The sequence below is a fragment of the Aedes aegypti genome, chromosome 1 (genome assembly GCF_002204515.2).
Source record: "Aedes aegypti strain LVP_AGWG chromosome 1, AaegL5.0 Primary Assembly, whole genome shotgun sequence".
Lineage (NCBI taxonomy): Eukaryota > Metazoa > Arthropoda > Insecta > Diptera > Culicidae > Aedes > Aedes aegypti.
In genome coordinates this window covers 23,211,358-23,499,715 of record NC_035107.1, presented here as the reverse complement: position 1 = coordinate 23,499,715, position 288,358 = coordinate 23,211,358, and the positions used below count along the sequence as shown (strand labels likewise).

The 288,358-nt window shown below is 38.4% G+C and overlaps 3 protein-coding genes across 9 annotated transcripts; all 3 read left to right on the top strand.

The window, feature by feature from the left end:
* Nucleotides 1-2,714: 2,714 nt before the first annotated feature.
* LOC5565087 (protein spindle-F) lies at nt 2,715-4,779 on the top strand. 2 transcript variants are annotated; one of them, XM_021839152.1, is made up of 3 exons: nt 2,715-2,934; nt 2,965-3,730; nt 3,887-4,779. In XM_021839152.1, exons 2-3 carry the CDS (start codon nt 2,995-2,997, stop codon nt 4,315-4,317), a joined length of 1,167 nt encoding a protein of 388 aa, XP_021694844.1. In that variant the 5' UTR covers nt 2,715-2,934; nt 2,965-2,994; the 3' UTR covers nt 4,318-4,779. The 2 variants fall into 2 exon arrangements, with proteins under 2 accessions (XP_021694844.1, XP_001649427.2); XM_001649377.2 differs by having other exon boundaries at nt 2,715-3,730.
* A 54,326-nt stretch (nt 4,780-59,105) lies between these two features.
* Nucleotides 59,106-62,260, top strand: LOC110674794. 2 transcript variants are annotated; one of them, XM_021839145.1, is made up of 2 exons: nt 59,106-59,480; nt 59,552-62,260. In XM_021839145.1, exon 2 carries the CDS (start codon nt 60,202-60,204, stop codon nt 61,669-61,671), a length of 1,470 nt encoding a protein of 489 aa, XP_021694837.1. In that variant the 5' UTR covers nt 59,106-59,480; nt 59,552-60,201; the 3' UTR covers nt 61,672-62,260. The 2 variants fall into 2 exon arrangements, with proteins under 2 accessions (XP_021694837.1, XP_021694838.1); XM_021839146.1 differs by having other exon boundaries at nt 59,106-59,686; nt 59,748-62,260.
* A 35,236-nt stretch (nt 62,261-97,496) lies between these two features.
* On the top strand, nt 97,497-258,914 carry LOC5574747 (high mobility group protein DSP1). 5 transcript variants are annotated; one of them, XM_021839147.1, is made up of 6 exons: nt 97,497-97,626; nt 103,759-104,754; nt 185,739-185,942; nt 232,118-232,281; nt 232,360-232,534; nt 255,084-258,914. In XM_021839147.1, exons 2-6 carry the CDS (start codon nt 104,122-104,124, stop codon nt 255,336-255,338), a joined length of 1,431 nt encoding a protein of 476 aa, XP_021694839.1. In that variant the 5' UTR covers nt 97,497-97,626; nt 103,759-104,121; the 3' UTR covers nt 255,339-258,914. The 5 variants fall into 5 exon arrangements, with proteins under 5 accessions (XP_021694839.1, XP_021694840.1, XP_021694841.1 ...); XM_021839148.1 differs by having other exon boundaries at nt 97,497-97,641; XM_021839149.1 differs by having other exon boundaries at nt 97,497-97,750.
* The last annotated feature ends 29,444 nt before the right edge of the window (nt 258,915-288,358 follow it).

Sequence of the window (288,358 nt, the reverse complement as noted above, 5' to 3'; positions counted from 1 at the left end):
TTATTGCAGGTTACATATTAGACAACATGTTATAATTAGAATCTATGGTCTTAAGGTGAAGATGCATCGAAGCCAAACATCAAATTTGCAAGGGCACAAATTTAGAGGACCAGACAATCGTTCGCGCTGCAAATTTGATCGATTGGTCATCAGCGAAAATCAGGCACAAACGGGTGCCGGGTTCTCTAGATTTGTGCTCTTGAAAATTCGATGTTTGGTTTCGATGCATCTTCACATTGAATCGTTTAGCGAAAAGCGAGTGGAATTTAATTTTGTATTTAGATTCATACTTTTTATATTGCCTGAAGATATACGACACCCGTATTTCCTAATATTCTTCCAACCTCTTTTAACTAAACAAATTATGCTTATTTGTTAGAAACAATTAACAAACCATTTATTTTTAACAATATGAGCAAGATTTTTGAACACTTTGGGTTTAAATGTATTTTGCATCAAACTTATCAAGTGTATAAAAATGACACATAATTTTACATATAGCGTCTTCCTAAAGTTGAACAATTTAAAGACAATAATTAATATATATTATATAAAATTATTTCACCAATTTGTAGTTCAGTTTTAAACGAATTCTTAAATGGATCATTTTTTCAATGAAATCTTTCATAAGTCGTAACGAAGAACTCTATGGAGAGTAATATGAAATAAAAATAAAATGATAACGTTTTTATTTTTTAAACAATTTGTGCAAAATATGAAAATAAATAAAATATTTTGCTACAAACGTAATACTGTGATGGATCCTACAATAATACATCAAGCTATTAAATCGATCGGAAACATCATATAGAATTCAAATTCTGTCATCTGAACTTCGAACCGATTTTGACACCATTTAAATCATCATTTAAAAATTGAGTAAACATGAGTTTCTGCTTTAAACTTAAGCGTTTGGTACTAAAATTGAGACAGGGCTTCCCGGATAAAAACGTATCATTCAGTGAATGGAATAAACCATTAATGTACAATATAACGTATTGGATACAATACAGCGTATTGTAATTGAATGTCGAAGCAATATTATTCTTGTTTGGATAAACAATTCAAAAACAATATAATATATTGTAACAGAACATTGTATTGTTTATAATTGGTTTTATACCTTACAATTTTGGTCAAATTTCTATTTTCGAGTAAAACAACTGTTGCTTTTTTCTATGTAGCTTTGCTGAAAGAAATAAACAAAACAAGTTCAGAAAGCAAGAAATGTTGGGTGAAAAATATTCAAAAAGTAAATATAAGTAGTTTTTTAGAAGTCACTTGACATTAGCTGTAACGACGAATGCAATCATGATACAATTCGTTGAATTGTTTTTGTATTGTACAACAATACACGAATTGCTAATCAAGACGATACATGAACAATATATCGTATTGTATTTTCAAAATGTTTGTATGAGAAAATATCTATATTTGTATTGTTACGATACTTAACCACCCATACATTATATTGCCAAAATCTCATATACAATACAGTGAACTGTTCAAAACAATATATTGTACTGTAATTGTATTGTCATTGTACAATATACTGTATTGTATTTCCAATATATTGAATGGTACTGTTGCAATACGCTATATTGTTTTTGTATTGTATTTTTTATCCGGGTTTAGGACCCTATTTTAGTGCCAAACGCTTAAGTTTAGGCCAAAAACACATGTTTACTCAATTTTCTAATGTTTTCCGTTGGTTTAAGCCCAAAAAACATTTTTTTAGATTTTGTCACATCCTTTGGCTTAAACTCAAATTTTGGGTGTATTTTGTTTTCCGTGTCCCTTACGAAATGTCAGATAGGAACAACCCCAGTGGTCGAACTAAAACCCCTGTGGTGTTTTTGTCGCCTAAGCGAACGTCGAACATGATCAAAAGTGTCAAGGTTCATTTATGGACCAAATTTTTAAATTAAAGTATAAACATGATATAGCCATTATTTGAGCGGGAAAAATTGCTAAAGTAGTTAGAGTAACATGCTCTTTCGTGTTATTAAATACAGTCATCTCTCCCTTACTCGATATTGAATGGACCATCTAGTTAGGGAGGTATCGAGTTACAGAACACAAAACCAATGCAACTGCGATCCAAGGGACCATCGAGTTAGCCATGAAAACCAACTTTTACAATGGTTCTCTAACTCGATATCGATATACGGAATATCGAGTAAGGGAGAGTTAACTGTAAAAACAAGATTTCATCAAAAAATTTAGGACCCAATTTCATTTTGTTTCTAGTTTCAACGCTATTGGTAATATATAAAAAATCAATGTGAAAAAAAATCATTGGATTGGAATTGGACCAGTAAAACATTAAATTTGACGTTCGACTTCGCGACTAAAAATGGATGAACCAACGTGCGAAGTTCGATTTTTGACCAACTTCACCGCGTCGCGAGACACTTAGCTATAGTGCGCATCTATGCCTGTCACCGTGTGCATTATGCGCACTATTGAGAATCGAGTTGCGACGCGGCGAAGTTGGTCAAAAATCAAACTTCGCACGTTGGTTAACCCATTTTATAACGCGAAGCAGTATAATTTTCGAACTGTCAATTTTAAGTTCGATTCTAATTTAATTCCCCAAATGAGACAGACCCTAAAATGATAGGTTACTTGTGTCGCTCCCCTATTTACATCCTTAGCATCAATCTTTTTTTCACTTGGTCGAAAACGATGCCAGTTCAGATAAAGCACTTCATTAAAAAAATGTCAGTCCGTCTTAACCATGTCTGTGATCTAACAAACAAAACATCAGTCGAATGAAAAACCTTCGATCAGTGAATTTTACGGACAGAAAAATCAAAGTGAAAGTGACGTGTGTTTGTAATATATAACTGTGTTGTTCCTGGACTACGCAGTATCCCCGACGGCTTCCAATGTCCCGTGCTTATTAGATCGATACGGTGCAACCATAATCGATCCTTCAATAGTGAGCTGGAAGAGCCAAGCTCTGCGGGCGAGTAAATTACTCACTCGACAATGACGACCCCGGAAAAAGATAACTGTTCCTCCTCTTCCTCATCGCATTACGCTTTGCATGTAGCGCTGCAGACGATGAAGGAACGCTGTCAGAATCTGCAGAAGCGATTGAGTGTCCTGGAGGAGGAAAACATAGCCCTGAAGATGTCCCAACCCAGTCTGGACTCGCAGGAGATCACAAACGAAAGGAGGGTATCCAACCAAACGGAGCTGGAGGTGCTGCGGGAAAAGGTGTCGGAATTGTCCCGGCACAAGATCCAACTCACAGAGCACATTTCGATGGTGGCCGCCGAGAATAGGCAACTGTGGAGCAGATTGTCCAAGTTGACTAAGGACAATCAGGCGCTGGGCGGTTCGGTGGCTCGTTTGAAGGAATCTATGGTCGCGAGTGGATCACAGAATTTGATCCGTTCGAAGACGTTCACCAAGAATGCCCCGAATCCGAAGCTACGTGACAGACTGCCTCGCGAGGGAAGCGATGGTTCGTCCTCGTCGGAAGAGATAAATCTGGAGCTGGAAGATGTTTCGCTGCTGAACAAGTGTGGCTTCGTGGATAGTGGAACCGGAGCGGAAATGGGATACCTCCAGCACGATGGCGAGGAACTGCTGATGTTCGATTTGGAAAGCAACCCGGATGCCAAGCGTTGCACCGAGGTGTTGTTGGACATTCAAAAGGAACTGTTGCGACAGCAGACAATGCTGAAAATTGCCGCTGGAAAGCTACAGGCAACGATAGGTAAGTTGGACGATTGCACGGCTGGTTCCTATTTTAAATCGCTCAAAGCCGATTTCTTCACTTTCGCTTAAGCCGTAAATCACGTTCAACCATATGGTTAAACTAGGTTTAAGGCCTAAGTGTAAAAAGATTGTTCATAATACTGTGCAATTCCAGAGATATGTCAGGGATGCAAACACAAGAAGACTGATGGGAAGCCTCTGATGGTGGATAAAACGGTGGAAGTGGGCAATGACCTTCCCGGACAAGACAAACCAACAGCGATGACGATGGCGACACATTCCACTGAGGATCTTCCTCTGCCGGAGATTCCAATTGCCGCCGTTCCGAAGAGCGCAGGGAATGCAGCATCAGGGGCAACGGAAATGGAGGCCAGCACGCTGAAGTACATCAACATCCTGCAGGAAAAGGTCAAAGCGGACGCGCAGGACAAGATGTGTCCCATGTGCGGCAAGATTTACGTGAAGAACATTTCGTTCGACGAGTTCCAGGAGCACGTGGAGGGTCACTTTATCGACGATAACGAACTGGATCTGAGCCTGGATCGGAACTACGAGTACATCTCGCAGACGGTCGGCAACTTTTGACCGGAAGCCGAGCGACGGATTTACTTTTTTAGCGAACTGTAAGGATAACAAATGAAGAGCGAAGACACTGAAGTAAGTGCATGGTCTTGTTGGATAGCAGTGATTTCACCAGGAAGTAGGTTCGGTTCTGTTAGATGAAATTGAGTTGAGAGCTGGAATGGTAACGTTTTGGATTGATTGAACCAAGAGGCATCATGATTGAATTGTGTAAGTATTAACGTTGTTCGTTTAGTAAATTTGTACAATTATAATCAAACCTTAAAGTATAGTATTCGGACGATGAATAATTTCGTCAAGTTTTATCCGACAAGTTTATTGCAATACATAATCTACATTCAATTGCGCGTATAGCCCATACGTGTTGTCATCTAAAGGGTTAGGAATTAGCTTCCCCATAAGCCTCGCTTTCAGTGCGATTGTTATAAAAATTATACTTAAGAAGCCGATTCCTGGATGAAAATATTTCGCTGGAGATGTTTTGTCAATAGAAATAGGAAGAAAGAAGTATCCTTGACGACTTAATGTAGACCTCTTGGAGCGCATGAATTACCCATAACGCGGGTAGATCACCTTTTCGTCGTGCGTTATGGGGTAAAGATCGACCAGTGAACCCTAGTCCTGATTACTTCGAACGAAGAGAACAAAATATTATAGTAATCAAAGAAACATTTTTAATTCTTGTTACATTTTTAAACCTTGTTGAAAGCGACAAGTCTCGGTTTTCCCAGTTGCCGAGAATGATCTTGAGACAAGGAAAAAAAATGAGTTGAATACAACAATTAGTTTTCTAATCTTTTATTTATTAATTTCTCTAGTTTGAAGAAGTAAGGACTAGGATTCTGATGCATGGACAATGTCGGTGTAATTTCTTGACTGTATCAAGGGATCCGATTTTGACTGATAAAGGGGCGCGCCTGTGGAACCCACCACATTCTTAAAAGTGTATAAATAGCGGAACCTTTCAATTAGAATCCTTTCCTGCGATCAAGGTAGTAATTACAACTGTAAGAAAACCGAATACTTTATCACTTCTCAATAGTGATAAGGTAACACGACATGCACTAAACAAAGGACACGGGATGTAGTACAATAGATCAAATAGCCGAGCTACTTGGGGACTTCCATGATTCACTTTGGCATGTGGGGTTTATCTCGGTTGAATAGTCTGAAACTTTGCAAGAAGAAGCACTTCACAGTTTGGTTGAAGCTTTTGAGTGGGAAACATCGTTTCATCGTGCGCTCTTCAAGTTAAAGCCTTTTTTTCATACCGCGGAGACCCTATACAAAATAAATTAGGGGTTATTGAAGCAAATCGTTACAAATAGTTTAGCGGGCTGGTGGGTGACATGGCAGAAGATTCAGGCGGCGGAGGAGGGCCATCCTGGGCGTTCGGATCATGGTATAATGGCCTGGATATAGATCAACAAGAGTTGGAATGGACAACAAAAGAAAGCAGTCGTGGCAACAATGGGAAGAAACGAACAGCGAATCGTCTGACGCAAAAGGAGATCCAGTTTTTTGACCCTGAAGCGAACGGACCAGGACGAAACAATGAAAACGGTATCACCGTTTTTCATCAGAAGGCAATGATCAACATAACCCCGAATATTACTATTGTTAGGACGAAAGATGGCTTCCTCTTACTCAAGACCGTTAACCGACAACAGGCAGAGAAACTGAAGAAGCTAAAGGTTTTCGGAGGAATCATCAGTATCGAAATTTCCGAACACCCTACCTTGAACAGTTTTCGCGGAACCATATTTTGCCCTGATCTCAAAATGCACACTGATGAGGAGATCCTTGATGAACTGAGCTCCCAACACGTGACTGACGTGAAAAGGGTTCAGCGTCGCAACAAAAAGGTGATTTCGAAGATTCCGGAGTGTTCATCTTAACGTTCGACCTTGGGCATCTACCAAACTCGATCGACGCTGGCTTCCATTGCTGCAAAATCAAGCAGTACATTCCTCCACCACTACGGTGTATTAACTGTTTGAAATTCGGCCATAAGAGGTCAGTTTGCAAAGGCAACCAAATATGTGCCAGTCGTGCTAACCTCCTCCATGACAAGACCCAGTGTCAACAAGGGTTGAAATGCGTCGTATGTCGTGGAGATCATCACACTTTGTCAAAGGAATGCCCTGTCTACAAAGATGAATTAGAGATTCAACGCATGAAGGTCACCGAGAAGATAACATATCGCGAAGCCAGACAAAAAAGAAGACTACAGAGTGATTCCAAGCAACAGCACCAAAATTTGGTAAATTTTTTAATTCATTTTTTTCTATAGAGCTGAAACTTTGCACAGTTTTCCAGTTCCATCTAAATCGTCATTTTCCGATATCAAATCTTCAAGTTGAGTCACGACTAACTTTTCAAAAGGGTGTATGTGAAAATGGTTCAAAAATATTCAAAAAGCTGCACAGCTAAAACGGTTCGTTCGATTGTTAGACAACTAAAGAAACAAAGTTAGACAACTAAATAAAGATTCCAAAAAAAAATACACACAGTAAAAAAAAATTTTTTTTTTGCATTAAAAAACATAATTTTTGACACAAAAACTCAAACATCTCAAAACCCTATCGGAATACCAACGTAATTTTTTGAGGGAAAACGGTCCATTATATTAGCTATCTACCATAAAAATTTGGTGATGGTAAACCAATAAACAAAAAAGTTATGACATTTCAAACATGTCACAATTTTCACATTTAGTAGAAAAAAAATTTTTTTTCGGTGTAAATTATTACGGGAACCCAGTTTGTTGCTGATTTTATTGTTAAGGGCCTTGCGTGAATTAAACAAGTCGTTTTCATGTATTCATTAGTATTATGTATATTATATGTATAAATATTATGTATATGTATAAATATTATATGTATATGTATATATGTATAAATTAAAATGAATTAACAAATTCCCTGGCCACGATCACAGGGTTTGACGGTGCCAAAGTAGAAGGTGCACCAGAATAATACCCGTCTGTGAAACATATCACCTTCCCAATACTTTGGCACACCTCTAACGGTTCATGATTTATCATGAAACGGCTGCATTCAGGCGGAGGATCTGTTAATATGTTTCGGCATATTATCAGGTCCTCTTCGAACGGAGGGACCGCCAGGGCTCATTAGTTACTTATAAACCAGTGCTGGTTGTTGATGGTTCAGTTCGTTTACCACGAGCTGTAGCATCCCTTGTACTAATCAGTAATGGTTGTTAAGTTTCGAAGCTAACGTGTGATCAATCGTTTTATAATGCAACATAAGAATGGGTGTTTGGTGGAACTGCGCGTAACACTTGTTGTTATTAAATTTAGTGATTGTGTTTGTGCTAATGGTGTGTTTATAATAAAATCTATGGTGATGAAAATTTGAAAATGAAATTGGAAGTGATTCTGATAGTTTTGTTAGAAATATAATAATGATGATGTATAATGACGTAAACTCCACTAATTTAATAAAGGCCATAATACATTTTGCAATCATTTCTCTGAATATAAACATTATTGCCTAGTTCTTCAAACATACATGATAAAAGTGTTAATAATGACAGCGAGTGCAGAAAAATGGATCGAAGTGATTTTGTTTTACTGTAACTTTGTTGATAGTGCTAAATTGTAGTTTGAATAGTAATGACTCTACAGCAAAAATGATGAAACATTTAAATTGAATATCTTTTAATTACTTAGTAATGCTAACAGATGGTAAATGCTAATAACAATGAATTTATATGAAAATGGTGTGATGTGAAAAGTGATATAATGGAAAGTATATCTGAAGTGTATTACGAAAGCTGATAAGTGATAATCGGTGAAATACGTGATAGTGTCGAAAATAAAAGTGACGATAGTCAGTGATGAAATGAAATGGGGAATGAGGACCTTTTAATAAAACTATTTCGTTCTTCACTTTAACCACTCTAGTAGCATTTCAGGCCTTATCATAGTTTGATAGTAGTCTAAAGTACTACACGGAGAAATATTTTTACCTAATTTTTGAGTTTACTTTACCCAAAATTAAGTATATCGATTATAGTTTCAACCCAAAATCTCTCGGTTTTTTCTTTCTCCCACACGAATGTTGTCAAAAATAGAGAGAGCTGCATCTACCCAATGGGGGTACTTGGGCCCAATAAGCCAAATTTGGGTAAATGAAACTTTTCTTATGTTTGGGTCGAAAGAACTCAATTTTGCGTTAAATCAACCCAAAATTGAGTATATTTTTCTAATGGAACTAAAGCCAAACTACCTAGTGGGGACCTTGGAAATTTAGCCAAAATTGAGTTATTGGGCTCAACTACGGAATTGCGTTGAAACAACCCAAAATTGAGTTGAATTCCGTCTCCGTGTAGACTGCAAAACTACGGTAAGGGCTGATTGCTGCTAGGGTACACAGTGACCATTTGAGCAACATTGCTTAGGAACGTCTGTGTGATGAACGCAATAGAGGCTTATAAAAGCAAATGCTGGGAAGGAGCTTAGGGCAGATTAAGAGTGCCAGTACTACCCCTATCGCTACCGACAAAAAAAAAAAAAAAATTAAAATGAATTAACAAATTACACGAAAATATTTTTTTTTTTACCAGGATATTTTTTTTAGAGTATGATCGATGAGTTTCTAAATGTTATATATAAACTTTAAAAGTTTTGGATTTGGGTATGCGTTATGAGATCATGAAAACATTTTATTAATACTTATTTATTTATTTATTGTTATTCAATTTTTTACAATATCGAACACTTTTGCATCATTATCAGTACAGTACGAGTATAGTTTTGCTTTAATTTTATTTTCTGACAATGGAATGAAACAGTGAAATTTTTGGGTTCCTTGGATCGTTTTCGCGTTATTATATTGCTCGCTGAGCTCTGATGCCGTTAATTCGTACTCTTCAGTAGTAGTAAAACAAAATGATAATTTTGTTAAATCTTCTTCTTTTCTGCGATTCGCCCAATCAAATAGTTCTTTTGCAGTTTTAATTGGATGCTCACGTTCTTTGGCTAAACTTGCTCTTGTGGCCATGCGCTTTATGGTTCATCCAATAGCATCACAAGGACCTTTGCCATGTGACGTAGCAAAGAAATGCCATTCTGCATCAATTCCGTACTTTGATTTAAATTGACATAGGCTCGAAAAATTCTTACGGTTTTTGTACTGCGATGCTGCTCCATCAGACATGAAATATATCTTTCTGATTTCTTTATCCTTATCAACGCGTAAAAAGTTAATCATTTTGGCAATGAACAAATTTACAGATACTGAGTCGTGTCTTAAATCTTCGGAAATTACAATAAAACTAAAATGTTCAATTTGCGTACTTCCATTGAAATAAATAACGAATGGATGAATTGTAGCTTGTTGTACGTTCCAGTGATGGGACTGCACTTCATCTTGCAATACAAAGCTATAGTTTTCAGAAAAATTACAAATGACTAAAAATTCACCATCTTGTAATGTATTTTTCGTATTTTTTAAAAAGCGGGATTGCTCTGTTTTAATAAGGTCGTGAGGAATTAAACTTTCTAATTTCAAGCAAAAAAATGACACAAACTCATCTACAGGTTTTACAATAGTTTCTAGGTCACACCTATCCGTGGTCACCCATTGCTCAAATGATAACTGATCAATATAATTTTCTTCAAACTCAGCGAATAAAGTATTTTCCAATGATGAAGAATCTGGACAATCCGAACAAGATCGTAGATAGCAATTTGATGTTGTATTTTCACACAAAAGACTACCAGTTAACATTTTAATATCCCGACTAGAGGCTTGTAACAAAAATATAATAAAATTTTATCAGAATATGATATGCATATCATATTATGATATAATTTTGTTAGGCTCCGTTATCCATAGAACATAATAAAACAGAAATATAACATAATGTGTTTTATTTGCCTATAAGATATGTTTTTGTTCATTTTTAACAACTTTATAATAAAATAAATAGATAGTTACGCATTTCAATAATATACAATATTATCGTATATCGAACAGTATTATAATTTTGATACTTTGTATCAAACATTATAACTTGGTTTGATATGTTTTTGATAGAATTAAAACACATTTTGTAATGTTTATGTTACTATTCATACACTTTTTGTTATAATTTTAGTTATTTTAACATGCAGGATCATGTTTGTAACAACTTATGTTCGAAAAAAACTTATAACATAATAACTTATGCTGATATAATTTTGTTATGTACCCTTAGTCGGGATCCTTTGATAAATTGATTCTTTTCAAACTATGTAAGATTAGGTTAATATTTCCGTGTGTTGTGCACACAGAAACATTATGTGTTCCTGAATTGGATAGAAGCTTGCATTGCCTTGGACGAAGGCTTGCAAATGAGGAAAAACCTACCTTAATATTTTCGTTAATTTCCTTGAAGCGTGTATACGCTTCTTTCAAAGTAGTCATCATTAATCGTTTTTGGATTGCTTGACGCTTTCCATCTTTTTTACAGATACATAATCTTTTTGGCCAGGCATAGCTCTACTTACTTCATCGTCTTCAAAATATTGAATTATTTTTTCTTTTGTCTCATCTGTTAATGAAGTACTCGACCTAGCATTTTTGGTTGCAAGACAGTTATTTTTGAATTGTTTTGCCTCTTTTGCTGTATTTCTATTGGTTTTGAACTCATCAATGGCGTCTTGAATAGACCACGAGCTTGGCAGCATCGACAAAATCAATAATTTTTCTTTCCTTGTCGTAGCTAGATTCGAGAACCTTTCCTTCATATTCATAATTACCTCATCGTAGTCTGTATTTTCCACATCCTCAGGTCCTAATTTGAAGAGGTTTCTTCGTACAGCTTCGTTGATTTCACGGTATTTTTTCTCGGGATAATTGACGTAACCCATCTTCGTCCATTTAATCGGAGTCACTTTTATTCCAGCTATCCCTTCGTTGAAGCGTTCGATGTTGACCTTCTGGATGCACTCATCTTCTGATTGATTTGTTGAAACAGATGTCGCTGATGGTACCGTGGCAAGACTATCTGCACTTGGTACTTCTGGTAACTCCTCAGTTGTTGTCGGTGCATCTAGTAATTCCTCAGTTGTTGTTGTTTTCGAACTTCCTGCAACCTGATCCACCGATGATGTACAGATTGCCCGTTTGTCAACGTTTAAACGGCAGGACGTACAAATGCGTAAATTTGTATTCAATGTAGACATTGGAGCATAACCAGCCGCTTTCAGTTTATCTATGGTGCTTTCGGTGAGATTTCGTAGCTCTTTCGAACACTTTTTTTCTGCAAACGGCCTGCAACAGTTGAGAAAGCGACTACTCATGTTGCTCGTTAGATTTTAATAAACAAAATCACTTTTAAGTTTTTACTGACTAGTTTGGTGTCGTTTGCTTGACTGAAGAAAATTTTTACAATTAAATATTTTATAACCATAGTGGTAGTATGTTTTTAGCTTTTTCGTGAGTATGTTCATGGTATGTACCTATCATGTTTTTGATGTTGTTGAAGTTACTCGCTTTCTCCCAAATATGATTAACAAAGTCTATTCTCTACCAAGGCGGGTCTATACCCAGGTGTAATCAGATTTTAACTTTGTGGAGAAAACCAGCGCCGAGAAAACCAACCTGCTTTACGTATACTAGATCACCTGGGTATAGACCCGCCTTGTTCTCTACGAGGTAAACTTTTTGCAGGTAAACTAGTCGTATACCTGTATAGAAAACTTTTTTTGTAGCTTTTGTCTTCAATATTAGATTTCTTATAGGTTTCTTTTATCAAAAGGTTTCAACACTATTGAGAGAATTTTTCTTCAGTTACGTACAATAAAAAAATATGACACTATCAAGACTTTAGATCACAACACTGGATCGCGTCTAACTTTCTAATAGATGCTATAATAGTTATGAATAATTAAATAAAATATCATGAAAACAACTTGTTAACCTCATGTGGTACTCTTAACAAAAAATTCAGCAACAAACTGCGGTCCTAAAAAAATTAACAATGAAAAAAAAAATTCACTAAGTGTCAAATTTGTGAAATATTTGAAATGTCATAACTTTTTTGTTTATTGGCTTACCATCACCAAATTTTTATGGTAGATAGCTAATATAATGGACCGTTTTCCCTCAAAAAATTACGTTGGTATTCCGATAGGGTTTTGAGATATTTGAGTTTTTGTGACAAAAATGATGTTTTTTAATGCAAAAAAAAAAAATTTTACTGTGTGTATTTTTTTTGTAATCTTTATTTAGTTGTCTAACTTTGTTTCTTTAGTTGTCTAACAATCGAACGAACCGTTTTAGCTGTGCAGCTTTTTGAATATTTTTGAACCATTTTCACATACACCCTTTTAAAAAGTTAGTCGTGACTCAACTTGAAGATTTGATATCGGAAAATGACGATTTATATGGAACTGAAAAACTGTGCAAAGTTTCAGATATTTTTGAAATGGTCGATCAGAATCGACTTGCATGCCTCCGTGGAATCCCTCTACAAGCACCCGACCCTAATCCTCCCAGGCTGAGGCAACCGTTCTCTAGCCTATTCAAATCCCAGCACAATGAAGCAGATCAACAAAAGAACAATGAAATGATCAATCGTTCCAACGAAGATCACATCGCCTCAACAGAACGTAACTCATCCAACCATCGACCAAATCAACAACACCCGGTAGCAAGCCGAGCAATCAGCAGCACTCAGATGAATTCTACGAGGACGTCCGATAATACATCAATACCCATCTGTACAACAAATGAGAGAGATAACAATCTCAATGACCAAAACAGCGTACCACCAAGTATAGAACAACATTTTCCAAACCAACCCAGTATACCAATAATAAAAAACAGTACTAACACCACCAATAACACATCAAACGAAAATGAAAAGAAAATATCTAATTCTAACACGACTAACATTATAACAGAATCAAACAATCTCAGCATACTTTCACAGTTTATTACCCAATCGATCAATATCGATGAAGAGCAATTCAGTGACAACACAATGTAATTCTTTGTAATAACACTACACATCTCTTGGACAATTTCTCGTTACAACCATGGATAGTTGCATATTACAATGGAATTTAAATGGATTCTACAACAATTTCAATGAACTTAAATTGTTAATAAGTAACTTCAACCCCTTTGCAATTTGTATCCAAGAGAGTCATTTTAATCACTCTCGAAAACCTACGCTTAAAAATTATCCAATATATTATAAACTAGACCAATTTCACATGCGAGCCTCGGGCGGAGTAGCGATTTGCGTCAAAGACGGATTCCACTCAAGAGAGTTAGAACTTAATACTGATCTACAAGCTGTAGCAGTAAGAATGTTTTACCCGCTTGAATTCACACTTGTCTCATTGTATCTACCTCCAGATCAGCAGATACAAAGATCACAGTTAGATGACTTCATTAAACAGTTACCGAGTCCATTCTTAGTAACTGCTGATTGTAATGCACATAATACGATATGGGGGAGTGAGTTGGATAATGCCCGGGGAAGAATGATTGAATCGACAATCAATGACTGGAACCTTAACATCTTCAATGACGGTTCACCAACCCACTTCAGCGTGGCGCACAATAGTTTCTCAGCTATAGATATTTCATTCGGATCTCCTTGTTTATCAAGACATTTTAATTGGATGGTACACACTGATCTATGCTCAAGTGACCATTTCCCAATTTTAATTTCACCACTCACGCGGATTATCAATTCTTCGAGACGCCCTCGTTGGATAACGTCGGCTGCTGACTGGTATACATTCCAAAATGTAGTAACTACTACATTAGATGAGCAAAATCCATCAACTCCTTTAGACCAACTAGACCACTTTTCTTTTAGCGTTTTACATTCAGCGAAACAAACGATCCCTCAAACGTCTAGTATAGTCAAAAAGTGTAAACCACCATGGTGGTGTAGCGAGGTCTCTGATTGTATTAAAACCAGAAATAAAGCGCTCAAAGAATTCAATCGCACTTTTAATTCTGAGACAGAACAAGCGTACAAAATTGCAAAAGCAAAAGCACGACGCGTTATTCGTCGTTGCCAAAGAGAATCGTGGCAAAAGTATGTATCATCTATCGATAACTCAACACCTTTAAACGAAATTTGGTCGAAGGTACAAAAAATTTCAGGAAAAACTAGCTTCCAAGGTATAACATGCTTAAAAGGTAGCTCAGGATTAATACAATCGCCGAATAAAATCGCTGAAGAATTGGGCAAACAGTTTGCATTTACGTCAAGTATAGCGGCCTATTCACCTGAATTCAGGCAACAAATGATAGATTTTGAAGCCAACGAAACTGTCTTGTACGACGAAATCGACCAAAATGACCTTAATAAAGAATTTACGATGCAGGAGTTACAGATTGCGCTAAACAGTTGTAAGGGAAGTTCTACTGGTCCAGACAATATCCATTATGATATGTTGAAAAACCTTCCATTTGATGCTTACTACTATCTACTTCAAACTTTTAACAGAATCAGGAACCAAAGAGTGTTCCCTGACCAATGGAGAGAGGCAATAATTATTGGCATTAAAAAGCCGAACAAAACCCCTCTAAATCCGACAAACTACCGGCCTATTTCTCTAACATGTTGTGTATGTAAAGTTTTTGAAAAAATGGTGAATCGACGTCTTATATGGTACCTTGAATTAAATGGCTTCATCGATAGCTGCCAATCTGGTTTTCGAAATCCATCAACTCCGAAGTACTCTCGATAATTTAACAATATTAGAAAACGACATACAAGGAGCCTTTTCGAATAAGCGACATTTGGTTTGTGTCTTTTTCGGCCTTGAAAAAGCTTATGATACTACTTGGAAGTTCAAAATTCTAAAAACCCTTTCAACATACGGGATTCGAGGAAACATGCTTTATTTCATCGACAACTTTTTACAAGATAGAAAATTTCAAGTAGCAGTTGGTAATACCTTTTCGTCAAAATTTTCGCAAGAGTCCGGAGTCCCACAGGGATCAGTCCTAAGCGTGACTTTATTTCTAGTGGCCATCAATTCTTTATCAAATTACATCCCAAATGGAGTTAAAAAGATTAAGTTTGCAGACGATGTAGCAGCGTATATTTCAGGATCATTTTTAATAGAAATTCAAAGAAACCTACAATCTACCATGAATCGGCTAGAGAGTTGGAGTGAAGAAACAGGTTTCAGATTCTCAGTTAATAAAACTAAGATTATCCATTTCTGCCGGATAACCAGCTGCATCCAAGATCCTCAACTAACGCTATATGATCAACCTATCGAAGTAGTAGATACCCACAAATTTTTAGGCATGATCTTCGATAAAAAACTAAATTGGAATTGCCATATAAGACAAACCAAAGCGAAATCCATGGGAGCTGTGAAGATAATTCGAACTCTTTCTAACACGACTTGGGGATCTAGTAGAAAAACTCTTCTTACACTGCACAATGCATTAGTATTGTCGAGATTAGAATATGGAAGTATCATATACAACTCAGCTTCTGCAACACGCTTGAAGCAATTAGATCCTGTTCACCACCTTGGTGTTAGATTGGCAATAGGAGCTTATAGGACAAGTCCTATTGTAAGTATCCTTTCTGAGGCAGGTATATTACCGTTATCATACAGAAGAGATATTCAAACGCTGATTTACGGAATAAAAGTAATAACTTTACATTCCCATCCTTTAAATAACAAAATTACGAGTACAGACCATGTGACCCAAACAAAAGCCAAACATTCTTTTATATATCGATTCAAGAAACTTTGTTCAACTTTTCAAATCAATACTGAAAACATCTATAGTCGGGGATATCACCGCGAACCTCCGTGGACACTTGGTGAAATAAAAATTGATTACTCAATGGCAAGCACTCAGAAATCGAATACAAATCCAGTGCTGTTATAAAAAGAGTTTTCACGCAAAATATCTGAGTACGTAGGATACTATTTTATTTATACTGATGGATCAAAGTACGCCAATAACATTGGATGTGTTATTTACAGCACACTTCACACCAAGAAAATACGTCTATCGAACCAGTCCTCGATATTCTCCGCAGAATTGATGGCTATAACCAGTGCAATTGAATATGCTCTCGATGATCAATCGCATTACAAATGCCTAATTATATCAGACTCAATGAGTTCACTCCAAGCGCTACAAAACCTATTTTCTGAACAACCATTAATCCAAAACATCCAAGGACTTCTGATGACAATCCGTAGATTAAATAAAATCGTACATTTTTTGTGGGTTCCAAGCCATGTGGGTATTTCAGGTAATGAAATTGCCGATCAATTGGCAAAAGAAGCCACTCAATACCAAAACTATTTAGATAATATTACCCATAATGATTTGATCGTTTCAATAAAACAAAGTGTTAGAAACACATGGCAACACTATTGGGAAGCATTGGAGGGCAATAAACTACGGTCAATTAAACCAACGATATCCCAATGGAGCACCTCAAATTGCTCACGAAGAAAAGACTCGGTTATCTTAGCTAGACTAAGAATTGGTCACACGAGAATAACTCATGAGTATATTTTCAAGCCTGAGGATCCTCCACAAATTGAAATACAGCACTTACTGTTGAACATTTAGTAGATTCTTGTTCACTATATGCAACTAGAAGAAAAAATACAGTGTTAATAACCAAAATTTAGGTAATGATTTCGATAAAATTGGAAATTTATTCAAATTCTTAAGGGAATCAAAACTTTATCATGAAATTTGATGTAAAATAACATGTAGCATTAATCATTAGGCTTAAGTATGTTTTTGCATATCATGTATTGTAACGTTATATTCTCTGGGGTAGATGCAAATAGCCATTATAGTGCTATGCATCTTAAATAAACCAATTAATTAATTAATTAAGAAGCACTTCAATACAACGCATATTGTAGCCAAATATGAGCTCTGTAGCTTTCGAAAAACCCCACTACCGAAGTGAATCAAAAGTGCCAAGCATAGGATCCGGCTCACTATTGGTCGCAGTGGTTCATGTTCTGCACAAAATAAAGTCTGCTTCCTGGAGCTCCATGCGATGACGCCTCCACCAAAGAGTAGCAGGTGACCGGATTTGATTAAGCTTGTATCCGGCGTCGCTCTTGTCCACCTCAATTCCCAGAAAGTGACGTATATCACCAAGGTTGGACACGGTGAAGTGTACTTGCAGACTTTTCATAATTGATTTGAATTCTTTTTCAGCCTGCGTAACGATCACCATATCGTCCACATAAATGAGGATGTACGCTGTCTTTCCGTTTCTTCTTACGGATGTACAAGCACGGATCCATCTTGGATTGCTGGAAGCCCATGGATTTGAAAACATAATCCACCTGCTGGTTCCACACGCGAGCGGACTGCTTCAATCCGTACAGGCTCCTCCTCAAACGATACACGATACGGTCGTTGACCCCATGCCAAAAAGCTCCGGTACCGCCAATGATGTCGGAAGCTATAGGCCAATCGCTCTGACGAGCTGCGTGGCCAAACTCATGGAAAGAATAGCAAAGCGCAGACTGATAGAGCACCTCGTAGAGCAGAAAAAGCTGGACCATCGGCAGCATGCCTTCCGGCCAGGATACGCCACTGGCACTTATCTGGCCTCTCTCGTTCAAAATCTTGGACGATGCTCAGAAGAATGGCGACCACGTTGAAATGGCAGCGCTTGATCTAGCAAAGGCATATATCCGAGCGTGGACGCCCGGAGTGCTTGACAAACTAGCCCGCTGGGGAATAACAGGTAACATGCTTTTGTTTGTCAAGAACTTCCTCGACGGGCGAACATTCCAAGTTGTTGTGGGAAACCACAAATCCAAGGTAGTAAGAGAAGAAACTGGCGTACCACAGGGCTCAGTATTAGCGGTTACCCTGTTCCTAGTGGCAATGAGCGGCGTATTCTTGGCGCTCCCAAAAAGGATTTTCATCTTACTGTATGCCGACGTCACAGGAAAACACCCCAGGAGCGTCCGTCGCAAGCTGCAGGCTGCGGTATCGGCTGTGACCAAGTGGGCACAGGACGCCGGTTTCGACATTGCCGCGAATAAGTGTGTCAGGCTGCATGTATGCCAAAGCAGGCACAAGCCACCACCAAAACCAATCACGGTCAATGGCAAACCAATGCCAACAAGAAAAACCTTTAAAGTCCTCGGTGTGAACATCGATCGGTACTTAACCTTCCGCACTCACTTCGACCGTGTCAAAGAAGCCTGCAAAACCGAGTAAGGCTGATCCGAAGTATCTCAGGCAGACGTACCAGAAGCGACAGAGCAACCCGTCAGCGCGTAGATGACGCCATAATTAACAGTCGACTCCTTTACGGAATCGAGCTAACGTGCCGAGAATTCCACACAATGGTGTCCTGCCTGTCTCCGACATATAACAGTACTGTGAGAACACTATCGGGCCTACTTCCTTGAACTCCGGCCGCTGCCGCCTGCGCAGAAGCTGGTATACTTCCTTTCCGCTACAAGGCAGTGATGACAATCTGCAAACGAGTAGTCAGCAATCTGGAGCGCACGGAGGACGACGGGCAGTTTTGCTTTCTCGAAGAACAGGCCAACTATGCCCTGAAAGCTGTGGCCGGTTCCACCCTGTAGGACCGAGAAGCTGGATGGCCAGAGAGATTGCCATCGACTCCTCGATTAAGTCCCAATTCCGAAGAGGCGACACCCCTGCAGCGGTTAAAACATGCTTCCGGCAAATATTGGAGGAACGATACAGTGACTCCGAAGTACGCTACACGGATGGTTCCAAGCTAGCGGGCCGAGTGGGCATAGGTATCCACGGCACCAGCTTGAACCTAGCATACCGCCTGCCAGAACAGTGTTCGGTGTTTTCCGCCGAAGCAGCAGCAATCTACCTTGCAGTCGCTGAGGATAGCCAGGCTCCAGTCCTTAATGTGAGTGACTCTGTTAGCGCCCTGCTGGCGATTGGCACCCCTACATTCAGGCCACGCAGACTAAGCTGGACAACAGAAGCGGACCAATAACATTCATGTGGGTACCCGGTCACTGCGGCATAATCGGCAATGAACACGCCGACGCACTGGCTAGCCTCGGCCGGCAAAGCCGCTTTCGAACAAATCAAGTACCGGGTGAAGACATCAAGGTTTGGACAAAAAATACAGTATGGAAGTCATGGGCGTCCGAGTGGACACGAGACAGATTTTCCTTCCTCCGGCGAATCAAGCCTCTTGCCCAGCAACTCCGATTCCTACCTCCTCGTGGTACAGGCCGGGGTACGAGTAATCTTGGGGAAGATCGGGTAACCAATTCCCGGTGGGAACTTTGGTCGTATGCTGACAGGGAAGGGGGGGGTTTGCTTTTGCTTTTGCAAACCTGGAGCGTCTGTACTCCATGTTAGGAGTGGCTCACAACAGCGTCTGTTCCCCATGTCAGGGGCGGCTGATCATCGTCCGAGTGCCAGAGAAGGACTCTTAGCTAAACTGCGCACTATGGCCCTCCGAACATTAAGGGGGAATGGTCCTCCGGAAATCTAGGGGGTTGGTGTCAAGCCCTGCAAGCCAGCCGTAAAAATACACCAGTACAGGAACGTCAAGAGAATACGAACCAGAACGATCGACAAAGACCACAGCGACGAAAATGGACTAGCGATTGGAAACTCGGTACGTGGAACTGCAAATCTCTCAACTTCATCGGAAGCACACGCATACTCTCCGATGTACTGAAGACCCGCGGTTTCGACACCGTAGCACTGCAGGAGGTGTGCTGGACAGGAGCATTGGTGCGAACGTTTAGAGGTAATCATACCATCTACCAGAGCTGCGGCAACACACGCGAGCTGGGAACAGCTTTCATAGTGATGGGTGATATACAAAGGCGCGTGATCGGGTGGTGGCCGATCAATGAACGAATGTGCAAGTCCGATTCTTTAACTTCAGCATAATTAACGTGCACAGCCCACACTCCGGAAGCACTGATGATGACGAGAACGGCCTACGACTGATAGATTTTGCCGCCTCCAAGAACATGGCCATTCGTAGCACCTATTTTCAGCATAGCCTCCCGTATCGCAAATCGACCACGTTTTGATCGATGGACGGCACTTCTCCGACCTAACCGACGTCAGAACCTATCGTGGCGCTAACATTGACTCGGAGCACTACCTGGTGATGGTGAAACTGCGCCCAAAACTATCCGTCATAAACAATGTACGGTACCGACGCCCGCCCCGGTACAATCTCGAGCGGCTGAAACAACCGGATGTCGCCAATGCGTACGCGCAGCATCTTGAGGCAGCGTTGCCGGATGAGGGCGAGCTCGATAGGGCCCCTCTTGAGGACTGCTGGAGGACAGTCAAAGCAGCCATTAACGACGCTGCCGAAAGCGTTGTCGGATATGTGGAACGGAGCTCAAGAAACGATTGGTTCGACGAGGAGTGCCAGGAGGTTTTAGAGGAGAAGAATGCAGCGCGGGCTGCAATGCTGTAGCATGGTACGCGGCAAAACGTGGAACGATACAGACTGAAGCGGAAACAGCAAACCCGCCTATTCCGGGACAAAAAGCGCCGCCTGGAAGAGGTGGAATGCCAAGAGATGGAGTTGCTGTACCGTTCTCAAGAAACGCGGAAGTTCTAGTAGCGAAAGTAGCTCAACACATCCCGCAAAAATTTCGTGCCGCGAGCTGAGATGTGCCGGGATAAGAATGGGAGCATCTTGACGGTCGGACGCGAGGTGATCGAAAGGTGGAAGCAGCACTACGATGAACACCTGAATGGCGCAGAGAACACAGACACAGAAGGTCAGGATAGCGAAGGCGATGGCTACGTCAGCACAGCGGACAGCGGAAACCAACCAGCTCCCACGAAGGGGGAAGTTAAAGATGTCATTCAATAGCTCAAGAACAACAAGGCCGCTGGCAAGGATGGTATCGGAGCCGAACTCATCAAGATGGGCCCGGACAGGTTGGCCGCTTGTCTGCATCGGCTGATAGTCAGAATCTGGGAAACGGAACAACTACCGGAGGAGTGGAAGCAAGGCGTTATATGCCCCATCTACAAAAAGGGCGACTAACTGGAGTGTGAAAATTATCGTGCAATCACCATCCTAAACGCCGCCTACAAAGTGCTATCCTAGATTCTCTTCCGTCGTCTATCACCTATAGCAAACGAGTTCGTGGGAAGTTATCAAGCTGGTTTTATTGACGACCGCTCGACAACGGACCAGATCTTTTCCGTGCGGCAAATCCTCCAGAAATGCCGTGAGTACCAGGTCCCTACGCACCATTTGTTCATTGATTTCAAGGCGGCATACGATAGTATCGACCGCGTAGAGCTATGGAAAATCATGGATGAGAACAGCTTTCCCGGGAAGCTCACAAGATTGATCAGAGCAACGATGGACGGTGTGCAAAACTGCGTGAAGATCTCGGGCGAACACTCCAGTTCGTTCGAGTCTCGGCGGGGACTACGACAGGGCGACGGACTTTCGTGCCTGTTGTTTAATATTGCGCTTGAAGGTGTCATGCGGAGAGCTGGACTTAACAGTCGAGGTACGATTTTCACGAGATCCGGACAATTTGTTTGCTTCGCGGACGATATGGATATTATTGGGAGAAAATTTGAAACGGTGGCAGATTTGTTCACCCGCCTAAAACGCAAAGCAACAAGAGTCGGGCTAATGGTGAATGCGTCGAAAACAAAGTACATGCTGGTTGGCGGAACTGAGCGTAACAGGGCCCGCCTAGGAAGCAGTGTTACGATAGACGGGGATACCTTCGAGGTGGTGGACGAGTTCGTCTACCTCGGATCCTAGTTGACGGCTGACAACAATGTTAATCGGGAAATGCGAAGGCGCATCATCAGCGGAAGTCGTGCCTACTATGGGCTCCAGAAGAAACTGCGGTCAAGAAAGATTCACCCCCGCACCAAATGCACGATGTACAAAACGCTCATAAGACCGGTAGTCCTCTATGGGCATGAGACGTGGACTATGCTCGAGGAGAACTTGCAAGCTCTTGGGGTTTTCGAACGCCGAGTGCTAAGGATGATCTTTGGCGGCTTGCAGGAGAACGGCGTGTGGCGGCGAAGGATGGGCAGGGCATGTTGCAAGAATGTCGGACAACAACCTTGTAAAGATGGTGTTCGCTACGAATCCGGTCGGAACAAGAAGGCATGGGGCGCAGCGAACTAGGTGGATTGACCAGGTGCACCAGAACCTGGAGAGCGTGGATCACAGTCGAGGCTGGAGAGAAGCGGCCATGAACCGAGTGAATTGACGAAATATTGTTGGCGAGGCTGTATCAAGATAATTGATGTAAATCCAAATAAGTAACTAGGCTAGAAGACAGTGCAATCTTTCTGTCTGTAGGCAATCGAACCAGTGGTGATTGAAAGGGACCAAAGGTCAACCAAATATGCAGGCTGGGGCCAGGTGAATCGAGATGCGGAAATGCATTATCGGATGGCAGGCGATCAACGCAAGGATGTGCAAGATGAAGATAAAAAACCGTTTCTTCAACAATAGTACTATCAACGTACACAACCCACACAATCAGAAGCTCAACGCATCCCGCAACGGCTTCGTGCCGCGAGCCGAGATGTGCAGGAATAAAGATGGGAGCATTTTGACGGACGAGCGTGAGGTGATCGAAAGGCGGAAGCAGCACTTCGACGAACACCTGAATGGCGCTGAGAGCACAGGCCATGCAGGACTGGACAACAGAGGAAATGAGCGTGGGGCAGAACCAAGGATGGCGAGATGTGGCCACGAACCGAGTATTGTGGCGTGGAATTGTTGATTCAGTGTTATCTGTTTAGATGTTAACTAAATAAATTAATGAATTCCCACACAAAGGAAGACCTGATGATAAGCAAAAGACGTTCTGCTCGCAGTTCGTTTGTTGTAGGTGGCATGAACACACAGGTAGGAAGGAAAGGAATTGAAAGACAGGTAATCGGGTGGAATATCAACGAAATTGCCAAGCGGAGGAAGAGATTTCTGCGCTGAAGACACACGGAGGTTCTACGAGAAGCTGAACCGCTTGCGCAAAAGCTTTGGGCCACACGCCGACACTAGCCGAGACTGTGACAGAAACTTTCGGCTTCATATCTTAGAGGTCGAAAGAAAGATTGGTCGGTTGAAAAACAACTCCTCTAGAGTGGACAAACTAGCAAGCGAATTGCTAAAATACGGTGGAGATGCGCTGCAACGGAATATTACTCTAATTGTCTATCGTCTATCACCGATTGCAAAAGAATTCGTAGGGCTAAAACTGATCAGGTGTTGCAGAAATGCTAATGTACCCGCACATCATTTGTTCATCGATCTTCAATCGGCATACGATACAATCGATCGATATCAGCTATGGTAGATCATGCACGAATATGATTTCCCGGACGAACTGACAAGATGAATCAAAGCGGCGATGAAGCAAACGATGGACGTAGCCAAGCGTGTTCCTGATACTCCGAGACGCTTTAAATCTGATGGTTTTTCGTGTTTATTGAGGGTGTGATAAGAACAGTGGAGAAAGGTACATGTGACATCACGATCTTCAAGAACTACGTTTAGCTGCCCAGTTTTGTTGACGATATTGGTATCATTATGATAGAGTGCATATGAAAGACGGAACGTGGAGAAGGCAAATGAACCATGAATAGCTGGAAGAATTGCTCTACGGAAATAAGTTACAGTGAGAAATGTATAAAAAAAAACGTTTGAACGGTTTGTATCTTCGGACGCAGATTACAGGATAGGAAATGAGACTTCAGGAAGGAATAACGACTCGTTTTCATCGATCAAGGTAATCTCCGACTAGGAGTAGAATGCAGATTATGTCGGAAACTTGGATTTTCGTTGCAAAATTACTTCAAATCTCTATGCTAATGCCACAACTAGGGACTAGAGGACGAATCCTCATTGGATACAAATCACAAGCACAGATATAATGGCATGGAAATGCTCATGATGCAACGTTTCAAAAATAGAAACATGCATTGGCAACAATTCGTCCATTGTTGTAATATCCTCGAAAATTGTCCAACATAATATTATAACATATCATAGCATAGATTGTCCATCAATGCTGTGTCACAGATCACGCAGCATCCCATGCCAAGCTCCGAGATTGTGTCAATTGTTCGTGAACGTGACATCTCCCGCTTGATTGAATTGAACCAATTGGAAGATACACTTTTGCCGACTGTGATTTGTTTTGTCACTCGCACACTCATTACACGCTCTTTTCTCTCGGTTGGCTACTCTCATTAAAACGAGCGGATACCGATCTGATCTGGAATTGGGTGCGATGATAATGTACCAACCGAAAGAAGGTAGCCCAAAAGCGGATTGATGACGATGCTCTGCTCACTGATGACGAGGGCTACGTGCAACAGCACCCCGCGTCAGCATCAGGCTCTACATAATATCCAAATCCGGAGGGTTTGCGCGCGGCATTTGAAAATATCCCGAGAGAAAGAAGAGAGTGTGCAGCGTGTTGTGCAAGGAGAGCTGCGACGACAACCCAAACGAGACGTCCATCGTCGTCGTCGTCAATGATATTCGAATGTATATTGCACCCGCGCGTGTGTCACGACGACGGCTTGTCATATCAGAACGGCCAGGCTGGGCTTACTACTGGGCCATGAGACGCGTACTCTTTTGAGGCAACAACGGATAGGACACATATAGGTGCAACAGCAAACCAACCAACCAAGCAAGCAAGCGCATATACACTAGACAGGTTCACAAAAATCAAAATGTCTGGGATTCAACCATTCACGCCCTAGTCCTAGTTGCAATACTAAAACAAACTACCAGTCAAATTTTCATCCAATTTGGAGAAGATTAGGAGGTGCCTCAAGTCGAATTTGTGTTTTTTGGCTATTTTTTACATTCAAAAAATTCTAACGGGAATTTGGAAAAACGATAATCAAAATAAATACCACTAGTTGAACGTATTATTAGTACTTTACAATTTCTGAGAACACTGTATGCCGATTAAAGATGGTTTTGACCTCATAAAATTGATTTCTGTTCATTAAAGTACCTGTAAAACATACATTTCTCTACAGTTTTTGTTCTACAAGATTCTTAACCTCATGCCTAATCATAAAAGTTCAACCGTAGTATCATTCCTTAGTTATTTCTGAACATTATTGTAGTACATCATTTTTGTATCCGAATTACAGATAAATTGTAAAAAATCGTCGGAAATACGACATTCCTCATTCCCCTGCATTTAGAGCTGCTGCCAAATGGCGCAATTGCTGACATGCTACAAAATTGAACATAGTAGCTTTGCTTTTTCAATGATGGATGATGATTGAAGAAAACAGCTATCAAATGTCATCAACGCAGTCGTGTTTCAAACAACATTCGCATTTGATGCCAAGTAATTACATATGTGATATAGCCCCGAGGTTAAGCTTCTCGACTACCGATCTTGAGGATCGGAGTTCAATTATGATTCGTTTTTTCGAGTGAAACCAATTATTTTTACAGAGACGAATCAGGGCAAGGTCTCTTAAAAAGAAAAAAAAAAGTGCAACCAATGTTTATTATATGCAGCATAGAAAAAGGACTAAAGGCGCAAATCACTACTTTCTCTTCATTCACTTAGAAGTGGGAGATTTTTGTGATTAAGACTCAGACACAAGATGCACTTTTGAACAATGAATCGTGATGAAATTTTTTGGCCTCAGGTCATTTGGTCCATGGCATAAAACAACACTCTAAATGAACTCCCGTAATCAAACTCTGATCCTCAAGATCGGTAATCGAGAAGCTTAACCTCGGGGCTATATCACATATGTAATTGCTTGGCATCAAATGCGAATGTTGTTTGAAACACGACTGCGTTGATGACATTTGATAGCTGTTTTCTTCAATCATCATCCATCATTGAAAAAGCAAAGCTACTATGTTCAATTTTGTAGCATGTCAGCAATTGCGCCATTTGGCAGCAGCTCTAAATGCAGGGGAATGAGGAATGTCGTATTTCCGACGATTTTTTACAATTTATCTGTAATTCGGATACAAAAATGATGTACTACAATAATGTTCAGAAATAACAAAGGAATAATACTACGGTTGAACTTTTATGATTATGCATGAGGTTAAGAATCTTGTAGAACAAAAACTGTAGAGAAATGTATGTTTTACAGGTGCTTTAATGAACAGAAATCAATTTTATGAGGTCAAAACCATCTCTAATCGGCATACAGTGTTCTCAGGAGTTGAAAAGTACTAATAATACGTTCAACTAGTGGTATTTATTTTGATTTTCGTTTTTCCAAAATCTCGTTAGAATTTTTTGAATGTAAAAAATAGCCAAAAAACACAAATTCGACTTGAGGCACCTCCTAATCTTCTCCAAATTGGATGAAAATTTGACTGGTAGTTTGTTTCAGTATTGCAACTAGGACTAGCGGGTGACTGGTAGAATCCCAGAAATTTTGATTTTTGTGAAACTGTCTAATATACACAAATCGCAGTGTTGTGTTTTGTGGTGGCGCTTTTTTATTTTGGTCGGTTATTCTCGGCCGAGTGCAGGGAAGAGACGACGTATAATACAACATCGTTGCAATCATTACCTACCTATCATCGTCATCTGTTGTCATTTCGTGGGTGTCATTACCGGGGTTTGCTAGTTGATGATAGTCGGTCATTGCTGGGCGATACACACGCCACATCCAACAGAGGAGAGGAGAAGTCGGAACTTTTGCGGAAAGGACGCGGTCAGGAGCGCAACGGTCATTGTAGGCAGGACAGGGCAGGGGTAACAGCCAAAAAGCAACAGCAACCGAGTCGCAACCCAAAGTACGACATACCATTAACAGCAGCAGCAGCAAGTCCTGAGTCAGGTGAAGAGTGTGCTGCCCGAGTGAAGAGTTCTAGTCAAACACACACAACGAGAAGACGGATCCAACGACGACGTCCAATCCAAAGACGACAACGACGACGATAAAACGGGAGGGAAGCAACATTAAGTAGAACCCGAAAGGAGCGAAAGTGAATTTCGGTTCCGTGCTAAGAACATACAGAACAAGAGTGCTCCGGTGACTGAGAAATCCTATTAGAAGAGCCACACACACGGCCAAGAGTATCCCTAGGAGTTCGACAGTGCGTGAATCCTAGTGACAGTGAAGCAATAGTTCAGTGAGTCAGTCGGTGATTATTGGCAGCGTTTCAAGATGATGATGGTACGTACTCCCGAATTTTATATTCCTAAATCGCATAAATCTGAAAGAAAAAGAACCGCCAACAGAGATTACCAGTTCAGTGTTGCAGATTTACCTTCCTTTGGCTGAGGGAGAAAAATGCGCAAGGATTGCCCAGAACCGTCTGTCGGTCGGAAATTTTTGATTGAAGTCCCTTTTGAGCCTCTTCCTTCGCTTCCTATCAATGCAAATAAAACAAATGGGATTCTTTTCTTCGTTTTTTGCCCCATTCTTCACCTTTTCCACCTCAATTTTTTGTTTGTATTGTGCAAATACGTGCGCACAAGGGGCAGAGGAGGACACAACCGCAGAAAGTGCACCAGTATTGGAGCATTCCGTGTCCCATTCACAGCATTCATTGAGCCTGCTGCTGTGGACAATGTTGGTGAACTGCGTGCGGACGACGGCGGCATGGTGCACCAAGACCACCAGAGGTCGCACCACGCAGTAGCATCAATCTGGTGCGCTCAGCAAAAATAAAAGCAAATGGCAGCGAGTTTTGGAAATTGGACTCGCAGCGACCGTTCGCGGAAAAATGCGCCGGGAAGTGGCATGTTTTAGCTGACGAGTCATGTTGAAACGAATCAACGCGTGAAAACTTCTTTATGAAGCAATTTATCAGTTCCTAGAACGAGGTGACGATTTTCTTCCAGATAATTGGCGGTATTTTTTCACCACCCCCAATCGACTGGAGAATGTTTGTGGTGTGCGCCGTCGGTCAGGAGACAGGAGGTGGATGCTCTTTTTGCTAGTGTTAGTGCGAAGATAAGAAGATGCGGTTTTGGAATGTTTTTTTTTTGTGTTTTTATTTTTGGAAAAAGTTCTCCGGAAGGTTTTGCCTTGACATGTTTGCGGTCAAAATGTTGACTGGAAATCGTGTGCATACGGAGTGATCTATAAATCAGCACCGATTATGTAACTGCAGTGATTGAAATTCATTGTTTGAAAAATGATGCGCAGTAGGCGGCTTCGAGCATTTCATTTCACAGTGCTGCTAGTTTCACAGAGTGGCGCTGGGAACCAAAACAAATTGTATGGGTATTAGATTCTGATTGTTGTTTATTGTATTTTCGTCTTACACCGTATCCGTCCATAGTCGCTAATAAGATAGAAAAACACTTATTAGAACATATTTTCATATTTTTTCGATTACTCCTTTCATAGGTACTAGTTCTGATTAGCATACTTATGATTAAAATCATTCCAATCAGGAAAATATTAGTTTGCAATTTCACATTGTAATAGGCTGTTTTTCATCATGCCAATCTGTCGTGAAACGGTCTACTTTCTTGCTCTGAATTATGCAGTGCGGGAATAGTCATTACGCAACTGAAACCAGTGCTGTTATGATTCATTACGCAGCGCTTTCTCATTACGCAACTGTGTTGAGTTACGTAATGAATCATAACAAACCAATTTTTCAGAAATTGTGAAATAATGGTGAACGCATTCCGATATAATTTCTGATACCCTCAAGTGGTCTACGAAATTGCAAAATAGTAGTTTACGGAACAAGTTGCAGAATGATGATTTTTACAGCACGAGTCGTAAATTTATCCTACGAGGCTTGCCTTGGATAATTGGCTTGTTTAGGGGTATCCTGTTTTTTACATATTCGGATTCTATGTTAACAACTGAGCCAGAATCCAAAGTTTCATAATTTTTCGTGCCCTGGAACTATTTTTAAAAGACGTTTGAATTTAGTATGGAAATCGCGTTTGAATCACCCCTCGGCAAATTTTACTTCGGTACGAGCTGTCATTATGCAAATTGAAATGTCATTGAGTCGACGGAATGAAAACTTTTTTAATAATTTACTATATCAAAATTAAGATATCAAATCGCAATAATAACGTGTTACACTCAGAAAAATATGCTCTTTCGATCAAGCTACAAAAAACTGTGAATTTTTCATCACTAAACAACCCAATTACGACGAGTGCTGTCAAAATCGAGTTCTGCAACTAGTTACGTACAACATTTTTTGCAATTTCTCATCGTAATAGGCTGTTTTTAATCACGCCAATCTGTCATGAAACGGCCTAGTTTCCTGCACTGAAGTATGCAGTGCGGGAATGGTCATTACCTGAGACGAGACTCGCGAAGACGGTCTTCTTTTTCTGTGATTGCTGAGTTTTTTTCTTATTCCACTTTGTGTTTATATCAATTATGCGCATGCTGTTCAAATCCTCACATGAACTTCTCAGCAAAAAATGATTGAGTTTGCATCACATCGAATCATAGATAGCCGTTTGAGTGAAATTTCATGCCAGCAAACGTAGCAGACATTAGAAATAATTAATCTTCTGCTTAGATTTATCAGCAACTTTGGAAAAAACTGCTCCGCCGACTGAGGTTTTTAATAACAGTTTACTTTGAACACAATACTTTTCACTTTTTCAGCCATAAAAACGGTGGGCTGCATTTGACGTTTCGTGAGAGGGGAAACTTGGCTGCATATGACGTTGATATTTTTCCACTTCGCGAGTCTCTCTCAGGTCATTACGTAACTCGTTGCAAAACAGGATTTTTACAGCACTCGTCGTAATATACATTTACGTAGGATAAATTTACGACTCGTGCTCATCATCATTCTGCAACTTGTTTCGTAAACAACTATTTACAAACAACGATCTGTATCTTTATTTCCGGTTCAATCATCATCGAGCAATTTAACTTTTACGGATTCTGCTAGCTTAGGAACGCCCCTTCGATCTCAACAGTAACCCCTAATTATTGGCTGTGACCAAACTTCCTGTGATGCTCATGAAGCTGATAAAGTTGCTCTAAACACAAAGAATAACTGCAATAAACGTCTTAAGAATTCTTGCAAGGCTGATTCCTTCAAGGTTTGAATTCTTCCAGATATCCGTCTTAGAATTCCACACATGTAACGTTCAGTACTTTATCTACAAACTCCTCAAGAATTTCTGCTGGTCATCATTCACGAATTTGTCTAAGAATTGCATATTTCATTTTTTTGCAGAAATAACTCGACATTTTTCGAGAATCCCTTGGAAAATTCATCATAATTTCTTTTGAGAACAGCTTCAGACATTATTCCGAAGACTCGGCAAAAATGCTTGTAAGAAAGAGTTATACGTCAGAAAATAATTCTGAAGTTATTCCTCGAGATTTTACTGCAAGCAATATACTAAGCTATGGCGGTCAAGAAGCATCTTTCGATTTTTCATATTAAAATTATCAATAATTTTATACTTACCACCTCAAACAGCATGAAATTATGCATTCCAGAAAATCTTTTAGAATTATGTGAATTCTGCATTATTGTAATGCTCCTTAAAATGCTTACATGTTATGGTAACTTTTGTTGAAAAAATTTTGCTTATTTTGTGTTTATTTCACATAATTTGATGAGCGGCGAATGGCGTCCTTACGGTACATAACTCGCGTAATGAATATTGCATAAAATTGAGTTTGACTGATTGTAATAAAACCGATGAATTGTCATATATTGAAAAAAAATAAATAAATCAAAAATCTCTGAAGAAGTATCTGGATCCAGAAGTATCTCCAGATTCTGGAGTGTTACGTTCTAAAGCCTGATTTGCTACTGAAAAGGAATCGCTAAAGAAATTTCTCGCCGATTCCTTGCAATAATTTTCTACAGCGACTCCCATTTGAACTGACAGTTCTTTTCAACTGCGTACTGCGATCAGAAAAAAGCGTCTTAAGCTAAGTATGCTGTTTCGCTCCTTGACTGAAAGAGTCAAGAAATTTCCTACCGAGAGCCCCCTTTGAAGTGACATTTCTTCTCAACTGCGTACTGCGATCAGAAAAAAGTTATTTTCTTGACCATTTCTTGGGAGAAATTTTCCACGCATCGATATAGGCGATTCCTTTTCTTATCAGTAGCAAACCGGCCTTTATTGATCGATTCCTTGCAGAAATTTCCCATGCATCAAGATAGGCCGATAAATTACTTGTCAGCAGCGAATCAGGCTTAACAGTCAGAAAGAATTAAACTTGTTCCTTTAGATTTATGATCTAGTTTTATTGCGACTGTCTTATTTGATGACTGTAACAGAACTGAGTGGAAAATTTCAATTTGTTGGTTTTCAGCCATGCTAACAGGGTCATGGCTTACTACGAATAAAATAATTTGTCGTGCCTTCTCCGATGGCACAACATCTCCCTTTTTTAGAAGAGATCGTATGGCGCAAGCCAAGCTGGAAGTCGTCGATTTCTAACCTCTCGTTCAGTTGGTTCTGGAGAATTTTCAGCAATGCGTACATCCGAGTCGTCGTCCGTCATTTCATCTTCGTGTCCGCCATTTGGAATAACAGGGCACGGCTCGGTGTCTGCAATCATCGAGAGATACGGAAACGGCTCATGTGATTCTTCTGATGTATTCTCCGGGACGTCGAACAGGAAGGACAAAGGCAGCTGATAACGGGGCGTTGGATCAACATCATTAATCATCAACCGCATCTCTTACCAAGGATGATTCCTGATCATGCAGCTATGATCTTCCCCCTCATTATCAAAACTCCTTCCCGTGACAACCATGGTGATGCAGAGGTGATATCGGTCTCTAGTAACAATGGATGTCACACTAACATCCCTTCCTTTCCTCGATGACCGTAAGAACGTGGCCGGCGCCATTATTGACCTTTTTTTGTTAGGAGTTCTCGACAATGTACATTGAAGGTGGAAAGCTACATCTCTTGGTTCATTGTGCAACTTCGATTAAGTATTCTGGTCAATCACGGAGTTGCAACTACGAATTGTACGGTCATCATCATTGAACGCTCAGCCGGCAAACCGACCAGCCTACCTTGAGCAGCCCAAGTTCTTCGCTTTGTTGGCCTCTGCAACCGGCAGTCTGTTCTTTGATTTGAAATCGTGAGATGAATTAGCAACAATCATCAACGACGCGTACAAATTTCAATGACGGCCTACTTCGCCTTAAGGGCCAGTCTAATCCTGATGTGCCGATTTGCACCAATGTGCTTTAATAGAGGTGAGGAGATGATTTTGTATAATACACAACTGTTTGATTGTATTAGGGAATCGACCGTGTTTTCACACAGCAACCCATTGCAATGTGACTATGTGTGACGTCATACAGTTCGTTATCGAATGGTTTCTGGGGCTTCGTTGCTAGTCACCCTACCGTTACCAAGGCTGTTCGGAAGTTGTTACTCAAACAAAAACATGAGAAAAATCAGCACGGGAAGATGGCACTGGAGGTAATTCATGTTATTTAGTTCTAACTTTTGTTTTATTTTAGAATGAAATCTACAATCAGAGAGATAGAATGGAAGGCACCGTAATATTTGAACCCTTAAAATGCTGGTAGTTGGATGTAATGGTAATGAATGTGCATGAGTTTACGAATATTTTACGTATGATAATGCGTCCCTGAATGCAGTGCTGTAATTCAATATGGCTAATAAAAGAAGTGAAATCCTTGAATTTATTGCCAAAAACATTATTCCTGGCATCTACTTAAACGAGTTTTACGTCTAGGTGTTAGTGGCAGATTGTATCTGGTATGATCTTGACTTTTCCCACGATATGGAGCGTTTCGTACCCACTCATATCATTTCATTGAAACGGTATGACGTCGCCAATCTTCCCCCCAATCTTTATTTTGATTTTACGCTGTACTAATACAAGCACACAGCGACTTTATCCTCACCTCCTTTATACCACATTGGATTTGCACTCCTGTTAGTTTGGTCTAGGGTGCTTGGTACTTTGAGGGACACCGGTCGCTTTGACAGAGTTGCATTCGGATTATTGTGGTTTTTATTAAGGTTCATCAGAGCCCACTGTGAACTCCACCACATCCTGGGCATCTCCCAAACTCGCAGAGGTCTGGGGGGGGGTTTCTTTGAGCCCCTGGACTTTCGTTCCTGCTGCCCCGATGTCATGGAATGCGAAGTACGGTGACGCTCTGAAACTGCCCCTTCTGGCGGGTGTTAAGATTGTTGGCTTCGCCGACGACATCAGCCTAGTAGTCTATGGTGAATCGATGGTCGAATGCTAGTGGTATATGGCGAGTAGATGTCTTTTTACAAAAATGGTCCACGTGACTAGTGAAGCTGCGCTTCTTATCGATCATCACCTCAAGATGTCTGAGGACGGATCGCTTGGATTCTACGGTGTAATCACCTACCAAGATAAGCGTCCTCTGCTCAGAATTGCGGTTGTCCCAGTTGTCTGGACCTCATATATTCCTCAACTATGCAGATAGACTGCGCTGGCTCGTGCTTCAGAACAGTTCTTCAATGAAATGCTCAGCATTTCAAATGCTTAAGTTTCCATGGGCACCGTTCTGGCGGCGTCGCCGAACCTCTGGTCGTTGCCGTAACAACTCTTCAGGCATCTCCCCCTGTGGAAGCGCTCAGGTGATACGTTAAGTCAAAAATCAGAATCAGAGGGGGTTGTGTACAAGACACGACCGCATGACGTTAACTACGCCAAGTTTTTTTTTTGCATTTTAATTTTAGTCGATTTTCATAGTTGCAGCCTTCCTTTAGTTCAAACTCTAACATAATACAGTGTCTTACCGATTTTGGCAACAAGGCTCGATTTTTATGTTGCCAAAATTGGGATGTTGCCAAATTCGGGAATTTTGAAATGCTTGTGTTTTTATCATTCTAATCTCTAAAAGTATCAGAAAATGCATGGCAATTACTACGAATGATGTAAAAAATGTCTGGGAGCCTTCTTCAGTTCAGCTTTTGATTTCAAAGTAGAAACATGTACTGATTATATGCGCCATCTGAAAAGCACACTTGTTCTACACAGTACAAGCGTGGTATTACTTCCAGTGGCCATTTGCGACTGTTCTAGAGCGCAAATGTGCTTTAAAACCAGACCATATCAAAAGTAGCAGATTATGAATACAGGTTCGGTTGAGGATCCTTTCGGGTGGGTTTTTTTTTGGAGATTTCTTGAACATAGAGCGCAATTTTGGTGACCACACGTCTTAATAGTGAAGAAGGTTCTAAGTGGAAAAAAGTGGAAGTTCTAAATAACTTCTTTCTATCAATGTTATCACGGTTGAAATGTAATGTCAACTTTTTTGTCAAGACTGGCACCGCCATGTACCCAGAAATAGAGTCAATGACGAGTTCTTATCAAGCATTATGCTCATTTGCTGAGATTCGGGAAAAATCAAGCTGAGAGTTGCAAAATTAATTATTAGAGGGGCTTTCCTGAGCCGAGTGGTTAAAGTCCGCAAATACAAAGCAAAGCCATACTGAAGGCGTGGGTTCGATTCCCGGTCGGTCCAGATTTTTTTCGTAATGGAAATTTTCTTGACTTCCCTGGGCGTACTTGCCATACGATATACGCATGCAAAAATGGCAACTTTTGGCGTAGAAACTTCTTAGTTAATAACTGTCGTAATGTCAAGAAGAAGAAGAAGGATTGGAAGATATTTCTTGAATCAAAAAATCATGTTATAGAAGAAATAATGTGTGAAGAGCAACGCGAGGAGTTATATTCAAACTGAAAGTTATTGAAAGTTTTTCTGCTGAAATTTCAAATTTCATTCATTTCATTGCGTTTCATTTTTCAAGATTTATTTATTAGATTTTTTTTACGAACTCGTCAAGAAACTGCTTGCAAAATCTCTATTGTGCATATGAATCTACTCAGAGATTTCACCATTTGATGCTTCTGGTAAAAATAAAATCGCTACATGCATCCCTAATGTTTTGATTTGATTTCTATAAGATTCTGTAACATCCGTAAAAATGAAAACGGATAGCAAAAAAAATGTAGCTTAGATGCGGAGTCAGTGGAAAAAAAATGTAGTACGGGTCGGACTCGATTATCCGGAGTATCGATTTTTTTCACTCCGGATAATCGAATCAATGAGAAACAAATGAAATCTTCGATAAAAAAACATAAATATTATCCTTTTTTGTAGTTTTATTTATATGACGCGGTGGTGTAACCTGAAACTGTTTCTAGGAAAAGTAGGGGTCTTTACAAGAATTTTTTTTTTTACCAGCATACACAAAAACCACTTTTTTAAACCCACCTGTTCTTAAATATTTTCAAAACTGCAAAACCATTTATGTTGTATATTGCAATACCAAATTATCTCCGATTTATGCATAAAAATTGAAAAACAAGAACATGAAAAATCAAATTCCGGATAATCGAGTCTAAAATTCGGAGATTCGAATCCCGGATAATCGAGTCTCCGGATAATCGAGTCCGACCTGTAATATTTTTTTTTCCTTTTTTTTAATTGTAGAGAAGAATCATATAAATGTTAACAATGTCCAAAGAATGTTGAGCATGGGCTTTTAACTAACTCTTAGAATTCTTCTAAACAGTGCTGGGAATGGTAATAGTAGTAGGCTTGAATTTTGCGAAAATCACGTGGCTCTTACACTACAGTAGTTTAAAATCATGAATCTCATCAAATAGCCTATATTGGGTACATGAATTTCTCTAAATCAGCAGTGTCATTGAAGGCTCTAAATGCGGGAAATGCAGCGGGAAATAGAACATTTTTCTACAGTAATTTCGGGTTGCCCTTAGCAACGGGTGTTTTGCAATTTTCAAGGCTTTTTGCCTACAGCAGCGATGGGCGTGAGTTTCACTAGCTTCGCTGACTGTGATTGGCTCTGTATGACTACTGTAGAGTGAATTTCAGATTTTTTCCCAACCCTGCTTCTAAAGAAGTTTTTCAATGACTACTTCAAAACCCATTCTCAACAATTTTCCCAAATTGTCAACTAGTGTTATGAACAAACTTTCTCAATGTTTTCCTCAATAACTGTTACTAAAATTCCTACAGAAATACCCAAAAGAAATCATTCATTATTATTTATTTAGTTGGTATTACATCAATTAATTTGATAAAACCTCGTTAACGATGTTACGCCAATTTACTCGGTCCATGGCTGTGTCTCTCCAACTTCGATTTTGGCCCACGTTCTCCAGATCTTGTTGCACCTGATCAAGCCTCCTCGTTCGCTGTGCTCCTCGCCTACTTGTGCCAACCGGATTCGACGCGAACACCATCTTTGCAGGATTGTTGTCCGGCAGTCTTGCAACATGTCCTGCCCAGCGCACCCTTCCGGCTTTCGCAACCTTCTGGATACTGGGTTCGCCGAAGAGCCTAGCGAGCTCGTGGTTCATTCTCCGCCGCCACACACCGTTTTCCTGTACTCCGCCAAAGATCGTCCTAAGCACCCTTCGTTCGAACACTCCAAGTGCTTGCAGGTCCTCTTCTAGCATGGTCCATGCTTCATGTCCATAGAGGACCACCGGTCTTATAAGCGTTTTGTACATGGTACATTTGGTGCGAGGGTGAATCTTTCTCGTCCGCAGCTTCTTCTGGAGCCCATAGTAGGCGCGACTTCCACTGATGATGCGTCTCCGTATTTCACGACTAACGTTGTTATCAGCCGTTAATAAGGATCCGAGGTAGACGAACTCATCAACCACCTCAAAAGTATCCCCGTCTATCGTAACACTGCTTCCCAGGCGGGCTCTGTCGCGCTCGGTTCCGCCTATCAGCATGTACTTTGTTTTTGACGCATTCACCACCAGGCCGACTTTTGTCGCTTCACGTTTCAGGCGGGTGTACAGGTATGCCACCGTTCCAAATGTTCTTCCAACAATATCCATATCATCCGCGAAGCAAACAAATTGGCTGGATCTTGTGAAACTCGTACCTCAGTTATTGAAGCCGGCTCTCCGCATGACACCTTCTAGCGCGATGTTGAACAGCAGGCACGAAAGTCCATCACCCTGTCGAAGTCCCCGACGGGATTCGAACGAACTGGAATGTTCACCCGAAATCTTCACGCTATTCTGCACACCGTCCATCGTTGCTCTTATTAGTCTTGTGAGCTTCCCGGGAAAGCTGTACTCGTCCATGATTTTCCATAGCTCTTCGCGGTCGATGCTATCATAAGCCGCTTTGAAATCGATGAACAAGTGATGCGTTGGGACTTGGTATTCACGGCATTTCTGGAGGATTTGCCGTACAGTGAAGATTTGGTCCGTTGTCGAGCGGCCGTTGATGAAACCAGTTTGATAACTTCCCACAAACTCATTTGTTATTGGTGATAGACGACGGAAGATAATCTGGGATAGCACTTTGTAGGCGGCATTCAGGATAGTGATCGCACGATAGTTTTCACATTCCAGTTTGTCGCCCTTCTTGTAGATGAGGCATATGACCCGTTGCTTCCACTCCTCCGGCAGCTGTTCCGTTTCCCAGATTCTGACAATCAGCCGGTGCAGACAGGCTGCCAACCTCTCCGGGCCCATTTTGATGAGTTCAGCTCCAATACCATCCTTACCAGCGGCCTTGTTATTCTTGAGCTGGTTGATGGCATCCTTAACTTCCCTCAATGTGGGGGCAGGTTGGTTTCCTTCATCCGCCGTGCTGACGTAGCCACTTCCTCCGCTGTCGTGACCCTCGGCGCCTGTGTTCTCCGTGCCATTCAGGTGTTCATCGTAGTGCTGCCTCCACCTTTCAATCACCTCACGTCCGTCCGTCAAGATGCTTCCGTCCTTATCCCTACACATTTCGCCTCGCGGCACGAAGCCTTTTCGGGATGCGTTAAGCTTCTCGTAGAACTTTCGCGTTTCTTGTGAACGATGCAGCTGTTCCATTTCTTCACATTCCGCTTCTTCCAGGCGGCGCTTTTTGTTCCGGAATAGGCGGGTTTGCTGCTTTCGTTTTCTTTTATATCGCTCCACGTTTTGTCGCGTTCCTTGCTGCAACATTGCAGCCCGCGCTGCATCCTTCTCCTCCAAAACCTGCCTGCATTCATCGTCGAACCAATCGTCACATGTCCTCCTTTCCACGTACCCGACGATGCTCTCGGCTGCGCTGTTGATGGCTGCTTTTATGTTGCTCCAGCAGTCCTCAAGAGGGGCTTCGTCAAGCTCGCCCTCTTCCGGCAACGCTACCTCAAGATGCTGCGCGTATGCGGCAGCGACGTTCGGTTGGGCCAGTCGCGCTAGGTTATACCGAGGCGGGCGTCGATACTGTACATTGTTAATGACGGATAGTTCAAACCGCCACACATAATCCGATTTGCACGTTAATTACAAGCACATAACAATAACAACACATTAACGATCAACACAGTAAAGCTAATCATCTTAACATTTGATGCTTTTGTTACGCTTGTTTTTACTGTTGATTACTATCCTATTCCACCAAATTATGATGCCTTTTAAACAATGTAGCATTTATTTTTTACAGCTTGCCTGCTTTATGTCAATTCCCCTTTGAAATATGCGCGTTTTACTTATAAGTACATTCAACATTAGCTTTCTAAGCTCGCAATGGTCACCAAAATTTTCATTTTGACTTATTTTTGCTTTGTTTGAACTCACAATATTAGGTTTCAGTGCTTAATTATCAATTGAAAATATTTTTCCATGTGTTGCCAAAATCGGGAAGAAAATGTTGCCAAAATCGGAGGTAGACAAAAGTAGGTGTTGCCAAAATCGGGAAGGCACTGTATCGTGACGGTCGCAACATTTTAGATTTTCAATTGACACCCAGTATATTGCCGTACACACTTAAACGGTTTCGCCGAGAACCCAACAGCTGATATCTCGGTAATAATTTGACGATTCTCGGTAAAACTTTTACCGAGATCTCGGTAAACATTTACCGAATCTCGGTAACGTTCGCCGAGATCTCGGCAAAAAATCGGATTGCCGAAATCTCGGTAAAATAAGTACCGAGATTCGGTGTTAAAAATTACCGATTTCTCAGCTGTAAGGTTCTCGGCGAAAAATTTTACTGAGGTCGGTGAAATAATTTAAGTGTGTAAGACGTAGTTAACGTCAAAAGAAGAATGCGCGAAGAAGCAGAAATTGGTCTGCTTTTATAGTGCATTAGCCAACCCAAAGGAATCGTGGAAGACAATATGAACGAGTTTGGTTGTGTAAAAAAGGGGTCGACATTTTCCTAATTTTCGACAGTCTATCGTCAAAAATCAAAAGTTTTCTTCATTTGAGTAAAATGTTGTATCAATTTCCGACCGATTGGTGGAAAAATATTGAAAATCTACCGATAAATGGCTGAGTTATTAGTATTTAAAATCTTACATAATTTCGTGACGGTCGCAACATTTTAGATTTTCAATTGACACCCAGTATATGGCCGTAAGACGTAGTTAACGTCAAAAGCTATAAAATTTATGTAATAAAAGAGAACTTACAGTTCTGGTGATAATTACAACTAAAACAGATTACTAGGCTGAAAGCCATGAGAACAGAGAGTAGGCAGAGAAACAATCTTGATATTAAGTAAGAGATTTAATTTAAGAGAGCAAATGTGGCTTCTCGACTATCAGTTTTGTAGACACTACAACGAACGAATTTGTAATGTACAAACAATATGAAACTAGTCTCAACTTCTAATTGTTTGGCAACCCTGCCCGGCTGCAGTAAGTATCGTAACAGAAAACGCTTTTCATCTTTGTTATCATACACATACACTGCAGCATTGGTCTTCCACTCGAGTACCATCCATCGGTCATGGGGCCAATCTGCTCTATCGAAACCCCCCCCTGGTACCGAAATATCAGGTGACAGCGTGGGTGGAGTGTTTGATGGCGAGCTACTGGACAGAAGTTCCCCACTTGACGATGCACTATCTCGTGAGTGAGTACCGTGCAAAAGTAGCCGCTTTATGGCTTTTTGCGCCTTTGCTTCACATGTTCATCCCGTGCCACAATGTTGGTGCGAAAACTATCGCAAACTTTCCACTCCACACGCCATTCTCGTCGTGTCGGTTGTAGTTGTTGTAGGAGGGGGCGTTAGTTTCACTGTGTTGTCCCCACGAGGAATGCACCCCACTATCCCCACAAGCCGTATTCTCGAGGGCGATGTATGATGATGGTGTTGGTGGCAGCGGTGGAGCTTTGTCGCGCCTTGGGAACCGTCCCGGTACCCCTCCATCGTCTCGACTACGCAAACTATAATAGAGATGTTATAATAATAAAATATGTACCCCTATAAATGTTGTAAAACGAAGGAAAACTACACAAAACACACTATAATTCTGGTGGTGTTGCTTCGCGCGCGCGGCGCGGATTTCAGCCGAAAGAGCGCGCGCGAATTTGGCGGGAAAACACGCTCGCCGAAAAATTCGCGCGCACTTTGCACGTTGTGTTTTGTGTTGTGTCCCCCATTCGCGTTGTTGTGCATAGAAATTGTTTATAAACAAATCACGATGATTTTGCTGCGTCGGGCGGCTGCCGGCGATAGCATCATGCTCTATACGCTGCGATGACGATGTCGGTCAGCCCTCTAACAGCATCAGGTTGTTCCGTGCAGCATGCGGGTGTCATCGTTGATTGGCAGAGCTAACCGATTTTAGATGATTTGATGCAACGTTTAAAATTGAGTCCTTGCTGTCCAGGTAAGCGGTATATCGGACCAATAGAATGCTAATGAGCATAATATGGTAGCTCTATATTAGCCGTATATAAAGTATTTGGCCCAATATCCGGTTTGTGGTCACCTGGATGGCATCACCATCGCTGATTGGGTTGATTGACCAATTCTTCCCCGGTAGGGAGCTTTTTCCGGGGCTGTCGTTAGGGAACAATTGATTTCGATTTCCCCGAATGGCAAACAATGGCGGTTATCCGTATTCCGCTGTATTTGAAAATGCTTTCTTTTTTGTTCGAGCTCATTTCCCAGGCAATGCACTGCAATTGGGTGGGTAATGAGCTTCAAGCGGTGGGTGCCTGGCCTGGTCTGTCCATTGGTCGTCAAGGTTGGCCTGTGTGTGGGTGGAATCCGATGGGATGGGGTGTGAAAGCTATCCAGTGTCCACTTTTTTGCACACGCTTGCCCTGGGGATCCTGTTTGGTTCACCTCACCGCACACATCCAGGGGGGTGGTGTGGGTTTTATCAACCAGCCCAGGAGCGCGCAAACACACCCTGTTTGGGTTGAAACAAAGAACCATTAAAATGCGATCGATTTGTGTCGGTCAAGCTGCTGAGCTACTGGCTGGCATGGCGCTTGAAAATGGGAATGGGAAGTGGGGGAAGAGTTCGGAGAAAGCGCTTCCCAGGATAGGACGCGACAAAGGACGAATAGGCTGACGGGTGCTGTTGATGATGTTGTTTTCATTTGGCGGTAATAGTGTGTTGGGTCTAGCAGGATGGTGTGTTTGTCTGATGACTACAACTCCGTCTTTTGCCTGCTTACGAGTGTGTCCGTGTAAATTTCCTAGAATGTCGGGAACCAACTCTCACTTTCTCTCCTGATTGGAAATGCTGTCTCTCTGGCATTGTCTCTGGGAGTGTGCATCGACGGAAATCTACTGGGATAGTGGGATTTTGAGAGATAAATTGTGGTTAGAATAAAAAATGCAGAAATTGATTACAAATAAACAGGCTTGACACCTGGTACATCAACATCTAATTATTTTAATATTATCGCCCAATGCTAAAAAATGTTTTAGGCTAGCCGTAAAACAGGTGGTGGTACAGTCAACTCTCCATAACTCGACGTTGGAGGGACATCGAGGTAAGGAGGTATGTGCAAGGTACTAGTGCAAATGTGATCTAAGTGACCAACGAGTTAGCCATGAAAACCATTTTGACTATGATTCTACAACTCGATATTGAGATATATCGAGTATAGGAGATTTTCTAGTATGCAAAAGTTACACTGGAACAAAGTCCAAACCACTGAAAGTGACACCATTTATCCGATGGCCAAAATGGATTTAAATCGGGGATAGGAAAATTTCTCCCGGAAATTTCGCTAGATTTGTTTTGGTAATATTTTCAATCGTTATTCTAATAATTCATTCAGATAATTTTCCGAAATTTTCTAAAGTTTCTAGAAGTTCTCTCAGAGACCCTTGCTGGAACCAATCAGGAATTATTCAAGTCTCACGCAGCAAAATCCATGATACAGTCTAACATACTAGAGGTTAACTCAAACGTACCGTTGCTAGGTTCAGGCCACAAATACAGGATCAGTTGAACAAACGTATCCTCGAATTCGAAATGAATGTGATTCATGTTAGAAGTGAACATACTAAATAAACACGAGTATTATCAGTCGCTTTAAAAAGTTCCCACAAAAACATTCGATTTTAGTTCAAATAAAAAAATCATGATTTAGTGGGATTAACTAAGTTTGACTTAGTACTTTCAATACGACCATCAATTTTCTCCCAAAAACTGGATGATTTTTTAACCTACGGGGCTGACACACAAAATTCCAATTGCTCGTATGTGAGCATAACTCAATATTTTTTAATGAAATTACAGTGACTCAATCTCATTTTCGTACGGGGCACTGTTTTCACATCAAGTTGGTATAAATCTTTTAAATGGTGCATGGACTTCGATATACTTCATCAATAATGAAGGTTATAGGTGTCATCTATTGTTTGGCAACGGCAAACTGTATTCGTTTGCTTAAATCTTTTGAATAATGGAAAAGTATTGAGATTGTGGGGTCTATTTTATAAGTCGAGTCGATCAAAATGACTCGACTGGAGTCACTGTCGACCGAAAAAATTGTTCGACTCAGCTCTGTCACTCGAGTTTTTCGACAGTTGTCACTGTATGTAACTGGATTACTATGGGAGTCGACGGGTGACATCTGAAATATGCATGCTTGCTTTGATCGACAATGAATACAGACGAGTCACATGAATCTGCTCGATTTTCAAAATAGGCCCCTGTGTCTATAATTGACCTAATTCCATATTCGTACACCTAACAAAAAATAAATATACAGCATTCAAAACTAATTTTTAATGGACTAGATGATTACTTAAGCTCTTCGTTGTGTTGTTCAGATGCAGTAGAATACATTTGGAAAATTTAAAAGCGGACATGTTTGAAACTTAAGTAAATTTAAGAAAAATACCAGTTTTCCCATGTTTATTGCTAAAATATTCGGTAAGTTGAACAAAAAATTGCATTTTTTTCAACATCACTTCCTTAAGAATGACAACTGCGAATATTGCACAAGTTTCAAACAATTATAATCAGTTTTAGAGTAGCTAGGAGTGGATATCGACAACATATACTTTTGAATCTTAGGTAGTATAACATTTATAACAAATCCAAAACCAAATATTTTAGTCAATTTCTTTATGTTTGGCTCCTAAATGTATATACATAATCCATAGTTAATGTTCCTATCAAAAAATTGCGTAATTATCATTTTTAATTTACATTTTACTACCAAACATGATTATAGAGATTTAAAGAATAAATATTATTGCCATAATCGCAACACAAACGTTTTTTTAAAATGATGGAAACAACAGGATATATTCAATTCAATAGTATATCAATGCTCTCTGCTCATTCAAGTTATTTTGTATTTTTCCTATAAATCAATAAAATGCAAAATAGGGTGCTATTTTGAATATAATTTGAATATTATTTCAAAGATAATTGAATATTACGATGACATCAATTATGTGGAGGTATGTACAGCGTAGTTTAGGGTACTTTATTGTAAAACGAAGTTCGTAGTTCAAATTATTTTTACAGACAAATTCAAAATTAACATTTACCTGTTGTTTAGAATGAAAATTTGGTTTACATTGATTCAAAATATCATTTTAGAAGAGTTTTGATCTTATGGCACAACAATTTTCTGAACTCAAAAGGGATAAACACTGTTTATGATTTCTGTAAACTATATATATTTCAACTAAATTTCTATCAGAGCTTACGAGTATAATCTATAGATTGGATCCAATGACAAAAATAAACGTTATTGTTCGAATTATAGGATTTAATAGCAAAAATCATTGGAAAACTGGCATTTCTCATAACTTTACCTAAATTTCATATATGTCCACTAATAAATTGCCCAAATGTATTTCACTTCATCTGAACATCATAATAAAGCATTTCAGTAATCAAATGTAGCTTCTAAATTTAGTTTTGAACGTTGTGCGTATGAATTTTGGTAGGTGTACGAATATGGAATTGGGTGAATTTTAGACATCAATTCAATACTTTTCTATTAATCCAAAGATGAATGTAAATGGAAACATTTTGTGATTGGCAAACAATAGATAACACCTGTTACCTTCAATGTGGATAAAGTATTTGTAGCTCAATACTTCATTTAATAGTTTTTTTACTAACTTGATGTGGAAACAGTATCCTGTACGAATATGAAATTGGGCCACTGTAGCTGTAGGGAAAGTATACAGTATCGGACATATAAAATGCACCAAAGCCGTTTTTCCATACAAAATGGTCAACTTCAGATAGCTGTATCTCCGTCGTTTCTTAACCGATTCTTTTCGTTTTTTCTGTGATGAACTACAAATTTTCTCAATTATCAAAAACTATTGTAAAAGTTGTGTGAAAACAATTGATTCAAAAGCAACAGATAGGTTGCGTTTTGACATAAAAAATGCACCAAGACACAAAGTGATGTAGCAGAAAAACTACGCGTCGTAGCATCTTGGTGTCTTCAGCGCATTTGTTCATTGAGTGATAAGGATCAAATGCGCTGAAGATGCCGAAAGGATACGAGCTATAGTTTGTGTGATACATCACTTTTCATCTTGGTGCATTTTTTATGTCAAAATTCAACCTATCTGTAACTTTTGAACCAATAGTGTTCACACAACTTTTTCAATAGTTATCAAAAATTGAGGTAACTTGCAGTTCGTTACAGAAAAAACGAGAAGAATCGGTTAAGAAACGGTGGAGATATAGCTCTCTGAAGTTGACCATTTCATATGGGAAAACGGCTTTGGTGCATTTTATATGTCCGATACTGTACATTCGGAGTATTGCTGACAAAGTTATTCCAGAACATCTTTGGGTCAGGTAGGGTAAAATCACATAAACTTCCTTTTAGAACTCATTTATCATTTGGAAACAAAATGTTTTCATACAAAAAGTGTACATACCAGTTATTTGCAACAAGTAACAATGCACCAGGGGATTGAGAAATGTATAATTAACCTAGAATAATGCTAAGGCCTCCAGAACATTCTGAAATTTTGGCCATTATGTACGCAGGTTCATAAATTATTTTAAGCGAGTTATGTCTACGTTTAGTAGTTTACAGCACTCATAAGGCCTTAACACGCGTGTCCGCAAATTTTGACAAGATTTTGGATAATTGGAAGTTTTTCAAATCTTCCTGGAATTCGGGTCCTTATGATCTACAGAATCTACTACAGTCTATACTCACCCAATTTTTGTCAAACATTCTTATTCCTACCCATAAAACTTCATATGGCTTGGAAAGTGTGCCACTATAAATATTATTAATCTTAAGGTCTTCAGAACACACTGAAGTAGTCAATCAATTTTGGAATACAGCTTGATTTATTATTCAAATAAAATGTTTAAATATCTGCGTACTTGATCATAAAATTTCGTTGTAGGCCAAAATCATTGTTTATTAGCTTATTGGTTGTACTATGAATTTTGAAATTAGGCAAATGACAGGATTTACAATATCAAAACAATATACTGGTGCTGTTTCTCACTTGTTTTCAACATTTATTATTATAAAGCCTCTGCAAAGCTTTAGAAATGTTTTACGAATATTTAATGGTACCGAAAATCGGTATTTATTTTTATTTTGAATTTCCATATACCCTACAGTCGTATAGAAGTACATCGGTCATCGATTCGAAAATTATAGTTATTCTGGATTTATCACGGGGATAACCCAACTTAACGAATCAGTAACCATTTTAATTTCAAGTTAGTTATAGTTGTGGCTTGCTGCACATCAAAGGTTCGGACTTAGCAAACTGAGTCTAGAGAAGAATAGTTCAAGCGTTTTTGGATAATTTGGCTTGCTGCACATCAAAGTTTAGGATTTAGCAAACTAAGGGGTCTATTTTGTAAATCGAGTGAATTCATGTGACTCGTCTGTAGTCATTGTCGATCAAAGTAAGCATACATATTACAGATGTCACCTGTCGACTCCCATAGTAATCCAGTCACATAGAGTGACAACTGTCGAGAAACTCGAGTGACAGAGCCGAGTCGAGCAAAAATTTTGGTCGACAGTGACTCCAGTCGAGTAGTTTTTGGCCGACTCGACTTATAAAATAGGGCCCTAAGTCTAAAGAAGAATAGGATGAATATGAGGAAATGACCATTATATTGGCGATTTCGAAACCTAGCTTGCGACATATCAATCTTTATAAATTTGCAAATCAAGTCTAAAGATGGTGCAAACGTCTTTGGATGGAACGAAAAAAAAGGTTTAGAATGACCTGGCCACATATTGGGTTAATCCGAAAAACTAGTTAGAACCTTGAAATAGCAGATGAGTTTCTAACAAGCCTGCAGCTAAAAGTGTCGATATAGCAATTAATCGTAAAGGTGAACTAATCGTATTTACTCTTAACTTAATCTTATTAACTCATACATTTTCTCATTATCTCACATACAGAAAATGTTGCTTCCCTTCCCAAAGTATATAATCATATTTCGTTACTTCTCCTCATGTGGCTCCGTTTGGCTTATGTCACTTGAGCCTTCATTAAGTTCCTTAGCATAGTCTTGAGGATATACATCCTTATTATTCGATACCATATATATATGAAAGAAGGATCATCAGTACGCTTAGTACATAATAGATCACTACTGTTATGCGTTAAAAATTTACCCAAAACCCCGTATTTGTTGGCATAATTAATTTTGTAGCAAAATTTACTTTTTCTCGTAATACAAACTCTTGATTCTATCGAACACGCTATACTTCATGCTATTGCAACAATTTCATTTAGATTTATCACAAACTTGGCCAATACGACACATGCATGTGCTATAATTTTTAAACGCGTTTTTCAGTTGCATGTTTTGGAACATGGAACAGTTATGCGTATAACGACAGTACTCTTTCCGAGCCGTATAATGGATAGCTTTATGGATAGGACTAAGAATGTTTCGCGAGAATCGGATGAGTACAGAGTGTAGTTGTTGTTGTAGTTACCTCATTATTAAAAGATAGGAGAATTATTTTGGTATGCACTGTTAACCCCCTTGAGTGCGCAGTGAAATAATAAGGTTCTCAGATAACTTCGGTTTTATAAGGCACGAATGCACCCTAGGGTATTTTAAATTGTATTCAGTAGGTCTCGAGCCATCATAAGTGTTGTATCGTGTAATTGTTAGTTGTAATAAATTCCTGTAAATATGTCTGGTTATTAAATATTAGTGTACGTTAAATAAAGTGTGTTAATTGTTGACTACTGGACGAAGTATTAAATGTACCATCAATGGAAGGAATTGAACTGGAAGGGCTCATAGAGCACAAGGGAACTCGATGTTGGGAGAGACCCCCCATATCATACAGTCCACTAAATTTGGATTGGGCCACATCCCAACATTATGGTCCTTCGAGCCGGATGTGCACCGGCAAGTGGAGATTAGAAAAACCATCAAACTTCGTAGTTCGAAGCCTTGGCATCTTTGGAGGATTTTGTGAATTGACGCACGATTGCTATATCGCCATTGCATATTTAAAGACAATTATGGAAGCGTTGCACAAAGGATTCGGACTTTTCATGACCGCAGTACGGAATTGGCGCCATCGGTCAACCTTTATGCAACATCGTTGTCATATCAGCGACTCCGGAACAAAAGGAACAGAAAGATAATTCAAGACTTTCGGGTGCTTCATTTTAAACCAAGGGATGTGGAGAATGGCTATCTAGGAGGCTATTGCGACCCAACTCACGATAAACATCACACATCACGCGCAGAAAATCACAATCAATGGATCAACCATCAGGCTACCAAAGCACTATAACCCATGAATGCATCTCTAAAATAAACAAATACCCGAAACATTCACGGCTGACATCAACCAAACTGGAATTCCAATAGTATCGGGTATAACCAGCGTTGGAGAGGTTGCAGATCACTATATTCTCTCAGGAGAACTACAGCCACAACCGCTCAAAACAACAAATTATATGACTGAAAAAAGTACTTGGAAGATTTAAGGAAAGTTTTCAGTGAGATTACCATTCGCCTTTCTACGGTTTCAACGAGACATTAGGCTAAGACAACAAGGATTAAAACATGGATGATTGGGATGGTTTTCGTGTAGACGATGAGCTACTTGCGGACAGTTGATTGAACCATTATTTACAACGCGACGAAGATTCCCAAGGAAGGTAGTCTATTCAACTTTGCACGGACTCATGATGCAATCAAACGAGAAGGTAGCAGTTTTTCTACGTCAGGTTAGTGAGAATGGATTAGTATATGTCCCCGAAGCTAGGACACGGAAGACTGCGCTTAACAATCTTAATATTTCCCACTACCACGAGGTTTGACGTCATTCAACGGTTCAGCAAACATTGCATGACGACGACAGGCGTTGCCTCCAAGAAAGTCAAAATAACGATGTCCACTGTGCTTCCACGGCAAGGCGTTCATTCCATCCATCCTACAGGATTTCGACCTCTAGGGGTGTCGGCCTTATGAGTGACTGGTTCACACACAATCATAGATACAAATTGTAAACTCTCTATTTCAAAATATGAGCGAGAAAGAGCAAGGCATGTTAACTAGGATTTCAGTTGAAATATACTTTTTGCATACTTCAGGCAGTCGCAGTTAAGCTACCGGTCGCATTAGGATGGAACCGTTTTTAAAACCCAATATGTAATCTATAATAATAACTTGTTCTGTAAATATATCTGGTTAACGTTAAACTAATAAATGTGAGTTTGTGCTATGTGCTAATTGTTGTGTTCTTGTGGCCAATTGGGAAAGATGGAGGCTCAGATCATGCCATGGATACCCCCCCCCCCCTTTCGTTAAGGGATTGTAACTACTAGACAACCCATTCGTGTTGGAGTAATGGCACACTGTCTAAGTTATCGAAGGCCTACAACGACGTTACCCCAACAGTAGTAGATTTGGTAGATCAAAATGCCCTGAAGTCCAGGACGATTTAGATGACTTCGAATATCCAATATCTTGTCGAAATTTGCGGACACGTCTGTTAAGGCCTTATGAGTGCTGTAAACCACTAAACGTAGAAATAATTCGCTTAAAATAATTTATGAAGCTGTGTAGATTTTGGTTAAACTATTTGGACTGGTCCCAAAATTCCGAGTTCTGTCAAAAGTTATGATTCGTCAGCGATAAAATCTCTATTACTTTTTCAAATCGACGTAAGTAACTTTCATACGGTTTTGCGAAAAAACAATTGAGAAGAATCACAAAGTGTTTTCTAAAACTGTTTGAAAATAAATCTGAAATTCAACATTTTTTCCGCCATGTACACCGCTTACATTTTTCATGAAATCAGTTCAAGGGTGGAGGGCGGCTGTCAAATGGGAGTAAAATTTAAAAGCCGCCAACCTAAGTCCAGATCCAGTTTCAAGACTTAACAGTGCAGTGCGTTGTTGGCGATTTAATGAGCAAATTCAGATGAATTCTCACAATGGATGTTTTCGAGAAAATTTATTACGCCTTCACCATTTTTTGGTCGTAATGTTGTATGGTTGTTTCCATTTTAGAACCAGCGACACGTTAGGGTAGCAGTAAAGAGCCACGAGTACCTCCCTTGGTTAAAATACTATTATCTATCGTTTCCCACAATTGTATGACAAAATGATAGACCATTTCATTCAGTTTTTTTTTTGTTTCTGTTCGGGATGAACCACTGCGAACAGTTTTCTGTAATCTTTTGTGGTATACCCGTGTCTTTTGTTTAGTGCATGTCGTTCTACTCCATTACTATTGAGAAATAATGAAATAGTCGTTTTTTATACAGTTATTATTCTTAACCATTTTTCATAAAGCCTCTTCAGAAAAAGATACCGCTATTTATACCTTTTGGAGAAAACAGTTTGTCACCATTAACCTCTCAAAAGCGCGCCCCTTAATCAGGCTCGGCTACTATGCTGGTTGAATGATACCGATTTTGACCACGCATCGGTACTCTAGCGTATCAAATTATTGCTTTTACTTATAAGGTTCAAAGTCGTTTTTTGTAACTGTGAACAGGTTCATCTCATTAGACATTTAGATTCCTTGAAACAAGAAGCTTGTTTAGAATGTAGGAGGTCTGCTACTCCTCTGATTCGGATATTCATCGGATATTCAAAATTAAGCACTTGATCTTGGAAAGAAGTTGTCTCATGAATTGAAACCAGCCTCAGATGCTGATTGAGTCATTTTTCCACTACGACCTCCTCATCATCTAGGACTAATAGGTGGCTATTTGTTACCTAGTGACTTGTTACTCTTTTATACTCTTCCGACCATAACTTATTAGTATTAACAAGAACAGATACAACAAGAGTACAATATGGTAGATCTTACCTCGTAACGCACCTCGTAAAGGTGATCTACCCGCGTTACGGGCTATTTCATTCAGTTACTTAAAACGTTTTTGTACCAGTGTTAAATCGACCCAAGTAGTGTTTTGTTTTGATTCGTGGTTAAGTCACTTTGTCTCTCCATACAACGGAGCGGTTAATGTAATGGTTAGGTTGCGAAAGTTGAAAATCTTACTTACGCCGTTTTGTAAATCCTGAAATTAAACGTTCTAAAAGTGAAAAATACAGTTGGTTTAGAGCGGAACGTGTAGAGCTTCGTCTGCAAAGCACGTAGGATTGATAAAGTTAGTTTGACTATTTTTCTGACTATAGTCTGTTTGAATAAGTTTTCGAGAAATGTATTTTTACTTACACACAGACAAAAATAATTATGATTTTCCGAATGATAAATTAAATATTAAATAGTAAAAAATAATTGGGTTTACCGTCTACTTACTCTAGTTGAACTATTGCGTGAGTAACTAAAAACCTTTCTATGTACAATTGGATCCTTAAATTTTAAATGAATTCTTGTTTTTATTTAATAACACAAAAGAGCATGTTCTTGCAACTACTTTAGCAATTTTTCCAGCTTAAATAACGACTATAATATATTTAAACTTTAATTTTAAAAATGATTCAAAATATGAACTTTGACACTTTTGATCATGTTTGACGTTCACTTTGTCGACAAGAATGCCACAGGGTTAAAGTTTTAACACTGGGGTTGTTCTTATCTGACACTTCAAAAGCGACACGGAAAACAAAATATACCCAAAATTTGAGTTTAAACCAAATAGTTTGACAAAATCTCAAAAATCGTAAAAACATGTATTTGGAAACGAATATTATTTAAAAATTGAGTAAACGTGTGTTTTTGGCCTAAACTTAAGCGTTTGGTACCAAAATTGGGACAGGGCTTTAGGACCCTATTATTGGAAAATACCTTATTTGAATACTATATAGGGTAAGTGTTCCTATAGTTGCGGTAGTGCCGTTTTCACTGATTTTATTGCATTAACCACAGAATCGACACTTCCAATCGACGTATTGGCTTGTTGATACACTGAATAGTTGAAAAGAGCGTTCAAATTGCTTTAAAATTTATGAAATATCACTAAAATTGCTAAAACCGTTCTTGCTTGTACCAATAGTTGCGCTAAAGTGTTCCTATAGTCAGGCTTCTTCCTTGCTCTTGGCTTATCCTCTTTCTCCCCCTTTTAATGATCAACTACAAAAGAGAAGCGATTTTACCCACACACAAACTGAGCGTACGAGCTCTGCGGGATGAAGAGTTCACACGTTTGTGTTTTGTTATTTTCATTCCCACAGTGGTGAAGAGCTTGTTTTGACAACCTCAATGCTTAAAAGAGAAGGAGATTATTTTCTCCCTTTCTCAGTTAGGGGGAGAGCATGTTTTCCCATTTCTCAGTTCGGGGAAGAGCATTTCCAGACAGCTCTTCGTTGTCTCTTTGTAGCTCTTTGCCCAAAAGGGCAAAGAGGACAGCGAAATCATGCTCTTGTGTTGACGGAGAAACCAACCTCAGTTCATCCCAAAAGCAATGATGATGTGTTTGCAGAGCCTCGCAGTAAGCTAGAGCTATCAAATGGAAGATGTGCGTTTGGATAGAGCCAACGTTTCTCTCCACTCTCTCAGCCACGGATTATTCAACCAACAGCAAATGCTGGTTCATAATTGTTGTGAGCGTACGAGGTCGCTTCATCTATCAGATCAAGATGAGCAGAATAAAGCCTGCCTATAGTGGAGGATCCCATAAGAAAACAACGGATACCGCAACTATAGGAACACAAATTAAAAATATACCGCAACTAAAGGAACAGTGTACAAATAGTGGAGGTATTATTTTTCGCTGACATGCCGTGGATTACTATGATGAAATCATTTTTCTCATTAAGTCAATGGTCGTTACTTAGTACCTCCACTATTGGTACATCTACCCTACAGCTGAAAATATCAACCATTTCACTCCGACTGAACACTAGTGGCAGGAGGTCCTAGAATCTAAACTATCAATTGTAAGTACAATGTTAAAACTTATAAAATCAGGCTAATGAACATAATTTGAACTACCGTTTTAGCTGATAGCTTCATCAAAAGCCAGTATCTCAAAAAAAAAAAAAAAAAAAAAATATGCTATGATATTTAAAAAAAAAACGGCAGTGGATTCTGCATTTTGGTGCTTGGGACAAAAAAAAACTGTTATTTTTAAAAATATCTTTGGTAAGATATCACTTGTTCTTAGTCTAAAAGTTTCAATTTAACGTCGATGAAGTTTACCACACAATGCACATTCAACATATCATCTACAATTTTGCTAAACAAACTTGTGTCAAAATATTTATCTATTTTTTGTTATACATGGCTCTAAATTGTTTGGTTTTGTTTTACTCTACAAATGTAAACAGACAAAAAAAGTTTGTCTTCGTATGTCCGAGATAATTGCAAGAGAAGCGCGACATTGGCTTAGGCTGCCGAGAATTCGTAAATTCACCTGAAGGAAATTTTACTACCATTTCAACATGGAAACCTGTTTTATTGGTTGATGAAAAAAACGAATTCAGTACTATACCATTTAATTCCACTAGAGTTTGTATCCATTGACAGATACGCGTATTTCGACCTCAACTGTAAGGCCGTCTTCAGTGTCGTGTACTAGACTCGATTGGAAACTGAGCAATCGCGGGACAAGTTTAAATTTTTGCCTCAAATCTCGGGACACTAGAACACTTCCACAACGCTTTCTATTGTATATACAATGCTTTGACGAGATCGTATTATCTATTAGGTGTTGCGTTCATTGGTCCTCACGTAGCATATTAGTAACACGCCCTACACAGTTCGAACGAAACGTGTAAATTTCTGAGACATATAATGCACATAATTGGAGCGTGGAATATCATGGATATTTACATTATATGTCATGTAAATTTCAATTAAATGTCATGTAATCCAGCAGGATCCTGAGTGGTTACATGACATATAACACATTTTTACATTATTTCGGGCATAAATTTACATGATTTCGGGTTTACATAGCATAAATGAAGTTTACATGACGTGTAATCTTCATTATTTTTAACTGTGTATCTAGCGAGTTGGGAATCGTTAGTTCGATACTCACCGAGAATACTTGTAACTTTTTTGCAAATTTAACTTCAATGTGTACATTTAATCCAAATTGCAAAGCATATGTAAAGTTCAGCTCAAACAGCTCTTCAAATCGCTTTTGTTCCATGATTCGATATTTCCATAAGTCGAAGTCCTTTCGAACATCGACTAATGAAGGTTTGACTGTATACGTTAAGGCGTATGGCCATGGCCAACCTATACAAGTTTACTTAAACGGTTGAAGTCTACGCAACATATTGTGACCACCAGTCTATCGCTGTTTCCCCACTATCCTCCAGCTCATCAACCGTGTCCGATGAAAATCCACCCCAAGCCCAACTGGCGGAGATGATCCAAAGCCGAATTTTTACGGTTCATGTGCGCAGCAGTGCCACCATTATTGCCACCGGTCTCGTCGTCGATGATAAAATTGATCCACTTTTGCCACCTTCGACACTTGCGCCCATTTGCTTGTTGCACCATATCCAGTTGTTTGGTTGTTTTCCGAATTGATATGCCCTATTTGGAATTGGGCGAAAATTATTATGTCCATCTCTTCCTCTGCCCCCGCAGGATGGCCTCCCATTATTTTGCGGTGCCGTTCGGCTGAAAATTGGTGGGTGGCATTTTCCAGGGCTTTCGTCAGCCCAAAACTGTTGAAGCGTTGACCAATCTGCGAGGGCGAGCGAGTTCGCTTCGGGTCCAACAGCCAAAAAGTAGCAACAGCAGCATCATCATCGTGCATCAAGGCTGATTAAAAATTGATTGAACGATTAATGAGGTGATAATCAGTGGGGGAGCGAGAGGGACAGAAGTCCGCTCGATGACGACGATGATCATGATGATGTTAATGGTGGGGGTACTGATGACCGTGTTGATGATGAGTGGGCGGAAAGGAATAATCATGGAAGTCATCGCGATTGTTGAAGCGAAACGTGTTGCATGTCGAAAAATGCCAATGCTGAATCTGAAATATGTTTCAGTGGGACAGGTGTGAAACATGCCGATACCTGGTGACAGATTGCGATGGTTGATGTAAACTCTAATGAGCGGTTCCACGCCGCTTCGCAAACCCGATTATTTTTGTATTTTTTGAATCGCCTGAAAATTTGCATACAGATTCTTTATGACCAAAAATGCCATTATGCACTTTCAGACCGCCATTTTGAACCTCGCCTTATTTTTAAGAAGGGCGTATCGGAAAATGCATGGCAAATCTTTAAAAAACTGTAACTCGGAAACGGTTTGTCCGATCGATTTGAGATCTTCTACAAAGTTGTAGGTATTGCTTAGGACTATATGGAGAAAAATATGCACGGTAAAGAAAACGTTACAGTTTATTTTTTATTTCAAAAACAAAATTTTAAAAACCGATTTTCTCCAGAAACGCAGTTTTAATTTTTTTTTATTTTTGGATATGTTTTAGGAGACAACTTATGTGATTTATTGCACAATGTTTTAAAATGGAAGAATTATGGTCAAAAAAGTTATGATTTTTTAAAAAATTACAGATTTTGAAAAAAAAAATCGAAATAAAGGAAAACAATATTTTTTATGTGATTATTTGAAAGTACATAAAAATTGCAATCGAAAAGTACTAAAGTAATTTTTTTCTAGGTTGCATCAATTTCGAGATATACTCATATTCATGTAAAATTTTCAAATAAAAACAGAAAAATAGGCCTTTTTCAAGCATATTTCGTGATTCTCCATTCCAGAAAAAAATTATTTTGATTGAGTGAATCGTAGCTAAATCGTTTATCGTTTAATCAAAACATTTATGCTTAAGTATTGAAAAAAGAGTGCACGGTAAAATATATAAACGATATTTTCAAATGAAAATTTGAAGCTAATAGTTCTTAAAAACCGCAACATAGATGTTTTTGATTTTTGGATATATTTTGCGATTGTTGTAGGTATTGTTTAGGACTATTTGGAAAAAAATATGCACGGTAAAAAATAATGACAGATTTTTTAAATAAAAATATTAAAATCGATTTTCTATGAAAATGCATCTGTGATTTTTATTATTTTTGACATGTTTTAGGGGACAACTTATGGGATTTATTGCACAATGTTTCATAATGGAAGAATTATGGACAAAAAAGTTATAATTTTATAAAATATTACAAATTTTGAAAAAAAAAGCCTGATGAATTTGTATCATATTATACTCGTAAATTGGAGAAACTAATACCTCATGATTTCATCAAAAAATAGCAAGCTACATTTTTAAATAACACAAAAAACAATTTGATAGAAGGTGAATTTGTGGTAATTTGTGATTTTTCGGAAAACTACACATTTATTCTTCAAGATGAAGTTCAAAGCCGTCATTGGAATGCTCAGCAAGCTACTTTGCATCCATTTGTAATATATTATCGTCAAGATGGCAAAGTCAATCATTTAAGTTTTGTTGTAATTTCAGAAGATTTACGCCACGATTCTGTATCTGTCAACTTATTCATATCTAAAATGATAGATTTTTTGCGATTGGATCACAAATTAACTGTCAACATGATATATTTTATGTCTGACGTAGCTGCATCACAGTATAAAAAAAGGAAGAACTTTTCAACTCTTTGGCAATTTAAAATCAAATATGATATAGAAGTTGAATGGCATTTTTTTGCAACATCACATGGAAAAGAGCCATGCGATGCCATAGGAGGGACACTAAAACGTATGGCTACCAGAGCCAGTCTTGCCAAAGAACGTGAACATCCGATAAAAAATGCTAAGGAACTATATGATTGGGCCCAACATCGGAAAGAAAAGCAGCTTACACAAATCTTCTTTTGTTATTCAACTACTGAGGAATATGATATCATTGCACAAGAACTTAACCAACTATTTTCAAGTGCGAAAACAGTTCAAGGCACTCAGAAATATCACTCGTTTATCCCCAAATTGAAGTTAGACAATTTTTGAGCTGTGACGATAACAAGAAAGTAGTTGATATAATTAAGAAATAAAATTGCAGTATATACAGTGCTGTTCTGAATAATAGCAGCGCATGTCGATTTTCATACAAAATGCTCAACTTTGACATGTTGTAGTTTTGTTCCCTTTCAAGCAATCGAGCTGAAATTTTCTCCACAGAACTCCAAATATGATCAATTTTGTAACCACAAAATTTCAGTTTTTTCTGAGTCCCTGCCGAAAAGTGAGACACTAGGTGAAATTTTTCGAAAAAATAGCAGTTTTTCATTTTAAAATTTTTCTTCTACAAATATTTTAAACATTATCGGTTTAGGTGTAGGTTTGATAAGTAGGAGGAGATTGTTCCAATGGTAAATGATATACAATTTAAAACTATAATGTCAAGCCGAAATTCAAATTTTTAAAACTGCTATTTTTTCGAACAATTTCACCTAGTATCTCACTTTCCGGCAGGGGCTCAGAAAATTTTGAAATTTGGTGTTTACAAAATTGGGCATATTTGTAGTTCTGTGGAGAAAATTTCAACTCGATTGCTTGAAAGGGAACAAAACTACAGCATGTCAAAGTTGAGCATTTTGTATGAAAATCGACATGCGCTGCTATTATTCAGAACAGCACTGTATATATTTAAAAAAAAAAAACAAAAACAAAAAAACAAACTCTTTCTCCATGGTTGTACGATCTTGCCGCGATGAGAGGGCTTTACCCATTAGCCGGGCTTAGCCCTGGGGACCAAAGGTACACCGTTGTGATAGAATCATATTTTAATGCCACGTTTAGATTTACCGTGTATATCTCGGAAATGATGCATCTCAGCTAAATTTTACTTGAGTATTTTTCGATAGAAATTTTTCATATTTAAAAATATATAGTTATTTTTCTGTACTAAAATAAGCGCACCAAAAATATCGTTTTGTTTATTTTTTTAAATAATTTATTTTTTATCCAAAAATTTTCCGTTTTGAGCCATTGTGCAAGAAATTACAAACAATATGCTGCAAAACATATCCAAAAATTAAAAACATCAATTTTGCGGTTTTTAGGAACAATGAACTTCAAATTTTCATTTGAAAATTTCGTTTATATTTTTTTACCGTGCATACTTTTTTAAATACTTTAGTACATAGGTTTTGATCAAACAATAAACAATTCAGCTACAATTCACTCAATCAAAATAAAATAACTTTTTTTTACCGTGCATATTTTTCTCCATATAGTCCTAAGCAATGCCTACAACTTTGTAGAAGATCTCAAATCGATCGGACAAACCGTTTTCGAGTTACAGTTTTTTAAAGATTTGCTATGCATTTTCCGATACACCTTTCTTAAAAATAAGGCGAGGTTCAAAATGGCGGTCTGAAGGTGCAAAATGGCATTTTTGGTCATAAAGAATCTGTATGCAAATTTTCAGGCGATTCAAAAAATACAAAAATTAAATTTAAAAAAAAATCGTCATGTTCGGTGGAATTGCTCTAATATTTCCGGTATGGAGAGGAATATGAAGCTGTCTTTGATTTTCAGATAAACATTTTCACCGGGGCATTGTTTCCTTCTTCAATTTAATTTTCTTATCAAAATTTCGCAGGTACCGTTTGAACTGGTTTCGCAGCCTTCTGTATTTTATGTTGGGGAAAAGCACTGCTTTTCGCCTCACAAATAATCTGCGCCAATTTTCGGGTTTTTATACAAAGTAGGCCAAGGTTTTTGAGCATGTTATGCTGAATTTTAGGAGAATAAAGGAAAATAACACGGTCTCCCGTGTTACCTTAACGTGGACAATATTAAATTTAAACACATTTTCTAGTACCACCGAAAAACATCTTCAAACAGCTAGGGGAAAAGCACTAATTTTCTACCTACAAGAATTCTGTGCCAATTTTCGGATTTTCATACAAAGTAGGCCAAAATCGTATGAATGGGTCGAAAATTGGTGCTTTTCCCCTATGCCAATGACCATTGTTGCATGCGTATATCGTGTGGCAGGTACGATAATACTCTATGCTCAGGGAAGTCGAAAAAATTTCCAACCCGAAAAGATCCTCGACCGGAGGGATTCGAACCCACGACCCTCAGCTTGGTCTTACTGAATAGCTGCGCGTTTACCGCTACGGCTATCTGGGCCCCAATTGGAATTCTATAAGATGCACATTAAAGTCAGATGAAATATATGACTTCATTAACTGCCATAAGTTTTGCATCATACCCAATTCCAACGAAAATTGTACATTTCTACCAGAGTCTATGAATGGAGAGTTGCGCGAAGAGAACTGGCAACAAGTTTTACAATAACAAAACATTTAATTATTCTGGCAACCTATTTTACTGTATGCACTTTCCAGTGACTTCACTCAAATGCTCTCTCAGCTCGAATGTTTGTTTACAAAGTCGCGAAGTAAAACTAAATTAAAATTGATCTCTGGTTTTGTGGTTGAAAATTGATCGCAATGAAGTGTTTAGTGCAGAATTGCAACAACACCTACGACAAACAGCATGTATTAAAAAACTTGAGCTTTTTTCGGTTTCCGCGCGACGAGCTGCTGAAAAAAAAGTGGATTTCTTTTTGCCGTTTACCTCCCGACTGGGAATTGACCGAAAACAGCCGCATCTGCAGCGTAAGTTTTGGTTGTATAAGTACTATTTAGTTTTAAAACTAATCAATATTAAATGGTTTAATAAATTTCAGTTACATTTTAACTATGAAACGGATTTATATGTTTCCACTGATGGAGGGAGGTTACTTACATTACCGGGAGCCATTCCAGTATACGAAAAAGTGCCTGATCTGAATGCAAGTTCATGCAGGGATCATGATTTGCTGGTAAGTAAGTTTATAATTGTTTGTTTGAATATATTATTCACATGAAAATGTTGCACTGCAGGATCACAATGGCAATAATGTGGCTGTGTTATCAGATCATACAATCGCATTGGAGTCTTCGGCCCACTACAGTAGTTTAACTGAGTCTATCGAAACGACGTTAACAGCCGATTCCATCGGGAATCAAGGTAGTCAAAAATCGTACCAAACAAAACGCTGGAAAAGTAGATACGCACGATCTAGTCCAAGGTAATTTTCCCGTTAAGTGATTGTTAAGTGTATTTTTGACGGATCTCTTTTTTTATTTTAGGCTCGTTAGAACTATTCGCCGTTTGAGAACACAAACAGCTCAAAAAAATAAAACTATCAGATTTCTTCGACAAAAACTGAAGCGCTGTAATAGAAATACATCGGATGTTGTTAGAGACGAAGCCGCTTCAAAAATATTCCACCCAGAGCAAGTTAGATTGTTACGTGGTGATCTGACGCGTGTTCAAAAATGGTCACACGAAGCGATGGTGAACAGTTTCGAAATGCGATTCGCGTGTGGTACTAAGGGTTACAACTTCCTTCGGAACAAAATGCATTATCCTTTACCATCAATTCGCACCCAGCAACAACGCCTAGAGCACGTACATTTCGATACAGGCATACTACACGAAATCTTTGAGCTATTGCGAAGCAAGGTAGCAAGTATGTCTGCTAATGATCGTGACTGCGGCGTTGTCCTCGATGAAATGTCGATAGATCAAAGCCTTTCGTTTTGCAATAACAATAAGAAGATGTTTGGAAATGCAACGATTCCGGGTCAAAATCAAAAAGCCACACATGGATTAGTAGTGATGTTGGTCGGAATACACAGTCGTTGGAAACAGGTAGTTGCCTATCACTTTACAGGAAACACGATTCCAGAAGATTTCCAGAAATCTTTAGTGGTCGATGTCATTCAACGTGCTGAAAATTTGGGGCTAAATGTTCACTTCGTGACAACAGACTGTGGACCAAATAACATTCGAATGTGGAATGATTTCGGCGTTAAGCATTCAAAGGATGAAGTGTTGAACAGCAAACCTCAAGTACATCCTATCCGAACAAATGACAAAATAGAAATTATCCCTGACGTGACCCATGTTTTCAAAAGCTGCGTGCAAGGATGGGTAAAAAACAAGTTTGTTTATCTCCCTCAAGAAATTGTCAAGGAAAACGGCTTTGTTACGGATGTAGCTAGCGTACTCCACTTGAAAGAACTGGTCGATTTTGAAGCCAACAAAGGTCTCAAGATGGCATCTCGACTGACTTTCAGAGACGTGGATTTTTTAAACACAAACCGGCTGGATGCAATGAAGTTTGGCACTTCATATAAGCTAGTGAACCATGATGTAGCGGTAGCACTGAGATTTATGAGTGCAGAACTTGACAGACCAGAACTTCTAACGACAGCATATTTTATTGAGTGTGTCTGGAAATGGTTTAAACTGATGACATCAAGACATTTAGACTTAGCTCTTAGCATGCGAAATATTGATGTTTATAATCAGACACTGGCCTTCCTTAAATGGTATTGCAGATTTATTCAAGAAAGCAAGGTTGGACAAACCAAAAGATGGAAGCCTTGGCAGTCAGCATCTATTCTGTGCACAAACTCCATTTTACGATTGCAGAAACATTTTTTGGTCGACAAACGCTATCAATATTTATTAACATGCCGGTTCACACAGGACTGTGTTGAAAACCTGTTTTCGTTAATAAGATTCAAGCAAAAGCGTCCTACGGCGCTACAATTCAAGGACAGTTTGAAATTACTTACGATATCTCAATTCATGGCAGAGATACCTTCATCATCTTATGAAACAGACGACAGAAGTTGGCTGTTAAACCTTACCGAAAGCGTAATAAAAAAGGACTCTACAAATGTTCATCCAACAGAAATGTTAGGAAATTCAAACGAGGCTTGCATGGTAAGACAAAAATTTACTACATTCTAATAATTAAGCTTAAATATTTTATTTCTAACAATAGGGCATCAACCAGAACGAACGAGAATACGACGAGGAAATTTTTGAGGATGCAATATTCGACAATTCAGAGCGTAATCTTATCTTTCATATTGCCGGCTATATACTTCTGAGTGTTTCGAAAAACTTTTCAGTATGTGAGACGTGTTTTTCTCCTTGCATTAGCGAATGCCCGTTTTTAAAAGATTTTACAAAGTACACCGTTCTTAAAGATTACACTGGATCAGCTTTGTTGTATGTAACAGAACCAACGTATATGTTTTTCGTTGCTCTTGAAAAAATATTTCGAGATAATGTAGCTAATTTAATGCAAGAAAATAACTATATTCAATCCAAACTAATTTCGATGATGAAGTCAGTACGGATTAACATTTTCGAGGAAAAATGCCACGATATACGTAATAAGATAATTGATCGTTTTGTTACATTCCGACTACGAATTTATCAGCCGTACAAGTTCCGATCGAATAAGTATGATAGCCGTTCGATGGCAGTTTAATTTGTATCGTTTCTGTAGTGTCGTATCGAAATGGTTTTGAAAGTGTTGGTACAAAAAAAACGAAATACAATATTGTATTGCTGATATTCGTAAAAATTGTTGTTTTTTTCTGGTGCATTATGGATCTGGAAGAAACCATAACAAAAAATGATACATTCATTCACAAATTATAGTCCCTATAAAGCTATTTATTCGTTACATTACATCGCAACTTAAACCGTAAAAAAATGCTTTTTAATTTCGTCACGATAACAATACTCCTCTTGTCCCGAAACGTGTTTGTTTATTTTGCTCGATAGGTAGACGATTTGACAGTTCAATAGGTAGACTTGGTTTCAGTCTTCGCGCAACTCTCCATTCATAGACTCTGATTTCTACAATTTGAAATGAACATCCTTATATGATCTCTGGTTTGCTGGGGAATACACTGATTAATTCCTCGAATGGTGTACACTCTAAAATTACGTGGAATATTTTCGTGGATCTTTTCGTAAAGGGTTTTTTTCGACTTCACTGGTTATAGAGTATTTTCTTCATACCTGCCATAAATATACTCATGTAAAAATTGTCAATTGGCAAAGAAAGCTCTCAGCTAAAACTGTGGAAGTACCATAAAAGAATGGCTGAGAATCAGCCTCTGTCTCTGTAGGGACGTTACGCCAAAAAGAGGAAGAAGCAGCAGTTGTAATTATGCTCAGGTCGTGCACCACTCCTAGTATTACATTCGATCTCTTCAGATGTACCGTGGTACTTAAGTTTAACAGAACACAGTAGGGTGCTGAGCAGGGTTGGGAAAAAATCTGAAATTCACTCTACAGTAGTCAAACAAAGCCAATCACAGTCAGCGAAGCCAGTGAAACTCACGCCCATCGCTGCTGTAGGCAAAAAGCCTTGAAAATTGCAAAACACCCGTTGCTAAGGGCAACCCAAAATTACTGTAGAAAAATGTTCTATTTCCCGCTGCATTTCCCGCATTTAGAGCCTTCAATGGCACTACTGATTTCACGATTTTAAACTACTGTAGTGAGAGAGCCACGTGATTTTCGCGAAATTCAAGCCTACTAATATTATTATTCCCAGCACTGGTGCAGAGCTACTTGGGCACTTGGCATGGGGGGTTTTCTCGGCAAAATTGTCTGAAACTTTGCAAAAAGAAGCGCCTTATCACGACGCATATTGTGGTCAAATATGAACTCTGTAGTTTTCAAAAAACCCCACTGCCAAAGTGAATCAAAAGTGCCAAGAATAGGGTCCTAAAGCCCTGTCTCAATTTTATTACCAAACGCTTAAGTTTAGGGCAGAAACACATGTTTACTCAATTTTTAAATGATTTTCATTGGTTTAAGTACAAAACACATTTTTTTATGATTTTTGAGATTTTGTCACACCCCTTGGTTTAAACTCGAATTTTGGGTATATTTTATTTTCCGTGTCCCTTCCGAAATGTCAGATAGGAACAACCCCAGTGTTAAAACTGTATGCCCTGTGGCATTTTTGTCGAAAAAGTGAATGTCAAACAAGATCACAAGTGTCAAGGTTGATATTTGGAACCATTTTTAAAATTGAAGTTAAAAAATGATTTAACTGTTATTTGAGCGGGAAAACTTGCTAAAGTAGTTGCAAGAACATGCTCTTTCGTATTATTGAATAAAAACGAGAATTCATTAAACATTTTAGGGCCCAATTGTTTTATTAGCATTCTAGATTTTTCTTCCTTGAAATTTTGAGAACTTGCAAGTGAAATGAACGTCTTTATATCGTCTTTGCCTGAATGTTGATAAAGTATCTTGAAAACATTCCGACCAATTCATGTTGGACGCTTTGGGTAGATGTTCCAATAGTAATTTAAGCTCGATTCGACTTCATTTAACCGCTCAATAGCCAAGAACCTCTACGATTATACTTATTACTGGTGTTATGGTAAGTGATGACCATTAACTTAAAGTGAAACATCTCGGAATCCGAACATGGATTTAGGTAGCACTTAATTATAAAAAAATGTTACACCAACGAAGCCGATCTTCTTGTTCTAACCTTTCTTCTACCTGTGAACAAGCTAAATCAGCAAGTTCACTGCTTTAATCTTAACAAAAAAATGAATTCATTTCAGTAAACAACGCCATCTCGTTACAAACCAATATCTCCATTTATTGGTACACTGTCCTTTTAGCTGCTGTATATTTTTAATCTATGTTCCTAGAAGTGCGGTATTCGTTGTTTTCTTATGGGATCCTTCATTACAGGAACACTTTTTCACAATTATTGAAGATAATATAAGAAACAACAATTCCACTGCTTAAGGTGAAAATGAATCGAAGCCAAACTTCAAATTTTAAAGAGCACATCCGTTTAAGCTGAAAATTGAATCGATTGGTCACTAGACCAATCGATTAGGTTTACAGCTCAAACGGATGTTTGGTTCTCCAGATCTGTGCTCTTGAAAATTTGAAGTTTGGCTTCGATTCATCTTCACCTTAGTTTCATTGTAAGCTATTGAGTGTACTAAAGAAAGCAATAGTTCATATTTTTCAATACTACTTTAAACATGATTTCGCTTCAAACAGCGAAAATTTATCATTTTGTTTCATATAACGAATTCTAGATAGTTAGTAGGGGTACCGGGGGCAGTATGGACACCCGGGGCAGAATGGACACCCCCTGTATCTTTGCATAGGCGAATACTTTTACACTTTCAATGCAAACAATATGTCAGTTGCCTATCGGAAGAGTAAACTATCCACTAAAATTTCAGAAAAAATGTTCAAAACATTGATTTTAAATCGATAAATTGAGCATGATTTTATTTAGTTCGAAAATTATAACATTCACACCTCACTAAATAAGGTTTCAGAAGCAAATGACTGCAAGTTGACCGATAATGTAGCTCTTGATTGAATCTTCAATTATTTATGCTATATTCAAAAATATAGTAGATTTTTTCTGGCACTTTAAGACATTGAAAAACTTATATGGAAATTTCTTATACTGTTGGGGCAATATGGACACCGGGTGGCAAAGTAGAGCTGGCACTTCAAAGAGGAAGAAATATAACTTTAAACACAAAATTATCCAAAAATATTTAGCATTCAGTGCAATAATTATGAAGTGGAACCACAAATCGGTTGAAAATCGTCAATTCTCGATTAAAACTAACCTGGAGGCAATATTGAAAGCATCTCTACGAAAAATGTCGTAAATTGATTTTAATCATATTTTCAGTGGAACAGTGACCTGTCACTATGGTTTCCTGAATATGTACTTCATTTTCCGAGGTTTTGAGAACGATCGTAGGACAATTTTCCTATAAACATTGAGGTGTCCATACTGCCCCATGGGGGTGTCCACTTTGCCCCGCTAGCTTGATGACGACTACCAAATATAAGCTTTTTTTAAACCTTTTTTTTTGAAAACAAAATATTTTTTTCCTGATTATGTAACCATGTTTAACAAATGCTCAAGAACTTTAAAAAGCGGACTGCACATAAAAAACAGTATAATATTCATGTTTTTACAGTCAAAATAGGCAAATTCCTTAGGGTGTCCATACTGCCCCGTGTTCCCCTATTGAAGAGAATCATTTCACAACAAAACAAATCTGAGCTAGTTTTAGTGACCTCAAAATACGAAATCGTTCGTACTTCCAGTATATGAAACAGTTTCAAAAACTTTAAAAATGAGTCGACATTGATTCCCATTTACAGCAAATTTGATAACATATTTTATTGAAATATTGAAGAAAAATCTCCATACAAAATCGAGTGCTTGGAATATGATTCTGTTTGAAATTCCTTTGAATTATGTTATTAAATTATTTTTCTAAGTTTGCCCGTTTTCCAGTAATTGCTGCATTTTATAACCGTCACTCTAACACTCAATTTATTGCGGTTTTAGAGACACAGGATGGCTTGTTGTAATTTCGGAAGCTTTGTTTTCTTCATCATGGGTAGCTTTTCAAAAGCTATTTGGGCCAAAATTTGCTTTAGTACATCTAGAATATAAACGTATTTTACTGCCAAATTTCAGAAGATTTGATCACCGAAAAACCCCCATGGCGAAAAGTAAATGAGTAATGCTCATCTTCTTCTTCTGTCGGGTGTGGGATCACTGCGTCTATTTTTTAGGATTATTGTGATATACCCTATTACTCTATGTGCACAATGTTTTCCAGTAGCAAATGTGCCTTAAAATTTTGTTTTTAATAGAATCCGAAGCTGCTTCTAACTGTATAATAGTCTGAATATTCGGCTCTATTATATAGTCTTCAGAACGGAGAATAGCTGAGTAGGTTTCCCAATCAGTTTTCTTGGGATCTTTAAACGACTTTCGAATCATTAGACCCCCTTCCCACTCGAAGACTATATGTTTATGGTCTGACATAGCAATTTCATTAGAAACATGCCAGTTTTTTATTTTATCCGAGATGGATTGACTGCATAAAGTCAGATCAAGGACTTCTTGTCGTAGGATGTTTTCAAATGTAGGCTTATCACCGACATTGCATATGTCAATATATTTGGAGGAAAGAAACTGCAAAAGATGCTCACCTCTGATATTTGGGTTTGTACTTCCCCATACAAGGTGATGAGCATTTGCGTCACAACCGATGACGAAGGGGATGTTGTGTTTTTGACTGTAAGAAACAAAAGCAGCCATCTCTGGAGGAGGAATGTCTTCTGCGTCGCCAGGGAAATACGCCGAAACCATAATGATCTCAGTACTGCCCCTAGCAGGAGAAACCTCCATCCTGACCGCCAAGATGTACCTTTTGATGAATTCTGTAATTGGAAAACATTTAGTATCATTGCGTATTAGAATAGCTGCTCTGGGATAGAGCTGGCTGTCATCATATACCAACCTACACGAGTTTAGTTGAATACCTTGTATTCGAGTTTTGTTGACCCATGGCTCTTGAATCAGTGCCACGGAAAGGTGTTCTTTTGTGAACCTCCTGCAAAGCACATCTGTTGCGCACTGAGTATGATGGAGATTCACTTGGAGGATTTTAATCATTGCTAAGGCGTTCCGCATTTCCGGACGTTTGCCGTCCTTCTTTGGATGTTGCGGATCATCAACTTTTTATTTTGGGGGATGTCTTAGATTTTGTTTTTATCCTTTCCCTTACATAGGCGCTGGTTTATCTCCTGTGGTCTATTTCACACTTTTGACATTTCCACTGCCCTTATTGGGAGCCATTGAGGTGACACCGCTTGGGCCAGGAAGTGAGGTCAAGCATGCATCTTTTCCATTAGAGGAAGTCAAGCTAGCCTGTATGGTGGGAGTTGGTTGTGGGATGCTACTAGAGGCCTCCTCAGATTTCTCTTGGATCGGCTGTCCAGTTGGATTGTCATTGGAGTTTGGGGTTGTGCTCTTTACTTTCCTCAACTGTATTTCTCCAAAGCGGTAGTTGAGGATGAACTTGGGTAGAAGGAGTTTGTCCATGGACGGTCCATCTACATTAAAGACCCACACCACATGCTTGTTGTTAGGAGTGAGCCGTTGCATGACACGCCAGTTGTTGGTTATCAGATCGTTCTGACTCTCGATGAGAGCTTTGATACGATCATCGGTGTATTGTGCGCTTTGAGGGAAGAAGGCTCGAATCAGTTTTGGACGTTGAATCTCATCCTCATCCATTGCAACCAACTCAACGCCTTCCAGGGGGTTTAATGCAGGTGTTATCTCCTTTACCCATCCCGCAGTCTCCTGATCCTTACAAATAAGAACCTGGGCTTCATTGTCGCGTTCCTTTGTTTGTTCTACCCGAAGCAGCAGTGCCTCCTGGAGAACCTCTTTTGGGATTATTTCGACTCTCCTGCGAATGGTAATTTCACCGTAGCTTAGACTAGTCTGTTTTTTAGCTTCTGGTTGGGGTTTGTTGATCGTCGAGGCTGTTGAGCTGTTGGTTTCCTGTTGCTCAACGCGCTTTCTTGGATCCAGAGAGATTCTTGAGATTTCTTACGCGCCGTACAAATTATTTTTAATTTTCATACAAAAAATCTTACTATGAGGGGAGGGGGGGGTCTAAAAACCGCCAAAATTGTCTTACGTAATTAATGGATCGCCCCATCAGCACGGGTCGCATGACGCTTTGGAATTGGGGTTACCTGATTAGTAAATTTTTTCTACAGGATCAGGCAATCCGTAGTGTCATTCTTAGCCAGTTGAGACAACCACTACCGACACTACACGGCTATCTAGGCTGCTTGGAAAAGAAGATAACATTAAATATTAACTTCTATGGACGACCAAGCATAGGGGAGCATTTTATTTTTATTTTTATTCGTTTTGAGTTATATTCAAGGTGTGCATTTTAGTATGAACAGTATGATTATAAATCAATGCTTTACCTAATATCGAATAAGAGAGGTCGTCCATAAATTACGTCACGCTCTGAGAGGAGGGGAACTTCAGTTCAACGTGTCAATCCGTAGAACATTTTTGAAGTCTTCATCTAAGAAGTGTTTGTTGAAAAAGGTCTAGTTTCGCGTGACGTGGCTTATGGACGATCCCTGACGTCAAATATCATAATATGGGATCTTGTCAATGTAGATACCATTAAATCAAGGCGAAACAAAAAATCAATTCTGAAAAAGCTGAAAAAATCGGGGGCTGACAAAATCGGATCAACACTGTAATGCCTATTTAGAGCGGAAAACAGAAGCATCTCGAAAATATAAGAAAACCATGGATAAGTCCATACGCCAATTGTTCTTCTGATTGGTTTAACAGTACGTTCAAACGTTCAAGCACATAAAAAATACGTAACAGTCTTGTTCAATTAGGTACTTGTTCTAGTACTCTGATCGGGTGACTCATAAAATAGATCCCTAACCCTCCAGCAAACACGTGTGTTTCAGTTGAAGAATTGAATATAGTGAATGCATTTTCTTACAAGTTAACTTTCTTAATTTTGAACGAAAAAAAACGCTATTTTCTGCAAAACTTGGTCCTAGTGACTAAACTATAGATTGCACTTTACAGCACTCAATGAGATGACGAGAGTTTACATTTTTAAATACAAATTTCCTAATAATGAACTGCACAACTTGTGTCAAAACAATTTATTGGTGATTTTTGTGGCATGATTTAGGAAATCCGCGATTTTCGCGACATAATTGCAGTCATTCGTGATGTTTGCGCCTGGCCTGGCGAAATTCGCGACTGTTGTAACAGCCCTGATATCGAGTCGCAGGATCTTTTTGTAATCTGTTTTTTAAGTTCTTGGACATCCGGGAAAAATCCGGGAATTTGAAAACTGATTTTGAATGGACACCCTCAGTGTTACATCTGTTTGTCTGTACCAATAAACAGAAGTAACACTAATAACGTTTTTATTGACACATGATCATTTCAAATTATAAATGATTCGAAGCTCACAACCAGAAGGGCGCGCATCATTTCACTTAACGTTTGACACCAGCGCCACAGACAAACAGACACGTAACACTTAGAACAAATTTCTACGAAATCCATTGCCCAGTTTACACCATCATCATCTGGTAGGCATATTGCACGGAAAGGTGTTTCGTGCAACAAGACCGACGGATGGCGGTAGTGTGAAATGTCAAACGTGAATGAAAACGATTCGTGCACCTCTTGTTGTGAGATTTGTAACATAGCGAATTTGAAATGATCGTTAAATGAGAGGTCGATGGAATTTTCGTCAGTGTTACGTCTGTTTATCTGTGCTAGCGCCTTTTACAAGTCGTATGGCACATCATCGTTTTACGTCAAATATGGCCGCCAGATGGTAGTATACATAGGGGGATTGGGAATTGATTTGAATGAAAATTGATTCTAGGTGTTACGTCTATTTGTCCGTAGCTAAACGATGGACGACGTGGCGAATCGCGACAGCAATGCTTCCACATCGTCATCCATTATCCCTCTTTTTAATTGCTGTCACCACCGCCGGAACAGAGCAAAGAAAATTGTCACTGAGCGTCATCCTCGGTTTCAGGGAGTTATTGCCATTCTAGGTTTATAAAGTAAAGTTACTATTATTAACAATCACGTAAAAGCTACGTATTGCACGTGGTGAACTAGAACGACCCTTACAATACCTACTATAACTGATGAGTAAGCGAGTCTAGTGAGTGGTTGACGAAACGCATGTTACTAAACGTGACACGCGATAAAGTGGAACAACATGCCGGAACTTATAGTTCTATGGTGAATCCATTGCAAACATTTGAAACAGTATTTGCTGACTCATCGCTACCTAGGTGCTAATGAACATCAAAAGCTCTAATTGACTAATCTCATACATAATTACCTGTAGCTTTAATGAAACGTTATTGTGTGAATCCTTAATCTTAGTCGATTAATAATTAAGTTGACTATTATTAAACGATCGCCAAAAACATCGCACCGCCTGCTGCGATGGCCACTGTGCCGTCAATCTTTCTCTTTACAAGAACAAGTCAGTCTTGGGCCGCGAGAAATTTGCTGATTGTTCGTTATTGTGTTTGTTTACCATGCTTTTCCCATGGCGAACGGCCGGACAGCCAGCCATTTTAGTAGAAAACGATGTTTACATTCGGTTTTATTGTATTGTGATGCGGCAGTCACGTTTCCTAATCCCTCTTGTTAACCGACGCGCCGTCCAACGGATGTTTCAATATGTCGCTTAGGTGTTTATTTCTTCCTATAAATACCACGAATTACAAAAACAACAGCCTACTACGATCCATTCGTCAGCATTCACCGGTTATTTCCTAGGACGTTATTTCATTTGACTAAATTCTGATGCGAAGCAACCAATAAATCTCGTTCCGAAAATATAGGAACAGATGGGTACTTCTGCTGCTACCATCTGTAATCATCATCAGCTGATTTTTTGAATGAAAGTACACAATTCCGATGCTAATGTATGTATTAATAATGTACAGAAGAACATCAACATCGCACCCCCTCTTTGCCCTAGGTATGATTCAATTTAGCTTAAAACGGCGGGTCGGGCGCATGGAAGAGCCCCTCGTCGCCGCCATCTTGCACGGTTGTCCCGTAATATGACGCGCTTTCGTATCAGCATTGGAATCGATTTTCTACGGCAATTTTTTTCCTGCTTCCTCAGTTTGTTTGTGCAATTCTCACCAGGATTCAATTAATCAAGTTCATCGCGAGCGGAAGAGCAGAAAATCTGCTCTGATAGACGGAACAGCTCTCACTGAGAAACGTGACTCAAACATCGACATGCGGGTGATAGTAAACAAATCAATAGAGATGTCTTCTCCGTCACCTACACACCTACAATTTGATAGATACTTTCTTTACCTAAATAAGTTTCACTTGATATGCACACATGTCCTTCGAATGGCGTCGTTACTATCGGCTTTCGATCTGGCAAAACCGTTTCCTTCTCCGTACATCTTGTTCTAGCTATTCCCATTCATGATGAGCCCGACAACTGCTGCCATCTAGCGTCAGATTGGGTTTTCCATCCGCTTCGATGGAGCTAGCAGTCAGTGATAATATGTTGATTGAATTTTATTTTCTCTGGGATTGGTGAATGTTTCTCAAGGGGAGACAAAATAAGGTCGAAGAACGCTGACCGAAGGGTCCCCTGAACCGGAGAAATTGTTACATAGGGAACAGGTACATAGCCGCGTAGTCATAGATCGGTCGTTGATTCTCATTACAACTCCTGGAAGCTAGGGTTACCAGATGCGGTTCGTTGTTTCTGTGCGTTTGGATCGGTGTTGTTCTAAGCATCTGCCAAAAGCTTGCGAAGTTTCTCCCAGAAACTCGGGATGCCCATAAGTTTGGAAAGCTTCTCTTAGAAGCTTGAGAGCTGCTCTTAGCAGCTTGAGAAGGTTCTCTTCGGGAAGCTTCTACCGTAAGCTTGGAAAGATTCTTTCAGCTGCTTGGAAAGCTTTTTCCAAAAACTCGAAATGGTTCTCTCAGATTCTTGGGAAACTTATTCCAGAAACTTGGGATGCTTCTCTCAGATGCTTGGAAGCTTATGAATTTCTTCCCAGAAGCTTAGAAATTTCCTTCTAGAAGCTTCGGAAGCTTCTCTCAGAAGCTTTTGAAACTACTCTCAGAACCTAAGGCAACTTCTCCCAAAACTGAGAAAGGTTCTCCTCAAGACTTGGAAAGTTCCTCTAAGAAGCTTGAGTTTTACTCTCTTAAGCTCGGTAATATTTTCCCAGTAACAAAGAGAAAAGTTCCTAAAAGTTTAGAAATCGGCTCTTAGAAGTTTAAGGGGCTTCTCATAAATACTCAGAAAGTCTCCCATAGTTCGGAAAGCTTCTCGTAGAATCTTGGGCAGAAATAATAAGAATGTTCTCTCAACTTTCAGTAACATCTCAAAGAAGTTTTGGACGCTTCTGTCAAAATCTTGAGAACCTTATCCCATAAGTAAAAAAACTTCTCACATAAATTTTGATAATTTTTCCCAACAAATTAGTAGCTTTTCTCAGAAGCTACGTAAACATTTTTTCCAGAATCCCACCTCGTGGAATTTTATATGCTCTATTCAATACATAAATAATGTTGTCACTTAAGAAATAATTTAATAATTGTTTTCTTTTCTTTACAGGTACGTATTCAGCTATACATTAATCATTCATTAAAAACAGGTAATTCACTATCTCCCTCATCCGAAAAATCGTATTGGTACACTACATATGTTGTACGTGCACTGATCAAATTTAATCGGTGTTTAGACAAACTGATATTTGATAAACCATCTGTATCAAACTAGCATCGTAAACATCACAATTGGCGGAGTCCTTGACGTATCTTTTCAAGGTCAAAATATCATCTAGTTCGGTGTGTCTGAACACCGACCAATCATTATTTAAATATTGAGGATTTTGCCCTCCAATAATAGACTCACGCCTAAATCATTTTACCACACCAAAGTACGTGTCACAACACGTCTGCCAAAGATTGGATGTCGTACCTAACAAAACCAACATGTAACGGCAATTTTAGCGCACACTATCGGATTGTGCATTGAATATGAGGTGCGTGCACCTTATAACTACCATATAAAATAATGTTATGTATTTATTTATTATGTATTTATTTCTCCAGTTTGATTTTTTTTAAACAAATCGTTTAATTGTAACAATACCACATTTTTCAACAGATTAACCATAAAACGAAATGCATTTTCTAGATTTACTTACCGATTTACTTAACGAGGTTAAAAACAATTGTTAATTTTCAATAAAAACATGTTTTGACCTTGCTGAAAATATCCATATTAATTATAAGCTTTATTGTACACCTCAGGTTGCATGGAGTTTGAATAAGTTCAACTATTACATTATTAGTAATTTTGTTTTTCATTTGCTCCCGAAAAGTAGCTCCGAACAATGATATGGAGCTCTGGTAACCCTATCTCGTATCATCTAAGTGCGAAGAGATATTGTTCGTTACGTTTAAATTTTGCTTCCTTGCTCGTGGAATTGTGCGCATTTCAAAAGACGCGCACTCTTCTTCATTGATTCTCCGTCATCGGCTTCATGGATGTTGCATCTGTTGAAAAAAAAAAGTCTTTTTTCACTCAACTCAAATCACAATCCGAAGACCCCTCGGTCATTTCCAACGAACCCGCATTCCAACCGTCGTCGCTCACTCGCTTCCCGTACCCTGCTATCCATATAAAATGTGTGCGGTCGGTCGCTCTTTCGGTGTACATATACACCAGAGACCAAGACCATCAAGACGGCTGAGAAGAAGTACAAGCGCAGAGAGAACTCGGTGTGTGAAACCGGTTGGAATTGATTATATCGCATGTTGTTCGTGGTGCTTTTTTTCTGTAGATTCCGCTTCACCCCAACCTTCCCTTGTTAGCCTCTTTATCGTCGAACTGCTGACTGCTTTCAGCTTGGGTTGGCTTGTCTCTGATGATGACTGGCTTAAATTGGTAACCCGAGCAGAATATGCTCGTTGTTTTGACTCAATTCACATGAATCGCATCACTTAGCAAAGTGAATCATGTTGCTTTTGAATCCTCCCATTGACAAAACGTTTTCATGTGAAAACCATGGAGATGAAGGAGGTGATCACGGTCTCTAGTAGCATTGAACGTCACAAAAACATTCCTTCTTGTCCCCGATGACCATAAGGACGTGGCCGGCGCAGTTATTGACATTGCTTAGTTTGGAGTTCTCGAAATTGTGCATTGAAGATGGTATGTTTCCAATTCCGTACCACTTATGAGGGTCTCGCTGAGTCGGTGGCCTTTCATTAAGTAAGTGCTCTACATCTACATGTCCTTCTCCTATCTCAAGTTACGGTGAACATATGCGTGGCCGGGAATAGCGATAGTCATGCTTTTAGTATTCTTGTTTAAGATTGGAAAAAAGTGTACTCCCCTGCCTTGTCCCTGAAAGTAGTCTGGGCGAGGTTATTAAAAAGAAACATGAATGTTGCTAGTATCCAATCTACGAAGTATACCGTAACTACGCTAAAAATTAACCTATGTTTGAGTATTTTTGAGTTTTTTCCCTCCCCATTTCATTTGCTAAAACGTTCCAAAAAAAACAACCCTGAGTGCATAGTGCTGAAAGCTGAGTGACTGGATTTTCCGCCTGAGTGAAAAGAAGAGCTCATTTACAAATTTCATAAGTTGGTGGGTGGGTGTCCTCATCGACAGTTCATCTTCTTCTTTTTTCTGGCGTTACGTCCCCACTAGGACAGAGCCTGCTTTTCAGTAGTGTTCTTATGAGCATTTCCACGGTTATTAACTGAGAGCTTACTATGCCAATAGGCTAATATTTTCAAAGCTGAACGATCACTTCGACATCTGGTGGCTAGTAGGAGAACCGTCATAAAAGAGGTTGGGTTGAAAACGCACCGTGTGCAGCATAGGAAGGAGCACACATATTACACTTTTTCTCGGAATAGTTATGTTGTAGACGATCAGAGAGCATTGAAAAACATGATAAACTTTTTTTCCTTCCAAAATGTACAGATCCAGTCTGTGCTCATGTACGATTTGTGAGATAAAATTGGAAAATTGGTGTTCGGCTACATAGGTTATAAACTTCCGGATTCTTTGTTTGTGGCTGAATTTGTTGTGAAATCATGCGTATCGCAAGAATAAAGGGTCAACATGATTATGCCAATGGAAAATAGTTTAATAATTAATTGATTATGAGCTAATTTTTGGGTCGAAAAATTGAATTTTGGACGTAAACAAACATTTTCAATGACATTTCTCTCCTTACCTAGCGACCTCTATGCTGGTGGCGCATTAAATTTGCCTATGACCATTTTTGCATGCGTATATCGTGTGGCAGGTACGAAGATACTCTATGCCCTGGGAAGTCGAGAAAATTTCCAACCCGAAAAGACCCTCGACCGGTGGGATTCGAACCCACGACCCTCAGCTTGGTCTTGCTGAATAGCTGCGCATTTACCGCTACGGCTATCTGGGCCCGACAGTTCATATCAAATTCGAAAAATATTCATACAGAACGGGGTTGGTGGTCTAATGGCTACCGCTTCTGCTTCATAAGCAGAAGGTCATGGGTTCAATCCCAGGCCCGTCCCTTTCCTCGTACTTTGTATATGCTTTGTACTTTGCTTCTATCTTCCATTCTTAATCTATCAAACTCAAAACTATTCGTTCATAGCAAACGCTAGAACCAGAGACGGACGAGAAACCGTTCACCTAACGGTGCGGCCATAGTAACGCGTCCGCGTCCGCGAATGCGATGCGATCAAAGGATTTCCTGTTGTTGATATTCTGCTTTGCGGGCTCGCACACGCGTACGCATCGCAAGACGCGTTTACTATGGCAGCGCCCTAACGCTTCCATTCTTCCACGCGCATGCCATGACCTTACGCCTGATACATAGGCAGTCTGCTAACCACAAAAGCAAACCTCTCTGCCATGCCTTTCCCCCAATCCATACACTTGCGCATGAACTGGCGTAAATGCAGTCGGACTCCACACGCAGCGAATTGAACTATCGAATTACATACATTTTGCCTTATGAAAGGTGGAACGATTATTGCAATACGAATGCTTTATGTATCGTTTTAGCATCACTCCTCATCAAGGCGTCGATAGGCGCGTGGTGTACGCTCAGGCCTATCGATCGCAAGGTACTTGGTTCGATTCCAGGTTGCCGCGTTATCGTTTTTTGTTTTTAAATTCTGGTTTCATAAGGCAAATTTATGAATTTCAACCCGATTTTTTGTGGCGAATTTTCATAAGGGGTTCCTATGTTTATCGATAGTTCATTTGCCTGAGTGCACGGTATACAGTGGGCTAGTATAAATGCAGCATCATTTCCTCCCCCTTCCCCATATTGGTCTGCATTCTGACGTGGCAGGCGCCATTATAGCTTAAAAATAGAAGATCACCAGCACTTATACACTGAGGGTGTCTGTTAGTCCTAAACAGTCATTCGGTTGGTTCCTTGTGTAAGTGCAGCTGATGTGGCGATACTGGAGTAGCATCCACGGGCGTTCATTTCTGTTTATTTCTGTTCAATTTTTCCGATAAACACTTCACTTTTAGGATGTACTGGGGGAGCGTCTGGGGTCACAAATTGGATCGTATTTGTTTCCCAGTCTTACCGTGCTGTAACAGCTGCATCCTCTCCTTAATTCGATGAAAATCTCACTGGAAAAGATGCTTCATCGTTTTACTGACTAGTTATTAGAACTTATATTGTAAGAACTTGATAAATGATCGTCACAAATTTGCAACCTGTCTCACGATGGTTTATTTATGTTTCTTTGATATGTTTGTAAAAAATAAATCATACAGAGTGCAAGACATTGTCATACAAGTTAGTCATAGTAAACGCCAGATCAACTTGTCTGAAGTTGTATTGGCTGTGATAATTTTTTTTAATATAAATGTAAGATAAGAAGGGTTAATACGCCCCCCTAAGGAAAAAGTAGCAAATACATTACATCTATAGTTTTTTTTATGGCAGGAGGGGTGCAACTTTCGCTTGCCAGGTACCTTCTGAAAAGGGTACAAGATGGTTTTGTGTACGATCCAATTCTTGGCGTTGCTTAAAACAATCCCTTAGCAGTCGTCTCCCAGTAAAAGCTTTTGTAATAAGTACAATCGGACGAAAGATAATCCAAAATCCTGGTTTTCGTTATTTTTTTTTTTTCAATTTCTTTTAACTTTTCGAGGAACACAAATGTGCGTTTTGTTTTTTGTTATTTATGTTTGAATAAGCTCTAAAGCCTTCGTAAAAATGAAATTGGGAGTTGGGCATATCGCCCCGTTAGGGCATATCACATCGAATTACCCTATATTGCCTTCAAATTTGTGCGAATAGAGGGGAATCGTGCATTTTCAACAATTTGCAATCTCTGTTATGTGAGCAAAATTGTTAGCTGGGTAATAATCATAATTGCTAATGTATCATTATCAAATGAGAAACAAATAAATTATTTCAAAACTGCTATGTCAATTATAGGAGCTAACTGATGTATTTACGAAATGTACCAACGACAAAGTCACTTGAACATGAGTGGCAGTATAGATGGGATAGACGTAGGGTAAATTATGAATTTTGGACAGGCTAAGGATACGTCTGGAAACGGCGATCGATTAACTGCATTGAATACGAATGTTTTATTACGTAATGTTAATTATATGCTTAATATTTCATTGAGTTTCTGGGGAGAAAAAGCTTACAAACTGTAGTATAAGCTTCCAAAATAGCGTTTTTTGGCGGCCTGTCTGTCATACATTTCGGACATCTAATCTACATTTTGGACACCCTCATGTGAATATAATTTGGACAGAGGCGTTATCTTAATATCCATACCGTAAGGACGCCATTCACCGCTCATTTAACAGCATTTCAACACAATAAATTCTGTCAAAAATCGGTTTTCGATATTTTTCGCAACTTTTTGCGCTAGACGCAAGATAAAACTTTTGTTTTTGTAGGAAAGAAGTTGAAATGTGAACAACGTATAATGGTACCGAATAACACATATGCCAATGATACATCTGTAGGGCGCCATTCACCGCTCATCCTAAGTATGAGGCTCTATATACACAACTAATTGGAATTAATTTACTTTCATTAGCTGGTTGTTATCATTGTACTATAGTACAACAACGTATTAAAGCGTGGCAGCTAATAAGCATTTTTCGATCTGCCATAATAAAATCCTTGTTCAACTCATGTTTACCGCCTTAAACAGCCTAAAATTATTATTTTTAAATAGTACATAATATTAAATCATATGAATTTCATTCTGACACAATCCATTCTGGTATACTAATACATGTTGATGATTTTTATTGCGAAAATTTGTTTAGATTTTTCAAAATAACTCAATGAGCGGTGAATGGAGCATGAGCGGTGAATGGCGTCCTTACGGTACAATGGTTTCTTTAAAAGACGATCATTTCATTATACTTTACAGTTTACATGTGACTTATGCGTTTTTTCGCTTATTGTATGTGTATATTAGTGAAAATCAATAATTTCATTTAATGCAAGAAAATATCATCAGATCCACGAAAAACGCCTGCAAGTATGCATACATGCGACATTCCAGTGTGTTTCATCAGATGGCCAAATTATATCAACTGGACAAAAACCATAATCTATTTTGGACAACACCTGATTTATGCCTTATATACTCATGTTAAGATTTTAGATGAACTTAGCTTAAATTTTAGACATATTTAATCATGTTTCCACTTTCAATGAATGCCAATTCTGAGCGTTATTATTGCATTTAATGTATGTTATTGGAATGCACATCCTTTCGTGCATTCGTAGGTTTCAGAGATGTTCTGTAGATACAATTTACAATTTTCATAATTTTGAAGCCAATTTGTGATTGTTATGAAAACGATCATCAATCATAAGTAGCATAGTGTATTGATAATGCAATACATGATTTCCCGTACATGTATTCCTCAACATCTCATTGGAAATAAGCATAATACGGCTAGCCTGTCCAAATTATATGCGTTACCCTTCCTGCCAATGAGCTATATTGTTGGATTTATATTTTCCTCGTATGAAGTTGCATTTTCCACTCTGCATTTTCTGGAATGTACGTATATGGCCTCCACATATGTCCACATAGAGGCAATCTATGCATTTTAAACAATCATTTATTTCACGAATAAGCGTTCACTTTACTAAGTCGAATTTCAGTTATGTGACGGAATTTATTGGCTGGGAATATAAACTCCCCAAGTCACCACAAGCATTTTATTATTGCACCTATTCTACTGCATATTAACAATGCGATATTGCTTTTATTCGACAAATTTCAAGAGATGTCAGGCAATGCAGCATTAACGCTACATTACAAATGTATCAATGCACTCATTCTACTTTATGAATTGCTTGATTGCTTTATAAACACTATTGCATTAGTTCGACTATATTGGGGCCCTCTTCCACTTTTAAACTACTTTAATGGTAGGCTTACGGTACTGCAGCTGCTTTATATATAAGCAATACTATAATGCTCCATGGTTACTTGGGTCGTACCGTACTTATTAAGTGTTTACCAAGTATTCGGAATCGCAATTGCGCGAAGACTGGACAGTTACATACTGTGCATTGCGCGATTATTTATCGCGACGGCTATCTTGAAAACTTTTTAAAATGCGTGCAGATCGCCGCAGGTACTTCAAATCTTTTTGGTGTCTTCTGCGCGATTATTCCTGATTGTCCAAGGAATGATCGCGCAGAAGATACTAAAACGATTTGAAGTACCTGCGGCGATCTACAGGCGTTTTTTAAGGAAGTCGGCGCGAGAATTTTTCGCGCCACGCATAATATTAGATGATACGAAGTTACATAATCGGAATCACATGAGTCAACATGCTGAGTATTTGCCATGTGATAGTTGAGTCGGCAGTGGCCAGTCAAGGCTTTGAGCAGAAGACTGCAATTCTGCTTTGACAGATTTGTTAAATACTTTGCCACCTTTGGGGTAATGTACAATTTTATTTGACGACATGACTCCAAGTTATTCCAATCTTGCTTTTGCTGAGTTGCCGCCCAAGAGTTTCTGAAGCTGCACACAGCACTTCGAAATTGGAATAGCTGGTTTAGGGCCAATGAAGTCATGCGATACTCCATTACGAGCTAGCTAATCAGCCAATTCATTTCCAGCGATGGCAGAATTGCCAGGTCCCAATACAAGGTTACATCAAGTTACATAGTTGACTGAATTGAGTTCCTCAATTTGAGTTTGACATGCGATAACAATTGTTGCAGATTGGGGGCTGTCCATTAATTACGTAAGGGTTTATGGGGGGAGCGGGGGTTTGAGATTTCTTATGCGCCATACAATTTATGTTTTATTTTCATACAAAAAGTCTTACCATGGGGGGAGGGGGGTTTGAAAAATCCCAAAAATTGCAATGGACCGCCCCTTGGGCGATTGCCTTTAATATAAGTAATCCAAGACCTGTACTACTTAAGTATTACTTAAGCTTCTCAAATCTGAGCTCCTCCAAATAATGTGATGAGTATTAGCCACACATCAGTGTTGAACTGTCAAACTTGTTTACAAACGCTTTTACGCTTGTTTGGCTTAACAGTTGACCGATACTGTCAAACGACATGCCATAGGGGTTACTGGGGTAATATGCACCACTTAAGGAAAATGTGCCGAAATGAACACTCAACAACATGTATGTAGTGTTTTAATACACGAATCTAGTTGATTTGGGTTCACTCTACATGGTGTTGAGCGAATTTTCATCATAATTACATTAGATTGTTGGAAAATTTAACTTTTTTCAAACACTTCTTTTGCGTGAATTAAGATTGATGCGGGGCATAATGCACCGCTTTTTGGGGCAGAACGCACCACAACATTGAGGCAAGACGCACCTAAACAAAGGGGCATGATGCACCACAAAAATGAGGCAAGATGCACCATCGTGTTTCAAACGTATATTTATCGTAAAAACACGTATTTTGGATGATTTTCGTTTACGAGATGGTACAATTGTGGATAAATATGTTAGTAAAGACTTCAAACGACCTAACTTTTATAATTGTAGTTTATTTTGGAATGGATCGTTCTGCCTCGATTAATGGAGTGCATTTTGCCTCAACCGGTCGCTTTACAGAAAATGTTATGGAAAAATCGTTGTGTTATTTCACCAAATCATGTCATCAACAACTTACCCAGTCTCTAATCATCTGTTTTATGGTTATGGTTGTAAAAATTCTCAATTCGTCGCTTGCAAAACAACAAGTGAAATGATCGGGAAAGTTACATCAGAATCGTGCTTTTTGAATTTAATGTTCTATCTCCCTGTAAAGTTTTTCAAAATGTATCAAATTCTCAGGGTGTCTATAATTTGCAAAGTTTTATCAATCCGCACCGCATCGTGTTTTTCTCTCAAAACTCGTTTATTGCGGCGCTTATATTAAATCCACATCCAGCGGCGGCGGTAACGCGGTAAGCGCGCAATTCAAACGCAACGTCAAAATTCAAGTAGGCTTGGATTTTTTCGTGCTTCAAGGACACAAATGTTTCTAATTTGCTAAATCTGAAACATATATTGATTTTCATTACCACTGCGACGGTATATCGACATTTTCAGATAATCGCATTACGTGGATTTATCTTGCAGAGCACAATATTTCAGAGAAATTAACAAGGTGCGTTTTGCCTCGGCAGTGCATATTATCCCAGGCGCCCCTACTTTTATTATCTGCTAGAAATCTAGCTTGATCGTGGATTGCACCATTGCTTATAAAATCCCAAATAGTTCTATAGTCGTTCTCGCTAGGTCCCTTCTTTTGCTCGGGTCAGCTCAAACGAGCTGCTGCTGGCTCGAGAGTCGTTTGTAAATACATAGCACGACCAACGAAGCGTTTCTCGCCCTCTGGCCGGCCGTGTCGTCGCACAGCCGTTCTTCATTGTGCTTGGCCTGCCCCTTCGCTGTCGCACCTCTTCGTTTCCTCCCCATAGTTCGCTTATATACCGACCGATGGTACCCGCTGTGTTTGCTGGCCTGGCCTGGGCTAATGCCAATACGCCATCCAAATGGCTTTGCCCGTTGCCGAAGGGAACGTTTTTGCAAAAATCCGCCCGGGTTGTTTTGAGTTTCCACGGGTTCTTATGGGAGTTTTTTCATAATGGGTTTTCAATGGAAACAATACAACGCGTAGCAGAGCTGGGCACACGTATGATGTACACGTACGTACTTACCTAGGCGCGGCTTTGGCTCTGTGATGATGGACGGTAAGACAGGTTACACGCCTCATTGTGGATCTGACCGCGATAGAAGGCGGTACACTCTATCGTTAGCTCCGGAAATTTTTGGGACTACGCGCACATTGCAGCGAAAGACCTTGAAAATGATTGTTTTGATTTGCGGTATTGGATGTGTTCCAATTATTTCATATAGTGATATCTTACTTGTCACTGGTTAGACTCGTAGGAATCAATTTACACCGAATTATTGGTTCGGCAGTCTGGTCTGACACAAATCACGTGGAAATTATCCAAAAAGAAAATGGTTTGAAAGACTTGTGACAAAATATGATTGTGACTAATCAACATTTCAAAGCATTGTGAAGAGTATATTCACAGGCAAACCAAGGACAAAATAAAGACCTCCATATCCCTTGCAGTGCTTTCATTAGCCGAGTGGTTCGAGTCCGCGGCTACTAAGCAAAGCCATGCTGAAGGTGTCTGGGTTCGATTCCCGGTCGGTCCAGAATTTTTTCGTGATGGAAATTTCTTTGACTTCTCTGGGCATAGCGTATCTACTACCTGAAAAAAACCTGGAATTCTCAGGGAATTTTGACTACACTCAGGGAAATTATTTTGAAGAAATAGTGCATAGTAGAATATGTCATTTTTGTGAAACAAAATCTCTTCATTAAAAAAAAAATTAAACGCTATCAAAACGCTAGTTGACATGTTTAGTCCTTTTAACGATTTTTATTTATTCAGCATAAAAATGTTAAGACCAGGAAGCAAAAAGATTGCCGAGTAGGTTAAAGCAAGTACTGTTTTAGTTAGGTGTCATTCATGAGCATAGATAAAAACATTCAATTTCATTTTTCAAAAATAAAAAACGAATTGTTTTTTATACAAAAATAATGAACTTTGTAGGAAATGTGAAAAAAAATTCAAAAGGTACAAAAATAGTATATTTGATGGTAAGCAGATTTTTGCATAGTCTTTGTCACTATTTCAATGCATGTCTCTATTTTTGTTTGTCTCGATTTTAATCAAAATGCAGTGAATCCTAGTGCACAATTCTAGAGACTCCAGAGGAAACTACAAATACTATTACACGATTATTCCACAAGTTCTTAATGATATTTTTCTCGGATCCCGAGGAATGCTTCAGGAATTCTAGTAATTTTTTCAGTATTTTGTTCTGAAATATTTCCAAGAATGCTACCAACAATTTTTCAATTGATGCTTAGAAGAGTTTCTTCAGAATTTCGTCCACAAAATCCTAGAGCACACCACCTTTTCTGCAATGATTCATTCCAGACTTAAAAAAAACTGCAGTAATTTTCACAGAGATCCTGAAAAAATCCTGGTGATTATCCCACGATTTCCTCCAGATGTTTTCCCACTGATTCTTTGTTACTTCTAGAAAATTTAGCACAGATCCTACAGGAGTTCTTCCAATAAGGTTTATTCCAGAAAAAAATCGTTTGAACATTTTTCTAAGAAACCCTTTAATAATTCCTATGCCAATTTTTTCGTTTATTCTAGGCATTTTCATAAGAACATCCTCTTTAAAATTTATTCACGATTACTCTCAGCAATTGCTTCGATAATCCTTCAGACATCGTTCAATAAAATCGAAATTAGAAACTTATAAACTTTTCCAAAAATTCCTTGGCAAATTTGACTATTATTCCTTATTAAGTTTCTCCAGATATTCTCTCGGCATTTCTCGAATAATTTTTCCAATGAAATTTTCAAGTCTCAATGGATTATTCTCAACTTTATTCGATGTTCCGTACCAGTTAATACTATAGTAATCGTTACAATTATTAACTTTTCGAATTTCCTCCAAAAAGTCCGGTAGGACTTTTTTTAGAGATTCGATTGTTTGTTTTTTTTTAGTTATACATATTAGTAATTTATTAAGAGAATCCTAGAAAGCGCTTCATCAAGAATCCCGGATTTTGACATTTTTTTCCTTGATTTCTCAATATTCTCTACAATACAAAGTCTGACAAATTTCCTTGATCTTTTCCTGGATACATCCCTTAATGAATGGTTGGAAAAATTCTTTAAAGGCTTCATTGGAAAACTTTATCAAAAAACTTGGAGGAATTTCTGAAGGAGGTTTGACTTCTTGAAGATGTTTTCAATCAAATTTCTGGAGAACTTGTAGATTCCTTGAATCATGAAACGATTTTTGGACGGATTGATCCTTGAAAAAATCCAGATCGAATTCAAGAAGGTATCTAAAACGAAATTCTTGGAAGAATTACTTACAGAGTTCGTGAAAAATCAAAAATCATACTCCCGGAAAGATCTTCGGAGTAATATGTGAATAAAATCTACAGCACAACAAGCAGTCGTAATGACACCCCCGTCAGTGTTTGAAATTTACTTGGAAATTTGTTAAGTGACCCAGTTCAAAATCTCTTTGCGTTACCGATTGGAAAAGACAACTTTTTTTTAATTACGATCATCAACCTGCGGCCTTCTCTTTCAGAATCTCAAGAACTATTAGTAGGCAGGCTGAGTCTGAGCCTGTTTCTAAAATAATTGACAAATAAGATAAAAGCGCATAATTGATTAAACCAGTCTTGGCTTTTCGTCAAAGGTGACAAAAGCAAGATGAGATTTGATTTCTACTCATCCAAAAGCTGTATCACAATAGCACATATGATAAGGATTGGACAAATCAGTACTAAAACCCGCATATTTTATTTTATTTTTCTACAAAACTATAATAAAAGGCCTGGTAAAATATTATCCATTTTCAAAGTTTATCCAAGAAGATCTATGGTACACAACAAAACAAAATCAATGATTTCCGCCAAGCCTGTTGTTGTTTTTTACAAGGGGGAAATTTGCAAACAGAGGTAAGAGGGAGTGCGGGGATGACGTACCAACGATGACCGCTAAAACCAGCCCATGCACTGTACTTGAGCAATTCTTTTTGAATTTGCATGCGAACTCTCACAACAATGAAACGGGGGCAATTGAACACTACATGCTACGCTGTTTCCTCCACACTAGCACAATTGGGGAACGCAGGAGATTCTGAGTTCCCGGACCTAAGCAGGTACTGTCTATAGCAACCATGTCCTGACAGAAACTGCGTCAGGTGGAAGTTCACTTCCCCATGTTTCTTCCATACCAATCTGACACATTTTTAATTACAGTCGAACCTCCATGAGTCGATATCCGAAGGGACCATTGACTCATGGAAATATCGAGTCGTGGAAACTAATCCCTTGGAAAGTTGTTTGAGGGGACCATCATAGTAGCCATGATATTTTGTTTCTAGTATGGTTCCATGAGTCGATATCGAGTCATGGAACATCGACTCATGGAGGTTTCACCAAAGACAAATTAAAGACCCCCATATCCCTTACAGTTGCCCAAAATTTTATGGCTCATAAGGTAGTCTAGAATGCCATTCAAAGTGTCCTGCGATCTGTCAAACTTGGGTGCCTTTTGCACTACCGAGGGACCAAATGCAGTACTAGAAGTGGTACTCAATCTAAACCCGAGTGGGACGGACCTGGTTTCTCTGTGGTCGATAGGTCCATCTACCCTTAGTGGATTTATCACATTCCTGCTGCCAACCTCTGAGCGTTTTTGGCAGCAGGAATGGGATAACTCCACTAAGGGTAGATGGACCCATCGGCATTCTACCAGGCCTAAAGTGAGCAGATGTGTTTCGCTCCAACGCAGAACAATATTATCCGCGATCACGTACGTGCTACCACTGTACTACGATGGAAAATATATCGTAAAGTACGAAGCAAGAGCAAAGGTACAGGACAAAAATGATTTCAACATGTTTGAAGTTGCAATAATGTCTATAAAAGATATATATTCCAAAGTATTCTACTAATAAGTTCAACGATTTATTATCATAAAATTACTCAAATTAATCCAATAAAGTATGTTAAACCTTACGTGTTATGTGCTTTACTATCTAAAATAAGCAAGGGTCGCTATTGTCAACTGAAGTATATGGTGGCAGTTTGATGACTTATAATTTTTTCTACGATTTTTTTAATAAAATGTACGCAAAAATTATCAGTGTAATGTGTAGAATTATAGGAACTAAATGGGTTTCTGATAGAAATATTAGTACGATTTTAGGGGACGGACCTGGTGTAGTGGTTAGAACAGACACCTCTCACGCCGAGGACCTGGGATCGAATCCCATTCAGTGACGACTTCCTTCGGAAGGGAAGTAAAGCCGTTGGTCCCGAGATGAACTAGCCCAGGGCTAAAAATCTCGTTAATAAAGATAGATAGATAGATTTTCACAAACTCATAGACAGCATTGTCACATATTCCATCTGGATTTCCGAAGGATGCTGGTAGACAGACGTAACAGCCAATATTTATGCCCAACACTAAAAATACTGTGTTTGGCCAATTGTTAACTAGATAACAGTAGAGTGCGTCAAACGTTGTTAAAACAACTATTTAGCAGCTGTCGACTACTCAAACGTCCTAAGATTCCGATTTTAGAAATCAGGGTTGGTAATGGTGAAAGTAGTAGGCTTGAATTTTGCGAAACTCACTTGCCTCTCCTTACTATAGTAGTTTTAAATCGTAAATCTCATCAATTAGCCTATAATGAGTGCATGAATTTAAGAAGGATGTACATCCACTAAATGACATTCACGAAAATTTGATTATTAAAAAGAACTTCTCTAGAAATGAGAGATAATTTATATCCTGATTTGAGTGAAATGCTGGAGGACACTTTTCAGCACTGGATCAATGATCGTAACGGGGGACTGTTTCGTGAAAAGTTGGACTACTTATCTTGAAGTTTGGAAATAGTAGTTTACGGAACAAGTTGCAGAATGATGATTTTTACAGCACGAGTGGTAAATTTATCCTACGAGGCTTGTCGAGTAGGATCATTGCGACGAGTGCTGTAAAAATCGAGTTCTGCAACGAGTTACGTACAACTTTTTTTGCAATTTCGTCGAAGGACACTTGAAAGCATCAGAAATTATATCGGAATGCACTCACCATTATTTTACAATTTCTGAAAAATTATTGTGTAATGATTCATTACGCAACTCAAAACAGTTGCGTAATGAGAAAGCGTTGCGTAATGAATTGTTACAGCACTGATTTCAGTTGCGTAATGACTATTCCCGCTCTGCATACTTCAGTGCAGGAAAGTAGGCCGTTTTATGACAGATTGGCGTGATGAAAAACAGCCTGTTACGATGACAAATTGCAAAAACTGTTGTTTCATATTTTGTATCTGTGACTCCCTGCCAGGTCATTGCAATCCAAGCATAATTAATGTTTTTTAATTGATGGATTGGGTCATTGTCAACACCATATTTTCTAATAATTGCCTTGTCTAGTTGCTGGACGCTTTGTAATGGTTCTTGGAGGGTGTAGTGAATAATATTAAAGTATCTAATCAAGGTAGGCTCAGACAATGACTTAGAGTAGGCAATGACAATCAATACAATTAATAAAGGATCATTCTGTAAAACCACCTTAAACAGATCAGTCGTGTTTTCTCAACGTCTACATATCAGAAGTGGGATGTTGCTGCGCAGTCAGAAGACTTCGAGTGAACTAGAGAGTTCTGGACACCGATATCCTTTCAATACGAGGGCTGAAACTGACCGAACACTTTCTGCTGAAGTTGCAATAGAACCTGTAGGAATCGTTGCGGAAGGCACTATGAATGCTACAAATTTTCCTTTGCAAACTGATCAAGCATGTTCGAGTGGTGGACACGGTGATGGACTAACAGAAAATTTGCGTTTGGAGAACAATCAAGAACAGAGGCAACACGTTGGTCATGGATTGGTTAACAACAGTTTTCGTCTAGAAGATGTGGCTGGTTTTCTGCTGTTTTTTGCGGGGCGTAACGATGAAGATATCAACCATTTTATCGCCATTGTGGAGAATACAAAGCGCGCCCTTGGAATAGATGATCAAATTATGAAGCTCGTAGTGATCAAACAACTGAAAGGAAGTGAAAAATTTGGTTGCATACAAGAGCTGATTTCATGCTGAGAACATATGAAGAAACACTAGCAGATCTTCGTCAAATGTATGGAACAATTGTCAACGGTTTTGAGCTGCGGAAGCGTTTGGAACGAGTCAGATGGTTTGGTTGGGAGCCGTTTTCAGATTATTGTCAGTCAAAAAAATCAATCGCACAGAAGCTTAACCTAGGAGAAAAAGAACTAGTTGAGTACATTGTCAAAGGATTTCTGACCACAATCTGAAAAATCAAGCATGAATTCAAAATTTCCAAACGGTTGCTGAAATCAATCAAGCTTTTCGGATGATCAAAATGGACGAGCAGAAGGATTTTCGAAAACAAACCGTTTGTTATTTTGTAATCAGCCTGGGCATATAGCAGTGAATTGCAAGAAGGCATTCGATCAGAAGCAGTTGAAATCAACATCGCAATTATGGAAACCAAATGAAGGAGTTAAGAAACATCAAGCAGCGCAAAAACCTATCATTAATGCAGTAATAAATGACAAACAGCTAGAGGACGAAGTTATTGAAGAAGGATATGACGGACTGGTAGAATTTAAACTTTCTAATTTTGATTATTCTTTTAGAGCTTTATTTGATACTGGCAGTCCTATTTCACTTATACGCCGGGGTTTAGTGGAAAAACAAAATATAACAAAAAGTAATAAATGCAAATGTTACCGGGGTATAGGTGGAAATAGGCTCAAGACGTTAGGTGAAAGCATTAATATTATTCATATTCAAAACATCTCTTTCAGAATTAATTTCGTTGTAGTACCGGATAAGGTGCTTGGTTCTTACGATGCTATCATTGGACGGGACGTTATTATGCATTCAAGAATTCGGACTATCATTAATGAAAATATTCGGCTGTATTCAAATACTGAAAGAAGCTCGAGACCTGAAACTAATTCTAATAAAACGGTAAATATTTTTAATATCGTTCTGATGTTTCCGAAATAAATAAAGAAAACATTGGTGATATTACAAACGATCAGTTGGCACAATTTTTTGATATTTTCAAAACAAATTATGCATGTTATAAGAAACCCTTAATTCCTGAAACTAAATATGAAATGGAAATAATTTTAAAGAAAGGTGAAGCATTTCATTATAAACCTCGTAGATTATCTTACGAACAAAAACAAAAAGTTGAACTTAAAATTAAAGAACTTTTGGAAGCTGGAGTAATAAAGGAAAGTAATTCACCATTTGCCAGCCCAATTGTGTTGATCCCAAAGAAAAACAACGAGATAAGAATGTGCGTAGATTTTAGAAAACTGAATAAAGACACAGTTCGTGATAATTATCCCTTACCTATTATTGAAGACATATTCGACAGTTTGAGAAATAAAAAATATTTTACAATTTTGGACCTTAAATCTGGATTTCATCAAATCAAATTGGCATCGGCTTCAACTAAATATACATCATTTGTAATTCCTAGTGGCCAATACGAATATTTGAGGGTTCCTTTCGGTTTGTGTAATGCTCCTGCAGTTTTCCAGAGGTATATTAATAAAATTTTCAAACATTTGATTGAAAAAGGAAAAATGGTAGTTTATTTGGATGACATATTGATTGCAAGTGAAACATTTGATGAACATTTAGAAATTTTACAACAGGTTTTCGAAATATTGAGTAAAAATTTACTTGAGTTGAATTTGGAAAAATGCAAATTTATGTTTGAAGAAATTGATTATTTAGGATACACATTGAACAAAAAAGGTAGAAAACTCAACAATGCATATATTGAAAGTATTTCCAAATTCCCTGTTCCAAAAAATGTGAAAGATGTTCAACGATTTTTAGGACTCACGAGTTATTTTCGGAAGTTTGTACAACATTTTGCTTCAATTGCACGTCCTCTATACAATCTTCTGAAGAAAGATTCAAAATTCTTTTTTAGTGAAGAACATTCGGAATCTTTTGAAAAGCTTAAACAAAACTTAATTACAGCCCCTATTTTAGCAATTTATAATCCATCTGCTGAAACACAACTGCATTGTGATGCTAGTTCCTATGGTTTCGGAGCAATTTTACTTCAGAAACAAGGTGATGGTAATTTCCATCCTGTTAGTTATTTTAGTAAAATAACCGACAATTATTAATCGAAATTACATAGTTTTGAATTAGAAACGTTAGCAGTAGTTCATGCGTTAAAACGTTTTCATGTATATTTGGCAGGTATTAAATTCAAAGTGTTTACTGATTGCAATGCCTTAGTGCAAACATTGTCCAAAAAAGAGCTGAAACCAAAAATAAGTCGGTGGGTGTTATTATTAGAAAATTATAATTTTGATCTGGAATATAGGGATGAATCTAAAATGAAACATGCTGATGCGCTCAGTCGTCAAAATATGTCCAATAAATTCGTAGATAAACAATTATCAGATGTTGATACAATAAATGTTCTAAATGAATCAGAAATAGAAAGCAATATAATTTTAGCCCAAGAACAAGATAGTAAAATCATGAACATTAAAAATTTACTAGAGCGATCAAATTTTCCAATTTTTTTGCTTATAAATGGTGTTTTGTTTAGGAAAGATGGAGAAAAAAACTTATTAGTTGTTCCAACATTAATGATAGTCAAAGTTATAAGATTACATCATGATAGCTGTGGTCACATTGGAATTGAAAAAATCAATCCATGAAATTAAAAAATATTATTGGTTCAGTAGTATGAAAAAAATAGTAAAAAAATATATTCAAAATTGTCTAACGTGTATATTTTATAGTCCATGTGAGAAAAAACAGGGTTTTTTGAAAATAGTTGAAAAAGGAAATCAACCTTTTGATACTATTCATATTGATCATGAAGGCAATTGTATTGGACCGTAACAATACAATTGCCTTCATCAAATCGACCAAAATATGTTCTTGTTATTGTTGATGCTTTTACTAAATTTACTAAATTATATTCAACCAAATCTACTAGTGTAGATGAAGTGATAAAACAGATGAGTGATTATATGAATTATTATAGTAGACCTTTACGAATTATAACTGACCGAGGTTCATGTTTTACAAGTAGTAAGTTTGAAACATTTGTTAATGTTCATTGCATAAATCATGTGAAGGTAGCAGTACGAACACCTGAATCAAATGGTCAAGTGGAACGATTAAATAAAACATGAACTCCAATGCTTGCCAAACTATGTGACGAATCTCAGCACAAATGGGACAAAATTCTTTATAAAATAGAATATGTTTTCAATAATACGTTCAATAGATCTGTTAATAATTATCCAAGTATTTTGTTATTTGGAATACAACAAAATTCTATAGAAAATGAAAATTATAACATAGAGTCTTTTATAAAAAGTAAACAGTTTGATTTAGGGAAAGAAACTATACAAGAAATTCGTAGAAAAGCTCAAATCAAAAATAAAGAAACTCAAGAGTATAACAAAAAGATGACAGATAAAAAAAAGAATTAGGTGCGCTGATTACAAAGAAGGGGATTTCGTTGTTTTAAAAGCAAATGAATCACATAAATTAGATGCAATATTTAAAGGACCATATCAAATAAAAAAAGTTCTGCCAAATGATCGATTTGTGATAGCTGATATAGACGGGTTTCAAGTTTCGAGTACTCCTTTCAATTCAATTTGCTCTCCGAACAATATGCGAAAATGGATGTGTAATGACGTACCAGACGATGGAAATATCGATGAGGACATCGGTTTTGTCAGGATGCCCGAAAGTTGTAGTGAATAATATTAAAGTATCTAATCAAGGTAGGCTCAGACAATGACTCAGAGTAGGCAATGACAATCAATACAATTAATAAAGGATCATTCTGTAAAACCACCTTAAACAGATCAGTCGTGTTTTCTCAACGTCTACAGAGGGCCTGTATCAAACAAAAAGATTCCTCCTTTTCACAAATTGTTAAACTTGCTTTTCTACGCCTCTGTCCCATGATCATTGTCCCCTACAACTTTGCCAATGCATGGACCGAATTAATCTGTGGACAAATCAATTGTTTTAAAAAATAATCTGATCTCAACGATCGTTTAAGATGATAATAATGCATTTTCAAATGCAATAATCAGCGCAATCAAAATTTTATTGATTGGTCAGGTTCTCTAGATTTGTAGAATTGAAAGTTCGAAATGTCTTACAATCACCACTAAACGCCGTTTTGGGATTAAATAGGATTTCTACGATTCTAAATTTAGTGAAAGTTTAATTTTTAAGGTAGTAGCTAGGGTTACCATATTTGCTCTCACCGGGAAGAGTACATTTTTCCAACTCTTTAAAAGAGTACTAAAGAGTACGCTTAACCTATCCTGAAAACAATGAAAATGCACTTCTCTCTAACGTGTTTGTTTTATTTTTCTTAATTTTACCATGTATGTTTTGCTCAATTCTGAATTCGTTAGTCGAATTAATCGTATTGACGATCAGTAGGTAGTTAAAAAAGAATTAACTAATTCTTAACTAATTTCAATTACGATTTTTTTGCCTAAATAATTAAGGATTGCCAGATACTAATCTCAAACTTTCATTCAAAACAAACCATTCGACTTCTTGTAAATTATAGTCTTTCAAACATTTATTTTATATTTATCAAAGATATTCTTAAGCAAATTGACGAGGCTGGAAGCAAAGGGATGTGAATGATAATGTGGCCCCTCAAGTATAGAATTTTATTTGTTTGTAAGAAAACCGGAATTGAAAAGAGTGAATTTTTAAACCTTGAATCTGAAAAGAATTCCAAGCATTATTTCAGTTTAAGTTTTATTAATGACTTGTGTAAATACTAAAAAAGATAGCTTGATTGTTCTACCGTTCTACGCATATTTGTCCCGCGGTTCATAAAGTTTACATAGAACATGGAAAAAGTATGCGTAAAAGGGTTTTTTTCGTAACTGTGTTTTAAAGCCGTATTCATTCGTTCCCACAGCTTTGTTCATCCATTGGACACAACGTTTTTAGAAAGGAAGATTGAGCACAAGTTGTTGACTTTAACAATTTTCAACTGAAAAGCAATAATTCTCGAAAACTTATTCAAATAGACTAAAGTCAAAAAAGTATACAAACTAACTTTATCGATTCTACGTGTTTCGCAAATTTCGCTCTAAACCAACTCGATTTTTCACTTTTAGAACGTTTAATTTCCGGATTTACAAAACGACGAAAGTAAGATTTTCAACTTTTGCAATCTAACCACTACTTTCGCCGCCCCGCTGTATGGAGAGAAAAAGTGACTTAACCACGAATCAAAACAAAACACTACTTGAGTCGATTTTACACTGGTAGAAAAACGTCGCAAGTAACTGACTAAAACGGCTTATCATCTTGTAATAAATTTTTTTGTTGGAAATAAATGGAGTTTTTGAATGCGAGCTTATTGTATGCAAAATTTAAGCAATGTACACGGCGAAAAAATGTTAAAAAGGTGATTCATCTTAAAACAGTTTTAGAAAACAGGTTGTGATTCTTCTGAATTATTTTTTTTTTTTCAAATCCGTAAGGAAGTTACTTACGTCGATTTGATCGAGAATTAGTTGATTTTTGAGCAATATTTTTAACTTTTGGGCACTAATTTCTATACTTAGGGAGATTAATGATCGGAAAACTATTTCTAATTAATATTGAGTACCGATTCGAGTTACCTAGTGTTTGTCAAAAATGGATGAATCACCCGTGTTACCTGGGGAAATAAATTAATCTGGTTAAGCTCATTTGATTTGTTGGTAGTCGTCAGTAACATCAGTAAAAGAGTACTCTTTAGCCCATTTACCAAAAAAGAATAGTACAACAATTTTTAAGGCAGAAAAGAGTACATGTACTCTACAAAGAGTACGTCTGGTAACCCTAGTAGTAGCGAACGATGTTTACTTTTCTTATTCGTATTTATTGAATTATTGATCAAAACCCAACAAAACAAAACTTAAAATTCATTTTTCCGGAAATGTTCTCCGACGCCGTCGAGTGGTAACACTCCGCTGGTTTGTACATAATCGGAGCTGATGTGCACAGCCAGCAGTCTTCGCTAACCCTCCCCCCTCTAGTCATCCCTAGACCGCTTTCAATTCAGCTTGCTTCGATTCCCAGCCTATGTACAGCTCTCTCTCTCTCTCTCTCGGGCTTACTGCAAACGTATATAGAAGAAGCATCGACCGCGCGCGTCATGCCAGCCCAGCAAGCAGCAGCAGCGCCAGCGAAGCGATTTCCACGCAACCAAGCAGCAGCGCGGTTCGGGTTGTCGTCGCTATTTAAAACCACATCTTGGTATTGGTGAGGGCGAGCGGGCCGCGCGAGCTCTTTGTTCCATCATTCCATGTGCTCGCTTACACAATACATAGATGGGAAAAAACCGTTCGATGCGACCGCGTCCGTACGCGGAGGTACATAACCAACCCATATGCACAAAGATCGTGGGAGAGCGAGAGAGTAACCAGACGACGAACGGTTCTCTCGCGGAAAGACGCGAGGCAGGGTTGCCAGATGCTAAAATGGATGATCAATATACTTGATTTTGAAGTTTTGATAAGATTGGAAAACCGTTTTCTTGAAGTAGATGGCAAACATTCAATAGGATTCGATTCTACTTTTTAGCTTTAAGAAAATAAGCATAATTCTTACATAAATTTTCAAAACCAGTTCCGTTACCCTCGAAATAAAAGCAGTGGTCATGAAAATCCGTAGTTTTTTTCGTTCAAATTAAAAGGAATGCTCATGAAAAGCTATCATTGCAATACCGATAGCAAGTGCAATCAAAGACAAATTAAAGACCTCCATGTTCCTTGCAGTTGCCCAAAATTTTATGGCTCATAAGGTAATCTAGAATGCCGTGCAAAGTGTACTGCGATCTGTCAAACTAGGGTACCTTTTACACTACCGAGGGACCAAATGCAGTACTAGAAGTGGTACCCAATCTGAGCCCGATTGGGACGGACCTGGTGCAATGCCATGCATGTAATACATGGTGTTGCATCGCAACTGGGACAGAGCCTGCTTCTCAGCTTAGTGTTCTTTTGAGCACTTTCACAGTTCTTAACTGAGAGCTATCTTTGCCGATTGACCATTTTTGCATGTGTATATCGTGTGGCAAGTACGAAGATACTCTATGCCTCTGAAAATTGAAAAAAAAAAATCCATTACTAGAAGATCCTCGACTAATGGAATGGGCTCCAACATGAATTTCAGCATGGTCTTGCTGAAACCTTGCAACTAGAGGTGCGCGTATCGTTTCTCTTTCGTTTGACGTTTCACACTAGCGTATTGTGCAGGACTTGTTGCACAAAACAGGATTTCGTGCAACATGATCACCACCTGATGATAATGTGAAATGACGAAGGAATTATCAATGTTCCTGGGTCGATCCTAACTAGTTTGCATCATTTCACTACTGTATACATACGCCTACCTCATAAAAGTGGTCATCATGATGCGGTAACGTTAGTATGTTTATGTAATTTCGTTGAATCAAAGCTTCATTTGATTTTCTGAATAATGTTGCTTTGGATAAGTGAGCTAAGCAGATTTCGACTAGAGAAGAGTCCGATTGAGCCGATTATTAAATCTTCAACATGATCTGCTGTACATTCATCAGCTAGATGAGGTTCTTAATTGTCTCCTAAGTAGCCACAAGATACTTAACTCTGGTCAAGTCCTAATAAATCAATAACTAACTATATATTAGCACACATTAGACTGAGCATAGTGCTCCGCGTGTTTACCGCTTCCCTTGGCTGTCTGGCAACTCTGCCAGGGAGCAGCCCGCATGGAGAGTTTGTTTGTGATGGCGTCCCTGTTCAATCAATAGTGTCACGGTACATCCGCCTGTGCTGTTCACTCTCGTTATGCGCCTCATCAAACAATCGGTGATTGAAAAAACAAATGTGAGAAGCGAATGAATGAAGAAAAAAAAAAAACAACACGGCATTCGTCACAGAATGTTTGATTGTTTCGCCAAGTCAATATGCATGGCGATGATTGCGAACCGAGCAGAGGTGCCCACATCAGAGATGGGATCCGGTGCCCATTGAGGGACCCCTCGGTTATAGATATTTCTCAGAGCGGTTTGCTGTCATAGGAGAAGATCGTTATTTTTGGTCGGTTTTTGCTGGTATGGATGTTTTTGTAAAAAGGGAGAAGCACTAAAAGTGGCTTGTGGTGTTTGTGACGTATTTTTGTCACATACATCGTAATAAATAAGATGTTGAATGAAACCTCGCGTAACAGTTCTAAAGGGCCAATGATCCAATTGTAAACAAATCGGGTTTTGATACCATTCGATAGCATCTTCCAACACCCACAAACTATGCAAACATTGTCAACATAATCATAAAACTTACCGTTATAAACTCGGTTTTCAAAACGGCCAATAACCGCTTTTTTCCAAATCATTCATTGGCCCCCACTCGAAAAGGCCAATGATTGGTTCTCGCTCCATCAAGAGGGCCTACAATCGGAAAATTTCGCAAACTGTCATTGGCCTTAGCATGGTGAGAGGCCAATGACTCTCTCTTGCTCATTCATTGAAAACCGAAAAGGCCTAGCCTTGGGCCAAGCACGCTAATAAAATTCTATTTTGGCCAATAAAAAAGGCCCATGCCTTGATGAAAATCGAAAATGGGCCAAGCATTTAAACTTATCATTTTTTCCACATTTTTGTCAGTTTTCAGAATAAAATCAATTAATAGCGTGTAGTAATAGTAAATCGTCACTCAACTAGCAAGAAATCACATTGATTGAATTGAATACTGAAAAATAGGAATTGAAAATGTGGTGAATAATATTCAAATCGAATTTTCTCAGAGTCAACGATCTGAGGATTGGCCCTTTTGAATTGTTACGCGAGAAACCAAGGGTATAAAATAATTTGAAAATTATTTCACTGATATATTTTTCAAAAATTTTAAGACAAAAAATTTAAAAAAAAATCCATTTATGATTAATTAAAAAAAAGGCTGATTAGACAAGATTGTCATACTTCAACGTAGTAGCCCGTGACGCTGCGGAGTAGTTTGGTAGGATTTTTCCTCTCGGTCTTTTCCTGTGAATGGGGTGGTGTGCGTGTGTGACGCTTTTTCTAGTTTAGCTTGTGTGCGTTTTTTTCTCGTCTGTTTGCCGTTGTAGTGGTATGTTCTCTCCGCCGCGCTCTGCTGCAAAGAAGCGATCAAGCGTTATTTTTTCTTAATAGGACCCGATTGTACTTTTATTATATGTGGTGTATCATCTCGGGGCAACCTCGCGTTTCTCGCTCTTGCCTATAGCTGCGACGCATTAATATTATTCTTTTGCTGGTCTTCTACTATACGGTGTGTACTTTTCGGGTAATAATATACAGAACCATATCTCGCAGGCAAGGCTTGCTTTGCTTGGCTTGTTGGCTGGCAAAAACAGGAGGCCGCTTTCTATTACAAGAAAAGAGGAGCATCATTGGTTTGTGCTGGCTTATGGTGGCCTACTACGGCTATTAAGGCTACCTATACCGGAGTGTGTTGTGTGTTTCGTTCAAGGGGTGTGGAAGTGGAAGGAAGAAAAATACAAAACATTAGACCACAAAACGATTTTTTCCTGGGTATTATTCAATAATACAAAGGCCGAAGTGTATTATAACCTCTTCCGTCGCGCTTCTAAGCCAGACCGTGTGGCCACCCGTATCTCGGTCCCAGAAAGTGGAGGTGGAAGTGTCGAAGAGTATTACCGCGCGCGCGATTCAAGTGCACGTGAAAGGAACGCCGTGCTAAAATTAATAGCAGTGTCGCGTATACTATTATCTGTGGTGAAATCCGCGTGCTTTTTCTAAATGGTGCGATTACCGTGTGTTGTGTTTAATCAGTACAAAACAGAATATCTCTATCAGCAGTCATAGGAACGGGGAAAACATGTTAACCACTGTGTACCTACTCGAAACGGGATTTGGGCGCCAAAAAAAGTTTCCGAAGCGATCAGCACTCGAAAATGTTTTCATAAGCACTACTTAAGTGGGTCGAATCGGTACCTTGGAACGGCTTCTAACCGGTTCACAGTGAATATAAAGTTTAATCCGCCAGTACGAAACATAAACGGCCACATCTTAGGCCGGGCGAAAGCAGCCGCCCTTTGGATTACGTCGCAGTTCGTGAGCTGGCAGCCGCAGCAATGGCGACATGCGAATGTGACCGGAAGTGCCCAGAACCCGTTTTTAGCTGAAAAATAGGAGCACGAAGAAAAAAAAACATCCTGCTTCATGGTTGAGACCTTCGACCAATCGTTCCACACAGTGACACACCACCCGATTCCGCCATAGGCGGCTCGAAGAGAGTGAACGTGCGCGATTCCTGGAAATTTTCCAAAACAACGTTTCTTCACGCTCTCGTGTTTTAGTTTTTTTTTTTTGGGTTCGCACAGTCGTGCCCTTGCGTACACACAGCTCCGAAGAGAAGGGCGCCGGAAAATTTATCGATCTCGGGAAAATTTTCCGTTGCCGACATACTTTCGGGCAGTTGGCGCGGACCACCTTAAGCCGCCGGAACCAAAACAATATGGAATGACGAACGGCTTTCGGGGAAGGAAGCCAAGCAGTGCATTTCTGCGGACGGAACAATCTCTTCGTCGTATTTTCTTCCGAGAATAAATTTGAATTTTGAGGGTAGAACATTTGGTGCCAAATTTTGGGCGAATCGCGCGCGCTTCCACCAAAAATCGACAACAACGTAATCGTGTGGCGGTAGCGACTCTGCACCACCGCTAGATGGTGCCCCTTGTCGGTCGCGGCGTGTTCGCGTTTCCCATCGCGGTACGACTCACACACTTGTTCTTGCTCGGGACAGCGTTGCCATGGGCCGGTTTCTCTACGCGCCAAGGTTACCCGCTTGAAGACGGAGCGAAACTTTCACTCGTTTTTGAGGGGCGTTTGGTAACGGACTTTCGGGTACAATGTGGGCAATGTTTTGCTGCTCTGAACGGGTCTCAAAATTATTTACCTACTTTCATTCTTGTTTGTTTCTTGTTATCTGTGATGCCCTTTGGCATTTATCAGAGATCCATATTCTGCCAGAGCTGGAATTTTAAAAACATGTAATATACTCGATATTTTCAGTACTAGAAGGCGTCAAGTACTACCTCAAGGGTAAATCTACGAAATTTGAAGGAAAGTTTTTGGCAAAAATTATATCTTGGCTGAACATAGCTTTTCTTTCACTGATTCAGTGCTGCGTTACGTCGCTGTCCGGGTAGGACTTCGTTTGAAACGATTGTAATTGTAATTGTAATTTTATTGATCACGGTATCCTATCAGTGTACACTTTTTATCAGGACAAGGAAAATCAAAAAAACGATGCCATGTAAAAACTGCTTTACCTTGTCGTTTTTCACCCAAGTATGCCTGTACAATCAAAAATGTATTCTTAGATTCGAAAACTTCGCTCACATGCAGCTTTTGTTTCTTTCCAGAAATCTGTTCGAAATTTTGAAGCCTAGTTTTGCACAAATTCCACAACAGAAAGTTTTATATTTCTTTCAATATTCTAGACAAACTGTGTTGAATTATCCGAGCACATTTTTCTCTAATGATATACCTAAATACACAATTTGTAGAACGTTCATGTAAAAAGCGTTACAAGGGATTGTAAATAAAAAACTATCTGCGGCATAATGGAATTCGAATCATAATCTTAACTCTGCGCTCACGGTTAGATTTTGTTTGAGAAATTATCCAGATTTGCCTATTATTGTAATGAATATTTTAGCTGAAATAGGCTTAGGATTTGCAGTTCAAGTAAAGAAATTGCCACAACTCTGAACTGATGCTCATCAACTGCTTCATAAGCAATAATTTTTATAACTCTGAGTATATTTCTTATTCTCTTCTTTTTTAATTAAGCATTGGTTCTAAAGGTCTGTTGCTCATTTTTCTAAACATATCTTTTTTTATTTTATTTTACTGATTATTTTTCACTCATTTTAATTTTTTAGGAAAAATTCGACCCGTTTTCTGAGTAAATCGTGCTGTTTCGTGAGCGCAGATTTTCAGTTTGCTGAGTAAATTTACGCAATTTAGCAAATCTACAAGAATGAAGCCCAGTGTCATAAGTGTATCTTCTTTACTTCGCTGATCACTTCTCGCCAAGTTCTAGAAAATTAACATTCTAAGCATTTTGAATGAATCTTGTTTGAGCTATCAGTAAATGTTTTTCCATATATTATTGTCTGAGAACATCCGTTTTCTATAGTGACGTAATCCTTGCAATGACAAAAAAATATTCGTATTTGATCCATCCTTAGAAAAAATGGCATCAAGTATTACTTTTACAGAGATTAACAGAATCGAAGTTGAGCTGAGTTGTCTTAGGTAATTCAAGCCATTTTCAATGAGACGTGACAGACTACTGTATGAATAGCTTGTTTGTTAACTGGATTCGTTTGTTGAGTATTATTAAGTGTCAATTTTGTTCAGTTTTACGAATTCTTGTTTTAAGGCTAAGTAGCCCGTCATTCGTTTTGGCAACAATGATGACTTTTCAGCTTCAATTTCAAAGTGATAAAACTCAGTCTTGATAGTTTATATTGACTTGAAAATGTATCACTGTACGCGCTAACATGCATAAAGAATGCTGATACTTTTTCAGGTGTGTCAGTGCAACCCCAACTGATTTTCTTTGATTCGAAGTCGTGAGATGAATTAGCAACAATCATTAACGACACGTACAAATTTCAATGACGGCCTACTTCGTCTTAAATTGTACGTGTTAAACAGATTTTTGAGTAAGACTTACTCAGTTTTTTTTTTGCGACTAGCAGTTCCAATCAAATCTTGTTGAATTTTCTCTGCAGAAAACTTTTTATTGTTATCTAACTTTTATTCAATTTCTGCGCAACTTTAGTTCTTTCGCTGAGCGAATTTTTCTTAACCAATTTGGCCAACTTTATATCCAACTGTGCATATCTCGCTCATTTTCATATGGATATGTTTTGTTTACTGCAGAAGTATCATTATTGTTATCAATTTTTTATCAGATTTCTATGAAACTTAAGTTCTGTTGGCTGAGCGCAGTTTTCTTAGCAAATGGGGCTCAATTTATGCACATATCTCGCTCATTTTCCTATAGAAATGTTTTTTTTTCTGTTTTCTCTTGTCAAGTCTCACTATTTGATTATTAATTACTCAGTTTTCTAGTAGATCTGAATAGATTTATAAGATCAATCTTATTATGCTCATGCTTCCAGATAGTGGTCGGGTTTTAGGTAGACTAAACCAAGACCTTTTCAATGATTTCAGGGAAACGTAATCCCCAAGCATTCAAATTAAGAAAATCTTCGAATAAGAAATAGGAATTTATCCATTTCATAGTTTATTTCTCGCTCGATACTGACATTAGCTCTTTTGGGTTCGATTAAATGTTAGTCCCTTATTAATTTGTAGTCAAGAAAATACCATAATGATTGGCAGGACTGCATTGACACAGAGTTGATTGTATTGATACAGAGTGAACTGCACTCACTTCTTTTGGGAAATAGCCGATTACTGCACTGATAACTATTTTTGTGAGCTTGAGACAAGTTTCGTTCAGTTTTGAGGAAAACATGTTTTTAAGTTTCACAGAATTCTTGTTTGTACAGCTCAGCTTTTTGCATTTAACTTAATATAGTGTTCTGAACAAAATTTAAATCAAGATTTAATGCTGTAATTTTCTCCTGCAAAAGACTCACTATTACACATTATCAAATTATCATCAGATTCTTGTCCAACTTTTGCTCTGTTGTAAAAGCATACGTATATGATTATTATTAGCAATTTTTTTTGTTTTTATTTTGATATGTTTTGTCTGACTTTTCAATGTATTTCGCTCAGTATTTTGAATCAAAATTATTTTGTTTCCTGGGTGGGGGCTATTCAGTCTTTGAAAGCTGAAAATTCTCGTGTATGAAAAATTTCGAGATAATTATGCTCATGATTCGAGCATAATATTACTTGTTCAATCCAGCTCGATATGCTGGAATGATAATAGGGTTCTAAAGCCCTGTCCTAATTTTAGTACCAAACGGTTAAGTTTAGACCAGAAACACATGTTTACACAAATTTTGAATGCTTTTCGTTGGTTTACGACCAAAAAACATTGTTTTCTGATTTTTGAAATTTTGTCACACCCCTTTGTTTAAACTCAAATTTTGGGTGTATTTTGTGAAAACACGTGTCCCTTCCTAAATGTCAAATAGGAACAACCCCAATGTTAAAAAGATAAGCCCCTGTGGCGTTTTTGCCGACTCAGTGAATGTCAATCATGATCTAAAGTGTCAAGGTTCAAATTTGAACATATTTTTTAAATTAAATTTTAAATGTGATATAACCGTTATTTGAACAGCAAAAATTGCTAAAGTGATTGTAAAAACATGCTGTTTCGTCTTATTCAATTAAAACAAGATTTCATTAAAAATTCTAGGACCCTATTGATAAATCTCACTAAAATTATCAATGAAACACATTCCGATCGAACTGGCAACACTGGGATCCAAATCAAAAGCGCGTCCAAGTGTTCGTGTCGTTCTCCCGATCGAAACGAAACGCGCCGCGCGCCCATGAGCGGTACTTTTTCGAAAGGGGGGATGAGAGAGTCGCGCTTTTTCCGGTCTAGGCCCGATCGTTGCTCATGGCTTTGTTGGTGTGCGTGTGCTGACTGCCTGCGCGCCTGCCTCGTCGTGATGATACGGGATTTCGCTCACGACGACGACGATAACGTTAACGGAGAAGTGGGATAGGGGTGTTCAACGGCGTGAGGAAAAGTTTCATATTTTTTTCCATCCGCTATACATTTTTGTAACGTCGTCGTGAAGCCGCTGTGCGCGCGAAAGAGAGCGCCTCGTGAGCGAATCGGGAGCACTCGGCGAGAGCGCTCCATAGCGGCTTCGTGCAAAACGCTGAGCGGGCACGAAAGGTCACCGGAGAAACGGTTGAGAGAGGCGCACTGCCTGGCTGAAATGTGCGAGTGCGAGTGCGACCGATTGATATGAGGGGGGCTGTGAGCGTGCTCTTTTTCGCAAACGACACGATTTTTTCTGGCCTCGTTTTCCGACGGGGGCCGATGGCAACGCGCAAAAGAAGGGAAATTTTTATTATTTGGAAAGAAGAGTGTAATAATACACGAGTCGTCGCGTATAGCCGCGTTTGGTGTGGTGCTCTCTAAACTATAGCAAAAGCACAAGCAGAGTGTGCCCAGTGGAAGAAAATAAGACGGAGATATCGCCTTTTTTTTGTTGGTCGACACTGCTCTGGTCGATTACCGTGTGTATTCCCGTGCCGTGGAGCCGTTCGTTATTCGCATTATAAATATAATTTGTGTGCCATATATACATATGAATGTGGAATACGGTGTGGAAAAAATACACGAAGATGTGCACCTATTTACGTATTTAACTTGATATTTATATTTTTGGTGTTTTTTTTCCTCTCGATTATCGGTGTCCTAAAGGAGAAGGAATTAATAGTAATACACACATACGATTGTTTGTATAGTTGTTTTGATTGGTTTCGAGTGAAGCCTTTCTTGGCTAAAGTGAAGTGAAGTGAAGGAAGCAGGGGAAGAAGAAGTACGTGCTTCCAACGAAGAAGAAGAAGAGGAATAAAGTGGAATTGAATCAACGCCTTGCGGAAGTGGGGTAAGGAGAGAAGTGTACCGATCCAAGCAGGCGCGAAAAGAATAGAAGAATCAAAAGGAAGAGCGCAATAAAAGTGCAAAACAGAAGGCGAAGAGAGTAAAACTCGCCGAAGAAGAAGAAGGAACCAACAGCGACAGGGAGCAGGAGTTGGTCCGGACAAAGTTTACGCAACCATCATGTCGGAGCACCATCGCGGTGCTTGGGGAACCCGGGAGGACGCCGTGTGGTGGCCTGCGGGTATCTCGTCTTCGGACCAGCAAACGATCCAACACCATCAGCATCTACTTAATCAGCACCATCAGCAGCAGCTGGCCCAACAGCAGGCTCAGCTCCAGCATCAGGTCGTTCAGCAACAGCAACAACAACAGCAGCAGCAACAACAACAGGCCCACAGTAACGACAATGCCCGAAGCAATAGTACAACGTCAACGTCCGCCACACAGCAACTATTTTCCTACAAAATGGCCAACAGCTTTCAGAACCCGGTTACGACCATATCGGGCGTAACGGTGTCCACCTCCAATTCCCCGTACGACTACCGTCTCGGAATGAGCACAGCTGGTGTCGTGTCACGGCCGGGAGATCCCCCAACTATGGCCAGTACGGCACCGACCACACAATGGTGGTACCCCGGTGGACAGAACGCCCTCGACAACTCCCTGCAGCAACAGCAACAACAACAGCAGCAGCAGCAACAACAACAGCAACAGCAGCAGCAACAACAGCAACAGCAACAACATCAGGTACAACAACAGCAGCAGAACCAGCAGCAACATCAACAAGCCCGCAATCAACAGACCTCCCAAACGGTATGTACCCTACACCTCCCAAATCAGCCAACGCCACCTCGCGTTGTTATCACCGAATTACCGCACGTTCGATTCATGAATGATGATGATGGTGGTTGCTTAGTAAGCGCCGGCATTCGGGAATTTTTGGCGCGCATTTTCCACCCGCTCTGTCTCTGTGCCATCCATCTAGTGTGCGGGGCGTATGTTTTGTTGCACGACGACGAAGCGCGTAAACATGACACACATCGCAGCAATCCACGCTCGAAGACAAGCAACCCATGCCGGCATCGAACGATGAGCGAAAAAAAAAACCCGAATGAAGATGAATAACACAGCGTACTGCTGGCTATATGTACATAAAAAAAAGAAGCCCCGTTAATTTCTGGCCCCTTTGATGGGTGTGGGAGGTGGGGGTTGGCTGTTGATGACAGTTTGTTTTGATGTTGGTGCTCTCTTCTGCGTGCTTCCGATATACTAACAAAACACTGATCGAAAATTGTAGCTTGTTACTTGCTCCATCATCTGGTAACTAGTTGTGTAGTAGTTGTAGCAATGCTTTCCTATACTGGTAGTAGTAGTTGTAGTAGTTACTCGAACCATTTTAACATAACCAATCGATTTGAATCGGGAAAATTAGGATGGGTTTGGCTCGGGTTCTAAGTCGCACAGCTGATGATGAGGAGCGCGCGCGCGGGAGGGCGGACACAGGTGCAGCTCGCAAATTGCTTCTCCATCGCCATCCGAAAAGATTTGGGGGGTTGGGTTTGTTTTGCTTTGGCCGCCTAGCTTTTTCGGCTGTTTTTGTTTATAATGCTGATCAGATGGAAATCGGTAGATTTTTACCGCCGAGTGGGTGCCGCTTTCTAGCCCGTGCGCTGTGGAATGGGGGTGTGCTCATTTTTGTGTTTGTTGGAATGAATAATTTAGATGACGGTGCCTAACGGTTTGAATTCTCAATCGTTATGGGTCGAGTGGTTCCATGCCGGATCTACGGAATTACTCTGAAATTCTTCTATGAATCTTAGAATTGTAGTCCTGATAAATCGTTGGGGAGCTAGAAGAGAAGAGATCCTTGTAGAACATGAAATCTGAATTCTTCCAGGAGTACCGTCATAAGACTAACTAAAGCGAAAACATTAGCCATGGATACATTCATTATTCAAGAACGAAATCTAGCTTAGATGGTTGAGCAAATCTTGCTCAGATTACTGAGCAAATCTTGCTTAGATTGCTGAGCACTTTTTGCTCAGATTGCTGAGTAAATCTTGCTCAGATTGCTCAGAAATTTTTGCTCAGGTTGCTGTGCAAGTTTTGCTCAGGTTGCTGTGCAAGTTTTGTTCAAATAGCTGAGTAAATCTTGCTCAGATTGCTGAGCAAATCTTGCTCAGATTACTGAGCAAATCTTGCTCCGATTACTGAGCATATCTTGCTCAGATTGCTGAGCACATCTTGCTTAGCTTGCTGAGCAAATTTTGCTCAGATTGCTGAAGAAGAGATCCTTGTAGAACATGAAATCTGAATCCCTCCAGGAGTATCGTCATAAGACTAACTAAAGCGAAAACATTTGCCATGGATACCTTCATTAATCAAGAACGATATCTAACTTAGATGGCTGAGCAAATCTTGCTCAGATTGCTGAACAAATTTTGCTCAGATTGCTGAGCAAATCTTCCTCAGATTGTTGAGCAAATCTTCCTCAGATTGTTGAGCAAATCTTGCTCAGATTGCTGAGCAAATCTTGCTCAGATTACTGAGCAAATCTTGCTCAGATTACTGAGCAAATCTTGCTTAGATAGCTGAGAAAATCTTGCTTAGTTAGCTGAGCAAATCTTGCTCAGATTCCTGAGCAAATCTTGCTCAGATTGCTAAGCAAATCTTGCTCAGATTGCTGAGCAAATCCTGCTTAGATTGCTGAGTAAATCTTGCTCAGATAGCTGAGCAAATCTTATTCAGATTTGTGAGCAAATCTTCCTCAGATTTCTGAGCAAATCTTCTTCAGATTTCTGAGTAAATCTTGCTCAAAATGCTGAGCAAATTTTGCTCAGATTGCTGAGCAAATTTTGCTCAGATTGCTGAGCAAATTGTGTTCAGATTGCTGAGCAAATGTTGCTCAGATTGCTCAGCAAATTTTGCTAATATAGCTGAGCAAATCTTCCTAAGATTGCTGAGCAAATCTTCCTCAGATTGCTGAGCAAATCTTCCTCAGATTGCTGAGGAAATCTTGCTCAGTTTGCTGAGCAAATCTTGCTCAGATTGCTGAGCAAATCCTGCTCAGATTGCTGAGCAAATCTTGCTAAAAATGCTGAGCAAATCTTATTCAGATTTCTGAGCAAATCTTCCTCAGATTTCTGAGCAAATCTTGCTCAGATTGCTGGGCAAATCTTCCTCAGATTGCTATGCAAATCTTGCTTAGATAGCTGAGCAAATCTTGCTCAGATTGCTGAGCAAATCTTGCTTAGATAGCTGAGCAAATCTTGTCCAGATTGCTGAGCAAATGTTGCTAAGATAGCTGAGCAAATCTTCCTTAGATTGCTGTGTAAATCTTGCTCAGATTGCTGAGCAAATCTTGCTCAGTTTGCTGAGCAAATCTTGCTCAGATTGCTGAGCAAATCTTGCTCAAAATGCTGAGCAAATCTTGTCCAGATTGCTAAGCAAATGTTGCTAAGATAGCTGAGCAAATCTTGCTAAGATAGCTGAGCAAATCTTGCTCGGATTGCTCAGTAAATCTTCCTCAGATTGCTGAGACAATCTTCCTCAGATTGCTGTGCAAATCTTGCTCAGATTGCTGAGGAAATCTTCCTCAGTTTGCTGAGCAAATCTTGCTCAGATTACTGAGCAAATCCTGCTCAGATTGCTGAGCAAATCTTGCTCAGATTGCTGAGCAAATCATGCTCAGATTGCTGAGAAAATCCTGCTCAGATTGCTGACCAAATCTTGCTCGGATTGCTGAGCAAATCTTCCTCAGATTGTTGATCATATCTTCCTCAGATTTCTGATCAAATTTTCCTCAGATTGCTGAGCAAATCTTCCTCAGATTGCTGATCAAATCTTCTTCAGATTGCTGAGCAAATTTTTCTCAGATTGCTGATCAAATATTCCTCAGATTGCTGAGCAAATCTTGCTCAACATTGCTGAGCAAATCTTGCTCAAGATTGATCAGCAAATCTTGCTCAACATTGCTGAGCAAATCTTGTAATTGAAAAAAGTTGAGTTTCTCATATAAATTTCCAATGAACCTCTTTCGTTTCTCAGCACAAGAACCTTCGCAAGTTGACCGTTTTCTTGAAACTCAATTGTTCCAAAGAAAGTGAAAAACTCAAATAACCCATTCGACTTTTTGCGTCGAGGACCTCCACAACCCACCCCGCCTCGTTAAGCAGCCTGTCCAAGGCGAAAGCCAACAATAACTGCCATTCTGCGGCTCATAATTACTGACTTCCCTCTCAATTACACCTCAATAATCAACAAGGAAATAAACACCTCCTCTCGACCCTTTGGCACTTGAGTTGAGCTCGCTTTCGCAATTTCGCCTGGCTTTTCTTCCACCGGTTCGTCGTGACCAGTTCAAGAGTTTCTTCTCCCGTGTCTCGCCAACTCACTCAAAGGAGTTCAACTGAACCAACAATGCGTCAAAAGCTCCCCGCGTCAGAACAGAGAAATGGAAAACAAAGTTGAAAACGACTCTTTGTCTGATGGTTTCTCCTTTACAAGCCACTTCGCTTTTTTCCTAGCATTCTTGCGGAATACTCGACTGGAAGCTGCTGAAGAAGTTTTGAGCTTCAAGAAAGGAGCCGTGAGACTCCGACTCGGCGTTGCAAAAAAAGAAGTGCGAATAGAAACAATCCCTTCCCGGAGGGAGGGACAATTCTATTCAGAGTAGAAAAAAAGTGACCAAAGAGGAAAGTGAGAGGGGACAACTCAACGATGTCGAGGCCCAGTCGGTGTTGTTGCTCTTGTTCTGGTCAACTGCACAACTACTTTATTGGGCTTTGTCTCGTTGTCTCGTCGGGAGTCGACGAGTGAACGAAGCGGAAAGAATAACAAGCCTTGGAACCTGTACCCCGGAGGAAGGGACGGGGAGAAAGTCGGGCCACCCGCCCTCTGTGTTGCATTCGAATCAGACAGAGCCGAGTGAGACATATTTAACAACGATGGGCTATGTGGCGCTCTTGAACTTTGATGCCGTCGTTGGGGTTTGTACGACGACGACGAAGAAGGAACAATCAATTTGATGATGTTTGAATCGATTTCATTGTTTTATTGGTCGATTTTTCGTTCGATACTATAAAAATAGATAATGAAACGAGCTCACCAAATAGATGATGTTCAATTTTTACCCCTCATCTTTAATCCTGAATCAGTTTTCTTCTGGCTATTGCGATTGAAGACCAAATAGCTGCGATTTCATTCTGTCCACATGGTAACGTTCGATTTTCTAATCGATTCGATAAAAAATGTCCATAAAACGATCTCACCAAATGGTTCAATATCATACATTCAAATCCCAAATCAGTCTTCTTAACCTTCCAGTCGTCGCGCGGTTTGCCACCGTCAGAATCACCACGCTGCTGTCATGTACGAAAAGCGAGGTTTTTTCAACAGTGTTGTACAAAATACAACAGCGCGACGACTGAAGTGTTAAGACATTTGTGATTAGAAACCAAATAGCTGCAATTTCTTACCTTCAATAAGGTCTCTGCACTTCAAAACACATCTTTGGATAAATGGTGAAATAATGGAACGAGTTCACCAAAAACGCAGTCACATCCAATCAACTCACCGAATCTATCTGGAATTAACGATACAACGTGTGAAAATGATCCTGTTTGGCAAATAGTCTGAATCTCATTCGTTTTGTTTTTTGCAAAAAAAAATCGATATTTTGTGGAATAATGTGTGAAACGAGCTCACCAAATGCACCAAATTGCAAATTTGAGCGGTTTCTACTCCATCATTCGATGATGCTCCTCAATAGGACCAATTGTGCTCTACATTTTCAGTAAACCTTAGTTCAAGCTATGATCCTTGTCTTATTAGTGCTCCCTGCTCAGAATTTTCAGCACTCGTTCCGGTTTCACGTTCTCCCGTCAAGTTTGCTGAGCAATTCTTGTTGATTTTTCTAGTAATTTTTGCCTTGAATTTATTTTAAGATCTGCCAAATCGTACTTTGGTTTGTTACTCAAAGTAATCTGAGCCAATGCCGCTCCTCGTCAAGATTGTCAGCTGAGCACTCCTGGCTCGACAATTTTAATGAGTAACTGTCATTACGCAGCTTGAATTGAAACTGTGATCACGTTTACATCAGATCAACTTAACATTTCTAGCTGGAATGACCTACAATCTGTAGTTATCTGTTTGAGCAAATATTCTCAATTCCAATCGATTTTTTGTGTGGAGAATCGATATTTTGCAAAAAAAAAAATGAAACGAGCTATTTGGTGAGCACCGTCTACAAATAACGTTCCGTTAAAGTGGGAGGGGTAAGCTAAAGAGTCACAGTTCAAGGGAGCTTCTAAGTTTTGGAGGGAAGCTTCTAAGTTTTGGAGGGAAGCTTCCAAGCTTCTGAAAGGAAGCTTCCAAGCTTCTGGAAGGAAGCTTCCAAGCTTCTGGAAGGAAGCTTCCAAGCTTCTGGAAGGAAGCTTCCAAGCTTCTGGAAGGAAGCTTCCAAGCTTCTGGAAGGAAGCTTCCAAGCTTCTGGAAGGAAGCTTCCAAGGGAAAAGTGTTTCCAAGCTTCTGGAAGGAAGCTTCCAAGCTTCTGGAAGGAAGCTTCCAAGCTTCTGGAAGGAAGCTTCCAAGCTTCTGGAAGGAAGCTTCCAAGCTTCTGGAAGGAAGCTTCCAAGCTTCTGGAAGGAAGCTTCCAAGCTTCTGGAAGGAAGCTTCCAAGCTTCTGGAAGGAAGCTTCCAAGCTTCTGGAAGGAAGCTTCCAAGCTTCTGGAAGGAAGCTTCCAATCTTCTGGAAGGAAGCTTTCAAGCTTCTGGAAGGAAGCTTCCAAGGTTCTGGAAGGGTGTTTCCAAGCTTCTGGAAGGAAGCTTCCAAGCTTCTGGAAGGAAGCTTCCAAGCTTCTGGAAGGAAGCTTCCAAGCTTCTGGAAGGAAGCTTCCAAGCTTCTGGAAGGAAGCTTCCAAGCTTCTGGAAGGAAGCTTCCAAGCTTCTGGAAGGAAGCTTCCAAGCTTCTGGAAGGAAGCTTCCAAGTTTCTGGAAGGAAGCTTCCAAGCTTCTGGAAGGAAGCTTCCAAGGTTCTGGAAGGAAGCTTCCAAGGTTCTGGAAGGAAGCTTCCAAGCTTCTGGAAGGAAGCTTCCAAGCTTCAGGAAGGAAGCTTCCAAGCTTCTGGAAGGAAGCTTCCAAGCTTCTGGAAGGAAGCTTCCAAGCTTCTGGAAGGAAGCTTCCAAGCTTCTGGAAGGAAGCTTCCAAGCTTCCAAACTTTTGGAAGGAAGCTTCCATGCTTCTGGAAGAAAGCTTCCAAGCTTCTAGAAGGAAGCTTCCAAGCTTCTGGAAGGAAGCTTCCAAGCTTCTGGAGAGAAGCTTCCAAGCTTCTGGAGAGAAGCTTCCAAGCTTCTGGAGAGAAGCTTCCAAGCTTCTGGAGAGAAGCTTCCAAGCTTCTGGAAGGAAGCTTCCAAGCTTCTGGAAGGAAGCTTCCAAGCTTCTGGAAGGAAGCTTCCAAGCTTCTGGAAGGAAGCTTCCAAGCTTCTGGAAGGAAGCTTCCAAGCTTCTGGAAGGAAGCTTCCAAGCTTCTGGAAGGAAGCTTCCATGCTTCTGGAAGGAAGCTTCCAAGCTTCTGGAAGGAAGCTTCCATGCTTCTGGAAGGAAGCTTCCAAGCTTCTGGAAGGAAGCTTCCAAGCTTCTGGAAGGAAGCTTCCAAGCTTCTGGAAGGAAGCTTCCAAGCTTCTGGAAGGAAGCTTCCAAGCTTCTGGAAGGAAGCTTCCAAGCTTCTGGAAGGAAGCTCCCAAGCTTCTGGAAGGAAGCTCCCAAGCTTCTGGAAGGAAGCTCCCAAGCTTCTGGAAGGAAGCTCCCAAGCTTCTGGAAGGAATCTCCCAAGCTTCTGGAAGGAAGCTCCCAAGCTTCTGGAAGGAAGCTCCCAAGCTTCTGGAAGGAAGCTCCCAAGCTTCTGGAAGGAAGCTCCCAAGCTTCTGGAAGGAAGCTCCCAAGCTTCTGGAAGGAAGCTCCCAAGCTTCTGGAAGGAAGCTCCCAAGCTTCTGGAAGGAAGCTCCCAAGCTTCTGGAGGTAAGCTTCCAAGCTTTTGGAGGGAAGCTTCCAAGCTTCTGGGGAGAAGCTTCGAAACTTCTGAAGAAAGCTTCCAAGTTTCTGGAAAGAAGCTTCCAAGCTTCTGGAAGGAAGCTTCCAATCTTTTCGTTTCAGTTTCCTGTTTTGTACCGCCAAGATTACTAGGCAAAATCCTGGTGAAATCTGCAAAATCCTAAAGTACAATTCTCCGATTCTGCGAGCAGATTCTCAAAGATATACTTTAATATTTTGTCTTCTATTCCCTTCAAATTCGATTAGATTTTCATATACTAAAAAGAAAACCAAGCCGATTCGTTCCATTGAACGTTTTGAGAAGAAAAGCCCATTGCTATTTAGTTCTAAATGTTATTCCTAAGATTTTCTACATTCTGTGATCAAATGCCAAATAGCTGCAATTTAATTCTTCTAAATCTATCCCTGTATTGGAAAACTAATATTTAGATAAATAGTGGAATAATTAATCGAGCGCACCAAAAGAATTTCGTTCACATCAGATCAACTCAATATATCTATCTTGAATTATTCCAATGAAACGCATTCCTGAAACAACCCTATACAATCTACAAAGCTACTAAGTTGCATGAGACAATATTCTCAATCTTAATCGATTTATTGCAAAAGAATTAATATTTTGTAAAAAAGTATAGAACGAGCTCACCAAATGAATGGCGTTTAGTTTTGCGAGCTAGATTTTCTTAGGATCGATCTCAACATTTCGTATCTTGTATTTCCCATAAAGTTCTAATCGAATAGTAGCTATTTATTAAAAAGAATCCCAAGACGATTTGTTTTTAACGACTTTGCGAAGAAACGCCCAATTGTATTTTGTTTTAAATGCGATTACTAAGACGTTCTACAGACAACTGTGATTGGGAACCATACAGCTGCAATTTATTTCTTCTATATTTATCCATGCATTTGAAATGTAATCCTTGGATGAATGGTGGAATAATAGAACAAGCTCACCAAAAGAATTAAGTTCACATCAGATCAACTGTCACAAAACTGTGCAATAGCAACTTTATGAACAAATCTTTTTAATTGATATTTTTCGAAAAGTCGATATTTTGTAAAATGCAGTACGAAACGACCTCACCAAATGGATTATCATCCATTTGGTGAGTTCGTTTTATACTCTATTTTACAAAATCTGTTCTTCGAACTGAATCCTCTAGAGCCTAGGGCTTTCATCATCTTTTGGGAAATCGTTTTTTATGCATTTCAAATCGTAGTCGAATTTATTTCGTACCAGTAATTATTTACATTTTCCGAACAGTTAAGTGGACCGATTTGTTTCAGTCGACTGTTTGTGAAGAAACGCCCGATAATAAATTAATTAAATGTAATTAATCATAAAATGTCGGATTTGATTTCAGTCAAGTTTTTGCGACGGAACGTCCAATGATACTCTGTTCTGAATGTGATTTTAAACTCTTCTATTCAAACTAAGTTCTCGACTCAAAATCTAACCTACTTGAAAAACTTTCAAATGCAATTCCGCAAAAAGGATTTAGTTTTGACTGCAGCATTTCCCAACATTGACGGCGAGTCAACGTGACATGATCCAGCTTTTTCCCTACCCCCTTCCATCCATCCGTTACATGGATGATGCGGATGATGACGCACAATTCCCCAGAATTGGATACCACAGTCATCGTCGACGCACATGGCAGCTCTCTAGCTTCCAAGGCAAGGCAAGACAAGGGCTGGCTGGCACCGACACACAGAGTCACATTGTTGGGTTCCCTGAACAACAGCATGCAGAAAGAGAGATAGAGTGCACTGCACAGTAGGGTGCGACTTATTTTTTCGAAAGTTCATAAAAACAAAATTTTGAGTGCCCTTCTGAAAAATCAAAAAAGAAATCTTTGAGACAGTTTGAGGCAGACTTATTAAGAATTAGAGGTGGCGTAAGCGACCTAAAGGTGAATTTGCAAGTTATAACATATGATCTGCAGTTAATTTCATTAAACTTTGTTATTTTTCAACCAATTTTTAAATCGGTTGAGTATTCATAAAATTATGGTCAAACAAAATTCAATTTTTTAGTATAATGAGGGAAATTTCGGAGAAAACTGTTTCCAACTAAACAAGTGTTAATTGTTGAGATATTTGTTATTCTACGAACTTTGCATAAGTTAATTTTCAAAGATAATTCTGCTAAACTTTCTTATCTTAAGTGATTCAGAAGAACACACAACATTTCGGTTTTGAGAACATTCGCAAAACAAGCCACACCCTAGTGCACACTGCGAATGGGCAATAGGCCAGGGCCATGTGAAATGTGCACAATAAACAGGCCCCATCTGGCGGTTTGGCCGCGCGATACGATCGGTGGACTCTCTTGGGGAGGGGGGGGGGGGTCTGTGGTTGAGATGGAAGGGCACGCCAGGGGAACCGACGCGCTATGTAACGTAATTAACGACTCTCTTACATGGTTCATTAGGCCGTTCGCCCGTTTGGTGTTCGCTCTCCGGTTGTGTGAGGGTCGCATAATTGGTCGATGGATGGAGGTCTAGAGGGTTTTTTTTCTCCTCTAGAGCCGTGAAAAATGTGTAACTAGCTGAATTGTTCAACGAGGTGGAATTCGATGAATATGGGTTACGCACTGAATGGGTTGAAAATTAAGTTTTTGATGCGGTGATTGGTTTGAGCAAACGATGGGCTCATAAAGGGTAACATTTATTATTTTTCTCTAACATTTTTTCAGCTATAGAACTGAATTTGTCAGATATTACTCTTCCTACTAATAAGATGAAATAAGAGCAAAAAAATGCAGGAACATTGCACTTCAATGATTATTAAAATTATGGAACGAGCTCACCAAATTATGTATGGCGAAAAAAAATTGCAAGGCTAATAAAAGTCAAGTCAAGTAAGTAAAAGTGTTTTCCCTCAAACATAAAATTGTCTGAGAAAAATATACAAAATTGAAAATCAACAGAGCAGAATCAGCTCAGAAAACTATGATGAACATATGCATAATTCGTTTGATTCCAGAGTGAGATTCGCTCCTGAGCTGAATTACCCAAAAATTGAGAAATATTAGCCCTGAATGTTGATTACTAATTGTCTCCCGAGTGAGAACCTGTCTGATTGGGCGAATCGACTCATTTCTCTAAAAAGATTCATTCTGAGCCATCTAAGCTCAGAGTCATTTTGGCTCAACCGACAATCTAGAGCTAGAGTGTTCCATTAGACTTCTTCTGAGTGAGGTTCTTGCTCCGTGAGTGATACTATAAGCGACCTTAACGCTTAGGCTCAGCGGATCGGTGAGGAATAAGTGGTCAAACCTCGATGTTTATGAAAAGCTTTTCTCATGATCAGCTAAGCTCAGAGCCAAGTTGACTCAACTAAAATCCTAATGCTCGAGTATTCGAGTATTCGATCAGACTTCTTAGATTCGAGCATCATGGGAGCCATATATGCGTTGAGAATATGAGCAGAGCAATTAATACTCTCAGCGAATCGTTAAGCTATGAGTCAGTAAAGCTAAATTTATTGAGAGCACTATTATTGTTATTTAGATTATTAATATCTGCTCCGAAAAATGAGAAAATTTTGATTTGTTTCTTGATTATTGCTTGGGATACATTAAACTCTGAGCCGAATTGGGGATTTCTCCGAAGAGTTTAGCTCTCAGAGTCGAATTGGCTCAACCGGTATCCAAGAACTTGAGTATTCCATTGAATTTCTGCTTGAGATTTCAACAGGGTTTCAAGCCGAAATGCTGACAGAATTTCAACAGAAATTGACAGAACTTTCACCAAGATCTCGACTTGGTTTCAATTATTTTTTTTTTCAGGATTTCTCCGATAGCTTTCCACAGAATTCGTTTTGAAATACCCAAAAAAAATCTTGCGAAATCTCGACAGTATTCCTGTCTCAAGCCCGGCAGTATTTCATTTGAAACGTTTATGAGATGTTCTTCCTTCTTCACAGAAATTCCTTCAAAATCACGACACGACCTTTTCCTAAACCCCGACAAGTTTTCCCACGAAATGCATAAATCCTGTCCAAATTGCTTTCGACATTCCGACAGGATCTCCATTGGAGTCTGGTCAAAATTGTCTTCTAAATCCCAGCAGGATTTCCTCCGGATTCTGGTCAGGATTGCCTGACAGAACTTTTACCGAAATCCCGATATCATTTTGATTCTGACTAGATTTCCTGAAAAATCACAAGTTTTCTGTCGAAATCTCGACAGGAATTCTGTCGCAATCCCAATATCCTGACATGATTTCCTTCAAACAGAATTGTCGTCGAAATTCCGACAAGATTTCCTTTGGAATTTACTTCGAAATCTCAAATGGATTTCTTTTGAAATCTTAACAGAATTGTCTTCGAAATCCCGACAGGATTTAGTCTTCATTCCTAGCTCCCTTCCAACTGGGCTGCCTACGAAGTGATAACAGGATTTATATAAATTTAATGTTGGAAGTGTACATGAAAATTCCGTCTTTTATCGAAAGAAGGGAAAATTTGTGAGTGAGATAATATATTTTCCAGCATATCTCGAAAGGAGATCATGCTTTTGCAAAAAAAAATATGCAGATTCTAAAGTAATTATCATTATACGTCATGCAAGAATTGATAAAACAGCAAATTATAAAAATGGTTATCAAAAATAATAAAATTTAAAACAGCATAAATATAAATAACAGCCTATTTTTAAAAGAAGGCAAAATTAATTATTAAACCAATAGAAGTTTGGACGCCAAAAATTATTGCAGCATAATAAAATGAAAAGACATCAACAATTGCGTTCAGAATCATCGAAGTGATTGTACTACTTTTCTCCCAATGTCCTTTCTCCGAATGTCGGTTCCCCGAATGCCAGTTCCTCGAATGACCCTTTTCCTCGAATGTCATTTCCCCAAATAATTTAAATAGGTGCTATAATAGCCTTCAGTGGCTGGATAGTGAACGAGAAAGAACGATAAGCAATCAAAAGAAGGAGGTATTATGTCATTCCCGGCTATACACATTTTGGAAAAAATGATGAGGACGGTAAAACCGTCATAAATAAAGAAGGGTGCATATTAGATGGCCAGTTCGTTCATCACCCTGAAATGTATAAGGTTACGACAATTACGAGTGCTAAAAATTTGAGCAGATCAATATTATCGAATGCCGCCCATTTGTCAAATGGAAACAATAAAACATTTATATGTAGCTCCAAATAACAGCCTATGTATGAAAGAAGGTGAAATTTATTGAAATTATAAATCAACAGTGTTTATACCTATAATTATGGATACATCATATTAAGAAAAAAAAGTACGTTTGAAAGAAGGGAGAATTTGTGCTAAATATATCAAAAATTTCAGTGCAAAAAAATATTCCAATAGCGAAACTCAAAAAAAGAATTAATATTTAAGAGAAGGGTAATTTCTGGATAAATAACAAAATACTATTGGCAATTACTTTCCTAATATGCTTTGTTTATTCAATAGCATATGATTGTTGAATAAAGTGTCAATTGACTTCAAGACAAGCCTGATGCCATCAGAAAGATTCAAAAGAAACGAAAAAACGAATGTCATATTAAGAAATGCTTGATTTCAGACCCATTATGCCAAACGACTATTATGCCAAACGACCTTTTTATTTTTTTTGGCATTAAGCCGTTTGGCATAATGGTCGTTTGGCATAATGGCCGTTTGGCATAAAGGTCATTTGGCATAATGGCCGTTTGGCATAAAGGTCATTTGGCATAATGGCCGTTTGGCATAATGATTGACTTAGAATAAATATCGGCATTTTTGAAGCTTTTACCGAGATCAACACCTCTGAGCCCATAGCAAAAACTTTTGGTAGGTTCTCAACAAACACCACCGTTCAGAGATTTTCCACGCTATGAATGTCAAATATTGTTGTGAAATTAGAGTGTATTGCTATATGAAACTCGTGAAGAGTCTGGTGGTAGATCTTTTCGGAATAATAATTTTCTCTACATCCCAGAATATAGAGTATCGTTGAGCTTGTTGCGATATACTTATTTAAAAAAAATAAATTGGCAAAGAAAGTTCGCAGTTATTAATAAAGGGAACGCTCGTTGAATATTTCGCTGCAGATTAAGCTCTGCCCAGTTTGGACGTAAGTCTTGATGAAAATTACTTGATGAAAGAAGGGAAAATTTATTTGCAAAATACTAAAAGCTCTAATCCAATAATCTATTGCTGCAGCATAATGCAAAAATAGCCTATATACGAAAGCAGATTATTTTTCGTTTGAAATGTTTAAGGCTCTAACGCAAAAAAAAAATGTTCTCGCAGCATAACTCAAATGAACCACACATTTTTTAAAGAAAATATTTGAAGCAAAAATTTTCTACGATTCAATATAAATTTTAATGTTGGAAGTGTACATGAAAATTCCGTCTTTTATCGAAAGAAGGGAAAATTTGTGAGTGAGATAATATAATATATATTATGCCAAATGACCTACCGCCATTTTTTCGAATGGTGTCCTGAATTCCATCGCTACCCTGACCGAATTTCCGTCCAAAAATCCCAACGGGATATGATTGTCAAAATCTCCAAAGCATCGAAATTTCTACAGAATACCTTGCAGTACCCCGACAAGAGTTCTCGGAAGTCCCGAGTCTTTGGGTACCATTTGGTGTGGAGTGTTCGATTTAGTTGTTCAGGACTTTCGAAAATTCCGGGTGAGCGAATTGAATGCTGGGTTCGATCCTTGTCAAGACCTTTCCTAAATGTTTTTGATTTCTCTGGAATTCCATCCAGAATTAGTCGGAAAAAAAAAATCGTAGAATATGTCTTCTTCGAAGTTAATCGATCATTTTGATTCAAGAATAACTTTTTAAAATGGTTTATATTTGTTTGCAAGGAACTTGAAAAATTCTAACCCTGAAACTGTTGATTTTAGAGAAAAATGTTCGATGAAGAAGTTGTAGTAAACCGTTTGTACTATAAGAAAAAAATATACACTGAAAAAATATTTCATTCATTTTCATTAAAAAGTGAAAAATAAAACTTAAATTTTAAATAACACAAACATCCCATTTTTATTATTTTTCAAGTTTTCACCGTAGAATCTTGACAATAAACAGATGTTCGGGACAAAGTTTCATGATGAAGAAATTTTTAATAAAATTTTTTTTTCTAAGAACAACTTTTGATCGATTTTCAAAATTTCGATATTTTGTCTAAATAATTACGTTCTGATGATACAATAAGAATCTTGAAATTATTCTGAAAAATAATGATTATCATGATCACTTCTCTAGAAGTAGCCATTTTCAAATTATCTCGCGAAAAACTAATAAAAATGACATATTTTAATATTTAAATAATACATTTTTGCATTAAACATGATTTAGCTTAGCTTAGCTTAGCTTAGACTGACTACACATATCAATGGTTGCTATTCCGTGATTGACCGGAGTCAGTGAAAATGCACAAAGAATCAACTAGAAGATCGGCTGGGATTGGCCATAATCTTCTTCAGTGTGCATAATTCAGTGCCTCTATTTATACATGGTCAATAACGGCGCCGGCCACGTCCTTGCAGTCAGGTGGGATTGGGGGAAGGAATGTTAGTGTGTAACCTTTGCTATTTGGAGACCGTGTTTGCCTCTGCATCTCCACAAAGGTTACTGGGAGGGATGTTTGTTAATGGGGAAAATCGTTGGGTCACAGGATTCACTTTGATAAGCGATTAGACCATGATAAATAATTATTGGTGAGATATAAACATGCTTATATGTAAATATTATTTTTTCATTTGATATGAACAATATCTATGTAGAGAAAAATTATGCCGACACTTGACGTGACGAACCTCTCAAAGTTTGTTAAATAAAGTGAACCCTTCGCAAGTCTACACTCGTAGTGTCGAACCATTCAAAGTTTTTTTTTTAATTACAAAAATAAAGGTTAAAGGAAAAAGGTGTTTTGAAAAAAAAAAATTAGACATTAATAATTTATGAATCAGAGTTTATGTCGACACTCACAGTGACGAACCTTTCATAGTTTGTTGAAAAATCATATTTACGTCTCACCGTTGTAACGATTAAAGGTGCAGTCATACATATTTTATAGATTAGAAATAGTAGCATGAAACGAGCTCACCAATTGATCCGTCATCCTTGAGCAGCAACAATCCACTTTCAGCTTCACTCATTTGATCGGCTATATAAAAGCACTCAGAGAAAATAGGCGCACGACCCGAGAGGGAAAACAACTGACGACTGCTCGGGCTTTCTGCTGCACTGCCCAGGAGCAAGTGTCAACTTCGAAAGATCAAAAAGAACTAATCGAACGCGCCACTTTTTCACTTTACCCGACCGATCGCGCGACATGTTTGATCCTGCCCTCATCGCCGGCTCCCGTAGGAGCAAGCGTCAAGGTTGAAGGATCAAACATAACTAAACGATCACGCCACTTTTTCACTTTCACTCGACCGACGCGCGACATGTTTGATCCTGCCCTCATCGCCGGCCCCCGTAGGAGCAAGCATCAAGGTCGAAGGATCAAACATAACTAAACGATCACGCCACTTTTTCACTTTCACTCGACCGACGCGCGACATGTTTGATCCTGCCCTCATCGCCGGCCCCCGTAGGAGCAAGCATCAAGGTCGAAGGATCAAACATAACTCTACATTTTTGCATTAAACATGATTTAATTAAAAAATGGCTACCTTTAGGAAAGTTATCCCAGAGAATCGTTATGGTTTAGAATCATTTCAAGATTCTTATTGTATCATCAGAACGTATTTATTTTGACAAAAAAAAAAAAAAAAATGCAAAATCGACCATAGTTGTTCTTGAAAAAACTTTTTATTGAACATTTCTCCATCACGAAACTTTGTCCCAAACATCTGTTTACTATCAAGATTCAATGGTGAAAATTAAAAAAAAAATATTAAAAATGGTGTTTTTGCGTAATTCAAAATTAAATTTTATTTATAAAATTTTCATGAAAAACATAGGGTCAGTGTTCCCTTAGTGGACAGTCCCCTATAGTCGCACTAAAGGCTTTTTATGACCGTTTTGTTATAAATCTTTTCAAAATATGAATGTCAGGAGCTATTTATCTAAGAACCATTGATACATTGCTTGATTTTGTTCAAAAAATGATCGAAATAATTAGTTTTGCTTAAAATTTGAGCTCCCTTACGCCTATAGTAAACCTATTGTTCCTATAGTAGCACTACTGAGAGAAAGTATTTTTTTATTATACGAAATAAATAATGAATTAAGAACTTTTTTTACATCAAACGAAAGCTTTTGATTCACACTTTGTAGGAAAAATATAAAAGTATTGTAAAAATACGGTTTTGAAAAGTATTTTGCCAACGCCGTGATGCTAGTGCAGGGCTGGTAGCAAGTCACTTTTTAGTGACTTGGTCACTTTTTTCGACCTGGTCACTAAAAAGTCACTATTTTCAACAAAAAGTCACTAAAGTCACTTTTTTCACGAAAATGGTCACTAAAGTCACTTTTTTCGTGATCTGATGAGTATGAAATTAAAGGCAGATTACCTTTCCAAACATCATCAAAACTCCTCCGGAAATCCACATGTTCACACAATAACAAATTAGCGTTTACTGTTTGTTTTATAATCTAAATATGCAAAATTAGTCATTTTCAGGGTCATAGATCAGATAAAACGTGTAATTACGAGCCGCCACTGAGTGATATGATAGATTTCAAAACCTAATTAATTTATTCAAACGATCAGTTAAAATATAGATACAGTGAAACCTCCATGAGTCGATATCGAGTCATGGAACATCGACTCATAGAGGTATCACTGTATTTTAATATGGATGGAATAATTTTCTAATACGGTTTATCTCAAATTCATCAATAATCAGTTGCGTTTTTAAGTTAAGGCCTAAACGCATTGATAGCGGAATGACAACGGAAAGCGTAACCGGTTCACCAGCATGAACCAGCAAGACTACCATAACTTCATGAAGGAGTACCTCTCCCTCGGCCACATGCGGCTGGTCGAGACGGACGACGGACAGAGCTCCCATAACTATTATCTGCCTCACCATCCTGTGATAAAGGAAGAAAGCACGACTACTAAGGTCAGAGTCGTATTCGACGGCTCCGCTCGTACTTCTACCGGCTTCTCATTGAATGAAGCATTATGTGTGGGCCCGGTGGTACAAGAAGATCTTCTTTCAATCGTTCTACGTTTCCTTACCTATCCAGTAGCCCTTGTCGGGGACATCGCCAAAATGTATAGACAAGTCCTTTTGCATCCCGATGATTGCTCTCTCCAGCGTATCCTATTCCGTTTTGATAGAAATACTCCTATTCAGACGTATGAACTACGCACCGTCACCTATGGTCTTGCTCCGTCATCTTTCCTGGCCACTCGTACGCTCCAACAGCTTGCAGTAGACGAAGGTGACAAGTATCCGCTTGCTGGCCCAACGATATGTAAGAGCTTCTATGTGGATGACTACATTGGAGGAGCTAATTCGATCGAAGAAGCTATCCAGCTTCGGGGGGAGCTTTCTGAGCTACTCACTAAAGGAGGTTTCGAATTGAGGAAATGGACCTCAAATCGACTTGAAGTTCTTCAAGGGCTTAAAAACGACCAAATTGGAACGCAATCAAGTTTGCAATTCAGCCCTAACGAAACTATAAAGACTCTGGGAATTCGCTGGGAGCCAGAAACGGACCAGCTCCGCTTTGATTCGCAAATCCAATCACGAAATGATCCACCTACAAAAAGATCCATCTTATCCGATATTGCCAAATTGTTCGATCCCCTTGGATTAATTGCACCAATCGTCGTGAAAGCAAAAATCATCATGCAGGAACTGTGGACGTTGGCTTGCGATTGGGACGATCCGGTGCCTAACACCATACGAGTAAAGTGGGAACAATTTCGGCATGAGCTACCAAAAATCGCCGTTTACCGTATCGACCGTTACGCCCTGCTTCCGAAGTCCAGCGTGCAGCTTCACACCTTCGCCGATGCCTCTACGTTTGCTTACGGAGCCTGTACTTACGTTCGGTGTGAAGATTCTCGAGGAACTGTAAAAATACGATTACTCGCTTCGAAAAGTAAGGTCGCTCCCTTGAAACGACTATCGATTGCACGCCTGGAGTTATGTGCATGCGTACTAGCAGCTCATCTACACCATCGTGTGAAGGAATCCATTGGGGTACACGTGACAGCGTCGTATTTCTGGTCCGACTCAGCAGTCTGTCTTTACTGGATTCGCGCGCCACCGAGCACGTGGAAGACATTTGTGGCCAATAGGGTCTCTGAAGTCCAGCATTACACTCACGGCGGCCGTTGGAACCACATCTCTGGATCGGAAAACCCTGCGGATTTGGTGTCACGTGGAATGTCGGTTGATGAATTCATTGGCAACGATGATTGGAAGCATGGACCAGCTTGGCTAGCGAATCCCCAACAAGAATGGCCGATCTCAAACCCAGCGGGTGTGCCTGAGGAAGACATGGAGGAAAAATCAGTCGTCGTTTCTGTTCAAATCACGCCCAGCATCAATTCGGTTGTCGATGCTTGTCGACTCAGTGTCAGTTCACTTTCATTCGTTGACAACTCAGTGGAGATGGTGGATCCATGCTGGCGAACCGGTTCTGCTTTCCGTTGCCGTTCCGCTATCATTGCATTTGGGCCTTTACTGTTGTTTATATGGAAGAAATGGTTTAATTTTACATAATTTCTGCCACGAATGTAGCTTTTGAACTTTGAATTCTTTCAGGTTTTTTTTCAGACTTGTTTGAAATTCATTCACGATTGTCACCAAAATTTTGTCTACAACTAAAAATTTTTCCTCGAATTATTCCACAGATTTGATAAGAAATGCTTCAAGTAATTAGTTTTGCATCTCTACTTCAAAATCATCAATGATTTGTTGCCAGTAAGGTTGCTAATGAACAGAAATTTTGCTAAAAATTGTATCCGGAGTTTGTTTACTCCATATTTGTAACATTCGACCAAAGTAGGCATTGAGTAAATGGAAAACCATACATTTTATGGCAGTATGAGAAGAAACTAAAATTTCTAAAAATTACCAGAGACTCAAAAGTGCATATTGGATGAAATTGTATACAGCACATACCCAATATTTGGTGAATAGTCAGAAAATAATATTGATAGGAGTTTATTTTCTACTACATTACGAGGCTCATGAATATTATCAATGTGACGGTTATGACTGTTATGATGACTTTCCACTAGAGTGTTCATTTCCCGGCCATTTTGTTCGTTCCGGGATTCGGGACAAAAATCTTGGCTTGTCTCGGGAAGTGCCGGGATCCCGGGATTTATAAAATGTTCAATAAAACGAGTATTTTGATAGAAATGGAATTACAAATCCAACAATACAAAGTTTTTAAATGAAATAAGAAGATAATATAGCTTTCCAATAACTATAACAAATCATATTTCATATATGGTTTTCGTATTCTGTTGATGTAACTTAATAAAAATCAAAACTTAGCTTGACTAATTATGGGTTTGCTAGTATTTTTTTCAAATTCTCTATACTGCCCATAAACACATGTCTGTATCATGTTTGCTTGGATTCCTTTTCACATGGGACAATAGAAGTATGGTAAAAAATTAAATCATAATATTTAAGCAATTTGCTTCAGACATTTCAAAACTCATCAAAACTTTAGAACAAAAGAAACAATTAAAGATAATTGAAAGTTTTGTGTAATATCATGCTAAAAGTTAATAACTGAAAATTATTGATCGAAGTTTAGATGCACTTTCAAATTAGCTTTCTCAGTATTTGCTTACAAAAATGGCTAATGATGAAGAGAAAAGCATTAAAGCTAAGTAGCCCGTCATTCGTTGATTTTGCATGCCATGTTGATTTTGCAGCTCGCAATTTCAAAGTGATAAAACTCAGTCAACATAAGTAATATTGATTCGAAAAAGTATCACTACTTGCGCTTACATGCAGAATGTATGCTGATTCAGTTATCTCAGTGCAAAACCAAGCGGTTTTCTTTGTTTCGCAATCGTGAGATGAATTAGCCACAATCATCGATGCCCAGTACAAATTTCAATTATGGTCTACTTTGCCTTAAAACTTTGCAACTAGACAAATAAAAATATGTGTTTCTTACTTGGTACATTGGTCTTATCTTGAAAATAATTACTCTTTTCAATGATGGTTTTCTATTTTATCTAATAAGAAAAATGTCATTGTTTTTATTGAAGTTTAGTTGTTTTCATCAAATTCTACATGCATTTCGGGAAACCCGAGATTCTCGGGGTGTCAGAACTACTATCCCGGGAAACGGAAAATCCCAAAATTTGTTAAATCCCTGAATTTTTTGTCCCGGTATGAACACTCTACTCTCCACGGTATTAACACGAAAGGGGTTGCCAGTATCTAACATATTCTGAATCTACGTTGAAAGTTTCACAATTTCCCGTGGCCTGGAACGTCGACGGATTGAAATCTTTTTGAATCATTTATCATATACCTTTTAGAAGTGCAATAAAATTGTGTCATGCTTAGAAAAATGTGCTCTTTCGATCAAGCTACAAAAAACTGTGATTTTTGTCCACCCAATTGTCGAAAATGAATGAATGAATTTTCTTTATTAGAGAGACTTTCAGCCCTTGACTGGTTCGTCTCTTAATTGTCAAAAAAATACGAATGTGATAATTATGCAGTTATGGGCAGTAGATTGGTTTATATACACATAGAACGTATTTTATTTCTAGCCATTTTTATGACCAATACTTGTAGTTATGAAGTCACTTTTTGGTCACTATTTGGCCACTATTTGGTCACTTTTTGGTCACTATTTTGATCATTTTGGTCACTAAAGTCACTATTATTTTACTGTCTAACTGCTACCAGCCCTGCTAGTGCTACTATAGGAACTGAAATTAGAAATAGTGCTACTATAGGCACATGTATTCCTATAGTGGCACACGCGATAATAAATACAAACATATGAGTTTTCGCAGTTTTCATATTTTTCCCACAAAACCAAGATAAAAAGCTTTCGATTATGTAAAAATAATGACGCTAGCGTTATTTTTCGATTTTATACGAATATTTGTTCTTAGCTATGCGGCTATTGGTACATCGACCCTACACACTTAGATTTTTTTCACGAGCTCGGCTGTGCGAATCTCGGTTTCCTGACTTTAACCGAGACTCAGCTAACAAATTGTCCGGTTGCTTAGCAACGAAGCACGAATTACTGATACTCGGCTTTTATTTGCTGAGATCCCAGGAAATTTGTTTGCCGACTTCTCGGCTGTGCGGATCTCGGTTAAAATTAGCCGAGATTCGGCAATCTAAATTAAGTGTGTACAATATTTTTTCAGTGTATATTTTTTTCTTATACCCCAGTTTTGGAGTTGAAATTTTTCAAAAAATTATAGACCATTTTCAAAAGTTACTCTCGAGTCAAAATGGTCGATTTTTCTATCGAAAACACTCATTCTATCATACCAAAAACATGTGCAAAATTTACCGCAAATCGAAGATGGTCGAGTTCTGTGACTGACCGATTTGACGTGGAATTCGTCTAAAGTATTATCGAACCTGCCACACTACTTTGCCAACGGAAGCTCTCAGTCAATAACTATGCTCGTACAAGAAGTTGCTTCTGTTTCAGTGAGGATGCCAGTGGTAATGCCAATAAGAATATTCTTGTTATATGTCAAAAAAATTAATGTTACATGTGCACTGCTTGATTCAGTATCTTTCCACTAGATAGCGCTGATAAAGTCCAACATTTTGAACGGCTGTATACTTATCAAGAGTTTCGCTGAATTGTGTTCTCATCAAACTTGTTCAGAAGATCAAGGACTATCCAATAGTGGACTGACTGATGCTCAATTTAAACTCAGATATGCAGAGGACTTCTCGACGTTTCCCGCTGCCCGTAATTGACCTGCATTCTGATGTGACATGTGATCTTGTCGATCGCTGGTGATCATTGTGCAATAATCAACATGTAAGCCTGTAAAGTAATTATCATCTGTTTCTTTGTATAATTTTCATCTTGGCTCAGAAACGCTTCCCCATTTCCATAATTCGCCGGATTAAGGACATGACAATGTTTGACGACGTTGAAGTTAAAATTGAAAGCAAACATGCAAGTGTCTCTCCTCGGCTCCTCGGTTCTGCCGGTAAATGTCGAATGTAAATTTCACACCATCTAATCCGGGGCCCTGTCCGAGCCAATGTTGATTGATGATCATGACGCCGGTTCTTCCCCCCATCCATCCATCCATCCGTCCATGCCATCTGCTCCTGTGTGTACCCAAAAAGCGGGCACCACAAAATTAATGACGCCATTGACCCACACAGACAGACAGGGTGGGTAGAACCCTCCGAAATTCCATCACATACGCCGCTTCGGACTTCTGCTGCTGCAAGCAAGCTATTATGAGTGATGCCATTCGGAAACTTCATTTGAGGCGACCGGCGATGTTTAGAGCTCCCAACTAGAACGTATAATTAGCCAAAGAACGCCGCATTCACTGGGCGTTAGGGTGAAACAAAATACAATAACAGTTTGACAATCCATTCTTCCATATATTCTTTACAATCCTTACGATAAAAATCTTGTGAATAGATAAAATAGAAAAAAAAAAATGAAAATTTTACTGTACTATTTTAATTGTAAGGATGGTAAAAAAATGTGGGAGATCGTATTTTCAAATATTTTTTAATTTTGAACCGCCCTACAGTGGTCGTTGCCCGATCCCCCTCTCCTATTCGCTAACGAGGAAAGTCTCCCGGCGGCCAGTTTTAAAGACGACGACAACGACCGACCGCGCTGCTGTTGATGATGGTTATCTCACAGGAAGAAAGTTGTGCACCGAACCGGGACGGAGAAAAATTTATATCAAATTGATTCTGAAATTTTGTTTCGTCCCGCGGCGGGCACCGCCTGATCCGCCTCCTCTGGAAAAAGTCCCACTTCTGCAGTGGATTCGACGAGGAGTGGATTCACGGAATAGAGGAAGGTGGGGCAAAAGTTTGACCTAAGTGAAATACACCACCTTAGTGGGCTTTGTGGCCGTGCGTTTAGTGTTACCAAACATTTAGCCGCATTGAGTCAAAGAGTGTGGGTTCAATTCCCGCTTCAGTCCGAAATTTGTTTTTGTAAGAAACGTATTTCGACTATGCCACTGCACAGTGGTCCAGATAGCAAGTTTAGGCGGACATGAACTTTTCGACGTCATTTTGTGGTTTTAGAGTATAGGTTGCTTCCCAGAAGTGTCTCGAAATTAGTTGTACCGTAATCCGGGGGCAAATTGATCACTGGGGCGAATTTGATCAGGCCGGTAACAAGAAACATTTCCTCCCAAGGATGCCAAAGGTTACGTTGGCACCACAGACATTCCATGTTTTCAAGTTTATGGATGCCCAATGATGATTTTGAACTATTTCATTTTTATTAGTGTCAGTTTTGCATAGAAATATTCACACTTTTTGAAGGTGTACGCATTACAGTATGTAATGTCGGTGCTAAACAATCCACCGGTGCTATGCCTAGATGTCAACTTTGAGCGTTTAAAATGTTGTGTAAACTTAAGTATGAACCACTGAACTCATTTTTGATATCATACAGCATAGCAGGTATTGTGTTTTGTTCATAAAACTATTTATTCTCAAATAATGTGCTTATTTCCAGGGAAATTGCATACATTTAGGCGTATTAGGAAGATTTTCAAAGTTTGGTTTTGCAATAAATTGATCAAATATTCGTGTTGTGAGAATTTTGATATCATATTCAGATTCAGGAGACCCAAATTTAGTAGATAGGGAAATATTTTTATTCTTAAACCGGCTTTGTTATATGGTGATCAATTTCGCCCCAATGTGTCATACTCATTTTTTAATATTAAAATTTTTATGATATGTTAAATCTTATTTCATTAAAAGTCAATAACATAAACTGATAAAGATCAATGGAGTACTGGTTTTGTCAAAATTTATTTGACAAAATTTGAATTAAGAAGGACAACACAGCAAAAAGTTGTAAAAAAGTGATCAATTTGCCCCCGGTTTACGAGTTTTTGGTACTATTATATTCTACAACTTTGGTGAATATACCACAGTTGTGTTTCTTCAGGTTTTCTTATTTTAGGAGATATTAATTTAAAATCATACCGTATTACAGGCCAAATAACTCGGAAAGATGCATTTGAAAATGAACCTACCTGTCACACCGTGGCTCTACACCCCTTAAAGAGTATTTGAGTGAAATTTGGTGAATATATTATGTTTTTTTATATTTTTAAGACTATTTTCAATGACGGGTGATTTGCAATTAAAACACATTAATTAGTCATCTTTTTTATAAAACACACAAAAGTCATGGCCGCCGAGATTCAGCATGAAATAATCAACACCTGTTTGATTTTGTAGAGTGTACTATATTTGTTAAAAAGCATAATTTTCAAAACTTTTTCAATAATTCTTGCGCTTCTTCGTGCAATTCCGAATGCTTCTGTGCGATTCGACGATTTGTCAGTGAGATCACTGGATCTGATGTGAGTAGCAATCGCAATTGTATTTTTTGACGTGGTTACTATGACTGATTTCAATACGACTTTAACCACTGTTATAATTACTGCTATACATAAATCAAAGACTCAAGATAAATAAATTGAATGCCTCTCAACTCTTGCAACATATTACCATTTATGACTTTTAAATTAAAATATTCTTTGGGACGTTACGTTAGGAAGAAGATGAAGAAGACAATAAGAAAACGAGAAGAAAAACAACTGTGGTATATTCACCAAAGTTGTAGAATATAGCAGTACCAAAAATTTTGTAGAACATAGTAGGCTGCTAAAATTTGTAAATAAATGACTTTTGAGTGAAAAAATGATTTTCTTAATTTTTTTCTTATAAAAAGTCAATTATCTCAGAAAGTATAAGAGATAGAGAAAAAGTTTGTTCTAAAAAGTTTTTTGTATTAAAATATGCTACAACTTTACTGAACCACTTGCTATCTATTAACATAAAAAAGTTGGCGTATAGGACACTATTGCGATTAGTGCAGAGAAAAAATCCCTTTCGTACGAATTGTAGTACAACTAATTTTGAGACACTTCTGGGAAGCAACCTATACTCTAAAACCACAAAATGACGTCGAAAAGTTCATGTCCGCCTAAACTTGCTATCTGGACCATTGTGCACTGGTCCGTTGTCTAGTGTGGTGCTTCCCTCATAGGGTAAATCGTCCACTGGAAGCATTAACGTGCAGGTGTCTTTTTTTAAACACTGCGGAACATAGTTCATCTCAAATACCAATATACCGTAATTTACTAGAGGGTTGCTAAGTTCATCGCCGTTTTTAAATATATCAGCACATCTAGTTTTTGAGATAATGGATGTTAAAAATGCATAATTTAACGATTTTCTGATGTTATATTCTGCATTGGAGAGCACTATATGTATTTTATTTGTTTCTAAATTTTGACATTTAACAGTACTGGTTGCAACCAACGAGTTATTGCGATCAAATTTCAGCCCGATCGTTTTTTTCAGATTGACACTCTTGAACCTTTTAGATATGGCTTGATTTGATTAAATTAACAGTCTACTTTAAAGCAAAACATTGATATATTTCAAAGCATAGGTACTAATTTTCAAAAATGTCGCGGAGCACCAAGTGCTCCGCGGAGCACGATATGAAAACCGCTGCTTTAGAGCATGAACATGAGCATGATTGACCGCCCGCAGTTGCTACTCCGTTATTGCAAGAACAGCTGTACTTACACAGGGAACCAACAGACACTACTCGGGATCAGTAGCATCCTCAATGTGTAAGTACTGGTGCTCTCAATCTATATAAATAAAAATGGAGTGGTGTTTGTATGTCACGAAATGGCTTCCAAACGGGTCAACCGATTTGAATGATTATTTTTCCGTTTTGTTCGTCAAGTGTTCCGACGTGTTTGTGTGTATAAAAAACCCAGGATATTCACCGGGAAAGTTGGAAAAACGAGCGTGAACGAAACTGTCATTTTGTATGGGACGATTCAAAGCATTTTTCAACAGCCTACTTGATGGCAAGACGAAGTTTGCCGGGCCCACTAGTATTATAATAAACAATACCGGCGCCGGCTGCGTCCGAATGCAGGTCAATTTGGGAATGGAAGGGAAATGTTGACGTGTTACTTACTTTATGGAAGCCGAGGAGTCCTCTGCACTTCCACAAGAAAACACTGGGAGTTTGGATATGGGAAAGGATTCGTTTTGGTAGAATACGTGAGCATATACACAGATGACCGACACTGATAGTGCGGTTACTACGCAAACCGGACCCGAAACTGATTTCGTTGCTCGCTCGACAGGAGCATACAACAGGTTCAACGTATCAAACACTACTGACGCGAACCGGACACAATTGATCCGGATTCCGTCGCTCACCCACAAAGGAGCATGCAACAGATTCAACGGATCCAACATTACTGACCCGAAGTTCATTATACTTTAGATGTTCAAAAGTTTTTTTTTTATGATTTAGGAAAAGATTGTATTTTACCATTTAGCAGAAATGAATAATTTTGTATTGAGTCTATACGCATATTAGAAAAAATCGATTTTATCGAAATTTAGACAAGTTGTTTAATGATGAAAAAGTAACTGGTTTTCGTAGCTTGGTCGAAGGAGCTTATTTTTCTAAGTATAACACACTTTTATCCGCTCCAATATCTTAATTTTGACATTATGAATGAGTATTGAAGATTTCAATCTGTAGACTCAATGACATTTCAATTTCAGTAGTAAAATTTGCCGAGGGGTGATTCAAAAACGATTTCCATACCAACTTCAAACTTGTTTTGAAATTTTGCGTTCTGGTTCAATTTTTAACGTAGCATCAGAATATTCAAAAAACTGGGTACCCCTAAACATGCCAATTGGGCTCTAAAGCCCTGTCCCAACTTTAGTACCAAACGATTAAGTCTAGGCTAGAAACAGAAACCAAGTTTACTCGTTTTTTCAACGTTTTTCATCGGGTTGAGTCCAAAAAAAAATTTGTTTCTGGTTTTTCAGATTTTGCCAGATTTGTCAGATTTTTGTTTAAACTCAATTTTTGGGTGAAATCTATATTCCGTGTACCTTCCGAAATTTTCAGATGGGAACAACCCACAAAGTTTTTGTGGACTAAAGGACGTCAAACATGATCAAAAGTATCAAGGTTCAAATTTTGACAAATAGTTTAACAAATAACGACGAGTTTGCTTGATAATTCAATTGATTAATAATTTTATTAAAAAAAACAATGTTGGAATGCAAAACTGTATTTTGTCCTCTCAGTTTTTAAGTAACAATGGGGATTGCATATCTCGCGGTGTTTAGCCGCGTCCATAGCCAATAAATTATGCTACAGTTGCTGACGGTGTGCCAATTATTGAACGCTTTAATATTTACCAACTTTTATTTTTTTATTTTGAACTTTTTAATGAGAAACAAACTGCTATTGACAAGTGTGCAATAATTGGCAATCTACCCTTCTAAACTTTATTTTTCAGTCTTGCTTGTAAAACAATCTAAGCTCGTCCAATCAGAATGAACAAAAAATTCCTTGCATATTTTCGATTTGACTTGAGGATCTTCCAAACTCCTTGGGGCCCTGGTAAATTATTGGCGGGATTGAAGAAATACGTGTGTTTCATTCAAACTATTCGCGAAATCCACTCGAATCTATCAGTAAGATTTTTGAAGAGATTTCTTAAGATATCTATAGTAGAATTTATTGGCAGAAACTTGGTCAGATATCCGTCAGGAATCATAGCATAGATTCCTGACAGATAGGGTAACGGTCGTATTTTGGACCCCCTAAGGAAGTGATTTTAGTTTTTTATTCCAATTGATTATTCGGCACAGCGTAACCAAGTCAAATAACAAGTCAAAATGTAGAGAAAAGCTTCCTCTACGAGATAAAAGTGCCCATACAGCCATGTAGGATCCAAAAAACGTCGAAATTAATAGAATTGTGTTGCACTGTTTTTCATTATTTTGGACACACCAATACATTTTGGACCCTCAAAGTATATATTTTGGACCACCGGCATTTTTTATCGTTTGGCGACAAAGTCCACGATACTGCACTGGTTGTATAATATGCTTGCCCATAGTCTAATCAATCGATTGACAATGGAAAACCGAAGAAATTCTACGCTTTCAGTTCAGAAATAAGAAAAATGTTTTTGTTTACATTTGAAAAATTTCTGACGGCTTCAATTTCTGTATGTAACGTGTTGTAACGGTTGCATTGATGAACCGATTAAATTAAATTAAGTTCAGTTTAAATAAACTCATTTCCCATGTACAAACGGTTGATGCAAGTGCGGAATAGTCCTATCTTTCCAAATGGCATGCGGATTGAGTCGGTCTTTCGATTTAAACTGGGAAATTTGCAGGAAAATGGCCCAGGGGGTCCAGGATATATAGAGGTCCAAAATATATTGGTTACCCTATCTGACAAAGTTTTCGAAGAGTTTCCGGCAATTTTCAACGAATTTTTTTTCCACGACCTATAGGGGAAAAGCACTAAATTTCGACCTACATGAATTCTGTGGCAATTTTCGGATTTCCATACAAGGTAGGCCTAAATCGAATGAATGGGTCGAAATTTAATGCTAGGTCGAAAATTGGTGCTCTTTTCCTAGTTGGCACTTCAGAAGCACATATGCAAGTTTTAAAAAACTATTTATAGAAGCCTCGTGGATACCTAACAAAATGTAAATAACATTTTTTGTGAAAGTCTTCTTCCCGATGAAGGATTTTCTCAAATCTTTCAATAAATCGTTTTAGATACTTGCCTTCCTCCACGAACTTTTGCTCAACTAACATTTTTGCTGAATACAGTAATGACCCGATTTTGTCGACCCCCGATTTTAGCACCCTTTTCGACCCGATTTTTTCTACCCCCGATTTTAACATCCCTTTCTCCCGATTTTGTCAGGCTAAAATTTATGTTTATTTTAATTGGACTAAACACATCTATACTGGAAATATTGGGTACATAAAGTCAATTATGAACTTGGCCACGTCTATACAATCATCTAAAGATCGAATTTTTGAAATTTGAAATTAATAATTATCCACGAAACTTATTAATGTTACAATGGATTACGGTACAAAGAAAATGGAAGTAAAAAAATAATGTTTATATTGACAAAATCATAAAACAAAGTCCTTTAGTTAAAATAAAACTTGAAACCAGTCGAAATTTTATTCCGATTTTGTCCACCCTAAATGCAGCATGGGGCTTACAAATTCGGGACATTACTGTAATAATTCAAAAAGTTACTCTTGAACATATTGTGACTGAATACACTTTTATAAAACTAATCAATGTTGTCTTACGATTTTTTCTCAGGATTTTGACAAAATACTTTCTTAAAGTTTCTTATCAGATTTATCGAAAAATAATTGTAAAACTATTGACTAGAATCTTAGTGGATTCTTAGCAGAATTATTGCATTATCTACGTTTTTTGGGTATGGCTGCCAATAATATCTATCGATTTCAACATCAACCATTTTCAGTGATCCGTGGAATGTTTGCAGAACTTCAAAGGGGGTCGTAGTTACAAAAAGGTTGGGAACCTCTGAAGTAACAGATTAGTTTTCTCTCGTTTTTCTAACTATTCCGGAGACTATTCCTAAACTTGCCCTTCGCACCAACACGTCGGAACTCTTCACGAATGCAACAGTAAAAGTATCATTTACGTTTATTAACCCGTTTTTAAGCTAGCTCGTGACATACCAGCATCATTTTATTTTTATATATTTAGATAGAAGAGTGATAGATTAACAACACAATGATTTATCAATAACAGAAAAAGAATGTATAACAAAACTCATTATGTTTCAAATCGAACAAAAATTTAACTTATTTTGTTATTTTCCATAACAGAATTATATCAAAATTTGTTATAAGCAATTGATTTCATTTTTTTATAACAAATTGTGTTATAAATATGTTTTAAATTGAAACAAAGTTTGAACATACTGTTATTAGAACTGATTTTGTTTTATGTGCATCTAACAAAAATGAAACAAAATTTGTTTTTTCGGACAAATCTTGATATAATTCTGCTACAATTTTTATGTAATCCACTAGTCGAGGCATACCAGCCAAAAACTGATGTTTATAGAAAAATACACGATAATTTCTTATCAGAAATTTGCTTAAAACATGATTAATTGTAATATACCCTAAACTAACAGTTCTACGCAAAACTGAAGTAAAACGTAAACAAGTTTTGACATTTTTTACACAATCAGGCATATTTCGCTTTAAATATTTAAATATAGATTGTAGATTTTTGACTTGAGGTTTTGCCCCGCTCATTCGAAATTTTGTGCCACTATAGGCCAAAAGTGGCTTCCAAACCTTTATGTAAAAACTAATACACTTCAAAGCATCCTTATGATAGGCCTAGAAACGCCCTTACTTAAATGATCGAATAAGAAATTATTTTTATTCTTGTATTATCCAATAAATCAACAAGTTTTTATGACTTTTTCAAATCTTAATAGATTTTCATAATATTTGGAGTGAATGTGTCTTACTAGAGTAGCATTCGAACCACCATGACATTGAGAACTTTTGTTTCGAATTGCGTTAAAAATATCAAAAAAGAAACTTTTATCCCTCTCGAACTTTGGCCCCACTATACTCTACGGAGCCCAAAGGAATCGACGAGCTGTGTCGACGTCAGAGCAGAGAGATAGAGAGAACCAGCAGAACCAGCGCCCCCTATATATAAAATAAAATATATTGCCTTCTACATGCTATATATCTCTCCCTCGTCGTCGTCGTGTTTCTCTGCTGCGCAGAGTTGCACTCTGGCCGCGGCTTGTCCCCATCCCGCGGTCCCCCTTTTGTGCTCCAACGGATTGAAGTGAAAAACCAGAAAAGTGCCCCCCAATCCGGTGGAGCACAGCATTTTGACCGATAGTTGAGACGACTGCGTGTGAGAGTGAAGCTTTCGTAGTTTCAGTCCAAACCGACCAACTACAATTGTGTTCAGAATGATAGTAGTGAACGCTGATTTTCATACAAAATGCTCATCTTTGACATACTGTAACTTTGCTTCTCTAAGAGCAACAGGCATGAATTTTGACAGATAACAAATATACTCGAACATGCTACAAATATACTTTCATTATCACATAATTTGATTGACACCTCTCTCTTACTCGATATTTCGTATCTCGATATCGAGAATCATAGTAAAAGTTGATTTTCATGGCTACCTTGATGGTCCCTTGGATCGCATTTACACTGGTGTTATGTTCTATAACTCGATACCTCCCTAACTCAATGGCCTCATCAATATCGAGTTATGGAGAGTTGACTGTATTTGTTAAAAAGATAAACACTAAGTGGAATTGGTTAAAAAATAGTGGTTTTTTTTTTGTTCACCAACAATTTTATTATAAACTTATTTGTTTTTGAATTTGTAGCTTGGGTGAAAATTGTTAAACGATGACTGAAGAAACATTTTTAATATCTTAATGCTCTATTTTAATTATTAAAACTACTATTATTAACTTAACTTTTCAACAGTTAAAAAAAATATACTTTGTGATAATGAAATTTCGAATTCTCTGTTAAAATTTATGCTTATTGCTCATAGATAAGCAAAGTTACAGTATGCCAAATGTTGTGTGGAAATCGGCTTTCATTATCATTATTCTGAACACAACTTTTATTGTGATGTTGGATTTCGGTGCAATGACGGTTCTTCGCCATCCTCGACGACGACGATTACAAGTCGTTGCTGGATGGTGGCTTTGAAGGGGGTTATGAAGAGGAAGAATCGGCTGGGTGGTGAACCCTATGTATCCCTCCGAAAACCATCCAACTATGAATATATGGGGGGAGTGGGAGGTCAATCAGGAGGAAGACGAGGACGACGTGATGCCAACGTAATTTGAAGCCAGAGGAAAACTGAATTGAGGAAAGGAATTATAATTCCCGATGCAGCTGGCTTAGATTGCCTTAGCGATGTTGGCTGGACTGGACCGGACGGGTTGTGTAGGATTGAAGGGGGTCTCAAATGACCTCGGGACCCTGAATAGATGCTACTTGAATAAGATAATTACTGGCACATCCTGAAGAAAAATACCTATTTTATGGTCAAAACTGAGTTAGGCTCCTTCGAATCCCAACAGGATTTCCTAAATAATTTCCTTAGAAATGCCGAATGGATTCCCCTAGAAGTTTTGGCAAGATTTCCTAAATAATCCCAACGGGATTACATTCCAAATTTCTACGAAATTTTGCTTGAAACCCCGACAAGAATTCTTTTGAAACTCGGACAGAATCCTTTTAAATTCGGACAACAATTCCTTCGACATTCCGACAAGATTTTCTTAAAAATGCCGACAGGATTCCCATCTAAATTCTTATAAGTGTTCCTTTAAATCCCGACAGGAAATCTTTGATATTCCGACAGGATTTCCTTCGAAATTCTTAGTGGATTCCCCTAGAAGTTCTAGCAGCATTTTTCGACAACATTTCCTAAGTAATCCCGTCAGGATTACATTCAAATTTCCTACAGGATTTCGTTTGAAACCTCGGCAAGAATAATTTTGAAAAATTCCGACAAGATTTCCTTAGAAATCCTGATAGGATTTCCATCGAAATTCCTATAGGTCTTCCTCGAAAATCCCTACAGAATTTTCTTTGATATTCCGACAGGATTTCTTTTAAAATCTCGGAAGGATTTCCTTTGAAATCACGACAGGATTTTCTTCAAATTAAATTCCTTTGAAATCCCGACAGGTTTTTCTTCGAAATCCCGAGAGGATTTACTTCGAAATCCTGACAGGATTTCCGTTCCTTTGAAATCTCTAAAGAGTTTCCATCGAAATGTCGAATGGATTTCCATCGATCTACTGATGGCATTCCCTTTACATGATTATTACCTCTAGAAAATCTCGTCAGAACTTCCTTGGAAATCCCGACAGGATATTCAGACAAAATTTCCTGTACACGATTTCCCTCCAAATTCTGACATGGATACTTTTGAAATCTCGACAGGATTTACTTTGATCTACCTCTGAAATCACGATTATTAAGAAAGTATTTCCTTCCAAATCTCGAAAATGTTATATCGATTCGAAATCCGATAGGATTTTCTTCGAAATCCGGACAAGATAGTCATCCAAATCCGAACAAGATTGCATTTTAAATTCAGACAGGATTGCATTCTCAATGTAGACAGGATTTCCTATGAAATCTCGACAAGATGTCCTTCGATTCTCGCAGGTTTGTTTCTTTTGAATATCTGGCAAAGTTTCCTTCCTAACTTGGATAGTATTTTCCCAGTAACCTAGATAAGATTTCCTTCGTAATCCAAATAGAATACCACAATTCCGACAAGATTCCTTCCGATTACCGACAGGTTTTTGTTTTCAATATCTGGCTGGATAAAACTTCCTCTCGGATACGATTTCCTTCGTAATCTTGAATTAATATCTGTCGGATTTTCAGGAAATCCTTTCTAAATTTTACAACATTTCTTCCGAAATCGGAACAGGATCTCTTCTGGAATCCGGTCAGAATTCTCTCCTCGAACAGGATTTTTTTTCCGGAATAGATCAGGATTTTCTACTGAATCTTTACAGGATAATGTTCGAAATTTTTCATAGACATCCCGGTCTGAACCAACACATTTTTTTTTCAAAACCTTATACGATTTCAATTTTAAATATTGAATGGTTTTTTTTTTGTGAAACCCTTTAATACATTGTATTTAAATAAGATTCGAATCTCCTATGATGAATTGAACGAAGCTTCCTCTGATAGCTGCAATTGATTAGCTTTTCATGAAGTCCAGCTAAGACACTCGGCGAGAATGTTCCTCTTATCCTTTACAACGCAATAATGAAATGAATGTATCAACATTCTTTATGTAAAATGCACACGTATGGTTTTTGAATGCTACTTTCATATTCTTCCTGGACTTACAGCCATCTCTCCATAACTCGATGTTCGAGGTATCATCGACTTATAGAATTATCGAGTTTTCGTACATATCGACACAAAGAAATCTCAAAACCAGAAGAACTATTTCATCTATTAGCCAACATATATTTTTGTTGATAATAATGTGGACAATATTTTTTGGCAAAAATGAATCTTAAAAATAGAGACGTTTTCCAAAAATCATGTCTTTTTTACTGACCTAATATTTTCATTTTTATATTTTCCAACTTTCATTTGCAAGTCTATTAGCTCCAAAACAAGAAGTAGTTTCATTTTTCAAAAAGGATTTTTAAATAGATACATATCGAGTCATGGAGAGAAAATTACAGTACACGTAAAATCGACTAAAGGAACATTGACTTATGAAGAGCACGATGTATGGAAATTTGTAGGCATCGAGAAAAATCATAGAGTTATATAGTATAGAGTTGTAAATATTATTTCAAAAACCACACTTTCGATTACCAGTCTCATCATTAAGATATTTTTGAATTATTTGAGTTTTATTTGAATAAATCGAATAAAAAAATCATGGCATAACTTCCATTAAAATTGTCCAGAATTGACTAAGAAGCTTATCTTTTTCAAAAATGTCCTTATTCATTATTATGTTTAAAAGTTGCCAAAAAGTTGTTTAAAACTAATTTGGCGTTACGTTCTTTATGAAACAGAGCCTGCTTCTTAGCTTAACGTTCTACAAATGTGACTGTGTTTTATTAGTCAAGTGGTATAATTTGCATTCATATAAACAAACTTTTTTCAATAAGGCAATTTGACGTTTAATCATCTTTCTCTTTTTCGGCACAAGCACGGAGATGAATTGTTTTCATACGGAAACCGATTTCGTATGAATACACCAAAACAAATCTCATTTGTTCTTGTTGCTGGAAAGAGAAGGCTGAGAGAGCCTTATACAAATTGGATAAAAAATACTGAAATTTTCGCGCAAAAGCCTCTGCGTGTAACTGAGAATACTAGTCGTGGCCGGCAATAGAGTATGTCATGATTATCTTCTTTTCAACCTCAAATTCTCTGTTGCTTATACTTTGAATAGGCTCTTTTTATTGAGATAAAAAGTCTGTTCCTATTTTTGACTTTGATTAACATTATTTTTGGTTCATTTGCATTTATTTATTGAACGAAAATCTACCTCTTTAAGTGAAAGAAGACTCGATTCTGATAAACTCGGTTGAGAATCTCAAGAAGCGCAATGGTTTCCTTTGAAAAATTTAGGGGGTTTTGTCCATCCCATTACTGTATTGCACTGACAATAATTCAACCGGCCATAAAAATCTCACCTAACCGCATCCAATCAAACACCTGTGCCGCGCGCAGATCCGCCATCAGTGATAGGTGTCGTGTCGGTGCAAAATGTAAACAATCGGGTGATGACTCTTTCTCACGAGAGACACGTTTCCTTATCATACCATTTGAATCGAAGATAAACATATGAGGGGGGGGGGACTGGGGAGTTGTATTGCGCTCATTAGCAATCCTGCACTCCACAGTCAGTCAATATAGTAAATGTCCAACGGCCTGCAATGGCGATGGGACCGGCTTTTACCACTCTAGTATTGGGACCCATTAGCGTCGCTGGAGTTGTTGTCGCCGGTAAAAACCATCATCGCGTAGCCTATATGCTTTGATTATCAGTCGTCAGAGTTATAGTAGCCCATCATCGAAGCAGGCGAGGTGGCGTGCGCCACACATTATATTTATATTGACGGTTTGTTCACAGTCCAGTCATTCATTCATAAAAATGCTCACATGAATCCGGGGGTTTGGGTATGGGTTTTTGCTTTTGTCGAAGCCGGCTTTGATTGTTTATTGGAAATTGAAAGCAACGGATGAGATTCGCGATTGACTGGAAACACGTGTGACGGTCGAATGAGTTTCAGATTGACACTCGGCGAGTTTCGTCAAGTGATCGCCTATTGAATTTCAAAACAGAAAGCTTCGTCAAGTCGCCAACAAATGGCAATCGAGAACAGGTGTTCCAACGATTCTAGTTCGGAAAAGTCATCGACCGGTGCAATAAAATTCTACAATCGGACTCGTAAAAACGACGACCGAATGTAGCAAAAGCAGCAACACAACGAAGCGGCACTCGGCTCTCCGGTAAGCGGTGCGATAAAAATCAAATAAAATTGCCCACCGGTAAAAACATCACGCGTCTTTCCTCCCCCTCACCGAAATAGAAGAAAAACAAAACCTGTTTCCTTCGGATTCGAATGCGAGAAAGCAACAAAAAAAAAAAAAAAACGAAAATCAGCTTGCTTGTTGGCAATCAAAAAGTACTTTTCTCCAAACTTGACGAAACTCCTCTATAGCTTCACACCTCTCGCAGCAGTCGTCGAATCCAGGCGGCTTCGGACGAAAAAATCAAAAACAAAAATGCTCCGTCTCTTGTCCGCCGCAGCAAGCATGTGGCCTGGCGCTGACGCCGCAAACGTTTTCTGCTTTGTATTCTGCTGCCTGGCTGACGGGGCCCAAAGTTAAAATGGCGTCTTTTTCACTCACATAGCAGGCAGGCAGGCAGGCAGGCAACCAGCCAAGCCAGAGACCGCTTTTACCTACTGCTGCTTTGCTTTTGTATATAATACGGTCTCGTCGACACGACCCGGGTCCCCTCTCTGGTGGTGGTGTGCATTTGATAGTTTCGATCGCTTCTCTCTCTTCTGGCGACGAGGCGCACACACGTACAGTGAACTCCCTGTGAGTCGACATTTCCGGGAGTTTTGTCGACTTAATCGATTACCTCGATCGATTCTATGAGTTAATCGAAGTAGACTTATCGGGATACTTCGATGTCTTCGTTAACCGGACCGAACCGACTTGACGAAGGCTCGATTCGACGAGATTTAACTGTAGTTATCGCATCATGCAGGGAGCACAAAGACAATGCACCACTACACCGCTGCAACGGACAGCCAGCAGGCAGCTGTTTTTCAGTATGCACTTCGTTTATCTCTTGAATGCAGCGAGCAGCGTTGTCTGTCGTGTGTGTCGGTCTGTGTTAGGTACAGTAACTGCACCGAAGGTACAGGCTTGCATGCTTTCGCTGCAAACTGAACACGTTTTCCCCCTGGTTGGGTGGGTTCTTCTTCTTCCCGTGCACCTATGCAAGCGTGGAACTGCGCCAGACCTGGAAAAGGTCAAACTGCGGTGTCCCAACCTGTTTTGGCGTTTGTACAACTCGCAAATTAAACTTAACGAAAGGGCCTTCTTCCAACACTCGAACGGCTTCGTTAAACCAACAAAACTCAATCAAGCACAACAAATGGATCCAATCATCGGTCCAAAACGAGCGAGCGGATTTCGGTGTCGTGTGTCACTGCTGGCAGTGACTAATCAGCTGGTATTCCGCCCCGCGCATGCCCCAAACCCCCTTCGCAATCCCCCTCGTGGTTCTTGTGCCCCATGCCGGCCATAAACCACGATGCCACAGCATGCAATTTTTAATGGCAATTTTTCGTATCTCCAGCATTTATCTTTTCCGTGAACCCTTGCCCACCCCTTCCACCACCCTTTTGGGGGGGTTGCTACGCCCCGAGAGCCCAACTTTGGAATTGAATTTCAGCTTGTGGTTCGCTGCCCCCGTCCCCCCTCTTCCGTGGGCCCCATGGTACCAGAAAAACGTGTTTTATCGAACTGCTCTTTCAGCAAGTTTTGGTGCCGCGAGCCCGCCTTCATCCTTCCAATCCAAATCGATGCGTACACTGAGGAAACTAAGCGTGTTAGGGATAGACGATTTTGTTGTGGAATAAAGACATAAGACGTATTTTGTTTTTTTTAATTCGAGAATGTTATACATCTTGCGTTACAATTCTAAAGGTCCAATGATCAAATTGTACAAAAATCGGATTTTGCTCAAAACAGCCAATGAACAAAGGGCCTACAATCGGAAAATATTTCAAAATGTCATTAGCCCTAGCATGGTAAAAGGCCAATGACTCTCTCATGTTCATTCGAAGTAAACAAAAAGGGCCAAGTCTCGGACCAATATACGCTAACGAAAATCATGTTAGCCAACAAAACCTGGTTGAAAATCGAAATGATCCAAGCACTTGAACTAATCCTTGGTTTTTCCACATTTTTGGATGTTTTTAGAATAAAATCGATTATCAACGTATACTTATAGTAAATCGTCTCTGAATGAGCAAGCAATCACATTGATTGACTTGAACACTGATAAATAGGAATTAAAAATGTACTGCACAACTACTGTACTAGAAGAGCCACGTGATTTTCGCGAAAATTCAAGCCTACTACTATTACCATTCCCAGCACTGCTTATGACTTATGACAGATAAGATTCATAACTATTCTTGGTAATCATATCCATTGATTATTACCTTTCATCTACTGGAGTTCGATTTTGCCAACAATTTCATACGAAAAATATTGAATTTCCAGGATGTTGATGTCATAAGCATTCACGTTTGAGATTTAGAAGCGTGTGTAAATCAATGATTAGTAACACTTGTGAAAATTGCTTGCCTTGCTATAAAAAAGCACGTATAAATTACATACGAATTTCTAATGGAATGAAGGCATACATATATTATGCCATATATATGAAGAATAATAGATATTAATTCTGGAGTTCTTTATGCATTTAGGAAATTGCTCTTTAGATTTGAGAAAATTAAGTCATTTATAAGAATTCTAATGGTAATCACAAGAATTACATGGGAATATCGGTCGTTTTGTGTTTCTTTATTGGTTTTCTCTCTTTCATAAGATTCTTATGAAAGAGAGAAGACCAACCAAAAAACAAATTCACAAGCGTTCTCTTGCGAAATTCGAACGCAGCTTTTGGCTCAGTGTAGTCGGTTAGTCCAGCGGCAGCTGCTGCTGCCGCGGTAAACCCGAAAGGGATCTTGGTAAACGTCCATTTCACAAGACTTGAACGCGAAACGCGTCGTGAATGTGTGGTCGCACCACAATCCTTACCACCCCCCCTCGGCCCCTCCGAGGTAGCGGTCGTCGTCAGGAATTTAGGTTGAACATTCACTTTCGCCTACCGTGGCAATTAGCTGCCCTGCGGCGGAATGATGGAAACTTAACGAAGAAAGATGGATTTCTTAACGGACGGCGCGTCGATTTATGGTGGGAAAAAGGATTCTTAGTGGACCTGGTTGATGTACGGAGATTCAGTAGTTTGAAAGTGTCACATGACATTCTGTCATTTTCTGAGGCAACAATTAGTGAAAAATTCCACGTAAAGAATCCTGTTGAAAATCCCAAAAGTTCCTAAACTCAATCTCATACCTGAGGTCCACAGGTTTTGCAGGAAGTTATTCACCACGGATTCGTAGAAGATCTTCAGTGATATGTTGATTGATTACCCCTGAGATTCCTCCAAAACTACATCTAGTGACACTTTTGGGGATCTCTCTAGAGATTCCTCTACCAAGGCTTCTGGTACTTCGTACGATTCTACCCCATTACCCCGAATCCCATTACCCGAATGCCATTAACCTGAACGCCATTACCCCGAATTCCAAAACCCCGAACGTCCCATCACCCCGAATGACATTACCCCGAATTCCAATATCGCGGGGAAATGTCATCAATATCATCATGTCATGATAATTGTAAATTCGGGGAAATTGCATTCGGGGTGATGGAATTCGGGGTAATGGTACATTGGGGGTAATGGAATTCGGGGTGATGGCAATCGGGGAAATGGCATTCGGGGTAATGGGGTAGAATCCTTCGTACATAATTCCTCCAGCGAATTCTCGAGGAATGCTTAGTAGAATTCGTCAAGAAGTTCATCCAGGAAATCTTCCAGCAGCCCAACATTTAGTCATTTCCACGTGGATTGTTGTGGAATAATTGTCAATGATTTTCCCGGCTTTCTTCCAGAGATTCTATCGGTAATCAGTGTTGACAGACTCACACTCAAATCTCAATCAATGAGCTCTCCCGTGAGAGAAAATTCATTAGAGATCTGTTTCGAAAATCTCATGCTTGAGTTTTTCGTGCAAAATCATTCAATCATACTCAAGCTGTCAAAAATGATTCGGTCATAAAGTCCGTCAAAAACTCGTGAAATCCGATTGTGGTTGTTTAGGTAGGATTACTATAATTCTACCAGACTAACAAGAAATCATTGCTTTGTGTGAGTAAACTGCGGAAATACGAGACAATGAAGGGTCAAACACAATGCAATGGCAAAACGGCAACACCGATTTGAATGACTTGTCAATGTTTTGATGGCTCCATCCCATTACCCCGAACGCCATTACCCCGAACGCCACTACCCCGAATGGGTCACTACCCCGAAAGCCATTACCCCGAATGGGTCATTACCCCGAACTCCACTACCCCGAATGAGCCATTACCCCGAATAGTATGAGATACAGTACAGTATCTTGTTTTGCGTGCAAAAATGCGTCTCTAATGAAGGCTGGTAATTAATGGCACGTCAAATTCGTCGGTAAAATGTTCATAATATATTTATTCTTTCGAAATAACTTGATGGCAACTATATTCTTCTCATTCTTTCTGAGACAGTGCCTGTTTATCAGCTCAGTGGGCACCTTCGCAATTCAAGGGTTCATTCACAAATTTCATTTCGCCAACAATTGCCATTTTTAACACCTACCCACCCCCTCGTACTTTTTTTTTTTGTATGGAAATTCTACATATTGTGATAGGGCTGTAACATTTTGAGGACAACCACCCACAAACTTTTTTGCTCCCTTCAGCGTTACGAAATTTGTGAATGGGCTTTAATAAAATAAGCCTTTTATTGACTGAAAGGTGTTGCTTAACAGATGCGTAATCATCGGTATTTGGACTTGTTGGTGGTGTTCATATTTCAATTTTGTTTTTGAACAAATATTTTTCTTTCTTATGAATATAGGTTGTGTCATAGCATCACGTTGTTACAGTGATCATTCACGTCATAGCTGCAAACATTTCACCAGAAATTTGCCCTTCTTTTTTAAATAGGCTGTTCTTTCACGTTTTTGTTGGATAAGCTAGTCACTAATATTTCCATATAGAACAGCTTTTTATAAAGGAATATATCTTGAAGGCATTCACTAAAGTGATTCCTGCTATGATTCTAATCGGAAATTATCCCTTTCTTTTATCTTCTTGTATTAAAACAGACTGGTCTCTTATGGATTTACTCACCACTTTTCTGCCATCATCATTTCTTCATTATCTTGAATCAAAAAAATATTTTTTTGTGTTTATCTCACAGAAATTCAAATTAATTATAACACAAATCAACAAAAGTTCTTACTGTAGCGTCAATCAGAGGCCGATAGCGGAGCGGTCGTCTATTAGGTTGGTTTTTAGGCGGGTTCCATAGAACAACTTTTGCAGCGACTATCTCAGGATGAACTTCCATTACCATCGTTTACGAAACAAAATCTTTAAGAAGATCTTAATCTTAATGCCCGAAATAGGCTGTTCTTCAGAGCATTGCAATGTGGCTGTGTGTATCTTCCTAAAATTAGAGGACAAAACTTAGAGTATAAAAAATATTTGCTGAACAACTAGCTGCTTTTTTATCTTCTAATATTTGAAAAATACATTTTTGAGCCAAACTCGTGAAATACTCAAAAGGAATCGTACAATTATCTCCCCAGTCTCTAACTAGAATATGTCTCAAAAGGCTCCATCCCATTACCCCGAACGCCATTACCCCGAATGCCACTACCCCGAACGCCACTACCCCGAATGGGTCACTACCCCGAAAGCCATCACCCCGAATGGGTCATTACCCCGAACGCCACTACCCCGAATGAGCCATTACCCCGAATAGTATGAGATACAGTGCAGTATCTTGTTTTACGGGAAAAAATTCGTCTGTAATGAAAACTAGTAATAACTGGCGTGCTAAATTCGTTGGTAAAATGTTCATCATATATTTTTCCTTCTTTTATATATCAGCTATTCCTTCGAAATATCTTGTTGGCAACTATCTTCTTCTCATTTTTTCTGAGACAGTGCCTATTTATCAGCTCAGTGGGCACTTTTCGCAGTTCAAGGGTTCATTTACAAATTCCATAACACCAAGAATTTCCATTTTTGACGTACCAATTTTTGTACGGAAATTCTACATATTGTGTATGGGCTGTAACGTTTTGAAGACAACCACCCACACCTTTTTTTGTTCCCTTCAGCGTTACGAAATTTTTGAACAGGCTTTTAATGAAATTAGCCTTCTATTGACTGAGAGCTGTCCTTGTCAATTTACCATTCTTGTACATGTGCCGCTATGCCCAGGGACGTCAAGGAAATGTTCAATGTATAAGATCTGACACCGGAGGAATTCGAACCCATAACCCTCAATATGGTCTTGTTGAACAGCTGCGCGATCACCGGTATTTGGATTTCTTGATGGTGTTCAAATTTCAATTTTGTTTTTAAATAAATATTTTCTTTTCTTATGAATATTGGTTGTACCATAGCATCACGTTTTACAGTGATCATCCACGTCATAGCTGCAAAAATTTCACTAGAAATTTGCCCTTCTTTCTTAAATAGACTGTTCTTTCAAGTTGTCGTTGAATAAGCTAGTCACTAATATTTCCATATAGAACAGTTTTTTTAAGGAATGTATCCTGAAAGCATTCACTAAAATGGATCCTACTTTAATTCTAATCAGAAGTTTTCCCCTTTTTTTATCTTCTTACATTAAAACAGACAAGTGTGTTATGGATTTGCCAACCACTTTTCTGTCATCATCATTTCTTCATTGTCTTGAATAAAAAAAAATATGGTTACCTCATCGAAATTTAAATAAATGATCTCACAAAAAGTTTTTACTGTAGCGGCACTCAGAGGTCGCCGTTTTTTCTAACATACACAAATGTATTAACGTTTCCTTACCATAGCGGAACGGTTGTCTATCAGGTTGATCTCTAAGTGGGCTCCATAGAACAACACTTGCAGCGACTATATCAGGGTGATCTTCAATTACAAAATCTTCAAGAAGATCTCAATGCTAGTAGCCTGACAGCTAAAACAATGAGTAAAGGAAGTGGGTACCGACGTCCAATAAGAGACTATACAACATCCTTATTTTGTGCATATTATAGTTATCATTTTTATAATAAATTCACCCTTCTTTTCAAAATAGCCTGTTCTTCAGAGCATTTCAATGCGGCTGTGTTAATCTCTAACTGCTTTTTCATCTTCTTATATTTGAAAATTATATTGTTGAACCAAACTCGTAATATACTCATAAGGAATCGTACTATTATCTCCCCACTCTCTAACTAGAATAAATCTCAAAATGTTATGCATTCGGGGTAATGGCGTTCGGGGTAGTGACCCATTCGGGGTAGTGGCGTTCGGGGTAATGACCCATTCGGGGTAATGGCTTTCGGGGTAATGGCGTTCGGGGTAGTGGCATTCGGGGTAATGACCCATTCGGGGTAATGGCTTTCGGGGTAGTGGCGTTCGGGGTAGTGTCATAGAATCGTTTTGATCAATGTAGATTAAATGAGATTCAACGTGGACTTGACAAGTAGAGTATAGATCAAGATGGGCTTGCCGTTTTGCCGTTGTACCGTGCTGCCGTTCACATTGTGTTTGGGGCCAACTCATCCATGATTTTTGGACTACTGAGTTGCGTGATTGACAACTCACGCATGAAAAATTTCAGTCGTGAGTCATGTGAATTTGAGTTTCTGACAACACTGCTGGTAATAATTTCACTGATCCTCAATTGCATTTCTCAAGACATTCCTAAAAACCTTTCAGGAGTTTCTACGCTGATTTACAGTAAATCTTCAAGCTATTTACGCATGAGTTTCATCCAAGATTCCTCCCTGATTCTCCCAGGAATAGCTCCAGATATTTCTTCAGGGATCGTTTCTATGAATCCTCCAAAAACCATTCTAGGATTTTTTTTCAGCCGATTCTTTCAGTAATTACTCCAAGAGATCATGCAGGAATTCCTGCAGAAATTGCTTTATCAATGTCTCAATAAATTCGTTCAGATTCTCTTCATGAGGTTCTTCCAAGAATTTCTTAGACATTTATCTATGAACTTTGCAGTATTTCGTCGAGGGTAGTGCACCCAGACTACTGCAGCAGTCGCATCCGAAGATTTCTGCAGATATTTTCCATGGATTCTTTAAGACAAACATTTAGGGCTATTGACGACCAGTCATAACTACATTCATTACTCCAAATATTCCTAGAAAAATTTCTTCTGAGATTCTGGTTTTCAGGGAGTAACCCAAAAATTTTATCCAGGCTCCATATTTAAATACTTTCATAAATTTAGCAACAAAATACGCCAATACGTTTCTTGGGTCCAGAAGCTTACTCAGACTTTTTTGCTGGAGTTCATCACGTATTCAGGGTGTCTACTCCTGGAAAAACCTGGAAAACCTGTAATTTACAGGGAATTTTATTCAACCTAAAAAAAACCGGAATTCTCAGGGAATTTTGGCTACACTAAGGGAATTTATTCGAAAGCAGTAGTACATGAGCATGAGCATGAGCATGATTGACCGCCCGCAGTTGCTACTCCGTTATTGCAAGAACAGCTGTACTTACACAGGGAACCAACAGATGCTACTCAGGATCAGTAGCATCTTCAATGTGTAAGTACTGGTGCTCTCATTATTATAACAAACAAACAATACCGGCGCCGGCTGCGTTCGAATGCAGGTCAATCTGGGAATGGGAGGGAAATGTTGACGTGTTACTTGCTTTATGGAAACCGAGGAGTCCTCTGCACTTCCACAAGAAAACACTGGGAGTTTGGATATGGGGAAGGATTCGTTTTGGTAAACGATAAAGATATAATTCCAAATGAATACGTGAACACGGATGATCGATACCGATAGTGCGGTTACTATGCAAACCGGACACAATCCGAATTCCGTCGCTCGCCCACAAAGGAGCATGCAACAGATTCAACGGATCAAACACAACTCCTTATTTGAAAGTAGTAGTACATAGTAGAATCTGTCGTTTTTATGACACAAAATCTTTCCAATCAAAAAACTTTCGGCTGCGCCGCTATCAAAGCGCTAGTTGACATGTTTAGTCCTTTTAACGGTTTTTATTTATTCAGCATAAAACATATTTAGACAAGGAAGCAGAGCTTAACACTGCTATGTTGCTAAAGGTAAGTACACAGTTAGGTGTTGTCCATGAGCATATAAAACATAGTTGAAAACATTCTAATTTTGTTTTTTTTTTGTCTATTATACAAAAATAATTAAATTTGTAGGAAGAGAGCAGAAAATACAAAAGGTACAAAAATAGTACATTTTTTAGAGTTGGTCGCTATTTCAATGCAAATCTTTATTAATTAATTAATTAATTAATCTGCTTGTAGTAAATCCAGCTGCAAAATTCTAGACTCAAGAGAAACCTCCAGAGACAGTTCCGCGAATTTTTCACAAATTCTTAATAATATTTTTCTCAGATTCCGAGGAATGCTTCAGCAATTTTAGTAATTTCTTCTGGAATACTTCCAGGGATGCTACCACCGATTTTTCAATGGATGCTTCGAAGAATTTCTTCAGAATTTGGTCTAAAAAAAATATTTCAGAGATATATAAAAGCCCGCAGTAATTTTCACAGAGACTACCCCGAAAAAATCATAGCGATTATCCCAGGATTTCCCCCAAATGTTTTTGCACTTATCATTTCACTGATTGCTCCAGTTGTTACTTCTAGAAGATCGACATTTTCCAAGAAACTACAACAATATTCCTACGCCTATTCTAGGCATTTCATTAAGGTTAGTTTTCAACATTCATCCACGATTAATATCGGAAATTGCTCCGAAAATCCTTCCTTGTTCGATGAAATCTATTATAAACTTTTCCAAGAATTCCTTGATAAATTTGTGCTGGGAATTCTTATTAGGTTCATCCAGAATTTCCTCACGGCTTTTCTTTACCTCAGCATTTCATCAAAATATTATTGTTGTTTAACAGCAGCATTTCCTTAACAAAATTTCAAGTAACATTTGCAAATTTCCATGTATTCTTCAAAATTTATTGAAGGTTCCATTTCAGCAATTATTACAGTTATAGCTCCTATCATTCATAGATAAAAATTAGGTAATTAAAAAAAATCCCGAAGGAGTCTTGAATTCCTGAAGGTGTTTTAAAAGAAAATGTTAGAGGAAGTCGTAGGGAAATCAATGGAATATTTGTAACATAATTGAAAAATGTCTGAAACGATCTTTAGAGGGATTCTTGATGGAATTTCCTTCTGTAGTAACTTCTGTGAAAAATTCCAGAATGGATTTTTGGAGGTATTTAAAACGGATTTCTTGGAAGGATTACTTAGAAAGTTCGTGAAAATCTCAAAATAAACTCCTGAAGAGATCTTCGCAATAATATGTGAATGGAATCTACAGTAAAACGAACAGAAATACTTGTAATGTCACGAGGAATCCCAAAAAAGACTTAGTCCTATAAAATGTCTGTTCAACTAAGGAATCGTACTCTCATGTCGTGGTTCCTGTTAGGTTTCTTTTCGTATTCGAAATTCATTACTCGTTATGGCTCATTTTTCTTTTCAAACAAGAGGACTTTCAAGTTCTCATTTTTAATACGATCAGTCGTTAGTAGCCCTGATTTCACCAAGATATCATCTTGGAAAAAATAAAAACGCTTTCCAGAGAAATATTCTGGATACGTCGCTGATGTTCCAAAATCTGAAAAAATGCTAGTTTTCCTTAAGATCGAATAGATTGTTTTTTTTTTTTATCTGATTTTAATGATTAAAAGCAGTTTCACATCATTTGATAAACATTTTTATTTTTCGTGGAAATTTAATAAGAATTTCCAATATTTTTTTTCAATAGCCTGATTTGATAGAAAAGGAATCGATAAAGAAATTTCTCGCCGATTCCTTGCAAAAATTGTCTACGGTGTTTCCCATTTGACATATCTTTTAAACTGCGTACTGCGATCAGAAAGAAGCGCTTTCTTGATCCATTCTTTGCAGAAATTTCCCATGTATCAAGATAGGCCACGAAATTACTTTTCAACAGCGAATCAGCTTATTATGTTGTTAACACGTTCATGGAATAGGCCATTTTCTCTAGTTATTCGCGATTACAAAATATTAAAAATGGGGTTTTTGTGTAATTTTAAATTTAAGTTTTATTTTTGAATTTTTCATGAAAAACCATAAAATATGTTTTCTTGTAGGCCAAACAATTCACTACAACTTCTTCATAGAACATTTTTCTCTAAAATCAACAGTTTAAGAGTTACAATTTTTCAAATAAGTTGCATGCAAAAATTTATAGGCCCTTTATTGTATCATACCATGTGCGTGTGCAAAATTTACTGCAAATCGAAGATGGTCGAGTTCTGTGACTGACCGATTTGACATGGAATTCGTAAAAACTCGTTCTGATCTTTGTCATGCCTATTATGTTGCTTCCTTTTCGCATGCGGCTAAAAACTTTGCATACCCTGGCTAGCAATTCATCAAAAAAAATGAAGTGAAAAAGTTTTACTATGTGTTTTAGCAGGAATTTAACGAATTTTTACAGAAGAATCAGAGACAAGATGAAGAGTTGAACGAAGAGAAAAGGCAGTGTGTTTTGGCTATTCCAATGGAAACGTTCGTTGTTTTGGGTTTGGGAAGTGGCATTTTGGTCCGTTTGCGCGTTAGCCGATCATTTTGCACGAAAATATCAACATACGACAAGTTTCAAAGTATCCAGCTTCAGTCCATCAATTGGTGAGTTCGTTCCATGTTTTTTTTTTATTAAAATTGCAACATTTTTATATTGAAGTTTTTTTTTTAATTATTTATTTATTTTATGAATCCTTTCTATATCATTCAATTTATCAGAAACACTTTGAATAGTTCGTCGCTACATGTGTCGGCATTAACATAAACTCATGATTTCCATAATAAATAAAACATTCACATTTCTTTCGCTTATATTTGTATGTCAGCCATTCCATGAAAAACCGATCTAGTGGGTCTCCGAATTCCGTGCAAATTTGCTATTTTGTTCCTTATCCGAAATAAGGATACACGTATTTTTGGATTTTTTGATTAGGGTGACCATTTCCGAAATAGGGTGACCAGAAAAATCGCGATTTTGCAAAATTTTTATTTAAAAAAAAAATTATAACTTTTGAACCGTTCGACCGATTTTCAATCTTTTTGGACGAAATGAAGGCTAAAGATTTTGACTTTCCAGGAAAAATATAAAATTTCACAAAAATTGTGTTTTTTACATGAAAAAAATCAATAGTTTCCGTTTTTTCGTGTTTTGAAGGCCTCGGGACTAAAGGGGCTATCGCTGTTCTCATTTTTTCTTGAAAGTTCAGAAAATTTTACGTATACTGTCAAATTTTCAGCAATGTATGTTTTTTAGTTTTTGAGATATATTTTTTTGAAAATAAAAAATCAGTCATTTTTCATCGGCACACACTGTAGATCTCAGCGCATTAGATTTGTAATGTTTAAAAAAAATCATAACTTTTGAACAGCTTAACCGATTTCCAATCTTTTTGTATGGAATGAAAGCTTAAAATTTCAACTAATCAGACAAAATTGAAAACATCTGATAAAAATATGTTTAAACGTGAAAAAATATGAAAATTTCTAGTTTTTTTTAGAAATTTTCATATATTTTAATGTGAATTTTTTTTTTTCTAAGTTTTCCATTTTTTTCTATTTTTGAAAAGTTGAGACCTTAAGCTTTCATTCCATAAAAAAAGATTGGAAATCGGTTGAACTGTTCAAAAGTTATGATTTTTTTTAAACATTACAAATCTAATGCGCTGAGATCTACAGTGTGTGCCGATGAAAAATGACTGATTTTTTATTTTCAAAAAAATATATCTCAAAAACTAAAAAACATACATTGCTGAAAATTTGACTGTTAACTTTTAAGAAAAAATGAGAGCAGCAATAGCCCCTTTGGTCCCGAGGCCTTCAAAACACGAAAAAACGGAAACTATTGAGTTTTTTCATGTAAAAAACACAATTTTTGTGAAATTTTATATTTTTCCCGAAAAGTCATAATCTTTAGCCTTCATTTCGTACAAAAAGATTGAAAATCGGTCAAACGGTTCAAAAGTTATAAGTTTTTTTAAAATAAAAATTTTGCAAAATCGCGATATTTCTGGTCACCCTATTTCGGATAAGGAACAAAATAGCAAATTTGCACAGAATTCGGAGACCCACTAGATCGGTTTTTCATGGAATGGTTGATGTATAAAAATCTTTGAAAGTTTTGTCACCAGAGGTGTCAACATACTTGTGGTTTACATTAGAATAAAAAAAATTGATGTATTTGAATTAAGGTTGCATGTATCGCATCACTTACCAAGATGAATCCTGAACATGTGACTTTATATCCCTTCCCACTAACACCAAATCCTTTCCGTGATAACCGTGGAGATGCAGAGGTGATCTCGGTCTCTAGAACAACGGACGTCACGCTGACATTCCTTCTCTTCCCCGATGACCGTAACGACGTGGCAGGCGCCATTATTGACTTCGCCATTTTTCAGACTCTCAATAGTGTACACTGAGGATGGTAAGCTTTTCCCAAGCTCCATCTGTTAATTCCTTGTGCAATTTTGATTGTTCTGGTCAATCATGGAGTAGCAACTACGAATTGTACGGTCATCTATGCTTATGCTTATCTCCTTGGTTGATCATTGCCATATTCAGCTCAGGTTGTGATAAACTGTTGTTGCGAAATAAGACTGTTGCAATTAAAATAGAAGAGGACAATGTCCTGGTTGCTGCGTATTGGTTGACAATTGATTCACTGGTTACCGAGTGTAGTACCAAGGGACCAAATCCTCATTATGAGCCCGGCTACTATGTCATTATTTCGTCTTTGGCTCAACCGCAGTTAATGATCTTTGATCCCTGGAGTTATCCAATACAAGAACCGGTTTCAGTAGCCTACTTTGTTGATGTTTTTAGAGCAACAACGAAACTTAACGAATGTTTTCGGTTTCGCCTTGCTTCTTAAATTTTAATTTATTATCACATGGTGTATCCCCTTTCTCCCTTCCGGTAGCCCATGCTCTCCCCAAAACACTCTGCCTATCCCGAACTCGTAAATCATAATTTGCATTATAAATGAATCCTTTCCCTTCGACATGATAGGGTAGGTGTACCAGTTATGGCCATATTTGTTCTCTATTTCGCCATACGTGATAACTTGAATCTTTTCACATTTTGAAAAGTTTTGAGTGTCTTATGAGTAAGAAAAAGAATGTATCTTGATATTGAAACGTTCAAAAATATTGGAAATGTGAAACCTATCGAATTTTCACATATGGCCAAATAGGGAACCACTATGGCCATAACTGGTACACTTTCCCTATATCGTTCAGTGCAAGGCACCGAGTGTATGTAGGTATGTGTATGTGTGTGTTGTCCGCTTCTTTTGCGCCGGCTTGGCCGTTTCCCAGAAGAGACTTCTGGTGACTGCTGCCTGATAAATACCCTCACTCACATCACCCAAGGAAAGGGAACGCTTGCAGCAGCGGGACGGACATTGAAGGTTGTTTGCTTCCGGCTTTGTTTCCTTCGTGCGATGCAGCATGGTGTACCTTCTATTCTGCTAAATAACCTCTTTTGATTACGAAGGATTCGGTATTTTTCCACACCGAAATTCGTCAAAAGTTTTTCACCGCATCGCAGATATCGCAGATATTCGACGAAAGCCTGAAACAGATTTGTGTTTTCGGAGTTTGGCGATACATCGGCCAGAACTTTACCGATGCTAGGTAAAATTTTACCGAAGGATAAACAGATTAATCTTCCGCCACTCTCACTCTGAAATCGTCTTTAGAACGGAGCTTTCGTAATTTTGGAAAGTACTTTTTGAAAAGGACGAATGACGTACTCATACGCCCTATTCAAAAGTTACACGAGATACACTATTAGAACTACCCTACGGACGGCAAGGGAATTAGATTAGGCAGGCCAAGTAAGTAAGGTCGGATAGTGTGCGAGGGAAAATTAATGCCAGGCATAACTTTTTGACCCTCTTTTGCAACAACAAGGGCCTCCTCTGGTCTGAGGAATGTGCTGTTGGGCCCTCTTTTCTCGACATACCTGCCGGACTTGTTTTCCTAGTTTTCCATCAACCGCAGAACGGTGGCCCAGAGAATGTAGTTGTCGCAAAGTGGTCCGTCAGTACTGATGGACGATCGCGGGTTGAAGCGAAGCGCTGTGGTGGTGGGGCTCATGTGAACCGAAATTTCGAAAGCGAATGTGAGAGATTCTTAATTAGCTTCAATTACCCGATGGCGGCGGCCTTCCTCTCGTGATCGTGGTTGCACTCTGGTGGCAGCGCCGTTCTATGGGAATGTTAGAATTAAGTACCCTCTGAAATTATGAGGGTAATTGGTCATTTAAGGGCTTTGTTGGAATGGTTTGGACTTGAAAACGTTGCAATTTGGTCAAAGTTGAGACGAAAGATGATCAAAAAGAATTCATTTGGTGGTTCGTAAAAACGGCACAATCATATTTAACTTCTAATACAAAATTGCGATAAAAGCTTGAGAATCATAAAGGAGCTTTTGGTCTTTAGCCGAGTGGTTAGAGTCCGCGGCTGCAAAGCAAAGCCATGCTGAAGATGTCTGGGTTCGATTCCTTGACCGACCGATCTTTTCGTAATGGAAATTTCCTTGACTTCCCTGGGCATGAAGTATCATCGTATCTGCCACACGATGTACGAGTGCGAAAATGGCAACTTTGGCAAATAAAACTCTCAGTTAATAACTGTGGAAGTGCTCATAAGAACACTAAGCTGAGAAGCATAAACTTCTGAGTACGAACATATTCTAAATCATCATTGCTGAGGGTGGGTTTCTCAACCCAAGTAACAATTCCACAGCAATTTGGCATTCGTGTGGATTTATTAATGTTTTATGACAGTTACATGTGTTCATTGTTTTTGCGTATATTCTTCGTAATAGCACACCCAAACTGCCAACTAGTCACGTTATAGTCTACAAGAGGTTTTGAGTGATGCAATGAAGGCAAAAGTACCTTTACCGTGGTTTTATGTGCGTTTATTTATAGCACCCTGGAAGTAATCCGTGAAAATAAAATTGTTATTTGGGAAGTAACATTTCAGGTTTTGTTGTATTGCTATAATTGACTTAAAAATTGGTCAATAAAACCAAATTTTTTATCAAGGCTTTGACCTTCATTGTAGCCTGCTTTTACTTAGGTGAAATCCAGTATTAGTTTTAATGAAGGCCAGTTTAGATATCGTTTGTTGGACTCAAGTTTGACTTTGACTTGGAGAAGATAAATTTTAGCTGATTACACTGCGGAACACGTTTTTGTCTCCAGCACCAAAATACCGCTATTCACTTAATTAAGGGTTGCTGAATCCATTGCCGTTTTCAGAAATATCATAGCACGTCTTGTTTGTGAGATATTGACTGTTGAAAATGCAAAAAATGACTATTTCAGCCAACTTGCATGCAAGTTTGCCAGCTTGTAAGGTAATATATTGGCTTAATTTGCCACAGAATTCAAACTTTATGTGTATAACAATACTTATCATCAAAGTTTGTATTACTTTCGATACGGAAAAGTTTTTTTTTATGGTTTAGAGAATTGTTGTATTTTGCCATATAGAGGAAACGAAGAATTTTGTATGGAGACTGCAAGCATGTTGAAAAAATCAGTTTAATCGAAATTTAATCGCGCAATTTCAATCAAATTATGTCTGAAATGAAAGTTCAAGTTCTATTTTGCATGTTTGGTGGATTAGATTACAAAAAAGTATGATAAATTGTACTTTAAATTTCATGTAAACATTAATAAAACCTGTGTTTTATACAACTTTGGCGACCTGTAGCTAAAAATTGTGACGTGCTGGAACATTTCTGAGAATGGCACCAGATTCAGCAACCCCAAATCTACTAGAGACACATAATTTGATCCTTGAGACACGCAAAAATGTCATTTTTGTTACGCTGTGTTATTGTATCTCACAGTATCAACGTTGTTCTAATCTCCAAGAACACATGGGCAATTACTATGACCGATTGAATGAATTGGTTGCTTTTCTCATAGTAATTCCCATATAAACTTTAAAGGGCTTGTGCAGTCTCAGTTTTCATCCAAATGAGCTCAAATTTTGGAGGACACTTAGAATTTGATCTAGAATCGAATTAGCGGTGTGGAGCAAAAACGATTTTTTGAACCACTCTAATCAGCATACTTTCTACATGTAAGCGCATACAGTTATTCTTTTCCATATCAATATCAATCATGAGGACTGACTTTTATTATTACTTGGAAATTGTGAGCTGCAATGTTAAAATGGCTACTCAAACAAATGTCGGGCTACTTAGCCTTAAACATCCTTGTTTCTGACTTCTGGCTGTTCCTACACTTCCAGTCAGAACATAATCGTTTTTACTTTTGAAACGATTAATTTCAGGTTTTACAAAACGACCTAAACCAGATTTTCAACTTTCGAAACCTAACCACTACTTTCACCGCTCTGTGATGTGAAGAGACAAAGTGACTTAACCACGAATTAAAAAAAAACACTACTTGAGTCTATCTTACACCGGTACAAAAACGTTGTAAGCAGTGGGATGAAACGACATATCATTTTGTCATCAAATTTTTGTGGGAAAATAATAGAAAACCACTTAATTCTAAACGCTATCTGATTGCATGCAAAATTTTAGCAATTTACACGGCGAGAAAATGTTAAAAATTTGATATTTTATTTTGAAACGGTTTTAGAACAAAGGTTTGGATTTTTCTCAATTAATTTTCTTGAAACAGTATGGAAGTTACTTAAGACGATTTGAAAAAGTAATCGATAATTATTAGTTTTGTCGAAGGGAATCTATGACAATAAGTCGAAACGTTAAAAAGACTGAAAATTGATGACAAAAAGACGAAAGACTTAAGAATAAAACATAAGGGACAAAAGGTGCGGATTTGACTTTGTGAAAAGTCAAGTTGGCAACACTGAGTCCGTACTGCGGTTGCTAGATATACAAATCCAACTGCATTTTCCGTAAAATCGTCTGGCAGCTCTGCTATTAGGGTCAAAACCGAGACATCGCCAAAAGAAGAAAGTTCTTAAATCCGTCTAAACTGCACTGCCTCTCAATTTGTGAGTGAGTTGTTAACATTGAAAGCTGCCCGTTTTTCTAACATGCTCCTCTGAAAAGTTATTTGCTTTGGACATTTGCCAATTTTGTTTGTTAAGAACCGGTTTTCAGCAAATTACTCTATTCTAAGAATCAAAACATGAAAAATGGACCAATCAGCTGCTCTTGTCTGTTCGCTCGAAACTTAATTACCGTCGCACGATATCTCTAGTCATCTGTCGATTCTCGCTTTTCAAGCTCTCCAAGCCTGATCCGTATTTACGCAAAATTAGCCTTCCTTTTCTGAATTCACGCATAATGCGAATTAGCTCAATTAGTGTATCCCACAAACGGTTGTCTCCTCTGGCCATTAGCCAAGTCCCAAGAAGTCGAATTCTAAAACAAGAAACGCAAACAAGCGTCCCTTGGTCTATAACAAGCTACCAACCAGTGCCCATTACCTATTACGAACGAAACAACGAAAAAAAAAATACAAAAAACTTGTCTCACCACCTAACATTCCACCACTACCACCACCACACCGTCCAGATTTCGTTACATCGGCTTACCCCTCGTGCCCATTGTTACTCCTCCTCCTCTCCCTCGCACGCAAAGACAAAAACTTTTTTCCTCTCTTTTATTATTTTTAATCGCTTTCCAACGACTTCGGGTTGTTCCAGCGCTGCGAAGCAGCAGCAGCAATCCATGGAGAGGTTAGGTTAGGTTACGTTTTTTGAAGCATGGTCACTGCGGAGAAGAAGCGGACATTCACATTTCTTTTCTCGCCGGTTGTGTCATGCAAAAAAGCGAATCGAGAGACGTGCAGTGACAGGAAAATTTAAATCATCACCACGACAACGGCGATTGCTACTTGGATGGTGGACGCCTCCGGTCCTCCGGTGGCACCTCTGATTCCTGATGCTCGAATCTCGCGATTCGGAGGGAAGATTTTGTGAATGAAATCGTTATCACCACGGTGTGAATCTTCCGTCAGCTGTCTTTGCTTTCTTTTTCTTCGGATGATCATATTGGAAACAGTTCCATCAACAGTGTTAGGCGAGCAGGGGTTATGGTTACCGATACAGGAGCGCGGGCCAAATCGAAGCAAAAGCGGTGTGGTTGATTTCACTGGATAAATATTCTAATGGTTTTTCGGAGATGGTGCTTGACCAGTTTTTCTAGGAAAATTATTATCGCCACGTTGAGTTTTAGGAAGGGGGGCAGCCATCGAAGTCTGCGGCAAAAATGGTATGAATGATGTTTTTTTGTTGTCTGGTAATCGGTCGCGTGGTATCATCGCTATTTACGTTTTTTTTTCTGCTATACCTGAACCAGCGTTACGAAGTTTTGCCCTGGAGATATGATTGAAGAAGACGCGACGGGGTGAATGTTGTACAACTTGGTGGTTTGTTTATATAATAGCGCACCGGTGCGGCTTGATGGGTGTACATTTCAATAGGAAATTACACCGTTTAGCGTTGGATTGCGTTTTTGAGCGGAATCCAATCGATTGATCATATCTTAAAATGATCCTGATGTGTAATATCCGAGAATGTAGGAAAAACTATTTGCTGTATGGTTTGTATTATAAGGATATGATATGGTCAATGGTCAGTGTATTGTTATTTTACATTTGAATTGTGCAGACAAAATCTACACTAACACCATCAAATTAGCAAACATTTGATGGCGTTCGTGTAAATATGGTCTGCATAATTCGAATGTAAAATAACAATTCACTGTATTGTAAGCATTGACAATATATGCTTATAGTACAAACCATACAACAAATCATTTTTTCCTTATTATCATACATTTCAAATCAGGATCAACAACCAACACTATAAATAAATTGATTCATGAAAATTGCTTCTGTAACGCGTTTCGTGTGTAGCATATCACAAATCATCTCTGTTACTCAGTGGCGTGGGAAGTGGGTAGGACATGTACTACGCACGAAAACACCTGGGTAGGCCAGTCAAAGTGTTGTCCTACCCACGATTCACCAAAACATTAACACTAGATCAGCAGAAACACGATCAACGTCGTAAGGTTTTCCATTGTATTCTCATGCCTAGTAAAGTGTGACATGATTTGTACATGACCCCCAAAAGTTCTGGCTCGCGAGAAGAACGATTGAGAATATCTGTAATGAAAATCAGGGGAAACTAACTGTATAATAATTGCTACAAGAAACTTCTTCAAGCATTAGAAAAATAAATAGAGCAACCCTCTATGGTATTTCTGAATTAATCAATAAACGGTTTCTTAAATATATTTGATTCGGTTTCTCCTGAAAACTTTTTCGAATATCCGGGTCTCTTCGGTGCAAAAAAAAAAAACTACTCAAATTCACAGAATATATGCTGTTTATCCATTTGTTGTCTAGAAATAAATGAGAAAATTAGAACAACCACACGGGTAGTAAAGGCAAGAAATCTCTACTTTTAACGGAAGGTCTTTAGAGTACCTATTTCAACCAAAAAGGTCTTTAAAACCTCTCCTTTTCCTTATTCTGCTTGCATTGAATCCTATTGTAGTGTACAGGCTCCAAAAAAAATTTCAGAAACTATAACGTGTTCAATAGGCTCTTCTAGAATCTCGTCTCAGATTTCCAGAGGAAAAGCTTCAAGAATTATCATCATAGAGATTTTATAAAAAAAAAAAATCAGGACTCTCTTCAGAAGTTTTTCTAGAGATTTCTCTACCCTTTCTCCCAGAAATTCTTTCAATGACTTTTTCAAAGGATGCTTAGAAGAACTTCTCCAGAATTTGTTCCAGGTAATCCTTGAGAACTCCAATGCTACTACCTCTAGTAATTTCCTTAGGTATAACTTTGATTTTTTTCCAAAACTATCCTAGAATTTCTTCCAGATATGTTTCACTAATACTTCTATCGAATTAAGGACTGTTCATTTTATAAAGTGGACACTTTGGACATGCAATATCTTTTTAATTTATCGATGAAATCGAAATCGGTTTTCTGTACATCGTTCGACTAATATTGTACAATGCTGTGGTAATAAAAAAGTTACCAAAATAATATGATTTCACACTAATAAGGCACAACGTTTAGAACGGTCGATTTTATGAGGTTATCAAAATCAAGGATTATTAAAAATCGGCAGGAAAATTCGACAATTTATATTTTTTATATTCAAAAAATGGTTGTACTTAGAAAGCATCATCAATTAGAAGCTTGCTAAAAAATATCAAGTTATTTTTGGAGAAGCAATTTTGCAGATATCATAAAATCATTTTTTATCAATTTTTTTAAAGAAAAATATCTTAAATTTAAATGGAACTGATATGAGTAGAATTTTAAGGTTTAAAGTACGTCCAGACGGAAGTAATAATATAGTATTTATAATAAAAATAACTTACGCCTTCATAGAGTTGCTGATTTAGTCCCCACGTCATATTTTAAGCACAATAGAAAAACAAATAATTTATTTTCAGAAGACCACTCAAAGCACAATGACAATCATCAAGATTGGGAACACTGCTTGAATTAAATCAAATTTATTTTGCATGTATTATTTTCAGAATGTGTTATTCTGAGACTACCTATTAAAATATTTTGAGAAAAACGCTTACAGTTTGCTCTAGATCGATAAACATGCGTATATAATTTTAAAAGTATGGGATTTTTCAATAAAACGACCATAAAGATTAAATTTGGTACCCAAGAATGCGGTTAAAACTCAAGATTTTGCTTTTTTTAACATATATAGTTTCTTTAGTAATCTAAACCAGTTTTGAACACGCTTATTACTTCACTTTTTTGCTGGTAGTAAAAAGATGGTGTATCAGCAAATTTGACCATAAGGAATAGATCACTAAAGTGACTCAGCGTCAGGAACTGATAGAATATTATTGATGTTTTTAAAAGCTCTACCTTAAGTTGAATAGTAAAGGATACCAACATACAATTTGTTCATTAAATTTAGGATTTTTTTCATGCGAAAAATAATGCTTAAACTTGACGAACAGTTTTTCTTAGGAGTTTTTGCAAAAACTATTTAGTTCTTCAACCGAAAGCATTTTGTAAGTTTCTGTATTTTCATAACATTGTAGAATAATAGTTGAACGATACACAGAAAACCGTTTACGATTTCATCAATAAATAAAAAAGATATAGCATAAACAAGGTGTCCACTTTATAAAATGAACAGTCCTTATCCATTGTTTGTCTTCAAGAAATCCTGCAAGAATTTCTCCACTTGTTCATGTGCATTCCTTCAAGAATTCATCCATATTTCCTACCTGAAATCCAAAATGCCTTAAGGAGTTCCTCGAACATTTTTTTTCTTGAATTTTTTCCAGTATTTCATCCAAGTATTACTCCTACAGTTTTACCAAACATTTCTTAAAAAAGTTTCTCAAAAAATTCATATGCAATCTGCAAAAGTTCATCTAAGTCTTTACACTAGTTTATACTACAACATTTTTGACAATAATTTCTCCGATTATTCCACAAATTTGTAAAGAGTTTCTGCCCACTGATTTTCCAGAAATTTTGTTAGAAAATCTTGCAGAATACTATCCCTAGATTCGATTAATTGTTTTATAATAATCTTAGCAAATTTTTTGGGAAATCTTCAAAAATTTCTTCAAGAGTTCAGGAGTTATTTCAAAGATCCTTGTTCATTAAGGGTGACTTCAAAACTTACCCATGTTTTGTAAGAGGTTACTATAATTTTTTTTTTTCAGAAATACCTCACTGATTTATTTTTCAAAAAAATTTCCTCGGCATTTCCCCGAAGACATTCGTTTTGACCGTGAATCTTGGAGGATGTCCCAGCAAAATCGATGGATGAATCACTGGATAAAATCATGAAGGAGTTATGACTGTCTTGAAAAAATTCTCGAAGAGTTTTTGGAGGAATTCAGATGATTTCTGAAATATTTTTTAGATACATTACTTTTTTGTTCCAAAATTCAGATTATTAGAGAAGTGTCTGTTCTGATGCTATGAAGAGTCAAAGCCGGGAGATAGGCTCTTATTAGATTTAATTTTGTTTTCTTGGTTAATGTTTGGCTTCTTTTCGGTCTCTATTTCATTCCTTTTATATCTCTTTTTTGCAAATGGGTATTCTTATTCCTATTTTTTAGGCACTCAGTCGCTACCAGCCCAACGTAAAGCATTCTTAGTCTAGTGGTAAATGCTGGCATGGAATTGAGGGGTAGAAGCAAAGGAATGTCAGTGATAAAAACCCAGTTTTGAAGTTTTCTCAGCAATATTCATTCTATAAAAAAATGTATGGGAGTCAAAAAATAGTAGTTTACGAGTCGTAAGTATATCCAACGAGGCTTGCAGCTGTAAAAATCGAGTCTTGCAACGAGTTACGTACACCTTTTTTGTATTTTGGTAGAAGTCCACTTAAGGGTATAAGAAATCATATTGGGATGCATTCACCATTATTGGCAGGATAAAAAACAGACTATTACGATGAGAAAAAGAATAAACCAGTCTTCCAAGAATTATGCTATATTTTAGTTGAGCGGAAAAAACATCTGAAAATATCGTTGAAACGCTTGGAAACAGAAAAGTTTCCTCAACTCAACTCAACTCAAAACGGCCAAAATGTCACTTACACCGCTTTGTGTTGTGTCTGAGCTCTTCAAATATAATAGCTTTCAATTTCCAGCCCAGGGTTTAGATTTTTCTTAGTTTTACTACTAAAAAAATTGTCCTACCCATGGTTCCGAACGTGGACGCGCCTCTGCTGTTACTGCAATGATAAATGTAAAATACTGAAATCGCCTACACATAACAAAATTTTCAAATACACGAATGGAGCTTTGGCAACGAAAGATCGAAGTGATCGGTTGTAGAAGTGCTCACTAAACACTAAGCTGATAAGCAGGTTATGTTTTAGTTGCATTGCAACTTTAGGAAGTTACTGTTTGCTTCAACATTAAATTGCGTTTTGGTGCAGAACTACATTGATCACAGATGCTAAAATGCCTAAATGATAAACTGCACGATTTGAATAATTTGATAAATGGTAACAATACAGTGTATTGTTATTTCAAATTTGAATGGTACATACAACAATCATCAAAAGCCTAGGTTACCCTCAATATATATCCATTTAATTCGCCCACTTATGTTTCTTGATGATTTTAGCCGTCACAGTGACCATCTAAAGCAGTGGCGATTCCCTAACCTCAAATCTACCTGTTCCACGAATAGAAATTCTTGATTTTATGCAACCAATTTGCATCTGTCAAGTGAAGATTTACTAGAAAAGAAGATTCCAATCATTTACTATTTGCTTTATGATCTCAATTTGTCGAAAAAGGCATTTTTAGATACGTAGAACAGGTAAAAAGTGAGGTTACGAGTCGCCTCTGATCTAAATACAAATTTGATGTACACTCGGGCTACCATAAGGTTTACTTAAGCTACATTTAACGATAACTGAATGGTTCGGAAAGACTGCAAAATCATTGTTTAAATATTTCAATGAACTCTACACTGTATTGACCATAAACCAGTTCATTCCTGAATCGTCTTGTAAAAAGATCCGTTTTTCAACGGTATGATATGCACATTTGCTCCTAGACAACTTCAAATATAAACCTAAACACTTTCACACGCCACAACCCGAACAGTCCCTTTCACTAGGCAAACAACGTATCACCAACAACAACACCACAATCACCAACAGGCGGCAATCAATGGTGATTCACCTTTGATTACCACCTCCTGGCGACGGCGGGCGCGTAATTGCAGTGATACCCATTAGTGGTAATATGGTAATCACGGCTGTGGTTTTTTTTTTTGCTCGCCCGGTCACATTCTTATTCCAATCGTGCAAAACTAATATGTTATGTACATATGGGAAAAAAAGAATCATGTTTATTTCCACAAGGTGTCATTTTTGTGACATCCATTTCAACACGTTGGGTGTTTACCATCGCTGTCGTTATTGGAAATTCAAAATTTGTTGAACTACGATATAGTTTATCGTAACTATAACACCAAAACAACAAAATTACAATACAGCATATGGTTATGTATCAAATATATGACAAATTCATTTTTTTATAAAAATCTATTGTTCGTAACTATAATCCAATGATTATTTTTAGCATAGAACCATACCATGTATAGTTTTTCAATAGTTCAGATTTGTCATACAACGTTTAGTTGTACTACTATCATAGTTGGTAGTGAAAGGCACTGTTTTGATGAATTATTTCCGGGAGGTGTGTTACAACAAATATGATACAAATGTCAACAATCATTGGAATGTTGCCACAGTTCAATCAAACGTCGCCACAGCGTGTGATCTCAAATCCCGCTTCGCCAAATTTGCGATCCGCAGTAGGCTTCGTTAATTTTCCCAAATGCAAAACAACAACACCCGTCCGCCGACGACGATGACAACGAAAGCTATTGCAAAAAACACAGTTGTTCCATTTTTTCACACATATTTTCGTTTCGTTTCTTACAAAACATCTTGCCCCTTGGCCTACAACAAACGGTCCCGTTCCTCCCCCTCTTCTCTACCATCATAGTCCGTGGCGGTTTTTATTATTAATAAATCTTGCGCTTGTCATACGGGTGCGAGATATTTTTAGCATTTCAAATTAGTTTCGTTTTTGGGTTTGGTACAACTGCGCTAGCCAATTCGCGGTTGGGTGACAAGTCGTAAGTCGACTCCGATCCCGGTAAAGCATGCTGCCATCCAAGTAAACCGCCCCCCATCGCCTACCTCGATCCGCTGAGTTAGTTATTTATTCTGTGACCGATGTGTCGCTATTCTTGAATATGGAAATTTTCACGCGTAAGGTTTCAATTTTGTCTCAGAATCACTAGGATGTGTGTCGGATCCATTGGGAACGTGATCGAAATGGTCCCTAGTTCGGTTCCGTTACGGTTGTTTCATCAGCAGTCGCTTTTTAATGTGATCGAGAAGGTGGTGCGACGCGAGAGGACCCACCTGTTTCGGTTGTTTGTTTCGGACTTGTCAGTTGGCCATTAGCTCGGGTAAATGTCAACGTGAGGAATTTTTCGGTGATAGGTGTCCCGGGAAAGAATAACCATAGAAGTATAATACAATACTATAAAATAACTATTGCCTATCATAAATTATATGGTTCATAATATTAAACATCAATGGGCACCAAAGAATGAATTTACCATTTATTTTATGGTACATAACAATAATATGTATCCTGATCATATTGTTATATGATACCTATATTATTGCTATTTTAACTTAGTCGTCGATTACAATACAGCATATCGTTTTTATAAAATTGCAAAAAATCAACGATAGTTTTTGGTACAAATGTCTATAAATCCACCAATTTTATACAATCCTTGAAGCTCAGTAATGTCCACATGTTCACGGGCTGAGTAATGTTTTGTGTGGTTTTATGGCTCTTTGCGATAGACTTTGACATAGCAATTTCGCAATAAATCAAAGCAATTGAAACTGCTTTCAAGACAACGAACAGCTCAACTGCTCTTACTAATCAGTTAAGAATTTTCATTGTTGTCTACTTTCAAACAACACTTCGAAACGAAGTACCAAACTAAATTCCGATTCATACTCACATTTAACGCCAGTTAAAAACCCCCATTCAAACAGCAAAACAATTCCAAGCCGTTGTGCTGAAACTGCTGCTGGCTGCGTCAGCCGTCAGACAACCTTGAGCTCAATCGGAAAAGCTGTGAAGCCCAAGGTCTCTCTGCTGTGTTGGCACCGTTTTTTTTTCTGCCCGTTTTCGAATCGAATTTTTCCTCCATCTGAAGTAAAGCCTTCAATGACGAAGCACAGCAACAGGTGTGTGTGGTTGTGTTCGATTTTTGCATTAGCCACAGAGCCGCCATCCAGTGCCATAATCATTCTTCACGCAGCAAAACGGCCCCCAAGCGGTGTGGCGTTGCGTGGCGAAGGAGATGTACACGGGGAATTCCCATCTCATCGCAACGAGGAAAGAAATGATACCTTTGCAGGCTGTGGAAAGAATACGGAACTATACGATTCTGCCAGTGAAGAGGGAAGTGGCGAAAAATGCTTTGTTGGAACATTTTAGGAATGGTATAGTATATTGTCACAGTTTTCGTTACGGTTCTTCGACTTTTGTTTGCTGCATGGTTATAGTAAAGTCAAGCATCAGAAATCGTCAGTTTTAATGTTAAACTAGCACAAACTTCATTCCAGCATGCTTTGGTCGGATTTACCGTACGAGTTATTGTTGGAACTGTTTGCCTTACTGTCGATTACTGATAATGTCATTCCGAACCAAGAGTATTTAATGTCAATTGGTTCCAACGAAGCTTTTTTCCAAATTTTAACAACACATGCCTCTAACTGGAGTAGCTTAGTGGACATGATCTCCGCTTGTTGAATTTCCTGCTAGGCAAATACAATTACAAATTATATGACAATGTATCATAGTTTTTATTTCTGTTATTTGACTTTTCTGCAACCTTTTTTCTACATTATTAGAGTAAAGTAAACCGTTTATTATGTGAAATGGATCACGTGCTCCGAAAACCAGGAAAATTGAGCCGTCGCATGCCTAGTTTTGATACAAAACCTGAAATGTCCCACAATGTAGATATCAACGGTGATCATTTTTAGGTTATTTTGGTAGTAAAGAAAAACCAAAGTGGTCATTTATCCATAATTGAAATAGGAGAGTCACATGGATTCAACATCATGAAGATTGAGCCGTCGCTTGCCTAGTTTTGGTACAAAAACGGAAATGTCCCACAATACGAGTATCTCCTGTGGCCATTCCTGGGTTATTTCGGTAGCCCTGAAGAGCTAAAGTGCTCATTCAGCTATAATTGTACTAGAAGAATCACAGGCATTCAAAATCATGAAGAATGAGCCGTCGCATGCCTAGTTTGGTACAGAAACCTAAATATCGTGGTACAGAAATCATCATACGGGTATCTCCGGTGATCATTCCTGGGTTATTTTGGTGGTGACGATAAGCCAGAGTGTTCATTCATCTATAATTGACCAAGAAGGGTCACAGGGACTCAAAATCATGAAGATTTAGCCGTCGCATGCCTACTTTTGGTGCTAAAACTTAGTGGTCCTATATTACGGGTTCCCCGGTGGCTATTCCGATGCTTCAAAAGGGTCAGAATAGCCATCCATACATTACCTGATACCTTGATGGCTACAGCGTAGCATCACGCCATTGCCGGGCGTATTGTAGAGCTCCATCTTCGTTGGTCTTGGGCGAAACTTCTCCAGTTGCCCCGAACGTTTAGGGTCGCCAGGTCCTCTTTCACTGCGTACAGCCAGCGTATTCGTGGTCTTCCCCGAAGCCGCCGGCCTCTACCTGGTTCCCTGCTGAATATTATTTTCGCAATTCTTTCTTCCGACATTCGCACTAAGTGACCAGCCCACTGAAGTCTGCCGTATTTTACACGATTGATAATATTCGCATCTTTGTACACTTGATACAACTCGTGATTCATGCGTCTGCGCCACACACCATTTTCGAGTTTCCCACCGAGTATTGTCCGCAGCACTTTACGCTCAAAACACCGAGAGCTTTCCGGTCTGACTCTTTCAACGTCCACGCTTCGTGCCCGTAGAGAGCCACCGGAAGAATCAATGTTTTATACAGGGCGAATTTTGTTTCGGTTTGCAAGCTGCGGGACCTAAGCTGGTTACGTAGTCCGTAAAAGGCCCTATTCGCAGCCGCAACACGTCTTTTCACTTCGCGGGAAACGTCGTTGTCACATGTCACAAGTGTTCCAAGGTAAACAAATTCTTCAACAACTTCAAACACATCCCCATCAAACACTACCTCAGCACTTACACCACCATGCCTGACTCTATCTCTACCTGCAACCATGTACTTCGTCTTGGTAGAATTGATGGTCAGGCCTATCCTCGCTGTCTCCCTCTTCAGAGGCACGAAGGCCTCTTCCACTGACCTGCGATCGATTCCAATCAGGTCTATATCGTCCGCAAAGCCAAGGAGCATGTGCGACCTTGTGATAATAGTGCCATTTCTTTGCACGCCAGATCTCCTAATAGCACCCTCAAGTGCAATGTTGAACAGTAAATTCGAAAGTGCGTCTCCCTGCTTCAATCCGTCTAACGTCACGAACGAGGTTGACACCTCGTCTGCGATCCGAGCACTTGATTTCGAACCATCCAGCGTAGCACGTATCAGCCTAATTAGTTTCGCCGGAAAACCATTTTCAGACATTATCTGCCAAAGCTCATTTCTTTTCACTGAGTCGTACGCCGCCTTGAAATCAATAAACAGATGGTGAGTCTGCAAGTTATACTCCCGGAATTTGTCTAGGATCATTCGCAAGCTAAACATCTGGTCCGTTGTCGAACGGCCCTCACGAAAACCAGCTTGGTATTCGCCGACGAAGGACTCCTCGAGCGGTCTCAGTCTGTTAAACAGGATGCGCGACAGAATTTTGTACGCCGAATTCAGCAGGGTAATTCCTCTGTAAATGGCACACTCCAGTCTGTGCCCTTTCTTGTAGATAGGGCGGATGAGGCCATCCAACCAGCCGGTGGGCAATTCTTCGTCCTCCCATACCTTCAGAAGTACTCGGTGGATCGACTGGTAAAGCTGCTCGCTTCCGTGCTTGAGAAGCTCGACCGGGATCTCGTCCTTCCCAGCAGCCTTACAGTTCTTCAGCTCGCTGATAGCCTTTTTAACCTCTCCTATGGTCGGTGGGTCCACAGCTTGATCGTCGTCATCTATATTCATCCTGTTCCTCGCTACATTTCCATTTCCACCGTTCAACAATTGCTGAAAGTGCTCCTTCCACCTGGCAGCCACCGCCGTTTTATCGGTCAGCAAATTCCCTTCTCGGTCATTGCACATGGCGGGCACTGGTACGGTATTGTGCCGCGCACCATTGACCGTTGCATAAAATCTCCGCATATCATTTCGGTTCATGCTTTCTTGTGCGTCAGCTACCACACTTTCTTCGTGCTGCCTTTTCTTTCTGCGGTGGATTCGCTTTTCTTCGGCTCTCGCTGCCCTGTACCGCTCTCTGTTCTGTCGGGTACCAGCCACAAGCATACGGCTTCTGGCAACATTCTTCATGTCTGTCACCCTCTGGCAATCTTCATCGAACCAGTCGTTCCGTCTTCGTCGTTGACCAGTGCCGATCACTTCCCGCGCCGTTGTTGTCACAGCTTCGTGGATAGGGTCCCACAGGCTGTCGACGTCTCCAGCAACGTTGACTCTTCCCAACTTCTCGTCTAGTTGCTGACGGTACTGCGCAGCTACCCCATCAGTCGACAAGCGTTGTATATTGAAGCGTAGCGTTCTGTGTGTTGCGGAGCTCGTGACGCTGGATAACCGCGCCCGAATTTTAGCTACAACGAGATAATGATCCGAGTCGATATTAGGGCCTCGGAAGGTCCTGACATCAATGACATCTGAGAAATGTCGCCCATCAACCAGCACGTGGTCTATTTGGGAGCAGGCATCGCCACTCGGGTGTCGCCAGGTGTGTTTGCGGATATTCTTTCGTGCGAAGTAGGTACTGCTGATTGCCATCCCTCTAGCAGCAGCGAAGTCGGGTATGAATAACTAAAGGGTTTGAGAATCTCTATTCACAGTCCTCGTAAATACCTATTCAACAATATGAGGACGGTTCAGATTACTTGTTAGTTACGAAACTACGATTGTCAAAGTAAGGGTACCTAAAGGAACTTTTTTCTGATGTAGCAGGTTCCCGGTGGCCACGGTGACCAAATCTGGATCTCCGGGAGAGTTTCTGAAACTAGACATGTTTGCCTTTCATTTAAGCCCAACAGAACTAAATCCGGCCAATACAACAATTTTCGAGTCGAAAACCCTAAGACCCTAAGTAACAATTTGTAACTTTTTTTTATGGAAGCTCCTCTAGGGGTCATTCAAAACTTTTGTTTCCGCAAAAATAAAATTTCACACGAAAAAAATAATTGTCAGGAAATTTCAAATTGCTAGGTTATTTCAATCAAAAGTTACATTGATTTGAATTTTGAAATGGGTCGAAAAAGACCCAAGGTTCTTACTAAGGTTAACTAACAAATTATGGGGAGTTGACTGTGAGTACTAGGAAGACGGATCCTATTCTTGATTATTCCTTTCATTCACTTGGGCAGTGGGGTTTTTTTTTGAAAGCTACTGAGCTCATATTTGGCCACAATATGCGTCGCATTGAAGTGCTTCTTATGGTAAAGTTTCAGACAATTCGGTCGAGAAAAAACCCTCCATATTAAAGTGAATCATGGAAGTGCCCAAGTAGCTCTGCACGTTTTGTTCGTTGTCAGCCTGATGTCCATTCGATACATGCTTATCAACACTATCGAGGCAGAGAGTAATACTTTAATATTCGTTTAAGGAATTTTTTGACATTCAAAAGCGTTACGTTTTGCCGGAACCATTATATTCAATGGTGATTCAATGCTGTTTACCGAACCATCAATATTTTATTAAAATATGGGAATATATAAATGTTGAAGCTGTTCAAACCACCTGTGAGAAGTTTCTCTACTCATTTAATTCACTATTTATAACGATCTGCGGGATCTACTCTTAATGGATGATACACAGATTATTTCATATATAGTTCCAACATTATACCGTATGGTAAAGTTCTTTTTTTAACATTGCTCATTTCCGATTATTATAAAAATGTTCCTTAGTTCCACACGAAATAAATAACTCGTAGATGACGATGTATTCATGGTAAAATCAAACTTAACCATACCATTACCATTGAAATACCATTACCTCTATGATTGCTTAGGGTAATTTTTAATTTTATCAAATATTCTTAGATTGGACCCCTGAATTCCGTTCCATTTTGTGTTCCATTTCAATAATAATGAAGAATAACGCGCCTAATGGGGGTGCATATCAATCCACCACCCCCTATGTTGCCGATACTGGCGAAAGAAGGTGTTCTGCGAGGCAGTTGACGTATTGCATTGTTATGCTTCGTTATCCAACCACCCATGAGTAGAGAAGTAGCATCATCGCATCGCACACACAATACCTTTCAGTGGGAAAGTCGTTCTTCTGCTGATAGCTTTCAGAACAAGCACAAGTCATCGCGTGTGTGTGTGTGTGTGTGTGAGTGTGCGCGCGTTTGTGTGCGTCGTCGATAGATGCATGGATGGATGGAAAAACAAGCGGCATCGATAGCAACCCGGGTTGAACGAACCTCCGACTTGCTTGCTGCTAGTTAGTGCTGTTCTGCAGCACATCGCATCGGCGGTATCAGTCTCGGGGTCGGGGATGGCTTTTGGATGATGATGATGATGCGTTTCGCTTGGTTCTGTAGCGCACATCGAAGACTGCTTGGATCGTCAGCTTGGATGGTGCGTGTTTTTGTGAGCACTGCACACTCAGAATGGCCTGCTATGAGCCTAAATACTATTATTAAAATACAATAGGTTTTATTGTATCAATACTATATTTTCTGACACACTCTTAAAAATAATGAAAATTACTCTGGCCGTAATTCTGATTATGACTGAATGACACATGATGTAAGTGATGGAACGACACGAAAACGTGTCCTTGAAGATGTATTGAACAAAAAATGTAATTTTACATGTTAAAGGACACGAAAACAATGGAACTGTGATCGACATTTCCCAAATCAGACACTAACGTATTTGAAATTCGACACAAATTTACGTCATTCGGCTCGCTTCTTTTATGTGCATCTCAAAAGACGTAAATCACATTATTTTTTGGTACTGTGCAGGTTAACCATAACATAAAACGTAACATTACAATTCACTCCCAATCTGTTCTATAGTTTTGTACCATTGAATTAATTGTAAATAAGAATAGGGAACGTTATGTATCTGTATCATAGAATTGTGTACAATTGTACATACTAAATTCAGATCATACATACTAAATATATGGTATTTTCAATGGATGATTGTCGAGCCTTTTTTTCGAGCAAATCAATAAAACTTATATACGGATATCTACAAGAGTTTTTTACAGTTTTCATAAACACTTTTTGACCAAAATGCGCAATTGAACAACGTTAGCCTGCACAGTAAGAAAAATCCATGTAAGTTTCAGCGTAAAATCGTGCACATGAAGGGAATGCCAGATATGTCGCAAATTTACAAGTCACATCGTGTAAAATTACAATGGCATCATGTAAGTTTCCACTATATATCGTGTAATCTAGCATGGGCTCTAACTGATTACGTGACAATTCGCATAAATTTACATGATGTTGATGTAATATTACACGATGTGTCATGTAAATTTACGACAAATCTGACATACGCTTTATGTGCATGATTTTACGCTGAAATTTACATGGATTTTTCTTTCTGTGTGTTAAGTGTCCTATCGTTGCACTTAGTTTTCGCACTTCTCAATTCAATAATTTCAATAGTTATTCTACTGTTGATTGCATTTCCACTCAACAATAAAATTATGTTTAAAACCATGTTTAAAACATATAATCGAATTTAATTATACAATATCGACAATTGTAAATTTACAATAAATGTTTCCAACATGCTAATACATTCATAAATAAATAAATTGTAGATTCTATTGTACACCATATGTGTTATGGTATTTGAATAGTTTTTGAGTATCGTAGCAATCCCTGAAAACAAATCTTCAATAGTTGATATTGAAGATTTTTTTTTCGGGGATTGCTGAGATACTCAGCGGTCGGGGTCGTAAGTACACGAATGGATGATATTTTACCATACAAAGGAGTCGCTTCATTTCGCCATCTCGTGTGGTAGCAGGCCTGGTGGAGAAATTAGCCTTGCAGCGGCTTTCGTGCCGTTCGATTCTGGCGGGCGGAGTCCTTCAGAATCGTACAGATATGCGTGCGAGGCGCGTTCCGCGCGCCCGTCTCGCCTCGCACCACGTTTCGTTGGGAAAATCAAAACGAAGAGGCCTTCTGAACGGCGAAAGTGTGAAGGACGAACAGACGTCCTTGATCTTGAACCTTGTCATACTCGACGACGGTGCAGTTCATTCGGTGTAGTAGACTATTTGGGCAAATTGATGGGGGCAATTGGGTTCCTCTTCTCTTGAGTGGTCCATCATTGGACTGTTTGCAATCATACTGCTTTCGAACGAGTTTATACGCAGCTCATAACGTCTTGCAGACCATTTTTTTCGGTTTGAATTTTGAAGTATAGTTTGGCGAAAACCATTTCTCGAATAAGTATTTAAACGGACTTATCTTTTCATCGATCAATTATCGACTCGTCGTACTCCACAGACAAAATTCTACTCGTTCCACTCTGAACCTACTCGGTCTCCACTTTCGAAACGTTTTATTTCCGGATTTTTAAAACGACGTAAGTAATATTTTCAACTTTCGAGATCTATCCACTACTTATACCGCTCCATAATATGGATAGACAAAGCGACGTAAGTACGAATCAACACTTGCGTCGATTTAAAAAAGTATTCGAGCTTTAGTAGGACTAGCCAAGCCATTCTAACGTTGTAGGACATTTCAATGTTTCCAATTTATGATCCGGAAATGCAAATTGCAGCCAAAATGTTTGTGTGATCACTGTGATCACCTTTACATCGGTGATTATCAACGGTCACGATTTCCCTTTCCGAATGCGTTCATCCAAGTAACGGTTTATTGATTTTTTTTTATTTAATAATTTTCCGTTGCACATCGCAGTCGGTACTGTAATTCGCGTGGGATTTGACGCCATAATGTAAGGGCAAGTTGCAACAGCAGCAACGTGACGCATTACTCACGATTTTCTCATCGAGGCGGCTCAAGTGCGCCGTGCAAAATTAACTAATTGACACTAATAATGGGTGGAACAAAGGAGGGAGACCGAGTGACGGTCACTTAGGGTTGGTTTCGTTGAATACCGTGGTACACTAAATAATGTTTGAGATTCTTGAACAGTGCACTATGTGTTGACTCTGAAGTAAGATTCATATTATTCACAGTGAAACCTTTATGAGGTACATCTCAATATCGACTCATAGAACTATACTCACTTCAGCTTCGTCTTGTGAAATAAATCAGAAGAAAGTTCTCTTGAATACCAATATTGTAAAAGTTCTTATAATAAACCTTTACCTCTAAGGGTAAACCTCGACCCTGTTATCATAAGATGTCCTTTTTACAGGGTGTCCATCCACCCGGAAAAAGCGGGAAAACCCGGGAATTCCAAATGACCGGGAAAAAGCACTATGGACGCAAGTAGAAAATTTTGCTCGACTGCCTGACATCGTACTTTGCAACATGACTATATAATTGCTAGAGAGATAGTTTACGATTTCTTGTATTTTCAAACCAAATCCTCCAACAACTGGTGGTTTCCTAGAGGGGTCTTTGGCAGATTTTTCTCAATTTTTTTCACGGCTTCTCGAAAACTTATTCAAACCGACTCAAGTCAAAAAAGTATACAAACTTACTTTATCGATTCTACGTGTTTCGCAGACAAAATTCTACACATTTCGCTCTAAACCAACTCGATTTTTCACTTTTAGAGCGTTTACTTTCCGGATTTACAAAACGATGAAAGTAAGATTTTCAACTTTCGCTACCTAACCACTACTTTCGCCGCTCTGCTGTATGGAGAGACAAAGTGACTTATCCACGATTCAAAACAAAACACTACTTGAGCCGAGTTTACACTGATACAAAAACGTCGAAAGTAACTGAATAATTCGGCTTATCATTTTGTAATAAAATTGTTGTGGGAAATAACAGGAACTCCCTAGTTTTTTATCGCGAGCTTATTATATGGAAAATTTAAGCAATGTACACGGCGAAAAAATGTTAAAAAGGTGATTCATTTTAAAACAGTTTTAGAAGACAGGTTGTGATTCTTCTGAATTAATTTTCTCAAAACCGTATGGAAGTTACTTACGTCGATTTGAAAAAGTAATCGAGACTTCTTGCCAGATTTTTGGTGAAGTTTTGGCTGAAATATAATGCAAATCCAAAAGAAATCTTATGGAACATCATTCAAGAACCTCTTTATTACTGAAGCATGTCAAGACGGATTTCACGCCAACTCGACACGCGATTGGCAGCACCCCTTCAGAATTCAATGAAACTTTCTGGATGTCAAAAGTATGTAAAACTAAGATACTTTGCATATTTTGTTTTTTCAAAATCGATCTAGACTAACATTTGGAAAGGGTCAAAGTTTTTTTTACTTTTTTTTTATAAACCCGTATAACTCGAAAACGGTAATACCTACAAAAAAGTGTTGTATGCAGCAAAAAGTTTCGTAATTAAATTTACTAAAAGTCGTCCATACAATGCAAATTGGGCATATTTTAGAGAAAAAAGTTTTTCTAACATCGAATGTTTTAAGTCCCAAAGTTTTTTTTTTTTACTTTTTTTAAGCCCCCGTAAAACTTGAAAACGGTAAGACCTACAAAAAAGTGTTGTATGGGGGACTGTCGTGCAATTTCCTGACGTTTTAGAGAAAAATATTGAAAAAATAAAAACACCTTTTCCACACTGAAAAAAAAAATCAAAACTTCAAAGTCGATTTTAAAAAAACGGCCTCTTCAGATTTTGATCATCCTTAAGCAAAAAGTTTGGTAATTAAATTTACTAAAAGTCGTCCATACATTGCAAATTGGGCATATTTTAGGGAAAAAAGTTTTTCTCACATCGAATTTTTTAAGTCCCAAAGTTTTTTTTTTACTTTTTGTATAGACCCGTATAACTCCAAAAAGGGTAAGACCTACAAAAAAGTGTTGTATGGGGGACTGTCGTGAAATTCCCTGAAGTTTTAGAGAAAAATATTGAAAAAATAAAAACACATTTCACACTGAAAAAAAAAATATTCAAAACTTTAAAGTCGATTTAAAAAAACGGCCATTTCAGATTTTGATCATCCTTAAGCAAAAAATTTCGTAATTAAATTTACTAAAAGTCGTCCATACATTGCAAATTGGGCATATTTGGTAAATGTTTGGCATATGTTTGGTAAATTCCTGGAGATACAGGTACTTATTCTTGAAGAAGCCTTAGTCGGATTACAACTTTGACGAGATTTTTTGTGGTTTTCTGCAGATTTCTTCCAGTTGTTCTCTGAAAATTTCCTGTGAGATTCCTAATGATTTCAATCGGCCTTTAGGTAATTTTGGAAACGTTTTTATTAAGTTCTTGACAAAATCTTGACTTGTTTGGATTTATGTAATTTTTTTAGCAAGCGTGAAGTCAAATATGTTTTGACGAGATATCGTTTTTGAACTTTATCGATTCTTGGATCCACCGAGAGTTTCATCAAATCGAGATTTTTTCCAGAAACCATTCATGAGCCATTTCTAACGCAGAATTTTGAAAGCATTCTTTGAATAGAATTGATTTGTTATACTTAATTTGGCATAAGCTGTGATCTAAATTTAGATACACAGCGTAGTATTTTTGACATCATTTCAAAATCTCTGTATTTCCTATACATTTTAGTGGGTATACTGCACCCCGGAGTTTCTAACTTATGCCTTATAGTTACCAGAATGTTATATTAACATTGTAAAAAAAACTTCAACTATTTTGTCAGAAAAAATGAAATGGTTAATCTAAGAATTATAGACCTGATCTAAGAGATACTTTTGCAAACTTTCAGTCGTGACAATACATAACAGTTTGCCGAAAAAATCTATAGTGTTGGTCTTTGAGATTTTTCTATAAACCATTTATATCTCTTAGTCCAAAATTCAAATCGTTTCGAACAACAATATCTTAAACATTTCATCTACATTCATTCTCACCAACAACTTTGATCGAGTCCTCCAAATTTGACCATTTTGTTTGAAGAAGACATAAAAAGTTGCACAATGTTTGATTGATACTGCATTTGTAACATCCAAAAGATAACAGTTGGTGCATTTTTAAACCCCTCCTAAATGTTAGTGATTAGATTCAAATAATCCTCTACTTTTTGTTCCAATATTTATGGAACTGCAATGACAAATTGATTTATTATATCAGGGTGGCTACCGAACCGGGAAAAAGGCGGGAATTTGAACCCACCGGGAAAAAGACGGGAAAAACCGGGAATCTGAGAAGATCATCGGGAAAATCGTTTTAAACGAACATATTCAGCTGTTATCTCTATAAAATAAGTTGCAGAAAGTAGTTATGTTTAATGATATTGTCATGAGGAATCCGTAATGGGTCCTAATTTTTTTTATTGAAACCTTGTTTTTATTTAAGAACACGAAAGAGCTTTTTACTGCAACTATTTTAGCCATTTCTCCCGCTCAAATAACGGCTATATCAGGTTTAAACTTTAATTTAAAAATTGAGTCCATTAATGAACCTTGACAATTTTGATCATGTTTGACGTTCGCTTAGTCGACAAAATCACCACAGGGCTTTTAGTTTTAACGCTGGGGTTGTTCCTATCTGACATTTCGGAAGGGACACGGAAAACAAAAAACACCCAAAATTTGAGTTTAAGCCAAAGGGTGTGACAAAATTTAGAAAAAAAAACATAAAAAATGTTTTTCGGACTTGAACCAACGGAAAACATTTTAAGTCTATAGAAAATTGAGTAAACATGTGTTTTTGACCTAAACTTAAGCGTTTGGCACTAATATTGTTACAGGGCTTTAGGACCCTATTATGAACAAATATGTTTCAAACATTAATAACTTAATTTCTGCTATGCTGCACCATATTCCTCAAACATGTTTCACTCTATTCTTCGCAATGCTGCCAAATATTTTTTTGAATTTTTTTTTCTCGCCTTGTCAGGGCTAACATTTTTGATCTTTTCTCTAACTTTTTTATTCGAAGTTTTGAATTAATGTCCAATTCCTTATCGCAGATTGGTTTAGCACTCTTCTGTAGTTGCTAAATATATGTACCACAACAAATTTTGAAAACAATCTTATTTTTAAAAGGTTTCAATTTGTCACTAGTTGTCAAAATCAACAAAGTTTTGAATAAGGGCTCATTTACGATTTTCATAACGCTCAGCTGTTATAGATCATATAAAATGTGTAGAATATCCATACAATTTTTTTTACGAGAATGTAGGTGGATGGGTGTCAAAAATGATAATTTTCGGTGTTATTAAAATTGTGAATGAGCCCTAAGTAAGTGCTTCTACATGTGTGGCCTTGTTTAATCCCCACTTTGAACTTATTTACTTTAGAGAACTCTTCCTTTCTAGTAAAACAAATTCAAAGGATTAAGAAATGAAATACTTTAAATTACGGTAAAGAACTACTTGGGCATCTTGATGATTTACTTAGGCATCTGGGGCTTTTGTTTGCCAAATTATCTGAAACTCAGCAGTAAGATGCACTTAAGATGATTATTAACCAAAGCCAAACCTCGAATTCTTTAGAGCACGAGTCTAGAGAACCAAACAGCGCTCTGAGCTGATCGTTTGATTATCACCAGAATGTAACCAATCTATCGAATTTTCAACGCGAACGGTTATCAGGTTCTCTAGATCTTAGAACTTGAACTTAAAAATTCGAAGTTTGTCTTCGTTTTAAAATCACTTTAAGGGACATCTTGTTGATAAATATGGTTTTAGTAGCATTCCAATTAATCCCCTGTCGTGCCAAGAATAGGATCCGTTTTATTAGCCCAATCAACTACCTATTTTCATGGTAGCTCTAGAGATCCATTAGTTTTCGACGAACGCGCGACAAATCTATTAAGATGAATACGAAATTTGGTGGCCACCCTGTTCTATTTTCCAGTATGTGACAATCAATTTGCGTAAAAATCTAAAATTCTGATAATCTACATAAAGATTTTTAGTGGATTAACAAATCCTATGTATTTCAAGATACAGCTCAAAAATTCGGACATGCGAGAATTGAAAACTAAATTTGAATGGACACCCTGTTTTTATCATAAGATGTATTATGACGGTCATGCGACTACTTTCTTCAATTTATAAATGTCGATTCTTGTAAATCTATGGACGTTTCTGCAGATCTGACAGCACTGCCCACGGATGAAGCTCTGCGATCTAGTGCAACTGTATAAATCGTCAATATCCGAATTATTCTGACAAAGGTTATAATTCCAGTGTGTATTGTGGTATTTGGATCCTTTGATAGGATGGATCGTAGGATTGATCATGGTATTTCAGTGTAGATCCGTCGATTTCAGTTTGGATTTGGAGATTGTAGTGTGGATCTTAGGATACAAATGTGAAACCTGGGATACGACTGTGGATCTTGGAAATCCAGTGTTGGGGTTCCGGTGTATATCCTGGGACTCCAGTGTGGATCCTAGGAGTCAATTGCGGATCTTGGTATTTCAGTGCAGATCGGTTGATTCCAGTGTGGATTTTGAGATTGTAGTGTGGATCTTGGGGATCCGGTGTTGATACTGGGATTCCAGGGTGAATCCTGGGACACCATTGAGGATTGTGATTGTTGATTCCAGTGTGAATGTTGGGATGGTAGTGAGGATCTTGTGATTCCAGTGTGGATCCTTAGGATTTCGGTGTGAATTCTTTTATGCCACTGTGGGTTCTGATTTAGTGTGGATCCAGGGATTCCCATCTTAATTCTGAAATTCCGGTGTAGATCCAAGGATTCTACTGTAAATCCTAGTATTCCAGTGTGACCTCCGGGATCCTAGGGTGGATTCTGAAATTGCAGTGTAGATCTTGGGATTCCAGTGTGGATCCTGGGATTTCAGTGTGGATACTGAATATTCTAGAATGGATTCTGTTTTTCATAGTTGTACCTTTGATTCTATAGTATGAATCTTGGTGTTGTAGTTTTTCAGTGTAGATCCTGGGATTCTAATGTGGTATTGTAATATTTCATTGTTCATCTTGGGATACTTGTTCGGATCTTGGTTATCCAATATGGATCCTGAAGCTGCAGTATGGAGCTTTTTATTTTACTGTTGATCTTGTTGATATCTCAGTCTTGGGATTCTAGTGTGGATTTTGGGATTGCAATCTAGATCCTTGGATTCCAAGAATACTGGGATTCAAGTGTGGATCCTGGGGTTCAAGAGTTAATTCTCAGATTTCAGTATAGATCCTGGTAATCCTGTGTTGATTCTGGGAGTCCAGTGTGAATCCTCGATTTTCAGCTTAGATCTTTTGATTCCAGCGCAGATCCTGGGAATTTAGCGAGGATTCTGGGATCCCTGTATGGATTCTGATATTCCAGTGGAAATGGTGAAATGAGAATCCTGGGATTCAAGTGCGAATCCTAGGCTTCCAACGGGAATTACTGTGCAAGTATTGTTTAAGTACTGCTGAAATACTATGTAGATCGTTGGAGATACCGTGAGAACCCTGGTATTCTTGTGAAAATCCTTTGGAAATTCTGAGGGCATCTTTTGCGAGTTCTGTAGCAATTCTGTGGGAATTCTTCAGGATTCTTGTTAGAATCCTGTGGAAAGCTTTAGTCCTATAGAAGTAGAGTGGAAATTCATTGGAATTCCAGTGGGAACCCTGCGGCATCTAGGGCAATAATGTGGGAATTCTTTGTAAGTTATGTTTGAGTTCGGAATACGGATTCGGTGTGACTTCTGTGAGAATTATATGGGAAACGTTCAGAATGTAAGAATTCTATTGAAATCTCATGAGATTCCCGAAAAATCCGTTTGCAGGGTGTCCATCTATCCGGGAAAAGCGGGAAAAACACTAGAATTTTAAATGGCCAGGAAAATACGGGAAATACCCGGGAAACTGTAGATTTCTACTAAGCTAACAAGATATTTGCCGAATTCCTAACGAGAATCGAGGCGATACTTGACCAGATACTTGAAAGTTGTTTGGAATATCACTGAAAAGAAAATAAGTGAATTTGTACTACTTTTGAATTCTTCTTTAAAGACTCTTGACTGATTTCTCTACAAATTCTTAGAAAATTTCTAGCAATTAAATCAACTGAGCCAAGAGTTTTTAGGAAAATTCCTTGAGACTTTATGATCTTAGAAAAAAATACCTTATTGAGTCCATCTCGTCTATTTAAGTTGAATTATTCTAGCCATTCATGGCGAGATCTTGGATAATAAAAGGCAAAATTTAGATATTCTTGGACAGACTATTGTTTAGTTCTTGATGAATGATGGAAATATCTTTGATGGACTCCTAAGATAAGATGACGTTTGTTCGGATTTATGTTCTTTATCTAGGAAGCAAGCAATCAAATAATTTTTGGCGAGATATCGTTCCTGTCATGATGATCTCCCCTTGGACTCGTTAAATTATTTCACCAATTCAAGAATTTCTCTTGGAACCCATGTTTGTTGATTAATATTTAACATCCAGCTGAAGAATTTACAAAACCCGTCTGAGAGTTAGTGGTTAGGTTAAAATGGTCCTACTTTATTTAACTCAATATTTATGGAACAACAAATGGTATTACCAATATTTTCCAATATTTAACAACTTATAAGCGCGGGGAACCGTTATATCAAATCAACTGGTTTCGAATTTTAAGGTATCCGAGAAAAATCCGGGAATGGGAAAACTGATTAATAATGGACACCTTGCTCAGCTTAATGTACTAAAACCACTTCCATAGTTATTTACTGAGGGCATTGCCAAAGTTGTGCATTTTTACCGGACTACTAAACTACTTACACTAAATTCGAAATTCGAAAAATATTGATTTTATGGGCTCGTGTTACCCATTCATGATAAATATTATCATTTTTATAGTGTACAAAAATAAATTTGAAAATATAAATATGAATTTTGAAATTGCATTTTGATGATGTATTTTAGTACCAAATTCGATCGATCTTGAAAGGTGGCACCCAATACCGGACACGATCTGGAAATGCCTCGAATTCTGTAAATTTGAACATCATTGAATGTGTACACTATAGGAATAGTTTATAATTACCAATTCAATGCATTTGCAACATTTACAAGAATAATTTGAGTTTTTCTTAGTTTGCAAGATGTCTATGAGCAATTCCACCGAACATTACGATTTTTTTTTTTAATTTAATTTTTGTATTTTTGAATCGCCTGAAAATTTGCATACAGATTCTTTATGTCCAAAAATGCCATTTTGCACCTTCAGACCGCCATTTTGAACCTCGCCTTATTTTTGAGAAGGGCGTATCGGAAAATGCATAGCAAATCTTTAAAAAACTGTCTAGTGTAGAACTAGCCCTCGTGCGTTAAAATACACTCAAATAAAGATATAAAAAAAAAAAAAAAAATTAAAAAACTGTAACTCGAAAACGGTTTGTCCGATCGATTCGAGATCTTCTACAAAGTTGTAGGTATTGCTTAGGACTATATGGAGAAAAATGTGCACGGTAAAAAAAAGTTACAGATTATTTTTTATTTCAAAAACAAAATTTTGAAATCGATTTTCTCCAGAAACGCAGTTTCGATTTTTTTTATTTTTGGATATGTTTTAGGGGACAACTTATGTGATTTATTGCACAATGTTTCAAAATTGAAGAATTATGGACAGAAAAGTTATGATTTGTTAAAAAATTACAGATTTTGAAAAAAAAATCGAAATAGAGGAAAACAATATTTTTTAATGTGATTATTTGAAAGATAGATCAGAAACCTCTTTCATATATGATGAAAAATAGCACATTTTACGATGTTGTGCTGAATGTTCATTCTTCTTAGTTTTATTGCATGTTTGATACCATGATCGACGGAACCCATGAAAAATAAAAGTATTTTGAGACACTGATGCAATAATTACAAAAATATCATGTAACAAATCAAGCTGTCCGAAACTGAGGGACTGGAGGTGCTTAACCAAAATTGTAATTTGTCCATATTTAGTTCAATTATGGTACAAAATATATTCATACTATCAAATTAGGATTATGTTCGATCATGCTTGCGGTATCCAAAGTTTTTTTTTCATATTCAAAATAATTACAAAATAGGCTCAAAATTAAGAGGATACGTCAATTTTTTAAAGATTTTCAAACTTTTCTACTTTTTTAAGAAGGCATGCATATTTCAAGGATGTGTTATTCTACGCAAACATTAGTCTACATAATAGCTTTCTTTTCTACTAATACATCATGTTGATTGGACCATGATTCCTCAATGTTTCGACTTTGTCCGGTATTGGGTGCTGTCCGGCACTGGGGGATCTCCCCCTAACTAGGCTAAGCCCTCCTCTCAATTAACATCGAAGGAAAAAGGCACACCTCAATCTCTGAAAGAGAAGATTATTTGAATAATTTAGTTGAAATAGTTTTTACCGCCACATAGTTTTTTTTCTGTAATTTACTTTGCCAAATCACACTTTTTTATGTTATAGTTGTTTCTTGTTTGAAAACCAATGGAAAACATTATAGATCGATAATTGCAAAACACTTTATTTTAGAAAGGTCTTGTTGGTTTTGTGTTGAATACGAATAATTTGTCCCAATAATTGTATAATCACAATTTTTAGCTTGGACGTTTCGCATAATGGACATTTGTCTTCTTGATAAAACTAATTCTAAAGACTATTCTTGTATGGAACTGCTGTTTTATGCGAAACGTCCATTAAACCAATCGTCGAAATGGGCAACCCCCATCAAAGGAGTCATTGGAAGAACTTTGTTTCAAGTTACCGTTTGTCATTCTCCCAGCCTACTAATATCTTGACGAGCTAGATATTTTGCAATCTATTACAATTCGGTCATATTTCAAAAAAGAAAGCTGTTTCTAATCCTAACCTCAACATAAATCCAACTCCATTCTAACGACCGATTTTTTCTTATCTCTTCTTTCTTCCCGCGCAAAACAGAATCAAACACACGTGCAGGTGCAGAACAATGCAGTCCAGAGCAAAATTACCAACAGCAGGCCCGTCAAGGACAATAAACCGAGGGGGCGCATGACAGCGTATGCCTTTTTCGTACAAACCTGCCGCGAGGAGCACAAGAAGAAGCACCCGGAGGAGCAAGTCATATTCGCTGAGTTCTCGCGGAAGTGCGCAGAACGGTGGAAGGTAGGTTGTCTTGATAATCCATAGCATCGAAACGTAGGAAAAAAACTAAGGAAGAAATCAGCATTATCGTAGAAGAGTACACAACACATCATACCCGAGTAGAAGCGAAGTATACCCAAAACGTGATATTGACTTGATTGATATAAGAGATAGAAGATCTAAAGATAATACCAAAATTTTGTTCCTCAAACTTTCAAACTTAGCAATTAGTTAAATCTTTCAAAAGCAAAATATGGTATGCAAATATGGAGTAAAATGTAGATATTATTTCCTGATTTTTTATCTCTTATATCTATCAAGTTAAACTGTTCATATCAAATTTTGCTAGTACCAAGCTTTGTTCGCCTGCTCGGGTACCGCCTAATGGTAATTGGACCCCCACTCTTCGTTTGTAAACAAAAATCGAAGAAACATCTGTACATCTTGCTGCGGAAATCTTGAACGTAATTTGACCTAGAAAATCTCGGTCCGAAGCAGCGGAAAATTTGAAATTGTTGTTATTGTTTCGAGGGGCGGAGGTTGATTGAGAGAGGGCAGCACCAACAAAAAATGGTTTTCGTTTCACGTAACAACTAGCGACCACGGCGACCATAACCAACGCAACGGTCTTGGATTTTGCTGTATCCAAGGCCTGGCGATTACGAACGCGGCGGCTTCTTCGCCTCGTCACGCTGCTTCTTCTCCGTAGAGAGAGAGAGGAGGTAATGGATAAATGGATAATCGGCGCGGCAAGGCAACTCACGCACCAGAAACACGCCTTCTTCGATTGGCCACAGCCAGCCGCGGAAAAAATGTTTTAACCCGCGTGCTGGGGCTGAAGACCAACCAAGTAGGCTTCGTATCGTAGGAGTTGACGGGGCAAGATGGAGCCCCATAAGAATGAGCTCGATTTAGACACTTGGTCACTGAAGGTTTTCAAGGTCTCTTTTTGAATTATAATGGCCTCTTAAGACACTATTTTCCATCTTCCTGCAGTAAACTATGATACGAAACACTTAACCAGGAATTTCCACAGAGATTACTCTAAAATGTCTCCAAAATCCTATTCCAAGATCAATTTATACACATAAAATCATTAGGCATATTTGAAATAATTTGTAAGAACCCTACAATAGCAACATAACAACCAAAGGTTGCTCATCTTGCCCCGGGTGGCCATCTTGCACCGTCAACCTCTAACTTTTTTTCCTGAAGACACAAAGAAACGTGCGTGAGTGATGGACGGGTTCGGGTCGAGACGCAATGAAAACAAGTAGAGGACGATGATGATGATGATGATGCGGCGAACACTTTTTTTCCGCCTCGTCATTTGCGCTCTTTGGCCAATAATGGTGGTTGGTGGAGGGACATGCGGTCGCGCGCGGTATCGTAACGGTATTTTGGGGGCTTTCTACCTTTCCTTTGTCTTGTTGTTGCTTCTGCGGTTGTTGTTGTTGTTATTATTGATGCACTCACATTTTCTCGTCGATGGATTCGAATCGAGGCATGCCACGAAGAGATCCCGGAGAAAACGCGGGAATCGACGTGCAGAAAGCGGGGTCTTTTCTGGCAGGGGTTCTCAAATTAAGAGAACATCTGCAGCTGAAACCCCCCGAGCACAAATATAACACCGTTGAACGCATTTTTAAGTCTGGGGTTTCCAAAAAAAAATATTTCCACCATGGATTCCGTCAGCAATTCTATCAGGGTTTGCACCAGTTTGGTTTGGTTTGGTGAAATACCAGTGATTCTTCCGGGAATTCTATCAGATATTCCTTCAGGAATTCCACAAGGGATTGCTTTGGATACTCTAACAGAGATTCCTCCTGGATTTCCACCAGGTTTCCACTGGGAGTTTTACTAACGAGTCCTCCAGGAATTCCATGAGAGATTATCCTGAAAATTTTACCAGGTAGTCTCCTGAAAATTGTACCATAGCTTCCTTCCGGAAATATTTTGGAAAGCAAACATCGCACCAGAATTTGTCTAAAATATCTTTCTTAAGAAATTATCATATATATAAAATCCCAGCGTTGTCTGTCTGTCAGTAACGCTTTGAAATGTTTCATCAAAAAGTTTCGTTGAACACTACAACAGTAATTTAAGAGCACTACAATGGCGGGGCCCAGATAGCCGTAGCGGTAGACGCGCAGCTATTCAGCATGACCATGCTGAGGGTCGTGGGTTCGAACCCCGCTGGTCGAGGATCTTTTCGTAAAGGAAATTTTCTCGATTCCCAGGGCATAGAGTATCTTCGTACCTGCCACACGATATACACATGCAAAAATGGTCAATCGGCAAAGAAAGCTCTCAGTTAATAACTGTGGAAGTGCTCATAAGAACACTAATCTGAGAAGCAGTTGGGACGTAACGCCAGAAAGAAGAAGAAGAACAATGGTCAATTTTAATATAAGAATATTACAATTGCAAATTGTGGAGCACTACAACAGCTCTTTGACAGAAAATTCTGGAGTTCTCTGGAACTTTGTTCATTCCAATTCATGGAATATTCTCGAACACTTCATCATTGTCGTCTGTATAGGAATTTGGTTGGTGACTAAAACGTAAACAAATCAACTCCAAGCAATTTGTAAATTGGTCGAACTTGAAGCGGATTGGAGTTGAAAATGTGAAACAGGTTTCTCCAGTTCCAACTCAGTTTCAAAAACGAGTTTGACATATGTAGAAGCAAGATAAAGATGAATGAGATAAATATTCGCCAAATATACGATTTTATTAATTTACAGCGAAATCTCCATGATGTTTAATGACTCGATATCGACTCTTAGATGCATACTTAAAACAAATTGTAGATTTCCAAAACATTCCTGTTCCATGACTCGATATTTTCCTGAGTCGATGGTCTTTTCACCACAACTGTGATGTTGCAAATATCAATGAATCATACTACTTTGTAGCAGCTATTCAGGAGAAGAAGATTCTGTAACTTGAAATATTTCACAACAGAAGAAACACTACAACAGCATATAAGGATATAATTATTTCAGATTAGAACACTACAACAGTATTCAACCCACGTGCTCGATGGAGTATGGCCAGAACATAAATTTAGGCGATTTTGCGGTCATCAGTATCATGCGATTTGAAAGATTATACGTAGCATTTTGCTCTAAAATTTCGTTGGATCGTGGGGTAAGCTAGTTCTGTTAGAGATTCCTTCCACCTGTTATTCCTCAACAACCTCATCTAGATATTCCTTCTGAGATATATCAAGGGATTCTTCTCAGGATATCTTCCGGAATTCCATTTGTAAGTTCACCATGAATTCCTAAAAAAAATCCTCTAAAAATTTATCCTGGGGTTTCTTTAAGGTTTCCTCCAGGCATATCTCCAGGAATTTTCCCAGGTTTTTTCTCATTTTTTTAGTAGTATTTCTAGTGATTCCTCCTGAAATTGTTCCTGGGATGCTTGCAAAAATTCGCAAAGAGATTTTTCCCTACAATAGGGATTCTGACAGGGTTTCCCTCAGAGAATCCTCCAGAGATGTATCGAGGAATTTCTAGTCTCAATTTTTTATGTGGATTCTTCCAACAATTCAATTTTCTTCTAAGAATTGTTACAGCGATTCTTGCCGGCAATGATACAGCTTTTTTTTTTCATAGTTTTGCCAAAGATTGTACCAGGAATTCTTTATCTACTTTTCCTATGATGCGCTGCAATTTTCTCTATGGACTTCTCTAGGAATTGCTCTTAAGATTTATCCAGAAATTCTAAATTCGGAATGTTTCGTCAAGGCTTACAGAAATTCTTCCGATGGCTCCTGTGTATATTCTTCGAGTAATACTTCTAGGGATTTTTGATAGGCTGCCTTCTGAAATTTCTGCCTAAATGGCAGCTAGTATTCTTCCTAATATTTTTCCAGGTGTCCCTCCAGATATTGCTCCAACTTTTTTTACGTTTCTCAAGGGACTCGTCCATAGATTCTGCCATAAATACTGGATTCCGTACCGTAATCCGGGGTAACATTGATCATTTTTTGAATATATCTTAAATATTTTGTTTGAAAATGCAAATGTTGCAAATTTTATATTTTTAAAACAAGTACCGGCAGGGTGTCCATCCATCCGGGAAATCCGGGAAAAGCGGGAAAAACCCGGGAATTACAAATGACCGGGAGAAATACGGGAAGTACCCGGGAATTTGTAGGACACGCCGGGAAAAAGCACTAGAAAAGTTTGCCAAGTGCCAAGACTGAATGCTAGAGAAATAGTTAACGGTTGCTGGTATGTTTATAGCCAAAAAAAATCGTTGATTCCAAGAAGAGATCTGTGGCAGATTCTTTCACAATTGTTACCGATTTCGTTTGAAATGTTTGTTGAATTTCTGACTTAACATATGAAGCACATTCCAAGGAGTTTCTAGGACAATTAATTGATAGCCTTGGAAAGTGAGCTTAGGGATTCCTGGCAAGTGTCTTGATGAGATACTTTATGAATTTCTATTAAGATTCATGGCACATTTTTGATGACAACCTTTTAAGAATCCCAAATGAAATCAAGGCGATAATTGACCAGTAACTTTACTTTGGAAAATCACTAAAACTGATATACAGGTCGGACTCGATTATCCGGAATTTTAGGCTCGATTATCCGGATTTAGTATTGCAATATACAATGTGAATGATTTAGCAGTTTTGGACGTCGGTAGGAAAAGGAGGGTTCGAAAATGTTTTTTTTTTGTATATGCCGGTCAAAAATTTATTTTTCTTCTCAAGTTCTAATATTCCTAGAAATGATTTCTGGCTGCGCATATAAATAAAACAACGTGAAAGGATAATATTTTAGTTCGTTCATCGCAAATTTTATTTTTCTTTTAGTGATTCGATTATCCGGGGTGAAAAAAAAATCGATACTCCGGATAATCGAGTCCAATCTGTATATGTTTGAAGTGATTTCCCAATGACGTTCTGGACACATTCATTAAGAATTGCTTTTTGTCGGAATTCTGTAGAAGCTTTGTTTTGACTACTAACTTTACTAATCAGTTATCTATGACAAAGTCTTAGGGAGGTCCCTGACGAGATTTTGTATGTGTTTCTGCAGATTTATAGTGAATTCTTTCTGGTATTATCAGGATTCCTTGTGAGACCCTCAATAAATTCATAGAGAGCTTTTTGATGGATTAATAAATGGCAAGGTCGTTTAAGTATTATTAGGCAGATTTTGTTTAATTCTTTAAGACATTCTTGGCAAAATCTTTGATGGATTCCTAAGATGCTTGTTTGGAGTTGTGTCATTATTTTTTGCAAGCAATCAGTCAAAGTTTTTTTTTTGCGGAGTATCGTTTATATCATAAAGATCGCTTGGATCCAACGAGAGTTGCACCCGATCAAGAATTTCTTCAGTACCCAGCTATGGACCATGTCTAACGCATAATTTTGGCATTCTTAGCAGAAGATGGGTTGGCCATTACAAACATGGATGATTTGTGAAAAAATGATTTGAATTCAAATACACAGTATAATTCCAAGAATTCTCAGTATTTTGCCCTTCCGAATAAAAATAGTAGGTTATTTTTAACATGTTAATTATTTTCTTCTGCGAATTGCGAGTTCAATGCAATTTTCAAACAGTAAATTTGAATTTATATATCTAAAAAAATAAAAAAAACCAGGTCTAACCAGTAACTTTACCAAACTTTAAGTCCTGGCAATTCATGAAAGTTTGCGTAGAACATCTTTATTGTTGGTCTTTTAGATTTTTAATAACTATAATATCTGTTTTTCCAACACTCCTCCAAAATTCAAGAGGTTTCTAACCCACAGTAGTTGAATTTTATTTTTATTTTTTTTACTTAGATGGTATTTAAATACAGTCTTAACAATTTGAACATTTATATGACAAAACAAAAAAGTTGCAAATGTTTTGATTAGATCTGTTTTACTTAGTGTTTAACATCCAAAACGAACAGCTGGAGAATCTTTCAAATCTTTCTAAGATCGCAGATCATGGTTCTGTCATCCGGTTTTAAACTTTCAAGCATCCGGGAAAAATCCGGGAATTGAAAAACTGATTTTGAATGGACACCCTGACAGTACCGTAATTTCGGGTGAAATTGATCATTTTTCCTGGGTTTCCTTGTCTGTTTTCTAAAATGTTGATAATGCCAAACAACTAAATATATGGAAACAAGTACGACGGTGAGGTTCATTGGCTCGTGTACCGAAATTTTCTAACAAATGTGATTTTAGTGCTAAAAATCATCTCCATAATAAAGAAAATCGGCAGATTCCGTTTCGGGGTGAAATTGATCACTTGTCAATATGATTATAGTTAGTTTTCAAAACAACTCTACATACTGAACTTGAGTTCTCTGAAACCGAATATGCTTGCCAAATTTTAAACAATACAGTATTCATAGAATAATGAATGATTAAATTTAAAGAATTACGCGGAAAACGCCTAAGTGTAGGCAATTTCATGAGGAATTTTCAGTTTTTGAACAGAAATTCAATTATTTCAAACGAATGAGCAAATTGGTACAAGTTTTGATGATTAAATCTGTTTTGGGAATATATTTTAAGCATCCTTACAAATTTTCAGGTTTGTTTCATGTACATAATCTTGTTTAGAACAAGAAGTTTATGGATGTTTGTCAATACTGCACCGTACATGATTTTGAAATTTTACAGTATTTTCATAGAAATAAACATTCCTTAACGCAAAAAACATCTCAGCACACAATTAGACAATAGTTCCGACTAACAACCTCATTCACTGCAGTTTGCATTGATATTTGTGCTCCATTAGAAAGAAATGACATCGTGTGACATGGTGATCAATTTCACCCTACTGATCAATATGACCCGAATTTACGGTACTGACACCCATAGCTCGTGGCTATCTACTGTATTTTGATTCTAGAGAAATTTAAGCATGTTTAAAAAAATGTTTGAAGCGATTTTTTTTATTAAGCTGATATGGAGTAACATTGAACAATATTCGAACCTATGAACCTATCTGAACAATATTCGGTAATATTGAAAATTTTGGCCCCTGAAGCCGAATATGAAGGCCAAATGCTTACAAGTCATTTACTTTTTGAGTTATTTTAAAATTAAAAACATCTCGAACTACGGAATACGCCTAAAGATAGGCAATTTCCTAAGGGAATTTTACCTTTCTCACTTTCGGTAATGTTGCGTAATTGAGCATACTTTTGAAAGTTTTGACAACGGAATCGTTTTCGGCGATGCAATTGTTAGTAAGAATTGCATTTTCCTTGCTCATATCGTTTGCAGAACTTATATGAGACATGAATCTTCGGTAGTGTCATCCTTAACCATTGAAATCATTGTTTCGAAAAGTTGCCAGATTTACGCATAAAGTAAACGCAATTTTCGCAAAAATCTTCACTTTCATTAGCTCTTGAATATAAGAAAGAGTAATTCCGATCAGTTTTACCCCGGTATTACGGTATTCAAGAGCTCCTCCAGACATTACTGTATGGTTTCTTCCAGAAGGGATTATACCAGAAATTCTTCCAGTGATGCCTCTTGAATCATTTAGGATTTTTTCCCGGTATATCTCCTGCAATTCTTACACGATTTCGGCTTGGTTTTCTTCGAGTTTTCTCCGATAATTTTTCAAGGGATTCATCCAGGAGTTCTTCGCAGGTTTCTTTAGTGATAATAAAATGTATTACTCCTGATATTTTTCAACGATGCCTATGAGGTATTCTCGTAGATATTACCCTACAAGTTACTCCAGAGATATGCATATAGATTCCTCTGAAAATTACTTCAAATATTCTGCCAGAATTCCTCGCAAAAATTTTCTTGAGATCCCAGGAATTCCAGCAGGGTTTTTTTTTTTCAAGTTTGTTCTGGGGCATCCTTCTTGAATTCCTCTAGTTGTTTATTCAAAGATTTCTTCAGGTAGGACTCCTTCCAGTGATTGCTTTAGGAGTTCCTTTAAATACTTCTTCAGGGATGCAATCAAGCATGTATTTTCCCAACGATAGACCCTTTGTTTGAAACTTTTTTTACATTAATTACTTCAATTACTATTGGAAAGCTTTCACGGAAATGGGATATCCGAGAGATGTCTTTCCGCGGAAATGGTATAGAACCGATTTTGATTAGCGACAGGGTGTCTACTTCCTGGAAAAATCTGGAAATCCTGGCGTTTTTAGAGAATTTTATTCAACTTGGAAAAAACCTGGAATTCTCAGGGAATTTTGGCTACACTCAGGGAAATCATTTTGAAACAGTAATACATGGTAGACTATGTCGTTTTTGGGACACAAAATCTCCTCAATCAATTTTTTTACGGATGCGCCGCTATCAAAACGCCAGTTACATGTTCAGTCCTTAGTTAATCAGCATAAAACATGTTTGGACAAGGAATTAGAACTTAAGATTGTCATATTGGTAAAGCCAAATACAGTTCCAGTTGGGTGTCGTTCATGAGCAGTTGATACGTTAAAAACATTCATTTTTTTATAAAAAAAAAGTTTTCTTTTGCCTGTTATGCAAAAATAATAAATATTCTTTGTAAGAAAAAAGCAACAAATACAACAGGCACGAAAAATATAACATTACTCAAGTAAGCAAATTTGTTCAAGATTCTTGATTACTACAGTGGGATTCCGTTTTTGGCATGCTCCATTTTTGGCACCCCCCGATTTTGTCAACAAAATGGATCCGTTTTTGGCAACATTTTAAAATATCATTAAAACTTGTAATTTTTTGTAAATGTCATTGTGGATTTTATTTTACTAATTTGAAAAGCAGATCAGCTTCACTGTTACCGCATTTCAAAGCTCCATCCTCGTCGATATTACCTTTAATCTCACCAAATGATAGGGCTCCCGTGCGTGCTTATTTTATTCGAGATGTTCATATGTTCGCAACGTTTCATGAAGCCATTAATCTCTATAGGTATCTCAAATAGCTGCAACTTTTGTCAGGAATTCACACTTTGTGACCAGCCCACAAGAGTCTGCCGGTAAGTGATACACTCAATAAACATAATTTTTCTTCAGATTTGGAGCAACTCGTTTGAACAAACCACAAGCTTTTACACAAGAGTAACAAAAGAGTATATGATTTAAACAGTATTGTCTCCTAACTGTTTATAGAAATTTTATTTGAATAAATTGCGTTATTCAAATAAATTTCTATAATGATGAAATATAATCCAAAACTTTGACAGCAAATAGAGAAATTAATGACCCACCGACTCCTTTTATACACCGTTTCGTAGAATCACAATAAAAAATACAAACTACATTTTTTCTCAATAAGGTCATTGAAGCGTTCGATGAGTATGATTGAGAGTGTTCAAGCTGTTTGTCCGTTGTATGGGTGTGTATGTTGATTACGATGGCCCTTGTTGATCAAACTACACAAGTTTTAAGATACACCTCACAAATTTGTTCATAAGATCCTTCAGTTGATGCTGTGAAAATTTGAGTGTCTTCTCCAAGAGGGGGCTAAACTAGCTCCAAGTTTGTATGGAGAAAATCGACAAATATATGGGAGAAACGGTTCCAACTACTCTTTCGACCATAGATGGCGCTGTCGTTGAAGAATTTGAATTCAAAAATACTCCAATCAATATAGAAGAGCCTTGTTGCAGACTCTCGAAATTCTAGCGGAATACTGTGGATTTCTAGTGGTATTTCGAGTAGTTCTGGCGAAATATTGACGATTCTAAATAAGTTTCCAGAGGAATTTGAAAAAAAAAAACTATCATACTTTGGAGAATTTCATTTCGAGGCTTGAGAATTTTCAACATCGTTGCAGCAGAAGCTTAGAATGCCTCCAAAATTCCTAGCGAGCTCATGGACAGATGTCAATTCCTATATGAATCCTAAGCAAGATACTGAGATAGCGAGATCTGGCAAGTTCACATTGGTTTCAAAAATATGGTTGATTAATAACATACAAGCTCAACTTCGGAAACACAGTTAAACTCATTTCAAATTGAAGTAATATGAAGCTTAATTGTGTATTGTACGAAATTTAAGGCCACAGTTATAAATCATGAGGGCTTCATGCGGCTTGAGGGCTGCATTGTGAGCATTACTGTTCCATACCATCTTGTAATCATTTCTCGATTACTTTTTCAAATCGACGTAAGTAACTTTTATACGGTTTTGAGAAAATTAATTAGGAAAAATCACAATCTATCTTCTAAAACTGTTTTAAAATGAATCACCTTTTTAACATTTTTTGCCGTGTACTTCTCTCAAATTTTGCATACACTCAGCTCACGTTCAAAAACTAGGTAGTTTCTATTATTTCCCACACAAATAATTATAAGAAAATGATAAGCCGTTTCATTCAGTTACTTTCGACGTTTTTCTACCAGTGTAAAATCGGCTCAAGTAGTGTTTTGTTTTGATTCGTGGTTAAGTCACTTTGTCTCTCCATACAGCGGGGTGGCGAAAGTAGTGGTTAGGTTGCGAAAGTTGAAAATCTTACTTTCGTCGTTTTGTAAATCCGGAAATTAAACATTCTAAAAGTGAAAATTTGAGTTGGTACAGAGCGGTACGTGTAGAATTCCGCCTGCTTAACACGTAGGATCGATAAAGTAAGTTTGTATACTTTTTTGACTTGAGTCTGTATGAATAAGTTTTCGAGATTTATCTTTGAATTCAACATAACATCCATATTACTATGGAAAGTCTTATTGAAGGCTTAGTCAATATGCTGTGCATTTTTGTGTTGATCAACTGATTTTAGCAGTTTCTGCGTGCCCTTTTGACTGCAGTCAATCATTCGATATGAGATGCCTTACTGTGCAAGAAACATTAAGTTGAAGAGCCATGACCGCTAGGGATTCAAAGATAAATTGTTTTTTTTTTAGATTCATTAAATTGTCAAAAAATCATTCATTCATTTTTGGCAACTGAAAATTTCGAATTTGTTGCTAAAAACAGAATCCCACTGTATTTTAATGCAGGTCTGTATTTTTGGTAAAGATCTCTAAAGTATCTATTTAAAACAAATATCTTTAAAGTCACTTTTTTAATTTGCTTGTAGTGAATCCTGGTGCAAATTTCTAAAGGCTCAAAAACGAACAGAAACTATTATATTTTGGTCCAAAAAATCCTAGAGCACTCCCAACGCTAACACAAAAGTTTATTCCAGACTTTGGAAAAAATCGTTTCGTCATTTTTCCACGAAACCCTACAATAATTCCTAAGCCGATATTTTCATTTATTCCAGGCATTTTTCTAAGATTTTTTTTTCAAATATTCATCCGCTCAGGAATTGCTTCAACAATCCTTCAGACATTACTCGATGATATCTGTTATAAACTTTTCTAAGAATTCCTCGATAAATTTGACCTAGGGTTCCTCAAAAAATTACTCCAGAAATTTCTATTGGAATTTCTCCAGCATTCCATCAAAATATTGTTGTTGCGGTTCGAACATTTTTCTAATAAATGTTCAAATAAAATTGCCTGATTTCCATGGATTCTTCAAATCTTTATGAAAAATTCAGAGTTTTGGTTCGAATTTCTTCAAAACGTCTGGTAGAACATTATTTAGAGATTCTAATTATTTGTTTTAGTTATCCTAGCAATTTATTTATTCTAGGAAGTAAAATCAAAAATTTAGAAAGTCTTTCAGAGATCCTCGTAAGAATTCATCAAGGCGCACTTAGAACTTACTCAAGTTTCATCTGAAGTTTTATTTTTTTTTTTGGTGTTGGGATTTAAACCACTGCGACCATGAATTTGATCTATTGTGGTATTCATCTGAGGTTACTCTGGGGTTAACCTATTTATTTCGAAGTTCAAGATTATAAAAAATCTTCAAAACAATCTAAAAGATTTCCTTGAAATTTCCTTGAATGGCTGCAAAAAATATTTGAAGACTTCATTGAGAAAATTTTCAAAAAAATTTGGAGAATTCCTGAAGGAATTTTGAATTCTTGACGATGCTTTAAATGGGGATTTTGTAGGAAGTCCTAGGAAAATCCATGAAATATTTTTTGGATAAATGATTCCTGATGTGATTATACATAGAAAAATTCTAGACTGAGTTGTTGAAGTTATCTGAAGTGAAATTCAGGGATGAATTACTTAGAAAGTTAGCGAAAAATCTCAAAACAAACTCTTGAAGAGATGTCACGAGAAATTCCGAAAAAAGGCCATAGAAATATACTTTGGTCTGTTCAACTTAGGAATTGAACTCTCATCTCGTGATTCCTGTTAGGTTTCTTTTAGTATTCATATTTTTTTTAAGCTGGAGGTATCCAAACTTCTTATTTCTAATTCGATTACTTGCTACCAGTCCTGATTTCCCTAATATATCATCTATAGGATTTTTTTTTCATATCTGACTTTGATGATTGAAGGCACTTTCAGATCATTAAGACAAATCAAATTTTGAATGTTGAATTTTGATAAACATTCTTGATTTTCGAGGCAATTCAATTAAATATAAATCACCAATTTTGTTGATTTTCTTTTCCTATATGTACACGTTAATAACAAAATAGATAATTGTTTTTTTTTATTGAAGTAAAAAATACTTTGAAATTTATTGTTAGATACCTTTATTTTCAATGTTACCTATCTTTAATAAAAAGTTTGCTGTGTTCTAAAATTAACACTTCAGTCGTCGCTGTTATATTTTGTACAACACTGTTGAAACAACCTCGCTTTTCATTCACAACAGCGGCGTGGTGGTTCTGCCGGTGTCAAACCGCGCGACGACTGAAAGGTTAACCGTTCGTATATTTTGGGATTTTTTTTTAATGTGGATATTTTTTTTAAACTTGAAAATATCAGGTAATTTCGTGTCTGTAAATGAGTAGACACTCTGAGCGAATTTAATGGTTATTTTTAAACAGTTTAACTTCCATGAGAACCTCGCATAACTTATGATCTCGCCATTGGAAATAAAAATTGAATGGTTTTTGTATGTCACGAAATGGCATCAGAACTGGCCAATGGATTTGAATGATTATATTTCTGTTTTGTTTGCAAAGTGTTCCGACGTGTTTGTGTGGATATTCACCGGGAAAGTCGGAAAACGAGCGTGAACGGAACTATCATTTTGTATGGGACGATTCATAGCGTTTTTGAACAGCCTACTTGATGGCAAGACGTAGTTTGCCGGGATCACTAGTGAACTAATAAAAAGACTACCACTGGAAGATGGTGGAGGTCATCACTTCATCGTAGCATTGTTTTCTCAGTTCGTTTTCTCATTAAAAACAAGCAACGCACTTTGTTTTTAATGGCTTTCAGAGCGAAAACATAAGACGGGGTTGATGGTCTAATGGCTACCGCTTCTGCTTCATATGCAGAAGGTCATGGGTTCAATCCCAGGCCCGCCTCTTTCCTCGTACTTTGTAGTTGTATCTTTCACTTGCTTCTATCTTCCATTCTCCTCAATCTATCACACTCACACCCTATCCGTCCATAGCAAACGCTAGAACCAAAGACGGACGAGAAACCGTTTCTCTACACTTTCACTCTATCATCATAATAGCACGCCTTTCCTTACGCCTGATACATAGGCAGTCTAACCAAAGAGCAAACCACTCTGCCATGCCTTTCCCCCAACCCATACACTCCCGCATGGACTGGCGTGGACGCAGTGGTATATACGGTCTACGTGGGAGCCAGTTTAATGCATCATCAACTCCTCGCTCTTTCCCTCATTGGTCTGCATTCTGACGTGGCAGGCGCCATTGTTGCCTAAAAATAGATGATCACCAGCACTTACACATTGAGGGTGTGTAAGTGCAGCTGATCTGGCGATACTGGAGTAGCAACCACGGGCGGCCAATCAAGCTCAAGCTCAATGGCTTTCAGGGCGAAAACATAGGTTAAACGAAGAATTTCTAATTTTGTGAGATATTTTCCTCAAAAACTGTACGTGTTTGAAATTTTTGAGAACAGATTTGAAAAAAGCGGATAAAAATCAATAAACCCATTGTTTGGGCAACGCAACTATATGTACATCAACCCTATTCTATTGTACCACACACTACTATGAGAGACTAAATAAACGAACAGTACAATCTATACCTCCACCATGGCAGGACGGTCAACAACAAGGTCGTTTTATTTCAATTAATTACAAGAAACAACGTAGGATCACAACCATTCCCGTGCGCGATCACCCATCTCAAATATTCAAATGGAAAGAAACAATGTTGTCTATCGTTATTTATATTGCAGAAACCAAAATGTAAATTACATGGAACGGTCTCTTCAAATTTGTAACAGAATACAGTCAATTTTCCATAACTCGATATTGAAGGGACCATCGAGTTAGGGAGGTATCGAGTTATAGAACGCAAAACCAGTGTAATTGCGATCCAAGGGACCATCGAGTTAGCCATGAAAATCAACTTTTACTATGGTTCTCTAACTCAATATCGAGATACGAATATCTAGTAAAGGAGAGTTAATTGTACGTTTCGCCACGTTAGTCGAAGACATTTGATCACATCCAAGCAAGCATGTTTTTCCGTAAGCTCCACTTTGAGAACCACTGCCCTAACCTATAAAAAACGTTGTCGTCGATCGTTCGACGTTGCGGTTGTTGTTTTTGTCATTGCTATTATTGCTGAAGAAAGTCGTGGCGGCGGCGCGGCCTGCCTTGTCGTCTTGCTGTTTGCGATGATGGCCTACTGGGATGCTTTCACGATGATGCGTTTTGCGCTTGTGGCTTGTTCGACATCTCTCGCCAGCCAAACTGGCAGGACAACTTTTCGTGTTTTTTTTTTTTTGAACCTGTTTACCCCCCGATATCATCGACCGCGGGGCGGTTTAATAGGTCAAATGTGAGGTTGAGCCTTTCCGCTCTTTTTTTCGTTCAATCAAAGGAAGTTGCGAAATTTCGAATCGCTTAGCCGAACCCCTAACAAATTTTGTTACGAACCTCGAACTTGGAGAGGAAATTTAATCACCTCCGGTAATGAATTGCTAATAAATCAGACCGAACGGGCCGAATCGGCAGGAAATTGACGGAGGCTGAAGCACGGCGACCAAGGCTAAATTGAAGCCATTAATTTTTGAGATTACAATCTTTAAAGCGGGGCCGGCGGGGGCCTTCTTATTAAGTCCTCCTCGATCGAAGCGAAGTCGTCAAGATAAGAGGAGGTCCCTTCTTGTGCGTTGTTGCTTGTTGGTTGATGAAAATTTGATCAGATTTTATGATTTAGGATAGTGTAATTTTCGAGAAACTATTCAAAGACTTCATTAGACAACCACAGTGCGTCAATGTCGACGTTGTCGTGTCGTCGTCGTCGTCGTCAGCCCAGCGCTGCTGTGGGAAAACATGTGATTTGCATGTAAATTTAAATCTTCTGGTTCCTCATACCAACCATTCGTCCTTATACATTACATCGCAGCACTGCTGCTGCATGTACTCTGATGGTTGCGTTCCGGCATAAATCCGTGCCGCCGTGGTGCCATGTGTTCTTTCTCTTTTGGCAGGGCTGGGCTGGGCGTCATCGTCCGCGTCGTCGTCGTCGTCGTCGTCGTCGTATATAACCTCAAACGACGAGGACGCCGTTTGGGCACAGATAAACTGACATAGTACACACATCAGTTTCTTCGCACTGCAAAGAAGCGTGCAATTCTTTTATCTGGTAGTTGGCCATCTGTTCTGCTCACTCGTGGCGCTAGTGTCGCTTTTGTACGTGTTTAACGTTTGCGAACTACCGCCACCTAGTTGTCAGATGGTCAAACACAGTATTTTTAGCATTGGGTGATTAATTCAATAGTTTAAGTTAAGTTGATAATTGTTCCAGTTATGTCTGTATGTCTGTGGTTTGGCTGCTGCTGGCGCAAAATGCGGATAAGAACGAGCGTGTTCTTGTCGGATTTTGGCGTAGAGTAAGGTGGGGCAAAAGTTCGACCTTAGTGGTATAATCAAAGTTTCCAGGAAAATAATGGCAGATGAACCAAAACAAGTACCATACAGCGAACCTTCAACATATTGGCTATAACTTTGCTGGACAAACATGTGTCAAAATATTTACCCATTTTTAGTTATAACAGTTTCAAAATTGATTGTCTTAAACGAACTTTTGCCCCACCGGTGGGGCAAAAGTTCGTTGGCTAAAACACAAAATATCAATACTTTTATGCCAGGCATACTTTATACCAGCCGTAAACTTATGTTTGCCGAGAAATACACACTAAATGTTGATCAAAAAATGCCCAAAACAGGGTTAATTGTAATACACCCAAAAAATAGCAGTTTTTCGCAGAATTAAGTGAAAATGTGAAATTTTTGTGACATTTTTCGCAAGATCAGGCAAATTTCGCTAAATTTGAAGATAATATGTAGATTTCAGGAAATTTGAAAAATGTTCCGTGGGTTTATACATGGGTCGAACTTTTGCCCCGCAGATTCGAACTTTTGCCCCGCTATGGGCCAAAAATTGATTCCAACTATTTATGGAAAAAACTAATACACTAATACATATTTTTCAATATTTTATCTTCATTTGGTTCCATGCATCGAAAGTTTGACCAAATATTACAATATTTACGTCGAAAAACAACAAATAGCCATAACTTTTTCAAATCTCAATCGATTTTTATGATATTTGGAGTGAAAGTCTCTTACTTGAATAGCATTCGAACCACCATGACATTTCTAAGTTTTGATTTGATTTGAGCTAGAAATCTTAAAAAGAAACTCTTGCCCCACTCGAACTTTTGCCCCACTTTACTCTAATGTTGGTTTGATGGGTGAGAGTGTGAGCTGGCGGCGAACGGACAGGACTGTGTCCTCCGCCAGGCTGCTGCGAAAATCGATTCGTGCCAGTTTGATAGGGATAGTTTGGAACCCAGTTTTGGACGGCTACAACTGCTCTGTGAGATAGGCACAAATCTAGCGTAACATTTGAAAAGGGCCTAACTGCAAAATGTAAACAAACTTGATTATTCATTATTCGTATCATTTTTTACGTAAATTACTCCTACATACTCTTACGGGCATGCAAAATGCATTATTAATGGTAATTTTATTCAAATTTAAAAGGGCCTAACTGGTCATAAAAGGGCCCAACTGAAAATTTCCATCAAAATCAGATTGGCCCTTCCGTGCATTTTTAATTTTCCTCCATATTTTTCAATATTTAGCCATTGTATAGTGTTTTTCTCACATAATGGAACCTAGTTAAATTTTTTTCAAAAGGGTCTATCAGCATAAGGTAAAAATTGAGAAATGCTCGATTGAAGATTCTGTAACATATTGATTGTTACTATTTTAAACTCATTGCTATCTAATAGTTTTAAACGTTTGTTTGACACTGATAGTCTATTACTGGGCCACGTAACGTTTTAAATCTAACATAACATAAAAACTAGTAAACAATGTTGAATTCAAACATCATCGGCAGATAGGCCCTTTTACGAGTCTGCAAACCAGTTAGGCCCTTCCAGTTAGGCCCTTTGATTGAACATGGTTTCAGTTAGGCCCCTCCAGTTAGGCCCTTTTATTAAACTTAGTTCCAGTTAGGCCCTTTTGGAATTTGTTAATTTTATTGATTATTGAAGTGATTAAATCACTTCAAATGAAAATTTTTCAAAGTCTTAGATCAAAATCAATTGATTAGGTATGTGAGAAAATCAACATTGATTAATAAAAATTCTTTATTGAAGATTCAGTACTATATTGATTCCTATTTCAAGCCCATTCTCTTTTTTACTAGTTTTATCATAATCTTAATGCGAAGTTAGTTGAAAAACTGATTTTTTATCCTGAAAAAAAATCGATTACATTAAAAATTTGGAATAATTTTTATTTGTTAATTTTTATTTGTTGCCTCTAGTTGTGGATCGAGTTCCAAAAGTCGCGATTTTCACAAAAACAAATTCGTTTGTTTTTGTAACAGCCTTGCAAGAATTCTTCTTATACTTCTTCTTGGCATTACGTCCTCACTGGGACAGAGCCTGCTTCTAAGCTTTGTGTTCAATGAGTACTTCCACAGTTATAAACTGAGAGCTTTCTTTGACAAGTTGCCATTTTCGCATTCGTATATCGTGTGACAAGTACGAAGGTACTCTATATTCAGGAAAGTAAAGGAAATTTCCATTACGAAAAAACCTGGACCGACCGGGAATGGAACTCAGATACCTTCAGAATGGCTTTGCTTTGTAGCCGCGAACTTAAACTGCTCGGCTAAGGAAGGCCCTCAAGTATAAAACAAGTAAAAAAGTGAATGGGTTTGAAATAGATATAATCAATAAGGTACTGAACCTTCAGCCGAGAATATCCAACATTTAGCTATTACATTGTTTTTCTCTCGCTTTATTTTATTTAAAAACTATGAAAATCACTTCAATAAGCAATAAAATCAACAAATTCCAAAAAGGCCTAACTGGAACTATGTTTAATAAAAGGGCCTAACTGGTTTGAAGATTCATTAAAGGGCCTAACTGCTGATGATATTTGAATGCAACCATTTTCACCAGTCGTTATGCTATTTGAGATTACTAACGTTCTGGGCCACGTAATAAACCATAATGAGTGTCTAACACAAGTATAAAACTAGTAAAAAGAAGTGAATGGGTTTGAAATATCAATAATCAATATGTTGCTGATTTTGTATAGAATAGTTTCCAATATTTAGCTTGTATGATATTGTGTTGTTTTCTCACATAATCATTCAATGTTGTCGAAGAATTATGCAAATCACTTCAATAATCAATAAAATTAGCAAATTCAAAAAGGGCCTAACTGGTTTGAAAATTCGTAAAAGGGCCTATCTGCGGATGATGTTTGAATTGAACTATTTTTACAAGTTGTTGTGCTATTTGAAATTCAAATCGTTGTGAGCCACGTAATAGACCATTATAAGTGTCGAACAGAAGGGGTTATCCGAAAATGAAGTCCATCAATTGGGGCCTCCTCCAATGGGGGAATGTACGAAAATGTGACAGTGCATGGATTGGGTATTAGAAAAAGTGTGACAAAGGGGGTAGAAGGGTTCTAGAAATCCCGAAAAACGAAGGACGTCATTTTTGGATCTTCCCCAAGTATGGAACTAGTAAAAAGCGAATGGGTTTGAAATAGGAATAATCAATATGGTACTGAATCTTCAACCGAAAATTTCCAATATTTAGCTATTATATAGTGTTTTTTCACATAATCGCTAAATTTTGTTCAAGATTTATGCAAACCAATTCAAAAATCAAAAGATCAAATTATAAAAGGGCCTAACTGAAACCATGTTCAATCAAAGAGCCTAACTGAAAGGGCCTAACTGGTTTGAAGATTCATAAAATCTTCATCTATCTGCCGATGATGTTTGAATTCAACAATTTTTACGAGTTGTTGTGTTATTTGAGATTAGAAACATAATGGGCCACGCAACAGACTTTAATGGGCGTCGAACACAGGTATGAAACTAGTAAAAATGCGAATGGGTTTAAAATAGGAATTATAAATATGGTACGAAATCTTCAATTGAGAATTTCTCAATATTTACGTTTTGCAGATAGGCCCTTTTCAAATGTTACGCTAGAAATGATAATTCGCAAATGAATCTGTTGAACATGAATCTCATAGCTTCCTTCTCAGCAATCAAACAGAGTGCTTCTCAGGAAACGAACAGAATCCTTCTCAGGAAACAAACAGATTCCTTCTCATGAATCTCACAGATTCCTTCTCAGGAATCTCACAGATTCCTTCTCAGGAATCTCACAGATTCCTTCTCAGGAATCTCACAGATTCCTTCTCAGGAATCTCACAGATTCCTTCTCATGAATCTCACAGATTCCTTCTCAGGAATCTCACAGATTCCTTCTCAGGAATCTCACAGATTCCTTCTCAGGAATCTCACAGATTCCTTCTCATGAATCTCACAGATTCCTTCTCATGAATCTCACAGATTTCTTCTCAGGAATCTCACAGATTCCTTCTCAGGAATCTCACAGATTCCTTCTCAGGAATCTCACAGATTCCTTCTCAGAAATCTCACAGATTCCTTCTCAGAAATCTCACAGATTTCTTCTCAGGAATCTCACAGATTCCTTCTCAAGAATCTCACAGATTTCTCCTCAGAAATCTCACAGATTTCTCCTCAGAAATCTCACAGATTTCTCCTCAGAAATCTCAAAGATTCCTTCTCAAGAATCTCACAGATTTCTTCTCGGAAATCTCACAGATTTCTTCTCCAATATCTCACAGATTTCTTCTCAGAAATCCCGCAGATTCCTTCTCAGGAGTCTCGCAGATTTCTTCTCAGAAATCCCGCAGATTCCTTCTCAGGAGTCTCGCAGATTCCTTCTCAGGAATCTCGCAGATTCCTTCTCAGGAATCTCACAGATTACTTCTCAGGAATCTATCAAATTCCTTCTCAGGAATCTCACAGATTCCTTTTATGAGAATCTCACAGATTCCATCTTAGAAACCTCACAGATTTCTTCTAAAAAAATCTCACATTTCCTTCAAATCTTAGAAATCAATTTTTAGGGATCGTAAAGATTGTTTCTAAGAATTCTTCTCAAGAATCATACCGTTTTCTTCTCAGGAATCTTACAGATTCCTTCTCGAGAATCTCACAGATTCATTCTCAGGAATCTTACGGATCTCTTTTCGGAAATCTCACAGTTTTGTTCTCCGATATCTAACAGATTTCTTCTCAGAAATCCCACAGATTCCTTCTCAAGAATCTCACAGATTCCCTCTCAGGAAACTCATAGATTTTTTCTCAGCAATCTCACAGATTCCTTTTGAAGAATCTCACAGATTTCTTCTCAGGAATCTTACGGATTCCTTCTCAAAAATCTCACTGATTTCTCCTCAAAGATTCCTTCTCACTTCTCAGGAATCTTACAGATTATTTCTCAGAAATCTCACAGATTCCTTTTTAAGATTATCACTGATTTCTTCTCAGAAATCTCTCCAATTTTTTCAAAAACATATCAGATTTCCTTCTCACGAATCTCAGAAATCAATTTTCAACAGATTAGCTGGTAAATTTTGTTACAATGTATCAGATTCAGAAGTGTCGAATTTACTGACACTTATTCCAAATTTCACCGACCTACTTTGATCAATTTGATTTTTTTTCCTGAATTCAATCCGCTACCGGCTGGGCCGTTACGGAAGGGATAATTGTTTCACCAGGTGTTGCTGTTGCCGAATGCGCACATCAGAAATTCGACGTGAGAAAAATCAGTGAAAGGGCCCCGCGTGTAAATGTTCACAGCCGGTCAGCCATTCGCCACTCGGGCTCACATGTGTGCCTGATTGGCCGACGCGTCGAAATCAAATGAATCATTAATTTACTTTCCTGCAATCGGCGGGTTGCACGGTTGCTAGGTTTCGTCGCTTCTTTGCAGCGCATTCGATTAAATCAATTGACGAACGAAATCGATCGATTTCCTTGCGCAGCAAAATGTTGAAAAATCAGTGCCTACTTTGCCCGGTGAATACTGAACGAAATCGTCACGGTGCGTTCAAAGAAAATGTTGTCTAAATTTTATAATGTTGATTCTCATAATAACTACTATTATTTCAGATCAGCTTCGGTTCGCATCCCGCGTGGTGGCACAACTCAAAATGCATGAGATTGATGCGTGGCACATTTAATATTTTCTCGCCACCATCCTTGTTTATTTTTCGCGACCGCATGGTACTGGGTAATCAAACATCATCGCACATTGAAAAAACGTTGAACCGAAGTGAACAGCTCGTTGCTCACTTCTCCGTTCCGTTCGATGACGAAGTGCGACCGACCGACCGGTCTGGCATTAAATTCAATTCGATTTAAATTTATTATATTATCAATCATTCACGTGTTTCCAATTTCACGTGCCTGCCGGTATATCTGTTCACTCGTGCAATTGGAATCCCGAAACCGATCGATCAAAGATGGATTGGTCGGATAAAATGCAGTAGGATTAACCAATCAAGCCTTTTCCCCGATAAGGGTTACAAGTTCAAACCGCCCGATGCAACTTTGAATGTTTCATCGTGTGAAATGTTTCACATCGCAGTCGGCATTGGTGAAATGTTTCGCAAGCGTTTGACAGATAAAGTGAAAATTCACACGCCTGCTTAGCTAGGTTCCAATGCAGATGCGGCCGCGGAATCCTAGTAACTATGTGCACCTCCAGGGCATGGGTAGCAGAAGCCCGCATCGCCGCCGCCCGGTGAGTAGACCGAAAGGCAATAAATTTCCCACTGCGAGCGGGTGGATATAATTTATTATGACACGACATTACAGCTCCAGGCGCAGGCAACTGGAGGGGGGACGGGCGGGTTATGCTGGTTGAAGAGGAAATTTAGCGATTTGTATTTGCCGCACAGCCGTCGTTTGGTACGGTGCCGTGGGTGTCCATTTAATTTCGCGAGAAAGACTACGAGTACTTGTTAAGTACTTCGTGGCGATTCCGGAAACACTTGACCGATGACGAATGGAGCGTTTGAGACAAAAATCGTTCAAGATAAGAATCCTTCGAAATTCCGACAGATTTTTTTTTTTTGAAATTCAGATAAGATTTCCTTCAAAATCCGGACGGAATTTCCTACTAAATTCGAACAGAATTTCCTTCGAAATCCGAACAGGATTTTTTTCGAAGATCGAACAGGATTTCCTTCGAAATCCGAACAGGATTTCTTTCCAAATCCGAAGAGACATCCTTCCATCGAAATTTGGACAGGATTTCCTTCGAAATCTGGACAGGATTTCCTTCGAAATCCGGACAGGCTTTCCTCCGAAATCTGGACAGGCTTTCCTCCGAAATCCGAACAGGATTTCCTTTGAAATCCGAACAGGATTTCCTTTGAAATCCGAACAGGATTTCCTTTGAAATCCGAACAGGATTTCCTTTGAAATCCGAACAGGATTTCGAAATTTGGACAGGATTTCCTTCGAAATCTGGACAGGATTTCCTTCGAAATCTGGACAGGATATCCTTCGAAATCCGGACACGATTTCCTCCGAAATACGAACAGGTTTTCCTTTGAAATCCGAACAGGATTTCCTTCGAAATCCGGATAGGATTCCCTTCGAAATCCGGATAGGATTCCCTTCGAAATCCGGACAGGACTCCCTTCGAAATTCGGTCAGGATTTCCTTCAAAATCCGGTTAGTATTTCCTTCAAAATCCGGTCAGGATTTCCTTCGGAATTCGGTCAGGATTTCCTTCGAGATCCGGAATCGAACAGAATTTCTTCCGAAATCCGAACAGGAATTCCGTCGAAATCCGGACAGGATTTCCGTCGTAATTCGGACAGGATTTTCGTTGAATTCCGGACAGGTTTTTCTCCGAAATCTCAAAAGGTTTTCCTTCAAATCCGTACAGGATTTCCTTCAAAATCCGGACAGTATTGCCTTCGAAATCCGGTCAGGATTTCCTTCGAAATCTGGACAGGATTTCCTTCGAAATCCAGACAGGATTTCCTTCGAAATCCAGACAGGATTTCCTTCGAAATCCGGACAGGATTTCCTTCGAAATCCGGACAGGATTTCCTTCGAAATCCGGACAGGATTTCCTTCGAAATCCGGACAGTATTGCCTTCGAAATCCGGTCAGGATTTCCTTCGAAATCTGGACAGGATTTCCTTCGAAATCCAGACAGGATTTCCTTCGAAATCCGGACAGGATTTCCTTCGAAATCCGGACAGGATTTCCTTCGAAATCCGGACAGGATTTCCTTCGAAATCCGGACAGGATTTCCTTCGAAATCCGGACAGGATTTCCTTCGAAATCCGGACAGGATTTCCTTCGAAATCCGGACACAATTTCCTTCGAAATCCGGACACAATTTCCTCCGAAATCCGGACACAATTTCCTCCGAAATCCGAACAGGATTTCCTTCGAAATCCGAACAGGATTTCCTTTGAAATCCGAACAGGATTTCCTTTGAAATCCGAACAGGATTTCCTTTGAAATCCGAACAGGATTTCCTTTGAAATCCGGTCAGGATTTCCTCCGAAATCCGGTCAGGATTTCCTCCGAAATCCGGTCAGGATTTCCTCCGAAATCCGAACAGGATTTTCTTTGAAATCCGAACAGGATTTCCTTTGAAATCCGTACAGGATTTCCTCCGAAATCCGAACAGGATTTCCTCCGAAATCCGAACAGGATTTCCTCCGAAATCCGAACAGGATTTCCTCCGAAATCCGAACAGGATTTCCTTCGAAATCCGGACAGAATTTTCTTCGAAATCCGGACAGGATTTCCTTCGAAATCCGGACAGGATTTCCTTCGAAATCCGGACAGGATTTCCTTCGAAATCCGGACAGGATTTCCTTCGAAATCCGGACAGGATTTCCGTCGTAATTCGGACAGGATTTCCTTCAAAAACCTTTCCCAATTTCCTTCGAAATCGGGACAGGAATTCGTTCGAAATTCGGACAGGATTTCCTCCGAAATCCGGAAAGCATTTTCTTTGAAATCCGGTCAGAAATAGGATTTCCTTCGAAATCCGGATAGGATTTCCTTCGAAATCCGGACAGGATTTCCTTCGAAATCCGGTCAGAATTTCCTTCGAAATCCGGTCAGGATTTCCTTCGAAATCCGGTCAGGATTTCCTTCGAAATCCGGTCAGGATTTCCTTCGAAATCCGGTCAGGATTTCCTTCGAAATCCGGTCAGAATTTCCTTCGAATTTCGGTCAGGATTTCCTTCGAAATCCGGACAGGATTTCCTTCGAAATCCGGACAGGATTTCCTTCGAAATCCGGACAGGATTTCCTTCGAAATCCGGACAGGATTTCCTTCGAAATCCGGACAGGATTTCCTTCGAAATCCGGACAGGATTTCCTTCGAAATCCGGACAGGATTTTCTTCGAAATCCGGACAGGATTTCCTTCGAAATCCGGACTGGATTTCCTTTGAAATCCGGACAGGATTTCCTTCGAAATCCGGACAAAATTTCCTTCGAAATCCGGACAGGATTTCCTTCGAAATCCGGACAGGATTTCCTTCGAAATCCGGACAGGATTTCCTTCGAAATCCGGACAGGATTTCCTTCGAAATCCGGACAGGATTTCCGTCGTAATTCGGACAGGATTTCCTTCAAAAACCTTTCGCAATTTCCTTCGAAATCGGGACAGGAATTCGTTCGAAATTCGGACAGGATTTCCTCCGAAATCCGGAAAGCATTTTCTTTGAAATCCGGTCAGATAGGATAGGATTTCCTTCGAAATCGGGATAGGATTTCCTTCGAAAACGGGATAGGATTTCCTTCGAAATCGGGATAGGATTTCCTTTGAAATCCGAACAGGATTTCCTTTGAAATCCGTACAAAATTTCCTTCGAAATCCGTACAGGATTTCCTTCGAAATCCGGTCAGGATTTCCTTCGAAATCCGGTCAGGATTTCCTTCGAAATCCGGTCAGAATTTCCTTCGAAATCCGGACAGGATTTTCTTCGAAATCCGTACAGGATTTTCTTTCGAAATCCGGACAGGATTTCCTTCGAAATCCGGACAGGATTTTCTTCGAAATCCGGTCAGGATTTTCTTCGAAATCCGGTCAGAATTTCCTTCGAAATCCGGACAGGATTTTCTTCGAAATCCGGGCAGGATTTTCTTTCGAAATCCGGGCAGGATTTTCTTTCGAAATCCGGACAGGATTTCCTTCGAAATCCGGACAGGATTTCCTTCGAAATCCGGACAGGATTTCCTTCGAAATCCGGACAGGATTTCCTTCGAAATCCGGACAGGATTTCCTTCGAAATCCGGACAGGATTTCCTTCGAAATCCGGACAGGATTTCCGTCGTAATTCGGACAGGATTTCCTTCAAAAACCTTTCCCAATTTCCTTCGAAATCGGGACAGGAATTCGTTCGAAATTCGGACAGGATTTTCTTCGAAATCCGGTCAGAATTTCCTTCGAAATCCGGACAGGATTTTCTTCGAAATCCGGGCAGGATTTTCTTTCGAAATCCGGACAGGATTTCCTTCGAAATCCGGACAGGATTTCCTTCGAAATCCGGACAGGATTTCCTTCGAAATCCGGACAGGATTTCCTTCGAAATCCGGACAGGATTTCCTTCGAAATCCGGTCAGAATTTCCTTCGAAATCCGGACAGGATTTTCTTCGAAATCCGTACAGGATTTTCTTTCGAAATCCGGACAGGATTTCCTTCGAAATCCGGACAGGATTTTCTTCGAAATCCGGTCAGGATTTTCTTCGAAATCCGGTCAGAATTTCCTTCGAAATCCGTACAGGATTTCCTCCGAAATCCGAACAGGATTTCCTCCGAAATCCGAACAGGATTTCCTCCGAAATCCGAACAGGATTTCCTTCGAAATCCGGACAGAATTTTCTTCGAAATCCGGTCAGAATTTCCTTCGAAATCCGGACAGGATTTCCTTCGAAATCCGGACAGGATTTCCTTCGAAATCCGGACAGGATTTCCTTCGAAATCCGGACAGGATTTCCTTCGAAATCCGGACAGGATTTCCTTCGAAATCCGGACAGGATTTCCGTCGTAATTCGGACAGGATTTCCTTCAAAAACCTTTCCCAATTTCCTTCGAAATCGGGACAGGAATTCGTTCGAAATTCGGACAGGATTTCCTCCGAAATCCGGAAAGCATTTTCTTTGAAATCCGGTCAGAAATAGGATTTCCTTCGAAATCCGGATAGGATTTCCTTCGAAATCCGGACAGGATTTCCTTCGAAATCCGGTCAGAATTTCCTTCGAAATCCGGTCAGGATTTCCTTCGAAATCCGGTCAGGATTTCCTTCGAAATCCGGTCAGAATTTCCTTCGAATTTCGGTCAGGATTTCCTTCGAAATCCGGACAGGATTTCCTTCGAAATCCGGACAGGATTTCCTTCGAAATCCGGACAGGATTTCCTTCGAAATCCGGACAGGATTTCCTTCGAAATCCGGACAGGATTTCCTTCGAAATCCGGACAGGATTTCCTTCGAAATCCGGACAGGATTTCCTTCGAAATCCGGACAGGATTTCCTTCGAAATCCGGACAGGATTTCCTTCGAAATCCGGACAGGATTTTCTTCGAAATCCGGACAGGATTTCCTTCGAAATCCGGACTGGATTTCCTTTGAAATCCGGACAGGATTTCCTTCGAAATCCGGACAAAATTTCCTTCGAAATCCGGACAGGATTTCCTTCGAAATCCGGACAGGATTTCCTTCGAAATCCGGACAGGATTTCCTTCGAAATCCGGACAGGATTTCCTTCGAAATCCGGACAGGATTTCCGTCGTAATTCGGACAGGATTTCCTTCAAAAACCTTTCCCAATTTCCTTCGAAATCGGGACAGGAATTCGTTCGAAATTCGGACAGGATTTCCTCCGAAATCCGGAAAGCATTTTCTTTGAAATCCGGTCAGATAGGATAGGATTTCCTTCGAAATCGGGATAGGATTTCCTTCGAAAACGGGATAGGATTTCCTTCGAAATCGGGATAGGATTTCCTTTGAAATCCGAACAGGATTTCCTTTGAAATCCGTACAGGATTTCCTTTGAAATCCGTACAGGATTTCCTTTGAAATCCGTACAAAATTTCCTTCGAAATCCGTACAGGATTTCCTTCGAAATCCGTACAGGATTTCCTTCGAAATCCGGTCAGGATTTCCTTCGAAATCCGGTCAGGATTTCCTTCGAAATCCGGTCAGAATTTCCTTCGAAATCCGGACAGGATTTTCTTCGAAATCCGTACAGGATTTTCTTTCGAAATCCGGACAGGATTTCCTTCGAAATCCGGACAGGATTTTCTTCGAAATCCGGTCAGGATTTTCTTCGAAATCCGGTCAGAATTTCCTTCGAAATCCGGACAGGATTTTCTTCGAAATCCGGGCAGGATTTTCTTTCGAAATCCGGGCAGGATTTTCTTTCGAAATCCGGACAGGATTTCCTTCGAAATCCGGACAGGATTTCCTTCGAAATCCGGACAGGATTTCCTTCGAAATCCGTACAGGATTTCCTTCGAAATCCGGACAGGATTTCCTTCGAAATCCGGTCAGGATTTCCTTCGAAATCCGGTCAGAATTTCCTTCGAAATCCGGACAGGATTTTCTTCGAAATCCGGGAAGGATTTTCTTTCGAAATCCGGGCAGGATTTTCTTTCAAAATCCGGTCAGGATTTCCTTCGAAATCCGGTCAGGATTTCCTTTGAAATCCGGTCAGGATTTCCTTCGAAATCCGGTCAGGATTTCCTTCGAAATCCGGTCAGGATTTCCTTCGAAATCCGGTCAGAATTTCCTTCGAAATCCGGACAGGATTTTCTTCGAAATCCGGGCAGGATTTTCTTTCGCAATCCGGACAGGATTTCCTTCGAAATCCGGACAGGATTTCCTTCGAAATCCGGACAGCATTTCCTTCGAAATCCGGACAGGATTTCCTTCGAAATCCGGACAGGATTTCCTTCGAAATCCGGTCAGGATTTCCTTCGAAATCCGGTTAGGATTTCCTTCGAAATCCAGGTCAGGATTTTCTTCGAAATCCGGTCAGGATTTCCTTCGAAATCCGGTCAGGATTTCCTTCGAAATCCGGTCAGGATTTCCTTCGAAATCCGGTCAGGATTTCTTTCAAAATCCAGTCAGGATTTCTTTCGAAATCCGGAACCGAACAGGATTTCCTCCGAAATCCGAACAAAACTTCCTTTGAAATCCGTACAGGATTTCCTTCGAAATCCGGACAGGATTCCCGTCGAAATCTGGACAGGATTTCCATCGTAATTCGGACAGGATTTTCGTTGAAATCCGGGCAGGATTTTCTCCGAAATCTCTAAAGGTTTTCCTTCGAAATCCGTACAGGATTTCCTTCAAAATCCGGACAGTTTTGCCTTCGAAATCCGGTCAGGGTTTCCTTCGAAATCCGGAACCGAACAGAATTTCCTCCGAAATTCGAACAGGATTTCCTCCGAAATCCGGATAGGATTTCCTTTGAAATCCGTACAGGATTACCTTCGGAACCCGGACAGTATTTGCTTCAAAATCCGGTCAGGATTTCCTTCGAAATCTGGTTAGGATTTCCTTCGAAAATCGGTCAGAATTTCCTTCGAAATCCGGTCAGGATTGCCTTCGAAATCCGGTCAGAATTTTCTTAGAAAATCGGTCAGAATTTCCTTCTAAATCCGGATAGGATGTCCTTCGAAATCCGGACAGGATTTTCTTTGAAATCCGTACAGGATTTCCTTCGAAATCCGGACAGGATTCCATTCGAAAACCGGACAGCATTTCCGTCGTAATTCGGACAGGATTTCCTTCAAAATCCTTCCATAATTTCCTTCGAAATTGGGACAGGAATTCGTTCGAAATTCGGTCAGGATTTCCTTTGAAATCCGTACAAAATTTCCTTCGAAATGTTAACATGATTTTCATCGAACATCGACAGGATTCAATTTGCTAGATACTTCAAAATTTCGACAGGAGTTCCTTCCAAAATTTCTCCTAACGGTTCCATTGATCCCAACTTTTTGGGAGTAACGCCTGGTAACGCTCTTCCAAACAATTTATCGCCCATGTGCCAGAGGTAGGACATGTTTTGCAGAAAATGCCATCGCACCCGGTAGCTCTCGGGCAAAGCAATCAGCGAAGCTGGTCTGGCCCTCGTTGGACAGGATCTCCCCGGCAGTTTCATTGCTAGAAGCGCCTGATGCCCTCTCAGCCAGGACAAAATCGGGACAACGACGGTGTGCTGTGCAAGAGGGGTTGGAACACTATCACCACCAACAGCTCCACCAGAGCAAAGGCAAAACGACGACGACATCGTTCTGTATGCTGCTGCTACTGCTGCTGCACATAAGTATATAATATAAATTTTGTGCGCGTTTCACCATGAGCGACCCCCTTTTCCCAGATCCCCCCTCCCCCCTCTCAGGATTTTGCCATATTTTCGTCTCCGAGTCCGATATTTTCCACATCGTGCGCCAACGGGCAACAACAGCAACAGCGCTCTTTCATTTCCTTTTTCGGAAAAATCAATGAAAGCAGGCAGGCAGGCAACGACGGCGGCCGGAGGGGGATTTAGGGGAAAACTGGGCGCATGGGGGGAGGGAACGCGAATCGCGAAAACGGTAGAGGGCGCTCTATTCTCAGAAAACTTGCTGGCACGGAAAAACAGAACGACGACGACGAAGGTTCGCTGAGACTGGAGCGCGATGAAGAGATGGTGGGGCCTTTTTCGAAATGGTGGTGTAGTATGGGGGGGCTCGGGATAACTAGGAAGACGACGGTGTGGAGGTACATACAAACACATAAAATCGGGACCGGGAGGGTGCCTCGGTTGGTTCCTGTGTCGAGCAAAAGTCCTGCGCTGAATGTGCTCCTGCCGTCGACGACGACGACGACGAGAGGACACTATGGGCAGTTTCCATATAGACCGGCGGCCAAAAATATTTTTGCCATCTCATGTCATAAGCTCAGTGATACAAATTTGAAGTTTTGTTTTCAAACATCAAGTTGTCGATACAATCTTTTGAATAGAGCGTATAGCCAGGGGATGCATTCCGATATTATTGAGAGTATCTTTCACTTATCGCTCTCTGTAATAATCATTATCCGCAACACATCATGAGAGTCTGTTTATCGGCTAGTGCGGGGGATAACAGTGCATGATAAAACCCATCTAAACAAGCTTCAAACTGGATGCACTTTTGCTTAAAGGATGTTCGGGGATTGTTTTTCATGTCAGTAAAGTAGAACACCTACCCCCAATGGTAGATTAGCGAGAAAAATGGGTTCTTATCATCGTTCTCTCTTTGAGGTTCTCATTCGCTGTTGCTGTTTATCTAGCTTGTTACAGCTTGCGAAACATTGCCGATTTGCTGGTTGCTAATGATGCGTATGGGCCGCACTATTATAAATATTAGAACTTACATATGAGCGATATGAATCTTGTTGCGCTATTCAATTATCCCCTGAAGTAATCTTTAATCTGTTGTTATTAAAGAAAAATTGTAAAAATACTGAAAAAAAGTAAAAAACCCTGAAATAAAAAGTGTTGCACCCACAGTTTAAAAACAACTAAATTAGCTTCAAAAGCATGTGAAAAGATATGGAATAGGTTAAGTATTTATGAAGTTATGTTCAAACAGAAAGAGGACAAATTGAAAAAAATACATTTTTCTTAGACTACTTTTTGGTTTTAGATGAATTTAATACTCTACAAACTTTTCGAAAATTAAATTTTGAAGAAAATTATGCTAAAAACTTAAAAATTGGCTAGAAAATAAAAAAGTTATTAAGACTCCACTAAAGGTCATATTTCATAACATGAATATCCACCTACAAGTCGCTTGCGCCACCAAATCTTAATATTTTGGGCAAAAATTTGAGGTTTCCCTTTTTATGCGATTTAAATTTTAAAGATCACACAAATTTTGGTTTTGAGAACTTTTGAAAAATAAGCCGCACCCAAAAGTATAAAGATCTGTATAAAATATTACGATTATGCAATATATTCTATTCAACATCCTTACACCTTGTGCTTGTTCTGAATTCTTTATTTTTCTAACTTTGACATAATACATCAATGAAACTACAAAAGATCTTGCTCTGATATTCCCATAGTGGCCCATAGTGGAGGGTGGCGTTGGGTTGCTTTTTCTGCAACTACTCCTCTTCCCAAAGGGAGGAGGTAGAATGGGTAATAGGATCGATGTGGGAAAAGCGTGTATGTTCAAGCTCCGGTGCTATGTACAATAATAGCAGCCAGAGCCAGGACTACTGGCGAATACTGGGGGTGGGGGACTCTCTTTTCTCACCCAACAACTCTGGGGCTGGATAAACATACCCATAGAAGATATTTTCTACATACAAATCGGTGATGGAGAGGGAACGTGGGGGATTGAGTTCTGGGGACAGCAAAGGAATATTGGATCGTTCACGTTGCTCTGGCCTCGTAGCAGCCAGCCGGATGGTTGGATTTTGCAGCAACTAGGCTCTTCCTCTATGGCGATGGCGAAGCACCTAGCTAGGAAAGACTGTGCAGCAGGGTTGCAATTGCAAAACATTAGGAAAGATTGCTTTTTCCTAGCTCAGGGTTGAAACTGGGACGGGGATAAATCAGGATGACGCGCGTTTTGTTTTTCGCTGTAGAACCCTTGAAATTATGGATCGATTAGTGCTTACTAAATTGGGTAATTAGCGTATTACCCATTGAATACAAATAGAGTCTTTTAATCACATCAATTTCAGAACTTTTGTGAGGACGTGGCCATGACAGTGATAGCGTAGTATTCTACCATATGCCATTTTGTAACACAATCAGTAATTGAGTTCGGAGAAAATTAAGAGTATCACATCTCACATACTGCTGTCAATAACAATCATGATCCACAACACTTCATGAGAAGCTGTTTATCATCTTCTGCTACAGCTATGGTTGAATTGGGGAGCTAACACTGAACGATAAAACCCATATAAACAAACTTCAAACCTGGGGGATGCTATCGGATGTTCGAATGAGAGCGAATTTTGCAATGCCTGAAAACAATGCTTGTTGTTATGCTCTATTCTAACAATAACAATCCAAGTCAAGCAAATCACTACACCCTACCATACAAATATTGCATAATATCGTTGCATATACAGAAAGTGTAAGACTCTTACAATATTTATATTGAACTCTCTTACAGTTTAATCTTCTCTTTCCCATGGTAGCACTAGAGCTCCATTGATTTTCGATTTCTGTTCACTCTTACAGGTTTCCAAATATTGTTTATATAAAGTATCCAAAGGGTCAAGCAAAAGGCGTTTTTGAACATTTTGGCGCATTCCATTGGGTAACTTAATAGATATGGTATCTTTCAAGCCAGGAAATGGCCGACTGATATCATCCCTTAGGTAAAAATTTGAAACTATGTCTTGGACATCTGATCCATGCGAGGGTCTTCCTACTTTTGAAAGTGGTTGCATCCCTAAATTGTATATTTTTGATTCAGTTATAACGTGTTGAGACACGTCAAAATGAGCTTTAACTTTGGCATATGACCAATTCCTAGGAAGTAATTTTAGAAGTTCATTTTGCTTGTCAGGTTCGGCTTTTATAACAGCTGAGTTCAAATTTAATAAAACGGAATTAAAATCCTCTGTAACATCGACAATATTAGGCGGACACCAAGTCTTTATTTTACTCAAAATTTGATTGAACATTTCGTCCATAGAAGCATTGCGATAGCTACTACTAGAAGCATCCAAACGTGAAGATTTTACTTGAAAAAAAATTTCCAAGAATTTAGCAAGCTCTTGTATTTTTGTACATTATTTATAGAACCAACTGACTCACCCGAGGAAGGAGTTTCATTTGGCGACGCCAACGAAGATAGTGGTGAAACTTGTTCCTCAAACGCCATTGCTTCTGGAAGATCCGTTACGAGAGCCTTCTGGTCACCGGTAATGGAGCACTTCACGCAAATTTTCATCTTTTCCGTAATCCACCGAACTCCATTCGAATGAAGCTTACTGATGAGGCCTTGGCTGATCGATCGTAGATTTGTCCTTACTGATTTGTGGCCGTCCAGTCCGAAGGGGTTACAGCATAAAGAATTGTATTCGTAATATTGAACTTTGTCCATTTCAACAGCTTCGGGAAAACTTTTTTCACTTTACAAAAAATAATAACGAGGAATATACAGCTGATAGACAACACTTGCACTTTCTAACTGCTCTTTGTTAGTTTTTGGTAAACTAATGATTCTCAAGCCATTTAAACGCTTTAAACTTGAATTGGTAAATACCTATTTGTCATATCGTCTACGCATTTATTTAACTGTCAATTTTGTAGGTACCTAACAGGAAAAAATTGCCTACATTCTGATTGAGGAAAACTTTGTTTCTATGTAGTTTCGTTCTTAAGAAATTTTGTTTATGAGCTTATAAATTTGTAAATATATGGTTCAAACAGCTCATCCTAGCAATATTTGATCATGTTTTAGGAACGAAAAATGAGCGTATTGAAAAATATATTATGATTGGATCTTATTGATCACTCTTTTCAAATATACTTTGTTTGAAAGCTGGAATAGCTAATCGGGTTTTCATTATTTGTTTTCATAAACAGTGAAAAATGAATAGGAAACTGATTCCATTTCAAAAATTTCATATTTTTGAGATAATTTGAATCCGGTTCGACAAGTCATGATAAGTCTTGAGTCATGATTTTTAAACGAAAAGGCATGTATTTCAAATCTCTGCATTTTTTACAAAATTGACCATAGATCAGGAACTAAAGAAAAGTACATCCTAAAAGTTACCAGAATTGAAGTTTATAAAGTTTCTTTCTTAAAAATATTTTATTAAAAAATTTCCGCGAGTTCGGGCATAGATTTTCCAGCTTTTCTTCATGAATTTCCCCAACGGTGGAAAATTTTGTGGAAAACTTTTTCCAGTTCATATTTTTTTTTTTGATTTCTGAGAAAATTTGCTTAAATTTCCATATAAAAACTTTGTTTCTACAATGTTTCGTTCTTGAGTTATGATTTTTCAAAGAAAAGTCTTATATGGCACATCTGGACATTTTTCACAAAATTGTCCATAACTCAAAAACGAAAAAAAAAGTGCATTCCAAAAATTTCAGTGATTAAAGCTTATAAAATTACCTTCTCGATAATATTTTTTTGAAAATTTTACACGAGTTCGGGCATAGTTTTTCCGGCTTTTCTTTACGAATTTTCCCAACAGTGAAAAATTTTGTGGAAAACTTTTTCCAGTTCATATTTTTTTTGGATTTTTGAGCAAATTTGCTTAAATTTTCATATAAAAACTTTGTTTCTACGATGCTCCGTTCTTGAGTTATGATTTTTCAAAGTAAGTAGTGTCAAGGGAAAACAAAAAATTTCCACCTGAGTTTTCCGGAAAAATAGGCGACCCTGAATTTTTCTCAATTTTTTTTTATTCATATATCCATGAGCCCTGCCTGTGGAAAAAGTTTCATGAAAATCTGAGACCCTTCGGCCCAAACCCGTACCCCAATAGTTACTGAAATATGATTCTATATTCATCACATTGATCCAAAATTCAACAACTGTTTCAATAATAAAACTATTGATAAACAAACAATTAAATCCATTTACAAGTACTTTTGTTTAAGCACTTTCGATAAAAACGTTTTTTTTTTTGTGGAGAAATAGTCAATTTATGTCGTGGAAACGAAAACGTTGAATTTTCTGCATATAGGTACAACGATATTATACAATTTTTGTATCATGCCCTGTTCTGGGTTTAGCTAATTTTATAGATTATAAAAACTATTCCACATTTATGTAACGAATTTCTATGTCAATAATTCCAAATGCAAAATTCCCTCCATTTTTTTTTCTTTTGAAAATACGTTCAGAGTAATCCCTACCAATATTCGTTTTAGCGAATTCCCTTGCCTCCTTCTGAGATCTTTAGCTTTTTCCCAAACTTTTTGTTTCCAACTAAACCTTTAAAAAAAAAATTCTCAATCTTCAGCTCTTTCTCCAAATTCATTTGGCTTTTCGGGCTTTTTTCGCATAATACTTTTGATCTTTAAATCTCTTGTACTATTCGATTTTATCAGTGTCCTCTACAAGTTTATTCTGGAAGCCTGCAAATGACTCTTCTGAAACTCTAAAAGTACTTTTCCAAAAGCTGAGGAAGCTGCTACTATAACCATTAGACTGATGCAAATTTCGAAGTTTTTGCTCCCCTATGCTTAAACGGTGTCAATTATGATGAAAATCATTTTCCCTAAATTTGAAGTGATTTGGAAGAAATTTAGTTTGTTCACAGGCCATTTGAAGTTTCTATGTAAATTACTATGGAAAAGACAAACCTTTTGTGTTTAGTCCTCTAACTGTTCGTAATAATAATTTATGGAAAAGTGAACAAACTCCACTTATGTGAAATCTTCCCAGCCACAACTTTGCCGAAGACCACATTTTGATGGGACGTAAGGATAATTTTGTTATTAGTGATAACGAAGTCTAAATCATGCACAGATGATCATTCAACAACTCTCAGAGCAACACTGCTGTTTTGCTGTAGAACATAGTAGCCTGGATTACTTTGATATATTCTACCCGCCAGGAGCACCACTGTTGCCTGCCGAGCAGTTGGTTAAGCATGCAAAATGGAAACCCAGTTTATAATTAAGAATTTATCCTTAAGTCCTATCAAAATGTGGTCTTCAGCAAAGTTGAAGCTGAAAGGATTTCACATGAGCAGAGGTTGTTCACTTTTCGATAAAATAGTATGTCGAAGAGATAGAGACCTGAACACAGAAAGTTGGCGTTTTCCATAGTAATCTCCATATAAACTTCAAATGGCTTGTGCACAGTCAAATTTCTTCCAAATAATTTCAAACTTTGGGAGGATGCTATTTACCATAATATAAATCGTTTAAGCATAGGGGAGCCAACATTTCAAAATTTGCATCACTCTAATAACCATGCTTGGGAAACTTTTCCCAGAAGCTGAAAGCATCTTCCACGAGTTGGAAAAGCTTCTCTCAAAAGCTGGACAAGCTCCTTCCAAAAAAGCACTTGTCGGGATTTCGAAAGAAATCTTGTCGACATTTCAAAGGTAATCTAGTTGAAATAACGACGAATATCTTGTTGGTTAATAGGAAGTTCTGCTGGTATATTCAAGGGGATGCTGTCTGGATTTCGATGGGAATTCCGCCATGATTTTTAAATTCCTGTTAGAGTATCAAAGAAGCTTGAAAAGCTTCATCTCGAGGTTGCAAAACGTTCCATCTAAAAGCTGGAAATTTTACTACAAGAGTTGAAAAAGCTCCTTCATTAGTTTATAAACTAGAAAAACTGTTTTCAGAATCCTAAAAAAAAAAATACTTCCAGAAGCCTGGTAAAACTTCTTCCAGAAGGCTAGAAATGCTTCTCCCAGAAGCTGAAAATGTTGCTTCCAAAAGCTGTAAAAACTTCTTTAAGAAGCTGAAAAAGCTTCTGCACAAAACTGGAATAGCTTTTCCAAAATCTCGGAAAGCTTCAACGGGGGCCTTGGAAAGCTTGACTCAGAAACTACAAAACCTTTTTCAAGAAGACTGCAAAACGTCTTCAGGGAGTAACCTAACGTCTTCTAGTAACTTAAAAACCTTCTTCCAGAAGCCTAAAAAGCTTCTACCAGAAGTGAAAGAACTTCTAACAAAAGTCTTGAAGAACTTCTAACAGAAGTCTTGAAGAACTTCTAACAGAAGTTTGGTAGAATTAATAACAGAAGCTCTTCAGGATTTCGAAGGAAATCGTATCGGTATTTCGAAGGCAAATCTTATCTGTATTTTGAATGTAATCCTTTCGAGATTTCAAACGATAACGGAAATCCTGCCGAAATTTTAAAGAAAATCCTGTTGGGATTTCGGAATCCTATCAGCATTTTGAAGGAAAAGGATTACAAAGGAAATCCTATCGATACTCTTCTAAAAAACCCCTCGGGATTTTGAATGAAATTTTTTCGATATTTTAAAGATAATTTTAATTAAGCCCCTTCAGAAGTTCTAAAGAAATCTTATCTGGATTCCAAAGAAAATCTAGCCGGGATTTCTAAAGAGTTCCAAGGAAATTCGAATTGAAAACCATCGTAAAGAAACTGATAGAAGAGGAGACAGCAAAGATCAGAAATCGAAAACGCAAAAATGTGAATCCGAAGAGACAAGGAGATAGTAATGTCTTGAAACAAGATCGTGGAAAGCGAGAAGACATGATACGAAAATACGAAAAAAATGAGTTGAAAACATAAAAGCCAAATCTAGAGAAAAGATAAAATATCAATAGACTAAGGAAGTGAATAGTACGAGACTAAAAGTTGAGAAGCAAATAAGGTAAGAAAACTAGAAAACGATGGACGAAAAAACTAGAAAATAATAATCCTAAAACTTTGGGAAGGCCAGGGAATGTCAGGGGATTCAATTTTTGACCTGGAAAGTCAAAAAAAAATTGGGGGTATCCACTACAGTAGGCGAATTCCGGCGCGTATTTTCTTCGAAGAAAAGAAAATTTTCTTGCTGGTGAGTTATGGGCGAAAAAATACGATAAATTGTCTGGACGACATGGGTAATCAATCTTTCAAAATAGCATTTAACGCTGTTATCTACAGTAGAGTAAATTATGTTTTAATGCCTTAAATTATGTTTTAAAATTCATCAGAACTGCAAATTTTGAAAATGTGAAGAACTAGGTCCAAGCGTTATTTTACGATTTTTATCAGAAGCTTGAATTCTTCGGGGAAGTTAAAAGGCATAATTTGTATCGGAAGTCTAAAATATTGATTGAAACACATAAGTTGTAACGAATCATAGCGAAACATTGTTTGAAAAATTCGAAAAAAATCTGCGATTCTTGAAACAAATCTTTTTACATAATCCTAAAGAAATTATTCAACAATATTTGAAGAAACATCTGGAGATGTGATAAGTGGAATGGTGGAATTATTTGCATTAGTTTATGGAGGAGTAATGTAAGATCTCCGGGAATAGTATCTTCTGGTCTTAAAGAAATATATACGAGGAGCTTATGGAGGAAATCTTATTATTATTATTATCTTTATTAACGAGACTTTCAGCCGGAGGCTGGTTCGTCTCCATAAGGAGGAAATCTTAATTGTGAAATATATATGAGGAGCTTGTGAAATCTTATAAGAGTTCCTTGAGAATTATCGGAGGAATACCTGGAAAACACATTTAAGATGAAGACGAAACAAAGCCAAACCTAGAATTTCCATGCGCACAATTCGGAAGATCCATCAAAAACTGCATCTTTACCTTAAGGATTCCAAGAGAAAAATCACTGTTGAATTCGTTGAAGCAGTTCTCCGAGAAAGTTCTTTGACAATGTCTGGAATTTTACCTGAAAAAAGCAGGCAAATTTCTGGAGGACCTTTTTTCACAATTTTCCGCTAAAAACAGCTTGGTGTATCTTTTACAGTTTGCGTCTTGTTTAAAAATTTGGTACACTAAGGTAGCGGAAGGTGTCAGCCCTGGCCACGATCACAGGGTTTGACGGTGCCAAAGTAGAAGGTGCACCATAATAATACCTGTCTGTGAAACATATCCAGCCTCCTGACACCGCCCATACAACCCCATTGAAAAATAACGAGCAAACATCTCTGGTTCCCACTGGGAAGTCGTTCCCACTGACAACTCAATGTTTGTAAACAAATAGTCATTTGAGGACTAACAATCGAGGAGGGCAAAATCTTTTTTTTTCGAAAAATTTCATTTCTCACAACAACAGTTATATTAGTACAAACAAACGGTTACAAACTATTCGTTTGCAATGCAGAAGGTTAATTAGAGTTGATATGGTTAGCGTGAAATACATTTAAATAACGGAGAAAAATTTCCTTCACATGATTACGCCATTGTACGTTGTTGTTCTTGAGTTTGATGCTGACCTCTAAAACATGGCTGCCTAGCACCGGGCTGAACATATCACCTTCCCAATACTTTGGCACACCTCTAACGGTTCATGATTTATCATGAAACGGCTGCATTCAGGCGGAGGATCTTCGAACGGAGGGACCGCCAGGGCTCATTAGTTACTTATAAACCAGTGCTGGTTGTTGATGATTCAGTTATTCAGTTCGTTTACCACGAGCTGTATCATCCTTTGTACTAATCAGTAATGGTGGTTAAGTTTCGAAGCTAACGTGTGATCAATCGTTTTATAATGCAACATAAGAATGGGTGTTTAGTGGAACTGCGCGTAACACTTGTTGTTATTAAATTTAGTGATTGTGTTGGTGCTAATAGTGTGTTTATAATAAAATCTATGGTGATGAAAATTTGAAAATGAAATTGGAAGTGATTCTGATAGATTTGTTAGAAATATAATAATGATGATGTATAATGATGTGAACTCTACTAATTTAATAAAGGCCATAATACATTTTGCAATCATTTCTCTGAATATAAACATTATTGCCTAGTTCCTCAAACATGCATGATTAAAGTGTTAATAATGACAGCGAGTGCAGAAGAATGGATCGAAGTGATTTTGTTTTACTGTACCTTTGTTGATAGTGCTAAATTGTAGTTTGAATAGTAATGACTACAGCAACTAAAATAATGAAACATTTAAATTGAATATCTTTTAATTACTTAGTAATGCTAACAGATGGTAAATGCTAATAACAATGAATTTATATGAAAATGCTGTGATGTGAAAAGTGATATAATGGAAAGTATATCTGAAGTGTATTACGAAAGTTGATGAGTGATAATCGGTGATAAACGTGATAGTGTCGAAAATAAAAGTGACGATAGTGAGTGATGAAATGAAATGGGGAATGAGGACCTTTTAATAAAACTATTTCGTTCTTCACTTTAACCACTCTAGTAGCATTTCAGGCCTTATCATAGTTTAATAGTAGTCTAAAGTACTAGACTGCAAAACTACGGTAAGGGCTGATTGCTGCTAGGGTACACAGTGACCATTTGAGCAACATTGCTTAGGAACGTCTGTGTGATGAACGCAATAGAGGCTTATAAAAGCAAATGCTGGGGAAGGAGCTTAGGGCAGATTAAGAGTGCCAGTACTACCCCTATCGCTACCGACAAAAAAAAAAAAAACTAAGGTAGCGGAAGGTGTCAACATTTTCGACTAGTTATGTTTGAAATTTGTGAAATTATATCTCATGTAGTTTAGTATCTAACTTTCGCGCTTGAAGATTTCTACGGAGTGAGTGCTTCGAAAAGCCCAAGCAAGACGGTTCGTTTTCGGAACGCCGAAAAGTTTTACGGTTTCGCGTTGTGTGAGTGCGAAAAGATATCCGTGTTAAGTCGAGGATGGATTACCAACTGGTGAGCTCGTTTCATGCTTATAAAGACACATTTTTTCATGACAGCGTTAGTTCTATGTAATATTCAAACAAACTTTGTATGGTTCGTCACTACAAGTGTCGGCATTATGCCTTATAATTTCAATATAGACATATTTTCTCTCTTTAACATTACTAAAAACATCTTTTGAATGATTCGACATTATTGAATGTTGACGTATATTTTAAAACTCCTATCAAAAACTTTTCATCTCGAGACAAAAACGTACAGCGTAACTCTTCTGTAATTTTCAAAAAAACGATGACATTTTCAAACAAACTTTGAATGGTTCGGCATTATGGATGTTGACGTATTTTAAAAATCTTCTACCATAAACTTCTCGAGACAAAATGCAAAACTGGCTTTAAGTTTAAGTTGCATTTTTCCTACTTTTCCATGGATCGCTACACTGACCAATGGTATCTCCCAGATCTTTTCCTCCCTCACTAACAAACACCCTTCCCGTGGTGATTGTGAAGATGCAGTGGTATCCTCGGTCTCTAGAAGCAACAATAATTACACCCTAACATTCCTTCCCCATTCCAACTGACTGTAAGGACTTGGCCGACGTCTTCATTGATCAATAATATTAGATCTGCTAAAATTGTACTTCGAGAATAAGCGGACACTCATCCAGGGTTGGGAAAAAATCTGAAATTCATTCTACAGTAGCTAAACAAAGCCAATCAGTCAGCGAAGCCACTGAAACTCACGCCCATCATGCCAAGGCAAAAAGCCTTGAAAATGGATCAATGCACGAGTTCACTAGTTTGACGTTTGAGCGGTGCCGAATTCACTCGTTGCCATGGTCACGTAAATAACACGGCACCGCTTAAGGTGAAACTCCGTTGAATCCACAAATTTCTGTATACAAGTAGTTGTACACATAAAATAATCTCATATTTCGTGGTAATAGTGAAAATATTATAAATAAGACATCGTTGCCAGTAATCATTGCACCAACTTGAGTCTTTGTCACGCCAGTTGAATAATGTTGGTTGATGTCGTACGCAACCTTCAACACTTCTGACAGCACTGCAAACGAGCGGCTGACTTGAAATTAGAAAAATAAAAAAAGCGAAAACTGGTGATCGGGTGATCGTTTTAAGCACGGTTTTGTCAAGTTTTAAGTTGTTACCAGCAGACATCAACTAGAAGATGTTTTTCAATGAACATGTAGTGGAGGTAAATTGTGTTGGAAGTTCTGCGTGTAGCGGAAATGATGTAATTAGACGAAAAGTGTTCTTCGTTCGCGGGTGAATACATGTAGGCAAACATAGGCAAGTTTGTCGTTCGTTTTGAATATTAGCACGGTTTGTGAAGTTTTGACTAGCAACTAGCTATCGAACTATGGAAATGTGAAGTCAATAGTGTTCTGATGTCCTGTTAGCAATTTGGGAGTGATTACTTCTAGGTAAGTGCAATATTTTGATAAATAATGTGAACCGCCAGCAAAAGTGTATGTATGTGTGAGGAAGCCATCTTCACTGCCATGACAGGGATTCCATCCTATATGTCCTTAAACGTCAGATAGTGAACGTGTGCATCGGTCCATAGGCTAATATTTTCAAAGCTGAACGATCACTTCGACATCTGGTGGCTAGTAGGAGAACCGTCATAAAAGAGGTTGGGTTGAAAACGCACCGTGTGCAGCATAGGAAGGAGCACACATATTACACTTTTTCTCGAAATAGTTATGTTGTACACGATCAGAGAGCACTGAAAAACATGATAAACTTTTTTTCCTTCCAAAATGTACAGATCCGGTCAGTGCTCATGTACGATTTGTGGGATAAAATTGGAAAATTGGTGTTTGGCTGTATAGGTTATAAACTTCCGGATTCTTTGTTTGTGGCTAAATTTGTTGTGAAATCATGCGTATCGCAAGAATGAAGGGTCAAAATGATTATGCCAATGGAAAATAGTTTAATAATTAATTGATTATAAGCTAATTTTTGGGTCGAAAAATTGAATTTTGGACGTAAACAAACGTTTTCAATGACATTTCTCTCCTTCTTACCTAGCGACCTCTGTGCTGGTGGCGCATTAAATTTGCCTATTGCAAAACACCCGTTGCTAAGGGCAACCCAAAATTACTGTAGAAAAATGTTCTATTTCCCGCTGCATTTCCCGCATTTAGAGCCTTCAATGACACTAACGACTTAGAAAATTCATGCACCCAACATTGGCTACTCGATGAGATTCACGTTTTCGAACTACTGTACTGGGAAAGCCACGTGATTTTCGCGAAATTCAAGCCTACTACTATTACCATTCCCAGCACTGATCTCATCCCTTATTCATTTGGATCGTAGTCAAAGATGGCTAAAAGGAAAAAGATGATCGACTCTTTATTTTGCCATATATTTTGTCGACGACACGTTATTCAAGTAAGGGATCGTTCAAATATTACGTAACGCAACAGGGGGAGGGAGGGGGTCTAGCATGGTGTTACGGTCCATACAAAAATTTAAAATTTTCCATACAAAAGCTGTTACGTGGGGGAGGGAGGGGGTCTAAAATTGGCAAATTTTGCGTTACGTAATATTTGAATGAACCCTAACACTACTGCCATCTGTTGAGTCAAAAGCGCGTAAACATTATATTCAGCTAAAATAAAATCATCGTGCAATCAAAAAACGAAAAGTGGAAGAAATCAAAACAACCACGCTTAAAAATTGTTACATAGAAGTGAGTTCGACTCACATAACATCAGGCTTTTCTGGAACAACACAAAATTTGAGTAATTTTTATATATACTAAAAACTTCATGTGATGTTTTTTTCTTCTTTTTCTCACATTTTATGCCATTTAGAGCTGATTGGCAATGTCGCACATCCTCGTTTGAGCTGTGTACCTTTTTTCAAGCGTGAATGTCATTAACGAACACCTCAACATCTGGTGGTCACTAGGAGAACATTGCATATTAGTTGGCTTTTGACTCACCAGAGCGGCACTATTCATGTCGCCTAGAAAACACGAGAGTCGGTTATCTTTTTCCTTCTAACCATCTTTGATCGTAGTGCAATTCTTACTAGTTCCGATCGATCACGGAGTAGCAACCATTGACATGTACAGTCAGTCTATGCTATTCTACGCTAATTTTCGCGCTTGAAGAAGTCTACGGAGTATGATTTGTAGATGACTCAGGATTTACCTTTTTTTTCTTATGAATCCTCAAACTTTAGAAGAAAACTCTTTAGTGATCGGTCTAATCATACTAGCTTTAAAAATCGCTCTAGAAAATTATCTATATTATGTTTTTTGAGTGAAGTAAAAGATTTTGCTCAGTTTACGACCTAGGTACCTACAACTTCAAATGAACATTGTGCAAAAAATATTCAGATAGACAGTGTTGTTCAGACTCATTTCCCCGAAAATAACATTTTTCGAACTACGAAGCCACGAACTACTACAACCATGCTTTATCCTCCTAAGATAGAAAAGCAGATGGTTAAGCTTGAATACTGCACACAAAATCGATCAATTTTGATCCCAGAGAGCCACAATTCAAGTTTCGGTGAAATGAAATGAGTGAGTGAGTGAGTGCGAATCATTTCACCGAAACTTGAATTGCGGCCCACCGAGATCGAAACTGTCGGATCCCATGTGCATCACTCAAGCCCAACCACCTCCCCCTCCATCTCAGGAATACAACGCACAGTTATAACAGTTCACAATTAGAATTTCGGGGAAATGAGTCTGGTCAACACTGCAGATAGATATATGTATCTTCTTTTGCATACTTATCGAAAATATAACGGTTCAAACAAAGACGAAATAAAGACCTCCGTGTTCCTTGTAGTTGCTCAAAATGTATGGCACTTGAAGTAATTGATCAAAATCTAGAATGCCGTGAAAAGTGTTCTGCGATATGTTAAACTTGGGTAACTTTTGTAGTACCGGGACCATATGTAATACCAGTGGTACCTGAGTCATCTGAGCCAGACTACTAAGTGTTTGTTTCGTTTTTGGTTGAAATCCAAAAAATTCAGTGATCTGGATTTTTTTTTCTGGAAAACAACTGGAAGGTCAGGGAAAGTCACGGAATTTTATTTTCAAAATTAAGACGACACCCTAAATTGATTCTTCTAGATCTTGTTTCTAAGAACAGTTGTGTTTGTGAAATTGTTTGAAATGTAATGATGTACTTTCCAGGAAAGTCAAACTTCATGTTTAAAGAAATATTGTCGACTCATAGAACAGAATAGCGAATATTTTGTTTTGCTTCTGTTCTGTTTTATCCAAAAATTCCGCCAATTCCCAATCATCTATTGTAAGTCCACCACAATTCAACTCGCTCTCCCAAATCGCTCACAGAAAATGACATTGATTTCCCACCCACAAAAAGTCCAATTCCGGTCCCCCCTAAAAGTGCAATTTTGCTAACGCTTCACGTCCCGTGGTTCCACTTTATGCTTCAATTGCATTTCATCTTCGTCGCTCTTAAATCATACTTGCCCTGACACCCGTCCGACTCTCCTCGCCGGAATCGTGCCACGTCCGCTTCCCTCGAACCCCCTAGTTCAATCCATCCATCCGGTCGGGAAAACCCCAGGACGACGATGACGAGGCCGGCGTACGGTCGCGTTTTTTATGGCCCTAGTCCGCATGTGCCGGCATTGTTGTCGCAGCGTTCTGCTGCGGCAGGTCATCCGCCTCTTGCACTTCATCCCCTCGGGCTCTAATGCCCACTTCTGCATATCACGAGCCAAAGTCAGGGGATGGCTTCTATTTTTCTGTTACGTTTCTCGTCCCGAAACGCATTCACCATACCGCGTGCACACACGTGACCGATTACCACTCACGGTGCTCCTCTGATCGTCATCATCAGAAAAAAATCTCCTAATTCCCTGAGATAAATGAAACACTGAAGAAATATTATTGTTTTTCTTTGAATTTGTGAACATATGAACATGAACATCACAAGGACGTAAATTTAAATCGAGCTTTGCTGTCTATCCATAAAATGAAGATTTTTCTGATAATTACGATTTGGGGAGCACTGTGACCACTTCCACCACCGGCAGTAGTCAGCAGTCAGCTCGACAAGACAGAAAGGATACAGCAATAACAGCAGATGCAGACCTTAATGATGGGTGCGCGATAGCAATTTTCACACCGCGTGTTGGGTGCCTCCTCTTATGATAATCGCTTACGTCTACCTCCCACGCGACACACATTGACGCACTTCCTAGTTCCGATCCCAGTGCAGATGCACTGCACTTTGGGCCCATAAATCACACGCCCTGTAGTTGGTAATTGGAATTAATAGTTTCGTTTTCTGGTGCTCTGATCACAGAAGCTTTTAGGGAGGGAATAAGATTATTGAAAGGGAAGGGAATGAATCCCAGCAGAAATTGGCAAATAATTAAGGTCAAACGACGTTCAAGATTTCCTGCAATTACATTCAAAGTAAACCGCACCTATATCATCTGAAAATTTCACCCCCGGCCCATTGATCGTACACCCCCGACTACCAAAAATTTTCCTCATCTTTTCCTTTGCGCCAGACGATGTTGGACAAGGAAAAACAGCGCTTCCACGAGATGGCCGAAAAGGACAAGCAGCGGTACGAGCTGGAGATGCAGAACTATGTTCCCCCCAAGGGCACGGTCGTCGGCCGCGGCAAGAAGCGAAAGGCATTCAAGGACCCGAACGCACCTAAGCGATCACTGTAAGTACCTGTCGTCATCCACATCCGGAATCGATCTCACTCAATGACGCGATTTCCATTTGCATCCATCTTTTCTAGGTCGGCGTTCTTCTGGTTCTGCCACGACGAACGGAACAAGGTTAAGGCACTGAATCCGGAGTACGGCGTGGGGGACATTGCCAAGGAGCTGGGCCGAAAGTGGTCCGACATGGACGCGGAAGTCAAGTCCAAGTACGAGCAGATGGCGGAGAAGGACAAGGCGCGGTACGAGCAGGTAAGTTTCGTGATTTTTAGCTATTTTTGTTGTTTATAGAAGGTTGAAACAATGAAGGAACCAAAAGACGGTCAACATGAATGATAGAATCGGGGCATTGATACATGCCCAGTCAACATTTTGGTGGTATAACATTTATTATACATCATTCTGTATGAACCAATTCAATCGTATAGAATGCATGAAAAGGCTATATACCTACCAAAGTGGAGGCTATATGCGTACTTGGCACGACTTTTTCAGACTTTCTGCGATCAGATATACGATGCCACAACATTTGGATGAAAATTAAAAAAAAAGTTTCCAGCGAGTCTCGAACGCGGGACGTTTGGATCAGGAATCGGACACCTTACTACTGTCCCACTAAGGGATATACATCAGATGGGTGATTATTTGCCAATATTAAGGTGAAACATCTCGGAATCCAAAGATGGCCGTCACAATGGCCGACTTGTGCCCCTACTCACGTTTTCAAAGGCACAAAACTGGAGAAATAGTTGGCAAACGTTTCTGATCTTCTTATTTTAAGCTTTCTGCTAGTGCACTAAGGGCCGATTTCTTCACCTTCGCATAAGTCTTAAACCACGTTTACCCATACGATTAAACCAGGTTTAAGGCCTAAGCGGTGGTGAAGAAACCGCTTATAAGCCAAAATAAAAAGTACACTGTTGTTGGATGCTTTCTTCGCGAGATTTGTGCCTTTGAAGTTTCAGTGCAATCTTAGAAGTTGATTCCAAACTGTGTCACCTTAACCTTAGTAAGGACCTTGGGTCTTTTTCGACCCATTTCAAAATTCAAATCAATGTAACTTTTGATTGAAATAACCTAGCAATTTGAAACATTCTGACAATTATTTTTTTGTGGAAAATTTTGTTTCTGCGGAAACAAAAGTTTTGAATGACCCCTATGGGAGCAAACAAAGTTACAAATTGTGACGTAGGGTCGTTTTCGACCCGAAAATTCAAACAGCTCGCAAAAATCAGTGTGTTGACCGAATTTAGTTCTGTTGGGCTTAAATGAAGGGCACACATGTCTAGTTTCAGAAACCCTCCCGGAGATCCGGATTTGGTCACTGTGGCCACCGGGAACCTGCTTCATATGAAAAAAATCCCTTTAGAGACCCTTACTTTGACGACCTGTAGTTTCGTAACTAAACAAGTAATCTGAACCGTCCTCATATTGTTGAACAGGTATTCACGTGGACTGTGAATAGAGATTCTCAAATCACTTAGTTATTGATACCCGGTTCCGGAAACCCGGAACTTACGAAAAGTAAGTTTCCATCGCAGTTCTGTATATGTAATTCACATCGGCACTATTCGGTTGGTGGATATTTTGGCATAATATTTTTCTGTAATAAGGGACCAATTACCGGCGCACATTCCCTGAAAAATTCGATCCAGTATGGTCCCTGCGGAACCGGTTCCTGGAGTCCCGGGAGGTGGCCAATCTGGACAATTCGATGGAATTACTCAGATTTGAATCACAAAACCAAATGAATTGTGTCCAATTCTTTATGATTTTTTTATGTTTGGATGTATTTTGCCAAAATAATGAATGGATGGTTATTCTGGTCCTTTTGAAGCAACGGAATGGCCACCGGGAAACCCGTAATATGGGACCACACAATTAGAGCGCCAAAAGTAGGCATGCGACGGCTCAATCTTCATGATTTTGCTTCCCTGTGACTCTGCTAGTTCAATTATGGATGAATGACCACTTTGGTTCTTCTGGTCCACCAAAATAACCCAGGAATAGCCACTGGAAATACCCGTATTGTGGGACATTTAAGTTTTTGTGAAAAAACTAGGCATGCGACGGCTCAATCTTCATGATTTTGAATACCTGTGACACTTCTAGTTCAATTTTAGATGAATGACCACTTTGGATCTTCTTAGGCAAGCAACGACTCATTGTTCATGATTTTTAATACCAGTGACACTTCTAGTTCAATTGATGAATGACTACTCTGGCTCATTGTTACCACGAAATAACCCAGGAATGACCACCGGAGATACCCGTATTGTGGGACATTTCAGTTTTGTACCAAAACTAGGCATGCGACGGCTCATTCTTCATGATTCTGGATACCTGTGACTCTTCTAGTTCAATTTTAGATGAATGACCACTCTGGGTCATTGTTAGGTCATTGGCACAGTAAGCTCTCAGATAATAACTGTGGAAGTGCTCATAAGAACACTTAGCTGAGAAGCAGACTCTATCCCAGTGGGGGCGTAATGCCAGAAAGAAGAAGAAGAAGACCACCGGAGATACCCAAATAATGGGACATTTCAGTTTTGTACCAAAACTAGGCATGCGACGGCTCAATCTTTATGGTTTTGAATACCTGTGACTCTTCTAGTTCAATTATAGACGTATGATCATTCTGACTAATTGCGAACGAAAATAAAACCTGAAGTACGCAGACACAAAAGTCAATCTGGAAATATTGAGATGTAAAATTTGTGAAAAATAATGAAATTGTTCTGGTGAGCTTCGATCCCACGACCTCCAATACGCTAGACTGGGCGCGTTAATCAACTACGCCACAGAACGGGCAACGATTCTACAGTGTAATCGCCCAACCTGAAACCTGTGGACCTGAGTGGACTTTTACTTATTATTGTGTGAGAAAAGTCACATGCCCGAAAAACCAGGAAGATTGAGCCGTTGCATGCCTAGCTTTGATACAAAATCTAATGTACCCCACGATACGGGTTTTTTCGGTGGACATTCCTGGGTTATTCCAGTGATAGCAAAGGACCAGACTGGCCATCCATTCATTATTATGTGAGATGGACCACGTGCTCAGAAAATTAGGAAAATTGAGCCGTCACATGTCTAGGTTAAGAACTAAATCTGAAATGTCCCACAATAGAGATAACACCGATGGTCATTCCTGGGGTGTTCGGTGGTAACAATTATCCTGAGTGGTAATTCACTTATGAATGAACTAGACTGCCCATACTCGCAATACAGTCCCATTAGGAAAATCATCATGTCGAGAAAAACGCATCTGAACCTTACTGAAATTTTTTTCGTAACGCCGCTGGTGGCAACATAAAATTCTGGTGTCATTACTCAAAACATTATCATTACAGTATAAGAAAATGCTCAACAAATAATATATTGTTAATGCAGTTGATTTTACTGTAAAATTTCAAGATAATAGCAGGTGGGACTCGTTATCCGAGTACTTTTCTCACCAAATGCAAATATACTCGCATACCAGTCCCATTACTTGGGACTCGCTTACTTTGTTATCGCGCACCTTGACACATTTGTTGGCAAGTTTACTACATCTTCCAAAGTACTTTTCCTTTTGCTAATATTAGAGTTATCATATTTTAATTGCAATAGCTCCTATAAAATAATCAACTATACGGTGGTGATAGTGACAGTGTTCAAGACATTCCTGGGCTGGATGGTAGTGTTGCGGCCAGCCAATATGAATAGTACCCTGGATTCATAAGCAATACATTTATGTTGGGTTGGAAACATAGTTAATACTAATAGCTATCGAGGTATAAAATCGGACAAGCTTTGGTAAGCCTAATTTCGGAAAAATTACAAATTTCTAAGATATGCCTTCTTATTTTCAGCATTAGTTATCGCTAAAACATAGTTTGACCCTTCGACGATACCAGTGGGAAAAGCTTTCCACTCCACGTCGTTGGAAGATGAACCTACTGGAGGCGGAGATTTCGTTACTAATTGGCTAGATGATGAGAGATGTAACAGGTATAGCTTTACTTGGAGGAGAGCTGTTTATCTTATTTATTGTTTAGACTTTCGCAAGAATTAAAAACTTAATATGTTTCAACCATTAATATCACCAGTCATGTCACAAGTCATGTAAAAAAAAACTAAATTTTTATGGAATAAAGGTGACTTAAAATACTCAAATTAGTAGTATTTCTTTTTCTTTTGGAATGATAACTACAATGCAAGATTACAGGAATCATAACAGGAAAGAGTTGGCTTGAATTTCATTGTAATCTACTAGTGGGACTGTTATGCGGGTACTTTCAATATGGGACGCACATAGTTTGGTATTTTTTTCGCATTTTGTCCATACAAAAATACAATTTTAGGTATGCTACCAAGAAGTACACTATTAATAAGTACGATTCATGAAGAAAACTAAGAAATGATGAAAATTCAAATGGGACTGTTATGCGAGTATGGGCAGTAGAAGAGTTACAAGTATTATACTGCCATGAATCGCAAGTCAGTCCCATCTGTGAAAAGTAGGCATTGAGAAAATGAGCTGTGAAGATATCAAACTCGTTTTTCATACGAATATTCAAAAAATTTCAGAGGATTAGAACATGTTCCAATCTTAATGAAACTTTCACAACTTGCTTTTCACTACGAAATCATTCCGAGAAAAATATAGAGATGATCAAACCAAGTTATATTTTTGTGTTCCAAGATTGAGCCGTCGCATGCCTAGTTTTGGCACAAAAACTGAAATGTCCCACAATACGGGTATTTCCGGTGGCCATTCCTGGGTTATTTTGGTGAGCCAGAAGAACCAATGTGGTCATTTATCAATAATTAAACTAGCCAGAGTCACAGGGATCCAAAATCATGAAGATTGAGCCGTCGCATGACTACTTTTGGTGCTAAAATTTTGTGGTCCCATATTACGGGTTTCCCGGTGGCCATTCCGGTGCTCCAAATGGACCAGAATAACCATCCATTCATTATTTTGGCAAAATATATCCAAACATAAAAAATCGTAAATAATTGGGCACAATTCATTTGGTTTTGTGGTTCAAATCTGAGTAATTTCATCGAATTGTCCAGATTGGCCACCTCCCGGGACTCCAGAAACCGGTTCCGCAGGGACCATACTGGACCGAATTTTTCAGGGAACGTGCGCCGGTAATTGGTCCCTTATTACAGAAAAAAATTATGCCAAAATATCCACCAACCGAATAGTGCCGATGTGAATTACATATACAGAACTGCGATGGAAACTTACTTTTCGGATGTTCCGGGTTTCCGGAACCGGGTATCAATAACTAAGTGATTTGAGAATCTCTATTCACAGTCCACGTGAATACCTGTTCAACAATATGAGGACGGTTCAGATTACTTGTTTAGTTACGAAACTACAGGTCGTCAAAGTAAGGGTCTCTAAAGGGATTTTTTTCATATGAAGCAGGTTCCCGGTGGCCACAGTGACCAAAACCGGATCTCCGGGAGGGTTTCTGAAACTAGACATGTGTGCCCTTCATTTAAGCCCAACAGAACTAAATTCGGTCAACACACTGATTTTTGCGAGCTGTTTGAATTTTCGGGTCGAAAACGACCCTAAGTCACAATTTGTAACTTTTTGTTAGGGACAGGAAGGTTAATGCGACACATACACATTGTTGTTCTTTGAGGCCCATCGTCAGCAGATACAAAGTTTGGGTGGTAATTTTTGCTAAGTTATTGCGATTTCATACGATGCTTTCTTGATTGATATATGATCTGTCATTTATGTCCCATAACAACTGTGCAAAATTTCAGCTCGATCGGTGAAACTATATTTTAGCGCCAGCCGTTTAAAGTTTGTATGGGATTTACTATGGGAAAACTTACTTTTGCAAAGAAAAATCGTCAGAGGTCGCCCATTGTCCTCTATAAAAATTCTGAACACAGATCTCGATAGGTATTTTCACGATGAACAACATTGCCAAAGATAGCAAAGCAATTCGATGCTTGTGAAAAAAGTTTATAAGCATATACTACTCGGAATTTTTTCCCAATTTTGTTATTATTGTTATTCCTTTACGTATTAATCAACGTCGCATTGCCAATAGGTTTTCATTGAATAACTTTTTTCACAAGTGTCGGATTGTTTTGCGGTCTTCGGCAATATTCTTCATCGTAAGAATACCTATCGAGGTCTGCATTCAGAATTTTTATAGAGGTCAATGGGCGACCTCTGGCGATTTTTCTTTGCAAAAGTAAGTTTTCCCATAGTAAATCCCATACAAATTTTGAACGGCTGGCGCTAAAATATATTTTCTCCGATCGAGCTGAAATTTTGCACAGTTGTTGTGGGACCTAAATGCAATCTAAAAAGTGGACTGGAGCGAGAATCTAAATTTTGTCCCACACTAATGGCCATATTTATTGGAGGCGGCGAAATAAATTAGTCGTTGGCCGTTCCCATTCGTCCGCCGGTGGGTACTGAACTTTCCAATGGTCGATCTGAACTCCTCCTCCTGGACAAACTGAGCGTTTTATAGTGCGTTAGTAACAACACGTATTATCAGTTCAATGGTTTATTACAGAATGATGTTTGGTTCCTACGTCTGACTCTTCTAATATGTCCATGACTACTATGTTAAGTGAACTACTGTGATGTTGTGAGAAGTTTAGTAATGTACTTAATTAATTTACTACAATTCGGTCATCCTGATTCAACGATGTCCTCATCGTTATCATCATCAGTAAATATATGAGGAAAAGATAACAATTTTCGCATATTTCCCGGTGAGCAAACTGAGCTATATCAGGGTGGCCACCGAACCGGGAAAAACGGGAAAAGCGGGAAAAAGACGGGAATTTGAATCCATCGGGAAAAAGACGGGAAAAACCGGGAATTTGAGATGGTCACCGGGAAAATTATTTTGAAAGAACATCTTCAAGCTATAAATCTATAAATCATCAAAAATAAGTTGTAGAAAGTTGATATGGTTGATCATATTGCCATTAAGCATCTGTTATCTTGGAGAAATAACTTTTAAATTTTCTTGTTAAAACAGTCTAGTTTGCTACACTCAAGTTGGTTGGTAATGTTTTGGAATACTTTTTTTTTTTTATCTCTTACTATCAGGGCTTATATTTTTTCTTTATCTTATTTGACTCAAAGCTTTGAATCAGATATTAAAAGTTCTTGCATAAAGTAACATATTGGATTCATTATTTTCTTTAGTTACTTTAGTTTAGTGTGGCTTTGTTTCATCCTCATCTTAAACTTATTAGCTTTAGTGAACTCTTAATTTTCACACATTTAGAATAAAATGCCGAAACTCGGCTTTCGGAAACCAAGATCCGTACAGCCGAGCGCTCGGCAGTCATCTCGGTTTAATAGTTTTAGCTGATAAACTCGGTTTCTGTGAAAGAATTTGGCTACCGTGTTAAACTGAGAATCTCGGCATCTCACAAACTGAAATCTCAGTAAAAATGAACAACAATCTTTATTGAGGCACTTTTGGCCGCAGAATATATTCTTAATTTATTTAGTTTACATTTGTGTTTTTTAAGCAATGCTAACTTTGGGCTGCCCATAAATCATAATTGAAAATAATTATTGACATGTTCTTAAAATACGACTATTTATACCATAATTACTTTCCGGCAGAAAACGAACGACATTGTATACTAAATTACATAAAAAGCAACAACTTTGAGCATACTTACAGAAGAGTTCGTACAATCTAACTTCCTCCAGACTTATAATTTCAGGCACTTGGTTAATTGTAGAAACTTTTCTACGATATTTTCATTACTTATCTACTTATACACAAAACCGATGCACTTTTCCGAATGTAAATGAAAACAAGATGGTAGATGGTAAAACAAAATACTGAGAATCTCGGTAAACTTAGATGGAAACCGATATATCAGCATTCGAGCCAACTGAGTTCGGTGAAAACGTTGTTAACGTTGGTGCTCGGCTTACAATATTGCTGAGATACGGGTAAAATGTAGAACTAACCGAGATTTCAGTTTCAGAAGCTGCCGAATCTCGGTTAAAATTATTTGTTAGCTGGGTTTTCAGCAAAATGGCCAGAAGCCGAGTTGACTCAGCATTTAAAAATGCCGAGCTCGCGAACAAAATTTAAGTGTGATGAAGAAAAAAAGTTAGATTGAAAATTGAAATACTTTAAATAGGGTAATAGAGAACAAAAAGAGCATATCTAGACATGTAAATGGAAATGGAATGCTGTTTGTATGTCACGAGTTGGCTTGAGAACGGGACGACTGATTTGAATTATTCTTTCACTTTTGTTTTCTTTAGGGTCTCCGACGTGTATGAGTGGAAAAATATTTTTGGGAAATTCTTCAAGAAAGCAAATTTGACATTAACTTTTTTTAAGTTTTTTCAACAATTTGTTATTCCATACCAATTGTACTACTACTACTACTACGAATATTTTTTTTCTTATTGGACGGAAAAATACCGTTGAAAAGTTTGAAATAAAATTTTTGGTGTATTCAATTGAAAAACCGATCGAAGGGGGTAACGTTCAGACTCCTCAATTAAAAACCGGGAAAATTCTGAAAATTATACCGGGAAAACCGGGAAAAAAGCGGGAATTTCAAAATGAACATTTGGTGGCCACCCTGTATATGGAAGGCTAGAGACTTGAAATCCATCTATGTCAGTAACTAAATAACGATCATTTGGTAAAATTTGTTTTATATCGTAAGGACCTTTAAGTTTATTAGATAATTTATGAGTATCAACTGTTTTTATAACAACGAAATCTCCTTATTTATAATCTTGTACACCCTTTCGCTTTTTATCCACTTTGGTTTTATTATATGCTTGAAGTTTTTCAATTTGGTCCTTTGCTTCTTTCCTAATATCTACAAGATTCCTAAATTCAATATTTTCCTGGTTATTTTTGACAAGTGTCTCTAAATTAAACTCAACTATATTGAACGTATTTTGAAGTTGGCCAAACAATAATATAAGGTACCGCGAGGTAAGTGGGTAAATGGGGTAAGTGAAAACAATTGATATATTTTACTGAATATGTGAATTAACGTTTTAAACTCATGCGTAAACCTTCGAGGCAATTGAGAACATTACGATAGGTAAGAAATTTCTGAGATTTTTCAGCCATTATTGCATAATAGAGCGAAAAATTGTTAACCTGTCAACTGTTACTCCGTAACAAGTTGGCGGCGTACAATCTTATTTTAATATTTTCAGTGGAAAAAAGTTGCGGAAAAAAATTTCCTGTACCACTACTTAGTTGTCCTCTGTGACTGTTTCAAACTGCAATAAAAAACGTTTTAGAATTAATTCGACGTAGACCTAAAAATAACTAAATTTGAACACCGTCAATTTTCTTATCAGGTGGGGCAAGTGAAAAGTTTATCATTAGAGATTGAATTTGTGTTTTCTCTTCAAGTAGCCATAAGTAAACATGGTTCGAAATTATCATAGAAAAACATAACGTGCTGATAATTCAAGAAACACTATACTCAAGCGTTAAAAGCTATTAGAAATCATGGAACTTCTCTAAAATATGTTGTCAAACATTACAATATTAATATGTCTACTTCGGGCAGCCAATTAAAAGGAGACTTTGACTAAAAGTTGCAATATTAGAGAACACACGGAAGTCTCGTGGAATGTAGAGTAAGGTGGGGCAAAAGTTCGACCTTAGTGGTATAATCAAAGTTTCCAGGAATATAATAGCAGTTAAAACAAAACAAATACCATACAGTAAACTTTCAACATATTGGCTATAATTTTGCTGAACAAACTTGTGTCAAAATATTTACCCATTTTTAGTTATAACAGTTTCAAAATTGATTGTCTTATTCGAACTTTTGCCCCACCGGTGGGGCAAGAGTTCGAATCTAGTGTGGGGCAAAAATTCGCTGGCTAAAACCCAAAATATCGATCATTTTATGACAGGCATACTTTACACCAGCTGTAAACTTAAATTTGCCGAAAAATACACACTAAATTTTCATCAAAAAAATGCCCAAAAACGGGATAATTGTAATATACTCAAAAATAGCAGTTTTTCGCAAAACTAAGTGGAAATGTAAAATTTTGGTGACAGTTTTCACACGATCAGACAAATATAACTAAATTTGAAGATAATATGTGGATTTTAGGTAATTTGCAAATTTGTCCGTGATTTTATACATGGGTCGAACTTTTGCCCCGCTGATTCGAACATTTGCCCCACTATGGGCCAAAAATTGTTTCCAAGCATTTATGCAAAATCTAATACACTTCAAAGCAACCTTATGATAGGCCTAGAAACGCCCTCACATAAAATATTGAAAAAGATTTTATCTTCAATTGGTTCCATGCAACGAAAATTTGACTAAAAATTACAATATTCACGTCGAAAAACAACAAATAGCCATAACTTTCCCAAATCTCAATCGATTTTTATGATATTTGGAGTAAAAGTCTCTTACTTGAATAGCATTCGAACCACAATGACATTTAAAAGATTTGTTTTGAATTGAGCTAGAAATCTTAAAAAGAAACTCTTACCCCACTCGAACTTTTGCCCCACTTTACTCTATATGTAAAGCTAGTTCAAAACATAAAAATGGGGTATAGGTCTATCCACATAAAAAAAGATTCTAAATACGTTATTGAAGGATTCCGTTTGATTTCTCCCGAAGAGTTATCCGACGTCATGTCCGACTTTCTCAAAAACAAATAACGAGCGGTGGAAATTCTACAAAGTAGAAATGCAATTGCTGTCCTATAATGTAAGAACTAACATTGGAAATGTTGCAGTTAAAATGTTGTCGAATAATTTCAACTAACATAACTGAACAGAAGAAAATTCAAGTGAAAAGAATAACATTTTATTTGTTTACATGTTACTTATGTTATTGTTCATTGGGAAGCATTAACAAATGTTAAAGCTAATAGAAATCGTGAATATAACTGTTTGTTTTTGAATTTATTGTTCAAAACGTTAAACTTTTCACTTGCCCCACTTTTGGGGCAAGTGAAAAGTAAGGAGACATTTTTCAAAAACTAACTAACAACTTCCTCTGTCTGATATGATTCTCTTTGGTCTACTATAGTGATTCATGTAAATTGATAGGTTTTTAATAACTTCTTCAGTATTAGTGGTTTTAGTTGGATAGAATTTGACAAATTTTGTAAAGGCGTCAACTACTACCAAAATAAATTTGAATCCTTTCGATGATCGTAACTGTATCGGACCATAATGATCAATATGTATGGTGTTGAATGGTTTTTCACCTTTATCAATATTCTTTAAGAAGCCTTCCTTTTAAGTATCAGCTGGACTGTAAAATATACAACTTAAACAGTTACCTATGTATTTTTTTACAATTTTCCTCATATTTGAAAACCAGTAAATTTTTTTGATTTCTAAAATAGTCTTTTCTATCCCAATGTGTCCTAAATTATCATGACAAATTTTTATTATATTGTTCATCATAATTTTCGGAATAACTAGCAATAACTTATTGTTATCATTTCTAAATAGAATTCCATTTTTCAATTCAAAGTTTGGAAATGTATGTGATTCAAGGTGTGTTTTGATGTTTTTTAACTTTTCGTCTTGCTCTTGAGCAAGAATTACATTTCTTTCTATATTTTCTGTATTTAACACACTAACAGCTTCAACGGAACTCACTTGTTCGCCTTCATTGTTTTTCGAAAATATTTTTCCTTCATTCATAGCTAATCTGCTCAGAGCATCAAAATGACGCATTTTTATTCCATCGCGAAATTCTAATGTATAATTATAATTTTCTAAAAATAAAGCCCAACGACTAATTTTAGGATTAATTTCTTTTTTCGCCAAAGTTTGAGCCAACGCATTGCAATCCGTATAAACTTTGAATTTTGTACCTGATAAATAAACATGAAATCTCTTTATTGCATGTACAACTGCAAGTGTCTCCAATTCAAAACTATGTAATTTTGATTCATATTCATCGGTTTTCTTGCTGAAAAAACTAACTGGGTGAAATTTTCCATCTTTTTGCTTTTGCAACAAAACAGCTCCAAATCCAAACGAGCTGGCATCGCAGTGCAATTGTGTTTCAGCTTTAGTGTCGTATAAAGCTAATATTGGTGCAGATACTAGCTTATTTCTGAGTTGCAAAAACGAATTCATTTCTACATCACCAAATGCAAATACTGCGTCTTTCTTAGGCAAATTATAAAGTGGTCTTGCTATCAGGGCAAAATTTTGAACAAATTTCTGAAAATAACTAGTTAAACCCAAAAATCTCTGAACGTCTTTGGCATTTTTTGGTATTGGAAACTCCAATACGGATTCAATATGTGATTTACTAGGTTTACGCCCAAATTCATTGATTATATATCCTAAATATTCAATTTCATTAAAACAAAATTTACATTTGTCAAAATTAAGCTCTAATAAATTGTTACTCAAAATTGTTAATACTTCTTTTAGAGTTTCTAAATGTTCTTCCATAGTTGCCGAAGCTTTTAAAATATCATCAATGTAAACACAAATTTTTCCTTCCTGAATTAATTTCTTAAAAATTTTGTTAACGAATCGTTGAAAAACAGCAGGGGCATTACAAAGCCCAAAAGGAACACAAGTATATTCATATTGACCACTCGGAGTTACAAACGATGTGAATTTCGTACATTCTGAAGCTATTTTAATCTGATGGAATCCTGATTGAGGATCTAAAATTGAAAATATTCTTTTTCCTTTCAATTTATCAAAAATATCTTCTAATAAAGGTAATGGATAATTATCTCTAAAAGTATCTTTATTAAGCTTTCTATAATCTACACAGAGTCTAATATCGCCATCTTTTTTAGGAATAACTACAATTGGACTAGCGAAAGGAGAATCGCTTTCCTTTATGACACCAGATTTAAGTAATTCATCAACTTTCTGGTCAACTTTTAATTTATCTGTCTGTGAAAGTCTTCTTGGTTTAAAATGAAAGGGTGCTGCAGATTTTAGAATAATTTTCATCTCATAATCTCTTTCTGGTTTCAGAGGTCGTAAAAATTCAAAATAATATTTTTTAAGAACATGCTCAAAATTTACCAAATGATTTTTATCAATGTCACCAGTATTCTCTAAAATTTTTTGGAAATCAATAGAACTTACAGTCTCTGTTACCTTTTTTGGTGGTTCAATTTGCTCACTTTCGAAGACCGGAGTTTTGAAAATTTGTATTTGGCCATTTTCTATAACCGTGCGCATCCCAGGTTGCATTATAACGTTTCTACCAATAATAACATCGTATGATTGCATCGTCAAATCAGGAACAACTAAAAACTCAATATTAAGAGATAAATTTTGAATTAAAACATCAGTTACTAAACATCCCAGAATGTTAAGCCTGGTTCCTCCGATACCCTTATATGAAATTCTCTCATCATATTTGCGTATTTTGCCCTTTTCTACTAAACCAAAGCGTATCAGACAAACCGGGCTACCTGTGTCGAACAATGCTTCAAATTTAGTGTTAAAATGTGGAAAGTGTATATCTACCAGTCCATTGTTTTTGAATCCTACAACTTTGTCAGCTAATTGCGTTTTAACAGCTACAATCTTCATTGTTTTCTCCGAACGATGTTGTCTTGATCGACTACCCTCTATGCTGTCCTTAAAGTTCTGTGGTTTTGTTGTACGACATTGAGCTGCGACATGACCAGGGAAGTTACATCTGTAGCATACGATTGGCTTGAAAGCTTCATGTGGTGGAAGGCGAATTGATGAAAATGACTGCAATAAAGAAATCACCGACTTGAATCCAGAGATTTGTGCGAAGTTCTTCAAATTTTTGTCTGGAATCCCTTCAATGATATACTCGATCAACTCCATTTCTCCAAGGTTCAGTGGTGAGGCCAGCATTCTTTTTTCAATGTAATAATCTTGAAACGACTCATGTCTTCTCCATCTTCTAAGTTCAAGTTTTTTTCTCAATTCAAACGTTACCATGGATAGAGTAAAGTGGGGCAAAAGTTCGAGTGGGGCAAGAGTTTCTTTTTAAGATTTCTAGCTCAAATCAAATCAAAACTTAGAAATGTCATGGTGGTTTGAATGCTATTCAAGTAAGAGACTTTTACTCCAAATATCATAAAAATCGCATGGAACCAAATGAAGGTAAAATATTTTTCAATATTTTATGTAAGGGCGTTTCTAGGCCTATCATAAGGATGCTTTGACGTGTATTAGTTTTTCCATAAAAAGTTGGAATCAATTTTTGGCTCATAGCGGGGCAAAAGTTCGAATCTGTGGGGCAAAAGTTCGACCCATGTATAAATCCACGGAAAATTTTCCAAATTGCCTAAAATCCACATATTATATTTAAATTTAGTTAAATTTGTCTGATCGTGTGAAAACTGTCACCAAAATTTTACATTTCCACTTAGTTTTGCGAAAAACTGCTATTTTTGAGTATATTACAATTAACCCGGTTTTGGGCAATTTTTTGATGAAAATTCAGTGTGTATTTTTCGGCAAACATAAGTTTACGGCTGGTGTAAAGTATGCCTGGCATAAAAGTATTGATATTTTGTGTTTTAGCCAACGAATTTTTGCCCCACACTAGATTCGAACTTTTGCCCCACCGGTGGGGCAAAAGTTCGAATAAGACAATACATTTTGAAACTGTTATAACTAAAAATGGGTAAATATTTGGACACAAGTTTGTTCAGCAAAATTATAGCCAATATGTTGAAGGTTCACTGTATGGTATTTGTTTTGTTTTAACTGCTATTGTTTTCTTGGAAACTTTGATTATACCACTAAGGTCGAACTTTTGCCCCACCTTACTCTATGTCTTATGGGGCAAGAGGAACACCGCAGTTTTCTCATATGAAATCAAATGAACTTTTATTTTTCTTGTTTAATATTGCATTAAATCAATGTTTCCTACTAAATAAAATCAAAATAAACCATCTTGGACATTCAAAAAGGTTTCTAAAATTTTTTATTATTATTGTTACAGTCAAATAAGATGAAAACTGAATTAATTTTGTAAAATTACTTTTTATCTATAAGTCAACTTATATCCCTCAGTTTTTATCTTTACTTACTCTAAAATTTATCGTTTAGGCTGGGAAATAATAATATACAAAATTTGTGGCATTTTGCTCTGGTGGTCTTCTTGCCCCATACGAGTGGCACTCTTGCCCCGTGCCTTGTTTAAAAACCTCATAAGACGGGACATTCTCAAAAATCTCAAATCATCATGTGTTTCTTATATTTTTAAAATCTATCGATAACATCATTTAGAACAAGAGGTGAGCTTGCCCTTACACTGGAACAATCTTTAAAAATTGTGCTAATCAACCATGATTTGAACCTATATATCTTAAGGTGTCCTTCTTGCCCCCAGCCCCCCTACTTATAATTGTTGTCGTTATCCGCTTCTACCAGCAAAAAACGTCGAAAATCTTCGCTGGAGCGATTCACGGGTGAGGTGGAAGTCAAATAGTACACAGCTAAAAATATGTTGTAAATTTCAGTTTATTTTCATGCACATATTTGGAGCATCAAAATAAACTGAAATGTCAACGACAAATCACTTATTTTCCAACCGAATACACTTTAAATTTACACGATCGTGTAACATTCAAGCATTCGCTGGTTTCAAAAATTGAAAAAACTTTTGACACTAAGGAGATACTATTGGCTGCTTTTCTCGATGTAGAAGGCGCGTTTGACAACGCTAGTTTTACATCGATGAAAAACGCCATGAGAAATCGAGATTTCCCTGAAAAAATGATTGAGTGGATAGAAGAGATGCTATCTAGAAGGGAAATATCAGCATATCTAGGAGATTCAGTTGTAAAGGTAACAGCTGTTCAAGGCTGTCCGCAAGGGGGAGTTCTTTCTCCTCTTCTCTGGTCTCTGATTGTTGATGACCTACTTGTAAAGCTAAAGCTTCAAGGATTCGAAATAATTGGATTTGCAGATGATATTATTATTATAGTCCGCGGAAAATTCGATAAAACTGTTTCCGAGCGAATGCAAACAGCACTCAACTTAACCTTAGCATGGTGCAATAATGAAGGATTAAGTATAAATCCTGATAAAACTACAATAGTACCGTTTACAAGAAAACGTAAAGTCTGCATTTCAGCTCTCAAAATAGGAGATACTAAACTATCCTTATCTCTTAGTGCCAAATTTGTAGGTGTTGTATTAGATTGTAAGCTTGTTTGGAATAAGCATATAGAACAACAGATAGAAAAAGCAAGAAATGCTTTCTGGGGCTGCAAAAGAACCTTTGGTAAAAAATGGGGTCTGAAACCGAAGATGATATGCTGGATCTATTCGGCCATTGTTAAACCCATTATTTCATACGCAGCAATTTTTTGGTGGGAAAAAACCAAACAAGTCGCTACTCAAGCTAAGTTAAATAAACTACAAAGGCTTGCTACTATTTCAATTACTGGGGCAATACGAAACACCCCTTCAAATGCGTTGAACGCAATGTTAAATCTTCTTCCACTTCATGACTATATACAAATGGATGCAGTTAAGAGTGCTATCAGAGTCAGAAGGTCCTTAGATAGCGCTGATAGTGAACTAAAAGGACATATGACTATATTGAAGCACTTCAAAATAAGTCCAGTGTACTTAGTGAACGAAGATTATATGTTGAAGCGTAACTTTTTTGATCATCGTTTTTGGGTTGCTGATGTAACTCGCCAGGATTGGGACACAGGAGGACCAACTTTCCGATCTGGATCATTAATTTTTTTCATTGATGGTTCAAAACAAAATAACATGGTAGGGTCAGGAGTGTTTGGCCCAGGAGTAAATGTATCTTATGCACTGGGAAGTTGGCCAACAGTTTTTCAGGCCGAAATTTATGCCATTCTTGAATGCGCTGACATTTGTCTTAAAAGGCGCTACCGGAATGCTAATATATGTATTTGTTCGGATAGCAAAGCAGCCTTGAACGCTTTGAAGTCTAGAACTTACACATCAAGACTTGTTTGGGAGTGTTCCAAGCTACTGCAGCAGTTGTCCTATCGTAATAAGGTTAATCTATATTGGGTTCCTGGCCATTGCGGAATAGAAGGAAATGAAAAAGCTGATCAGTTAGCAAAACAAGGTTCTTCCATGCAATTTATAGGGCCTCAACCGTTCTTCGGAATGGCCTCTTGTGCTCTGAAAATGCAATTAAAGAGCTGGATGAAGGCAAAAATTAAACTAAACTGGAAGAACGCAATGGACTCTCGTCAGTCCAAACGATTCATCGAACCAGACGCCTATCAAACGCTGAGGTTGTTAAACCTCAATAAACACGATCTAAGTACTTATACTGGCTTATTAACAGGCCACTGCCCCAGCAAACGTTACCTTAAAATTATAGGTAAATTGCCAGAAGATATGTGTCGTTTCTGTAAATTAGAAAGCGAAAGCACTGAACATTTGTTGTGCAAGTGTGTTGCACTATACCACAAGCGTTGTAGATATTTAGATAAAGGCTTGCTAGAGCCTAATGAAATTCAGTACTATCATCCAAAACAGGTACTACATTTTATCCGAAACGTAGTACCTGATTGGGATGCACGCCAATAGCTGTGGAGATAGTTACTTCATATAGAAACATATTTCTACAGTACGGCAAAAACAAAGAGGATAACACCACAATAGATCAACTTAATGGTCGCAGTGGTATCATGTCCCCACAGAGGAAAAAAAAAAAACATTCAAGCATCTTTAGTTGAAAATTAAACGTGATGCTGTAAAAATAAATGAATTTGATTTACTTTTACTATACGCTTCTGTTTACGCTACATTGAAATTTAAATATTTTTATCTGTGTAGGGCAATTCTTTTGAATACACGCTGGATACCGATGATCGCCCCATGCATTCCGTAATTAGTTCTTCGTAGTTGCAATCGTACCATAACCAGGCTTGATAATTCTCCTCAACATCATCAGAGCTCGGTGACATACTCTAGAGCAGCGTGCTGCCTTTGCCTCTTTGCGAGGGAGCAAAAAAAACGCTCAGCAGAGAGGCAACGAAAAATGAGCGAGGAAGATGCAGCACAAAACACAACAGAGTAAAATTCCATCAAAAAAGGGTGCTCTCACAACTCCCCGAGGATTGTCTGTTCGGGCGGCAGACCCAAGAAATCTTTTGAAGTGTGAGTAATGATGAGCATCACAACAAGAGAGGGAGAGTGTCTGAAAAAATCCTCACATTTTTTGCACCCTCACTCGAATCGTTTGAGGATCTGTGGTGAAAATTTTGAATTCATTTTTGTCTCCTCAGGAAAACGGCAAAATCGCCTCCTCTTTGCATCGCAGAGGAGTTTCTATCAAACCTGACCATAACATTGTTTCGGAGTGATCGTGATTGGGCGTGCAAATCATTTTTTTTTTTCAGGGTGAAGGCACAATCTATCCGTTCTGTAGCGTGTCTGCAACCGTAAGCGCTCTGCAGACGTCCCTTCTGGTCCGAAGTAGCTCTAGATCAATCAGCTGGCATCGACTCTCGTAGCTCGGCAGTTGGAACGGGTTTCTCCATGGCAATTTCCGAAGTGCAAACCGAAGAAAGCGGTGCTGTACGGACTCAATATTAAATATTAAAACATTCTCTCAAATGTCTGGTCTAGTCGCAGGGTCATTTTGCCACCCGTTTCAAAATTTTTGGCCATCCGGGAATAGGAAAACAGATTTTGAATGGACACTAGGCCGTCCCTTATTTTTCGAAAACGAGAAATGTTATAAGTTCGTCATTGTAAAGTGCTCATTTTGGTAAGAAAAAAATCAGAGAATAGACGGGGTTGGTGGTCTAATGGCTACCCTTCTGCTTCATAAGTAGAAGGTCATGGGTTCAATCCCAGGCCCGTCCCTTTCCTCGTACTTTGTAGTTGTATCTTTCATTTGCTTCTATCTACCACTCTTAATATATCACAGTTGATGTATCTATCACAGTTCATAGCATTTGCTAGAACCCGAGACGGACAGAAATAAACCGTTTCCCTACGCTTCCATTCGTTCATCATTATAGCATGCCTTCCTTCACGCATGATACATAGGCAGTCTGCTAACCAAACCAGCAAGCCTCTCTGTCATAAAAATTACTCCACTCTTTCACCCTTCCCGCATGAACTGGCGTTGACGCAGTGGTATATACGGTCAACCGTGGGAGCCAGTTGAATGCATCATCAATTCCTTCCTCTTCCCCCTCATTGGTCTGCATTCTGACGTGGCAGGCACCATTGTTGCCTAAAAATAGAAGATCACCAGCACTTATACACTGAGGGTGACTGTTAATCCCAAGCAGTCATCTAGTTGGTTCCTTGTGTAAGTGCAGCTGATCTGGCGATACTGGAGTAGCAACCACGGGCGGCCAATCAAGTTCAAGCTCAAGCTCAGGCGAATCCTTTCCCATATCAAAACACTTACACTTACTTGTGAAAGTGCAGAGGACACCTCGGCTTCCATAAAGCAATTAACACGTCAACATTTCTCTCCCATCCCCAAATTGACCTGTTGAGATGTTACTGATCCTCAGTAGCGTCTGTCGGTTCCCTGTGTAAGTACAACTGTTCTTACAATAACGAACTATCAACTTCTGGAGGTCAATCATGCTCATGCCTATAGTAAAATAAAATTCGAGTTCTAGCCCTTAATCCATTCGAGTACAGCGAGAAAATTTTTTCCTCACTTCGCTCTTAGAGATGAAGCAGTTTTACTCGAAGGATGTGTGGAGTGAGATGATACGGAAATGATGCATAACGAAGTGGGAGAGCATGTTTTTTTTTTATTTTATTTTTATTTTATTGATGTACAAGGGGGTCAGGGGCCAAGTCTCCAGCATAAGTTTGAAAACTCATACCGTCCATAATACACCGGGGGATTTGGAGTTTTGGAAGTAGGCAACGCAACATCTTTGACCAGAAGGTTCTTTAAGTTTTGCTTTTACTCTAGACTTCCCCTACACGTATGAATGATGCAAGGTCGAAAGAACATGAATCAGTCATACATATAACGGTAGTGAAGTGTTTTGCCTAAGGATATGTGAAAGGATGGATTTTGTGTGGTATTTTGTAAATCGCTCTGTGGAACAAATTTGTTATTAGTTAAATAATAAGTTCATTTGATTTACCTTTCAATTAGTATTCAATGATTACAGAAACTTTATACTTAACAAAGGCGTCGTGTGCAGCAAGCTAGGTGGGCGAATCAAGTGCGTATCGATTTGGCGAGCGTGGGGCAGAACCGAGGATGGAGAGATGCGACCGCAAACCGACGTTTTCTCGGCCATTACGCTGCCATGATAAGAGATGCCTTTCCTCTTCGATGAATTAATCCTCGAAGCGGGTTAGATATGAAAACAAGGATAAAGAGAGAAGGAACGTTAGTGATTGCTACATGCCTTATGGCAGCATTGGCGTACATTGAAGTCATACAAAATTCGCTCTTTGGATTCCCACGATAACAATCCCTGAAACTAATGACAAACAACAAAAAATGAATCCGAAAGAGCGAGAACCTTGATGTTTCAATGTATGACAATCCAGCACTATTGCATGTGAGAAGTTCTTGGTGATATTCTCACAACGGCCATTCAGAATGGTTCGATCGATGCAAATAAAAGATCATTATGATAAAATTAACGCGTTGACATGTTAGTAAGCTCAAAACGATTATTGTATTTGCAACTGTTAATTCAAATAGTTAAGCTAAGAGTCGGTTATTGTATATAACTTTATAGATAAGCAGAAGTAAAGCACGAACGCGAACCCATCCCATCTTCAAATGCACAACACTTCATTCTGGAACCCTAGAACGTCCATGCTGTAACCTGTTCACACAAGAAATCTGCCTCGACCGAGATGGCAGAACGCGCCCATACCCCTTTCTGAACCAAAGGGCGGGGAACCAATACCATGATACCTTAACTACAAATACAAAAGCTACTTCTATGTTATTTCCAATACTACGCTCACGGTAATTATGTTATGAAGGTTAGAATAAAAACGATAGAGGTCACTACTACATAACAGAAATACCACTCAAAGAACGCTAATGTCGTCAGTGTTGGTGTGATAAATACAAAGTAGTGCAAAAATGCTTAGCAACACCACTAAACCATCTCTAATACCGCTATAACCTACCTTACTAAATAACGCAATATCGTAAAATGCCGTAATTCAGAACATTTTGGAATATTTCTCAAAAATCGTAAATTATTGTTAATGATAATTATAATTGGAATTATGATGCATTACCAGCATATACAAATAGCAGTATGGGCAAATTTCAAAATTTTTCTTAAATTTCGGCAAATTTTGGACCAATTACGCGGATTTAGGCGATGCGCTGAATTACGGCACCTTACGGTATTACTAAGGTAATAATTACTACATTGTTAGTAAACCTAACATAAATGTCTATTTTCAATGACCTGTGAGACGCAGAGACCACCCGCACCCACTCTTGCGCCCCGTGGTCTAATGAAAAAGATCTATGTATATTGAACTAATACTACTATTAGAAATAGTGCTACTGATGAAGGTGATCGTTGGTTTCCCAGTCTTGTTAGTGATTTGCGTGTTAGTAGAGACTGGTAGTAGGCCCTGCCGGTCCCTCCAGCATTACGCGTAGTTATCTGGTGTTAGATCATGCGACAGTAACTAAACTCATGCTGAAGGTGTGATAAATCAAGTGTAAAATATATTTAAACATTGAAACACATGTCATTATTTAACTTAAAACTATTAGACTAGCTTACATTTTATAAGTTATAGTTACGATAAATTTTCGCGATCAATATATTAGCATTAGAGTAATTTTTCACAATATCAACAATATGTAATCACTTGATGAATCACCGTCAATCCCATCACCTATGGACAGGGCATAACGAAGTGGGAGAGCATGTTTGAATGATTTTCATAATATTTTACCTTTTCTTTGCGAGACCGAGATGCCTCATTTTATTTAGTTCATAGCCCTATATAAAAATGCTTATTCTGTGAGTGGAGTTTGATCAGACTGCTCAGCTCAATCGGTGTCTCTCTTCATTCGCGTAGAGCCCAGTGATACTCAATATGAAAGAAGTAACTCCACGTTTGCTTCTCAACACTCTGGTCAAGTGTACGAGTGGGGTGAAACAACATCTCACTCGAGGGGAGTTTTCTCAATTGTCGTTCGAGTCAGAGCTGTTGAAACTCAAGCTACTCACAAGTGAAGATCTCTAGCGGTGCACAACATGGTGAGAAATCTTTAACTCATATACTGTCAAATCTCAACTAGGATGGGGTAACTCACAATTTAAACCGAATGATGGATCACCCAATTTGAATCTAGGTTTCTCATGTTCATAAGACCGACCCATTTTATCTCATCTCACTAGAAGAACAAACCTCATACGCTCACCTCATTTGAGTCCAGTGTTCTCACTAACAGCTAACTCGTCTCACAGAACATAAATTCTAATGGGCTTATTCTACAAGTAGAGTGAGGTGAGATAAGTTGGTCTCATAGAATGAGCCCATTGGTCTCATATAACGAGCTGCGCAGAATTGATTTGGACGAAACGAGTATTCATAGCATTCGAGTCGTAAGTTATCCCTTGATAGGTGAGATCGAGATGTCTCACCTATGGTAGCTCCACTCGTAGACTAAGTATCATGGTCTCGAATTGAATTGATGATAATTGCATTTCTCAAGTCAATCGACTTGTAAAAGCAGATGATTCATTCGTGAGTTAAAATCAATTATGGTTCCATTAAATTTTGTATCATCCCGGCCCACTATAGTCTGCCTAATTTTACACTCCTCAACCTAACATCATTTTTCCTCCTTCCCATTGCAGGAAATGACCGAGTACAAGCTAAAATGCAAAAACGAACAGGGCGGCGGTGGCGGCACCCCGCTCAACCTCGGTGGACTGCAGCAAACCGGCCTCCAGAACCTGCCACAGCACGTCCAACAGGCGGCAGCGGCCCAACTGCAGGCGCAAGTCCAACAGCAGCTGGCGGCCCAGGCCGCGGTAGCAGCGGCAGCCCAAGCGGCGGCACACCACGCCGACGATGACGATGATGACGTCGACGAGGATGATAACGAGTAAAATCAAGCTTTCGATTTGTATTATAAATATTTTCTTACGATGATATTAAGCAACCGACAACAACAACAACAACAGCAACAGCAGCAGCAGCAACAACAACAACAACAACCACAAGGTGGGCACTCTTCTCTGCTCACCAGTTTGATCAATCATCGGCGACAGCAGCTGCAGAACCACAAGAAACCACCAGATGATGTAGCAGAAAGGAAGCATTCGCAGCAGCAACAGCAGAACAACAGCAACGGTGTCGATGGAGCACAGGAAGATGAGGAAGAGGACGATTCCGGCTCGGAACGAACGTCGCCGTCGCGTTCGTCTAACCAATAACTACCAACGCCCGGCGAATGACCGGATCCACTCTCGTTCGTTCATTTGTCGCTTTGGAGTTAAGATCTTTTCTCGTCTTCGAAGGAAGCGCAGGGAGAAGTGGTTAGGGACCGGCAGGGTGCGTACTTTCGGGGTTCGGAGGAGGAAGAAGCATTTGGTAGCGCGAATACCAAACAACATTGTCGAGGTTGCAGACTTCTCACACAGAACAGAAAAAATAGCAGTTAGGAAATCACTTTAACGCAGATAACGTTTTTTCGAATCTTAAGGGACAACAGTATACCTTAACAGTAATTTTCACATCCACCATACCTACCTTCACATCGGCATTCACACCATTCCACTAAGTGTGGTGGTGGTGGTGTGCGTTGCCATGACGAAACATAAAGACGTGTGAACGGCGGTGAGGTGCTGAAAATCCACTCGAAGGGACAATCTTCGAGAAAACGCATAAATCTTAAGACCACCACACAGAGTAACAGAATTCGAATTAAATAAAAAGATTCAAAGCAAAACCCGGCAAACACAAACACACACACTTACCATAAAAACAAACAAACGGACAAGCAGCGAAGGAAATATTTCTCAATACAAAGTGGGGGAAGATTGAAAACGAAAACAAAAAAACACATCCATCTCTCCGGTGAAGGAGAAAGAGAGTCTTCGGAACTGATGATGATGAGAACGGAATGATTGAATATCGGAAGAGTACATGAGAGAGGCTTACGTCGTTTATGAGATTCGTTTTTGGCTTTTTTTTGGTTTCCGGGTTTATTCGAAAGTAAAAAATAAATTCATTTGTTTTATCAGTGTGTAGTTGACTGCAACCTAAGTGGCTCAAAATTTTACAATTATTGTCAAAATGCGCCATTTTATGGGACATTTTTTAATTCCATGGTTTTCCATCCGTTTCGTTTTTTAAGGGAAGGACAAAAAGTGTTTCAACATGGCGACCATGACAATGTGTCCACGATCACCATGTAGCGTTTCAAAATCCTGACATACTTCGATGTTATTCCATGTTGCCATTGATTAGTGTCATGGTCTACTGACATTTATCGTCTTCACGATGCCTACTTCGATCGACTGCTTCGGTTTTGCTCTCGCTGTCGACACTGAAACAAATTCTCCCACTGATATCCCATCGGTAGGGTTACAATTTCTCGCAACAAATCTGCGTGCTTCACATCATCTTGTGGGTTCACTGGTCTGGTGGTGGTTGCTTCGACAACAACACACGTTAATCAAAAGAAACCCCCGTGCATGACCTTCTTCAATATCATCCTATAATACGCTATCGTTTTCTGTCGCAGAGCATACATTTTTCTTCATGCCCTTTTTCCACATATATTTTTACAAACACGCCCTCACGCATACGTTGATGTAGTTTTAGTAGGTGATTCAACTCACACAAACACACAAAACCGCAGTCGCGCATCTTTTTTTTTTGTTATCTAGAGCAAGCAGCGTTTTGTTTCGTTTCATTTTTGAGTGAGGTGTTTGTGAGAGCGAACGAATGAGTGTGAGTGTGAGTGAGTGAGCATTGCGCGATCCATTGATGGAAAAAAATCAGACAAAATGATGTACTAGATTAGCGCCCAGAGATTAGTTCATTAGCTGGTAGAGAAAAACGGAAGGGAGGGAGAAAGTAACAAAAAGAGAAAAACAAAACAACTGGTTAGTTGATTATGAGAAGAGGTCGAGAGATAAAACGTAGAAAGGGGCGAGAGAAGTTATTTCGTAGTGAAAACAATAATTAAGTAAACGAAAGGAATAGTCGCAATCGCGATTGAAAGTGGTTGTCGATCTGTTCCTTTTTTCATATTAAACAAATGATTAACTATGATTAGTTATTATTTTCCCGAGACGAGAAATCTCTTAAAACATATATTTTCTGACGATTTATTTTTGCTGATAGAATTTTCTTTATTTTTTATTACTGAATAACTAATGATTAATTTAATGTTAAGTTAGTAGAGACCCTGATTAGCTGAGAGTAGTGTGCGTGTGAATGCGTTTTTGTGGGCAGCGTCTTTTGACGGAGCGAAATTCGCTGCATGACGAGTGCACTGTGAAAACAAGAGAAAATAATACACAAAAAGTAAGGAAATTATTTAGTAGTGTAAGAGTGCAAGCGAGAGACTTTCGGGTAGAACAGAATGAGGACTAGGAAAAAAAACTGGAACTTCTGATGGAAAACAACCGAAAGGTTAGATTTAAAACTGAAACAAAAGAAACCGTGAGGAGAATAAGTGAATTAAACGCATTGAATAAGATACAAGTTTGATCGTAAGTTTAGCTAACACGGACACACTTATCTCTCAATGTAAATATTAAACGGATGAAGAATACCCTAGACAACAACATCAGCAGAAACTCACAATTACACGCAAACACATAAGCAGTGGTAACCCATTCGGTTCCGGTCCGTATATATATTCGAATACAGCATGCCCGATAGGCGTTTCTCAGCCAGCCCGGGTTCCCCAACGGGGGACCCTATCCGACCTAATTTTTTTTTCTTTCTTTGAGAGTTTGACAGATCGAACGCTGGAAACAGAAAAATGAACAAAAATATACTTATAAATAAAGGAAAACACGCATTATAAACAAATTATTACAAAACAAAAAAGAAAAGTAAATAATTAACAAGTAAGTTTTAGTGAAAATAAAAATCCAGATAAATTAAAACAAAAGTAAACATAGCGGGATGCGATCAAAGAGGAATCAAAAAATAAAACCGAGAGACGAAGCCCGCCATGGCGCAACGAATCTCGGAGATTCTTGCACTCGAGCAAACAAAAGCAAAGCCACACCAACACAGTACCAGCATGTTGATGATCCCCCCATAAGTATTTAAAAAAAAAGTACACTCATTCAAACACACAAACAGAGAAACAACACACCCCATTACAACAACACGGTGAGCAAAAGACAGAATCCGCTCTTGTACGGCTACACTACCACCACCAATACGGCGGACACAATTTGAGAATTAACACAGAACATATTTAGCGACCGATAGAGGACTTGAACAAAAGAAAAAAAAACATTTAAAATAACAAAAACACTAAAACATAAACTCAGCAACATCAACTTGATAGAGGAAAAAGAAACAACAGAAACTAAAAAATAAACAGACGCTGACACGGGAAAACAGAATAAAAGAAAGCTAACAAACTTGAGAGAGGGACAGTAGGAGGGAAACTCGAACAATATTACATAAGGAAACAAACAAACAAAAAAAAACGAGAAAGACAAACGTAAAAATATAGAAACTCAACAAAAACACAACACACACACAAACACTTGCTATCCCCACAAGGGAGACACATACACATACATAGGAACAAACACAAAACAACAAAAAGAAGAAGCAAAAAAATACAACATCTCGATCCCCCCTTCTTTTGTATATGTAATACTGTACGTACGTTAAACACATGTAATTTTACTGAAGACAAAATAAAATGAAATTAATTGAAAAAAAAACTAAAAAATCCAAGGCGTGTTTTTATTTCAGCGTGGGATGACATCCTGATGTTTTTTTTCTATCGCATATGAAATCATGCAACCAATGCATGTAACCAAAGCATTAAGTGTCATCATCCATTCTTACGTGACTATTTTACAGATTTTTCAGAATTTCTTCTCATATTCCTCGAGGAAAAGTTTCAGGAATTCTTCAAGAGATTGGTTCTGGAATGCTTTTAGAGACTCCACCAATTCTCCCAGATTTCTTTTACAGCGATTTTAAAATGGATTCTTACGAGGAATGCTGCATTCCAACATTACTACTTCCAATAATTTCCACAGAAATTACTGTGAAGTTTTTCTCAAATAGTATCGTAAGATTTCTTTCTTACATTTTCCATCGATTTTTCCGAGTGATAGGGGAAGTGCATCAATTTTCGACCCATTCATACGATATTGAATGAAAATGATTTGTGGAGTTTTGTGCTCGGTGATGTCTCTTTCAATTAAATTCTGGGTTTATTCTACGAGTGGCGTGAGGTGAGAATTGTCGGTCTCGTATACTGCCCATATTCGCATAACAGTCCCATGTGTATAGGAACTCCCATACTGCCGTTATACGCATAATTGTCCCATGTTACTTTTTGTCATTTTCAAGTTTTTTTTAGCCAAAAAGTCTATTTTAACCTATATTATTATAAAACAATTCAAAAACATATACTTTATTCGAACACTCTATGAAAAGCATACCAAGTCAATTTGTCCCACTGTTGTCTCGCTACTGAATTTCTACGCATATCCCACTATGTATTTTCCAAAATCAGTTGCAAATAAAATACTTAATTTATAGGATTCACTGAGCTGTGTCAAATCGTTTTATATCATCTTTTTTCTTTGACTGCCTGTTTCACACAATAGTGTTCTAAGACTGTTGTACAGGGGATAGACTGAATAATTGATTTAGGCGAAATTTTTCCTAAATACAAATGCTTGAAACTTTTTGAAAATTGAATGTAATTGGATGCATCCAGAAGCATTCGACGGAAGATTTTATCTAGTTTCAGCAACTTGCTTGACCATGTATATTGGATTGATATTTCTGGTTTTCTGAGTTCACGTCTTAATCACATTTTTTCTGTTGCTTGTATTTTTGTGCGATGTGAAGTTGTATTCATGTTAACGATTTTTTTTAAGAAACTACAACTAATTGAAAATTGAATGACACATTATGGTTCGTTTGGGTGGTAAATACTGGCATGGCGTACCATTGTCAGGGGCGACGGCTGATCATCGTCCGAGTGCCAAAGTAAAACTCTAAGTTAAACTGTGCTCTATGGCCCTCCAAACATTAGGGGGAATGGTCTTCCTGAAATCTAGGGGGTTTGTGTCAGGCTCTGCAAGCCTCAGCACAGGAACATTTACAATTGGAGGCTATGAACCACTCAAATGGATCTATTTTGTTCCTTCAGGTACACATGGTACCAATGGTACGCCATGCCCAGCATTTACCAACCTGTATAACCATATTGATTCACATACCCATATACGGCTTCACTTTGCTACATGCCACACGAGCCTTCGTCTGGACCCTCAATATAGGCTTTACAATACACATTTTCCATTTTCGGTATTAAACTCTCGTCAAACTAACCATCAAGAGCAATGTGATTGGTCAAAATCGGTCTGCTACAATTAGTGGGACTCTTATGCGTAGAAATTCCCCCAAAACGCGGTATTTCTAGGCATAACCGTCCCACTTTGAATTTCATAGCAAAATTAAAATTCTTTCGCAAAAACCAATTCTTGACTATAAAAAACACCCATTGCCTCATATTATTATGAAGAAATTATTCAAATTTGTCATAACCTTCACCAATACGGAGCATAAATGTGCAAAAATCTTTAATCTCGTTTTTCTCGGTTTCATATTTTGGAACATGGGACATTTATGCGTATAACGGCAGCATAGAACATGGGAATATGGGCAGTATAGCAAGGTGACAATTCTCGACTCGAGTGAAGTGACAAATTAAGGGGTCTATTTTATAAGTCGAGTCGATCAAAATGACTCGACTGGAGTCACTGTCGATCGAAAAAATCGCTCGACTCAGCTCTGTCACTCTAGTTTTTCGACAGTTGTCACTCTATGTGACTGGATTACTAAGGAGTGTATCGAAAAGTAGTCGCAAACTTTCAAAACATTCTCAAAAATAATGGGTTGAACCTACAAACAATTTTTTGATCAGAAATGCTTTACAATGTATTTAAAAATGATGATGCGGTGATATTGTTTCAATAAGTTTCAATAAAGTGGCATTTTGTATGATAATTTTGCAAATCACTAACAGATGACGATGAAAATCTTGCACACCTCTGAAAAAAAAAATGACATGTTAGTAAACGTGTTAAATTTTAAGAAAAAATGGTTTTTGTTCATGCTTATAAATATATTCTGTGCCACAACTCTCATGACATAGTGTAAAAAATAAAAAATATTTTGAAAAATTCATTAACAAGCATTTGAGAGCATTAGCATTAGCATTAAGCATTTCGCACAAATTCGTAGGTGGTACAGTCCTGAGAGAGACTAGCGAAGAGGAAAAATATCAACGTCATATGCAGCCCAGATTCCCCTCTCACGAAACGTCAAATGCAGCCCACCGTTTTTATGGCTGAAAAAGTGAAAAGTATTGTGTTCAAAGTAAACTGTTATTAAAAACCTCAGTCGGCGGAGCAGTTTTTTTCCAAAGTTGCTGATAAATCTAAGCAGAAGATAAATTATTTCTAATGTCTACTACGTTTGCTGGCATGAAATTTCACTCAAACGGCTATTTATGATTCGATGTGATGCAATTGATGCAAACTCAATCATTTTTTGCTGAGAGGTTCATGTGAGGATTTGAACAGCATGCGCATAATTGGTATAAACACAAAGTGGAATAAGAAAAAAACTCAGCAATCACAGAAAAAGAAAACCGTCTTCGCGAGTCTCGTCTCAGGTACAGTCCTAGACAATTGTATGAGGGTAGCCTCCTTCCCGTCCGTTACCAAAGTCAGAGATTTGGGAATAACCTCTAACTCTTAGACAAGATTGACGCATCCTCCAATAATCGAGAGCTGTCCTGGCCACGTCCTTGCGAAAGCTGGGGAATGGGAAAGGATGATTGATTGAACACCTACTTAAGAAAGATGCAGAGAACTCTACGACCTCTCATAGATGTTACGGGATGTTGTGGAATGTTGATGGAAAGGGTAGTGCCAAAGCAGGGTGTCTACTCATTTACAGAAATGAAATTCCCTGAGATTTCCAGGTTTTTCCAGGTTTAAAGAAAAACAATTCCAGGTTCTAGATATTCTCCAAAATATATAAATGATTAACGAATAGTTCATTCTACACTACTTTTTTTAAAGTGCTTCAAAGCACCTAAATTAAGAAAAAATATTAATTTCAAAGTTGGCTTTTTTTATTTTAATCAGTTTGTTCTAAACGTGTAAACAACATTAGAAGAAATAAAATAAAAGTTTAGTGATTTTCATGTGATTTCTACAAAAAAAAAACAATATTTTAATCAAATGATCTGAAAGTGCCTTTAATCATCAAAATCAGATATGAAGAAAATATTCTATTCAAACTTAAGGGAAAAACCTTTCCCTTAGAATGGGATTCTGAATTACGGACATCAGCGATACACCCACAAAACTTCTTTAGAGGGCGTTTTGTATTTTTCCAAGATGATAGCATTTGGTAGCATTTGATTGCCTTGGAAATAAGAATTTTAGATACCTCGTGCCTGAAAAAAGAAAAAAACAACATGAACCACGTCATGAAATTTTAGTTCCTCATTTGAACAGACATTTATTTAAGAATATCTTTATCTTAAACTTGTCGGAGTTTCTCGACATTACGACAAGTATTACTGCTCGTTTTACCGCGGATTTCCTTCACATATTACTCCAACGATCTCTCCAGGAGTTTGTTTTGTGATTTTTCAAGAACTTTATAAGAAATTCTTTCAAGGATTTGGGTTTTGATACCTTCAAGAATTCAATCTGGAGTTTTTCTGAGGATAACCATAGAAACTACTTCGGTAATTCCATCAGGAATCCCTCCAAAGACCTTTAGAAACATTTTCAAAGGAAGTCACATGTTCTCAAGAAACATATCCATTGATTTCCCTAGTTTTTTTACTAGTTCGTTTATTTGAGGCTCGTTCCCTAGGACTTTCTCCGATATTCCCGTTTAGAGAATCTTCAAAATTCAAAATTCATTCTATTTTCCAAAGAAATCTAAAAAAATCTAGTCGTTCTTCTAGAGATGTCTCCAGGGAGATGTCAAGGAATTAGAAGGAAATGTTGAGAAAAATCCGCGTGGAATGTCTAAAGAAAATTTCTGTGTGAGTTCTAATATACCTTGATGAATACCTACGACAGGGTGGCCACCAAATTTCGATTTTGAAATTCCCGCTTTTTACCCGGTTTTTTCCGGTATATTTTCCACAATTTTCTCGGTTTTTAATATTTTTTTTCAACGATTTTAATTGGCTTTTTTTTTTCTATATGAAAAATCGTTTCTATGAAAAGCACTGCAACATTTTTTTTGGAAATCGGTTAATTTTGTTTAGTTTAGTTTCCGTAGTAACTTGATTGTATATCAATAGTTTCACTATTGGAACAATAAGTTGACTATTAGATTGTTCTAATCTATATAGAATCTTATTTTGAAAACTAAGGCATAGTATAGTATTCATCAAATTCGATTTGTCTCGCGTTCGTTCAATGGAGTTCTGGAGCTATCCATCATGGGAAAAAGATGATTAATATTGTTTAATTTTAATGCTATTTGAATTATATTTACCAACAATATGCCGTTTAAGCCAAACTTCGCTTTTTCAAGTTCAAGTTTTAAGATCTAGAGAACCTGACAAGCGTACGCGTTGAAAATTGGATGGATAGGTTGAATTCTGGTGATGATAAAAACGATCAAAATATCAGCTTATAGCTCTGTTTAGTTTTCTAGACTCGTGCTCTTGAAGCTTCGAGATTTAGCTTTGGTTTATAATCATCTTAATGCTGAATTTCAGATAATTTGGCCGAGAAAAGCTCCAGCTGCCAAAGTAAATCATCAACATGCCCAAGTAGTTCTGTGGCGTACTCTGCCAACACTGCGTGCATCCCTGAATACCACCCTGAAGAGTAGGAATCGCAAACGTAAGCGCGGCCATGTTTGATTTAGTTTTTGCTAAGACCAGAAAAATAAACACGCGTTATATATTCTAATCCGTCTCTCCGTTTATTTCGTCCCGGAAAATACGCCTATCAGTTCCCACAGTTCCTTACCTTAATTGAAATTATTTTTAATCATTTGAATTTTCTTCATAAAACAGGGTTCTCTAAAGCAAATAATTTCAAGGTATGGATGAAACACATGTAGAAGCACTTACTTAGGGCTCACTCATAATTTTAATAACAGCAAAATTATCATTTTTGACATGCACCCACCCACCCTCTCGTAATGCTTTTTGTATGGATATTCTATACATTTTATATGAGCTGCAACAGCTTGATCGTAATTAAAATCGTAAATGAGCCCTTATTCAAAACTTTGTCGATTAGATAACTAGTGACATATTAAAAGCTTTTATAAATAAAGGCTTGTTTCCAAGATTATTTGTGGTATTCAGCAATTACAAAAGAGTGCTAAACCAATCTGCAATAAGTAATTGAACTTTGATTTGAAACGGCGAGTAAATAAAGTTAGAGAAAAGTTAAAAACATATTAGCCCTGACAGTGCGAGAACAAAAATTCAAAAAATATTTCGAAACATTGCTAAGAAAAGAGTGAAACATTTTTAAGGAATATGGTGTAGCTTAGTAGAAATTAAATCATAAATGTTTGAAAGATATTTGTACAAAATTGAATATACTTCTTGGCAATATCATTGAATATGACTGCTTTATATAACTTATTTTGGAGGTTAGTTTGTAGATTACAGCTTGATGATATTTGTTCAAAACGATTTTCCCGGTGATCTTCTCAAATTCCCGGTTTTTCCCATCTTTTTCCCGGTGTATTCAAATTCCCGTCTTTTTCCCGCTTTTCCCGTTTTTCCCGGTTCGGTGGCCACCCTGCTACGAGGATCTCTGAAAGAACTCCTGCATTCTTGATGAAATTCTTCTTAGGATTTTCTTGATAAAATGCTAATATAACTGAAAAAATCCTCGAATCTCTGAACATTGTCCTACAAAGACCTTTTAAAGAATTTCGGAGAGACTCCCTGAAGAAATTTAAGTATGAACAATTAGAAAAATACTAGTTAGAATAGCTGAAACTTTCAATGAAATTTTGAAGAATCCACGGAGTTTAGAAATATTATTTGAAAAATTGTTAGATAAATGTTTGAACCACAGCAATAAAATTTTGATGAAATGCAGGAGATATTCTGAGATAAATTTCTGGAGAAACTTAATGAGGTATTCCAGGTCGATTTTTTTAAGGAATTCTTGGAAAAGTTCATGAAAGATTTCATCGGAATAAGGCCTGAGGAAATTTTCGGAGCAATTTCTAAAAGTAATCGTGGATGATTTTTTATAGAATCCATGTGAAAAATGGGGCCTTCCTTAGCCGAGTGGTTAGAGTCCGCGGCTACAAAGCAAAGCCATGCTGAAGGTGTCTGGGTTTGATTCCAGGTCGGTCCAGGATCTTTTCGTAATGGAAATTTCCTTGACTTCCCTGGGCATAAAGTATCATCGCATCTGCCACATGGTATACGAATGCGAAAATGGCAACTTCGGCAAAGAAAGCTCTCAGTTAATAACTGTGGAAGTGCGCTTAGAACACTACGGTGAGTAGCCGGCTCTGTCCCAGTGGGGACGTTAATGCCAAGAAGAAGAAGAAGATGTGAAAAATGAAAAAAAAACAACGTAGGAACTGTAAAAATCAGTGAATGCATCAGTGGAAAACCATCTGGAGAAATTCGTAGGATAATCGCTGTTATTTTTTCAGAGTAATCTATGTGAAAATTACTAGAGGTAATAATGTTGCAGTGCTCTACGATTCTCTTGACAAAATTGGTGAAGGAATTAATTTCAGCATCTCTTGAAAAATTGCTGACAGTATCCCTGGCAAAGCTCATAAAGGTATTCCAGAAAGAATCAATAGAATACCTGAAGCATTCTTCCAGAACTTGTGGAATAGTTGAAAAACATTTTTGTAAATAAATTTGGAATGTTTTCCATGATCATGAACGTTCATATGATCATGAACGACACCCAACTGTAAATGGGAACTGTACTTGCCTTTACCAACATTCCAATCTCAAGTTTATGTTTATGTTAATTGATGATGGATAAATAAAAATCGGTAATAAAAATAGGGACTGAATATTTCTACTGGCGCCTCGATAGCGGCGCAGCCGAAAATTTTTATGATTGAAAAGATTTTCTATCATGAAAAGGACATATTCTACCTTGTATTACAGATGCAAAAGTTATGGCCGAAATTCCCTGAGAATTCCAGGTTTTTTCCAGGTTGAATAAAATTCCCTGATAATTCCAGGTTTTCCAGGTTTTTCCAGGAAGTAGACACCCTGCAAAGGATACGTTCGGTAGACGTTCTGGTCGACAAATGGTTAGTATTTACGCATTGTGATTATGCGCTGCTGATCAGAACAAACTCACCAAATTCCATCTTCGAAAATCCTCCGCAGTCTATCGCTCCTCTAATACTGAACAATAGCTTGAGCCGTAACTTAGCACTGCCCATCAAAATGCACGCACTGCAATTCTTAATCCATCCCGAACCGAGCATCCACGAATCACATTCAATTTTTGAATCAACACGCACGGGGGATAAAAAACGAATCATACGAAACGAATTCAATTGATGGTGCCATCACAGAGCACTCTCGAGCAAAACGCAAACAAAACTTTACAAAACATTTTCGGTTTTAGTCTCCGATAAAAAAAAAATATCTATCACTTTGAAAAACATGTTCCCACATCATTAACAAGCATTTGAGAGCAAATACAAAAATCGAAAAAAGTCGATTTTTAAGGATCTCGTTTTTTGATTGTTTCTTTCTACACGTTAATGGTAATATCGAACGATTGTAATGAATAAAAAATTGTTTTTTGATTGGAAAAGTTTTTATAAATTGACACTTATATTGAGCTGTTCGGTAATCCAATCCGCATGGTTATTAAATTAATTAACTCATTACGCGTGGTAAAGATGGACAAATTATGTGTGAAATTATGAAAAAAATCCACGTGCTCGGCTGGGATTTGAACCCAGGACTCTTGTATGCTAGACGAGCGCTTTACCAACTAAGCTACCGAGACACTTGGTGACCCAATAACTGAGTTGGTTACAAGTTTAGAATTCAAATCCCTACAGACCACGCGGTCCCCTTTCATAACCAACATCCATCCATCTCATGTTCCTACACACGCGGAACGAGCGAGTGCGATTTATTTAGTGTTGAAACTGTTTGCCTATCGTACCTACATCGCTTCCACAACAACTGTATTGTGGAAGAGTAAAGATGTGGGAAGGCTATCAACGTGTCGTTCCCACTCAAGTGACGACTCAAGTGGTCTGTAGGAAAAGATTTAGCTGAACGTTTGAAAAATTTGGAATTAGTTTTAGAACGTTTATGTAAAGCTAATGTAAAGGTTAATTTTTCAAAATGTAAATTTTTTGTAAACAAATTACCATATTTACAGGGTGTCGACTACCTGGAAAAACCTGGAAAGTCAGGGAATGTCAGGGAATTTCATTTTAGACCTGGAATGTCAGGGAAAGTCAGGGAATTTCATATGGAGTCTGGGAAAAAATATCCATGCTATATTCCAATATCCAAATTTATATGTTCTGATATAAAACAGATAAAATGTTTGATTTGTTCTAACTGAACACTTACTTATTTGGTTGTCTGCAAAGTTACAAAAACAATGGATTGCAATCTTAATAAATTGATTTGAAATAGCTAACTTACCATCTCGAAATTTTTTTGAAAATTTTGAAAATGTTTTCAACTTATTTTCACTTACAACGTTCATTTTTCTCGCAATTTTTTTATGGAATCTTCGTGAAATTGTCTTACCTTCAGAATTCAAATATTTGAGGAATTAAAAACGTATATTTTTTCAACGCATTCTTTTTTTTTCTTAATACAATTTTTGTGAGTTAAATGTCCTAAATCTGCGCATTGTCTAATCCGCACATGTTGCGATTTTATGAACATTTTATAATGGAGAATATATAAACATTTACTTTGACAAAATTATGGCATTTAATTTATGACAACTTTGCTTAAAATATTCAATAAATATGCTAAAACGATTAGTAGGAAATACTTGTATTATGGTGCATGAAATTCTGTAGGAATATAGATAAGCAAATACTTCATATGTTAGGACAATTTGAGTTGTGATGTATTTGTTTTTGTAAACATAAAAACCATAGAAAAATGTATGAACATTTGGAAATTCCAACGAGAATGTTTTTAGAACTGATATTGGAGTATAAACATCATATTTACTTAGGTGCCCAAAAATTTAACTTTGTTACAAAACTTAGGGGAGCAACCTCCAAACTTTAACTTATTAAACTTTTGTATGGGGGAACAAAAAAGGAACAATGATGTTGAGAGGATGCCCCGTCGAGATTACTGAAAAAAAGTCCGAAGTCCTGAGTAACGTCAAACAACTATTTATAGTTCAGTAAAATTTCGTAAGATCCATAGTTTTTATATTTTTTGCAGATTCATTAGGGTTTCTTTCCCATTGGGATGTCTTAGAAAAATTATTGAACTTTATGTAATGCCCGAAAATTTGGCACATTGATTGTTTTGGATATTTCAAAAATCTGATTTTTTCAGAACTTTTTTATATTATATCATCAAAAGTGGGTATCAAGCTGAACGCTATTCTTTGTAAGGAAATACTTTACTAAAGACTTTATACTTTTTCAGGATATAAATGTAACTTTCTAGGTGTTTTTCGCAGAATATCATACAAATGTGATCCAATTTCCAACATATCTCGACAGTGGCGACACGTAACCTCACATTTTACCTGTTCTACGACTCGAAAAATGAATGTTTCGGCCAAATCTCTACTCATTACATGCAAATTTGTTGCTGAAATTCAAGAATTTCTATTCGTGGAACAGGTAGATTTGAGGTTAGGGAATCGCCACTGTATCTCGATTACTTTTTCACATCGTCGTAAGTAACTTTCATACGATTTGGAAAAAAATAATAAGGAAGAATCACAACCTGTCTTTTAAAACTGTATTAAAATGAATCAACTCTATAACATTTTTTCGCCGTGTACATCGCTTAAATTTTTATATATTGCTGTGTGCATTTGAAATATAAATATCAAATGCAAGAAGACCAAACGCGGTAAGACTTCTTAACAAGGAAAGCGAAGTTAACAATTAGTTTTCTATGCTAGTGTAACGTTCAACGTTACACTAGGTTGGCAGTGATATGAATAATGGCTGCTAAGTATCCTTTGGTTACTTTGTGTTACCACGTTTAATGCTCAATTGGGCTGAATATGCACCTTGAACGCAACAGCAATACAACCAGCTCGCTTTTAAAAAACTAGGTAGGGAAACGGACCCTATTCTTGACACTTTTGATTCACTTCGGCAGTGGGGTTTTCTGAAAGCACTGAGCTCATATTTGGTCAAATTATGCGTTGTTTTGAAGTGCTTTTTATTGCAAAGTTTCATACAATTCGACCGAGAAAAACCCCCCATGCCAAAGTGAATCATAGAAGTGCCCAAGTAGCTCTGCACCCTAGTGTGTATTATTTCCCCCAAAAAAAATATGACGAAATGATAGGCCGTTTTATTCAGTTACTTTCGACATTTTTGTACCAGTGTAAAATCAACTCAAGTAGTGTTTTGTTTTGATTCGTGGTGAACTCACTTTGTATCTCCATACAACGGAGCGGCGAAACTAGCGGGGTAGGTTGTGAAAGTTGAAAATCTTACTTAAGCCGTTTTGCAAATCGGATAAATTAAACGTTTAAAAAATTGAGTTGGTTTAAAGCGAAAAGTGTAGAATTTCGTCTGCGAAACACGTAGGATCGATAAAGTAAGTTTTTTGACTTTTCTGACATGAGACTGTTTGAATAAGTTTTCGATATATGTCCTTATAAACCGGAAAAAGCTAATGACACATCGTACTTTGCATACAACTGTTGTTAAGTAGGGTTGGGTTTTAAACTTGTTGGGCAGGATTTAGCTGTTTAATTTCGTACAAGAACTGACTGTTAAAATGATATAAGTCATCTAGGTATTTCATTTCATGTTGTCCATCATGTCGAATGTATTATATGTACAAACCGTTCTCATGTAAATATGTTAATTCGAAAAGAGTCACCGTCGCACTGTTTTAATTGTTCCGAATACTTTGAAAATATTTTTTTATAAAACCGCTACTCGGTTTCCTTTGGTTTATGGGAACATATGTTGGAAATTGGATTACATTGTCGCATTTCTGCCCACAGTAAAGCTTGAATAACTCGAAAACGCATTAAATTAGGGATATGATGTCTTCGGAACAAAATTTGTTTACAAAATTTCCCATATTTTAATAAGTAAATAATAATTTTAGCGTTAAGTAATACCCACTTAATAGCCACTTTTGTAGACAAAATATAAAAATAAAAAAAAACAACCTAAAATATTTGTTTGACGTAACTCACGAAAATCGGGACATATTTCAAAAATCTCAACGGGGCGTTTAACGTTTAAATAAATTGAAAACAACAGTATTTATTGTCTCAGCCTCCTAATCACTGCCTTCAGTTGCTTTCTGTTTTAGTACCTGAAATGCAACTCCCAGTATCCAAGAAGGCTTAAAGCACTTACATTTTATTACAATCGACAGTATGTTTTGAATTTTACGGAAATATTTTTGAATACATAATTAAAAACAAGTGTTAGTTTTATGAGTATTTGGAAAACAATTCAAACGGTACAACATTGAGAGAAGTGCTATCGTTCAAAATGAATGAGATTCTAATAATTTTAGATCAGAGTTTTTGATTTTCTGACTGAAAACTATTTATTTATAAGGATACGTCATTTCAAAAATAGATGTTTGGTTTTCTAATGATAACTACTGCAAACTATTGCAAATAGTCAGTATTGTATCTTTAAAAAGTTAGTACCATCAGTGCACCAGATTCCGCTCATTTAAGGGAAGTTATGTGCTCAAATGTTTATTATAAAATAACTATTGTGTCGATCAATACTATTTGTATGCCACAATGTAGCTCCAAGTATAGGTCATCAGCATCAAAATGAAAAGAATTTGAAAAACTTTCACAAAAAAATATTTAATTGCATTTGTTACTGCATCTAAGTGTTCCTATTTCCGCTCACGGTAAACAGATTTCGTGACGAACTTACTACAAAATGCATTATTTCGAATTTCATTCTTTATCCTGATATTTTTTATGGTCAAACCATAGCTACTACTACAATAATGAAGGCTGTATACTAAAATCGACATTTCTTTAAAATCTTGTTCAATTTTTTGCATGAGTGGTTATTGGAACACACCAAAATACCTAGTGATCCAATAACCGCTCACGAGGTCTTGTGGTTTCAATATAAAGAATTATTTTATCAAATGAAAATAATGTCAGACGACTTCATTCGAAAGTTGTTAATATTGCTAGAATATATCCGTGCGAAAAATGTTGGTTTTTGACACGAAAAATCAATTTTTACACTAGTGAGCGGAAATAGGGGCATGAGCGGATACTGGTGCACTGATGGTAATTGTCAAAATGCTCATAGGAACACTAAGCCGAGAAGCACGTCATGTCTTAGTTTGGACGTGACGTCAGAACAAAGCAGTAATATGTGAAAAATCGTACTTGTGTCGGTTGCTAGCAACAAATTCAATGGCCTGGAATTTTTCTGGAAATCGTCTGGAAGGTCAGGGAAAGTCAGGGAATTTTATTTTCAAAATTGAGTCGACACCCTGATTTAGGTCACGTAGTGACAGATAAAGGGTTAATGCCTTCTCCAGAAAAGTTATCAACAATTGAACAAGCTAAACCTCCTAACAATGTTAGTGAATTAAGGGCTTATCTTGGCCTGATTAATTATTACCACAGGTTTGTACCGCACCTTTCAACTAAGCTGAGCAGTTTGCATGCTCTGTTGAAAAATGACAAACATTTTGAATGGACTGAATATGTGATAATGCGTTCAAAGACAGTAGATTGCCCTTTTAAAGGCAGATATTTTGGAATATTATGACCCGAACAAACCAGTTGTTGTTGTATCGGATGCTAGTTCGTATGGTTTAGGAGGAGTTTTAGCGCATGAAATCAATGGAGAAAAAAAGCCGATATGTGTTACATCGTTCTCTCTAAACTCTGCCCAGAAAAAGTATCCAATACTACACCTTGAAGCTCTGGCGTTAGTTTGCACCATCAAGAAGTTCCATAAATTTGTCTTTGGGCAAAAATTTAAGGTTTTCACAGACCACAAGCCATTATTAGGAATTTTCGGCAAGAGCGGAGCTAACTCAGTTTTTGTGACACGACTTCAAAGATACATTATGGAGTTATCGATTTATGATTTTGAGATCGCTTACAGACCTTCATCACTAATGGGAAACGCAGACTTTTGCTCGCGATTCCCTTTGGATCAAATGGTTCCTAAAAGTTTGGACACGGAGCATGTTAAAAGTTTGAACTTTTCACATTCCCTACCAATAGATAACCGAAAGATTGCAGAAGGAACTACAACAGATCCTTATTTAGCAGAAATCCGGAGTTTTGTAAAAGAAGGTTGGCCAATGTCGATAAATGAACGATACAAATCTATGTATTCTTTTCGAGCCGATCTAGAAGTCACAGAAAATTGTGTCATGTATCAAGGAAGAGTTATTATTCCTGTGAATTTGAGACCCAAAATACTAAAAATGCTGCATGCTAACCACATAGGCATTGTTTATGAGTACGACGAACTCCACACACAACCCTGTCACCTCTGTCGGCTATCGCAACAGCAGCTCAAACGATAGCAATATGAACAGCTACCACGAATCCATACAGCCAACACCATCATCTAATTCCACGGTCAACGGTGGCTACGCGATCGACTCTCTGCGAGAAGGTAGATTCTCGCCAATACATGGTCAAAACCACACCAACGATCATCATCACCATCATTGAAGAGTCCAATCCCATCGGAGTGATAAGGAAGGTCCGATAAGAGCGGTGAGAGTTGCTCTTGACCACGAATAACATCGCAGCACGGCATCCGAGGATAGATAGATGCAACGATCGGGAGCGATGACCAGTGCAGATCAAGCAAGCAACCGGGCAGCATGGGCGGTAGACCCACGGTCGTTTTTTAATCCGTTTTCTGTTTTTAACTGTGTTAGTGTGCATTAGTATTAAGAAGAAAATTAAATAGTTTAAGTTCAATAAACCGGGTTTGCATGTCGCCGATTATTTAAATAAATGTAGTGTTTTAAACTGACCGTCGCGTGTTCGTTAGTTTAACCGACTACCCGAAGAAACGACCTGGATTTGAAGATTAAGTGCATGCGATGGACACTTTGTGTGGTTGGAACGAATAATTCAACTTCGATGTTGGGGGCTGGAAATTGACCGGATTCCTGAGTTATCATCCGAGGTAATTGGACCTCCCCCTTCATTCTGGTCCTTCGAACCGGATGAGGGCCAACCAGACCCTGGACTAAACGGAAGCTTCGATATTGGATCGTGGCTAGAATCGGCGAAAGGATCGCCATCACTATCACCATTGTGGATGCCATCTATTCGGGGAACAATCAGTGGCTTTGTTCCATTCAGGACCCTTGCGCGCCTTAGGACGTAGCGTCGCTTCTCTGGACCGCCATCGCTGCTAATTCTTTCGGGCTTGGCTTGGACTTCAGCCAAAAGGAGTTTTGTGCAGGTTAGTGAACCCTTGCTATTATATGTCCAGCCAAGCTAGGAAATTACTCTCCACTAACACCTGGTTTTTCTGTGCGATTTGGCTTGCTGTTCCATGGTTCGCCGAGGATACGACCGAGTTCTTCAATCAACCCAAATTCACCGGTTTGGCAGTGCATCCGTTTGCTTGTGGGAAATTTGAACGCTTGGAGCTTGGACTGCATATCCGTGCGAAGTCATCAGAGGTCATCGACCGGCTATCCAGCTGGTGAATCAGAGGTCATCGACCGGCTATTCTGCTGGTGAATCAGAGGTCACCGACCGGCTATCCAGCTGGTGAATACATCGGCCGGCATTGAGGCTAGTTTACGCTATCGGGTCAACGACCAGCAACCCAAGCCAGTGAAAAGGATAGTTTGCGACGTTTGGCAGGATTTAAGCGTAGAGAGGCAGCATCACCATACTTTTTCCAAGGTAAATTTAGAATAAGTGTACTGCCGAAGCAAGGCAAATGGAAATACACCATTGTAATTTGGATCGAAACCTCTTCGTCTTACCTCTCTAATCGCTGAGCCCTGCTTGCCCGTTTGGGCTCCTCCGTCTTGATTTGGATTCGTGGAGCAGAAGTGGATTTGTCGTATGCTTGTTCCGCTGGGAGTTTGATCGTTTGGTGCAGTAATTGTCTCATGTGGTGAGTTGCCGCAGTATATGCCTGGCCGAAGCCATCCCCTTTGGATACTACACCATATTTTCTCCTCTTCATTCATCCCCTTACTCGAGTAATTGCTGTGGTTCGACGATTTGGGTACAAGGCTGCCTGTGTAGTTCATCATTTAGAATTGGAGCATCGCTTTCAGTTTGATCGGGTAAATTTATGCAGTATATGCCTAGCGAAGCTAGGCCCACACTCTGTCTACTACACCGCACCTTTCCTCTTTGATCCACTTCGTTACTGCTGAGTTTTCGTCGATTTGAATTTGGATGCGTGACGTCATACTGCTGCGCCTGGCTTTTCAAGAATTGGAGTGCTGCTACTCGTTTTTCCGGGTAAATTAAGAAAGTATATGCCTGGCGAAGCTAGGCCTTAGCAGTATACTACACCGCATCTCTCTTTTCTGCTGTATTGCATTGACGACGACAACATGGTTTTACCTGGTGGAGCATCGGCAACCAAGGCGCCGACTATGAGGGCGTTGACGGCGAGGCTGAAGGAAATCCATCTGTCCTTCAACGACATTCACCGCTTCACTCAGAAGTTTTCTGAAGCCACCAGCATAACCGAGGTGGAAATACGGATGGCCAAGCTGGATGAACTCTGGGAAAGCTACAGTGCAACCATGGTGGAAATCTTCGCTCACGAGGACTATAATCCAGAGAAAACGTCACTGGAAAAGGAACGTGTAGAATTCAGCGACCAATATTATGAGGTAAAAACCTTCCTTATGGACAAGGTCAAGGAGGTTCATCAGCCCTTAATTTTGGAGCAAACCAGCCGAACTGGTGATGGGTCAGCATCGAACACCAGCGATCACGTTCGTCTTCCGCAGATCAAACTGCAGACGTTCAACGGGGACATTGACGATTGGCTGAGCTTTCGTGATCTTTTCACTTCACTTATCCATTGGAAGGTGGATCTACCGGAGGTGGAGAAATTTCATTATTTGAAGGGCTGCCTTCAAGGAGAACCCAAGGCTCTAATCGATCCTCTCCCAATCACGAAAGCCAACTATCAGGTGGCATGGGACTCCCTGTTGAAACGCTATAATAATAGCAAGCAGCTGAGGAAGCGGCAGGTGCAGGCTATCTTCAAGTTACCAACTCTATCCAAAGAATCTGGAGCTGATCTACACATCCTAGTGGAAGGTTTCGAACGCATCGTGCAGACTCTCGATCAGGTCGTGCAACAGAACGAGTACAAGGATCTGTTATTTGTTAACATCCTCACAGCACGATTGGACCCGGTCACGCGAAGGGGGTGGGAGGAAGTGTCATCTTCGAAGGAGCAGGACACTCTCGAGGACTTATTCGAATTTTTGCGACGTCGAATCCAGGTTTTGGACAGTCTTCCACCAAAATCCACCGACACTAGGGGAGTCGGTCAGTTGCAACAGCAATCGAAGTCAAGGACTCAATTCATGAAGGCTAGCTACAGCTCAACCCAATCTAACCAAGCATCTAGGGGACGCTGCGTGGTCTGCTCTTCGGACCATCTTCTCTACCAATGTAACGAATTCCAACAAATGGCAGTTTCGGATAGGGATGGTCTCTTGAAATCCCATGGACTTTGTCGGAACTGTTTCCGGGTGGGACACCAAGCCAAGGATTGCCATTCAAAATACTTTTGTCGGAACTGTAAAGGGCGTCACCATACTCTAGTCTGTTTTAAGCGAGATAAGGAACGAGAAACCAAGGTTGCGGCCGTTGCTGGGGGCAACAAGCCGTCCAATTCCAAAAACCAACAGGAACCATCCAACACTCAAGTGGCTAATGTGGCAGCCACGGAAACTGCAGTGTCCGCTGCAGCTCACCAACATCCAACGCAAGTTCTTCTGGCGACAGCAGTAGTGATGATCGAGGACGACGTAGGCAATCATTATCCTGCTCGTGCAATGCTGGATTCCGGATCCGAGAGTAATTTTATTACGGAACGACTGAGTCAACGGTTACAAGTCCATCGAGATCGGGTAGACATTTCGGTGGCAGGAATTGGCCAGGTGGCCACCAAGGTTCGACAAAGGCTCAGAGCGGTTCTTCGGTCACGAGTTTCGGACTTTTCTCGTGAGTTAGACTTCCTAGTCCTTCCAAGGGTTACAGTGAACCTCCCAACGACCACCATCAAAACGGATACTTGGACACTCCCAAGTGGGATTCAACTGGCGGATCCCACATTTTTCGAATCGAGCGCGGTGGATCTCGTACTCGGTATCGAGTGTTTTTTCGATTTTTTCGAAACCGGAAATAGGATTTCCCTGGGGGAGCAACTCCCAGCTTTAACCGAATCCGTATTTGGTTGGATCATCAGTGGTGGTATCTCGATTCCAGCTCGTTCTCTTCAGATCAGCTGCAACGGTTCCACGTTGGATAACTTGGATAGCTTGATCACTCGCTTTTGGTCCTGTGAGGAGGTGGAATCAGGCAAGGCTTACTCACCAGAAGAGGCACGCTGCGAGAAGTGGTTCTCCAGTACAGTTCAACGGGACACTAACGGTCGATACACGGTCGCTTTACCAAAGGTGGAAGACGCTGTGTCAAGATTGGGTGAGTCGAAGGACATAGCGTTCCGGCGTCTTCTAGGAACCGAAAGGAGGTTGGCTCGGGATCCATCGCTCCGAGAACAGTACGTTGGTTTCATGGCAGAATATCTTGAACTCGGCCATATGGAAATGGTAGACGAGGCTAGGAGTAATTCAACCAAGCGGTGTTACCTACCACACCATCCCGTGGTGAAGGAGGCTTCAACCACCACCAAAGTTCGGGTAGTCTTCGATGCTTCCTGTAAAACAACAACAGGAGTATCGCTCAACGATGTACTTCTGGTAGGGCCAGTAGTACAAGAGGATCTTCGGTCCATAATCCTCCGCAGTCGGACCAAACAAATAATGTTGGTATCGGATGTCGAAAAAATGTTTCGCCAAATCATCGTTCGCCCGGAAGACCGCCCACTTCAGTGTATTCTCTGGCGAAATTCACCATCGGAAGACGTTCGTTCGTATGAGTTAAACACGGTGACGTACGGGACGAAGCCAGCGCCTTTTTTGGCCACTAGAACACTTCATCAGCTAGCTCTGGACGAAGAAGGGCGATTTCCGCTCGCGGCCCTAGCGGTTATGGAAGACACCTATATGGATGACGTCATTACGGGAGCGAATGATGTACAAACTGCTACGGAGTTGCAGATTCAGTTGAATACGATGTTGTCAGGAGGAGGATTTCAACTACGGAAATGGGCGTCGAACTGCCCTACTGCTCTAGCAGGGATTCCCCAGGAAAACTTGGCAATTCGAACTCCCAATGGCATCAATTTGGATCCAAGTCCTTCGGTGAAAACTTTAGGGTTGACCTGGTTTCCTTCCACAGACACTCTAGGATTTCAGTTTACCATTCCCTCCCTGGACGTTGACGAAATCCTCACCAAACGGACCATTTTGTCAGTGATCGTAACTTTATTCGATCCATTAGGCCTTCTGGGAGCTGTTATTACTACGGCGAAGATATTTATGCAACAGTTGTGGACCATACGTGATGAAAATGGGAAATCACTCGACTGGGATCAGTCTTTACCTTCAACGGTGGGTGAGGCATGGAGGAAATTTCACGAACTGTTACCGCTGCTCAATCAACTTCGTATCGAACGTTGCGTGATCATCCCGAAAGCAGTTTCGATCGAAATCCACTGTTTTTCTGACGCCTCGCAGAAAGCTTATGGAGCCTGTCTCTATATCCGTAGCACAGATGCATCCGGAAGGATCAGGGTTCAACTACTTTCCTCTAAGTCAAAGGTTGCTCCACTTAAATGCCAAACTATACCTCGTTTAGAACTATGCGGAGCAGTTCTGGGAGTACAATTATTCGAAAAGGTTCGTGAATCAATAAGAATAACAGCAACCAGCTACTTTTGGACGGACTCTACATGTGTTCTGCGTTGGATAGAAGCTCTTCCGACCACTTGGACGACGTTTGTCGCCAATCGTATTGCCAAAATCCAAACTATCACCGAAGGGTGTCGGTGGAGTCATGTTCCTGGAACACAAAACCCGGCAGATCTGATATCACGCGGTATAACTCCCCAAGACATCCTGGAAAATCGATTCTGGTGGCAAGGACCTGCATGGTTGCAGGATGACCCAGATCAATGGCCCAAATCACCGGACATATCATCAATAAGGGAGGTTGACGAGGAAAAACGACGCACAGTCATCGCAGGAACGGTTTCCACAGTCGTCGAGTTCAATAACATGTATTTCCAAAAATTTTCATCATATTCCGATCTCGTTCGTCGCACCGCGTATTGGTTGCGTCTAATGAAACTGCTCCGATTACCATCTTCGCAAAGAAGTGACCATGGATTCCTGACTACGTCCGAGCTACGGGAGGCAGAAAACACATTGGTTCGTCTTGTACAAAAGGAAGTCTTCGTCGAGGAATTAAAAGCCCTCTCAAGGGCTGAACCAGTTCCTAAAGGATCACGACTACGTTGGTACAACCCGTTCCTCACAAAAGATCAGCTGCTCAAACTAGGTGGACGGCTGAAGCACTCCCTAGAGCCAGAAGAAGCGAAACATCCCGTAGTACTTCCCGCTCGACATCCGTTTACTCGATTATTACTCCAGCACTACCACGAACGTTTGCTTCATGCGGGGCCACAGTTAATGTTGAGTGTAGTAAGACTTCGTTTCTGGCCGCTAGGAGGTAGGAGTGTTGTCCGCAATACTATAAATAAGTGCCAAAAATGCTTTCGTTCCAAGCCATCCCCGATTCAGCAATTTATGGGAGATTTGCCGGCCGCACGAGTTGTGATATCTCGTCCATTTTCAAACAGTGGTGTAGACTACTTTGGCCCCGTTTATCTTCGCCCTGTTCCACGTCGAGGAGTAGTAAAGGCCTACGTAGCTATTTTCGTTTGCCTATGTACTAAGGCAGTTCATTTGGAACTCGTGTCAGACCTATCCACTGACCGCTTTCTACAGGCACTTCGTCGGTTTGTAGCACGGAGAGGTCGTTGCTCAAATATTTACTCCGACAACGGTACAAATTTTGTCGGCGCACGCAACAAGCTACAAGATCTCCTGCAGCTGCTAAGGAATCGCGACCATAACGATGCTGTAGCGAAGGAGTGTGCCAAGGACGGCATTCAATGGCACTTTATCCCACCGAGCGCTCCCCATTTTGGAGGCCTATGGGAAGCAGCCGTTCGTTCATCTAAACATCATCTGCTGCGAGTATTGGGTGAGACACCGGTATCACCAGAGGATTTCAGCACGCTGCTAACCCAGGTTGAAGCTTGCCTCAATTCTCGCCCCCTTACGCCTCTGTCCGACGACCCCAACGACCTTGAACCATTGACACCCGCTCACTTCCTAATCGGCTCATCCCTTCAATCAATCGCCGAACCAGATTTGGGAGAACTACCAGTTAACCGTCTGGACGTCCTGCAACTTACTCAAAGGAGGTTGCAAGATTTCTGGAAGAGATGGCGCAGAGAATATCTCTGCCAATTGCAAGCTAGAACGAAGCGATGGCAGCCTGCGGTTCAGGTTGAAGTAGGCAAGCTTGTGGTCATCAAGGACGATAATCAACCCCCAATGAAATGGAGAATGGGACGCATCTCTGAAGTTCATCCTGGTAGAGATGATATTGTCAGAGTAGTGACATTGAAAACTGCCAATGGATTCTTGACCAGACCGGTCGAAAAGATCTGTATCCTGCCGCTTCCAGAAGATGAGAGTGTGAAGCCAGCTGAAAAAGTCAATCCATCTCAGTAGCCACCTTTCCTTTCCCACCATCCCATCCTGTCGAAGAGGATCTGCTTTCTATTTTCAGAAATTAGAAATTTCAGGGTGGGCGAGGGTGTTTATGAGTACGACGAACTCCACACACAACCCTGTCACCTCTGTCGGCTATCGCAACAGCAGCTCAAACGATAGCAATATGAACAGCTACCACGAATCCATACAGCCAACACCATCATCTAATTCCACGGTCAACGGTGGCTACGCGATCGACTCTCTGCGAGAAGGTAGATTCTCGCCAATACATGGTCAAAACCACACCAACGATCATCATCACCATCATTGAAGAGTCCAATCCCATCGGAGTGATAAGGAAGGTCCGATAAGAGCGGTGAGAGTTGCTCTTGACCACGAATAACATCGCAGCACGGCATCCGAGGATAGATAGATGCAACGATCGGGAGCGATGACCAGTGCAGATCAAGCAAGCAACCGGGCAGCATGGGCGGTAGACCCACGGTCGTTTTTTAATCCGTTTTCTGTTTTTAACTGTGTTAGTGTGCATTAGTATTAAGAAGAAAATTAAATAGTTTAAGTTCAATAAACCGGGTTTGCATGTCGCCGATTATTTAAATAAATGTAGTGTTTTAAACTGACCGTCGCGTGTTCGTTAGTTTAACCGACTACCCGAAGAAACGACCTGGATTTGAAGATTAAGTGCATGCGATGGACACTTTGTGTGGTTGGAACGAATAATTCAACTTCGATGTTGGGGGCTGGAAATTGACCGGATTCCTGAGTTATCATCCGAGGTAATTGGACCTCCCCCTTCAGGCATAGTTAAGATGAAACAATTGGCTCGAGAGACAGTATTTTGGCCTCGAGTTAATATGGATATAGAAGATTTCCTCAATGGTTGTGAAATCAGTATAAAATCATCTCCAGCGCCTTCTAAGCCTACGGAGAATAAATGGATTCCTACGACTAGACCTTTCAGTCGAATTCATGCCGACTTTTTCTATTTTGATAGGAAAATGTTTCTATTAATAGTGGACAGTCACTCTAAATGGGTGGAAGTAGAATTAATGCAAAACGGTACAGATGCAAAACGAGTAATTGACAAATTCATGGCCGTTTTTGCTAGATTTGGGCTTCCTGACGTTGTGGTTACCGATGCACAGTGGTTCGATCTAGAACAAATGTCGGACAAAACCTCAGACTCTCTTTTAAATAGCTGAAATCATATATTTGACATATTTCAAGCCATATTGAACTGTTATGGACTTTTATTTTCGATTTTTTCTTGTTTTGAACTGATAATTAGAATATTCAGGTTTGGACAATACATTTTCAACTTTTCCAATCTTCCATACAAAATGATCAACATAGACAGGCTGGTTCGCAGTTATTTATTGACGGATTGAAATGGAATTTTCACAGCATGCCAGGCATTACTTGAATTTCAACATATATTGTTGAGTTATTTTACCATGCACAACTCCAATAGTAAAAACAACTAGACTAAAGCGCAATTTTTGACAAAAAATATTAACTATTCATCCAAAGATATGGAAGCTCTACACAAAAACCATCATAAGTAAATATGTTCATCTCGTCTTAATGATCACCTTATTTATTGAATGTACCAATTTTTCAAATTTGTAAAAAAAAACACTACGATGAACTCGTGATTGGAAAAACCACTCAAAAATATATGTTGAAATTCATGTGACGCCTGAAAAAAAATGTGAAAATTTCATGCACATTTGTCCATAAATATCTCAGATCTAACCCTGCCTTTATGCAAGTATCATCCATTTAATCAGTTTAAGCATGATTGTCATGTATTTAGCTTCAGTCTGTTATCATACTTGTTTTAACACCTAAAGCAAGTCCACGTAGGGAATGATTTTTCCAATTTGTTTCATTTTATCTGGAGGCTGCATGTCGAGGGAAATAGTTTCGTTCAACCAGGTCCGTCACACTCGGGCTCAGATTGGGTACCACTTCTAGTACTGCATTTGGTCCCTCGGTAGTGTAAAAGGTACCCAAGTTTGACAGATCGCAGTACACTTTTCACGGCATTCTAGATTACCTTATGAGCCATAAAATTTTGGGCAACTGCAAGGAACATGGAGGTCTTTAATTTGTCTTTGGTTCAACCTTCTTATTAAGCCGAATTATTGTTATTTTATTTAGTGACAGCTCAAATTTATATTCAAGGTAGTTCAATAGCCTAATAATATAGAACAAAGGTATATACAATATTTAATTAAGGTATAACACCAAAAAATTGCATATATAGGGGCCCAGAGAGTCCTAGCGGTAAACGCGCAACTATTCAGCTAGACTAACCTGAGAATCGTGGGTTCGAGTCCCACTAGTCAAGGGTCTTTTGGTAAAGTAAATTTTCTCGACTTGCCAGAGCATAAAGTATCATCGTACCTGCCAGACAATATAAACATGCAAAAATGGTTAATCGGCAAAGAAAGTCCTTAGTTACTAACTGCGCAAGTGGTAATAAGAACACCTGCCTGCTTAGAAGCACGTAACGCCAGAAATAAAAAGAAGAAAAAGAAGATTGGAGCGAGTTTTTCGTTTCTTCTCGGGACGGTATGCAATTCATGGCTACTGCGATTGCAATGCACGTACTAGCGTATTACAGGATTATTATTATTTAATTAGAATTGCACTCCGTACACCTTCAAACGCGTTGAAAGTGGTATATCGCAAGTTTTCGCAAAATAATTTGTACCCTACTTGAAAGCTCTTGTTTCTAGCTTTCGAATGAACTTATTCTCATCGCGGGCATTCGCGGGCTAATCATGTCTTAGGGCACTTTTATGAAAAATAATGTTTTTTGAACAATTTTAACTTCAATTCACTTTGTATGAATCTAATGAAATTTTTTATTCAACTCAGGTGTGCTTTATGTATATACAAACAACTTCTCTGAAGATACCATTGCGGCTTGAGCTCTCTTTAAATTCGTAAATAGCTTGTGAAAAATGGATCGTAAATATGAATTTTCTTGAAAAACCATGTCCACGGTCCACTCAAGGAGCTGTATAAAATTCAAACTGCAATGAATCTGCTTCAAACTTTGGATTTGAACAACAGAAGTGTTGAGGAAGTCGAAAAAATATTACTGTTCGGATAAAACAACTTTGATTTTTTTAGGTTTTGGCCGCCCTCGAACCATTGTGCGATGGTGGCCCCCCATTTATTTCAAAGGAGTTCTTTTCATTTCTTGTGAATCATGGAATAAAACCAGGTGCGTCACACTCGGGCTCGGATTGGGTACCACTTCTAGTACTGCATTTCGTCCCTCGGTAGTACAAAAGGTACCCAAGTTTGACAGATCGCAGTACACTTTTCACGGCATTCTAGATTACCTTATGAGCCATAAAATTTTGGGCAACTGCAAGGAACATGGAGGTCTTTAATTTGTCTTTGATAAAACCTTTGAAAAGCCCTCCTTACAAACCAAGTAGCAACGGTCAGGCTGAACGATTTGTTAGGGTTGTGAAGGATGCTTCGAAGAAACATCTTTTAGATCCAGAGTTACGAAGGTTAGACATGGTGAGTCAATTGAATTACTTCCTATTCAACTACAGGAACCAAATCACTACAACAGATGGGTTTATACCTTCTAGTAAAATATTTAGTTATTTTAGCAATACTTAGAGAACCCAAAACCAATAGACAATGTCTACATCCCGGCAGAGCAAGACCCAGATCCGTTTAGTAAGCTGGTAGTGGAGGATAAGATATTCTATAAAAATTTTAGGAAAACTGATCCGCAGCGTTGGATTGAAGCTAAATTCATTAAACAACTTTCCAAAAATATTTTTCAAATATCTCTCCATTGGAACGTTTTATCGGCGCACAGAAATCAACTTAAGTTGCTGAAGTCTACGAGAGGTTCTGCACTGCTAGTCCCGTCAAAACAATTTCGGAAGCGCAGTAGTAGGGAAATGACAGACGAAAATAGTGTTTGTATGGGCTTTGAAATAGAGCCTAAGGATCAATCATTCAGCATGTTTATGGATAGGGGAAATCAGGGTAAAACCGACACTGTGGGTAAGATCGACACCCTTTGATTTTTCATGTTTTGAGCAGATTTTCATACAGTTTCCACCACGCTCTATCTTAACTTGTGAAATGTTGTGTTTCGAATGACATTACAACTTACGCTACCAATAAACTGCCAAAATAAACAACAAAATCATATTGGATACCATAGAAGCAACAGCAGTTGCAATATTTGGCTGTTATTATTTAACTATTTCGCATGTGAAATTTTTTAAATGTCATTATTTGTTCTGTGTCTACATCATCATTTACTATTATTACGATGATACAACATGAAGGAGAAATTTTGTTTTTGGTTTTACGACAGCTGAAAACGCTATTGAAAAATAAATGTCCACTCGGGGTAAGATCGACACTTTCATTTGGGGTAAAATCGACACCTTTCTTTGCTTCATAATCTAATTTCAGGGAATCTTTCTAATCGGAGGACTATCTCTGTAGTTTATGTGAGTCTTTATTTTTGAATTCCAGCGAAGTTTATGGACGGCGAACTTGTTTACATGTAAAATATGACACTATATAACTTGTTACAAGCTATCATTAAGTATTAAAAAAATATTTTTATGTTATCACGTTTCAACTTATTTGATGAAGCTTGAAGAAAAATTTCTCATTTAAAATTGAAGAATTAACAGAATTTGAAATATTTTCACATAAATTAATCTTATTATTTATTTACAAACCATGAGGTTCGACAGTTTTTATTATCTAAAAATAATTACACTTTTCTGTTTTGTAAAAATAAAACAGTATTTATTTTCACAACCAATTATTCGCTACAACTTTATCTACGTAAACATTACATGAACACAAATTAATAATATCCATGTGTATTCACCCCAACTTTATAATCTTAGCATGGAACATTTGAAATTTTCACATTTATTTAGTGGATCTTTGGCCTCTCCTCAATAATTTACGTAATATGTGTATGATCCTTCAGAGGAAGGGGTCAAAAACTTCGAAAGTCATGTTTAAAGCATTCTTTCGAATATGAAATGTGATGGTGATGTTTATAACGTATAAATTTTACTCAAAGTGCATGTGTCGGTTTTACCCCAACAGGGTGTCGATCTTACCCGCACTCTCAATTGTCTCACCTAAAAATGATGCAATATCAATTTTATTTAAATCACTATATAACCTTAAAATATTATCCAGCGATTGCAAGGATTAATAGATTTATAACCAATATGTGATTCTACAGCAATTTTGGGTTCGTTTAACAAGCCAAAGTACATAAATTTTATCAATAAGCTTAGGGTGTCGGTTTTACCCCGAATTCCCCTAATCTAGAAAGATCAAGCGGAACAAACAAACCTAAGAGACTGAAGCGCAGTAGAAGTCCAATAATTAGAAGAAGTCGCTCGCGAACATGTGAGATGTAGTATAAGTAGATAGAAATACAATAACAGGGCTGTTACAAAAATCTTAAAATCGTACCCGCGAAAATCGCGACTTCAGGAATTCGATCCGCGCTTAGGAACTCCAATCCGCGCCTAAAAAATCTGTTTCGTTCACATATTTACTACAGTCGCCTCTCCACATCTCGATATCGAACGGACCATCGAGATAGGGAGAGATCGAGACATAGAACAAATTTTTGATGAATACTAGATTGAAAAACACTCCGTTGCCAAGAATAAAAAATGCGTAAACGTGCTTGATCAAAAACTAGTATTTAATGGTACTAAGTGATTATTTTCGCCTTATCTTAAAGTATCTACAATTGAGCAAGACAAGTTGGTTTACGGATTTTTGTCAACACTATGGGTAGAGTTAAATTATGATATACAGTTGTGTTCAGAATAATAGTAGTGAAAGCCGATTTTCATACAAAATGCTCAACTTTGGCATGCTGTAACTTTGTTTCCATATGAGCAATCGGCATGAAATTTTTGCAGTGAACTACAAATATGCTCAATTTCATTATCACAAAATTTGAAAATTTTCACACTACCGGCTAAAAAGTTAAGCACCAGGTGAAATCGCTCAAAATAATAGTAGTTTTAATAATTTAAACATCTGCTGTATTTTGAGTTTTTGAATTTTTCTTTACTCATCGTTTCAACCATTTCCACCCAAGCTTTAAATGTATAAACAATACAATTTTTTACAAAATTGTTGCTGAACAAAAAATTACAAAAGAAAAACTACTATTATTTTGAGCGATTTCACCTGGTGCTTAACTTTTTAGCCGATAGTGTGAAAATTTTCAAATTTTGTGATAATGAAATTGAGCATATTTGTAGTTCACTGCCAAAATTTCATGCCGATTGCTCATATGGAAACAAAGTTACAGCATGCCAAAATTGAGCATTTTGTATGAAAATCGGCTTTCACTACTATTATTCTGAACACAACTGTAAGGTACACCGGGGCAAGTTGAAACGGCTGGGGTAAGATGAAATGGCAAGGTATCACAGTGAAATTTTATAATTATGAGAAATTTAAGTACAGAAGCATTAAGTTAACAGATGAAGCTAACTTTTACAGAAGAAAAACGTGGTAAAATCTATTGCTATCATTTTCAAAACTTCGCATTTCATCTTACCCCACCCGTTTCAACTTGCCCCGGTGTACCTTATATTTAATCTACTCCAGTTGCGCCACTAGGTAGGAAAAAGGGTAAAAAGCGGAAAAATCCAATAATTCGAGTTTTTCATGGAGAAAATCTTATTTTTTTTTTTTGTATGGTATTCAGTTGGAGCTGTCTGACAGCTTAACTTGTCAAGGCTGAACCCTTGGTCTGGCTTTTGCCAAGTTTCCCCTCTACCAGGACCAATACTCAGACGGACTAGGCAATGGCGCCCACATGAACACTGCTTTTTTATTAGTATTGTGACGTGGTAGTTTTTGAAAAGTACCCATATTCCCTTGCTTCTGAGAAAAGGAAGCATTGTGAAAATCAGCAGCTCCATCAGAATTTGTTTGAAATAGTAGTGTAGTAGTGTCATTACTAATACTGTCTAGTCGTAGTCGAAATGGTTTTGAATAATTTGTCATTCAAGTGCTATTCTGATTACTCCTGTCTTTTACGTAAGATTAGAGTCTTAAATGTCAATTGTCGTCAAGTCTTAACAAAATTAGGCTGTTTAGTAAGAGTTCTAGTTAATTTCATTTTTGTTGTTAAAAGTATTTATTGGTCATTACGTTCATATATCCATAAAGAAAAAAGTCGCTTTCCTTGTCTGTTCAACAATTTTTCGAAACTAGCAAGTGTACCCTAATGATCGATCTCAGCGTCTTACTTTCCATAGTAATTTTTATAGTGAATATTGAAGAGTAAAGTTACCTTAGGCTTCTATTACAGTCTCCTACAAGATTCACTTTTCGGTGGCAAATGCAATGCTTCACAACGCCTACTTTCTACTTGTAAATTTTGCGAAAATGAAGCTGGAATTAGATTATTTATACCGCTGTTACAAAAAAGGTATTTCTTATTATGGCAATGTAAAAACCATATGAAAATAAGATTGTCGCCACTTATTTCTACTCAGTGAATCTACTAGTCATTTTCCTAAGAGTTCCTAAGTATTCCCTACGTCGTATATGATAACAATGTATCTAGCTAGCTAATAGTAAGAGTAAGAGTGGCTACGGATCATTCTGGTTAGCAAAAGGCAAACTGAACGTCACCAATAGTATTAATGTCCACTTCGAATAGATTAATTATTTGAAATGGGCATCAATTCTATCAATGACGCAGAATGTCCGTTGGATCACATCCGA

Coding starts and splice junctions, on each gene's coding strand:
- LOC5565087 (XM_021839152.1), top strand. CDS start 2,995: ATGACGACCCCGGAAAAAGATAACTGTTCCTCCTCTTCCTCATCGCAT. Junction 3,731..3,886: donor AAAGCTACAGGCAACGATAG/GTAAGTTGGACG, acceptor GTGCAATTCCAG/AGATATGTCAGGGATGCAAA.
- LOC110674794 (XM_021839145.1), top strand. CDS start 60,202: ATGGTGAACAGTTTCGAAATGCGATTCGCGTGTGGTACTAAGGGTTAC.
- LOC5574747 (XM_021839147.1), top strand. CDS start 104,122: ATGTCGGAGCACCATCGCGGTGCTTGGGGAACCCGGGAGGACGCCGTG. Junction 104,755..185,738: donor ATCAACAGACCTCCCAAACG/GTATGTACCCTA, acceptor CGCGCAAAACAG/AATCAAACACACGTGCAGGT. Junction 232,535..255,083: donor ACAAGGCGCGGTACGAGCAG/GTAAGTTTCGTG, acceptor TTCCCATTGCAG/GAAATGACCGAGTACAAGCT.